This window comes from Leptodactylus fuscus, chromosome 5 (assembly GCF_031893055.1).
Source record: "Leptodactylus fuscus isolate aLepFus1 chromosome 5, aLepFus1.hap2, whole genome shotgun sequence".
NCBI lineage: Eukaryota > Metazoa > Chordata > Amphibia > Anura > Leptodactylidae > Leptodactylus > Leptodactylus fuscus.
Window position 1 is genome coordinate 73,502,135 of NC_134269.1, and position 288,358 is coordinate 73,790,492.

General features: G+C 40.9%; 4 protein-coding genes across 7 annotated transcripts; 3 read left to right on the forward strand and 1 right to left on the reverse strand.

Moving 5' to 3' along the window:
- Positions 1 to 19,155: 19,155 nt before the first annotated feature.
- On the reverse strand, positions 19,156 to 127,987 carry GALK2 (galactokinase 2). Its single transcript, XM_075273402.1, has 10 exons — positions 127,635 to 127,987; positions 107,792 to 107,880; positions 106,878 to 107,001; positions 100,249 to 100,339; positions 87,929 to 88,075; positions 49,935 to 50,033; positions 47,956 to 48,108; positions 39,823 to 40,033; positions 26,063 to 26,264; positions 19,156 to 19,586 (listed from the first exon to the last, which is right to left on the reverse strand). The coding sequence occupies exons 1-10, from the start codon at positions 127,688 to 127,690 to the stop codon at positions 19,376 to 19,378; spliced, it is 1,383 nt and encodes a 460-aa protein (XP_075129503.1). The 5' UTR covers positions 127,691 to 127,987; the 3' UTR covers positions 19,156 to 19,375.
- Positions 127,988 to 139,256: 11,269 nt separating this feature from the next.
- COPS2 (COP9 signalosome subunit 2) lies at positions 139,257 to 180,184 on the forward strand. 2 transcript variants are annotated; one of them, XM_075273351.1, is made up of 13 exons: positions 139,257 to 139,378; positions 145,717 to 145,830; positions 146,707 to 146,784; positions 150,293 to 150,418; positions 152,260 to 152,349; positions 152,489 to 152,566; positions 155,153 to 155,327; positions 163,112 to 163,290; positions 163,370 to 163,422; positions 165,115 to 165,212; positions 166,002 to 166,084; positions 176,644 to 176,702; positions 178,626 to 180,184. In XM_075273351.1, exons 1-13 carry the CDS (start codon positions 139,325 to 139,327, stop codon positions 178,768 to 178,770), a joined length of 1,332 nt encoding a protein of 443 aa, XP_075129452.1. In that variant the 5' UTR covers positions 139,257 to 139,324; the 3' UTR covers positions 178,771 to 180,184. The 2 variants fall into 2 exon arrangements, with proteins under 2 accessions (XP_075129452.1, XP_075129453.1); XM_075273352.1 differs by having other exon boundaries at positions 152,275 to 152,349.
- Positions 180,185 to 194,497: 14,313 nt separating this feature from the next.
- On the forward strand, positions 194,498 to 232,038 carry SECISBP2L (SECIS binding protein 2 like). Of its 3 annotated transcripts, none has more exons than XR_012716094.1 (19): positions 194,498 to 194,724; positions 206,901 to 207,079; positions 209,789 to 210,113; positions 211,740 to 211,875; positions 211,958 to 212,187; positions 213,084 to 213,108; positions 213,581 to 213,696; positions 214,509 to 214,643; positions 215,733 to 215,813; positions 216,878 to 217,045; positions 218,175 to 218,316; positions 219,440 to 219,609; positions 220,123 to 220,255; positions 220,354 to 220,516; positions 222,805 to 223,025; positions 223,496 to 223,650; positions 224,325 to 224,544; positions 225,373 to 226,269; positions 229,803 to 232,038. XR_012716094.1 is itself a non-coding variant. In XM_075273375.1 (18 exons), the coding sequence occupies exons 1-18, from the start codon at positions 194,707 to 194,709 to the stop codon at positions 225,882 to 225,884; spliced, it is 3,129 nt and encodes a 1,042-aa protein (XP_075129476.1). In that variant the 5' UTR covers positions 194,498 to 194,706; the 3' UTR covers positions 225,885 to 227,798. The 3 variants fall into 3 exon arrangements, 1 of the variants encoding a protein (XP_075129476.1); XR_012716095.1 differs by having other exon boundaries at positions 220,357 to 220,516; XM_075273375.1 differs by lacking the exon at positions 229,803 to 232,038 and having other exon boundaries at positions 225,373 to 227,798.
- Positions 232,039 to 237,722: 5,684 nt separating this feature from the next.
- Positions 237,723 to 278,738, forward strand: SHC4 (SHC adaptor protein 4). Its single transcript, XM_075276199.1, has 12 exons — positions 237,723 to 238,356; positions 252,070 to 252,140; positions 261,322 to 261,385; positions 264,071 to 264,190; positions 265,096 to 265,149; positions 265,624 to 265,675; positions 269,204 to 269,321; positions 272,082 to 272,250; positions 273,248 to 273,308; positions 274,248 to 274,388; positions 274,972 to 275,204; positions 278,294 to 278,738. The coding sequence occupies exons 1-12, from the start codon at positions 237,808 to 237,810 to the stop codon at positions 278,438 to 278,440; spliced, it is 1,779 nt and encodes a 592-aa protein (XP_075132300.1). The 5' UTR covers positions 237,723 to 237,807; the 3' UTR covers positions 278,441 to 278,738.
- Positions 278,739 to 288,358: the final 9,620 nt, after the last annotated feature.

A 288,358-nucleotide genomic window follows, 5' to 3' on the forward strand; every position in this document is an offset into this window, starting at 1 on the left:
CTTTCTTATACTGAGAAGATTGAAGTCGCTATAAAAGAATTTGATATATCACTAATAAAAACACATTCAGGAATGTTATTTTATATGCAGCATGAACTGTTATAGCTAGTTCTTCAATCTTGGCAACACATGAAAGCTGAGAATCTCATCAGAACCAATTTTCTAGGTAGTATAAAACTGGAGATTGGAGATTCAGCCATTTAAAATGACCATCCCCCTTTGATAAATGTTTCAGTCTACAGTCATCCTACAGTGGATGTCCACTGAAGCAGATCTGCTCTCTGTACAACTCTCTTCCTTGTCGTAGATTCCACCCTACCTTTGTCCAAAACCACATATTTCCAATCCCTGTGGGATTCTGGGACCCGAAATGGACTAGTGGCCAGGGTCCTGGGACCCTTGAATCCACTCTTCCATAATTCTATGTTCCCACTGGGTTGCTCGGCTCTGGGTCGATCGAGATGATGTGTGGCTAGATCACGTCGCTACGACTGTACCCTTCCCTTCCTTCACTCAAATGCAGGACTCTGACACTGACCTTCATCTATTCAGGTTGGAGTATAAGCAACTCCTCATCTTCCTCCACCTCTCACTTCTTTCCTCTAGCCCCATTGTGATGGAAAGTGGAATTTAGACAGTACTATGGTTCACAGTTTATCATCAAAATGGATGATTCTCCTGACCTGTCAGAACAATACCTGACAGATTTATATCTGGAGGCAAGTACTCCTCAACTTCTAACCTCTGAGTCTCAGGCCCTGGAGGGTTCTCTGTGCAATAAAAAATCCCAGGTCCCAATAGCCTTACCCATTATTTCTTCAAGAGCTTTTGTGAGCAGCTAGTAGCCCCCTACATAGTCTTTTGTCCTCTTAGCCAGTTTTCCTTTACTAGCTCATATAACTGTTGTACCAAACCCTGGTAATGATTTGACACATTGTGCAAACCTATTTCTCTTATTAATATAGATATTAAGTTCAACAATTTTGCTACAGAATATTTGTATGGGTTTCACAATTTTGAAAAATTCTATGCTTGTAACTGTTCAAATGTGTACTGTACCTTAAATTAAAAACCCAGTAAAATTCTTCAAACCGAAAGAAAGTCTCTCTGAGCAGTCTAGACTAACTCATACAAATTTAGGCAGTAACACCATATCAAGGATACAAGTGTATCTCAATAAATTAGAATATCCGCCGCTCAATATTCGACTATTTGATCGAATATCGAACCCCATTATAGTCTATGGGAGAAAATGCTTCGCTACAGGGGATCCTACCGTTCGACTCAGGAGGGTCACCAAGTCCACTATCACACCCCAGGAAATTATGCCAACACCCTGGAAAGCAACTGGGACAGCAGAGGAAGCATCAAGTACCTTTATTATGTCGGGATCCCCTGTCAGCTTGCGATATGCCGGAGCTGACTTTTTCGCATAGGAATGCATTGACCAGCGTTGATTGGCCAGTCTACGGGATTCGGCTAATCAATGCTAGTTCTGCCTGAGGAGGCGGAGTCTAAAATCGGTCCAAAGCAGTTTCCATTCTGGTCCGATTTTAGACTCTGCCTCCTCAGGCAGAACCAGCATTGATTGTCCGAATTCCGTAGACTGGCCAATCAACGGTGGTCAATGCATTTCTATAGCGAGATATAGCAGAGCTGGCCATGCGTGTCTGGAGTAGCCTGGCTAACCGCACGGGCTCTGCTATATCTCACTATAGAAATGCATTGACCAGCGTTGATTGGCCAGTGTATGGGCATTCGGCCAATCAACGCTGGCCAATGCATTCCTATGGGAAAAAGTCAGCTTGCGCATATCGCAAGCTGACAGGGATCCCAACAAGATAGAGCCCCAAAGAGCTAGGTGAGTGACATTCCCCTCTAAATAAAGGTTATCCTTAGCTAACCCTGCCTGTAGATCTGTCCCTGTCTCACATTCATATAGTTCACAGTCCCAAATTAGTCAAATTAGTCCCACCATTCGTCTAAATTGGAGGTTATCTGTTTCCGGCCGCCAATTCCTTTTTCCGATTTTTTTTCACTGCCTACATTGTCGTATTTCCTGTCCCACCTCTCCTGCGCTGTTATTGGTGCAAAAAACGCGCCAGGGAAGGTGGGAGGGGAATCAAATTTTTAGTGAGTTTGCCACCTGGTATTCGATTGGAATCGAACACCTCGAATGGCCTGATATTCGATCGAATATCAATTCGATCGAACGCCGTTCGCTCATCTCTATTTCTTTCTGTTAATGTTGATGATTATGGCTTACAGCCAAGGGAAACACAAAAGTCATCTCAGAAAATTAGAATATAAGACCAACTCTAAATACATTAGTTAATACAGAAATGATGGCCAAATAAAAAGTATGTATAGTAAATTCCCGCAATATTTGGTTGGGGCTCCTAATACATGATTGACTGCATCAATGCGGCAATGTGGCATGGAGGCGATCAGCCTTTGGTACTGCAGAGGTGTTATGGAAGCCCAGGTTGCTTTGATGGCAGGTTTCAGCTCGTCTGCATTGATGGGTCTGGTGTCTCACATCTTTCTCTTGATAATACCCCACACATTTTCCATGGGGTTATGGTCAGGCGAGTATGCTGGCCAATCAAACACAGTAATACTGTGGTTCTTAAACAAGGTAATGGTACATTTGGCAGTGTGGACAGGTGCCAAGTCCTGTTTGAAAATTAAATTTCCATCTCCAAAAAGCTTTTCAGCAGAGGGAAGAATGAAGTGCTCTAGAACTTCCTAGTAAACGGCTGTGCTGACTTTGGTCTTGATAAAACACAGTGGACCTACACTAGCAGATGACATAGCTCCTCAAACCATCAGTGATTGTGGAAACTTCACACTAGACCTCAAGCAGCTTGGATTGTGTACAGCCTCTCCACTCTTCCTCCAGACTCTGGGACCACGATTTATAAATGAAATGCAAAATTTACTTTCATCTGAAAACATTTTTGACCACTGAGCAACAGCCCATAACTTTTGGATAATATTTTAATTTATTGAGATGCACTAGTATGTCTTCCAAATAATCATATGGGCTTCCTAAACGATTTTTTTTTTTAGCGAGCTTAGATTGCATTCAACTCGCTCTGTCGGGAGTATTTCTGAATTTAGATAGGCCCTATTGCTGCTCACCAGGTCAAGGGCTCTAGTTTACTGGATTTCTCCACAGGACCTTTATTACTGACATGCCTATCTGACCTACTGCAGAGTTCTCACTCTAAATTACCGGTGAAAATTGAGGCCCACCAAAACTCCCTATCATTAATAGTTTGCCTTATAATCCCCATCCTAACTTTATGCCTTATAACATCTTTCCCACTTTTGTGCCCCCTACTCAGTAAGAAAATATCCCTTTTGGTTCCTAGATAATAATAATGTGGCTTTAACAGTGATAATGCCCCTTTCTGTCCCTACAGGATTAATTTGACCCCTTTTGTGCCTACTAGGACCGTGATGGTGAACCTATGGGACACGTGCCAGAGAGGGCACTCAGAGTCCTCTCTGCTGGCACATGCACCGTCGTTCGGATTACTCACTAACAGGGAATCCAGTATAGATTCCCCATTAGTTTGTGATCCCTTCTTTCAGCTGTATGTGCAAATGCACATACAGATGAAAGCTGTCAGTGTAGGCCACGGCCCGTGCATCCATGGCCTACACTGACTGCAGACTGCGTCTTCTGCCCCACCGTAGGAGCAATGACGTAAGAATGAGAAGGAAATACATATATTTTCAAAATAGTTCTGACAGGTCTTCTCTGTTATCTTTATCTAAGGACAGCTTAGGTTAGAAGGAGAGGCATTGAGTTTAGGAATATTAATTTTGAGGTGTCATAATGGGAACTTGCTCTGGAAAGTATTAGGGGAAGATGTAAAGAATTGTTATACATGTTGCAGTGAGTATGCAAGTCTAATATTTAGGAGTGTTCTACGAGGTGGCCTTGTGAGCCACAGTATACAGATGCTAAATTAATGTTTAAATATATTAAATGTTTATATTATAACCATAGAACCTCACATATAAATACACCACATCTTAGTCATACGTATATAGTTTGGCCATCTGATATAAACACTGTGAGGAATAATTTGAACTTTAGAATTCCTGGCATTTCACTTTCCACCAGTGCATATCTCAGTAAACAAGGAAACTGGTGACACTATTGGTAGAAATGATCAGAATAGGAAGTATCAGTGTGGAACTACAAAGCAAAGAAAATGGTATCTGAGACATCCTCAAAATCCTTATGTGAAATATGTGTATTTTGCAGTGGATTTGTCCATGGCATAAAATTACATCATGTGTAATTTAAGAGATTCCTTTAGAAAATCCATTTGGTTGCACCTATAGCACCTGCTATATTTAAAAAAAAAAAAAAAAAAGTGCTAGTGCTAGTCATGCAGGGAAAATGTTAAATTTGTTTCCTTGTTTTTAAGGCATCTGTTGAATTCAACAAGTTAATAGGTTCTGTTCTGCTAACAAGTCACATTTAAGCACAGCATCTAAAGTGCCATCAGTGTCGGCACCGATGGCTGCTGTTAGCGGCAGGTACTGGCTGTTTTATACAGCTAGCATCCACCTTGTTTGGAGAGCGCTTAGCTCCTGAGCCCTCTCTATACACCCCTTCACACCTAATCATGTACATGATTTTGTGTGAAGGGGTTAAAGGGTATTCCCATCTCAAAGATCCTATTTATGCTGCTAGCAGATGTATATTCAAGAGTTTTCCTAACTACATTGCTGCTTTGTTTGCCTACGATGTTAGATTATTCTATCCATGGTGCATGGCCTGTATCTGATAAGAAAGGACAAATGATGGGAGTCACAGCTCTCTGGGGGGGGGAGGGGGGCTGAGTGCTGTCACTGTTATGCACAGCTTTGCAGTCAGGGTAATTGCAGTTGCTGATGAAAGCTATGTCTGTTATCTCCATATGTAAGCAAAAAAGATAACACCTAGTATGTTCTCTGTAGAAGCATGGTAAGTTTTCTATACAAACCTGTGTAATGTAATATATATTTAGTTATCATTCACATATTATTTATTCGGCATTCATATTAGCTTTCCTGTAATCATAATAAATAATCTCTCATGGTAAAGCCAAAGTCTATACTGTGATACTTCCTAGTGCCCCGTTCATCAAACAAAGCCCTCCCCCCAGCTTGCTAAAGAACACAGGAAGCAAGGAGAAGAAACAGCTTGCAAAGCTGCTGAGAAAGGTAGGTAGGTAGGAAAACTATATTTTTTTCACACTTTCATGGACTACTTCTGTATTTTGGCCTACTTTGAGTTAACTAATAACATGGTGGAATTTGTCACTTTTTAAAAATTATATCTTGATATGTAAAACCATAGAATTCAAAGAGGTTGCACTTTTTTTTTTCAAAGTATCCTGTGGATATGATAAATACCTTTTTAAAGACGGGAATCTAGGCAAAATGTATATACTTTATTATATCTAATATTTGGCCTGTGAAAATGCTGCATAAGATTTGGTTTCAGTAAGTGTAAAAGAGAGAATCTAGTCTAGGTATAACACAGTAATTGTTGTTTGGATTGGAACAATTCATAGGGTAAATTCACACAGGGGAATTTGAAGCTGATATTGAGGTAGTATCTGCTTCAAAATCATCTCCAAACCAAATTCTGTCCTTAATTGGCTTCCCATTGTAGTCAAAGCTTATTTTTTTCAGTGTCCTGCTCTTTTTTTGATGCTGAGACCAAACACTGAGTAAAAGCCAAGATGAAAAGCTTCTTCAGGAAGATGTGAACCAACAGCACAAAGATGAGTCTGGCTGTAAGACATATATATGGAATATGATTAAATACAGTATATTACTGTATATATAGGGGATTAATAGTATGTATAACAATCTGAAGAGGCCATGATTTATCAATGGCTATGATTAAGGTTCTTTGAACCGAAACGCGTCAGCCAGACTGTGGCTCGACTATAGACGCTTGGGTTGTTGGATTTTATATGGAATAATTCAATAAAAGTTTTACTGACATCATCCGGCTGGATTCCGAATCTCTTTCTGCATGATTTATCAAGTCTGAATATGGTTTCTATAGCATGTCTAGTGTTAGATAAGGAATAAATACACACATGGACAAAATTGTTGGTACCTCTTACTTAGTGAAACAAAAACCCACAATGGTGACAGAAATAACTTGAATCTGACAAAAGTAATAATAAATAAAAATTCTATGAAAATGAACAAATGAAAGCCTCCTCCATGAGAGAAATGAGAGCCTCCTCCATGTTTCACAGTAGGGACAGTGTTCTTTTCAAGATATGCTTTATTTTTCTGTCTGTGAACACAGAGCTGATGTCCCTTGCTAAAAGGTTCGACTTTTGTGTCTCATCTGTCCATAGGACATTCTATCAGAAGCTTTGTGGCTTGTCAACAAAATTTTATTCATTATTACTTTTGTCAGATTCGTTATTTCTGTGACCATTGTGGGCTTTTTTTTTCATTAAACCAGGGGTACCAACAATTTTGTCCATGTGTGTAAGTAGAATTAATAATTACCCCCCACAATTTCTCTTTAGACAGAATCTAGCTGCTAGGTTTTTTCTTGCTTTCTCACTCGTTTCTTTCCCTGTAAATATTCACAGACAGAATTAGTGTAGAACTAATGGGGGGAATTTACCAAGAAAAGCCTAAGGCTGAGTTCAGATGGGGGTTTTTAGTTAGGATTTTGATGCGGAATCCGTGTCAAAATCCTGACCAAAAAAAACACTTCCCATTGAAATCAATTTCAGTCATTTCTTTTTTCCACGAGCAGTTTGATCCCGAATGCCAAAAAAAGAAGCGACATGCTCTTTCTTCAGGCGGATTCCGTGGCCGGACTTCCGCCTGAAGACACTCCCTCCCAAGTACGCCCATTCATATTGGACTAATCTGGAGCAACCAGTCGTGGCTACCGTTTTTCTGTTTCAGAATCTGAGGCGGCCTCTGCATCAAATTCCGGACCAAAATACCCCGTCTGAACTCAGCCAAATATTGTGGGTGATGGCCGCAAATGTGCCAGAGTTGTTAAGAAACACTGGCCTATTTAATCATGTTGTTACACTACAGGACGTCCCATGCGCAAGAATTAAAATCTAGATCAGTTAGGGACTACCTTACTCTGTCTATTTCTCTCATAAGTGGTGAGCAGGTTGAAAAATGGAGTGCTAAATATTTAGTGTATGAGGAGAGTACGAGCCTTCAAGGTCATCTCTGTCAGGCGCGATGTATTAGAACTTCAAGTGTGTTAGGAGGCTGTGATGAGCTCAGTAGGCCGCAAAACATAGGAGGCAGTCACTAGGCAATTCTTCCTGAGGATTGGTCACTGCATCTCATGCTACAGTAAAGCTGAATTCACACAGTTTTTTGGACTGGATTTTGATGCAGAATCTGTCTCCAAAAAACACCTCCCATTGACTTCAATGGGAGCCGTCCACTTCTTTTTTCTGCTAGCGGTTTTTCCCCACTCTCGGAAAAAAGAAGTGAGCCGCCCTATCTTGCCGCGGATTCCGCTGCTGAAACCACCGTAGTATTCACGATGTGACACTCCCTCTCGACTAGGCCCATTCATTTGGGACTACTCCGGTCGGGGCTAGCCGCGGGAGGTGTTTTTTGGACTGGATTCTGAGGCGGCCTCTGCATCAAAATCTGGTCCAAAAAACTCTATGTGAATGCAGCTTTATAGGGTTCAGTGGAGGCTAAATTTAACAACGGTAAGTAGTTACAAGGTGTTTGTCAGCAGAGCATACATAGTGCATGTAAAAGCAGCAGCCTAGCTGGCTGTGCTCCCTGTTTACTTCACATTTTACATTGTGTCCCAACTTTTTTTTTAGAAATGTACATGATGAGCACTTTTATGTTTTAGTTGTACCTGTCAGTTTTGTTTGCTTAATCTTGCATTGAGCTATCTTACTTCATACAACATTAAAAAAATTCTTCAATGGGGAATAGTGTCAGTGCTTACTATTAAACAATGGATATATTAGAATATATTTTCATTTAAATAATATATATAACATTTCTTACTTCTTGCTGTCCCGTTGACCCATTTTTAGGCAGTTTTGTAATGAATAAAAGTAAAGGGTTTGCATGTCTCTGAAGAAGGCTATAGGCTGGCATCTTAGCGAAATCTTTGACTGATCACATTCACACTCAGCAATGTAAGTGATCATATGATATAACATGTTGGAGAACCTGCTAAAGCAGTAAATGAATAACTATCACACAGGACTGAGGTACTCTGTGCGAGAAAAAGTTACCATCTTCTATGGCTGAACATCATCATTACTATCTAAACTAAAGAGATGCGTGCAAGTGTTAAGACAAGGAGAGATAAGTATAGAAAATACTGAACAGAACTTAGGAAAGGTGATTAAATAAGAACGTGATTCTTTAGAACGAAATGGCTGATGTAGGTTTATACTGCTTGTCAACACTGTCTATGTCTTGTCTGGGTTCACAATACTTCTACAATAAAAATACAATAAAAAGTCATTTTGTAAGGAGACCAGCAGGTCAGCCTTGAGGATATGCAAAGGAACTAAGTGTTTTATGTGTAGCAGACATGTAACGCTGATGACAGGAATGCTTGTGGGCAAAAGATATGTAGGAATTATAAAATAAATACACTTCTACAAAGGAGGAGGGAAAATGCCTAAACATGCAATAGAATTAAAGCATTTGAAGTATGTAAGTGCGCACATATGTGATTAAATGGCAAAGAGTGACTGCTGGGTCCGCACATGTTTATTGAGTTCTGCTTAGGTGGCTCTAGCAAAGCATGACAACATCCTTTCAGCGACTGTGCTGAAGTAAGTATGGAAATGATACCGTCTGGTGTATAATGTGTCTATCAAGTCTAATGAGAATTAGCATGAGAAATACAAAAAAGACGAAAATGAAGGAAGTATGCTTCAATGTATAAATACAAAAAGTATAATAAATCATAGGAAAACTGACTTCTAATATGCAAATCAGCACCTTTACAGGAGAGGAGAGAAGGAAATGGAAAATTACACTGGCTATTATACTACATGCGGGGAAGAAATAAAATAGAGATATTCTATTCAGATATTGAATAGAGCATGTGTGATTTATTTTTCAATCACCTGCAAAGTTTCGGCTGATATGACTTATAAAAAATGTTATTAAAATATGTGTTTATACAATCGGCAACCATGTGGCATGCAAGCATATAATAGAAGCACTTACAATAGTTACCATAACTCTATCCCCCGATGGTTGCCTTGATGAACGATTTACATTGTGACTCGTGCATAGTAAAAGCCATCTTGCGTCATTCCATTAAGCAATGCATCGATTCCAACGTTAGCTGTTAAGATTTCCATAGACAAAAGTAATTAGATGTAATATGTGATACGCACGGGATGAAAGATCCACTTTTCTGCTTAGATGGGGTAGGGCATATACAGTCAATGAGCACTTGTTAAATAGACCATGCTCCGAGGTGTCTAAAAAGTCTCATTATATTCTCCAGCAAAAATGCTTTGATCCTTATTACACATAAATATGTAGCAGATAGAAAAGTTTAAGACTTCAATGACTTATTCCTAAGAAGCAGCAGCTAATCAGTTCTTTACATCTCTTTCTAGGAAAATGACATTATACCTGTGGTTTCAGTAATGGCATTATAACTACGTAAGAATTAGGAACAGGCTCTGCCAACGGAACTAATACAATAACTGTGCTAAGTGGAATATTCTCCGCAACATTTATTGCCATAAATGTATGGGGCCCACATATAGAACTCTGTTAAGAAACTTGGTTTTGAGCATGGAGTGAGTTTAAAATATAAAGCCTATACTCAAATGTTAAATATTCTGCAGCAGGACCAGAGGACGTGGACTCTGTTCATGTACATCAGTCACATGACCGCTGTATCCAGTCTCTGTCTTCCAGGATGACACTTACCTGAGCGGGATTTGACCACAGAGGCCAATGTTTGATGAATGATGTACATGATTTATTGCTGCACAGTGGGGACCACTGAAATGGCAGTGCTTGAGCAACAGGGGAAAAATATTGGTTATTCTTTGCACTATGTCATTCATTGCTTGTATGAAAATTCTTAAAGTCCTGAAAACCCCATTAGGCTGAGGTCCCGCGTAGTGGAAGCGCCGTGCTTTTTTTTTTTTTGTAGATTCTACTGCAATTTGTTGAGCCAAAGCGAAGAATGGCTACAGAGGGAATGGGAAATATATAGGAATACTTATACTATGTTTTTGTAAATCACAGCATGTCACGCTGGCATTTTTCGTATAGGTATAATTGAGGAAAAACTCAAAATAGTGCATTTGAGGCTTGAGAAAGCGCACATAGTTGCGTGAAACGGCTGTTGCCTTCCTGCCATTTTGATGCTGTCTCTCCCTCCCTTTGAGAATTGTTTTTAAGATGTGAAACTTAAATAAAGAAGTCTTTTTATGAAGATGAGCCTTTATGTGGGTGAGTGCCCTTCCAATTTTCTTACCTTTTCAACATTTTCAAATTGCTTTGTTTCGGGTTGTGTAGCACCTCCACGGCTCCTTATCTTCAAGGTTATATCTTCAAGGTTACCTCCAGCCCACTAAGAAGTACAATTTACAGATCCAGCAGTGCCATCCTATAGGTCTTTTTTTTGGTTCACTTTCTGTGAAAAGTGCTGCAGGAAAAACTGTCATGTATTCTCGCCGAAGCTTGTTGTGTGGGGCCTTAGCCTCAGTGATCTTAAGGTTCCATGTTGCGGAAATGCATTTTGGGGTTTTTTTTTGCGTTTTTTAGCACATGGCAAGCATGACTACAAAAGCAATGGGAGATATATAGGAAGTATTTATACTTGTACCTTTTGCTTGATAAGCTAACCTAAGAGTAGGCTATCAATATCAGATCAAGTGAATGAGAACTAAGCTGCAGAAAGTTGGTTTGGCCACTACATGGAGAGCAGAACTGTTTGCTTTGTGCACCATTTTTTGTGCATTAGCTGCCCTGAAAAGCTGATCAGTGGAGGTCCCAAGCTATTAGACCCCTACTGTTTTGATACTGATGATCAGTCCTTAGGAAAGGACAATAATAATTTTAGCTTGGAAACCCCCTTTAAATATTTTAGAGAAAAAAATAAAAACTGTTCAATAACAATATTATCCTATTCTTATTTAGTCTGAACATGTTTCATGATGATATGCAGTTAAAAACCTATTGCCTGGGTTACTCTTCTAGTGTATAGAATGAATAGAAGCTGTGCAAAAAGATAGATCAATCTGAACAACACATTTCTTTTCTTGGAAACATATTTACAACATATAACACAAAAGGAGACTGAAATACAAATCTTCAACAGTGAAATGCAGATATGGTATAATTTTACAGGTTCACTTACCTCTAATGCCATAAATCCAAAGACTAGCAAGGGTGCTGTGTAAGCAAAAGTTTGCAACATCATGAATGTTTATTAATAGCCTGGTTTCTTTATCTCATTGAGATATATGTTGTTTATACAAAGAAGTTGCCTATAGTGAGACATCACGTACTATACCTGCCTGAAACTGAATAATTACCAAATTCCATAATATGCTGTAACTTTGCAAATGGTTTAATTTTGTTAACTAATCAATTCCTCGTAAAATCAGTTTTTTCCTTTTAATTCAATGTAATTAACATCCAAAATTAAATCTTAGAATTTGATTTTTTTTTCTGATATAATAAAGCAGTGCATCATGGGAGTCTGATGACAGCTATGCAGTTTAAGTCTAGCTTTTACTCCACATTTTTGACAGAGGAGCTACATGGCTTTTCTTTCTAAGAAGTGGGGCTGATGTGATTTTATGGAGATTGGTGCTACAACAGTGCAACTGGCTCACTTTTTGTGGTGCATGGTTTTTTTTTTAACACCTATTATGACAACACTGCTTCTGTAGATACAGTACAGACCAAAAGTTTGGACATACCTTCTCATTCAAAGAGTTTTCTGTATTTTCATGACTATGAATATTGTAGATTCACACTGAAGGCATCAAAACTATGAATTAACACACGTGGAATTATATACTCAACAAAAAAGTAAGAAACAACTGAAATATGTCTTATATTCTAGGTTCTTCAAAGTAGCCACCTTTTGCTTTGATTACTAATTTGCACACTCTTGACATTCTCTTGATGAGCTTCAAAAGGTAGTCACCGGAAATGGTCTTACAACAGTCTTGAAGGAGTTCCCAGAGATGCTTAGCACTTTATGGCCCTTTTGCCTTCACTCTGTGGTCCAGCTCACCCCAAACCATCTCGATTGGGTTCAGGTCTGGTGACTGTGGAGACCAGGTCATCTGGCGTAGCACCCCATCACTCTCCTTCTTGGCCAAATAACCTTTACACAGCCTGGAGGTGTGTTTGGGATCATTGTCCTGTTGAAAAATAAATGATAGTCCAACTAAAGACAAACCAGATGGAATAGCATGCCGCTGCAAGATGCTGTGGTAGCCATGCTGGTTCAGTATGCCTTCAATTTTGAATAAATTCCCAACAGTGTCACCAGCAAAGCACCCCCACACCATCAGATCCCCTCCTCCATGCTTCACGGTGGGAACCAGGCATGTAGAGTCCATCCGTTCACCTTTTCTGCGTCGCACAAAGACACGGTGGTTGGAACCAAAGATCTCATATTTGGACTCATCAGACAAAAGCACAGATTTCCACTGGTCTAATGTCCATTCCTTGTGTTCTTTAACCCAAACAAGTCTCTTCTGCTTGTTGCCTGTCCTTAGCAGTGGTTTTCTAGCAGCTATTTTACCATGAAGGCCTGATGCACAGTCTCCTCTTACCAGTTGTTGTAGAGATGTGTCTGCTGCTAGAAATCTGTGTGGCATTGACCTGGTCTCTAATCTGAGCTGCTGTTAGCCTGTGATTTCTGAGGCTGGTGACTTGGATGAATTTATCCTCCGCAGCAGAGGCGACTCTTGGTCTTCCTTTCCTGGGGCAGTCCCCATGTGAGCCAGTTTCTTTATAGCGCTTGATGGTTTTTGCAACTACACTTGGAGACACGTTCAAAGTTTCCCCAATTTTTTTGGACTGACTGACCTTCATTTTTTACAGTAATGATGGCCACTCGTTTTTCTTTATTTAGCTGCTTTTTTCTTGCCATAATACAAATTCTAACAGTCTTATCAGTAGGACTATCAGCTGTGTATCCGCCTGACTTCTGCACAACACAACTGATGGTCCCAACCCCATTTATAAAGCAAGAAATCCCACTTATTAAACCTGACAGGACAGACATGTGAAGTGAAAACCATTTCCGGTGACTACCTCTTGAAGCTCATCAAAAGAACGCAAAGAGTGTGCAAAGCAGGAATCAACGCAAAAGGTGGCTACTTTGAAGAACCTAGAATGAAAGTCCTCAAACTGTCCCTGAAACCACTTCTGGAGGGCCGAAATATAGTTTAAAAAAACGTAAGATTATATGCTCCACAGAAGCACTCCCCCTCAGTATTATATGCTCCACAGTACGCCCCCCTCACACACACAGTATTATCTGCTCCTCAGTACACCTCCACTGTATTATATGCTCCTCAGTACGCCCCCCACTGTATTATACGCTACTCAGTACGCCCCCCCACTGTATTATATGCTACTCAGTATCCCCCACCCCAATGTATTATATACTCCTCAGTACCCCCACACTGTATTATACGCTCCTAAGTACACCCCCCACCCCACTGTATTATATGCCCCTTAGTACACCCCACTGTATTATATACTCCTCAGTACCCCCCACTGTATTATATACTCCTCAGTACCCCTTCACTTTATTATATATTATATCAGGGGTCCTCAAACTTTTCCAACAGGGGGCCGGTTCACTGAAATATAGTTTAAAAAAACCTATAAGATTATATGCTTCACAGTACGCCCCCCCACAAACACACAGTACTATCTGCTCCTCAGTACACCCCAACATCCCACTGTATTATACGCTCCTCAGTACACCCCCACTGTATTATACGCTACTCAGTATGCCCCCCACTGTAGTATACGCTCCTCAGTACGTCCCCCCACTGTATTATACTGTACTCAGTATGCCCCCCACTGTATTATACACTCCTCAGCACGCCCCCCCCCCACTGTTTTATACGCTACTCAGTATGCCCCCACTGTATTATACGCTCCTCAGTACACCCCCCACTGTATTATATGCTCCTCAGTACGCCCCCCACTGTATTATACGCTTCTCAGTACGCCCCCCCACTGTAATCAAATCAAATGAAATCAAATAGGCTTTATTGGCACGTCCGATTGGATATTTGGCATTGCCAAAGTTAGTAAAGTGTGGGGGGGAGTTGGAGTCGACGGGGAGAGTATGGGGAGGTGGGGGGTGATTTGGGGTATAACAGTCCGTGGAGTCTCATCATCCTCTTAGTACGCGCCCCACTGTATTATATGCTCCTCGGTCCGCCCCCACTACACTGTATTATACTCTCCTCAATACGCCCCCCACTGTATTATACATTCCTCAGTACACCCCCCCACCCCACTGTATTATATGCTCCTCAGTACGCCCACCAGCCCAATGTATTATATGCTCCTCAGTACAGCCCCCACCCCACTGTACTATATGCTCCTCACTGTATTATATACTCCTCAGTACCCCCTTCACTGCATTATATATTCCTCAGTACCCCCTCACTGTATTATATACTCTTCAGTACCCCCTTCACTGCATTATATACTCCTCAGTACAACAAACACTTCATACTATCATACTTACCCATGAAGAGCCACCGCCGCGCGTCCTCCTCCTTCAGACTGCAGGAGCGATGACGTCATCACGCCTGCGTCGGCCTACACTGACAGCTTTCAGTTCTATGTGCATTTGCACATAGAACTGAAAGCAGTGATCCGCTTACTAACAGGGAATCGGATGCAGTGGGCCAGATAAATGTCCTTGGCGGGTCTTATGTGGCCCGCAGGCCATAGTTTGAGGACCCCTGACCTAGAATATAAGACATATTATGAGTTGTTTCACTTTTTGTTATGTATATAATTCCACATGTGTTAAAGGGGTTGTCCCACGTCGCATACTCGCTAGTCTTCGCTGCAGTAAATTCTTCTGTCTTCCGGCTTTGTTGCGTCATTGGTGGGCGGGGTTACATATGCAAAGCCAGCGGCGAGAAGTCGTTGCTTCTATGCCGCTGGCCCTGCGTGTGCACTGCCGATGCACTAGGCATCGGACGTACAGCCTTCACAATGTAATACAGACCCGGCATCCGCTGTAATAGAGAGGCGGATGCCGGGGAGTGTAGACGCCGCCACAGGTGAAGCCAGCAGCGGCAGGACCGATGCTGCTATTCCGCTCTTCCGCGCCCCCCCCCCCCCCTTCCGCAATAGCAGCATTGCTCCTGCCGCTGCTGGCTTCACCTGTGCCGGCGTCTACACTCCCCGGCATCCGCCTCTCTATTACAGCGGATGCCAGGTCTGTATTGGTGGCCCCTTCCCCCCCCCCTCAAGGCTCGTTCCCGTGCACTTAGCTCCTCCTCCCTTCCCCCTCAAAGCAGAAGATACATCACTTGACTTATGACCAGATAAGTCAAGGGATGTTTAAAAAAAAATGAATAAAGTAAGATAGTGGACAAACAAATCAGTTTTGCTGAAGCAGTGTATTTAGGAAAAGTCTTACATTCACATTATCAAGCAGTATAGATAGGATCCTTGTCATGGGACAACCCCTTTAATTCATAGTTTTGATACCTTTATTGTGAATCTACAATTTTCATAGTCATGAAAATACAGAAAACTCTTTGAATGAGAAGGTGTGTCCAAACTTTTGGTCTGTACTATACTTAAAGGGATTCTATTAAAAAAAGAAAAAACTTGATAGTCTTCAGTAGTTGATACCTTTTTAATGGCTAACTAATAATGATGACAGATTACAATGTTTCGGAACTCTAGGCTCCTTTCTCAAGTAAATTTAGGTAAAGGGATTCTATAATTAAAACTAAATTTTTTCTCGCCAACACGTTGGAATAGCCTTAAGAAAGGCTATTCTTCTCCTGCCTTTTGATATCTTCTCCACGCCGCCGTTCCGTAGATATCCCGGTTTTCATCAGTATGCAAATGAGTTTTCTCGTAGCACTGGGGGCGGTTCACAGCGCTCAAACAGCACTGGGGGCATCCCCAGGGCTGCGAGAGAACTCTCCTGCGACGGCTTCTTCTTCCTCTGGAACACGCTCTCCGTGACGTGTTCTTCAGATGGCATCTTCTAGCTTTAAATGGGACGCATGCGCAGTCGGCTGTGCCATGCCTACGGCCATTTTCTTGTGACCGCTTACACAGTATGCTCATAATGATAGAATTCCTTTAACTTTCAATGCAATGTTTCAGGTATGTTATCCTTCACCAGGCAAAAAATGTCCAAGAACTTGAAGTAGTTATGATATGGATGAATGGACGTCATGTAGAGATTTGTTGACAAAGATTGACACCACTTGGGGGTCACACGGTGGCTCAGTGGTTAGCACTGCAGTCTTGCAGCGCTTGAGTACTGGTGTTGTTCAAATCCCGCCAAGGGCAAAAAGCCATCTGCAAGGAGTTTGTATGTTCTCCCCGTGTTTGCATGGATTTCCATCTCATATTCCAAAAAGACATACTGATAGGGAAAAAAAAATGTACATTGTGAGCTCTATGTGGGGCTCACAATCTACATAAAAAAACTAAGATTGACACAACTTCAACCTATAACCACAATCTACTTCAACACTGCAGATATGTCTTTTGAGAACAAACCCCACCTGTAAGGGCCGTCAACAAATCTGTACACCCAACCATTCATTTATGTCAGAACTACTTTAAGTTTGTGGACAATGTTTCCTGATGAAAGGTAACATACCTAAAATGTTTCACCTAAAGTTATGTATCTATGAAAGTAGTGTCGTCACAATAAATCTGATTCAAGTGCCATTTAATTCAATTGTCTCTAGGGTTGAGCCGATCTTGACTTTTCAGGATCGATTTTGAAATCCGATTTCCAATCATTTTTCATTCGAACCCGATCTCGATCCCAATTCCGATCCCAATGCAAGTCAATGGGATTTTTTTACTAATCGGAGATCGGATTTTAAAAGCAATCCTATTCACTATACAGTATGGAATCTAAGAATTGAACGCCTTAATTGTTAGAATGCACGCTGTGCAGTGAATTTTTTTAAATCACTAAGTAGCCAGAGGATTTTTTTAATCCTCTGGCTACTTAGTCCCCACTGGTGTCCACTTACCTCCAGAGATGGCTGGTCCAGTGCCCAGTGTTGTCGTTCTTCTTCGCCTAGCCGCCCCCTGCCTCCCAGGTTAGGAGAGTGTGGGCGGGTTAGGAGAGTGTGGGCGGTTACTAGGAGGGGAGACGTTACGTCTCCCTGCCCTGTACCCGCCCACACTCTCCTAAGCCACAAGCCCCGCCTTCCTAGCTCTTTAAACACTCATCTGGGAGGCAGCGGCAGCGAGGAGAAGAAGAACGAGAACACCGGGCACTGCAGACCAGCCATCTCTGTAGGTAAGTAGCTAATAGAGACGTTCTCTCCAAATAATAGAGATGTTAGCTAGTCTCCCATTAGAATGAATGGAGGAAGCTGGCGAGCAGGGGGTTATGGCTGTGTGCCGGCTGTTTCCATTCATTCCTATGGAACCGCAGTGGAGCCTTCACACTGAGTATAAGCGTATACTCAATATGAAGGCTAACATTGTTAGCTTTTCCCACAATGCTTGGCCAGTAGCAAAGCATTGTGGGAAATAATCACCGATCTCGATCCCACCAAAAAAGATCGTGTTCGGAATTCCAATCGCTCAACCCTAATTGTCTCTCAAACATACTATAAGGGAGGTGGTCAGCAATATTCTGATCTATTACTGCCATGAGTGTGCTGCCTGTGCTGCGTACAACCTAACAAACGTTAACCGGGTAGCTAAATGGATTCATCTATCTGGCAAACCATAAGCAGGCAAAGCGGTCTCAACTTACTAAATACATTATGGGACAGCCCACCTTCAACGCATTCTAGCTTGGTCCTGTATATGGGCCTACAGTAAATTAAATTGAATAACTATGGCTCCGCAGGCTTCACACACTTAAAGCAACTGTTATGTATTATTTGAGGGCATATTGACACTATACAACACAGAGCTTACTGGATAATGTTTGGTTTTCTCTTTCTTATGTATTCCTGTCTCAGCCCCTTATTATAGGTTGCCATTTGATTGCTTGGATCTAGGTGCTCCTTATTTGTTTGTTTGTTTGTTTTTGTAGTTATATAGCTGTATTATACAGATAATGACCTCACATATGAAAATGTTTTCTATTTCCTGTTATCTGAAAAAAAATACTTTAATAAAAGTTACAACTGTAAAAAAGAGATTGCCATTGGCGTGTTCAGGGTTAGCCATACATAATGACCGCACAGGTCACACATAGTTATGGCCAGTTATGGATGTGTTGCCATTTCTGTCTAATGTGAATGAATGAATGAATGAATGAATGAATGAATGAATGAATGAAGAGAAATCAAGCAAGGAAATATTTCTGGCAACAATCAGGCCACAGACACAGTAAACTAAAGGTCTCAACATGATCAGTTAATGTGATGTTGTAGTGTGACACTGAAACCCTATGTTGCTGTACAGACTCACCTAAGACTCCCTGTTCTTCATGATAAAGGGCAACAAAGTGAATTCTGCTTATCTGGACTGCTTCAATCTGCTGGTTTGTTTGGTCAGTAACAATGTCTATTAGTGCAGAGTCCATCTTTGTTTCAGTGGACACACAAGATTCATCCCTATACATATAGACTTACTCCTAAAAGATGGAAATGTTGAGCTCATATGCACTAGTATATTTTGATGGATGTACACGTCCTATATTTGCTTTCAAGCGTCCAGTTGTATGTATCAATTTACTTCATAAACTTTTTGTTCTTCCTTTTTCTAAATTGAAAAAGATGCCATTTCCAGTAAACTTCTCAACAAAAAGGATTTGACCACTCAAGATGTTCTTGATGCTGACAACGAATGTGAACCAACCACTGAGCAGACATTAGTAATGCTTTAAAGTCTTTATGTTGAAGCCAACTTCCATTATGTCATTTATTGTTGTATTTTCAAAACAATAAAAGATTATTTTGAAGTAATTTCTTTATTTCCAGTTTTATTACAGTGAGGTTGGCAAAACGTGCTATTAATCATGTGTGTATAGTAATCTTCGGCTTGCCGGTCACCATCGGATATTAGGCCTTTATATTTATCAGTTTTAAACTTAACAAGGTTATATCTACCATGTGTATGTATTCTGTTACATAGCCAAATTTATGAAATTTACAAAGACTGTTCATTTTTTCTCCACAATTACCATAGCCCCATTTCCAGGCTTGGTGGCAAACAGGCTTTGTTCCTGCAGTGCTGATCGACGGCTATCAGTTTTGTAATACATATCTTGTACGCTGGTTAGGAACACATTCAGCTTCTCAACAGGAACCATAGAAACAGTGCAACCGCCCCATCCAGCTCCAGTGAGACGAGATCCAATAGCACCAGATTTCCTAAAAACAAATAACCTTAATTTAGTTTGGTTTTTTGACATTTTTGTTTGTTCTATATCTGCACTTGTATAAGGAATTTTTCTGTTAGAAGGGAAGATGTTCCTCACCAATTAAGCTACAGACGTCTATTCCTTGACATCACCAATGAACACTGACTCCTCTGACAACTTCTGAACAGAAAAGTATTTTGAACAAATTACAAATCATTGTATGTTATTTGTAGGTTTTCCACTACAGCTCCCAGCAACACTAGATGGCAAATACACCTGGAGCAGTTGCCAAACCACAAAGGGAGATTTCATGGTTGCCTAATCCTGAATTAGAACATCCGCTATATTGCATGACACACAGTCTTAAATGTCAACGTGAATCACTCTGGCATTTTCAGACCTCTAAAAGTACAAGAATTACGTTTGAGGAGTCCCAGAAGGCACAGAAGACTGTCACTGTTCTCTCGTAAAAATTAAGATACACCACCAAAAGATTCTAAAAGCAATCTGGATCAAAAGAGAAAATTTACAAATCTGGGCTGCATTCATTTATACAAGACGTAGTTTACTGAAAAGAATAGAAACTTTAAATATCACATCTTGAAAATCAATTTATAAGGCATCTTAAGACGTAACTGTAGTATAAGAAGGTTGTTATGTTTTGGCTTAGATGTTACACATCTGCACACATAAGATACAGTTTGTAGTATTGATTTCTATCTACAATAGCCTATGTTATTGCCCATTAAAAATAACCCGATTTCTAAATGTACTACCAGTGATCAGCTGATCTTAGAGGGTCTGACTGTTTAAACCCCTGCAATCGCGGCTTAGACACATTTCACCTGCAGTGTCTGTAATACTACATACAATTACTAATTCATATGAGTGGACAACTATCTAATATGTAGCGGTGTCAAGTTCTCCACTTCATGACAAGCTGCTTTTTATTCCTATGCAAATAAGTTATCAGTGAATTGGGGACGTGTTCTGGTGTTCTGATTATGACAGTGTTGCTGAGAGGGGTACTGAGCAGAAGGAAGATCTTGCTGTGATGCTCAGTTGCCCCAGAACACCCCCCAATGAACCCTTAGCTCATTTGTATAGGAATAAAGAGCAGCCATTCTACCAAAAAATTACAGCACTGTACTCACGTATCTGAGCACCATAAGGCACTGGGACTGGTTTAATAAGGATCTTGGTGCTGACAGGTTCCCTTTAAGTATTTATAAGTCTTGTAAATTTACTTGAGGAACCTGAATTATTAGTGGACGTTCTTCAGTCATGACGAGGAACATGCCTCATCTATAAAAGTATGCTTTGATTAAAACTGACCAGGATCCCTAAACATACCGCCTTAATACACTTTGCCAATCTAGTTGAATTGCTAAAAATCTATAAATTACAATAGTTTTATTATGATTCTGTTTGATAATACAATTCACTAGGTTCAAAGAATGAACCTGATGTTAGTAGCAGAGCTAGATCCTCAGGGATTGCTGCTGTGAGTGTTCCAACTTCCCTCTAATGTCTTTTCTACTTGGTGTTTGTCCCCTTTTAGGCTTGACCACTTGTTTGTTTCCTGGGTCTTTAAAGGGCGACTTCTCTTTGAACCTGGTTGCTAGCTATTCAGTTTTTGTCCTGTTAGGGTAAGTTCACATGGTGCTTTTTGGTCTGGAACCTGAGGCAGAGGCCGCCTCAGGTTCCGAACCAAAATACGGGTAGCTGCGACTGGATGCCGATGCAGTGCACCAGCATCCAGTCACCGCACTCCACTCCACATTAGGCCCAAATTAATGGGCCTAGTCGGGAGTTTCTTTAGGTGGATGTCACGAGGCGAATCCACCTGAAAGAATGAGCACGTCACTTCTTTTTTCCGGGAGCCGAAACAAATGGCTCACGGAAAAAAGACCTGACCGGCTCCCATTGATTTCAATGGGAGCTGTCTTTTAGGTCAGGATTTTGAGGCGGATACAGCCTCAAAATCCTGACCAAAAAACCTCCATGTGAACCTACCCTCAGTTTGGCTTTTGTCTCTGCACCTTGCTTTTGTGTTTCTGATCCCTAGCTCCTGTCTACCGATTTGACTCCCATGTACTTTTTTCATTTTGACCATTGTCTTTCTCCCGAACCTGCTTCTGCCTCATGCTCTGTACCTCGCTGCCAACTGGATAGATGACTACTCCACTGCTACTCCTGTTTGTACTTTTCTGTTATCTCTACTGCTGACCAGATAGACGACCATCCTACTTCATTATTGCTCTGAGCCCTAATGCTCTCACAGTTACTCTGCTGAACTGAACTGATCTTATCCTAATCGGCTAAGGAAGCTCTGGACATCTGAACAGACATACTCTCTGATTCTCTGCCAGGTTCTACGCTCCTATGGTGAGTAATCAGAGACTCTGAGTTTGCAGATACCTGTGGTGCACCAACTTACAGTCCCCTGCTAAGTTGTTGCTAACCCCTGCCGAAGGAACCTGCAAATTCCAACTCCACCACTGGGAGCTCTGGTGAAGACTTCCAAAGACTGATTTTTGCATCAAAGTTGTGCAGTGTCTCTGGCAACATTTTTTGCCTTAGTATTTGGTAGTCTTGGATTTGTGACCTCTTCCTGTTGAGTGCAAATTGCATTTGTACATAACACTTGAAACGTGTATTTAATGCCCCAAATGCATTTCCCGGTCGTCTGTATTTAATCTGTGTGGGTCAAACACCCAGACCCCACACAGATCAGCTGAATCAGTTGCCTTTGGGTGCCGGAGGCTACAGAAGGGACAAAGAGTGGAAGCAGTTGGCTCTTAGTTAAGTTACAGAAGCAAAGCTCTGTCCACTGTATAGCAATGGCACTCCTATTACTTGAATAGAAGCAGACTCCCACTCCCAGTCCACTGCTGGAGCCTAGAGACAACCAGATCAACTGATCCGTGTGGGGACCAGGTGTTGTACCCCCAGAGATCAGAAACTGATTATTAATCTTATGAATAGATCATCAGAATGAAAAATGCATTTGGGGACCTTAAAAAGCCTTTAAGAATCCTTCAGTTTTAACTATCTTATGCCATCGGTGGTATTTACATAAAACATTCCTAAGGAGTTTTGTTTTGTAAAGTAGCAGTGTGGCATGAGACAGGACCAGCCGCAACAGACGGGGCTAGTACATTCTGGGTCACCACTGTTTACAAATCTATTCCTTGCTGGTCTAACTTCCAGTAACCCTGGCTACTCTGGTTAGATTCTGCGTGCTACCATCTTGTTATTTAGAAATTAGATGCAGTTTGGACAGTTCTCATATTCCTCCCCTCATTATTTTGCCTGAATCAAAATTGTTTTGGTTTTTTAATGTGATTCAATTTAGCAAAGAGAAATATGTTTACGCTGCTTCCCTATCACAAAAAAAGACTCTAATTTATACAATGACAAATAATTTTTTTCAGAATCCACCATAGCATCAGCTCTGGTACCTTGAGCATGAATCACATCCACCCCGGCATACGTTTCCGTTTTTCATTTGTTTTGGTTCCCTTGGTGATCCTAATTCTGTTTGTTCAAGTTAAACACTTTGTAATGATTTTTGAGAACGGCATATAATTTCAGGGAGGTTTTCTAGTTGACATCACATATAGATCTTTTGTTGGAATGAAAGGGTGGTGTCTGGTATTGAATTTCATCTGACTTTGTCCCCTTGTGGTTTGGACTTCCAGTTTTTAGAATACTCTGCCTTCAGTTGGCCAGAGGGAAATTTGGTGCAGTGCTATAGTTTCGATCCCATGAGAAAAACTGCTGTCATTTTTACAAAACGTCTCACTGTTAGTTCACTCCTTTGGTATTATGTTCCAAGTCCTGTGTTACTATATAATATATGGATGCGGATTTTTTTTTTCTCACTAAATGGTTAACTGATATTTTAAGTAGAAGAGTCCAATCACAAAGAATCTTCCAGTAATGCATTGTAAAGTAGTGACAATGTCTGCTTCATTTCAGATGAAATCATATGTCAGCAGAATTTCCCAGTAACCTCGGGCTGGGAGACCTTTCAAAATGTTTTTTTTAATTTTTTTTTAGCTATGGTTAAAGGATTTCATAAACATTTTAACTCCAAGTACCTTCTCGTAATGTGGAGTGATTTTAGAGGAAGCAATAGCAAGATAAGGATCCTGATGAACCAAGTCTAATGCAGTCTAAGGAACAGCTTTGTAATTTACAAGCCCATTTGGACACATAGGGGGAGATTTATTAATACTGTCTAACAGCTGACTAGTGTAACCATCTAGACTAGACATATTTATCACAGTGGCTCTGGCTATATGAAAAATCTGCTGCATCTTTACACATTTTTGTTTAAGTAAATCATCTGTTTGTAGGTTATTTAATTTTGCACACAATGTTGCATCTCAGGCTGGGGCCCGACGGGTTGGAAACGCTGTGATTTGCCCATGGCAGGAACACCGCTGCAAAAATTGTGGCGTTTTACAGTACTTGCACAGTGTGAATGGGTTTCATGCGAATCCCATACCCACTTTGCAGTAAAAACCGCAGCACAGACATGCTGCGTTTTCCAAAACTGGCATGGTTTTGGAAATCACAACATGTCAATTATATCTACAGAAACACTGGCGGCTTCCCCGTAGATATAATGGTAACAGAAAGTCTGTGGAGGAAAACTCTGTGAACTTTCTGTTCATAGCGCTGCGGGAAGAACTGTGATGCGTTCTGCCACACTTTTTCCCGCAGCGCTTTAGCGTTGCATATCGTCCCTTGAGGCCTTAGCCTTAAAGTTACGCTCCTCGTCAGCCAAGATGCATAAGATGTGCAAAACAGTAAGTGTCGTGCAAGGCATGTTTGTCAGATTTTTGGTGCAAATTGCATATTTTCATTGTTAATATGTCTCAATAGCACTTAGCAAAGGAGGTTCAGTGCGGATAAAAGTAAAGTTATTCATTTGAGTAATAAAAATCCCCAAGCTCTGTATGTCCTGGGGTAAAACTGGGGGCCACTTATACAGGATTTGGGTGTACTTGAAGATCATAGATTCTGTCATGTATTATGGACTCAACGGAAAGAGACATATTATTGCCACTTTATACATAATTATTTCAGGCTCATGTGAGATATGCAGTTCAGTTTTGGCAACCAATTTACAGAAAGGATGGCTGGAGTTATAAAAGTACATAATGCAACTAAACTGATAAAAGGCCTTGAGGATCTTATAGTCTTTTCACATGGGACATTTATAAGGAACTACTTACAGTTCCTTCAAATCCTTGTTCCAAACAAGCAATTGTTTGTCAGTTAATCACACCTTTTATGCACTGTGGGGAATCGCTCAGGTAGATGCTCGGTAGCAGGGCAGGAAACAGGGGGACAGACTCTGGGTTGCGCACAAGTTCAGGCTTTATTCACTTGCAGTGCATTAATTGCCTTTGCAAAGGCACAAAATAACCCAAAACAAAAACCTTCTCGGCTGAGAACTTACTTAAACATAAGGAACTTCCCCTGACTATACAGGAGCCTGGCTACCAGACTCCCACCTTGGCAACAACAACGGGTGGTACAGTACCTGCTCTGTAGATTTGGTCTGGACAGCTCAGATCTGTCTGTGTGGTGCCACACTCTTAGGCCTCACACACAGACTACTATCAGGCCTTGATTACCCAGCTGACCTCCCTGGTGTGGGTCTTTACCATACACCCTTTAGGTGCCTGGCTGGAATAAACCTGTCTTCCCAGAATGCACCCTTCACTCTCTCACAGCAACCAAAGGATGCTATCTTATTGCCAGCACATTGCCCTGTGTGAAAAAAGCTATGTGCAGCCAACAAATGTCAATTGTCTGGCAATAAACAATTCATTTATCGCCTTACAGCTGCAATATTTGCTGTTTTTAAATAGCCCAAATAACCAGGTAACTATTGAATGTCCACTCCTGATCATTGCCTGTTCGATTATCTGTGACAATAAGACCTTAGTGATGAGGAAAGATTAATAGAATTAAAGTTCTTCAGCCTTAAGAAGAGATATCTAAGGGAAGAACGTGCTTGTACCACAGTATATGTGTAATTCCTACAGCTACCTGACAAGCATATGTTTTTTCTCTTTTTCAGTGATTTTTTTTTCAAATTACTCCTGTAGTACTCTTATTCAAACATTAAAATTTACAACTCATAAAAATCATTATAAATGATATATACATTAAATAGAAATATATCAGAGTTATGGCATGTGTTTTACAGAAAGAACATGTGCTTGAAAGATTTAAATTGTGGTTAACCTCAAAGAATAGAACTGTCTGACATTTAACCATTTGCTCCCATAGTATTGTACAGCACTAAACTGACCTGCCAAAAAAAAAAAAAAAAAAAGAAATTAGTCACTTTCTAACTGTGGCGCCAAAGGGGTTGATATTGTGGTAACCAATGTCATTACTTCATCATCTAATCAAACAGGAAGCCAAAAGCGTTACTTCAGTGTAGTTGTCAAAACTTACAGACAGATGTCCACCAGCTGATCTAGCTCCGAGCAGCTGCATTCGTACATGTCTCTGCAGCTCACATGGCTCTGGTTCATGAGGTCTCCCAGCAGCTGGACAGCATTGGCAGGTGCATCATCACAAACTTTCTTAAATGCCAGGACTCTTGCGGCCTCGCTGTACACGTGCTTAGCCCTTTGGTATAGTTTAAAGGTGGACACTAAAGACATACAGAAAAGTAAGGATGATTATTAAGTAACATTGCTTTCTAATTAAGTCTAATATATTTTTCTTCATTCTATTTTGTTTTCACGTTTTCAACAGTAGAACAATTTGGCTCGGTCAAAACATAAAACATTGAGACATAGTTATATAGAAACAGACCATGTGAGCTACAGTCCAACCTGCGGAAAGAAACATGTACATTTTTCAGCTAACACGAAATTAGCAATAAACCAATATATAGGCGACAGCAATGAGAGCAAAAAACAAATGAGCAGGTCCACTGAGATGTAAATAACATTTTACATATGTATTCTATTGCAGTAATAATAATAATAATAAGGAGAAGAAGAAGAAGAAAATTTTATTTATATAGCACCAACATATTCTGCAGCGCTGTACAATTTGTAGGGTTCAAATACAGACAGAAAGATGCATTACAAAGAAAGTCATTTCACACAATGGGACTGAGGGTCCTGCTCACAAGAGCTTACAATCTATGAGGTAGAGGGGGTGACACAAGATGTAGCAGGGGCGATATTGCTTATGCAGAGGTCAGACAATGTTGTAATAGAGGTTACTGTCATTACACAAACATTAAACTGTATGAGCCGTCACCAGTCGTATCCTTTAAAATGGTGCCTGAACATATAAAGTTATCCTAAAACAGCATTATATCATGTGGGGTAATGCGGGGGCGTGAACAGAGGAGGGATCATTTTAGGGATTCTAATTACAGTACGCAAGGATTTACATTAGGAATTGGTCTGTCTGAAAAGATGTGTCTTTAGTTTGCGCTTGAAGCTGTAGAAATTGGGAGTTAATCTGATTGTCCAGGATAGAGCATTCCAGAGAAGTGGTGCAACTTGGGAGAAGTCTTGTATACGAGCATGGGAAGTTCTCATAATAGAAGATGTAAGTGTTAGGTCATTGAGTGAACGGAGAACACGGGTTAGACGATAGACAGAGATGAAGGATGAAATGTAGGGAGGTGCGGCATTATGGAGAGCCTTGTGGATGAGAGTGATAACTTTATATTTTATTCTATAATGAATAGGCAGCCAATGTAATGACTGGCACAGACCAGAGGCATCGCTGTAGTGTCTAGCCTGATAGATGAGCCTGGCCGCTGCATTCAGAATAGATTGTAGAGGGGAGAGTTTAGTAAGGGGAAGACCAATTAGTAAGGAGTTACAGTAGTCAAGGCGAGAGTGAATCAAAGCAACAATAAGTGTTTTAATGTATCTCTGGTAAGGAAAGGGCATATTCTGGAGATGTTTTTGAGGTGGAGGTGACATGAGCGTGCGAGTGATTGGATATTGGGGGGGTGAAGGAAAGGTCCGAGTCAAACATAAACCCGAGGCAGCGGGCATGCTGCCTAGGAGGTATAATAAGGCCTGAGACTGCAATGGATATATCAGGGACAGATCTATTAGATGGTGGAAACAGAGGAATATGCAAATCTGTTTTCCAGAATGTAATTAGGAAACCAATGCCTCCTAATTACATCCTGGAAAACAGATTTGCATATTCCCCATAATCCCCCAGTGGAGCTAAAATGGCTTGTAAGTCTCCATACGCATTCAAAGGCACTCTCCTTAAGGAGTTTTCTTAGTCCATGACCATGGTGGAAACAAGTAGTAGTCTTCTATTCTATTATCGCAGCCAGTGGCATAACTACTGTGGTAGCAGTGGTAACAGCTGCCACAGGGCCCGGGACATTAGGGGCCCGGTGACAGGCGCTACCGCTGCTATCATTATTCTTGGGGTCTTTTCGGACTCCCGAGTATAATGATTGGCGGCCCAGGAGAGGTAAGCAGGGCCGGCGTTAGGGGGGGGGGGAAACTTGGCTATTGCCCAGGGCTGCAGCATGTGCAGGGGCCCCCTGTTGGTGGAATACTTTCCCTATTAATATAGGGAAAGTATATGTCCAAAGCTGCAGCAAAAGCTGACACACAGGAGCTGATGGAGGAGCTGCAGGTCTGGCTCCACTCAGCACTCTCCACTTTCTCCCCCCCCCCCCCCTTTCTCTGGCTGTCCCCTGCCCACCAATGAGAGGGCTGAGGAGAGCCCAGGAGGCGGAAAGTGAAACTAAAAAAAGAAAACACAGGTACACAGGACATACTGGGGTTACTATGCTTATTAATATCAGGCATTTGGGGTGATTAATTTTGTTTTAGTAAATCCATGTGCCTCATATTAATAGCAATTAACCCCATCATGTCCCTCACATTAACCCCTGTGTGCCTCACCATAAGAGTTACTAATATGTGAGACATATGGGGGTAATAATAATGAAGATACTTTATTACACGCAGACGAATTCACGAGCAGAGGCTAGTTCAATATATTTGTGTTGGGGTTCCAGATTTGCATCACTAGTGCTCCACCGACCCACTGAAATTAAGACACCCCCTACCAAATTACCCCTTTTAAAAGCCATGAACTTAGACACTTGCAAATCATACCATCTTTTATTAGTTATACAAACATGACATCATAAAAACATGTAAAATAGACAGGAGAGGTCACAAACTGAGCTTAATATAATTGTAAGTGCCTCCGATCCAATGGTATCAAATCAACAATATAAAACATATATATATATATATATATATATATATATATATATATATATATACTGACCACTTAATATAGTATGTATGATGATTATGTTTTATGAAAGAAATAGCAGTGCATGTCCTCAAAAATGTAATTATGTGGATGGGAGATACTGGCTGTAGTCATCAATTCAGTTGTGGACTAAGAGCAGCAATTTTCTTTATTTTATTTTTATGAAAACCATGTAAAGCGGGGTTCACCAACCTTTTTAATATGGTGTGGCGATTTATTTTTTATTTTTAAATCAAAGATGATGTGGTCAGTGTGCTATGCTAGAATTGTAAGGATATTGACCTTTACATGAAAACCATAAAACACAATCCATATCAGCGACCAATGAAATAGTTGACTAAACATATTTCAGTGTGATTCTTTTCTGGTTATTGGATTGACTTTTGGATGAATACTTTGAGGGATAAGTATTCTTTGGGGGGTGACACAATCCATATCAGCAGCCAATGAATTAGTTGACTAAACTTAAGTTTCATTATGATTCTTCTCTGGTTATTGGTTTGGCTTTTGGATGAAATCTCAGGTAGTCTGCATTCATTGGGGACCTTTACACAGCCCGATCTTTATGTAACCCCCCCCCTTCCCCCGAAACATACAAACCTATCCACCCTTGAATGAACGAATGCCCACTTTAGTGTGTTCTGCTGCCATATTATACTCTTGCACTTGATTCAATATACAGTATAAAAACAATTACTGCCCTCTGACTAGGCTAACTCATGCCCAGATGAGAGAGCACTGTGCCAGGTAGATATGCCTGAAGTCCTGAAACCAGTACATGTGCCAGATATAAAGTATGAGGTGATAAAACTATTTTCAGGCTCTCTGTACAGTGGGGAAAATTCAGATTAAACCAGGGGTGTCAAACTCATTTTTGCCAAGGGCTAAATCAGCCTTATGGCTGTCTTCAAAGGGCAGTAATTCTGCAATTGAGTAAATGTAGATATACCATGTGAAATATTAATACACATAGGAACTAGTGTCCTAAGTCACCCCTACCCTACCCCCTTCCCCCCACACACAGTCAAGAAATAATTCTCCTAACCCAACATCAAATTATGTTACATACAATCCAGGGCACACAACTCATTTCACCTTCCTGGCGGCGCATAGACACCACCATCTTCGGAGGATCGACGGTGCCTGGAACAAGTTCCAGGCCCATCAATCCATTGCCATGACAGATGGGAGCCTATTGAAGGTTTCCAGACTTGTCTTGACATTACTTCTTCTACAGGCTGCTTTCTGAATCCTGTAATAGAAGCGCCAATATTTTGCAATACATTGCATTAATAATAAGACCCCCTAGAGGGGTCTAATAAATACAGTATTATTAAAACATAAAATAAAGAAAGAATTTAAAACTCAAATCATCCCCTTTTACTAGAATACATCTAAAAGTTAAAAATTGCTGTGAAACACATACACATTAGAAATTCTTGTGTTGAAATCGCCCGGTCTACAAACTTATAAAAATATTTTTCCTGTTCAGTGAAAACATCAAAAGTGCCAAAGTGCCAGTTTTTCGCTGTTTCACCTCTGATAATTTTAATAAAAAGTGATCAAAGTAAGAGAAATTCCCCAAATTGGTATAAGTAAAAAGTTCACTTGTCCTGTATAAAAAGATGCCCTACGCATTTCCGTGCATAGAAATCTAAAATGTTACGGGTTTCAGAATATCGCAACTTTCAGAAATTTATTTATTTATTTTTGCAAAGTTTTGGATTTTTGTTAAGGAGTTAAAATGTAAATAAAACTATATAAATTTGGAATCCCTGGAATTATACATAAACACAGAACACAGGTGACTTGTCACTTTGGCTACACAGAGAACCCCGTAAAAATGAGCAAATGCACTTTTTCTCCAATTCCACCTTATTCTGATTTTTTCCCAGTTTCCCAGTACATTGTACAGAATAATAAATGGGACCATATTGAACAACAATTTGTCCTGCAAATAATAATTTGACTTATATGACTCTGTGAATGGAAAAATAAAAAGGCTATGGGGCTTGGATGGTGGGGAGACAAAAACAAAAATTAAAAAATGGCATAGACCCCTCTTTTTCAAAACTCCGCTGGAGGGGACGCGGTCATGTAGGGTCTTTTATATATTTGTGGTGGGAGTGCCCTCCGGTCTTGGCCTTTTGGGTAGCAGTATTTAACTTTATGACCTCCATAGTTGGTATTGTTATACCCCCCTCTCCTGGGCTGGCTCTTTGCTTCTTGGATACTGGTCTTTTCCCCTCAGGCACACAGGTTGTGTTGGGTCAGATAGTGCTGGCAGCTCGATCCATGATCGCTTGTCAGTGGAAATCCGCGCTTTGTCTGACCATTACCGAACTAATTCACCATGTTGACCTAGCCTTCACTTTGGAGAGGATGCTGGTTAATGGGAACCATACATTCCCCAGCTTTCGCTCCAAATGGTCTCTTTGGTCCTCCTATATAGAAACTAGGAAAGCATCATCCCCTTCTCAGCCCCAGTCTGGTCCCACAACGACTCCCTAATTGGTATATGGTACCGGATGGCTCCGTTTGATTTCTATAATAGGACCTGGTGACTGATGTGCATTCACCCTGCGACTCTTTTGCATCCTATCTTGTGTGCCCTTGGTGGCGCTAGATTTTGTCCAGGTGTACTGTTCTAATTGTGTTTTGCTTTTGTTTGTTGTTTTTTGTTTTCTCTTTTTGTCTTTTGGTTACTTTTACTTCCTCCCTCCCCTCATCTCTCCCCTGTCTCCCCCCTCCCCCTCCTGAATCTTTCCCTTTCCCTATTCGCTCCTGATCCTACCTGACCTCTCTACTATGATCTAGATCAGACCTGGGCAAAGCCCGGCCCCCAGGCCGTATCCGGCCCTCTGACTGATTCAGTCCGGCCCACACAGCTTGACTAGGGAGGCATGTCTAGGGGGCGTGTCTTAGTGCCGGCAGGAAGATGGAGACATGGTGTATGTCATAAGGTATTGAGAGATGTAAGGTGAGATGCAGGCTGGAGAGTGTGTGTGTGTGTGTGTGTGTGTGTGTGTGTGTGTGTGTGTGTGTGTGTAAGGGGAATGTTATACTGGGTCAGAGATGGCAGATGGAGGGGGGGACGTGAGACTGGGGGAGAGTGGAGGGAGGACATGAAACTGGGGGAGAGATGGATGGGACATGAATCTGGGGGCAGAGATGGAGAGAACATGAATCTCGGGGCAGAGATGGAGGGGACATGAATCTGGGGGCAGAGATGGCAGATGGAGGGGGGGAACATGAGACTGGGGGAGAGATGGAGGGAGGACATGAAACTGGGGGAGAGATGGAGGGGACATGAATCTGGGGGCAGAGATGGAGAGGACATGAATCTGGGGGCAGAGATGGCAGATGGAGGGGGGACATGAAACTGGGGGAGAGATGGAGATGACATGAATCTGGGGGCAGAGATGGCAGATGGAGATGGAGGGGGGACATGAAATGGGGCAAATAAAGGGGGATATGAAACTGAGGGAGAAATGGAGGGGGGGACATGACGCTGGGGGTAGCTGAAGAGGGCACTTAAACTGGGGAGACATTAAACTGGGGACAACTGGAGGGGGCATTAAATCGTGGAGGTAGCTGTAGGGGGACCTGTCTGCCTCTAGTTGCCCCGTTTAATGTCACCCTCCAGCTACCCCTACGGTTTATTGTCTGCTTCCAGCTTCCCGATTTTAATGTCCCCCTCTAGTTGCCCCCAGTTTCATGTCCCGCTCCAGCTGTCAATTTATTGCCCCCCTCCAACTACCCCCACTGTTTAATGTCCCCCTCCAGCTGTCCCAGCTTCATGTCCCCTCTAGTTTCCACCAGTTTACACTGGGGCACCAGGAGAGCGACTTAATACTGTGGGGCAGTTGGAAGGGAACATTATAATGTGGGGACATATAATGTACGGGTGACTGTAGGAGGATTATACTTTGTGGGGGCACATGGAAAGATGATTGGGAATGGGCAGAGTCAGCATAGAAGTGGGTGGAGCTAAATTTGCTGTGGCGCGGCCCTCTAGCATAGTTTCAATTTCTTATGCGGCCCCATGGGAAAATTAATTGCCCACCCCTGATCTAGATAAATAGTGCCTGGGAAGCTCATGTGGGCCCTGCTCTTGGTTTTCTTATATAATTCCTCTTTATTTTGCATGGGAAAACCTCACATCTTGAATATTGTATGGAGCTGTTCTTCTGTTTATTGTTTCTAATGTATAGTTTCTTGTTGATTTTTTCTTCTGCTTCGTATATAATGTAAAACCTTCTTTTTTCTTCTCAATAAAAATCAAATTTAAAATTAAAATTAAAAAATGGCTCTGGTAGGAAGGGGTTAAGTAGGCCTGATGAAGTTGCACCGCTTGCCCTATGTTTAAAATAGTCCTGGGCTGCGGACCAAAAAACACAAGGCCTCAGCCTGGAGTTGGCCTTCGGCATTGTGTTTGACACCTGTGGACTAGACATATAACCAACCATGCAAAATTGTGAGCATGTTTTGATCCTATAAACTTTAGTATATAAATATTGTGCAATTACATGTCTCAAAAATGGCAAAATGTAGAAAATCGATTTTAACTGTGGCCAAAATCCAACACACACGGAAACCAAAAAAACATTCTCCAATATTCTCAGCTTTACAAATATTATTCTGGAATGTGTTCTATCTAGAAAAAGTTCAGAAAACAGAAATTCCTATCAATATTATTTCCATGTAAAGGCACCTTTCCTCTGGCTATTGGTCTTCTCTGTTGCAACCTATCATCTAGATTCACTTCCCATTTTACCTGCCTGGAATTTTAACCCCTTTCCCCCCCACAGGCATTTTTTCTGTTTTCGATTTTGACTCACCTCCTTCCAAACCATGCAAATTTTTTAATTTTCCATTGGCAGAGGCATAGGAGGGCTTAAAGGGGTTGTCCCATCACAAGGATCCTATCTATACTGCTTGTTAATGTGGATGTAAGACTTTTCCTAAATACACTGCTTGAGCAAAACTGCTTTGTTTGCTTTGTTTGTCCACTATCTTACTTTATTCAATTCATTGTTGACACAGCCCTTGACTTATCTGCTCAAATGTCAAGTGATGTATCTGCCTGCTCTCAGGAGGAAGAGAGGAGGGGCTAAGTGCACGGGAGCGAGCCTGTGTATCTAGCTATTTCTGTGTCTACACCACGTGACCTAGCTCCCTGCACTCAGATAGGGGAGAGGAGCTGCTTTCATTTCTTCTGTTCTCCCAGTTATCAGGCTAGCTAATTCAATTGTGTTCATTATGGCAGAGACAGGCAGTAACACAGAATGGAGTTGCTGCTGCCTGTACTTCATAGTCCAATATGGGTGGGCAGAGCTACACGCTAATTTGGGGGCAGAGCTAAACGGCAGGTTGCATGTGAAACCCCGCCATCAAATGATGCAAGAAACCAGGAAGAAAGAAGATTTTACAGCAGTGAAGACTGGTGAGTATGCAACATGGGAATACCCCTTTAATGTTTGTGGGACACATTCTACTTCGTAGTGGTACAATTTAATATTCTGTATGATGCATTGGAAACCTGGAAATAAATTCAGAATGGGGTGGAATTGGAGAAAAACTGTGTTCGAGTGTCTTTCTTACAGGCTTTGTTTCTATGGAGTTTGCTGTGCAGCCAGTTTGACATGTCACCTGTCTTCTATGGGTCAGAGCAATTTGGGGGATACCAAATTTAAATATAAATATATATTCTACATTTTAACTTCTTAAAAACAAAATACAAAACTTGCGGGGTCCGCACGAGTCATGCGGAGAGAAAAGTAGATTGTGAAGTACATTTCCGTCCGCATGACTCGTGCAGACATCTAACGGAAAGCACACAGTCCCCATCATAGTCTATGGGGTCCGTGTGCTTTCACTGCACACCTTTTGCCAATATGTTCGGTAGTCCGTTCAGGGAAAGGGGGGCCATGCAGACTCCACGAACAGATTACCGAACGCAGATGTGAACCAGGCCTTAGAGGTTTCTTAGGAAACTGCAGACAATGTTGTACATCTTCTGACAGCCTCTGCCAGGAGAAGAGATCAATAAAAGTTTTAATCTAGTTATAAATAATTATGGTACTATTTTCTGCACTAGTTTTATATATTTGATACAGTGTCATAGAATGCAAATGTCACTATAAAATGTGCTGCTTCTTGCTTAGATCCAAAAACAGAAACCAGAAAATAATAAAAGAAATAACCTAAGTAATAAGTAAATAAGAAAGTAATGGTTAATATCCAGAAAATTTGGTGATAAAGGGATCGCTTTAAGCAAGACAGGTGATGTTTGCAGGCTGTTACAGAAAGAAAGCTGGTGCCATATCTGGACTGTCCAGCCACACATATACAGAGAAAAATGTCTTTGGGGGTAAAGAGGAAATAGCTGCAGCGATCAATTATGCTGAAATGTCTTTAACAAATATTACACACTGAAACTAGAAGAAAAAAAAAAAGCCAGTTACATATGTTTCTGGTTATCCTAACTCTTGAGTTTCTTATCACATGCAGCATCGGTGAAGTAAACATCATCTTGCAACTTTTTGGGTTCTGTTATTTAGAATACTATTTTATTTACATGATCTATGGAATAAATAATCACCTGTACCTCAAAAAGGTGAGCTTTAGAAATGCATTAATGAAAAATAAAATTATATATAAGTATTGACTTTGCTGCTTAGCTGTATTAGGCCAGGCCCCCATGTAGCGTAAACACCATGGCAAAAATAGCGGTGTTTACAGTACCTATAAAGTGGGTGGGATTCTGGCTAATCCCATCCACACATTGCAGAAAAACATCTAAAGCAGACATGCTTCGATGTCAAAAACCGTTGCGTATTTGGAAATCACAGCATGTCAATTATACCTATAGAAACGATGGCATTTTCCCTACAGTTATAATTGAAGCAGAAAGTCTGCAGTGGAAAACTCTGGACTTTCTGTGAAAAACGCTGCATGGAAAAATGGCAATGTGTTTCCACTGTGGTCTGGCCCGCAGCATTTCTTGGCTGCGACTTGATAAAATAAAATAAAAACGCGTCAGGAACACATCGAGGCTCTTCCTGTAGTGCTTTGAACAGAAAGTTCACAGAGTTTACCTCTTTGGTCTTTCTGTTACCATTATATCTACGGGAAAGCCGCCGGCATTTCCATATATATAATTGATATATATAATTGACATGTTGAGATTTCTAAAACCGCAACGGTTTTGGAAATCTCAGCGTCAGTGGCGGATCTAGGGTTTGCGGGGCCCTGGGCAATTGACTTTGGCGGGGCCCTACTTACTGGGGGGTCTCGCACTTCTAACCCGTACCTCCCAACTTTTGAAGACTAGAAAGAGGGAATAAAACGTCCGTAGGACGCTGATGAGTTGAAATCGGGACATGCCGACCGGGACCGTTTTGTTAGGTCCGGACCGCGCCACGGGGCCCCGCTTGGCGCGGCTAGCCCGGCCCTGGATCCACCCCTGCTCAGCGTGTCCATGTTGCGGTTTGAAACGCAAAGTGGGCATGGGATTTGCAAGAATCCCATCCATTTTGCAGATACTGCAAAATGCTGCAACTGCAAATCGCGGCATTTCCAGCTCATGGGGCCTCGGCCTCAAAAGGGTTTTCCAGGACTTCAATTAGTAATCTATCCTTAGTATAGGCCATCAATTAAAGATCAATGGGTATCTGACAACCAGGCCCCCATGGATCAGACTGGTAAAGTAACAGCAGCCTCTGGGATGAGCTGCAATACCAAGCACAATCACTGCCCAAATGTCTAGTGTTATGCTTGGTAAGCACTAAAGAGGCTACTTTGTATGTACAGCTGAGGGAGTAGAAATAAAACATAACTTTTATTTTTTAATATATTAAAATTGTGCCCATTATAGCATAAAATATTACAATAGGGAGATTCACTAACCAGTAAAGAGATTAGGTAGATATGGCTTCTATCTCTTAGATAAAGTGAAACTCTCCCCTTTGTCTTTCCAAATGGCAAGAAAAAATAGATAAGTATTCCATTTGTTCAGCAGGACTTGGAGGAGCAAGAGATAATATGCAGCATTAGCTCCCAACAGTGCTCAGAGGTCTGACCAGGTAATGATATAGCCAGTATACAATGGTTAAGCAGAAGTCCTATCTGTCCTCTGGTTCAATTTAGATGTATTGTAAGTCCCTGAACTATTATATGGAGAGAAAACTATTTCCTAATACCCTCTATATGTATTTATACGTATAGAGGGTATTAGGAAATAGTTTTCTATCCATATATGTATTTATATGTATAGAGGGTATTAAGAAATAGTTTTCTATCCATATATGTATTTATACGTATAGAGGGTATTAGGAAAGCAGTAAAATAAAAAAAAATTAAATTGTATACTCCCCTTTCCACAGTGCACTGGTGCCTCCCAGTGTGGTCTGTTCCTCTTGGTCCATTGTTATTCCCAGCACACGTGACCACTGAGGCCAATCAGCGGTTTCACTTTGAGAAGACACTGAGCTGCAGGACCAGACTGTGCTAGGAGGACACCAGAGCCCCGGGGACAGATGAATATGATTTTTTTCCCCTTTTTTTTTTTAAATCTCTCTCGGCCTATTTAAAATCTAAAAAAAATTTGCCTGGACAACCTCTTTAACTCCCAAACTACTCTGCAACCTTAAAGGGTTAACCACAGTACTATACAGTCTATTTCATTGAGGATTACAGGATCTGTAAATACCTTTACAGAAAAATAGTTCAACCTGTTTATGTTCTGTTTTATCCTTATTGTACTACAAACATAATTCTAATGGTAAAATACAGTAGGATACAGTAGGATAGGATACAGTGAAGAAAAAGCAATAAGTAGCCTGTGTCTTTAGTTTGTTACATATCGTCTACATCCTTCTGCAATGTGGTGCTGCAGAACACGATAAAACTCCAAGCATACCCCATCAGTTATTTTGTTGTTGCTATCCAGACACAAGGTGACTAACCATAATAAATTAGATCATATTATAATACCATATACTGTATATGTGTGCAAAGCACATATGTAATATATGTTATATCCACCAGAGACTAATGCAATCCTGTGACTTTCTTTTTAAAGCTCAGTTCTACTTAACCAGCCTTCCAATTATGACGTGATAGGAAAAAAAAAGTAGATTTGAAAATGTGCATCCATTTAAGATGTATGCAGACTCGCGTGAGAGATTTCCATAGCTCACACACTCTTGTAAATCACCATTGAACAGTAGTAACCCAAAGAACGAAGCACAAACACGTGTGTTTTCAATTTCATTGTGAAAGCTCTGCCAATGACTGTGACTGATTCCTAGACCACCCTTTGGTAAAACAATTCTGTGCTGGCCAGATTACCTTAAAAAACTTTATGGTTCTCTCAGCTCGGCACGTTATATATTGGCAAAGAGAATTGTTCTTTAACAGCAACCAGAAGATCAGAAAATCTTTTGTAATCTTTACAAAACAGCATGCTCAAGATATCCAAATTAAGTGGCTGGCCTTGATTAAAAGGAGAAAAAAAAATCTCTGTGCTAAAGTATAAAGTCGGTGATTCCCAATCTTGATGAAATGTGTTTCGAGCGGAGACTAGTGCTGAGGGTGGGCAATGTCCTAGGGTACACATGGAAATGAGAACAGAGTGTAGCATGTTCCAATTATTTCTTTGCATTTATCTCGCTCTAGTGTACAGAACAGGGTGTGCTGCATTAGTAAATGTGCATGTCGCCTTAGTTAGAGATGTTAATGGCTAACATATTTTCTGTGTGCTCACAAGAGAACACACACGGGTCAATTAGAGGATTATAGGACTGTGCATATTCGTATAGGTAAGTTAGATCTTTGTAGAAACTACAACAAAATGGCAGTATATACTGTATATTCTTCTGAAAAATGACCTTATAGGAAACAAAGTTCTTACTTGTATGTATAAGCAATTTGTTGTGTTCACCATATGTAAATGATCTATGATTAATATTTCCACTTATATAGCCCACATATTCTGCCATTTCCAAGCTCCAGAAGAACCACACCATCCACTATTTAGATGCCTCTGGTATCCACCAAGAGTTTAAAAATGACTGCAAATGAAATGATATCTAATCCGGTTTCATCAATAAACTGTTTCAGCTCCTTCAGAAGATCTTGGTTTTCCTTTAAAAGATATATTGTCAAACATAAACTGCGTCTGCATATTCTGGAGAAAATTTACAAGCAATTATAGTATAACTCTACAATTCTAGTACTCAAGAGAGCCAATGGATGTTGGCATGCAACTTCAACAAGTCATTTTTATTGATGTTGATGGATTTCTGTCTTCTTTGGCTGACTAAGAGCTCTTCTGGCTCCTAAAATGGACTTACTGGCTCCTGAATTCCATACTATGGTTTTAAAAAACAATTTTGGAGACACTATGTGATTTTAACCAATTTTACAACCGAGTGAAAACCTTTGAATGGCTTGGCATCACTCTCAAACCATCTGGTATATTCCATATCAAAAAGATACTGTTATCCAATTAGAATCATGGAAAACAGAAGGAAATAACTTAAAACTGGCAATGAACTTTTAGATTTAATGGAGAAGCCCTGGGAAAAAGTAAGCACTAAGATAAAAAGACATAGGAGAAAGGAACTAAGGAAGAGTAAAAATGCCTTCGGAAAGAGAAAGTAGACTTATGATTATTACATATAAAAAATGGAGAGTCATGAGTACACAAGTTCAATCCCTCTTTGAGAAAGCGTGCCCTGCTTACACAGACATAATTCTACTAATGTATTAATATATTTGTCCATAAAAGTACAGGAATAAAGATCATTTGCATTTGCAAACTGAATCTTGCTTTATCACATCTTATGTAATACAGCTGTAATAAATCTAAAGCAATTAATGACAATATATTTAGAATATTGGAATATTTTTCTTACCATCTTGTGTGTTTTGACTTAAGATTGTGGCACAAAGATCTTCTAAGCTTATTCCCAAAGTCTCACATATTTCTTCTCGCGTATAAGGCTCAGGATGAAGGACCTCATCAACAACAGTCACCATTTCTTCTATGGTAACATCAAGTCTGCCCTGGAGATCTCCAAGTTTCATTAGGTTTTTCCAGTCCAGCCCTTTAGATTTTGCTAGAATCTATAACACAAAAACATCAAAACATTTTTTAAATGAGAGATGCTCCAGATGTCGTTATAAACAGGAAAAAAAATCATTGGTATAATGAATAATCTTATAATTACTTCTATAAATCATGTCAACAATTACAATTGCCTTGCTACAGTCAAAACTGTATAAAATGTTAATGTCAAACTTTGCCTAAATGATGACTGCATGAATACAGGATACATGTTTCATATAGAACATAGAATGCATGTTTTAATATAAGAAATTACAACTTTTGTTTAACTTTTCCTTCGTAGTCTGAAAAACAAATATTCTGCTTTGGCTAAATGGAAAATGACTGTTATTTATACAGTATATATAACCACTAATACAGCTCACATTGGACTAAACTGTGCAGCCACAGTAGCTACAAAATCCAGTTTATGGCCGGGGTCCCATGTTGTGAATATCTGGAGTATTGGCCATGACAAAAACGCCATGTCAAAAAATGGAGCATATTACAATACCTGCAAAGTGGATGGGATTCCAGGTAATCCCATCCAATCCCAGGTAATCCCATCCACAGATTGCAGACAAAAGTCCGCAGAGAAAATGTAAGCAAAATAAAATGCTACTTTTTTGTAAATCTCACTATGTCGATTATAACTGGAACTGCTGATGGTTTCCGTATAGGTATAATAGAGATAGAAAGTCCAAAGAGGAAAACTCTGTGGAATTTTTGTGCAAAATGCGGAAATGTGTTTCCACTGCAGATTTTTAATCAGTGTTTTTCAGCTGCAGTTGCTACGTGGGGGCCTTAGCTTAAGGCCTCGTTCACATCTGCATCAGTAATCCGTTCGGGGGAGTCCGCATGGGGACTCCCCCGAATAGACTACCAAACGCACTGGCAAGTGGTGTACAGTGAAAGCACATGGACCCCATAGACTATAATGGGGTCCGTGTGCTTTCCGCAAGGAACATGCGGACAGAAAAGGTCACGATCTACTTTCCTGTCCACATGACTCGTGCGGAAAACACACGGACCCCATTATTGTCATTATAGTCTTTCACTGCACACTGCTTGGCAATGGTTTCAGTAGTCCCCATGTGGACTCCCCCAAACGCATTACCGATGCAGATATGAATGAGGTCTTACATGGAATTGCTTGACATTATTCACTTTTTAAAATCAGACCTACAGAAAATGTCAATTTACAGCAACAAGAAGCGGAAAATATGTTAAAAACATAGAAACAGTCCATTTAGTCTTTTCTTATAGTATGTCCTTATTATTTTTAAATGATATTAGATATATGGTTATCTCAGGCTTGTTTATATTCATTCACTGTTGATATTCCAACCACATCTGGTAGAAGTTTTTATTCGCATCAAAACCCTGATCAAAAAGACGACTGCCATTGCAATCAATGGGAGCCACTCAGGTCTTTTTCCAGGAGCCATTTCTTCTGGCTCCTAGAAAAAAGAAGTGAGGTGCTCATTCTTCAGGCTGAGCCACCTTGTGATTCGGCCTGAAGACACTCCCTCCTCCAAACTAGGCCCATTTATTGGGCCTAATCCGGAGCAAAATGCGTGGCTGGATGCTAGGGCAGTGCACCGGCTTTCAGTCACGGCTACCCGATTTTTGGATCGGAACCTGAGGCGGCCTCCACCTCAGGTTCCGATCCAAAAATCCCCATGTGAACTTACCCTAACAATACAGTGATATAGGTAACCAAAACTAACAACACTAATTATGACGTGACGCACACGAAAAAATGGGTTCAGATATAGAAAAAAAAAACTCCCCTGAAATGACACAAGTAAGGACTCGCACAGCTCTATGTTTCGCTTGTTACCACTCCCTCTTTACCTCACCGCTCCCTTCCGGTGTCCGTGCCAGACAGCACGCTGTATTTCTGACATGACACACACCAAAAAATAGGTTCAGATATAGAAAAAACAAACTCCCCTGAAATAACACAAGTCAGGATACAGCTCTATATTTCGCTTGTTACCACTCCCTCTTTACCTCACCACTCCCTTCTGACATCCGTGCCGGACAGCACGCCGTGTTTCTGACGTGACACACACCAAAAAATAGGTTCAGATATAGAAAAAACAAACTCCCCTGAAATAACACAAGTCAAGACATAGGGTTCATTCTGCTAGTGGAAAAAAAGCTAGCAGAACCCATTGAAATCAATGGGAGGCTTTATTTTCAGCGTGGAAAATTCCACACCAAATTCCTCACCTTTTTGCTCCATGTGAATTGACCCTCACACAGCTCTATGTTTCACTCGTTACCACTCGCCCTTTACCTCGCTGCTCCCCTCCAGCGCCCGTGCCGGTGAGTGCGCCGCATTTCTGACATGCCGCACACGTACAATGGGTTCAGATATAGAAAAAAAATCAAACTCTGACCGAATTTGTATCTGAAGAACAGTTTAATGAAACTATCAGGACGTGTTTTGAACAAGCAGCAACTTTGTGGACTCGCAAAAGGATAGAAGAATCTTCACAGTCATTGAACAAATTAAAATAGCCTTAGACTACTTAGACTACAACACACACATACACAGGACTATTATGAAAAAAAATGACTATGTTATGGACGTAGGTACTAAAAAAATATCACCTTAAGTACTAATTTAGTTTTGTTAATTAGTTTTGAATAAATAATTTGTGTTTCAATGACCATTGTTGTATTACCTACTCTACATTTAATAATACACGGCTTACTAACTCAATACTTTTCATATCTAAAACAATATTATTTCATCATTTCACTAAAACAGTTAAGGGATTTGATCAAATCACTGACTTTCTTTAGGGAAATGACCCAACAGAGATGTTGTTTTAACATTTTCCGGGATTTGATCATATCCCTAGTTTCATCATTTGCCTGCGACATATAGATCAGAATGGTTGACTCAGCTGGTCTGAGCCATTGGAACTTCTAATAGCAATGATGGGCTTGTCTAGAAAATTACAGGGAAATAAAGAAGCTTGGTGCAGATTAGGAAATCCAAAGGAAAATTTGTAAACTATGCAGAATTGTTTCATATTTGTACAAACCCCTTCATGATGAAGCCCTATGATGCAAAAATGTAGAGTTCGGTCATGGAGGAAATTCTGCAGCAAAAACCTTGCATTTTACCTGCAAAGTGGATAGGATTCTGGCTAATCCCATCTACACATTGCCAAAAAAAAATCCACAGCGGCAAAATTGCATTTTCAAAACTGCAAAAATACAATGAAAAATGCTACTTTTTTTGCTGCATTTTACTGCGTGATGGCTTAAGCCCGGTTCACATCTGCGTTCAGTATTCCGTTTGGGGAGTCCACTTGAGCCCCTAGACTGATACCTATATACATCCTGCAAGCAGTACTTTTCTCTCCACATGTTTCAAGCAGGAACCGAACGGAAACCACATGAACCCCATTATAGTCTATGTTTTAGTTTTCCCAAGTAACCACTTTTCTATGCACATAGGTTTCCGTTCGGGGTGTCCCCAAGCGGACTCTACGAACGGAATACTGAACGCAGATGTGAACCCGGCCTCAGCCTTATTGTTTCTACCTAATAAAGGTGTTTATGTAATGTCAATATGTGTTGTAGATTACAAATGAAGTATACAATATTATCAGCTATTAAAGAAATAGTTCATTAAGCTGTTAAGCTGTGTTGTCAGCAATATTTCTCACAGCTAGCACACTGACATTACCTTCTATAGTCCCATACACATGCCTATGTATTATCACTGGTCTGTGTATAGGGTGTGGGTCAAGGGTACAACTCAAGACAGGCCCTATACTTGTCCAGTTTTCAGCCTGGGCTCACTGAAAGAAATGAATGGGCCTGTGGAGGGAAAGATAGGTATCATTTTACCACAGACCCAGCACATGAAGCCTTATTGACTTTATTATGGTGAATAAAGAAGTCCACCACTTACATGTATTATGTAATAGTTCTAAGTCATTCTGTAGCATAAGATATGACAAAGTGTGTCTAGTTGCTGTACAATTGTCTTTTTCCTGTTAGCACAATAAGACCTCAATGGAGAAAAAGAGAAATTTGCTTGTTGAGCTACTTTTTGAAATGTATAGATTCCTATACATGGTTTTCAAAGAAACCTAAGGGCATAAAATCTAAAACAGCTGAACGTCTATTGGAACCTCTTCCTTTTGGAGGAGTCATACACTCTTGGCTATTCTTTCCAGGTTATGTCCTTAGGTTTCTTAGAAAACCAGATATGAATATATAGGGAGCTAAACTTCAAAAGGTAACGCTACCAGCAAATTCCTCTATTTTCACCAATGAGGTCTTATTTGCATTTTCCTTACCAAGAATTCTTAGCAGGGTATTGATGGTCTAAGTCGCTGTACCAGTCCCTTCCTAATGAGAGACATTACTCCTCCTGACACTATTTCTTTACTGTTTTGACCTGATACATCATACACTCTGGTCAGGTCTTATTCCTAACCTCCGTAATAAAGTTCCACCTGGGAACCAAGTACTGTGCTAAAACACAATATCCATGGACAAATAGTATGTGATTCCTCTGAGACACATCTAAACACTTTGTTCTTAATTATCAAGGAGCCTATGAAGTTATGCCTAATAAAAGAGCCTCAAGAACCAGCATGGCCAGAGCTGTGTGTCCAACCCTTTTACCCATGTTAGCAAACACTACGTGGTATCATTATTACAGTGTTTAGTGCAAACATCTTGAAGACAGAACATCAGACAATATTAAAACTCCCCTCAAAGACACATGTGCTTGACAAGTGACTTTTTTTTTTATTCTTAAGGATCACATGTTTACATTGTACAAATGCCATGGTTTTTATTATCTCTATCAAATGTTACTGATTAATGTTTTAATAACGACTTGAGAAGACTCTTTTTACTTAATATCCCAGAGTTTTCTTCATCTTTGATGAAATAGTAATTAAGCTATAATTTTATTGCGATAAAAGCTAGGCAAAGCCAGTCATTAGTCATTGTAAAGAAGTTAGGCATGAAATTCTAGGGAAATCTTGAGACATCAGACATATTGTGTTTACAGGACTAAATTATGCAACTCCTATTTTTCCAGCAGAAATAAAATGGTTTGGCGAAACAAAGGTCATTATTCAGAGTTTGGGGGACACTGGGGAGCATTATTAAGTTCTTAAGGGCCATTGGCTGAATTATTAGGTGTCTGAGGACCATTGGAAAGTAGTATTAGGTTTCTGGGGGTCACTGGAAGACACTAAGGGAGCATTATACTGTGTTGGGCCACTGTGGAACCATGTATAGTTTGTTGGGCCACTGGGGAGCATGACATCACTTGGGGACCTGTAAGGGGGCATTCACATAGAGTTTTCTGGCAGGGGATCTGACACGCAGGAAAAAAGCCTCCCATTGACTTCAATGGGTTCCTTTTTTCCGTGCAGTAAAAACGAACCCTTTGAAGTCAATGAGAGGCTTTTCTGCGTCAGATCCCGCGCATGGGAACTCTGTGTGAATGCCCCCTAAAGGAGCATGGTGATGGTAAAAGATGAATTTTTATATGTGACATAGGGTTGAAGGAGAATTCACATGGTAAAGATAGAAATGAATCATAAAATGCATGCAGTTTTGATATGATTTTTGGTGATGTTCTCGAAATGTACAATTGAGACAAATCTGTTTCACGTTTCATTCTTAAATGCAAAAAGTATGCTAAGAACCCACATCAAAACTGCTGTTTTCTTGTCTTTTGGTCCCCTGAAGATTTTTTTTTTTTGCCTGGGGTACCGAAGGTTTGAAAAAGTTGGGAAACACTGCACTAGGATATGATGACTATTTAAACTAAATTTCAGATGTATACCTTTCATATTTTCAATTTAGAAATAAAAAATTAAAAGACTGAAGTTGTAGTAATTGTATAGGCACCCATCTACTGTTAACAGTGCGATGTGTACTTTGTGTGAAACCGTGGAAAGCTCCTGATGTGCACACTACATGTGTCCAAAGGGATACATTAGGAATCTGTCTGGCCATGTACACTATCAGCCTACATCCTTGTCCTGGTACCATGTGATTGCCCCACAATGTGTTGTGTGGGGCAACAATGTGGTTCAGTAGTTAGCACTACAGCCTTGCAGCGCTTGAGTTCTGGGTTCGAATCCTGCAAAGGACAACATGTGCAAGGAGTTTGTATGTTCTTTGTGTAGGTTTCCTCGGGGGAGTCCGGTTTCCTCCCACACTTCAAAGACATACTGATAGGGAATGTACGTTGTGATCTCCATATGGGACAGTGACAAGCAATGATGGCACTATATAAGTAGACTGGTAACACGTGAGCCCAATTACCACCAGCTCATCAATATCTAGAAGATGGCAGCTCCAGCATCCGTATGTCATTATGAAACAGCTCAGAAGAACTACTGTCTAAACAATAGAGCATAATAAACACACTGCCAAATAATGCCTCTGCATAATAGACAAAGGGCCAGACCATAATATAAAAATGACCACATAAACAGATGAAGGAAGCAGCTCCCTTTAAGCCCCTTTATTTTGTTCTGTTTAGGAATGCCTGACTTTTAGTTTTAAAAAAAAGAACACACACCACGTCGCTGGGTATATTCTTGTAATGAGCTGTCAACAAATTATGATGTTCTCAATGACAGATCAGGGTGGTAAACTAGGTCTGTGTGGGTACTGTAAAATGGAGGCTCAACCATGCAAGCATAGTGATTAGTTTGTTGCTCAGCTGCTTCCTTGAGGCAACAAGCAATGTGTTTCTTCTCTGGCAGAAAAAGACACAAATAAAAGAATAAGAAGTAAAAGCTTCAACACCACGTAAATCTCTCTCTTAACCCACGGATAAATATTATACGTTTAGAAAAGTCATCATTTACCGTCAATTATCTTCAAAATATAATGTAATATATTTACACAGCCCAATTACCTGATTGTGGCATTTCTTGGAAATGTTACATGGGTTATTGTGTATGTTGCATACATTTTGGTTTCCTGTCCCCATAAAAACAGCAAACCTCCTTTAAACAATACAAATTATATTTACTGTGTCCAAAAACATTACTGAGATCAAAGTGAGCTAAGCAATTCCAACTGTGAAAAAAAACTGTGAGATGACGTAGAAGTGTCTATAAATACGTACATACGTTTATACTGTGCTATAAGGATAAAAAAGATCCACTTCTGTAGTCTAACGTTTGCAGTATTATTGAGAAACTACATCAATGCTTCTCAGACTGGGTGGGGGGCTACTTTTATGTCGTGTCCTACAATTCTTGTTGTGACAAAGCTATGATGGCTGTTTTGGCAGAAGTAATTATAAGATGTACAGGACCTTCTATGGTTTCAGAGTGTGGCATAACCAACATTGTGTGAAGGCATCACCATGTTCTGGTTGAAGAGGCCCCGAAAGAAAATCATTGAGGAGGCCTGCTTTAGGGTAAGTTCAAACAGAGTTTTTTGACAGCGGATTTTGACGCGGATTCTGCCTCAAAATCCGCAGAATCCGCTTCAAAATCCGCTGCCAAAACCGGCTCCCACTGACTTCAATGGGAGCCGCTTGCTTTTTTTTTCTGCTACCTAGTAGCGGAAAATCTGCATAAAAAAAGCTGCGGTTCCGCAACGTGGGGTGTAAGCCTTAAACTTTTAGATGTCTTGGTCAAATATGACAGACATCTAAATAGTGGTGATGTGATACTGGATCAGACTGTCGCCTCATACGAGAAAGTGTATAAAAATGGTCGTGATCATATAACGGAGTGGTGAAGTACAATAATTGACTGCAGTGGAATATAACGTTTAGCTAACGTTTAGTCCATATTTTACAGCTCTTCGTTGTTAAAAAAAAAAATGCTATTAATAATGTAAAGGTTTTAGGTTTCGTAGGTATGCATGGCTCAGCTTTTCAATAATTCTCAAAATTTAAGAATAGGAAATACTTTACCTTAGTAGCAAGACGACACTCCACCACTCTTATGTTAAAATGAGCTGTTGCCGCCTTGTTCATTTCAACACAACTACTGGCAATCACAAAAACAGCACCTTGTGGAAGTCTTACATCAGTGGCTTTAAGGGGACCAAATTCTATCAACTTTGCCTGTTGAAGGAGTACAAATATAATGTTATAATACAGCTAGAGTGTGGTCATAGCTTAAATAGGCTTGGCTCCCACAAAACACACAGAAATGAATAATACATTAAAGGGATTCTATCATTAAAATGCTATTTTTTGCCCCTAACGTAGGAATAGCCTTAAGAAAGGCTATTCTTCTTCTACCTTTAGATGTCTTCTCCGCGCCGCCATTCGGTAGAAATCTCGGTTTTCTTATGTATGCAAATGAGTTCTCTTGCACCACTGGGGGCGGTCCCCAGCGCTTAAACAGCATTGGGTGCATCACCAAAGCTGCGAAAGAACTCTACAACGCCTCCTCTATCTTCGCCTGGAACGTCCTCTCCCTGCATCTTCTTCCGGTGCTGGCTTCAAACTTCTAGGCATGCGCAGTCAGCTCTGCCATCGGGCCTCGGGCAGAGTCAACTGTGCATGCCTGCGGCCATTTTCTTGTGACCGCTTACCCCAGCTTACTATGAAAGCACCCACAAGAAAATGGCTGCTTACACCAGTTTACTGTGTATGCAGCTACAGGAAAATTACCGCGGGCATGCGCAGTTGGCTCTGCCCAAGGCCCGACGGCAGAGCCTAGAAGTTTGAAGCCAGCGCCGGAAAAAGACTTTGGGGACGCCCCCAGTGCTATTTGAGCCATGGGGACCGTCCACGGTGCTGCGAGAGAACTAATTTGCATACAGAAGAAAACCGTGATTTCTACCGAACAGTGGCACAGAGAAGACATCTAAAGGTAGGAGACGAATAGCCTTACTTAAGGCTATTCCTATGTGTTAGGTTCAGAATATAGCATTTTAATGATAGAATACCTTTAAACTAGATTAATTAAATTAATAATACATTTTAACTTTGTAATATCTTATCACAGAGAAATTGCTCTCTCTGTTCTTTAAGGCAATTTTCCTGCTCTCTCTATACAGTACAAATACTTAAGGTAAACATATGTTGTCGACTATACAGACCATGTGAGAAATGATCATAAATAAGATTTATTTTGTTCCCTCAACATTGTTGGAAATAGATATCCTGACAGAGAAAGAAAATGGCAGAAAACTTTTGTTTTCAATTTTTACCTATGTCATCCCTGTGCCAAAAGAATAAAACATCTGTATTTTCTCATTTATTATCAGTATAATGTTCTGTTACTTGTCTTTAAATAGAACCTTTTCTCTACATCCGCCAAATCCAGCTGTTTACACCATTTAATAGGTTCTGCTCCACTGATCCTGGTATAGTTTATTTCTTTACTGTAGACCCCACCATACCAGAGCAATAAGTACAGTGAGTTTTGGTGCTTTGTGTATTATTTAAACTCTTTACTTTCACGTGTGAAGCAGGAGAAGACAAGAAGTGTAATTCTGAGATCAGACACTGTCCACCTGAAGCTGTGAATAATGTCTTCTTGGCCTGCTCCTGCCTAATACTGCCCACCTAATGCCAGGTTTACACTAGCATTGTCTCTCCATAGTTTTGATCTGTCGGAGGACCAGATTAATGGAGAGGCGAATCACCAAAATATCACATAAGAAAAACATAATGTATTTACTTATTTTAAGGCTATCAACACAAATAGGTTTTATTAAAAATTTTTTGCTTCGTTTGGCTTTGGCAGCTGCTATGCCTTACGCTACACAGCCAGCTGCAGAACTACTAGAGGCATATGCATTGTACTGATTGTCTGTCAGCTTGTTCTTCAACCCCTCTCTGACCTGATTTATGACCAAATCAAAGTTGAACCTTGATACATTACATAATATAATGAGAAAACGTCAGTAGAAGATGGTTGATTTACTGCCACTTACAGTTCCTTCTTCTGCCAAGAATGAAATTGACTGGTCCATTCCACCGCCTTCTGTACCAATATAACGCTCACATTTTGCACATGTTTCTGCAAGCTCCGCCTTAACAAATAAAGATAATTCAATGGTCATTCAAGTCAGTCATAAATTGATGGCAACACAATATACTCTACATATACATAATATATAATATACATGCTCTTTACCCACAGCATGGTCCTTTCTAAAACCTCCCATATAATTTCTTGTGTCCAGTTTCAATCATGTCCTATACATTTATCTGTGTATTCAGACAGACATGCCACTGCTGAGTATAGGGCAGTGGTTCTCAACCTTTCTAATGCCGTGACCCCGCAATACAGTTCCTCATGTTGCGGTGACCCAATTCAGTTTGGAATGTGCATCCATAACGGCGTGCATTCCAGCTGAATAGCGTTGCTGCAGATAGTAGTTTGGCTTCTGAGTGGCTAAAGCCATTGGAAATATGTATTTTCTGATGCGTGCAGCGCGCCGTGGAAAATTTAGCTCCGCCCACTTTTATGTTGACTCCGCTCATTCTCATTAATTTTTCATGTGCTCCCACACAGTATAATCCTCCTACAGTCACCCATACATTATATATCCCCTCGCCATCTCTCCCCCAGTATCATATAACCCCTTCATCTGCCCCCAGTTTCATGTCCCCCCTCCATCTCTGCCCCCAGTTTCATGTCCCCCCATCTCTTCCCCCAGTTTCATGTCCCCCTATCTCTTCCCTCAGTGTCATGCCGTACCCCCCTTCATCTGCCCACAGTTTCATGTCCCCCCATCTCTTCCCCAGTTTCATGTCCCTCCATCTATGCCCCCAGTGTCATGACGTCCCTCCTTCATCTGCCCAGAGTTTTATGTCCCTCCATCTCTGCCCCTAGTGTCATGCCGTCCCCCCTTCATCTGCCCACAGTTTCATGTCCCTCCATCTCTGTCCCCAGTGTCATGCAGTTCCCCCCTTCATCTTCCTCAGTGTCATGCCGTCCCCCCCTTCATCTGCCCCTTCATTATGTTCCACCTTAATGTTTAAAACAAAAAAAGACTCTTATACTCACTTTCCAACGCTCCCCCGACGCTCTCTACGCAGTCTCGCTTACTCATATAGTTGTAGTCGCGATGTGACGTCATCACATCGCGGCTACACATGCAGAAGCTGCAGCGCAGTGTTAAAGCAGGAGCTGGCTGTGACAGCCCCTGCTTTAATCGCTTGTGTGTTCAACTCATCGCCGTCCTCTGGGCGCCAATAAGTTGAAACCGGGACATACCTCCCACCGACCGGGACGGTTGGGAGGTATGCTTTAGGTGACCCTTGTGTTTTGGTCGTTCGACCCCCGCCAGGGTCACGACCCACAGGTTGAGAACCGCTGGTATAGGGTATAATAGAATTACCGCATCTTATAATTCTGGCTGAACATTCATGCATGACTATACATGAATAATGTGGAACGGAATCAAATAAAAGACTGCGCACCCAAGTTCTGTAAAAAGGTTAATACCAGTACAGAAAATTTAACTTCTTACAGCAAGAAAGGTTTGTACATTCAGTTCTTTATAATTACATTACAAAGGAAAAGAGAAAATATATCATAATAGTGCTTTTAATACAATAGGAGAGACTGAGTGCAAAGGACATTCAGTCCGGAACCTCCACCCACACTTTGTGGTTTTTGTCCCAAATGCAAGCCAAGTGATGTGCAAGAAGTAGCTACTTTTAAGTACAAAGCCTGACACAAAACCTAATAATGACTTTGCCTTTGCAAAATAAAATCTTGGATTCTAAATTCATTATGCAAACTTAGTAATATTTTGTTAGACATGACATGTGGTCCCTACAGCCCCTACAGTGGTTAACAGCTGGTTAATGTGGTTACTACACAGCTTAGTGTATACAGGGAAGAGGCAGGCATTCAGCCATATTGCTGTACTGAAAGATTATACTTATAAACTCTTCATTATAATAAGATAATTATGTGCAATCAATTATAAATAACTACTGTTGGATCCAGAGATAAAAGGGAGAAACATAATGAAAACAAAAAATGTGTAAACAGTACGTAAGGAGGTAAACCAAAAGCTATTTAAAAGGTAAAAACACAATATTTCCAATAAAGCTGAAAATCTCTCTTTTAAAAACAAGAAAAACTGACAACTATAATTAATTATAAATAACTTGTGTTTGATTTTAATGGTAATGAGTAGGGTTGAGCGATCGTGTTCGGAAAAGATCGGATTCCGATCGGCGATCGAGAAAATTTCACGATTGCCTTCGGAATTCCGAACACGATCTTTTTATGTGGGATCGAGATCGGTGATCTTTTCCCACAATGCTTTGCTTAGCCTTCACACTTAGTATACGCTGTATACTCAGTGTGAAGGCTCCTCTGCAGTTCCATAGGAATGAATGGAAGCAGCCGGGACACAGCCTTAACCCCCTGTGCGCCGGCTGCCTCCATTCATTCGAATGGAAGGCTAAACTAAACATCTCTAGCAGCTACTTACCTCTAGAGATGGCTGCTCTGGTGCCCTCCTTCTTCTTGCCTCGCTGCCCCGCCTCCCAGGTTAGTGTTTAAAGCGGTAGGTAGGCGGGGCTTGTGGCTTAGGAGAGTGTGGGCGGGTACAGGGCGGGTAGACGGGACGTCTCCCCTCCCAGTACCCGCCCACACTCTCCGAACCCGCCCACACTCTCCTAACCTGGCAAGGAGGGGGCAGCAAAGGATGAAGAGAAGTGTGGAGCAGCAGTGAGGACAAGAAGAAGGAGAAGCAGCGGACCAGCCATCTCTGGAGGTAAGTGGACACCAGGGGGGACTAAGTAGCCAGAGGATTTAAAAAAAATCCTCTGGCCACTTTAGTGATTCACTACACAGCGTGGATTATAACAATTGTTAGATTCCAGGCTGTATAGTGAATAGGATTGCTTTTAAAATCCGATCTCCAATTAATAAAAAAATCCCATTGAATTGTATTGGGATCGGAATTTGGATCGAGATCGGGTTCGAATGAAAAATGATCGGAAATCGGATTTTAAAATCGATCCTGAAAAGTCAAGATCGGCTCAACCCCAGTAATGAGACATTAGAAGAAAATAATGTGCAAAAATTCCATGATGGATGTACACCAAAAATGATTAAAAAAGTAATTAACAAACATAAAAAAAAAAAACACTATTTAAAAAAAAAAACCTGAAAATCTGTCTTGTCAAAACAACAAAACCTAATAATTATAATGAATTAAAAATAATTGGTGTTGGATTCCAGTGATAACAAAATATTAAAGGAACAACTATAATATGTTAAAAAAAAATCCATAATAGAGGTGAGCCAAAAATTATTAATAAATTAATAAACATAAAAAACACAATATTTCTAACAAAACTGAAAATCTCCATTGTAAAATAACTATTTTGATAATTCAGGTTAGTTATTTACTTTGTTTACATTTATATGTACACATCACGCTCTACAAGCTATACAGTGAAAAGCCTGGGACCTTTGATAGGCTTCTGGCTGTCCTGACAATTGATCGCCACTCCCCTGTGGCATTCTAGGGGTAGTAGTTGCTCCAATATGGCAGTGCTCATGCACGTCAACTCCTTAGATGCTTGAAACTTGACTGTGGTGTCCAAATGGTTAACAGCCACAGTCAGATGCCAGTTAATATACAATCAAATAAAAGAATACAATTGAAAAGCTATCACTAGCAGAATAATATAATAATAATGCAATAATCAACTACTGGATTCCATGGGAACTGTATATCGATGGAGGTGGGAAACCAAACCACTAACTCAGATTCCTCTATTTTTCCAAAACCCGACTCCAACTCAGACTATGCCTCATGAAAGGCAGACTGTTTCTACTATATTCTTGACTATAGAAAAGCAAGAAGCGTTAGAAGTAGAGATTAGAGATGAGCGAGTAGTGTTCGATCGAGTAGGTGTTTGATCGAATACTACGGTATTCAAAATACTCGTACTCAATCGAACACTACTAGCTGTTCGAAGTTTAAGGTTCGATGCAGAACCAGCGTTGATTGGCAGAATGCTATACATTCTGCCGATCAACGCTGGTTCTTCTCCTACCTTTAGAAGTCTTCTCCGTGCAGCGTCCCCGCGGCGTCTTCCAGCTGGAATTCACTCTCCCTAGGCATCCGGCCTAGGCAGAGTCGACTGCGCATGCACGGGCATGCCCTCGCATGCGCAGTCGGCTCTGCTCAGGCGTCGGGCCGGGCAGAGCTGACCGCGCATGCACAGTCAGCTCTGCCTAGGCCCCGATGCCTAGGCAGAGTGAATTCCAGCCAGAAGAAGACGCGAGGACGCTGCGCCGGGAGAAGACTTCAAGGAGAATCCAGCCCGACCGTCACTCGTGGACTTGCTAACCATAATTTTATTGAATTTTGCGGACCCCTGAAACAAGCATTTCCCCCCCCCATAGACTATAATGGGGTTTGAAATCCGTTCGAACAGTCGAACAGTGTGCGGCTGTTCGAATCGGATTTCGAACCTCGGACATTTTAGTGTTCGCTCATCTCTAGTAGAGATACTTCCCAATCTATTTTGGCTAAAGTATTAAGGTATGAAATAGAATTGTGCTAGTCAGCAGATCAGGCTACTATCCAGAATTGAAACTATTTCTGAAAATTAAAGACAAGGACTACTTGGGTGCTAATGAAGTAAAATCATGGTTGAAAGTACCTCTGCCTCTTCTTACCAGTGAGGATTACTAGAAGGTGTCCTGTCATGAAGCCATATTACAGTCTGGTAAACATGTTTAAGTCAAGATAGAAAACAATAGTCTCTGCATACACAAACCGATGAATGGTACAGAAATATCAGTTCTGTAGGTTGTTGTAATGAATTGTACTATATCCAGAGGGGTTGCTATATTGTCTTGTATCGTATCAATACATAAAGATCAGTTTTTTCTAATATATCTGAAAATAAGGCCAACTATTGATATAGTTATAGGATCAAGCATTTGACTCTACAGTCCACCAAACACGTACATGGACATCGCCATTGTAAATTACACTACAAACTAAAACAATCTCAAGTTCTTACTCTCTTTTTGACCATAACATTGCAAATGTGGCAGTCTAGCAACAGAGCATGGATTACAACATCCATAATACCTTTCATATATATGGAAATATACAAATAGATGGTGTAATTGGGAATATAAATAACCTCTTAACAGTAAGCCCACTTTCATGTGCTAAGAAGTATGTATTCTCCTGGGTCATGTGTAATCAGTCATCTACAACGTGGAAAAATGTCTCACATGTGCAGCTATGGGACAACCTTTGATCCTAAAAGATATTTACAAAAAACAAATCTCTTTTTAGTGCTTAAAAAAATGTGGAGATTTTACTAATGAGCCATGAATACATTTTCCAGGTACACAAAAGTACAGATTCCAAACACAGACATTTTTCTTACAAGCGACCATGAGATTTTGATTATATTAATGTAAATGAACAAAATTATAATCCTTTACTAATATTTTTATTACCTGTAATTTATTTTTTAGATTTTCCCCAACTAATTGTGTAGGTTATATACTATGTAGTATGTAAATGAATATATTTTGGCTACGGGGAAATTTCTTTTATCGGGTATCTAATCATCTAGAACCCTGGATAAGATGGTAAGTCCTACCATAATGTGGTATTTGCAGGAAAATAACCAGAGTTAACCAGTTAGAATAGAATAACCAAGTTAGCACCAAAGGGTCATATAGCATACACTGTCAAAAAGTCACCACATATTGGATAAAACGCCCACCTGAAAACTAATACTTTGGTGATATGTCCACCACATACAAAGCCTACAAATAAATGGACTTCATGCCACAAAGGTATAAATGTTGTTTGTTTGTTTGTTTGTTTTTTGGGGGGGTAATATACCTACACTTTATTGTTAAAAAAAATTATATAACAAGCAGTCACATTGAGCCTATTACTCCTAAACTGTCAGCAGAAAAGAACAGAATGGAGGCATGGTGAGTATCTCTTTTTTTTCTTGGGTTTTACTGTGGGGTCTCAAGGGGAAATGCTATTGTGTGTGGGGCATGAGGGTGACATTTATGCTATGTGGGGCCACTAGGGGGCATAGGTGAGTGCCTAATTATATGTAAATTTGCTGGGATACAGATTTTCCCCCTTCTTAAAGTTTGAAGGTACGAGAAAGTTGCTTATATTTCTCTGTAAATGTTTAAGACGACAGTCTTTTATGGCTTCTTTGACTTAGCAATCACAAAATCCATCAACGCTGATCTGTTTATCTCACCATTGATACTTTTATATATCCTAGGATATCCCTGAGCTCATCTGCTACATACTTAGGCACTTCAGACTGTGCTAGCACAAACAGTGATCTCCTAAGTTTACTGGACTGTTTTTATAGTAAATAGTAGTTCCATAAATACATTGACATGAAGGCACACAATTATTGCTGTGCTTCCCAGGTTAAAGCTGGCAAAACGCCCACTGCGTTGGAATTTCCTGGTGGGTGTCTACTTTATTTTGTTACACTCCAATATTCAATGTTTAATGATGGTAAGCGGATCACATAGACCCTTAACGTTTAGCTGTAATCTGCAAAGAAACCTAAAAATATTCAAATTCCTTGTAGTGTGAGAGGTAAAAGTCTTACACAGGGAACACTGATATCAATGGGTTGTCTTTGTACTTCTTCAGGATCCTATACAGGAGAGGCACATACAGTAATACAGAGGAATGGAAGAATCTCTCTACTGACGCAGAATAGAGTAAACGCTAGTGTTTCCGCAGGTATAAATGACATGCTGTGATTTTTAAAACTCAGATTTACACCATGGATTTTTTTTTTTGCATTGCGCTGATCGGATTAGCCAGAATCCCATCCACTTTGCAGGTAAGTAATAGAGCTCCACACGCACAAAATGTGTTCAAACTGGTAATTTATTGTAGGGTATAAGTAAGAACTTTCGGTCTTTTTTCGACCTTCCTCAGACTCTGTTAGTAATGCAATTTCTCAGAAGAGCAAGTCTGTGGGAAATATATCCGGTGTACCTCCCGCCCCTCCGGGCCCGCATATGATTAAAGAAAGGCTGGTAATAGCAGAGATGTGCAGCAGGGAAGAACCGACGGCTGTATGAAAATGCGCATACACCGGATATATTTCCCACAGACTTGCTCTTCTGAGAAATTGCATTACTAACAGAGTCTGAGGAAGGTCGAAAAAAGACCGAAAGTACTTACTCATACCCTAGAATAAATTACCAATTTGAACACATTTTGTGCGTGTTGAGCTCTATTACTTACCTGTAAGTGGGACCCTATCTCCACTAAACGGGACAGCAACTGTATGCCTACATCCCATCCACTTTGCAGGTTCTGTAAAACAGTGTTTTCGCAATGTGTAGCTTCAGCTTCACAGTCATTGTGTGTCAGCATCCCTCACTTTGACTATTCTTTTCAATACATGTGAATTTTGTATACTTTGTATCACAATATCATTCAATGTATGACATATTAAACCGTATAGGAAACAGATGTATATGCAAATATTTGGTGTTTATAATATGTCCGGAGAATTTTCAGCCAAATATCAAACGTGTATGCAAACACAGCTATAGTGGTGTTTCACCCACAGAAATGTAACATCAAGTCAATTCTCACGCTAGGTTTACACCTGCGTTCGAGTTTACGTTTGGGAGGTCCACTTGGTGACCTCCCAAATGCAAACTTAATCCGCTTAAAAAAGTGGTTACCCTTGGACCCCATAGCTTATACAGGGGTCTGCCAGGTTTCCACCCGAAAAAAAAGGCTTCTTGCAGGACTTTTCTCTCCGCATTTTTAACCCCTTCCCGACATGCGCCGTAATAGTACGGCGCATGTCGGGTCTGTAACTATGGCGACCGCCTGGGAGCCGGGCGGCCGCTATAGCCGCCGGGTGTCTACTGCTTTAAGCAGTAGACAACCGGCTCTAATGCCTCCGATCGGTCCCCGGACCGATCGGAGGCATTAATCCCTCCGGCGCCGCTGTCAAACGCCGCCATTTTGGCCGGGATCGCCGGCTCCTGGAGCATGCTCCAGGGCTGACGTCCCGTTGCCATGACAGCCGGGAGCCTTGTACAGGCTCCCAGGTTTGTCTGCAAAGCCTCTCTTTTGCAGGCTGGTCTATGCAGCCTGCAAAAGAAAGGATGCTTTTTTGCAATGCATTGCAATGCATTAGCATTGTAATGCATTGCATTAGTGATCAGACCCCCTGGGGTTCAACACCCCTAGGGGGTCTAATAAATGCAAAAAAAAAAAAAAAAAAAAGTTAAAAAAAAATATAAAAAAATATAAAAAGAATTAAAAGTTCAAATCACCCCCCTTTCCCTAGAACACATATAAAAGTAGTTAAAAACTGTGAAACATATACATGTTAGGTATCCCCACGTCCGAAATCGCCCGCTCTACAAACCTATAAAAATATTTTTCCTGTTCGGTAAACGCCGTAGCGGGAAAAATAGTCGAAAGTGCCAAACCGCCGTTTTTTCACTGTTTTGATTCTGATAAAAATTTGAATAAAAAGTGATCAAATCAATAACATTTCCAGAAAATGGTAGAACTAAAAAGTACACCCGGCCACGCAAAAAAATACGCCCTATGCATCCCCGTACACTTACGTATAAAAAAGTTACGGCCGTCGGAATATGGCGACTTTTAGAAAAAAAATTTTTTAACACAGTTTTGGAATTTTTTTTAGGGGTCAAAATGTAAATAAAACCATATAAATTTGGTATCCCTGGAACCGTACCGAAACACAGAATATAGGGGACATGTCATTTTGGCTGCACAGTGAACGCCGTAAAACCAAAGCCCGTAAGAAAGTCGCAGAAATGCATTTTTTCTTCAAATCCACCCCATTCTGAATTTTTTTCCTGCTTCCCAGTACATTATATAGAATAATTAATGGTAGCATCATGAAGAAAAATTTGTCCCGCAAAAATTAAGACCTCATATGGCTCTGGGAGCGGAGAAATAAAAAAGTTATGGGGTTTAGAAGGAGGGGAGTCAAAAACGAAAAACGAAAATCAAAAAATGCCATCGGCGGGAAGGGGTTAAATCCCCCAGTGGAGACCCAGTGCAGGTGTGAACCTAGCCTTAGTTCTATTTCTGGATGCTATGTTACTTTGAATGAAATGTCAGTGGGGCCTGCAATGACTGGTTAGGTGACATGTCATCCATATGAATGCTATGTCCATGAGGACTAGTCTATAGATCTGATGGGGATCTGAGAAGACTGGAAGTACATAACTGGATTGTTTTGCCACTTTTGTGTCCTCCAACAGCAGATGTGGGAAGAAAAAAAGGATTCTTTGTTAATGTGAGAGATAAGCTGCTCCTAGGGGTATCTGGTAGCAGACTATGATCTTCTCTCCTTAAAATAAACATGCGTTCTTCTTCAAGGAGAGGGAATAGGGAGGTTGTAAGAACTAAGTATGGGCTGAACAAATGTTCACCTAACCGTTATTTAATGTGTACGGCTAAAGCTGTTCACATATCTGACAGTAGGGTGGGGATTATCCAATATATGTTCCCAAGGATGAAAGATGAACTTATAAAGTGTATTTATATTGTTTATTTGGTCTAAATAGGTACAAAATCATATAAATCTTTTATATTTTTAAGTTCACATTCTTTGCATAAAGGGGTTATCTATCTGGTAAACTATTTTTGAAAAGTGTGAACAAAAGAAGTGGACCTCATATTATTCTCCTATCGCTCACATTTCAATGATTTGTGAGTCCCTCCTGACACAGAAAACGACTGGATAAACAGTAACCTGCCACAGCCAGTGCACAAACCACAAGTCAATTCCTGTTCATTGAGGGACAGTGAAGTAGAGTCCAGAAGCCCCTGATAAGAGTAGCAACAGGAGTGGTAGGAAGTCATTTAGGTAGGTATCATTTTCTTTGTTTTTCAAAGTATTTTGGCATTAAAAAAAAGAAAAAATACTGATCTGACAACCTAGTTAAATTGGGGACTATAATGTTTTAGTATACAACTACACATAAATATATATAAGTGTGTGTGTTTATCTATACAATGCATTAGGTATGATGCCATAAGACTTGCACACCTAGAGTTGGGGATTTTCTCCCATATTTCTCTGCAGATCTTCTCAAGCTCTACTGGGGTTCAAGTCACAGAGTTGTCCCAAAGACACTCCTGTGTGGTCTCGACTGTGTGCCTAGTGTCAGTGTCTTGTTGAAATATAAATAATAATTTGTGTGACCGTGCATTGGGGATGAATCTTGGAAGTGATTAAGGCTCCCACTGAACCTTGATCTCAACATTAGAGTCTGGGTTTAGATGAAGAGACAAAGGGAACTACATACACAGCAGATCTATGATTAGTTGTCGAAGATGGCTGGAACAACATTCTTGATGAGCTTCTTTAGAAATGGTGTACAAATTTACCTTAAAAAAGTGATGCTGTTTTGAAGGCAGAGGGTGGTCATACCAAATATTAATTTGATTTAGATTTCTCTTCCGTGGCTTCTATTTTTTTAAGGATTCTAACTTTGCAGAATTTTTTTTCCACATCTGCCTAAAACTTTTGCACATTACTGTATATACAGTATTTAATCAGCTAGCAGCAAGCCTATAGAACAGCATGTTATTTCCTTAGCATACAATTCTGATTCTTATCAGAACACTGGAACTTTCATTGCTCTATCTATATACCACAAATCTAATGACATATCTCTTCCCTGCTTTAAAAAAAATGAGTAAATGATGTTAAGACATCCAATGATGTGTCCTGGCTCATTTAAAGCTTGCAGAAGAAGCTCATGAATGATCACAACTCCTGCAGACTAAAAACAATTAGCGATGAGTAAACACATAAATATTTATGGAATAAACTAAACAATTCAGCAGAAATCAAAGGCAGAATGTCAATTTAGTAAAGAGGACAGTAGGCTGGAAGACTGCACATAATATCGCTCTGAAATATAATCCAGTGTACAGACTAATTAAGAGCAACAGAAAGGCCAAATAGGAAGAATTTGGGTATGAAGGCAGGAATAAGGTTACACTAGTTTCCCTATATCCAGTGCTTACACAGGTAGTTACCAATTTAATTGAATATTGAAAATACTGCAAAAGGTCCAAAATAAGTCAAGAATTGCTTCTGAGGAATCTGCACTTTCAGGTGTACAGTAGTAGGCCTGATACAGTTTATCAAGAATTATTCCTATAATACTTTAAAGCATGTATTTTCATAGCAAGTTACCCCTAGGATTGGGCCCCACTGATCACAAGAACAATTTTGCACCCCAATTTGGAACTGAGCCAGAAGTTGAACAGCATACACTGCACCATTCATTTCAGTAGAGACCAATGGCGTTTACCGCATGCTAGAATCAAAAGGAATGCCCTATGATGTCTGACCTGCAACTCCATGCCAAAATGGAAGCAAAATACCCCAGTTCTCATAATCACTGTGGATCCTAAGAGGTAGCGACCAATTGGTCAGCAAGTGGGGGTGACATGCTGTAACCAGGAAACCCCTTTCTCCCCTAAAAGGCAAATAAAATTGCAAAAATCCTCCTGAGATTGTCACTTTTTATATTGCCAATTTATGGCTGAAATACATATTACTGACACATAACTCTTGTCCATAGGTGACCCTTAAACGATCTAACAATTTAGCCTTAAACCAGTAACATGGTATCCCTTTCTGCATTTCTGAGTTCTTAACTTTTTACATTTTATTTCAATGTAGCATTATGATTTTGTGGATGCATAAGACTTTTTGATCAGTTTTTATTACTTTTGGAAAAGTGAGATGATCAGAAAACAGTTGTTTACAACTGAATTTTAAGGTTTATCATGTTTATGATACAGAACAAATAATGTACTAATTCTATTCTAGGGGTTATTATAGACGTAGTAATACCACTTGTGTGTTGTTTTTCCCATTAACTTTTTTTCTGTAAAACAACTTAGGTGCTGTGTGTGCAAAGCAGGAATCAAAACAAAAGGTGGCTACTTTGAAGAACCTAGAATATAAGGGAGCGTTCACACTACCGTCGGTGTCCGACATGTAGTGTCCGCTCCTAGTGTCCGCTCAAAATCTGTCACGGACACTAGGAGCGGACACTAGATGTGTCCGTGACACCTGTCATTCACTTTAATGGGCATCGGGTGCGTTCTTTTGCACTCCGTGCCCGTCCTTCCCTGTCCGCAAGAGAAGATGTCCGACTTCTCAAGCGGACAGAGGAACCCTGCATGCACGCCAAACATCTGAACATCCAAAGGGTCCTGGGAAAAACGTATGTGCGCTATTGTGACGAAAAGTAGCCTATTGCGCAATCGAGTGTAGGGACTATGTTTGTGGAAAATTTCAGCCAAATCGGGGTCCAAAGTGTGTGAGATTGCAGAGATAGTGGTGTGAGTTTGGGTTTTGTGGGGGTCCTGGGAAAAATGTATGTGCGCTATTGTGACAAAAAGTAGCCTATTATTTAATCGGGTGTATTAACTATGTTTGTGGAAAATTTCAGCCAAATCGGTGGAGCGGTTTTTCCGTGATTGAGGAACAAACATCCGAACATGCAAACATCCAAACACACAAACCCACAAACTTTCACATTTATAATATTAATAGGATATATATATATATATATATATATATATATATATATATAATTATTATTATTATATAATACATTATTATTATTATTATTTTTATATATATATAATATATATATATATATATATATATATATATATATATATATATATATATATATATTATTTTTTTCCCCCATTTTAGATATATGAGCCATTGTGGGCAATATGTAGTGGCGGCAATGCAACAAAAAATAAGGCCAGAACGTATCTTGCACAGTGTTGAAATTCAAATATGAACAATTTTTGCAAATGCACAGCAAAAATTCTCCTTAATGCTAATTGGTAAGAAGTAACATCTAGCCATCAAGCAAATAGTGGCTTTACCTCTGGACTATTTGTCAGTGTTTTTTGTCAGTGTCCTACTCAATATCCTCTTTATTCTGCTTTTTCAAAGAGTTCCTTCCTGTAAACGTACAACATCATAGATAATGTAGCCTTATAAGACAGAGAGTGACCTAACTCATGTTATTGACAATTTTCTGACCTCAGTTGTAATTCTGCCTTGATTTGGAGACGAAAACAACAGATCACAACAAAATACTGCCATGTAAGCTGTTAGGCCTTGTGCTACGGACTGTAATTACAAACCATTGATCAGTGGGGTCCTGTGAGCGGTCTCCCACTGATCTCTTATTCATGATTCTTTAAGCTCATTCATCCAATTGCTGTTTTCACCCACTTCCCAAAAACATCCATGCAGCCACATTTTTAACTGGCGGAAATAGAGACAAGTCACTGCTTTACATTTTGGTAGCTACTAATCGCCAATGGGGACAAGGAACTGGGCATGCTGAAATCCAACATACTCTAGGTCTATTTTTTGGGGGGAAATAGTCTAGTCACCCACATACAGACTAAGTGGCAGCTAGTACAGGTGAAAGCAGTGGATGCCGCCCACAGATCACTAAAACATACAAGCACCTTTAAAACAGTAGATTTTGATAGAAACAAGTCCCTAATACATAACAACTGGTTCATTTGTAACCAGAAAAAAATAGGTGAATTTTATTATATAAAGCAGTGTGTAATACAAATGAATGCCAGACAAGCCTGGGAGCCTTCAATAGCTCCAGATCTTGTTCTGGGTGCCGGTGATCTTACCTAAAGTGGCAGCACACATGCGCTTCGACCGGGGCACTGGGGCCTTAATACTGATCACTGGCATCAGTGCCCGGTCTCTGCCGTATAATGCAGCAGGGACCAGGTGGCGATGGTGGCTACTCAGCAACTCAGCAGTCACCATATATAAATACATGACATCTGTCGTACTGTTATGGCAGATGTCGGGAAGGGGTTAAACACCTTTGGACACACCTTGCCAAGTTTTCAATGTGATTATCAACAGGAAAATTGTAGAAACCATTTAGTAATTTAATTTTAATGTATATTACACAACAAAACTTCATCTGTTTTCAGTTTCCATGGAAAATTGTGACTTAGCTAGTTGCACATATGTTTAATAAGTTGGTGGCACATTCCATCAAAACAAAGAAGCAGAAAGGGGAAGAACTTGTCATAAGTTATTTGAATGTCACCACACTTACTTAAATTGAAACTCTGGTACCACACAATCTTCAATCTTAAAGATTTCAGGTACAGTCCTATGAAAAAGTTTGGGTACCCCTATTAATCTTAATCATTTTTAGTTCTAAATATCTTGGTGTTTGCAGCAGCCATTTCAGTTTGATATATCTAATAACTGATGGACACAGTAATATTTCAGGATTGAAATGAGGTTTATTGTACTAACAAAAAATGTGCAATATGCATTAAACCAAAATTTGACCGGTGCAAAAGTATGGGCACCTCAACAGAAAAGTGACATTAATATTTAGTACATCCTCCTTTTGCAAAGAGGACAGCCTCTAGTCGCTTCCTGTAGCTTTTAATCAGTTCCTGGATCCTGGATAAAGGTATTTTGGATAAACAATTCAAGTTCAGTTAAGTTAGATGGTCGCCGAGCATGGACAGCCCGCTTCAAATCATCCCACAGATGTTCAATGATATTCAGGTCTGGGGACTGGGATGGCCATTCCAGAACATTGTAATTGTTCCTCTGCATGAATGCCTGAGGATTTGGAGCGGTGTTTTGGATCATTGTCTTGCTGAAATATCCATCCCCGGCGTAACTTCAACTTCGTCACTGATTCTTGAACATTATTCTCAAGAATCAGCTGATACTGAGTGGAATCCATGCGACCCTCAACTTTAACAAGATTCCCGATGCCGGCATTGGCCACACAGCCCCAAAGCATGATGGAACCTCCACCAAATTTTACAGTGGGTAGCAAGTGTTTTTCTTGGAATGCTGTTTCTTTTTGGACGCCATGCATAACGCCTTTTTTTATAACCAAACAACTCAATCTTTGTTTCCAAAATGAAGTTGGCTTGTCCAAATGTGCTTTTGCATACCTCAGGCAACTCTATTTGTGGCGTACGTGCAGAAACGGCTTCTTTCTCATCACTCTCCCATACAGCTTCCCCCTTTGCAAAGTGCGCTGTATTGTTGACTGATGCACAGTGACACCATCTGCAGCAAGATGATGCTGCAGCTCTTTGGAGGTGGTCTGTGGATTGTCCTTGACTGTTCTCACCATTCTTCTTCTCTGCCTTTTTGATATTTTTCTTGGCCTGCCACTTCTGGGCTTAACAAGAACTGTCCCTGTGGTCTTCCATTTCCTTACTATGTTCCTCACAGTGGAAACTGACAGGTTAAATCTCTGAGACAACGTTTTGTATCCTTCCCCTGAACAACTATGTTGAACAATCTTTGTTTTCAGATCATTTGAGAGCGGGCTGTCCATGTTCGGCGACCATCAAACTGAACTGAACTTGAATTGTTTTGTAGAAAGAAATGGTCCAAAATACCTTTATCCAGGATCCAGGAACTGATTAAACGCTACAGGAAGCGACTAGAGGCTGTTATCTTTGCAAAAGGAGGATGTACTAAATATTAATGTCACTTTTCTGTTGAGGTGCCCATACTTTTGCACCGGTCAAATTTTGGTTTAATGCATATTGCGCATTTTCTGTTAGTACAATAAACCTCATTTCAATCCTGAAATATTATTGTGTCCATCAGTTATTAGATAGATCAAACTGAAATGGCTGTTGCAAACACCAAAATATTTAGAACTAAAAATGATTAAGATTAATAGGGGTGCCCAAACTTTTTCATAGGACTGTATATATAACATTCATTTATAAGTATAAACATATGCAGATATGTTCTAGAAAAGTTTGCATTTAAACTGAAAAAAAAGAACCTGCTAAACTTTAGTGGTGGAATTTACACTGTGGTGACAAATCCAAATGACAATATGCCACATAGAAAAAAATCTGATCTGATCATTTCATTACTTATGGAACTTTTACTGTACTCGTAGACATGGGACTATACAAGGCTGCTTCACATTACAATTTAAAAATTCCTTTAATATGTGCTGGTTTTCTTTCCAGTCCAGTTTACCCTTAAAACAGGATTCAAACTGACACATAATGATACAGGCTTTTTTTCTGTATTGTTAAAGAACAAAATGGTTTTTTTTTGGACAACTGAAGTCAAATAGAATGTAATAAGAAAGCAATGCCCCCCTTGTAAAAGACAGACAATAACCCTGGAGAGACTGCCTCCTATCCCTACCTCTCCCCGAATCCCGAAAGCAGGTGTGAACCTAGCGTACTGACTAGCTTTCTTATTTTCAAAAAAAATAATTTAAATGTAAGAATTTATCACCATTTTATTTTTTTTAAACAAACATATAGTAAAATATATCTTGTTTTTGTAATCTGTCTTTATTTTCTGATTTTAGATTTTTTTACTCTATTTTCTGTACATCTTGACTGAGCTTCTATGTTTTGCACCACTCTCATGGTGACAGGCAACAATAGTGGAGTGGAATCATTGAGGTCCATGGGAGAGTTTTCTAGGCATGCTTTGTGCAGAGAGGGGGAGTAAATAAGCTGTGACATTTATTGTCAGTAGTGGATGCACTGATGGGTCTTATCTATAGAGGTGTGATATTCCAGTCTGCCTTATCTATGACAGAAATGACAAGTATCCATCTATTGTTAGGCTTTGTGGCCAGGGTGAACATTGCAAGGTTTAGTACTTTTATTTTTAATAATAGAGAATAACATCGAAAATAAAGTTTTAAACTAATTTTTAAAAATTTTCAAGTCAAGAGTCTATAAAATCCTTTATTGCTCATCAGACCAGGGCACCAGCCCCAGCAGCTACGAGTTTCGACTCATGTATTACTCAAACTTCAGATGAGCAATAAATGAAGGATTTTATGGACCCTTAGCTTGTTGGCTATTTAGCTTTCCACACTGAAGATTGTCCTCTGGGTCTTTCCACGCATGAGTCCGTGACAGGAATCAAAGCCACTGACGGTGGGCTGACTTTTTTGTAATTGACTAACATAAAAACCTGGTTTACAAATAGAACATTTTCTGGTAATAAATTCCCTTTAACTATATAAATACACTTATTCTTGAATTTTACATGTGAGAACTGGCTCAGGGTGAATAAACACACAGTGTGTCCAAAGAACTATTGACGTATTTTTGTGCCCTAGACAAATGTACATGCAAGACCAAGAGATGAATCATCATATAAAAAGAAATTGCATTAAAAACGTCAGTGAATCTCAGAAAGATATGTCAGTCTTCAGAACAGAAAAACATTCATACTACTCAAAAGTGCGTATATTTGAAAAAAAAAATTATATCCCTTTTATAAAGGCAGAATTTTCAATTTTGAAGAAAAGCTTTCAATACATTTTTGGGACTGTTGTCAGTAAAACAATTAACTGTAAGTGTAATTCTGGTTTTAACATCGCCCATTACAGCACTTCTGTGAGAATCGAAGACCCAAGGGAAGGACTATGGCCTAAGCTAAAGATATACGCTGCCTGATCCACCTGGCTATGGAGGAAGTGAAGGCTTTTAGACCCTTCCTCAATCTGAAATTATAATAGGAGATTCTCTTCTATCCTCCAATACTCAGAGGCCTGCAGGTACTTAATAAGACATCTAACTTCTAGACAATGCAGACACTCTTCTCCCAAATTCTTAGGGTTTGCACAAAAGGAACCCTGACAGACAGTAACCCTGGAGAGACTGCCTCCTATACCTACCTCCCCCACAGAGTGAACATTGCAAGGTTTAGTACTTTTATTTTTAATAATAGAGAATAACGTGGAAAATAAAGTCCTCTTGTGAAAGTCAGAACGTGGGTAAAGACGGAATGGTGACCTTATCATCAGTTATCAGTTTGGCACTCTTCTAGGCTTCTTGTGCTTCAGACATATTGACAGCAGCAGCTATGCCCACCTTCAGCTTGTTCCAGAAAGCAAGTTGCTGGCGCCATACAATGCTGGTCAGTGGCTATTTTTAAAGTGCCTGCCAACTGTAGCTCCATCCCCTCCAGGGAGCATCTGCACCAAACATTACGTCAGATGCTTCACCCACGAATAGACAGCCACTGAGTGCTCACTTCCAGGTTTTGTTCCAGCTGGAAGTGACGTTAGCCGCTACAGGAAGTGACATCAGAAACTGGAAGTGATGTCAGACACTGCTGGAAGAAGCTTCCTTGAGGTACTGCAGCTTCATCAGAGGTATAAAAAGTACGTGGAACTGCTGGCCTTTCACCAGCCCCAAAGAGAAAGCCCCAGGCACTGTGGAGCATCAGCTGCCCGACTTGGTCCTGGCAGTGCAAGAGGACCAGAGAACAGGACAGACTGGGTATCATGTAACATCATAAGAAGAGTTATGCCACACCAGGATCAGGCGTATCGGGTACCTGCTCACTGTCCTCAGCACTGGATGTGAGTAGTATCTTCAGGATCAACAGTCCAGGTTGACAAGAAGCCTGAACTGAGGTGTTATGGGAGTGTGAACTTTTTATATCTTCAGATTTCCTGTCAGTTCTACTTGCCACGGAGCTGTCATTGGCAATCATAAAAATCTTTAATAGGAAACAGAAGCTAACATGAAAAAAATGTATTACACTGCTCAGATTCCATTGATATCAGCCATGAGTTGGACACCTTTTTTCATACAAATGACAGAGCAAAATCAAACAATTTGTCGAAGATGTCAGAAAATGAATCAAAATCTTAGAGCCATATTTGCAGCATACAGGTCAATGAAAGTGGAAATGCTAGAATGGAGTTTTTACTGATATATATATACAGGTATATTTACTGTATGTAACAAAAAATTAGCCCATAAGAACAGTATTGACTGGACACTTTCTTCATTTCAATTATTCATCTGAAAAAGTCACATGGTAAGCTCAGATTTTGTCCAAAAACCCCAAATTTGTGTGACTAAATTATTTTTCCCTGTCACCCACCCTAATGAATTTTAAAAGTATTTTTGTGGTTGCATAAAAGGAACAACCAAACAACTGATTGGTCATTGACAGCTACAAATTTCAGTTTTACACTAGGTTCACACTTTGACCACGATGATGCAACAGGAGTTATACACAGAGTCTGGCGGACCCCAATGATGATAATGGGGTCCGACAGGTGCCCACTGTTTACAAATTAAAAGTGGTCATTTTCAGCGATCTCTCTGATGAACGGAGACTCCGAAGAAGATGTGAACCCAACCTTAGGGGTTTTATATCCAACAGCAGAAAATTTCTAGCATGTGAAAAAAATAGAAAAGAAAAATAGGGCACTCACCAGTCAACGGATCTAAAAACAGCAAAATTTTATTTCATCCTTAAAAAACAAGGTCAGCCATTTCGACCATCAGGACAGAGGTAGATGGAATGATACAAAAAAGAAAAAAGCGACGATCATTTCGTGCGTCTAGCACTTCGTCAGGCTTCCTACAAACTAACACCAACACCCTTATTTAACTACACATGAGCAGGTTGACACACCTATTCGTGACCTATTACCTCAAATGTACAAAAAACATTAAAAAGTTTTAAATACTCCTTTAAAATCCATTTGCATCATTACAACATTGGCCTTCATTTAAACTTTCAATGATACTGATTTTATACTTTAATTTCTAGACTCTGTTCGCACTTCAGACCAAGTTCCCTAAGCCAAGTGAACCTCATATGGAGATAGAGGAGACATCGAAAAGACCATGTCCATTGTTTTTTTTTTTTCTTGTTAAATTTCTGCAAGCCTAATTTTGTCTGACTTTGACAAATATTTTTTCTCATGAATTTTTTTAGGTTTAGCGTCTTTTGTTTTAAAGCTTGTTGTTTGTGGTTTTTGAATGGGATGATGTACAGTCTTTGTAAATTATAATGATACTGGAAGTCATCCAAATGTTCCATATTAATATAAATGAGAACAATAGAGCACAGAGAACTAAAAAAAAGGAAATGTCGACAGGGCCTTAGCAAAAAGTTCTTAAACTTTTTATTAACTTTTATATTATATATGTGTAGACATTCATTCTATGGTATAGCCTTTTTTCTTTGCAAATTTCTTTCCCTAATCAAAAGTTCAATATGTATTTCATATATTAATCCATATAACATAATATGTTCAACATGGCCCTCATGACCACTGAAGAAGGAAGATGGCAGAATCACCAATCAATCTGCCAATCAAACTCACCTTCAATATGCTTCTCCATTCAACAATTATATCATAAAGTGCTGAAATAGTAGTGATTATTGAGAAACGATTAGGATAATCCAAAGACTAGAATATTATTATCTCCATGAATATCAGCAAAGACCAATGCAGTGGTGTTTTATAATAAGAGTCCTTCATGCATTAGCCCATAGAGAGACCAAGCCCCCCACTATAAGGCCATATCCAGACAACTGAATTTAAGCAATCCACATCTATGTGGTCCATAGATCCAGTACCAACATGCTAATTTTTCATATGTGCTGAATAGTGAGACATGCCATCTCAATCACAACTGTGCAAGACAGAGCTCAATAGATCAAGGGTCTCAGTGTCATTATATCACCAATGCTTTTCATCCATAGCTGGACTTCATCAGGGTACAGGCACAGTGGCATCAAAGTGACAATTAGCCTTCATCTGCTATCTACTATTAGGTTCTCTCTAAACTCCTATTAGACTAATTCCCAGCTACTTGGTTGCTTCAATAGGATTTTGGCAAATCTGCAACTGATCCTGATAAACAGTTCTCAGCTTTGCAACATCCAAATACCACAACCATTATATTATTATTATTATTATTATTATTATTATTATTATCATGAAACTTAGCCTGCTTTAATTGTGTCTCCCATTCTCAAAGCACAGGGAGCATTATGGAGTAGGGAAGTAAAGACTGTCATCCCCAACAACTACAAGGTTCAGCTGTCTTACAGGCAGCCAGTTCATCTATGAGTATATTTTTGACATATGCGAGGAAACCCACTTAACATACAAACTTCGTAAAGATGTTGCCCTTGGTTGGATTTGAACTCAGGACCACTAAACCACTGTGCTTCAAAAGAACTGATAGCAGCGAGGGAATTCTAAACAGAAGGTTATGCTTCTCCTCTTAACATTGGTTAGTGCAGCAGGCTCCTCTCTCCTTCTGTATATATAGCAACACTGCATTTTATTGTGCGTGCCTTGTAATGTACTGTATCATGTCATTTTTGGTCAAATACTAAGAAAATGTTTTTTTTAATACTATTTTAAAGATTTAAAGGATTAAGTTTTAACAAATACATATTATTGTCATGTGTAGAGAAAAGGTATACAATTTCCAGTATACCTTCTGTATCAATTGACGCAGATGCTCAGCTTATTAGAAGAGTGATACTATAACTGTAACCAGATACGTACATATGTGATCATCACATCTAAAAGTGCACAATGAAGATTCCTATTCAGTTACAGCAAGTAAAGATATTGAAGGCCATGTGGAATGGATAATGAATTCCCCTTTAACCTTGGTAAGATTCTAAACAGTAGTCTTAAGTAGAGATGAACGAGTACTGTTCGGATCAGCCGATCCGAACAGCACGCTCCATAGAAATGAATGGTACTTCCGCTTTGACGGCGGCCAGCCGCTTAACCCCCCGCGTGCCGGCTACGTCCATTCATTTCTATGCGAGCGTGCTGTTCGGATCGGCTGATCCGAACAGTACTCGCTCATCTCTAGTCCTAAGACTACCAGTTGACTGGTTGTCCACTATTACTGGACAGGAAGATATGACTGATTCTAGGAAACATTGTATTGAACCAAGCGCTATTTCATCATAAACCAAACTCATTTATGCAAGTGAATGTCTTTCTGCCTGGCACTCACAGAAGCACATGGAGCCTACACAATGAACATGTTGAAAGAGGGGAAATTCTGGCGTTGCAAAATGTAGTTATTTTATGAAAATTAATTTAATGTGTGGTATACTTCAATTACCACAAGTGCCACCTACAGAACAAGGTTCAAAGCTTGATGGCCCCTGGGACATTGAAAAAAGTCCAGATTTCACAACTCACCTCAGGGGTCTTTAGAACAGGTTGTTTGCATTCAGTCAAGGAACAACGATGTTCTCCCGTGCTCCAAAGTTTTAACAAGACTGAAAGGTACACAGTGTTAGGAATAAACTATTATAAATATTTCAGTGAAATCGTGTCAGTCTTGGATCTTACTGTACATGTCGATAAAAATGGTGCCGATATAATCTGCACAAAATATGTAGAAAAACCTCTAAACTGGTGAACATTTACTACAAAGCAGTGTTTATTTATGTCTTACTCATGTGTTGAAGTATTTTTCTGGTTACAGGGGTCATCCAGTCACCTACTTTATAAATAATAAAAGAATACTAGTCTCATTGATCATCAACCACTGCAATTCCAATGCTCCCAGGCTACGCTCTTCCTGTTCCAGCAATGGTATGCCAGCATTGATATGTAGCCAGTGGCCACTAGCCAAACCAGTGACAACAACAGTGATGATGTCACAGCCACAGACATTCATTGCTTGAGAAAGAGGAACAGAGTTAGGGGGCGGGTTCACACCTGCGCCTGGTCTCCGCTTTGCAGGTTTCCGTCTTCTGCCCGAGAACCTGGACAGGAGATGGAAACCAGAAGTCAGTTCTCAATCCCATTCAGTTGAATGGGTTTGAAATGTGTCCGCCTCTGAGCATCTTCTGCCTCTCTGCGATGAAACTTTTTTTTTTAACCGGACATGCAGGACTTTGTGTCTGGTTAAAAAAAAAAAAAAAAAAAAACGGTTTAGTTGCGGAGACCAGAAGGAGCTTAAGGACGGACACTGACTGCTGGGTTTCCGTCTCCTGTCCAGTTTCTCGGGCAGAAGACAGAAACCCACAAAGCAGAGACCGGGCGCAGGTGTGAACCTGCCCTAAGACATGGGGCCTGGAAAACGCTGAAATGACAGTGTCAGGTGCATCAGTAAGTTAAGTATCACTTCTTTTATTATTTCATAGCTCTGTATACAGGGTGTCCGGAAAGTAAGTGAACAAAAGGAAAGGGTGGACTTTAACCGGTATATAAAGCATTTTTTTTTATTAATAAACATGTGACCACAAATGCACCATTGTGGCGCTGCAGGTAGACCGAGATTTCTGTTTCCTATCCCTTGCTGCGCCATGTGAAAGGAGAAACGAAGAAGAGAAAGCGCTTTAATGGGAAATCAGTTTAATCACTGTTACTTTTTTACAAGAATTGCTTGAAGTGCTGGCCACCTGCCTCGATGCAAGCAGTGCAATACCGAGAGATGGATTGACGCACCCATTCACAGACTCCTGGCACGGCCCTCACCGCGACCAACGCAGCCTGTATGTGATTCACGAGCTCTTCGGGGGTTGGCACAGGTGTAGCGTCCACAACAGACTTGACATGTCCTCACAAGAAAAAAAATCAAGTGGGGTCAAATCCAGCGAGCGAGGGGGCCACAGCACCAAGGTTCTACCTTCAGCACCACCACGGTGCATTTCCAGTCACATCTTCATTAATAAAAAAACGCTTCATATACCGGCTAAAGTCCACCTTTTAATTTTGTGTATTTACTTTCTGGACACCCTGTATACATATTTTATGTACTTTTAAGTATATTCACAAGGTGAGAAGAGTTGGAGTTGGTTGGATTTCTGAAGTTTTCACCACAATCATAAGGAACAGAAAAATAGAAAAAAAAAGAAGCAAGTAACCTCCAATTTAGACAAATTCATAATAAATTTTGGAAAAAAAAGAGGTCTAATACTCTTCCTACTAATATTATAACTGTGAAAGTTTGGATGTTTGTTATTCAATCACGCAAAAACGGCTGAACGGATTTGAATAAAATTTGGTACATAGATAGTTTGTATCCTCGATTAACACATAGGCTTTTTATCTCGGTAAATGACATGGCTTCACGACTGTTACAAATTTATGTTCACATACTATATTACACTGCGCTTGTAGCAGTTTATCTCAGCCAGGTGTGTTATCTCTCTTAATCCTCAGTGGATTGGGTACACATATTTGCCCATGTCAGTTTGTCAGCATGTTGCTTGGAGCAGATCTGATAATATGCAAACACCTTTAATCCAAACTGGCAATTTGCCAATTTTAAACATGCCTGGAAAAAGAAAATCCAATTGGACGCAAACAATGAGAGCTATGAAGGTAGCCAGAAGTCAACAGAGTTCTCCTTAAGCAGAGCTGAGGGGATCATCGATGCCAACAACACGCTCATTATTGCGAGAAACAAGTTCAGCAGCAGGCCAGCTTGAGAGCTGCTGAAACGCCAGAGCATGCGGATCATCAGCACCAACAACACACTCATTATATGGCTTCCCAGGGAGCTGCTGAGATACCTGATCAATCATGGGCACAGCGCAAGGAACGAGTTCAGCGACAGGCCAGCTTGACAGCTGTCGAAATGCAAATGCAGGCGGATCATCAGCACCAACAACATGCTCATTATATGGCATCCCAGCTCCCATACCAAGCTTTCCCTATGTATAATAAATAAAACCATTGCTAAACTAAAATAATATACACAAGTTCTTATTGGTCAGGAGTGAATAAAAATCATCAAGTCCAAAAAGGGTTTCCTCTAAACTGATCTAAAAACGACAGCCACTGTTAAGGAAAAGTGATACGGAAAACAAGAAAACAGCAACTAATGCTAGGTTCACACCTCCGTTAATATTTCAATTTTTCTGGTCTGTCAGAGAACCTGAAGAATGGTAGGACCAATCTGTTCTATGACAGACACAAGCAGAGTCTGAGGGACCCCAATGACCCCATTTCTAAATGAAATTCCGAGACTAAAGTCCAAAAGTTAGTCTGATGTGACTTTTTCACCTGTCAACTTCTGACGGATGTTTGTCAAAGCATAGATGTAAACGTATAGTACAGACCAAAAGTTTGGACACACCTTCTCATTCAAAGAGTTTTCTGTATTTTCATGACTATAAAAATTGTAGATTCACACTGAAGGCATCAAAACTATGAATTAACACGTGGAATTATATACATAACAAAAAAGTGTGAAACAACTGAAATCTGTCTTATTTTCTAGGTTCTTCAAAGTAGCCACCTTTTGCTTTGATTCCTGCTTTGCGCACGCTTGGCATTCTCTTGATGAGCTTCAAGAGGTAGTCACCGGAAATGGTCTTCCAACAGTCTTGAAGGAGTTCCCAGAGATGCTGAGCACTTGTTGGCCCTTTTGCCTTCACTCTGCCATCCAGCTCACCCCAAACCATCTCGACTGGGTTCAGGTCTGGTGACTGTGGAGGCCAGGTCATCTGGCGTAGCACCCCATCCCTCTGGCTGGCCCATTTTCATGGATGCTTCAGTAGACTCAAATTGGATTTACTGAGTATACAGCCCTATCGCGTGAATGAACTCTTAGTGTTAAAGTGTCTAAATCATCTATACTCGTATAATTAATCTATACTCATAATATCAATAAGAGATCAGTGGAGTCCCAACAACTAGGTCCCCCAGAAACAGCTGTTTAAAGGGGCCGTGACCACTTCACTATATGCAGTATCTTACAGAAGTAAATGGGAAGAGGCTGTAATTACAAAGCACAGCCACTATGACACTGAAGGCACGCAATATAAATAATGAAAGGGTGCAGCACAAGTACAAGTATATGGGATTCCCACTGATCTCTTATTCAAGACGTCTATAAAGACGAGTTGGACAATCCCTTTAAATTAGCACATCATTTAGAGGGCAAGTAATGCCAATCACTAAGTACCGATCTGTATACTTTAATAAAGTAGAATAACCACAATCAATGAAGAAATAACCTTCATAAATACATTTAGGGGAAGTGTATAAAAATAATCTGATAAATGAGCTTGTGCAAAGCTATGTCAGAACCAACGTGGACCACCCAAAACTGAACCTGAATTCCTTTGCATAATGTTCAACATGCAGAAATGCTACACAGCTAGAAATTATACATATGACGGAGATATGATGCACAAACTGTTGGATGTATAATTTGCTGAAACAGAGCTGTCAGCACTGAATGCCTTTTATCCGTGTATTCAAAGTTACCATTTCCTACTTGTACTGTTGTAATTCTTGGCTGTTTGTAATACTGTTTGATGCCATTTCAAATTTTAAAGAAACTTAAAAAAACCTCTGGTAAGGAATTCTTATTGTTATTCTCGTCACCTCCACAATTCCCTCTCTACTTTATGAAAGCCCATAATGTTAAGTGTTATCCTTTTTCCTATTTATATAATCGAAAAAGAATTTAGCCTTATTTGCTACTTTTATCTCCTACATAATTTTTTATGTTATTTCTTTGTTGTTTTTCTTCACTTCTATTCTAATTTTGTAACGTGAATGTCATAGTTTAATATGCTTTAAGGCTAAGGCCCAACATAGCAAGCCACAGTCAAATAGTGCTGCGGGTCTCTGGAACAGACCTACAGGAGCGTACTGCGCATGCGCACATATGCGGCTGGCCACCAAAAAAATGACCGCCCGCATGTGAAGTCGACTCTGCTTGCGCCCCATGGGCAGAGCCGACCTGCGCATGCATTTCACTTTGAACCAGCCGGAAGAAGATGGTGAAGACAACGTTCCTGACGAAGATGGAGGTGGCGCAGGAGTGAGTTCTCTCGCAGCATTGGGGCCGCCCCCAATGTTGTCTGAGCGTGGAGGACCGCCCCCAATGCTGCGAGAGAACTTATTTGCATGCCGACAAGAACCGGGATTGTAGGCGAATGGGGGCGCGGAGAAGACAACGAAAGGTAGGAGACGAATAGCCTTTCTTAAGGCTATTCCTACATGGTACCCAGAAAAAAATGACTTTTAATGATATGATCCCTTTAATGTAAGGTTCCATCTGAATGAGGTCACCTTGTCATGGCAGGTGGGTTTCTTACTGTTTGATCAAATGTGTATAACAAATAACCTCTAATTTGTATGTATAGATTATATTAGTTTATAGTACGGTAACAATAGTAGTAATGCTTTTCTATTTCTTATACCTTTGCGCTGTGTGCAGGGTGCTCCTACTTTTTCTATATTTATATTTTGCCATGGCAATTAAGCATCTGTTCACATTGGGGTGTGCAGTCTGAATTTTTTTTTGTGTGCTTCAATTATAGCTATAAAGAAAGGCCAGCATTTCTGTAGGCAAGTTGTAGTCATAGGTTTACCCACAACCTGTATCTGTGATATTCTGTCCTGAGCTCCTAAGGGCATTGTATAAGTAGCCTACACGGTATTTACGCTTTAACTCCCCGCACAATGATCTAGTCTTCTTTGTGGGGAGACTACCAGGTTGCTACCTCTGGGCGTGGTGTATAGGTGGCAGCTGACCAAAGGCCAGAAAGATGCCAGTGTAATGCACCAGAGGGTCAGGCAGAGGAGTCATCAAATCTGGGTCTAAGGTCTATAGCAGACAGCAAGTATACAAAGTTGAAAACAAGCTAAAAGGGTCTGGATTAGCAGCTCAGGTTCAAAAGTCAAGGATAAAGTAGAAGGTTGTACACAGAAGATCAGAGGAACAGAATCAATATCATCAGCAAAGTCAAGCGACAGGCCAAGGACAGTAAACGGAGAATCCAGCAGGAAAACATAAATAAGATACCGTCTCAGGATGTAACTAAGATCTTATATTTCTTAAGTGCCATACTGAGGACTGAGCAGATATATATATAAACCTGGGATTGACTGGTAAGGCTCACAGGTGTACATGTTAGTCTTTCTGTTACGTTCGTGTCTATGCCCAGACCCAGAATCTGAACTGCAGACTGCACCGCTAAGGGAAAAGGGAAGGAGACTTTCCCTGACACTACGGCGGCTAGCTAAGCCCTGCCTGCGGGTGTTGGTCAGCTGTACCCAAGCTAGCCTTGGCCCGACAACTCCTGGCTCTCTAACACGAAGGCCTAGCCGCCAGTTAGGGCGTGAGCTACAAGAGAGTTAGGGACTGGGGATACTAAGGTGGTCACCCCTACAGAAACCAAGGTGCAGCTGCAGACAAAACAAACAGGAAGGGATGTGCTGGACAACAGACACGCAACACAACACCATGCGCAACAAGAGAATGAGGAGAGGGACAGTCGAGAGGTGAGGAAAGGGTTAACACAGAACTGGGGCAAAACAAACTGGAACCCAAACCTCACAAATAACCAGATAGTGCCAGGCAAACAGAACTGAAGGACAGGGTAGAGTAGAAGTATGGAGGGACAAACCAGACTCACACATAAGGCAACACTCACACCACTTCCTAGTCAGTTGTAATACTACCAAAACAATCCTCCTCCCAGAGCCACGAATTCCAGTTGGTAACAACAAAAAATGGCAACTAGTGAAGCCAGCCCTCCTCCTAATAAAGGCCCCAGGATAGTCCCATAGGATAATGGTAACGACCAAGACCTGAGGTTCAATCCAAAAAACCTCAAGTAAATTCTTAAGGCCGATACTCAATGCCCAAACAGATGGCCCAATGGCAAGGAAACCACCAGAAGACCCCAGACCACTGGATCAAAACCCCACCAGAAAAACACACAATTTTTATACAAGTCTTCAGGTCGTGACACCTTCAAGTTGCAGGGAGGTTAGGGCGCACCCACTGGCCCTATGGACAGGTCTACTTGCATCGGCTGCAGGAGGATGTGCTTGGCAGCATGGAGAGGTAGGAACATCTAAGTGTGTAGCAGAGGTAATCTGGGGGCTGGAAATATAGTATGACGATAATTCTAGAGCACTGGCATCACTTTTAGGTTGACTGGTGTATATTAAGTCCAAAAGCACAACCATGTTGTCGGATCCTGCACCAAGATAATTATTTTTAGTCACTGACCCACAATCTGTTTCTTTAATCAGATCTATAGGAACCAGTTTCTCAGTTTATATATGGTAAAAAAACATTATTCTATTTATCTGCTAAGAAATTCAAGAGGTTACAATGATTTTCAGTACTAAAGCCACTAAAACAACCATAGCAAATATAGCATGGTCAGACTCACTTGTCTGGCCAAACCTCATTTCAGCTATAGTAGTTGCAGACACTACATCTGTAGACAGATTGCAGAAGTGTATAACTTAGCTCAAGGTTTTGCTTAATCATCTGGTTTACCTTTAATGTAATAACAACACAGTTTGCACTCTACTAATTTTACATTTGGTTTTAGGGTCCCAGCTAAAAGACTATCAATCAATTTTTGGCAGGCTCACACAAATAACTCAGACTCACAGCCCACATTAGTTTAAACAAGTATCAGGTCTCAGGCATGCATTTACATAAATCTTTCTGAACCACAGATATTAACCCACTGGATACAGTGATGGCATCAATGGGGTTAATAAAGTCAACATGTACAAGGAGAACAAAAGGCATGACATGGTTTTGGCTGCAGATTTTCCCCTGGCCTCCAACTTAACCACTTTCTCAGTTACATCTAATTCAGAAGCTAAGGGATTCTCACCAATGTGGTTGGTATGTTAGAGAACTTATTGCCAGTGTTCAGCAGGACTGTGCTGCACGGAGGTCACACAGCACACATGTGCACAGCATGTGAATGAGGCCCATGCAGACAGCAGATATATAAACATCTCCCACCTTGATTCCAGTTTGATTTAATATAGAATGATGTACTGTACATGATGTATATGCAATGAAACGTTTATTTCTATAGACTAGAAGTAAGGCATATACATGGTAAAAATGTTATACTGCACAGAGTCTGATTAATACGGCAACACTCCTACAGCCACATGTGGTAGTATGATCCCAGACTTCACATCTGCAGACGAGAAGAGGAAACTCTACATCCTACTGGGAGAAGAGGAGTCCACTGTGGCGATTGCTGCCCAATACGTGTCCAGCTGCCACCAAACAAGAGGAAGATGAGACGCATGGACTATCAAACCACCCACAATCTATTAAAACCCCCACCCACCACCCAAAAGACCACTAAGCCCCCCATCACCCATCTACCCAATACCCACCGATACCCACACGCCCCAAACAAGAACGACGAGACCCTAAGGACACTCAAACCCCCAACCCACGGATCCCGTACCCACCACCCGCAACCTCCTTTTTGCTTTGGCAATAACAAATGTCTTATTCTTTGGTAATGCTAATAAAGCACATTTGTATTTGTATTTGACTGTTCTATCAGTATTGGAGTCATGTTATATGCCACATATAAAAATGCATGTCTAAATGCAATGGTACAGTAGGTTGCTCTAGGATGAGAAATATTTATTTTTTTCTCAGCTTTACACTTTGACATTGAAAGTATGAGGCCAATTATCACTTTATGTCTTTAAAGGGGCTCTATCATTGGGAAAAGTCATTTTTAGCTAAGCACATACATGCATAGCCTTTAGAAAGGCTATTCCACACATATCTTTTGTATATAGATCGCCTCAGTCATTTTTGAATGAGCCCGTTTTTATTCATATGCTAATTAGGCTGCAGCATGCACTGGAAGTGCTGTGTGTGAGAGAGCAGGTAGATGAGTCATCAGCAGCAGCCTGTGCTGTACACGCAGCAGACAGTGCTCCCTGCAGTCTAATTAGCATATGAATAAAAAGGGGCTCATTCAAAAACTACTGAGGCGATTTCCATACAAAAAGTAGGTGTGGAATAGCCTTTCTAAAGGCTATGCAAGTATGTGCTTAGTTGAAAATGACTTTTCCCAATGACAGATCCCCTTTAAGGTTTTTTAAGTAAGGGCTCGTTCACATCTGCGTTCTTCTTTCCTTATTGCAGGTTTCCGTTTCCTGCATAAAACAGATGCAGGAGACGGAAGCCTGCAGGAGACTTTCTCACCCATTCATTTGAATGGGTGAGAAAGCTGTCTGGCCGTGCGCGGCAGTGAGCGTTTTGCGCTCTCCGCCGCGAAACCGGGTTTTATAATCAGGACACAGAGTCGGACATGCACTACTCTGTGTCCGGATAAAAAAAATCCGGTTTCGCGGCGGAGAGCCTAAAACGCTCACCGCCGCGCACGGCCGGACCCGATCTATGGTTTCCGTCTTCTGCCATGCAGAAGACGGAAACCATAGTACGGACACATTGAACGCAGGTGTGAACCCAGCGTCAAGGTGATTTTGTAATGTAACGAGTAATCACCTTAATAAAAAGTAGATGGTCCTACTTACCAATATACATGCTGCTCCGCTATTCTGAGAAGATGAACATGTAGAGCTCTGGATCATGTGCCTGTCCCCACTGCACTACAAGGACAAGCAGGGGGAGCAGAGTGGGGGGTTTCAAGTGACAGAGTCAAAGCATCATCAGGGAAACCAAAGTAAAAAAAACTTCAAGTCTTCAGGTAACACTAGCTAGGATACCCAGATAGCCTCTTTAAAGAGACCCTCCAATAAGGAAGTCAACACCCAGATACAAAGCTTAGCTGTTATTTATTCTCCTCAATCTTGCTCATCTACATTAGGGTATTGTGGAGATCTGTGATCAGTTTACTTACAATTCCTTAAGGAAATCTGAGGTGGTAATTTTTGAGCTCTTGAATAAAGGGTCGCATTAAAGCATATTTTCACATATAGAAGTTGCCTGGTAAATGTTTTCCACTATGATAGTATAATGATAAATTACAAATAACTATACCCTTAACTGTACCACTGAATGCAATGATTTACTGGTAGGCTCCTACTTCTAACCAGCAGCAAAAATAAGCAAACAAAGCCATTGTATAAAGCATGTGAACATACAAAGAGCAGCAGTCAAGAGTCTAGACTAGCTTATGCTCCTTTCACACTGCATTGCTTAGTCTATGTTCTGATCTGCTACAGCAGGGGTAGGGAACGTACGGCTCTCCAGCTGTTGCAAAACTACAACTCCCAGCATGCATACTTGCTCTGCTGTTCTTGGCACTTCCATGGAAGTGAATGGAGCATGCTGGGAGTTGTAGTTTCACAGCAGCTGGAGAGCCGAAGGTTCCCTACCCCTGTGCTACAGGATCAGAATAATGGAATGAAAAACTAATGGAATGAAAAACTAATAAAATGAAGTCACCACTGACTGTATGTTAAAAAATATAAATAAATAACAGAAGTTCTCTTGCTAAACTAAATCTTGATAAATTTAGGGGGCGTTCACACTACTGTCGGTGTCCGACAGGCAGTGTCCGCTCAAAATCTGGCATGGACATTAGGAGCGGACACTAGCTGTGTCCGTGACACTTGTCATTTATTTAAATGGGCATCGGGTGCGTTCTTTTGCACTCCGTGCCCTTCCTTCCCTGTCCGCTTGTAAAGATGTGCGACTTCTCAAGCGGACAGAAGAACCCTACATGTCGGGTTTTTCTGTCCGCTTGAGAAGTCGCACATCTTCACTTGTGGACAGGGAAGGAAGGGCACAGAGTGCAAAAGAACGCACCCGATGCCCATTTAAATAAATGACAAGTGTCACGGACACAGTTAGTGTCCGCTCCTAATGTCCATGCCAGATTTTGAGCGGACACTGCCTGTCGGACACCGACAGTAGTGTGAACGCCCCCTAAATTTTGAGCGGACACTAGGAGCGGACACTACCTGTCGGACACCGACGGTAGTGTGAACGCTCCCTTACTGTGAGTTTAACATATTAAAAGAAAACCAGCAGATAGATAGTTCACCTGAGTCAAACTGTGTTTTCCCCTTGTACATTGGGGTTTCTGTTTTGGAGATATCACAGAATCTTTCAACATGGGGGCAACACGATGGCTCAGTGGTTAGTACTAGAGATGAGCGAACACTGTTCGGATGAGCCGATCTGAACAGCACACCCATAGAAATGAATGGAAGCACCTGTGACGCTGACTTTGCCGGCGGCCAGCCGGCGTCACAGGTGCTTCCATTCATCTCTATGGGTGCGTGCTGTTCGGATCGGCTGATCCGAACAGTGTTCGCTCATCTCTAGTTAGCGCTGCAGCCTTGCAGCACTGGAGTCCTGGGTTTCGAATCCCACCAGGAACAACATCTGCAAGGAGTTTGTACAGTATATTCTCCCGTGTGTGTGTGTGGATTTCCTCCCATTCTACAAAGACATACTGATAAGGGGGAAAAAAAAGTACAATGTGATCCCTATATGGGGCTCACAATCTACATTAAAAAAAAAAAAGAAAAAAAAAAAGAATCTTTCAACATGCAAATAAACTCTCAGGAGAAATGACAGCACAGCTGCTCACCTCTGCGGAGCAACAACAATGCCCTGGTTTCTCCAAAATACACATTTTCTTAATGACAACATTTGGTGATCTATCAGGAAGAGAGGTACAGATTCTCAAGGGGACAACCTAAGGGGAACCTAAACTATCTATCTCTGGGGCTGTTTTGATATGCTGGCTTCTAGTGACAAAGTGCAACATATGAATAAAAACAATCCATAAGGGACAATTTAGGGAGAACATTAGTCTGGGAAAGCCATATAGAAATAATCAGCTAGGCACTGGATGAACTGATGGGAAGCAAAGAAACAGAGAGAAAACAGAATAATAGAAATGAAGGAGAGAAACAAATCACCAAAAAAAAGGGCCACTGTAAGCAGTCTGAATAGCATTGGCATAGAGGAGAAGGGAATATTCCAAGAGACGGATCCCTGTCCTCTTGGAAGGGGGGTTCCTGCAGTTGTGCCTCAGTAATCATACATTTATCACCCTTTTTGTGAATATGTGATAACAGTTGTTTGAAAAAAAGAAAAGAAAGCTTTCAAGGAAGTTCAAGGTATGGTAAGATATACCATCTTACCATACCTTGAACTTCCTTGAAAGCTTTCTTTTCTTTTCTTTCTTTTCTTTTCTCAGACTAGCTTAGACTACCAATAAGCAATGCAGCTAACATGCAGATACTGATCATACCTGCCCTCTAGAGCTATAATGCAGCCAATACAGAGGAAAACAGCAGGTAAGTATTACCCATGTGTAGCTAATTTTATATAATCCTTCAAACTGAATTTATTCAAGGCATTTATGAAAGTCTTCTGTCTGGGATAAGATGAACGTCTAGTGATAAAGTCCAAAGGGAGAGATGTAAATACCTCAATTACATTTTTCACAACAGATTTTCTTATAGTGCACCAAACCACAAGTAAGTGTCGGGCACTGCAGACATTACAGCTATCAAACAAGAACTGCTGAAATCCCTTTTAGCAATCGAGGGGCTACGAAGAAGACGAGAATAGAAAAGACAACTACAATTACAGTCTTTTATATCATATATGTTTACAGGAAATGTGCATTTTAACTTGTTCTTTGATGGTTAGACTGCCTGCAATCAAACAATGATCCTGAAAGGGCAAACTCACGTATGGCAAAAGGAAACCAAATAATTAAAGGATTATCTGGAGACATAACAACATTTCAGAATAAAACTCCTTTGTGGTAACTGTTGGGCACAATTACACCATGTCAATGACAGAGATGAAGCGGATTCACAATGGGAAAGATGAGCATATTCATTTACTAGATGCTGTTACCAAAAGCCTTTTGTAAGATCATTTCATATGACAGACAAAAAAAACTAGGTTAAAGTAACATTATACTGGAGCCCTCCTGGGGCTAGACATATCACTGCAGTGAACGCTGCACTTCTCTGTACTTTTCTGTTTCTACAAGGGTTTTCTAACAAGTAAAACTCGTTTATTTTCCATACAAAGCATATAGATTACTTAAAGCAAACTCAGCAAATCCCATTGCTTTATATTTCCTTTATATAACATGCAATGAGTTTAGAGTGTAAACATACTCCAGTGTACTCTAACCCACCTCTATCACCCAATAGGGAGAGGAAGAAAAAAAGAGGAATACAATACTCCTTGGGTGACTGTAAATTATCACTCCAAAGCGCTTTCTGCAGATTTAAAAGGATTCTACCATTAAAATCTAATTTTTTCTTGCTAACACATAGGAATAGCCTTAAGAAAGGCTATTCTTCTCCTACCTTTAGATGTCTTCTCCACAATGCTGTTCCGTAGAAATCTCAGTTTTCATCGGTATGCAAATGAGTTCTCTTGCAGCACTGGGGGCGGTCCCCAGCGCTCAAACAGCAATGGGGGCATCCCCAATGCTGCGAGAGAACTGTCCAGCACCACCTCCATCTTCTTCTTGTATTGGAGGTCCATGGGTGAAAGGGGATCTCCTTCTAGGGAATCATGCTAACTAGTATCCAGGCAATGGATTCACCAAAGTGATAGGAGGTTACCTAGTACCCAAGATATTTCCTAAACCACTAGTTTAGTATAGCAGCCTGTTTATCACACACGCAGTCTAGCCCTTTTTCTACCATTTTTATCATATGGATGGCTAGCTTTTAATGAATATTAATAAAAGTTACATCTTAGTGCACTTATTTTCTTTTTCTTTTTTTGTTCTCAGTGAAATTAAACACTTTATTTATTTTATTTAGATGGCAATAACATATTGCACTGCACTGTTCAGAGACTGTCGTCACTCACATCACCATTGCCATATAAATAAGGAATGAAACACAGACCTTGGATACAGTTATACAAACAAACCCACTAGATGAATGATAACTGAAAACTTTTTATCTTTCCACATATCTTATAAGAATTCAATCGGAGCTATAAAAGGTTCCAGTAAGCATACCAATAGCAAGTAAAGGAACAAACCAGATATTTATAAACAAAGGCTAGCCATATCTGCCATGGCTGGACGCTGAAGTAACGTTCTGGGTGATGCTGTGGGGGAGGGGGACCAGAAAATAATCCCTGAGATTTACAGGGAAGAAACAGACCTCTGTATTCCAGACAGGTGGGACATTTACGTGTACGGTAGGAAAACATCCATTCCTGCCAGAATCAGATGCTCACCACTTTTTATAAAGAAGACATATGAATAACACAATAGGAAGTGCTACCTGGATCTGCTTGGATCTTTAGCTTGAATTAAGTTTTAATTGACATTGAATCACTCAATAATTGCAATAAAATTTATTTTAAATAGTTGTCTGAATATTAAATAACAGGTTAACAGCTGCCAAAACTTTCAGCAACTCACAGAAAAACAATGGTGTTAGAGGGAAGAAAAAGCAGAACAAACTTTTTATGACATGTAAATTAAAAGCAAAAGCGCTCAGAATGCAAAAGTGCAATTTCTGCACAACAGATGCACAGATGTATAACAGGACAAATGTGTATCCATAATACTATGCTCCAAAGATAATCATAGGGAATCAAATTCAGAGTTATTTGCTAGCAGAATTACTCTCTTTAAGGCCTCATTCACATCTGCGTTGGTTCAGGAGGACCACCCCCGAACGGACTACCGAATGCATTGGCAAGCGGTGTACAGTGAAAGAACACGGACCCCATAGACATCCAGAGTCCCCATGCGGAACCCCCGAACGGATTACCAACGCAGATTTGAACGAGGCTTAAGAGATGGAGCATTGAAAATGTACAGCAGGGAAGTCTTTGAGAAATCATAGGCTAGGACCGCACATAGCAGCGAAGCGATGACGGTTTTGGAAATCACAGCGTGTTCGCTGCATGTATTTTTCCACAATGTGTGGATGGGATTCCCCAACACTAAACCTATAAGCCACGTGGGGTCCATCCACACACTGTGGAAAAATACAGGCAACGGACAAGCTGTGATTTCCAAAACCATTGAGGTTTTGGAAATCACAGAAAGCCAATTATACCTACAGAAATGCCGGCAGTTTCCCTATAGGTATAATGGAAGCAAGGAACTTCTGCGGACTTTCTGTGAAAAGCGCAATACACTGCCGCCTCGGTTTTTCCTGCATCGCTTCTTTGCTGGGGCCCCCTCTCTGGGGCCTTAGTCTAATTCAGTTTTCCTACTGTCTGTCAGCATACAAGCAGTTAACAGATCCCATCCACACATTGCCAAAAAATACCTGTAACTTTTTTGGAAATCATAGCATGTCAATTATACTCATGGAAGCGCTGGTGGTTTCACTATAGGTATAATTGAAGCAGGAAGCAATGTGTTTCCACCTCGGTCTTTACTGCAGTGATTTTTCACTGCAGCCTGCTACATGGGGCCTTAGCCTAAGGAAAAAAGCATATATTGCTCACATCACTGAGCCCCAACCACTGCCATTTTAAAGCCATACCCACTGTTGCTTCCTGATCCCAACTCTCAGCCAATTGGTGGACGAAAAATGTCCCTACTGTGGCCAGTGATCAATAAGGTAAAAATATATTTTTAACTTATTCAGCCTCTTTTCTAAATAAAATTTACCCTACGTAACAACCCTTTAAGAAATTAATGTGCAAGCACGTTTTTAGAATACTAGCATGGTTTAAAGAAAAAAGGGAAAAATGTATTAAAGAATTATTCTATGAAATATAATACAGAAGTACAGAAGCTTCCTGTATGTTAGCAAGAGAAACAGAACACTGAAGCAAAAACTGTAATTGCAGCAAAGAATAGAATATAGAAAAAAACTGCATCTGCCAAGATCCACCAATAACGATGTATGTGTAAAATATAACTTTTATTCACATGAAAAAAAATTCAAAAAAAGTTACTAAGTAACTTGTGGTTGGTCTAAGATCACAAAAGCTATGCGTTTCAGGCATCCTACCCCTTCCTCATGGCCTCACTCCTTGAAACGCGTAGCTTTTGTGATCTGAGACTAACCACAAGTTACTTTGTAACTTTTTGCCGGATTTTTTACCACTTGTTTCAATATCTATACGTCTACAGAAAGTCCAGGTAGCTTCCGTGCGCTCCTGTACACATTTGTATTGAGCATGGATGCGGTGAGCTGAATATTCCTTCCTTTTTTGTATACAACCCCCCACACACACACACAACTATAGCAAAGATAAAATGTGTTTTTCTAATAGTGTCATTATTTGTGTTGAGTAGTCATTTAAATCAGTTTCTATACAACATGACGTGGATTGAGATTTACCTTGGAAAGCGATTTTCCATTAGCATTGAGAGTAGCTAAGCCTGCACAGCACACCAAAGCACTTGAACTTGACAAGCCAGAACTTGGGGGAATAGTTCCATCCACCAAGCAATTCATTCCTTTGGGTTGGTCCAGATTAAAGTGTTCCTAGAAAATATATGTAGTTGATACAATTCACAAACAGTAATGAAACAATGCAAAGGAACATAGCAGACAACTGCACAGATATACATAAGCTATATGTTCTGTATCCACGAAAAACCCTACTGTAATCTGCCGTAACAATCACATACAAAATAAGCTCTAATCTCTTTTGCAACAAAAATATAAAAAAGCAAAATGACAGGAACAGGTCCAGAATTCTCTTCTGCTTTGTTCACACATGATATCCATCTGTTGTGAATCCGCCTTAAGGCTAAAGCCCCACGGGACGTCCCGCATCCAAAAAGTGCTGTGGGAAAAACCGCGGCGGCAATGCATCGCAGTTCTTCCCACAGCGTTTTAAACAGAAGGTTCACTGAGTTTTCCTCCGCGGACTTTCTGTTACAATTATATCTATGGGGAAATCGCTGGCGTCTCCGTAGATATAATTTCCAAAACTGCACCAGCGTGTCCACACCACAGTTTTTACACAAAGTGGGCATGGAATTTGCTAGAATCCCACTGTATACTTACTGTAAAACACCGCAATTTTTCCTTCGGCATTTCTGCCATTGGCAAATCGCTGCGTTTTCGGCCCCAGCCTAAGATCAGAAACACAGATTGGGAACAGTTTGCAAACAGTCCGTTTAAATACCCATTCACTTCAATGGGTTTTTAAAACAATCTGCAGGTGTCCATTTGAAGTCTCTCCGCTGTGTATCCACTCTTTTGGACGGAAAACAAAGTCGGACATGAAGAACTTTGTGGCCTGTCATATTCAGCTTTGGAGACCCATTTTCATGTAAATTGCAATTGTATTCATATGAAAATAAGGGGAAAGTGCTTTGCCCAGAAATCTAAAACGGAGATCAAAACTCAAACAAGCTAAGACACCCCCTCCTCCAAACTTTTCACCCAATTTGCAAATGCATAAAACTGTGATTTACATGAAAATGGGTCTCCAAAGCTGATGAAGGCGGGGGCTCCAAGCGCCGGAAAAAAAATAATAAAAATCTCGCTGCATTTTATAGTAATTTCAAAGTGGATGGGATTTGATAGAATCCCATGCCCACTTTGCAGTAAAAATCTCAGCATGTCAATTATATCTATGGAAACGCCGACGGCTTCCCTGTAGATATAATGGTAACAGAACATCTGTGGAGGGAAACTCTGAACTTTCTGTTCAAAGTGCTGCGGGAAGAACCGCAATGCGTTCTCGCCGCGGTCTTTCCCGCAGCGCTTTAGCGCTGCGTATTGTCCCATGGGGCCTTAGCCTAATAGAGACATATTTGGAAACTGTAGAATCTCCTCTACAAGTTACTGTGATAAGTTTGTAACCCCTTGTACTGCCTTTAAGGGCTCCTTTTAAAGCTTTCCATTTTTTGATATAATTGTCTTTTGTATAGGGCTCATTGTACTTTAATGACTGTATTCAGTCCTTGAAGCATTTATCTGTCACATGACATGCGGTTTTCCATTTCCCTACTTTGTTTTTTACATTTAACCAGGGTGCTCATGTCTGTTAATGCAGTACTTTTGCACTATGCACCAACTTGAGCTTGACAGATAGATGCTATAACAATCTATATTCTACAGCTTTTACAGGAATGCCATTTGGAGTCCCGTGCTATTTTCAGTAAGATGTCTAATGTTACAGCTTATGCTAATGCCATGCCTTGGCTTTCGAGTACAGCTCCACTGTCCCTGATATCTCAAACATTGTAGGATAGACCCCACCTGCTTCATGTGTGTTATCTTAAAACCTCAGTATCCAGTATACAACAGCTGATCCCCTTAAGCTGTGTTTGTGTTAAAGAGGCAATCATGCTTGCTCTGCAGCTTTTTACTTTGGTTTTGAGTGGTTATTTTTATAAGATTCAATTGCAGAGCTTGAGACCCACAAAACAGTTTCAAAGCAAATAGAAATAAAACAAAAATGTTCTTCTACTATTAACTTCACATTTGCTGCTTTTGCAAGCACATTCAGAGTCACTTACTTCAACACATAGAAATGTACAGTACTTTTCACCGTACACCAATGTCACTTGGCCTTTTTACATTTTAATTCATATACCTAGGTGGCATACTACATACCCCTGTACATTATATTATAAAATCTTTTGAAAGCGATAAAAGTCAAAGAATTGCAATAAGATGCAGACACATGTAAATGTTATTAAATGTCATATTTATTTTGGCAACCATTTTTTTTCTATCTAGATCACATGTATCAAACACAAGGCCCATGGGCTGAATCCGGTCTCCTTTATCATTTTGCACGGCCTGCAAGATCTCTAGGTTTCCTCAAATGAAGAACCCACAGGGAAAAAAGAGTTTGGCAAGGGAGGAGAGGCCTTTTATGTACCAGGGGTTGTCCAGGACAAATTGACAATTCCTGGCTAAGCCCCCCATGCCCCCTCCAGCTTTCTAACATATCTTTTTTTACCCATATTCTATAGTTTTTCAGTAATATATGTGGGTCATGTGGCCTACATATATTAAATTTTTTACAATTTCTGATGCAATAGGTCATTGGTATAATTCATATCCTGACCCATTATGTCAGTGCAAAGGCCTTGCCCCCACTGCCCCCAGCCCCATTATGCTTATCAATTCTTGTGGACGCAGGCCAAAGAGTCATGTAGGGAACGCTGCCTACTCTTGTCCTGTGTACCAGCCTCCCACACACGTGCAATGAGAAGCTGGCACACAATACTTACCTATCTTCTCTTGCTTCAGGTCCGTAGCTGAGCCGTGACGTCACTTCCAGAAGTGACATCGGCCCCGGTTCCAGGCAACGTGGGAGGCCTGCAGCACTCCAGGACACATTGAGAAGAGCAGACAGAAAGACAGGTAAGTATGATATGGTGGGTTGGAGGGGCAGGGTTCTGCTGAGTTAGTTGGGAAGGGCTATGAGTGGGTGGGCTAGGTAGGGAGACGGGGGGGTTATAAGGGAGTGAGAAGGAGGGGTTGTAAGCAAGTGAGAGAGACGGAGAAAAGCATTATGATAGTTGTAAGCTAGAAGCACAGGAAGCTCACCATGTAAACAAATGCAGAGGATGCCAGGAGCTCCCAGAGAAACACAGAAATCACTCAAAACACAGCTAAAAGTATATGGGTGTACTTATTAACCCATTAATAGCACAAATTTATTTATTTTTTTATTAATTTTGCCTAGAAAACCCTTCTAAGGCTAAGTCCCCACATTGAGAAAAGTCAGCATTTTTTGCTGCATTTATTTAAGCCAAAGTCAGGAGTGGCTTAAAAACTACAACAAAAAATGCTTTTTTTCTGCAACATGGGGCCTCAGGATAAACATTTTTGGAGTAAATTTAGGTTTTCACTTCACAGATTTATTTTTAGCAAGCAGTCTTGTATTCAAAATGATAATACCCATTGAGAACATCCTAGAGGGTGTAGATCTTAAAATGGGGTCATAGTTTGGGGGTGATCTATTTTATCTTAGAACCTCTGCAATTGTCCATTAATGCAGTGTAAATGGCCAAATGTCTCAAATGTGCATGCTACTCTTTTTACTTTTGAGCCCTGACTTAGGCTGCTCTTACACGGCAGTGTTTGGTCAGTGATTGTGAACCAAAATTACGAGTGGAGACTACACAGGGATAATAGAAATATTTGTACCTGTTCTGTGTTTATAACCCACTTCTAGTTTTGGCACACAATCACTGAATCACTGACTGTATGAAAGTCTTATTTCCAGGTAAAAGATCAGAGCCACATAAACATAATAACTGGAGAGCTGACATTTCACAGTGCCATAAATTGGGCACTGAAATAGCAGATGTCTGAGATAATTTAAATTTTCATTATTCACTGCACATTCTTTTTTGGAAATCATGTTGTGCTAGAAAATGCTCATATCACTTGATAAATTCTATGAAGGGTATAGTTTCCAAAATAGGGTCACTTTTTGGGGGTTTCCATTGTACTGGTACTTTAGGGGCTCTGCAAATGCCACATAGCACCTGAAAACTAGTCCAGCACAATCTGTCCTCTGTAAGCCAAATAGCGCTCTTTGCATTCTGAGCCCCACCATCTTCCCATACAGCAGTTTATGACAACACATTGGGTATTGCCATATTCTGGAGAAATTGTTTAACAAACTGTGGGGTCCTTTTTTGCCTTTAATCTGTTGTGAAAATTAAAACTTTGGGGATAAATATTCATTTTAATTTATTTTTCAGTTAATACAATCTGTGAAAGAGCTATGGAGTTAAAGTTATCACTATACCCCTTGATAAATTATATGAAGAGTGTAGTTTCCAAATGGGGTTATTTTGGGAGAGGGGGATTCCATTGTACTGGTACTTTAAGGGCTCTGCAAATGAGACATGGCACCTGAAAACTAATCTAGCAAAATCTGCTTTTCAAACACCCGTAGGCAATCCTTTCCTTTGGCACACTGCTGTGTGTCCAAATAGCAGTTTACATCCACATATGGAGTATTTCTATGAAATTGAATAGCAAGTTGCACAACAAATTGTGAGATGCATTTTCTCTTTTAACCCCTTGTGAATGTGTAAATTTTAGAGCTAAACGTACTATTATTATTATTTCACCTCCATATTGTTTTAATATCTCGCAAATGATTAAAGGGTTGACAAAGTTCCCAAATGCTGTTTGGTATTATATGAAGGGTGTAATGTTGAAAGTGGGGTGATTTAAGGGGGTTTTCTAATATATATAGGCTTCAAAACTGAAGTGGTCCCTAACAAATGGGTTTGGAATTTTTTGGAAATTGCTTTTAGAGTTGTAAGCTTTCTATCATCCAAAATAACTTGAAGGACAATTAAAAGATGATGCTATCATAAAGGAAAGATATTGTAGATATAAATTTTTAGTGTATTTCGGTGCTATGACTATCTGTCTGAAAAGCAGAGCATTTCACATTTTGAAAATTGTGATTTTGTTTCCAAATTTCATCTAATTTCCTATTTTATATAAATAAATGAAAAAATATTGAGCAATGTTTACCACCCACTTGAAGCACAGTGAGTCACAAAAATATGTCAAAATCAGTTGGGTAAGCTAAAGCATCTTTAATTTTTTGCCACATAAAGTGACACGTCAGTTTAGAAAAATGGGGCCTTGTCCTTAAGGTTTTTGGCCCTGTCCTAAATGGGTTAAAGAGAAACAACAATATGTCTTTTGTGTTATGATGCAGTTTTGGTGAAGTAGTGCAATACACATTGACACAATTACAAAAAGCCCTTTGGAGGCAACCATAACCCAGGTGGGATCCTTGAAATGAGCTTGAGGCCAAGGCCCCACATTGCGGAAGCACAGCTTTTTTTTTTTTTTGTTACAGTTTTTGTTGCGTTTTTTTGAGCCAAAGCCAAGACTGGCTACAAAAAGAATGGTAATTGACTTTGGCTTAAAAAAGCGCAGTACGCTCTGTACTCCATAGAACTACAGGAGCGTACTTCACATGCTCGCATAAGCGGGCACAAAAAAAATGGTCACCCGCATGTGAAGTCGACTCTGCTCAAGCCCCGCTGGCAGAGCCGATTTGCGCATGTGTTTAATTTTGACCTAGTTGAAAGAAGGTGAAGACGCCATTGTTGACGAAGATCGAGGCGGCTGTTTGAGCGCTGGGGTCCGCCCCCAGTGCTGCAAGAGAACTCATTTGCATACTGCCAAAAATGGGATTTTAGGCGAATGGTGGCGTGGAGAAGACAACGAAAGGTAGGAGATGAATAGCTTTTCTTAAGGCTATTCCGACGTGTTACTCAGAAAAAAAAAACGGTTGTATGATAGGATTCCTTTAATTCACTGTGGCTAAAAATAGTACAGCAAAAACAGAAACACAAAAAGCATGACACCAGCCCCATGTAAGCCTCCTAAGGTTAAGTTCACATGGGCTTTTTTGGACCGGATTTTGACGCGAGGCTGCTTCAGAATCTGGTCCAAAAAAAAAAAAAAACGGCTAGCCGTGACTGATGCAGTGCACCAGCATCCAGTTGTGGCATTCCACTCCGGATTAGGGAATGGGCCTAGTTGGGAGGAAGAGTCGCACCGCGGACGCTGCGGATTCTGCATCAGAATCCGCAGCAAGATAGGGCAGCTCGCTTCTTTTTTTCTACGAGCGGCAAAAACCACTAGTGGAAAAGAGAAGTGAACGGCTCCCATTGAAGTCAATTGGAGGAGTTTTTTGGAGCCATATTTTGAGGTGGATTCCACGTCAAAATCCAGACCAGAAAACCCCGTTTGAACTCAGCCTTACTACTGCAGTCACATGCAAGGCTTTTACCTTTCCTCAGTTGGAGAAAGCCATACACTGTTTAGGACAACCACAAACTGCACAGATATATGGTGTCTGCGCTGCAGCTCTATCATATACAGATATAGCAAATTGCATGCTTCATACAATGGATGAAAATTACTATTTTAGGCTGGAGAAAACATTCAGAAAAATGCAGTGTTTTACAGTAACTGTAAAGTGTAGAAAAAAAACCTGCAATGGAAATGCTACAATTTCAAAAACTGTTGCATTTTTGGAAATTGCAGCATATCAATTATACCTATAGAAACAGCGGCCTATTCCGTATAGGTATAATAGAGACAGAAATTCTGCAGAGGAAAACTCTGCAGACTTTCTGTGAAAAATGCTGCAGGACAAAAAACGCGATGTGTTTCCAGCACAATCTTCTCTGAAGTATTTTTCTATTGTGGTTCGCTACGTGGGGTCTTAGTCTTAGGCACATCTAGGGTTAGACAAATTCTTTGGCTAACCAGAAACCGGATTGGGGGGGGGGCACTGTGCTAGATAGCATATTGTAAGACTAGAGTCTAACAATTAGTAATGGGGGCCTACTATCCAGCAAATCTTAACTTGTCAACTTGCTCAAATGCATAGGCTTCTTGCTTACATGCTTATCATGGCTCAAGAGCTTCAGGTTATGCCTTAGCAAGCACTGCACTCCCACTGGCCAATGGGAGGCACAAGACTACCTCTAATACTATCACTTTCTGAGGCTCACAGTTTCTGGCTTTATCTAAAGCCATAATATCCTGTGTGTCCTATACAACCAGGAAGGTACACATGCCAGCCTCTATTACTACTGAAGATAGAATTGTATGTGTTGTAGACTTCGAGACAATGCAGCATAGCTGTGTGAATAGCTTTACTGCATCATCATACAGTCCCCACAAACATGGTGCTATATTCCATAATAATAATAATGCCAGTAGTTTAGGACACATGATAAGTGTAGCTACAGACAGAGCCAGAATACTGAGGCAGTCTTTGAATGAGGAACAGGAAAGTGTTAATATTAGAGTCAAGGTTTTGCATTCTAAATAGGGAGGGTTCACGCAGAAGAGAACAGTGCTTGTAACTATGAAAGCAAAGACTTGCCCTGCTTTCTGCAATCCATCATACCATCTCTGCTGCTAGGGACAGATTTCTTATGACAACAGGCAATGGACTGCAAGATAAGGAGATACTAGCGGCCATCATGCTATAATAATTATTCTATGCAAAAACATATTTTTAGGTAAATAATGTGATATACACTTTTGATGGTGATCACATTGCCAATCATATATGCACATGTTTGTCAAAACCACAGTGTCTATTTATATGTCAGTTTGAAGTTTGCTCCATCATGGTGCTTGGTTTATTAAATCTGCACAGACTGAGTGCCAGTGCAAGGTTTACGTTACAATGTTCTGTGGGTGCCACTTGGAAGGAGGACAGAAGTAAATGTTTAATATATAATTCAATAGTGGTCTTATTCTTCATAAATAAATAGATGGGCAAAAAATATGGCAAACTTCTAAATATTTATTGTGCAATACAAGTCACAGATGTGCAAATAAAAGCAATGATCCTCTTCAGTTACAAAACCATCAATACATTTGCAGCAAAAAACAGGACATATGGAGGAGATTTACGAAAGTGTCTTAAAGATAAACGTCTTTGTTGCTCGTATCAAAGAAACGCACCTTTAACTTTCGAAGGGCACTATAAGAAATGAATGTGATGTGAATAGGTCATCAGAAACAATGAAGCTCTGGAAAGCCCTTTTATTGATGGTCATCCTGGCATAAAATAGGAGGAGGATATATAGCAGTGTTAAAGAAGAACTCCAGTAAAATACTTTCTTGTCCCGGCACAATCGAAAACGAGCGTGTGTGTGTGTGTGTGTAGAGTGATGTTACTGGACAACTTACTGACAGCTTTATTGTAGAGCACTGACCTCCTCTCTGCTCCTGTGATCCACACTATGCTTCGTTTATGAACAGAAAGTCAAACATCCAATGCAGGTCTAAGATCAGACTGAACCTCTTATTGGCTTGTTTTCTGTATCAGAAGGCTACAGAGGCCCCCTCTGTAGAGTGTTTCTTTAAGGAAGCTGCGTACCTTGGGCCTAAAGGATCAAATGACTACACATACCCATACCCATTGATATGATCACTACAGCAGGCACACATTGCTGGGCAACCAATGCATCAGCACCAGCCTCACCTATATCAGGTAAATCCTATGTAGGCTTATTTGGGTCAAGTAGATATGTCTGAGGCTAATCATTGTGTGGAGTGTTCCCAAATAGGACTAAAAATAAGTCTTAGGGTCCATTCATACGGAGTAAACGCACGCTCGTTTTGGCAAAATACACATGTAAGGAATACACCTGTAAAAATAAGACTCCCATTGACTTCAATGACATTTTTTACACGTGTAAAAAACATGCCAGAGAACACGAGGTATTTCTTGACATGGTTTTTTTTTTTTACACGTGTAAAATATGTCATTGAAGTCAATGGGAGTCTTATTTTTACACGTGTATTCTTTACACATGTATCATGCCAAAATGAGCGCACGTTTACTCCTTCTGAATGGACCCTTAGAAAAAAACTTAAAAAGAAGAAATGAATACTCACACCTCAAAAAACCCTACTTTTTTTTAAATTGGAAATTATTTTAATTATTAATCGTTTACCATAAAAACTACAAATATTGCCTTCACTGGCCGTTGTCATAAAACAACCAGTAAAATAAAGCCAGCATGTTATTTATACCCTAAGGTTTATAAAATAAAAAAAAGAAAAGTTGTTGAACCTTGCTGTGCCACTAAAATATAAATAAAAAAGTTAATAAAACTCAAGTGGTCAAACATCTTCCCTTGGTCACGGATCCATACAGTAGTCCCTAAAGTTACAATATTCTCACCATACAAAGGTCTTTCCTGGGACCTATAACTCGGAACGATATTTAATATATAATGTCACTTAGGGGGCATTCACACTACTGTCAGTGTCCGACAGGTAGTGTCCACTCCTAGTGTCCGTTCAAAATCTCGCAGGTACATTAGGAGCGGACACTAGCGGTGTCCGTAACACTTGTCATTCATTTAAATGGCGATCGGGTGCGTTCTTTTGGACTCCGTGCCTGTCCTTCACTGTCCGCTTGTAAAGATGTCCGACTTTTCAAGCGGACAGAAAAACCCGACCTGTAGGTTTTTTCTGTCCGCTTGAAAAGCAGACACTACCTGTCGGACACTGACGGTAGTGTGAACGCCCCCTTAGACATTTATTGGGTGTTACATAGGACTGCACGTATCATATACTACAATATCTGTACTCAGAGAGTTATCATTGTGTTGGGAGTAGTGGGAGTCAGTAGTATGTAGTGGGAGTCAGAATATAGTGATCTCTAGCTAGGGCTGGCGTCAGAACTTCAGCTTCCAAGTGCTGACTACTTCACTTTGTCTCCCCCAACATCCCCTCCTCCCCCAGAGTCTGACATAACAATTAAGTGTCCACATGGGCGGACAGCTCCCTCTCCCCCAAAATCCTTGTATTAGGTCATTAAGCCTACACCGGATGACAAGCCGATAGATTATACTAGGCTCCAGTCTTACACCTACAGGCACATGTTCTGTCTTCTAGGTGGGTGTATAATATATACATACAGTTCTGTATATACAGCCTCCACAGGCACACTATATACATACAGCACATGTGGGGGCCATATCATTTCCTGCAATGAGCACTTCCTTCAATACAGATGGAAGTGTTCATTGCATTGCTGGATCCCGTTCAGACAGTAGATTTGGTGATCCGGTGATTACGCTCGGAAGAATGAGAGGGGTTCCACTGCTGTTAGTGGATGGCATAGTATATTTTCTAGTGTGATTTATTTTTTAAACTATGGACTTTTAGGATACGGCTCCATAAAGCTAATTGCAGTTTGCCAAAGTTGTGGATTACACCTGAAGCTGGTGTCCGTTTTACATTACAAAATATAGCAATAAGAGAAATGGCTGGTTCATAATTTTGAAAATCTTCAAAAAGGATAATGTATAAAAAAAAAAAAAAAAACATAACTAGGGGCGGGGAGACCTGCATCCTGTCTCCACTTTGTGGGTTTCCGTCTTCTGCCGACAGGAAACGGAAACCCAGCAGTCAGTGTCCGCCCATAAGTGTCTTCTGGTCTCCACAGCTAAACAGTTTTTTTTTTTTTAACCGGTCATAAAGTCCTACATGTCTGAATTTGTGTCCAGTTAAAAAAACGGTTTCATTGTGGAGAGGCAGAAGAAACTCATGGGCGGACACTTTGCAAACCCATTCAAATGAATGGGTTTGAAAACTGACTGCCAGTTTCCGTTTCCTGTCCAGTTTCTCGGGCAGCAGACGGAAACCTGAAAGCGGAGACCAAGCACAGGTGTGAACCCGCCCTAACTGACGATTTTTTTTTATAGAAAGTGGAAACGACTAGCCATAAATATCTATTACCGTAGGTGTCCCCACATCATGTCCATCCTTTTTAGCATATATATTTTTTTCACATTGAAGACCACTTCAACAGTAATCAAGATGAGAACAAATAAAGATGAAAACAAGGGGTTTTGACATTTCTTTGGAAAGAAAAAGGAAGATACTGTAGACTGATCACATCAGTCTGCAACATTGTAATTGATCCTTATATACAGTACACAGTCTTGTAGAAATCCTCCAGAGAAATGTTACTGATCTGCTCCATCTGCTCCATGAAGGTTGACTTTGGAGGGGTTGCTTGACCAAGGAGCAGGTTTAAGGCTGGCGCCCCACATTGCGTAAACTGAAGCATTTTACAGTTCCTGCAAAGTGGATAGGATTCCAGCGAGTCCCACCCACACATTACAGAAAAATACCCAAATCAGAAATGCTGCAATTTCCAAAACAGTCACGTTTTTCTAAATTGCAGCATGTCAATAACACCTACAGAAACATCAGCAGTTTCCCCATAGGTACAATTGAAGCAGAACATCCACACAAGAAACCACTGTGGACTTTCTGTGAAAACTGCTGCAGGAAAAACCAGGATGCATTTTTACTGCTGTTTTCCCTCAGCGCTTTTTCACTGCAGCCTGCTACGTAGGGCTTTAGCCTAATAATGTTTTTGTTCTAGCGTAGACCGGCCAAGAAGGGATGAGGCTACCGACTCAGCCAGTATTCAGAAAGGAGCAGAAGGAGAGCCCCAGGGACACACACAGAAGATTTATCTATATATTTGTTAGTTTTATTTGTAATATGAAACTAAATTGGACAAGAGAAGCAAATACATGGAAGGGAGTGCTGTGATGTTTTTTCTGTGTTTATTGTTCCTTTAATACAAGTGCTAGTTAATCATCACCAGAAAACAAGGATGGACATAGAGAATCCATGTCTCTATGATAGATGGAGGCTGCAGCAATTTATCTTTCCTTACGTTTGGAGATGTCATCTTAAATCAGAGGAATGTTACAAGGCCTTTGACAAAACTGAAAATCCAGATTCGCTTGAACCCAAGTTTTAAATTACCTCTGTGTTTTCCAGTTATTTAATCAGTGTATTCTCTTATTAGGTATGATGTCATGTGTATCGCTGAATCATAGGATGCTGGCTGACAATTGCTTTTAATGAGTTTACCCAAGCACATGTCACAGATGGGCTTGCAGAAAGTCTGCTCATTATTAAAGCAGCATGCATCTACAGAATGAAGTTTCCCATAATGTCATTAACTCCTTCTATAGCCAAGGATCCATTCATATAGGGTTAGTTATTCATATGATCACTATTGAATATCTTCAACATTAACCTTTGTTCCCAATTCTAACCTTCCCAAAAAACATCAGTAGAACTCATAACATAAATGGTTAGGAAACTGCTTTATTCATAATGTTATTATTTACCTGGATTCCTTTCAGTCCGCACAGAAAGTAACTGTGCCACAAAGGTTTTGTCTTATCAATCTGAATGTCATTAAGACCCACTGAAAAGTCTCTATGACAAAAAGAAAAGTTACAATCATGAAAGTGAAAATTCCATAGCTCTTTGCTGCCACATCCTGGCACTATAGGGTATAACAGTCAGAAAAAAAACAGGTATGTTCCAACAAGACACATAATGCAGGTTAAAATAGAACATCTACAGACATTAGGCGCTTTTCTGTGAAGAAAAAAAAAAATTAAGGTTAATACTTTTGTATGTTTCTTAAACATATTCCTTAAATAATAAAGTTGCAGGGATAAATACAATTGTATGCAGATAAGATAAGATTCTGTATACATCTTCTCTGTCACTCCTTGCTCTACGGGAAAGGCACTGTATTCCATCCTTTCCTGAAGACTGTGATGCTTGTGTCTCCAGCAAAGAAATACTGCCATTGAATGCCAAACACTTGGCACTGTGCTGTACAAATAATACCCTCACCAGTGGCAACCAAATTGGAGAATACATAATGCCAAACACCAAATAGCAGCATGGCATTCCTCCAACGCAGCACCAAATACCAGTAAAAAGTATCTTCCTAATGGAAGATATGGTCTTCCCTTTCCACTTCTAGTCAACTGGTAGCAGCAGTTCCCCAAATTGACAGTAAATCATTCCCCAATTCCACTCCTATCATATTGTCCGGAGGATCTCCACAACATAGAGAGATTAGTCTATGATGTCTCTGCCTCCAGATTAGAACATTCAATCTGCAAACTCTGGTCGATCTGGTCCGGGATGAAAGACCTCTGGATTCTTGGCCATTATGTCACCCTTCAGTCTTACCAGCCATGGACACTGCACTGTCATGTAAAGCTGTCATTATTAGTGCAGTTTCTGCTTTAGAATCCCTGCTTTGAACCAAAACTGACATTGGCAGGGTCCTGCTCTTCACCAACCAGCGCTCTGTGCCTCACTATTGAGGCCCACCACACAGTTTTAGAAATACTGCTCTATGATATTGATGTGTCAGTTTAGTACCAACACTTTCCTGACAATGTCTATGTATATGTAAGAGAATACAAGTACTATATTTCCTTTTATTAGTTTTTCCCCGTCCTGGTAAACTGTTCATTTTACTGTGAAGACAGTTTAGCTCACTGATGCTAGGTTCACACTAGCGCCCGGAGTCCGTTCTGTGCTTTCCGTCTTCTGCATGCAGAAGATGGAAAGCTGTCAGACCGGGTCCGGCCGTGAGCGCCGGTGAGCGTTTTCTGCTCTCTGCCGTGAAACCGTTTTGGTTTTTTTTAAACCGGACACAGAGTACTGCATAAAATGCTCACCGGCGCTCACGGCTGGACATCTTTCGAACTCATTGAAATGAATGGGTATGAAAGAGTCCTGCAGGTTTCCGTCTCCTGCTCAGTTTTGTGCAGGAAATGGAAACCTGCATGAATGGAGACCGGGCGCAGATGTGAACAAGGCCTTATAGAAGGAGGAGCCCAGTGAGTGAGAAGCAAGTACAGAGAAACAAGCTGCTTAGCAGGACCAAGCACTATAGATGTGAATAAAGTTCTAATGTAGAGATATTTTACCAATCTGCTCCAGTATGCCTACTTCTCACTCACTCCTTTAAATGCTTCCCCTTTCCTTCCATAGAGCTTTATGAACTGCAGCTTGTCCACAGAGTAGATAGACCTCTCAGTGAAATGAGCAGACATAAGCACTTTCATCAGATAAGATATGTGACACTAGGTTCACACTAGCCGTTGGGTTTCCATTCTTCGAGTCGGCTTGGGGACCCGAAAATGAAAACCCTATCTGCTTAAAACTCAGTTACTCATGGGAACCTGTGTACCCATGGGAAATTACACATGAATTTGCAGACAATGAATGTCCAATATGGCAGCTCCCAGGAAAGATGTTATAGTAATAACTACACATGCACACAATAGTTGTTTTCCCACATAATGTCTGTCATTACGGATCTGAAATAAACAATACTGGGGTCCGCCAGGTTTCCACCTGAAATTGGCAGAGAAAAAAAGTCCTACTTCACTTTTTTTTCAAGTGGAATGGAGGTCGGAGTCCCTGAATGGTCATACAACATAAGTGTGATCGTAGGCTTACAAAGTTTGTTATATTCACCTGAACTATTTACGTTCAAGAAATATTGGAAATAACTTTTACTCTTTAATGAGAATAAGCAGAAAACAGCTAGCACAACAAAGACATTAAAAATTACTGAAAGAGGAGAAAAGTCACAACCTGAAACAGTTACCTGCAAACACATATAACATGTATGCTATATTATATTCTGTATTTCATAGAGGTCCCTAAATTATAAAAGGTAAATACATAGTAGGAATGATTAGCCAAATATACAAACCAGTATGTGGCATAATGTTAATGGGATGGTGACCTCCATTTTAGACCCTAATGTATGTTTTGCTCCAATTCTTCCTCTCCTTTGACCTCTTAATCAATTCTATAGTATAACATGCTTGTTATACATGTTTGCATATTTCTCTGTTAGTTGAGTCCCATTGATTTCAGCTGCCATAAAGCACACATGCTTTTGTAGACAATGAATGTCCACTACAAATTACAAATTATAAGGTCCTATGCACACAACAATACCGTAGTTATTTTCTCGCATACTGTCTGCCATTACGGATCCATAATTGAGGATAATATACAGACCTAGCATCCAGGCCACAGAAATCACCCCCAAAATATGGAGCAGATCCTATCCCTGCCCATACAAAGGAACAGGATCATACAAGTCTTTTTGCGGATCCATAATTATGAATGACATACTGATGCAATATGGAATACAGATACGTTTTTATAGGGAGTAAAAAGGACTTACAGTTGTGTGCATGGAGCCTAAAATAATATAAAGACATCATTTAAGAAAAGAACAAATAATTTCTCTTTTACACACATATAATTAAAATTAAATACACAAGACATTCGCTTTAACTGCATTCCTTGCCCTCTAGAATATTTTTCCATCAATCCAAAAAGACTGAATTTGACATTGTGCGTCCTAATTCGTAAGGCAAAATATTTCAATGTCTAAGACAATCAGCGCAGTACGACAATGCTGTTAATGCTGGATGTTAAAACGTCTGGAAATCTGGACCACGTTAGCTAAGCGTTCCACTTATCTCATACTATTGAATCAATAAACCTTCTCTATTAAGAGATATTCAGAGAAAACCAAGAGACTAAATTGAAACATTACTGGAATTTATGCACTCTGTGGATTAAGATAATATTGGCAATACAAAGCTCATCCTCCATATGCTAGGGGTTAACCTTGGGGCACCTGAATGCACACTAACTGTGGTCTGTAAAATGCTAACAATAATGTAATAAGACAACTATTATCGACATAAAGGAAAAACCACAACATATGGATACATTGCAATCATTTAATCATTCGTAATTCAACCTTCAATTGGAACGTATGATTGCAAAGCTTTAGCAATCTAAACTGAGTCTAAAGAGGATGTGCCATAAATAGGAATTCAGAAACGCACAGAGGTTGTGAACACTCGGCAGGTAACAGAACTGTAGGTGTTGCAGAGATTCGACCAAGATAAAAAGTGTTGCAGAGATTGTGGCTTCATTTACATGGCATATGTAGCATTCAGAAAACAGGAAATGTGAGAAAATACATGTGCTGTAATATGTGACATATTTAACATGTGCATGAAAGCCAGATAAAACCCTGCCTGAATCTTGACATCCTTCAGAAAAAGGTGGACAAATGTTTCTGGAAAGCAAGCTGCTCTACTGTATGTCATGTGGAAGGGAAGTAATCCACCGATTATTAACAGTTAAACCCATCACCACCAGAAAAAGCAAAAGAGCTTACCGTGCCGTAACAAATTGCCAATATTCGGTAAGCAGGGTGCAACGTATTACTGACCAATGTTTCTCAGAGCATGTAACTAAGCTGACATACTCTAGCACTCCCTTTACGGTCTGTACATCTATAGAGGACTCCCATAGAACAGTGACAGACCACTGATTTCCCACATATAACAATGTTATATCACAGATGTTCCCAACAGGGAATGCCTAAAGATGTCCACTATAACAGAGATAGCACAAAGATATCATCGCCTCCTATCCAGCCCACGCTAATCGTCTTATGCAAGCCCAGCTACTGAATCAACGGGTAAGGCCGGGTTCACACGGAGTTACGTGCCGCGAGATTTGGCACATAGACGCCGCGTGACCCTTTGCGTGCCGTACACGCTCCCATTCATTTCAATGGGAGCGGGGAGCGTATGCGCCGTGCTAGTTTGCGGCCGTGCATTTATTCACGGCCGCAAACTAGCGCGGCGCATACGCTCCCCGCTCCCATTGAAATGAATGGGAGCGTGTACGGCACGCAAAGGGTCACGCGGCGTCTACGTGCCAAATCTCGCGGCACGTAACTCCGTGTGAACCCGGCCTAACACCAATCATAGGTGGACTACTAGATCACAATCGACTATTCTGCCACCCCTGCTTTAGAATATCTTAATCTAGTGCATACAGTACTATAATTTGTGTTGAGTTTGACACCAGCTGGTCACAGACCTGTAAACTGGGGATTCTGGGTATTTAGCGCTGGACAATTACCAATAATTGAAAAATAAGCAAAATCAAAATTCAACTCAATTAATGGACATGAACTTACTCACAATAATTATTTCAACTATTTTGTATCCATGCTATCTTATCTCACATTGCCAATCATTATACATAGTTGAGGTAAAATGTTCAATCAATTATGTTTTTTTAATTGAGTCATAATTGTCCAACCCTTGTTCATTGGCTTTTTTTTTAAGTTACAGTATGTGTTAGACACTGTTGTTTTAAGGTGGCGCCAAGGATGACACTGCTATTTTTTAGAGCGTATAGCAGTACTATTATTTTAGGCAGCATTGTGATATAATAATATGACAGCAGTATTTCAGCAGTATTGTTTTCAGGGGCACTGGGCAGTACTGTAGATACTTGATTACAATTCACAAAGGTAAAATTGTAAAGAAGTTTAATATATTTGGTGGGTGTCATGCAAAGAGGAAAGTAGTTCATGAAGTACTTTTCTTTCCGCATGTTCCGTGCGGACACCACGCGGAAAACAAACGGACCCCATTATAGTCTATAATGCATTTGGTATTCCATTCACAGTGTCCGCATGCAGACTCCCCGAATAGAATACCGAAGGCAGATGTGAACCAGGCCTAAACTGTAACTTACTTCATTTTGATATGATGTAGGTTGCAGGAGAAACAAAATAGGAATGCTTACTTAACTCAAATTCTTTCTTACTGAATCTTAAAATCATGGTCATGGCAAGAGTTAGAAAAGTTGGTTCAAATATATAAATTCAGGGGCATAACTAATGGGGTAGCAGCTGCCACAGGGCCTGGGACACCAGGGGGCCCGGTGGCAGCTGCTACCGCTGCAGATGTTTTTTTTTAAATAGGCCGTTACCTGCTGATGTAACTCCGGCACATAACGCGCCCTATTTACTGCAGCACCGGGGGCTGTCTGAAGATGGAGAGGAGCTGCCTCCTCGAACAGTCCATCTTTTAACAGTAGTAAAGCCAGCAATTGCTGCCTTTACAACTGTACCCAAGCAGCAGCTGCTGCCTGCTGTCCGGGCCCCTGCCTTCCGGCACTTGCATAGTGACAGTGGGCAGAAGAAACTTCTATCTCCTGCCCGCTGTCACAAGCCCTGTGCCAGCATCTATACTAGTAGATTGAAGAACCTGAGACATTATGTCATCAAAGGTCCTTTAATCTACTAACATAGACTCAGTTGTCTTTTGTGGGCGGTCAGTGTACAATGGGGGGAATGGGTTGTAGGCTGTGAGGAAGAGGGGTACATAGGTGTGCAGGCTGTGCGTGAGAAAGTCTGTACCCCCATTCCTTTCTTTCTTACACACAGCCTACACACCCAGGTAACCCCCTTACTCACAGTCTGCACCCCCCATTCCGCCCTATGTGAGCAAGAGGAGGGAATGGGTGGTGTAGGTGGTGTGTGAGCAACATTGGTACTTGGGTGTGCAGGCTGTGTGTGAGCAAGAGGGGTACATGGGCGTGCAGACTGAGTGTGAGAAAAGAGGGTGACCTGGGGGTGCAGGCTATGTGTGAGAAAGAAGGGGGAATGGGCTTGCAGGCTTTGTGTGAGCAAGAGGGTGACCTGGGGGCGCAGGCTGTGTGTGAGAAAGAAGGGGAAATGGGGGTGCAGGCTGTTGGTTAGCAAGAGTGTGGTGGAATGGGGGGTTCTCCCCTCCAGATCACCCTCTTGCTTGCACACAGCTTGCACCCCCATTTCCCCTCTTGCTTATACACACCCTGCACCCCACGTCACCCTCTTATTCACATACAGCCTGCACGCCCATGTACGCTTCCTGGAGGTGGCCCCATGTCAAAAGGTCGCCTCGGGGCTCCGCCATTCCTAGTTATGCCACTGTATAAATTCTAACTACAGCTCATAAATAACTTTATGGAATGATGTTGTACATGTTCAGAAGTAAATAATATGGGTCATATTTGAAAAGTATTTACAGTAACAATTGCAGGAAAAAATACTTACAAATAATTTGTATTTGTATTGGACAAGTGTACAACATGAGAGTCAACAGGTTGAACAGCTGTTAGTATATCTTGCTCTATAGCCATTGGAAGAACTGCATATCCACAGTAGTCAATGTGCTCCCCTATAACACAAAGTAAAATTCTCAATCTACAAACATGACATCATTTCACACAGGCATCTCTCCTTTTATAATTTGCGTTTTTTTTAAAAAGGTAATTTTTATTGGTTAAAAGGAATAGAGAAAACAAGTCCTAAAAAGTGGATAGGTTAAGTGCATTAAACATAATAACAAATATGGGATACAGACAAAAGAAAGAACAAAAAGGTGTAGGAAGGAGTAGAAGTCATGGATTCAGTACTTGGTACTCAAGGACATTCACACTCTTCTACATGTAATCATTGTATGTCTACAGCTGTGGCCAAAAATTGAGATGAAAACAAATCTTTGTTTTTCATAAGTTTTTAAACTTTTGTGACAAATACATCAAGGTTATGCAAAGACTTAATATTTACAGTGTTGATTCTTATTTTTCAAGACTTCTGCAATTCACCAAGAAACGCTGAATGTCAGCTTCTGGGCCAAAACCTGATATAGCAACCCATGGCAAACCAAGTCTAATCAGTGCTAGGCAATTATCACAATTTCTGTGTTTTTGCCTGTCCGTCTGCTTTTTAAGGATTGACCACACAGGATCTCAATAGGACTGAGGCATGGGGAGTTTAGTTATCACTTGTGCCTTGTGATATGGTGTATGCACATGAATATGTAAAACTGTGTAATATACCTTACTAGGGGATAATAACCTTTTCTTCACCTTGCAGCAGCCTGTATGTAGTATTACCTTCTGCATGAAAATCCTTACAAAAGATTGATGTATGTATTAATAATTTACAGTATATATCTGAATTACCTATTAAGTTGACTCGTCCTGGAGCCCGTGCATAAAAGGATGGTTCACAACCAAATTTAGCTATAAACATTTCCTTTATCTTCAGCAACCTGCAGATGATAAAAAAATTAAGATATCAGTTTTAATATTTCATATTTCCATATGTTCACATGCATCTTATTCATGTACACTTTTTTAGGACACATTGTAAGATATAAACATATTATTCAGTGTCTAACTGGAGGGCTTAGGGGCCCCGTCCTTAGTCCTTACCTTAGACTATCTTTGTCCTGGGGGCCCTGTGAGACGCCTGTTATCTCTTGTCTTGAACTAGGGCCTTATAGCTACAGTCCTATGAAAAAGTTTGGGCACCCCTATTAATCTTAATCATTTTTAGTTCTAAATATTTTGGTGTTTATAACAGCCATTTCAGTTTGATATATCTAATAACTGATGGACACAGTAATATTTCAGGATTGAAATGAGGTTTATTGTACTAACAGAAAATGTGCAATATGCATTAAACCAAAATTTGACCGGTGCAAAAGTATGGGCACCTCAACAGAAAAGTGACATTAATATTTAGTAGATCCTCCTTTTGCAAAGATAACAGCCTCTATTTAGAACAAAAAATGATTAAGATTAATAGGGGTGCCCAAACTTTTTCATAGGACTGTATATATGGATATGTGCTTGGACACAGAAGCCTCAGACAGTAGAAAAACACTGCAAGATTTGTGATTGAGGCCCACAAAGTGACATTGAGAAGTTAGGGCCAGGGGATGTGCTTGGTATTGGTTAGTATGCCCTTGTGCCTACATGTCATCTTAGCCACCCAATGCATCTATATAATATTAATGAACCAGCACACACAGTAGACTGGTTGAAATGCTGTATACTATCTGTACTGCATCATACACCACTAGTGCAGGTAGTAGGAGGACTAAGGCTGGGTTCAGACAGGATCTTTTGGAACGGATTTTGATGCGGAATCCGCGTCACAATCCAGCACAAAAAAAACGCCTCCCATTCACTTCAATGGGAGCCGGTCATTTCCTTTTTCCGCAAGTGGGAACAAACCATGACATGTTCGGGGGGCAACATTGGTGGCTCAGTGCAGCCTTGCAGCACTGGAGTCCTGGGTTCAAATCCTGCCAGGAACAACATCTGCAAGGCATTTGTATGTTCTCCCTGTGTTTGCGTGAATTTCCTCCCAATCTACAAAGACATACCGATAGGAGAAAAAAAAATCTGTATCCCTATATGGGGCTCACAATCTACATTAAAAAAAAAACACTGCGACATGCCTTTCTTTAGGCTGATTCAGCTGCAGACGTCCGCTTCGCGATACTCCCTCCGAACTAGGCCCATTCATTTAGGCCTAATCCAGAGCAGAACGCTGCGACTGCACCAGCATCCAGTCGCAGCTAGCCGTTTTTTGGACCTCCGCCTCCACCTCAAAATCCAGTCCAAAAAACTCCCATGTGAACTTACCCTTACTCTGACTCAGAGGCCCACCCGGGGATTCACCTGCTCCCCTGTGGGCAGTTTGACCAGGATATAATTAAAGAAGACCTTTTATGGGTTTGGGCACAGGCAGTTCTATATACTGCTGGAAAGCAGACAGTGCGCTGAATTCAGCGCACTGTCGGCTTTCCCGATCTGTGCCCCAGGTGAAGCGCTATCGGTACCGGTACCGTAGCTCTTCACAGTCAGCAGGGCATTACTGACAGTCAGTCAGGAACGTCCTTCTTCACAGCAGCGTCTATAGCGCTGTACTGTGAGACCGGGGAGGAACACCCCCTCCCCTCCTGATAGTGCTCGTCCATAGACAAGTATTATCAGGAGGGGAAGGGGTGTTCCTCCCCGCTCACACACTACAGTGCTATAGGCGCTGCTGTGAAGAAGGACGTTCCCGTTACCGATAGCACTTCACCCGGGACACAGATCGGGAAAGCCGACCGTGCGCCGAATTTGGCGCACGGTTGGCTTTCCAGCAGTGTATAACACGGCCTGTGCCCAAACCCATGAAAGGTCCTCTTTAAATTTGTTCTAAATTGAATAAATGAAAATTATTTTCATTAACTAAAATACACTATATGGAAAAAGCATTATTAACTCTTTCATGAAATCCACCTTAAAGGGGTTGTTCCATCTCAAGGATCCCATCTATACTGGTATCTTATGTAAATTGAAGACTTTTCTAAAATATATTGCTTTAGAAATTCTGCTTTGTTTGCCTGCAATGTGACCTTATTCCTCCCATTCTTTACACAGTTTTGCTATAACCATGGACTTGGGAGATAGGACAAGTGATGTCACTTACTCAGTGTTGGCAGGACATTCCATTCAGCTAATTGCAGTCTGCTGATAAAGCAGAGTCTGTTATCTCTCTATGTAAACACATAGAGAACACTGAGTCCTTTCTGAACAAGAATCTGCATATTATCTGCTCTGCTTAAGTGTTGTGTGTCCTGTTCAGAAGGGGGAGGGGGAGGGAAGATAAATAGAGGAAGTGAGAAGCAGATACTGCAGGCAGCTTGGCTGAAAAACTGAGATGGGAGAACCCCTTTAACAATAAAGCTGTTGGGTATTGAAATGTAGCAGCCATCAAAGCTGCCGGTTCTCCGCTGTATTATACTTTGAGACGCCACCCCCTAGAAAGAGATCCAGGGGCGTCAATCCATTCACATGACAGCCAGAAGATGAACCAACATTTATTTTTTTTTTGCTAGGAGCCAAAAATGAAAATTGAAAAATGCCTTCAGCGTGATAGGGTTAATTATTAGGCTGCTGTCACACAGTGTCCCAAAAGAGTCTATAGTTGCACTCAGAGCTGGGTCTGCTGGTGCATTTACTTCTTACTAACGCTATGTTCACACTAGTGGTGGCCTGTCCATTGTTCTGGATCATCAGGGGACCAGAACTACAGATAAACAGAGCTCAGCAGAACCAATTGACTATAGAAGGGTCCAATGGGTGCAAATCATTTTCAAACTGAAACCTCTGTGCAGGACTTTTTCGTCTGCTGATTTTAGGTGAACATTACAATGGAGTCCATTAATTACAATTATATCTCATTATAGGCTGTGCCATAGCCGCTTTTTTAATACAATGTGATACCGCCCTATACCAGAAGTTTTCAATTAGATTACCATTAGCTTACAAGTAAAATTTTAAACTCATTGCTACAATTCAAAAACAACACAGTTATTGATTTAAAAAAAAAAAAAAAAAAAGCACAGTGTGAACCTAGACTTACAAACATCTGTGAAAGAATAGGTTGTTCATAGAAATTATGCAATTGGTTAGGCCCTGTTCACACTAGCTTCACGGCTTCTGTCGTTCATGGAACCATGATAGCTATGATGAATGAATTGTGAGGGATCCTACTGATTATACTAGGGTTTATTGGGTTTTTATTAGGCTTCCATTGATTTTCACAACATAAATAGAACTGCAAGCAACTTGTTCTTGCTGTAAACAACACTAGAACTCTGCAAAAAAAAAAAAAAAAGAAGAAGGGCAGTGTCATACAAGGGGTGAGATTCAGAACTCCAATCAAAGGCAGCCAGAGTTCAGAATTGCATCTCTTGTCTGCTCCTGACTGACTCCGCCCACCTGACAGTACAGAACCTAAACAGCATATCAGGCACCAAAACTAACTGCACTGATTACTCAGGTATAGTGGGGAGAGAAAAATAAATTCCAACTGTGACAGAATCAGTGCAGCAGCAGCTATTACTTAATGTAAAAAGTAGGACTTGTTGCAGGTGGTAAAAGGTCCTCTTTAAATTCTTACTTTACACAGTGAAGGTTTGACTTGATTCATAAGTCCAATGTCTGAATCTTCATTCCCTTAATAACAAAAATCAGGCCATTCAAACTGTGTGCTGTTCAGGCAGACAGTTCAATTCATATATACAGTATGTATGCAGGTCCTATTGATGTGAATTGGAGCAATATAAATAAACATGCAGGAAGCTCCCTCTAGTGGAAGCCGACCTCTACTTGCCTGTTCTGTTTTTCAGTAAACTGTTTTTCACCAGAATTAGGTATGGCTTGTTTTGTTGAGTAGTTTTTTTTCTTACAACAAACCACAATTTAACGAATTTCTCTCCCGGCCATTTCATTAGGTTTTATCTAATAAAATAGTCATTTTATTATTAATACTTTTCTTAGGAACTAAACTAAACTAAACTTAGGAACTAAAACTAAACTTTTTGTTTGTATGTTCCGTGCGGAAAGCACACGGACCCCATTATAGTCTATGGGGTCCGTGTGCTTTCACTGCACGCCCCTTGCCAATGCATTCGGTAGTCCGTTCAGGGGGGTCCCCATGCAGACTTCCCCGAATGGATTACCGAAGCAGATGTGAACGAGGCCTTAGTCACTCATAAAGCCTACAAAAGAGCATGTCCCATGTATAGCTGACGTGCCATCAGCAGCACAGATTTTTCACTTATTACTAAGTATGCTTTGCGTCACTGCGTTTAATAAAGCACTTTCCCTGCTTGTCTTCATACTTCATAATTTGTAAGAGAACCAAGAAATGGATTGTTAGTTTCATTCTGAACAAAATATTTTAGCTTCAGAACTCCTGTATGATGTTGGGTGTAATATTCCTTTAAGAAGCTGTTATCCAGCTGTAGATCTGTGCCAAACCTAATTTAATCATTTGTGAATGTATTTATTTCCACAACAATCTGTACCCGCCTGGTACTTCAGAATCAGGTTTTAAATTTCATTTCAGTGCATGTTACAAGGCAAAGTCTGGCTGGCAAATTAAGACTTTGGAGTTACGGAGAATAGCTTAGTGGGAATTGCAGCCAATGTGAAATATCAGTTTCTTCTATTTAACTGCTGCACCAGACTGCCAACTGCTGCGAGCAAACTGCAAAACAGTAATTAAAATGCTGTGGTTGGGTACAGAAGATATCATTATATTGTTATTGAGCAGAATGTTGCCCCGGAATGATTTTAGCAGCATCTACCATTTACGTCATTCAGAAAGACTGCGTAGTGAAGGTGCCAAAAGAGATTTACCAGCTTGTGCAATGTGGAAATCAAGTTACGACAGAATGAAAATAAAAGGAGACAAATTGAATCACAGATAAAAAGTGAAGGAAGGAGGGAAAGCATTGGCATCAAATTGCTAATTGTTAGGTAACGAACCATGAGTAATGATTTGTCACTAGTAAACAGTCTCTGGCTGGGTTTACACCGAGCATTATTCCTCAAAAACACAATGAACTCCATCTTTCCCTATTGTCATTGGACATGTATGGCCTGTTTAAACTACTGTAAAGGCCAATACTAAATGTAAAGTGCATGGCTGCCTTTGTAGATCAATTATTCACCAGGCATTCATTCATTTATATGTTGTTTAACCATCAACCCAATTCTAACATGTTTAAATGAAGTCTGTCACCAGAACCCAGCATTGCAAATAGACAGGTTATGGCAGTGATGGTGAACCTTTGAGACCGAGTGCCCAAACTGCAAAGTGCCAGCACAGCAATTCAACCTTAAAGGGATTCTCTCATTGGAAAAGTGCATATGAGCTAAACACATGTCTGAATAGAAGGAGGAGTATCCAGGGGAGGAGGGCCGACGGAGAACAAGCAGTGGAGGAGTGGTATAAAAGGTACGATGTGGGTAGAGCTCTGAGGCCTTGGGAAACGCCCAGGGTCCTCCACGAGGTTAATTAGCATTAATAAATAAAGCGGTTTAAAAAGAAACGGTAGGGACAGCAGTAGAAATAAAGCTAGTAGTAGTAGAATAGCCATTTTAAGGGTTATTCAGACATGTGATTAGCTCAAAAGCACTTTTTCCAATGATAGATTCCCTTCTCTGCGGATCCACAATTGCAGATACTTGCGGACCCACAAATTACAGTAAAGTGAATGGGGCTTTCACTTATACAAACAACTTTGTACTGAAGGGTAAAGGTCTCTGCATTGGTACTTTTGAACAATTAATGATCACTATTTATATTGCACAGGATCTGTTTTATGGTGACCATGCAATGTTATTACAGCCTGTACTAATATCAAATCTGCTATAAAACAGATATTGTGTGATATAAATAGTGAAGGACCCCCCACCCCCACACAGTATTATATGCTCCACAGTAGGCCCCCAACTTAGTATTATATGCTCCACAGTGGGCCCCACACAATATTATATGCTCCACTTTGGGCTACGACACAGTATTATGTACTCCTCAGTAGCCCCCCTCCCCCACAAAGTTTTATACTTGCCTGAAGTCCCATGAAGAGGTCACACTCTGCAGTCAGTGTACGCAGACAGCTTTCAGCGTAATCTGTATTTACACATACTGCTATCATTACTCTAATATAATTTTTTTTTTTTAATGTAGATTGTGAGCCCCATATAGGGATCACAATGTACTTTTTTTTTCTTCTTCATTTAATTATGTCTTTGTACAATGGGAAGAAATCCACGCAAACACGGGGAGAACATACAAACAACAATATGTTGTTCCTGGTGGGATTCGAACCCAGGACTCCAGCACTGCAAGGCTGCAGTGCTAACCACTGAGCCACCATGTTGCCCCTTCTAATATAATTTTATGTCTATGCCTATGCTGTGTGCTCTGTATGGGATTAAACTCTCTCTAGGCTCCCTGTTATGCATGTGTATACTATTTTCTTACCAAATGGTATGATTTATGTGTTTGTTTAGTTTATTTTATTGTATGTGTATATATATAATTTTTTTTCTCCAATAAATTATTAATTTTATTTACTGTATTGCGTACTATCTTCTGCCTAGTGGAAAAGTTATTTATGGTTACATTGAATTCCACTTTTTTTCATGCTTACATTAGCCCTACATTTGGTTTTGTTACATTTTCACTATTATACATTGGACACCTGGAATTAATGCCCACAATCAGAGTTCATGTACCCCTGAAGTGACCTGAAGTCCCCAGGAGCAGATCCCCACCAGCCCCATACCTTCAACGTTGCAGAATGAGAATACAGTTGGCCAATCAACGCTGGTTCTTCTCCTACCTTTAGAAGTCTTCTCCATGCAGCTTCGATGCAGTGTCTTCCGGCTCTTCATTCACTCTGCCAGGCATCGGGCCTGGGCAGAGCCGACTGTGCATGCCCACTTGTAGTGCAGGCATGCGCAGTCGGCTCTGCCCAGGCCCAATGCCTGGCAGAGTGAATGAAGAGCCGGAAGATGCCGCGGGGACGCTGCACGGAGAAGACTTCTTGGAGGATCCAGCCCGACCCTCACGCGTGGACTTGGTAAGTGTAATTTGATCGAACGTTGCCTACCCCTGAAACGAGCATTTTCCCCCCATAGACTATAATAGGGTTCGATATTCGATTCGAGTAGTCGAATATTGAGGGGCTACTGGAAACGAATATCGAATCTCGAACATTTTACTGTTCGCTCATCTCTAGTACTACCTACTGAGGAGCACTTTTAGTAACCCATTTTATACATAGCCATTCCTTCTCCACTAGATGGCGGTATGCCATCACAGTGAATGTATCCCCACAAGGATATTTAAAAGCAAAGCATAAAAGATCTGGTGGGGATACTTTAGTTAGGGTCATAAATACTGTAGAAATTAAGAGTATTTAATCATACAATTAATAAAGAGGGAAACACCAGATAGAATTACTAAATGTGCCCCTAGAGTCTATTACTTAGTGGTTTATAGAACTAAAATGTAAAAATGCCCCAGCCTTGTGTCTTAGTTGAGCCTACAGCCATTTATGTACCACTTTCGTTATTCCTGCCCCAACTCTTTAGGGAGCCTTCACACGGAGTTACGCCCCGCTCATTCTGAACGTAAAACTCATTCACAAAAAAATGCGCGTATCACATTGAAAGCAATAGGGAAAAAAGCCTCCTATTGATTTCAATGGGTAGTGCTCGTATGCCGGTTCCCATTCAAGTCAATGGGAGCTGGTTTTTACGCGCTCATTCTGAACGAGTTTTATGTTAGGAATGAGGGGAGCGTAACTCCGCATGAAGGCTCCCTTAATATGTGTTGGTGCCATTAATTCCTAAATTAATTTGTATGCTAAAATGGAGAAATGTCTAACTTTCAATTTATGATATGTGTTCTATTAAATATGGTTATATAAAATTTGTGAATCCATATATTTTTGTTTTCAGTGTCCCAACTTTTTTGGAATTTGAGTTGTATTTTTGCAACAATATTGCATTGTAAAACCTATAATATACATTTTTTGTTTCTTACAATTTTGCAGATGAAAATATTTTTCAAAACTGATACATAAGAAAATGTATTGTTTATTGTCAAATTTGCTTCTGTTGAATAAAACTTACATTCAGTTGACTGTCGACAAGTGATTTTTGTGAACCAGTGCCAACAACAATTCAGCGACTGTACTTCACAAACAACCATAAAGATTTGCAGTTATGAAGCACACTACAGCATCAAAGTGCTAGTTGTGGGTGTAACTGACATCATTATAGGTACTTTCTTCAAGTGTTGTTATATCACAGTGTGCACAATTATCTTTTTTAAGTGCTATGATGTCAGTGATTCACTATCTCTGTACTGCTGCATCCCTATGTTTAATATGCTCTGTGACATCACTAATGTTTGTCACTGGTCTTTTCAGACTTGGTGACAAGTCCTCTTTAGGCTATGGCTAGGTTCACACCTGTATCCTGTCTCCGCTTGGAGATTCCATTTCCTATTCCGCTTTAAACTGGGAGACCACATTTTAGCCTATGGGTTCCACAGGTTTACACGGGTAACTGCTTTTTTAAGCAAATTAGGTTTCTGTTTGTGGGGTCCTTAAGGGAACCCCACGAATGGAATCCTGAATGCAGGTGTGAAACTAGCATAAGGCTCCAGGTTGTGAAAGCTGCTTTTTCAGTTGCAGATTTTTTTTATTTTTTTTTGTGCCAAAACCATGACTAGAGAAGGAATGGGAAATATAAAAAATGTCTCCCTTCTACTCAATCCTCTCTTGGTTTTCGATAAAAAACAGAACAAGGTCTTAGCATTAAAAAGCCATTGGTCACCAGGAATATCACATCATGTTCAGCTGAATATAAATGTCCTTTTTTTCAAATTTGGTCCTCCGTTGTTTGATAATTTGAGTAAACCTTTTTATGCATATTAGAATCTTGGAGCATGGAGGGCATCTTTGCGTCATACTACACCTACGCCATACTACACATACCATAAGGTATATGCATACCTCCCAACCGTTCCGATTTCCGTGGGACATTCACGATTCCAGTGACATGTCCCACGGTCCCGGTTGGAGGGAGGTCCTTGCTTCGCCGCTGCTGCCGCCGCCTACTGGCTTGTAGACGTGATGTGATGACGACACATCGCGTCTACAACTGTGCGCCAGTGAGAGAGAGAGAGAGGCGCGCAGAGTGCAGCGAGGGAACGAGGAGAAGGTAGGTTTAATGTGGAGGTGGAACATGAAACTGGGGGCAGATGAAGGAGAGGACGGCATGACACTGGGAGCAGAGATGGAGGGGCATGAATCTGGGGGCAGAGATGGGGGTCATGAATGTGGGGGCAGAGATGTGGGGACATGAATCTGGGGGCAGAGATGGAGAGGACATGAATCTGGGGGCAGAGATGGAGAGGACATGAATCTGGGGGCAGAGATGGAGAGGACATGAATCTGGGGGCAGAGATGGGGGGACATGAATCTGGGGACAGAGATGTGGGGACATGAATCTGGGGGCAGAGATGGAGAGGACATGAATCTGGGGGCAGAGATGGGGGGACATGAATCTGGGGGCAGAGATGGAAAGGACATGAATCTGGGGGCAGAGATGGGGGGACATGAATCTGGGGGCAGAGATGTGGGGACATGAATCTGGGGGCAGAGATGTGGGGACATGAATCTGGGGGCAGAGAGGGAGAGGACATGAATCTGGGGGCAGAGATGGAGAGGACATGAATCTGGGGGCAGAGATGGGGGGACATGAATCTGGGGACAGAGATGGGGGAACATGAATCTGGGGGCAGAGATGGAGAGGACATGAATCTGGGGGCAGAGATGGGGGGACATGAATCTGGGGGCAGAGATGGAAAGGACATGAATCTGGGGGCAGAGATGGGGGGACATGAATCTGGGGGCAGAGATGTGGGGACATGAATCTGGGGGCAGAGATGGAGGGGACATGAATCTGGGGGCAGAGATGGAGAGGACATGAATCTGGGGAAAGAGATGGAGGGGACATGAAACTGGGGCAGAGATGGAGGGGGGACATGAAACTGGGGGCAGATGAAGGGTGTATGAAACTGGGGGAGAGATAGAGGGGGAACATATAATTTATGGGTGACTGTAGGAGGATTATACTGTGTGCGGGCTCATGAAAAATTAATGAGAATGGGCGGAGTCAACACAAAAGTGGGCGGGGCTAAATTTGCCATGGCGCGCTACGCGCGTCGCACATTTTGTCCCTCTTTCGGTTCTTCAAAAGTTTGGAGGTATGCTACAAGGTACTGAGATTTCTGTGTGTGCACCATGCAGCCGCCGTAGTACTACGGTGGTTTGCGCGAAGTCCTTCCCGGCAGCTCCCGTACTATTACGGCGGATGTCGGGAAGGGGTTAAATTTGGTCTACTTTACAAGGAAACATGTTATGGTGCATTCACATCGTGTTTATTCACTCTGCCTGGCAGAAACTCATTAGGCGGATGGAGGCTAAGATTCCCTTACCTCCTCCTCCAAGTTTGAGACCCTCCGGTGCGCATGGGTGGTGTTTCCAGAGTCATCTAAATTCTCTAATTTTTTTTCATGACTCTCCCTGCTTCCCCCCCCCCCCCCCCTTTTGGTGTCTGTGTGTTCCCTGGTGTCCTTCTGTCTCCCCATTCCCTCTCTTCTCGACATGTAGGTTTTTGCTGTCCGCTTGAAAAGTCGGACATCTTTGAGAACGGACAGTTAAGGACAGACACGGAGTGTAAAAGAACGCACCCGATGTGCATTTAAATCAATGCAAAATGTCACGGACACAGCTAGTGTCTGCTGCTAATGTCTGCACAAGATTTTAAACGGACATTAGCAGTGGACACTAGCTGTTGGACACCGACGGTAGTGTGAATGCCCCCTAAAATACTCCTCTTATCATTTTTGAGCATTTTTAGCCAATGAGCACCGGAATAATATGCGTGAAGAGGATGTTTCTGAAGAAGATGGAGGTGGCGCTGGAGAGTTCTCTCGCAGCATTGGGATACCCCCAGTGCTGTTTGAGTGCTGGGGCCCGCCCCCAGTGCGGCGAGAAAACTTATTTGAATACTGCCAAAAAATGGGATTTCTTCCGAATGGCGGCACGGAGAAAAGGTAGGAGAAGAATAGCCTTTCTTAAGGCTATTCCGACGTGTTAGTGAGAAAAAATTGAGTTTTAATGATAGGATCCCTTTAAGAAAGGACAACATTACTATAACTGTCTACCATGTATAAAAATGCCTTGTATCATGGACAGAAAAGGAAAGGGATCATCCAGCTTGTCATTGGCAGAGTTCAAAAGGATCTCTGATGGTATGGGGTTGCATTATTGTCTATGGCATGGGAAGCTTACACATCTTTGAAAAGCACCATGAATGCTGAGAAGTATAAAGAACAGCATACACTCCCATCCATGGCCGCACCTCTAATGAGGCAAGGTGAGGCGGCTTCCTCAGACAGCACTTTGGAGGGGGCGGTAGCCGTGGCAATTTTTTAAATTTAAATTAACTTTTTTTTTTCTAAACTAGCACGAGAGAGCCGCTCTGAAAACAAACTGAGTGGCCCCTTCCTCAGCTGGCTTAAACCTGTGCGTCTCAGCGCAGGCAGCGACATCATGCCACCTGTGCTGAGACACAGATGTCTTATTGCCAGATGAAAGGAGGAGGAGGCAGCGGCGGTAAGTAACATACACTCACCGGCCACTTTATTAGGTACACCTGTCCAACTGCTCGTTAACACAATTTCTAATCAGCCAATCACATGGCGGCAACTCAGTGCATTTAGGCATGTAGACATGGTCAAGACAATCTCCTGCAGTTCAAACCGAGCATCAGTATGGGGAAGAAAGGTGATTTGAGTGCCTTTGAACGTGGCATGGTTGTTGGTGCCAGAAGGGCTGGTCTGAGTATTTCAGAAACTGCTGATCTACTGGGATTTTCACGCACAACCATCTCTAGGGTTTACAGAGAATGATCCGAAAAAGAAAAAACATCCAGTGAGCGGCAGTTCTGTGGGCGGAAATGCGTTGTTGATGCCAGAGGTCAGAGGAGAATGGCCAGACTGGTTCGAGCTGATAGAAAGGCAACAGTGACTCAAATAGCCACCCGTTACAACCAAGGTAGCCAGAAGAGCATCTCTGAACGCACAGTACGTCGAACCTTGAGGCAGATGGGCTACAGCAGCAGAAGACCACACCGGGTGCCACTCCTTTCAGCTAAGAACAGGAAACTGAGGCTACAATTTGCACAAGCTCATCGAAATTGGACAATTGAAGACTGGAAAAACGTTGCCTGGTCTGATGAGTCTCGATTTCTGCTGCGACATTCGGATGGTAGGGTCAGAATTTGGCGTCAACAACATGAAAGCATGGATCCATCCTGCCTTGTATCAACGGTTCAGGCTGGTGGTGGTGGTGTCATGGTGTGGGGAATATTTTCTTGGCACTCTTTGGGCCCCTTGGTACCAATTGAGCATCGTTGCAATGCCAAAGCCTACCTGAGTATTGTTGCTGACCATGTCCATCCCTTTATGACCACAATGTACCCAACATCTGATGGCTACTTTCAGCAGAATAATGCGCCATGTCATAAAGCTGGAATCATCTCAGACTGGTTTCTTGAACATGACAATGAGTTCACTGTACTCCAATGGCCTCCACAGTCACCAGATCTCAATCCAATAGAGCATCTTTGGGATGTGGTGGAACGGGAGATTCGCATCATGGATGTGCAGCCGACAAATCTGCGGCAACTGTGTGATGCCATCATGTCAATATGGACCAAAATCTCTGAGGAATGCTTCCAGCACCTTGTTGAATCTATGCCACGAAGAATTGAGGCAGTTCTGAAGGCAAAAGGGGGTCCAACCCGTTACTAGCATGGTGTACCTAACAAAGTGGCCGGTGAGTGTACTTTTTAATAGGCCGCTACCTGCTGAGTATCCCCAGCAGCTAGCGGCCTATTTGCCTACCTCCCCGTGTTTGTTCATGCCCTTCCCCCGCTTCCCCTTCTGCTATAGGACGTGGGGGAAGCTGTGAGCAGGCCTGGGCCCAAGCCGCAAACCCACTACCGCTATTATTATACTCGGGGTCTTTTCAGACCCTCAAATATAATAATTGGAGACCCAGGGGAGGTGAGGGAACATAATAAACAGTTTTACTCAACTCTCTGGGAACCAGTGTCAATCCTAGCAGGCACAGGCTTCGAGCCTGCATGGTAATGCTAGCAGAGAATTCAGACCTGTATGGTAAAAGCCTGCTAGGAGTAACATCGGATCCTGGAGAGGTGAGTAAAACTGTTTATTATGCTCCCTCACCTCCCCTCGGTCTCTGTTTATTATATTTGGGGGTCTGAAAAGAAACCCCCCCCCCCTCTTCGAGTATAATAATAGTTCATGGGTGAGCCAGTATGGGGCATAAGAGTTGGGTGGACAATTGTGCGGCATAATAGAAGTTGCAGGGTCCCTGCAACCACTATTATGCCCCACAGCGGCCCCCTGCAACCTCTATGAATGATCCAAAATACCTTCATCCAGGATCCAGGAACTGATTAAAAGCTACAGGAAGCGACTAGAGGCTGTTATCTTTGCAAAAGGAGGATCTACTAAATATTAATGTCACTTTTCTGTTGAGGTGCCCATACTTTTGCACCGGTCTAATTTTGGTTTAATGCATATTGCACATTTTCTGTTGGTACAATAAACCTCATTTCATTCCTGAAATATTACTGTGTCCATCAGTTATTAGATATATCAAACTGAAATGGCTGCTGCAAACACCAAAATATTTAGAACTAAAAATGATTACGATTAATAGGGGTGCCCAAACTTTTTCATAGGACTGTATATATATATATATATATATATATATATATATATATATATATATATATATATATATACTAGCTGGTACCCGAGACTTCGTCTGCGGTGATTGTAGAAGTGGGTATATACAGGCGTGGGTAAGGTTTTCGTAGTGTGTATAAGGTATGGGATATGAAATGTAACTTTGTATCTTGTTTTTGCTGTAATTCAGAGAATACGTGAGACTTTTGTGTTGAAGTTACTTTGTATTTGAGCTGCTATATATACGGTGTTGTGAGAAACTTTACATAGTGACTGTGGGACAGAGGTATTTGAAGTTAACCCTTTCCCGCCGATGGCATTTTTTGATTTTCGCTTTTGACTCCCCTCCTTCTAAACCCCATAACTTTTTTTATTTCTCCGATCCCAGAGCCATATGAGGTCTTAATTTTTGCGGGTCAAATTTTTCTTCATGATGCCACCATTAATTATTCTATATAATGTACTGGGAAGCAGGGAAAAAATTCAAAATGGGGTGGATTTCAAGAAAAAATGCATTTCTGCGACTTTCTTACGGGCTTTGGTTTTACGGCGTTCACTGTGCAACCAAAATGACATGTCCCCTGTATTCTGTGTTTCGTTACGATTCCGGGGATACCAAATTTACATGGTTTTAGTTACATTTTGACCCCTTAAAAACAAATCCAAAACTGTTAAAAAAAAATTTTTTTTGAAAAGTCGCCATATTCCGACAGCCGTAACTTTTTTATACGTGCATGTACGGGGATGTATATGGCGTCTTTTTTTGCGGGACCGGGTGTACTTTGTAGTTCTACCATTTTCAGGAAATGTTATTGCTTTGATCACTTTTTATTGAAATTTTTATCAGAATCAAAACAGTAAAAAAACGGCGGTTTGGCACTTTTGATCATTTTTCCCGCTACGGCGTTTACCAAACAGGAAAAATATTTGTATAGCTTTGTAGAGCGGACGATTTTGGACGTGGGGATACCTAACATGTATGTGTTTCGCAGTTTTTAACTACTTTTATATGTGTTCTAGGGAAAGGGGGGTCATTTGAATTTTTAATCCTTTTTTTTTTGTTTTTAATATTTTTTTACTTTTTTTAAACCTTTTTTTTTTTTTGCATTTATTAGACCGCCTAGGGGTATTGACATGGGTGGGCGGTGTCACGGATTGTCAGAGTGGTGGGGGTTGGCAAACATGGCTGCTCCGGAGCGTTAAAGAGAGCCTCCTGGAGTATCGGTAAGGTGAGGGGCAAAGTGGTAACGTATATGTATATGAGATTGTGTGGGGTTAGGGGCGAGGCTGCAGAGGGCAATATGAATTTTGTGGCTTGCTATGGTCCAAAGTGTGTGAGATTGCAGAGATGGTGGTGTGAGTTTGGGGTTTGTGGGGGTCCTGGGAAAAACGTATGTGCGCTATTGTGTCGAAAAGTAGCCTATTGTTTAATCGAGTGTAATAACTATGTTTGTGGAAAATTTCAGCCAAATCGGTCAAGCGGGTTTTGCGTGATTGACTAACAAACATCCGAACACACAAACCCACAAATATCCAAACTCACAAACTTTCACATTTATAATATTAATAGGATATACTGTATGTATATATATATATATATATATATATATATATATATATATATATATATATATATATATATATCTCGTGTGCGTGGAGAATTGAGGAGTCAAAGATGTATGTGTTGCAAACTGAACGGAGTCAAGTCACAGCTGGAAGAAGTGGACAAGGTGGTCCAAAGGGAAGAGACAGGAAATATGGGAAGACGTCTCCGGAATGTATTACTACACAAAATATTACTGCATTGTATTCACTATAATGTTACCACTAGGACCCAAGCCCGTGGCGTTGCCTGAGGCGGACGATCAAAAGATGAACACAAACACCCGGTATTCAGCCTGGGGGGGATGGGCATCTTTTAATCGTCCACCTCAGGCAGCTGAGAGGCTAGGTTTACCACTTCTCCCACCCAGATAACATCTCCTTCAGGAAAATACTTGCATAAACCACATACTGCATCCATCACAACGGCATGGCTTGGTAGAAGAAGAATCTGGTGCTAAATCCTGCAAAGACAGGATTTAGCACCACTATACTTTAGAAAGTTTTCCAGATGCATACATTAAAAGTAGCCCAATTCAATGAAGAAAAAAACGGATCATAATGAATCTGTCATTGTTCATGCAAAAACAGAAATGCCATATGATGCCAGTGTGGAAAAAGTATATACGGGATATAAAGACTAAAGGGTACCCCTCCTGTGACAATGGAGTCCAGTCGAGATAAGGAACCGCACCCACCCCAGATTCACAGCACAGATTTCTTTATTAAAAAACAGCAACAAACCATCACACAATGCCAAACTGCGTTTCAGGGCGTTCTACCTATTTCTCAAGTGGGTTGTGGTATAGGAGTGGAGTCCTTTTGCAGATGGGAGCATAAACGCAACCGCTCCTATTGCGTGCTACATATAACATAGAAAGGGGAAGAATGCCCCAAAATACATTTTGGCGGTGTGTGATGGTTTGTTGCTGTTTTTTAATAAAGAAAAGTGTGCTATGAACCTGCCTTATCTTGACTGGACTCCATTGTCACAGGAGGGTTACTTTTTTGGTCTTTATATCCTGTATGTTTTCATCCCTTACAAGAGGATGTTGAGGTTCCTTCTGCTTTAAAGCATCCCCCACGGCTAAGGATTAATAGACTTAACGCTGTCTTTATATATTTCTTTACTTGGAAAAATTATATGTACATTTATGTTATAAGTCTGTTGCTGTCATCCGTCAGAAACAGACATTAACAGTAGTGGAGTAACGGACACAAGTGCATGCAGGTCTTTTTCTTGTCAGAAAAGTAAAAAATATGATGGAAAAAAGCTTTCTTAATTTTTTTTTTTTTTTTTTTACGTGGGGGTGAATGCAAACAGTGGGCTCCATCTGCATCTGTTGTTTAATGTTGTTTGTTGTTCTCATCTTGTGACGGATGACAGCAACAGACATTAAATAACAATAGTGTGAACCCACCCTAAGAATTTCATAAACTTTTTAGACATTATACTACTGACCGCTGAATAAGAAACTAAAGAGGTGAAATTTCCCGTGTGATTCTAGTCTTTCAGATGCCTAAATCTATTCCTGATTTTTGGCTACTAAATGTATCACTCAAGTTCAGCCGGTAAACATATCTTCTGAGTTAGGAATGCAAATAGGTCAAAGGCTGACTGTTTATGCCTATGTGGTGATCAGTAAGCTAAAAACACGACAGTTGAGCAATATCTGAATTTTAACATAAGGTCCATTCATAGCACAATCATGTGATATTTTACTTCCTGTCTGCATGCCAGATATTCCCCTTTCCAACAAGCTGTACTTACTAGATTTAAAGGAGTACTGTACCTATATTAAAGGTGTTGTGTATGTTATATTTCTATCATGCAATAAAAAAATAAAATAAATAAACGTGTCGCAACGGTCCAAGGCAGCATATAGATGGGAGAAAGCAGGGTCCCTTAGTACAGAGAGTAAAGTAGGAGTAGTAGTTATAAGTAAGAGAAGACAGTACTGACTACATGGTCATCAGCACCAGAGAGTCTTGGAAATGCACCTGGAAATGGTGATAAAAATGGGCAGAGTGGTCCCAAGAAATAAGAGCAAAATCTGCAACAAAAAAAAAGATGCGTTTCAGGCTAAGGCCCCATGTGGCGTCCCGTAGCAAAAAAGCGCTCGGGAAAAACCACGGCGGCAACACATTACAATTTCCTCTTCGGACAACTAGTGTTTCCTTAGTTATAATTGACTTGCTGCGATTTCCAAAACTGCATCATTTTTGGAAATCGCGGCATATCCACAACGTGTTTTAAACGACAAAGTGAGCATGGGATTTGCTAGAATCCCATCCACTTTGTCCTGACTGTAAAAGGCCGGATTTTTCCACGCGTTTCTGCCGTAGGCAAATCACAGCATTTACGCCATGTCCCTGGCCTTAAAACACCTCATCTGAGGATAAGGCCACTTGTATCAGGTGTGCTGCAGGATGTCAGCAGTGTACTTTCCACTGGCATATACCATCTAAAAAACCATGGCTGAACACGTAGCAATGATTTTTTTTTTTTCAAATGTAGATTGTGAGCCCCTTATAGGGATCACAATGTACATTCTTTTTTTCCTATCAGTATGCCTTTGTAGAATGGGAGGAAATCCACGCAAACACAGGGAGAACATACAAACTCCTTGCAGATATTGTTCCTGGTGGGATTCGAACGCAAGACTCCAGCTCTGCAAGGCTGCAGTGCTAACCACTGAGCCACCGTGTGGCCTCTGAACATGTAGTAATGATTGAAACAATCAGTGCATGTTACTTTGTACTAAAGTTTATTTCTGCAGTTTGTAAATGGGATGCTACTGTAGTTCATAGCCACCAGCGATTTTAATGCAGTTAACTCACTAAAGTCATCACACATATTCCCAGTCTTATATGTAACATGCTTTTTTTCTGCTGGTGTTTTTTATTTGGTGTCATTTTGTACAAATCTATCATGTTTTGAAATCTTACAACTATTGTGTTGCATTCATGTCAATGTGACCAGATTCACTTTCATTGTTATTCCGTGACTGATCCTTGGCAATATGACAGGTGTCACAGGCACAGATGTTTTGTAGCTCTTGCTTTTATGTCTGTAATGCAAATAACTTTGTATTGGGAACACTCAATGGCAATAAAAGTCAATGGGGGAACTCACTGTCAGCCAATAGTAGACGGCAATGTTTAGATTAGGGATACATAGCAACTTTGGCTATATTGACGCCCTACGACTACTTCACTAATGTAACCAAGGTTGCTTTGACTGCAACATCTACAGAAAAAAAAAAGTGGTCGAGAATCGGTCATCTAACAGGACTCACTGTGTAGCATTAGTCTAATGTGGCACTATTTGTGATATATATATTTATTGTGGAGGAGTAGGCTCAGCGGTAGCAGCAGCGGACCCAGACAATCAGAGACGGACACACAAAAATCCAGTATAAACAGGTTTACCCTGTGCATTTATTTTGGAAAAAACTGCAGAAAATAAACAGGCCTTAACTTCAGGCAAAAACAACAAAACAAAACCTGCTCGCCTGAGCTGCTAACTAAATAGAAGTACACTATCAATATGTGTGGCTTGCTGCAGCCACACGGAAAAACAAAGCAAAAACAGAGGCTGTGTTCACGCAAGTCTCTCACCAGTGGACAGGTTGTAGAGACAGGACCCAGCACCTCCTTTCTCCCCCAGGACTGAGGTCTTGGCAGGGTTTTATAGGCCTGTAATGAGCCCCAGCTCCCACCTGCGCTTTCCTGTTGTAGGGCAAGAAGTGGTTTGCTACAGCCCTATAGTGACCTCACTCACCACACATAAGTGAGGAACCTGGGGGAGATATAGCGTCCTTCTAGGATTTTACCAGTCACTAGCTCACTAATATATATATATATACACATGCCCAGAGGCTTGTCATTAAAAGATGGCAACTATAAAATATACTAGTATAACAATGTTAAATCTATATTCCCTATAAATGTACAGACCTCATCACAAGAGGATCTGGGAAGTTTATTACATAGTAAATATTGTGGATTTAGGCTGTATAAATGGGATAAACATCCTATAATATTAAGCAACTCACCCTGCACAAGGGTAGGCATTTGTGCTAGCAAAATATCTACAAAAGACAGGAACTTCTTGTGAGAGATGAACTTGTGCAGTCTCCTGCAAAGGTAGATGCTGCAACAACGCCCCCCACCGAAACAGTGCCTGTCTCACTGACTAACCTGTCATTCTCAGTCACCGGGATGTGGACGGTGGGCGGTGAGGCAGGAGATGCCATGTCTGAGGATGAGCCTGCTAGTATGAGATGTGAAGTGGGTACAAGTGCTCGGTCTGCTGATCAGCCGGCTAGCTTCTTCCGGATCCAGACACCTCACGGAAATCCTGTTCCTGGATACACAAACAGGAGGCTGCTCAGCTACAGCTACATGTTCTGATAATTACATGTACATTCCCGCCCAAATGTCACACGGAATGACATAAATCAAGCCGCACTACTCTGACAGAAATAGTGCAGAGTCAGGGCGTTTGTAGTTACTTGAATAGTGCAAGCTGGCTGGCTGCATAAGCTAGCTGTATATTGAGTGGCCGTGTGTGTATGGGAATCCTTTCCCCCTTCCCCTCTGCTAGCTTACCAGTCACTGGATGGCTCGGCGAGGGGGCGGGAGATAACAAAGCAACTTGAAGTACAGGAGACTTGCTCAGAGGGAAGGCCCAGGCCTGTCACTGGCAGAATCTACAAGACCAGCATCAAAAAAAAAAAAAGGAAAGGGTAAGCAAGCTGGCTGGCCCCCCTGCTCAAATTGAGCAGAACACCAGTACAGGGGGCTCCTTTTCCACTTACAGATTCCCAAGAGCCGGCTGGCTAGCTTCCCCCTCCTCTAATGTTTTCTGCTTCTAAATGGGTAAAACACTTAGCCGATAGTTTATGTTGTTCAGCCTAAGCTTGTACCCAGGAGAGGAAGGATTTTTGCACACGTGGTAGGGAGAGGCCCTTCCCAAACACTTTTGTAATTGGCTTTGCAGAACTTGCGAAGTCACCGATAGTAGCAAGTTTACAAAAGTTGCAGCACAGTCTGATAGTTCCCTGCTGTGTCACATGTTTTTTGCTATTGTGTAGCTCACCCCTCCCAGTTAACTCTTTGTTCAGATCGGGGTTAGATGTGGATCAGGAGGTTGCTGTACTGGACAGGCAGGGAGATTCATTGCCTTTAGTTTCTAGGCAAATATGCATGTACCTGCAACGTACCTCACGCTCTAACTGTAATAATTATGGGCGAAAAACCCTAATGCCCCTCCACATGCTGTATCTAAAACCAGCAAAGTGAAGGCTGAAGGTGCGAAAGACCGTAACACAGACCCCATAACCTTGTAACGTCTAGTCACTGAAATATGTGAACGCTTAAGTATTGCGGGACATGGTTAAACCCTCATAATGGGACCACTTTATTTATTCTGTACATTGTACTGGGATACATTAATTTGGAAACTTGGTCTGCGCATTGCACAATCTCCAGATGTGATCCATGGGTGAGATAGATAGGCAAAGTGATGTATACTGGATATGACATAGGCAGTGACTAAGGGTAGTGACTATATGGTGATGAGGGATCACCTGGTTGCTTACAATAAGGTCTCTGTTATAAGGCATTGGTCCCATTAAAGGGGCTCTACCATTGGGAAAAGTCATTTTTAGATAAGCACATCCTTGCATAGCCTTTAGAAAGGCTATTTCACACCTACCTTTAGTAAATTGCCTCAGTAGATTTTGAATAAGTCAGTTTTTATTCATATGCTAATGAGCTTCGGTCCGTGCAGCGGAAGTGTCTGTGATCACAGTCTGCTGTATGTATATGCACAGCAGAGACGATTCATGTACATACACAGAGCAGACAGTGCACACAGACACTTCCAGGGCATAGTCTAAGTCATTAGTATATAAATAAAAACGGACTTCTTCAAAATCTGCTGACGCTAGGTTCACACCTGCATTTGGGTCTCCGTTCTGTGGTTTCCGTCTTCTGAATGCAAGAAGACGGAAACCACAGATTGGGTCCGGCCGTGAGCGGCGGTTAGCGTTTTATGCTCTCCGCCGCTAAACCGTTTTTTTTAAACCGGACACAGAGTACTGCATGTCCAACTCTGTGTCTGGGTTAAAAAAAACGGTTTCGCGGCGGAGAGCATAAAACGCTCACCGCCACTCACGGCCGGACATCTTTCAAACCCATTCAAATGAATGGGTGAGAAAGAGTCCTGCAGGTTTCCGTCTCCTGCTCTGTTTTGTGCAGGAAACGGAAACCTGCAGAACGGAGATCGGGTGCAGATGTGAATGAGCGCTTAGGCAATTTACATACTAAAGGTACATGTGAAATAGCCTTTCTAAAGGCTATGCAAGGATGTGCTTATCTAAAAATTACATTTCCCAATGATAGAGCCCCTTTAAGAGAGCAGAATAGGGAGTGTATAGGAGACATGATGGTACACTATATACATGGAGAACAGTGGCTGCCCGGTAGCTCAGGTGTAGGCGAAGATAGGCAGCAGAACTCTAATTTACATAGGGAGGCATAACACCTAAGACCTTTTGGTCAGCATGTGCAAAATAAAATAAAGGAATAAATAAATACAGAATAATAATAATACGGCAGCCTCGGACACAACTGGCAAGGGCTCATAAAGTTTTATGTTGTGTAATGACAGTAACCTCTATTACAAAATTGTCTGACCACTATATAAGCAATGCTCCCTCTGATGTTGCCCCTGCTACCTCTTGTGTCACCCCCTCTACCTCATAGATTGTAAGATGTTGCAAGCAGGGCCCTCAGTCCCATTGTGTGAAATGACTTTCTTTGTAAGTATCTTTTGTTCTGTATTTGAACCCTACAAATTGTACAGTGCTGCGGAATATGTTGCATAGTTACATAGTTGATATTGGTGCTATACAAAAAAATTATTTTATTATTATTATTATCAGCCATCATGGCTGCCAGCCCACAAAAACCTCATGAGAAGGAGGTAAGGCCAACATGATACAGTAGCAAGTACATGGCCTGCATCACATATACGGTAGCAAGTACATGGTCTACATCACATACACAGTAACATGTTTACAGAGAAGCTACAGCTCAACTCATTTTGCCATACTATGTTTATTATATTATGCTCAGCTGTCCCCAGATGTAATGCCTCGAACCCCTCTTAGCACATTTGTAATTGCGGCAGTTTGCTAGTATTATTATAATATTCCTGGATATTCCTTTCTTTGTTACAGACATGCTCCCAGCATCATCCCATTTCCTATTAGAAGTCATTGTGAAGTGTAAACATGGCCTGGGATAAGTATTGCTCTGAAAGGCCCTGGTATGTTTTTAATACAGCAAGTGCGGGGACCTTCGGTAGATTCGTCCTGAAGACACACCCTCCTCCGGACTAGGCCCATTCATTAGGCCTAATCAGGAGCGGAGTGCGCAGCTGGATGCCGATGCAGTGCACCGGCTTTCAGGATCGGCTACCTGGTTTTTGAATTGGAACCTGAGGCGACCTCTGCCTCAGGTTCCGATCCAAAAAACCCAGTGTGAACTTACCCTTAGGCTGCTTTCACACAGAGTTTTTTGGTCAGGAATTTGGTCAAGCAACTGACTCAAATTCCTCCTCCTAAAAACGCCTCATCATAGGACTGTATGGTGAGGCGTTTTTTTGGAGGAGGAATTTGAGTCAGTTTCATGACCAAAAAACTCCACCCCAGGTTCTGATCCAAAAAACTCAGTGTGAACTTAACCTAAAGGCTGAGTTCACACTGAGTTTTTTGGTCAGGAATCTGCCTCAAAATCAGCCTCCAAAGAAAGCCTCCCAGTAGAGTTCCAGTGGGAGGCTTTTTTTGGAGGCTGATTTTGAGGTGGATTCCTGACCAAAAAACTCAGTGTGAACTCAGCCTTACGCTAGGTTCACACCTGTGTTCATCTGTCCATTCTGAGCTTTCTGTCTTCTGCATGCCAGAAGTCGGAAAGCTCAGACCGGGTCTGGCCGTTAGCGTTTTATGCTCTCTGCCGCGAAACCGGATTTTTTAATCCGGACACAGAGTACTGCATGTCCGACTCTGTGTCCGGATTATAAAACCTGGTATCGCGGCGGAGAGCATAAAACGCTCACCGCCGCTTACGGCCGGACAGCTTTCTCACCCATTGAAATGAATGGGTGAGAAAGCCTCCTGCAGGTTTCCGTCTCCTGCCTCTGTTTTAGGCAGGAAACGGAAACCTGAACTATGGAGTGCACAACGCAGATGTGAACGAGCCCTAAGGGTTCATTCACACTAAGTATACGCTGAGCTGATTCTAAAACACGTTCAGAATCAGCACGTACAAAGCAGATCCCATTCATTTCAATGGGAGCCGGCATACGAGCACTCCCCATTGAAATGAATGGGCTGCTTTTTTCCCTATTGGTTTCAATGTGATATGCATTGGGTAATCCATGCAGGCGGTAACGACATGGTCTCTGTCCAGGGGCCAGAGCTGATCGCCAGGATACGATTGGACTTCAACAGGTTTCCAACCTTTGTTGCAGCCTAAGTCGCTGTATGCAAAAAAAGGCATAAAATGTAACTTTTATTAATATATTATTAAAATATTAACCCCGGGTATAAAAATGACATAATGAACTCACTATAAACCCTATACCCTATTGAGTTAGAATTACTGGATATTAATCCTAAGAGGTGAAAATTATTGTCCTATTCATTTTCCCGCTAGTTCACCCAGAAAATTTTTTTTTTCAATAATTCGAATTGTATCCAACTCCTTATATCAAAGGTAATAGGGTATATATTTTACCAAACTGGGAAAGATGGTGTGTTCCCAAATTTAGCAAACAATAGACTAGTGTCTTTACTAATATCTAAAAGAAAGACAATTTAGATGCAATGCTGCCCATATATGGTAGAAATGGATTTTAGTATGGCTAAATTAATAGCCCATACTCCTTTGTAAACCCATTCCTCCAAATAAGTATTTAGTCAATATAATAGCTGATAATAGCTGCTAGCAGAGGTCCTATAAAGAGATAACTCACTAGGTCCCTATTCACATGTAACAGTCTTGTCTCAACGCGTTTCTCTCCTATACTGAGGAGTTCATCAGGAGACTAAATAACTACTAGAGTCCACAGACCCACTGTTTCGTCTACAGACATACAGGTATACCGCGCCTCCCAATATGCTCTCACAAGACACGGTACCCTCGTATATTTTTTAAGAGCATAATAGTTCACTTCCTCAATGTTAAAGATGGGCAGTTAAAACCGCCGTTCCCCGTGCCTTGATGGTAGGCACAGGTACAGAGATGAAAGCTGAAGGCAAATCAACATTGTACATCCCTTTATACCCGGAACGTAAGGGTCTACTCACCCAGCCTTTCGCGCGCATCGCTCCAGAGTGGGGGCGTGTCTCCCGGAAAGTTTTTGACCACCATACCAAACCATTAGGGGTTAGAGATAGGAGTTTTGTGAAACATGACTTAAATTGACGGTTTGGATTCAAATATGATTGGGTTTGAGAGGGACTTCTAGAAGGTAGATCATTGTGTATATGGATAGTCAGGGAATGGTATTTCTGGGCTAGGTACCTTAGGGATGGCATTTTTTATATATATTGATGGTTAGTTTGGACAGTCAACAGGTCCTAATGAATAAAAAATATATTTTTCTCTACATATTTATGCATCTATAGGTTATGGCTCTAATTAAAAGGATATCTATAATTATAGAACCATGCTGCATGCTGTTGTATCACATTTTGTGTGAAAAACGCACCTTTATTATTAATATCTTAGTATGGATTCACATGGTGTGGTTTTTGGAGAAAAAAACGCATTTCTGCGAAATATGTATATACTTTAATCGGGTTAGCTGTGAATTGCTGCAAACTATCGATTTTGAGTGCAGAGGATGCGATAAGGGAAATACCATATCGATACTTACCTGACTTTGGATGTCCTGAAAGAATAACACTCTCCGACCATGAACGGTGAGCTAGTAGCGTCACCGTCACCATAACAACCGAGCCTCGCGCTTACAGTCCAATCGGAGGGTGGGAGCGGCTCTCGCGGGAATTCCGGGAGACACGCCCCCACTCTGGAGCGATGCGTGCGAAAGGCTGGGTGAGTAGACCCTTACGTCCCGGGTATAAAGGGATGTACAATGTTGATTTGCCTTCAGCTTTCATCTCTGTACCTGTGCCTACCATCAAGGCACGGGGAACGGCGGTTTTAACTGCCCATCTTTAACATTGAGGAAGTGAACTATTATGCTCTTAAAAAATATACGAGGGTACCGTGTCTTGTGAGAGCATATTGGGAGGCGCGGTATACCTGTATGTCTGTAGACGAAACAGTGGGTCTGTGGACTCTAGTAGTTATTTAGTCTCCTGATGAACTCCTCAGTATAGGAGAGAAACGCGTTGAGACAAGACTGTTACATGTGAATAGGGACCTAGTGAGTTATCTCTTTATAGGACCTCTGCTAGCAGCTATTATCAGCTATTATATTGACTAAATACTTATTTGGAGGAATGGGTTTACAAAGGAGTATGGGCTATTAATTTAGCCATACTAAAATCCATTTCTACCATATATGGGCAGCATTGCATCTAAATTGTCTTTCTTTTAGATATTAGTAAAGACACTAGTCTATTGTTTGCTAAATTTGGGAACACACCATCTTTCCCAGTTTGGTAAAATATATACCCTATTACCTTTGATATAAGGAGTTGAATACAATTCGAATTATTGAAAAAAAAAATTTTTCTGGGTGAACTAGCGGGAAAATGAATAGGACAATAATTTTCACCTCTTAGGATTAATATCCAGTAATTCTAACTCAATAGGGTATAGGGTTTATAGTGAGTTCATTATGTCATTTTTATACCCGGGGTTAATATTTTAATAATATATTAATAAAAGTTACATTTTATGCCTTTTTTTGGAGAACAAAGTTCGTGAATTGATCGATTCAAGTGGAAGTTGTGTTATATAAGTCGCTGTATGGTCTGAGATGATTTCAAGGTGGCACGGCGCACATGATCCGCCCGCGTTTGAAAGATCAGGAAAAGCATTCAACAGATTGGTGTTGGTAGTGGTCAGGCACCACCAGCTAGAGGACGACAATCGGATGCTGCTGCGAAAGGATGGTGTACACCTAAATGACATTAAACTGGACATTTTTTTTTTATAGCAGGGATTCAAGATGGAATAGAAAGGGTACTGTTCCTGCTTGGGGGGGGTTGGACCTCGTTGTAGGCTTACACCGAGATCCGGTGTCATATAACAGGACCATGGCCCCCTTTCTCAGCGATGAAGAAGACCAACGATGTGCCCAACTAGAGACAAAATCCAACGCATGCCTACCAGGAGGTGGGGCACTCGGGACACACACTACAACGTTCGCTGAGGAGGAGGGTAATGGGATTACTGCATATGGGTTATATATATACATATATATATGTATGTGATATACAGTATATGTAATAAAGCTGTGGCCAACCCCACCCATTCAAAGGTAACTGTTGTCCGTAATTATGTTGAAGGTCACACACAAATGGGTTTGGTGGAGGGGAAGGGGTTTTTGGTCCAGGGGAGAATGTTCAATACGGCCGGTCTGCAAGCCGTAAATAGGCATTCGTGTGGGCAGTGCGCTGCAAGTACACAGAGCCCATTATAGTCTATGGGGTCTGTGTGCTTTGACAGCACATCGGTTGACAGTCCATGCGGACTCCTTCCGGACGGAATACAAGCGCTAGTGTGAACCAACCCTAAGATGCTAGTGAAGAGGAGAGTAACAAAAAGCGACTTTATTTTGGAAATTGCACACTTCAAAAAAATTTATGAAGGGGCATAGTGATTACTTTGACCCCAGAGTAACTCTCAAAGAAATGTGCAACAGATAATACAAAATGAAAATTGATATTTTCTCAGATATATTCTATTTACGTACCCAATATGTCATGCCCAGGTTGTGGAACTGTGAGCAGTCAGCTCTACCACTGTTTCCTGATTTTGGTGCGGTCCTGCTCTTTTGCTTGAAAATATGACAGGGCTCAGGAGTGAAGAGCACCATGTATTTATAACTGCTGAGGTAAAAATTAGAAAACTGACACTAATTTCAGAAACTGCACCCCTGACGTAAGTTATATAAGGGATATAATGAACATTTTGAGCCCAAGAGTGCTTCCCAGGTATTAAATGTGTAAAAGTGAAAGTTAACATTTTCAAAGAAATACACAATTTCGGTGCCAAATATCGTGTCCACATAGTCAATAAATATCTGAGTAATAGGGGTCAAAATGTAGCCCTCGCATGGATCAACTGTCCGGGGTCACTTCTCATACCTGCACTATATACTGCAAAGTGTCAGATGGCTCCAGGAACCAGTACTACAACTCAGCTCTCACCAATGGTAAGTTTCCACTGAAATGCAATTTTATTTTTTTTTACCAAATACCTGCAGATTGTTATTTATAACTGCACAGTTATCTTAGCGGGGCGTTCACACTAAAGCCGCTGTCCGCCCTGGGGTTTCTGTACTAAACCCCGGGGAAACTGGACAGGGGACGGTTTGCTGATGGTCAGATTTAAAACCCATTCACTTGAATGAGTTATTAAAGGTAACCACCGGTGTCCGTATGAAGCCTCTCCGCCTGGAAAATGTTTTGGTTTTTTTCGCACGGACACATAGTTGTACATGCCTCAAGAAGAGAATACACAGTGTCTTCAGCATATGAAGCCTGCCATTTTACCTGACTATACAATGCAGCAGACTATACTATTTTTTGACCTATTAAAGAAAACCAGATCATTTCTGTCTGCTTTTTTTTTGGACAGGCACAAAAATATGTCATGCTACTGTCGGGGGAACACCCCAACTGTTCTCCAGGTATGCCGTGAGGTGCCAAATTAAATGTAGGTGTGGTGAAGTATCGAGCTTGGGAGATGCACAGAGACACAGACACCCGGTTCTGTTCCAAAGTAAATCTCAGTTTATTGCTAGCAAGCATACGATTATAAAGGAAAATAATGGCTTTATGCCAGCTTAAGCGTCACAGAATACATCACATAACAATATACACTCACCGGCCACTTTATTAGGTACACCATGCTAGTAACGGGTTGGACCCCCTTTTGCCTTCAGAACTGCCTCAATTCTTCGTGGCATAGATTCAACAAGGTGCTGGAAGCATTCCTCAGAGATTTTGGTCCATATTGACATGATGGCATCACACAGTTGCCGCAGATTTGTCGGCTGCACATCCATGATGCGAATCTCCCGTTCCACCACATCCCAAAGATGCTCTATTGGATTGAGATCTGGTGACTGTGGAGAACATTGGAGTACAGTGAACTCATTGTCATGTTCAAGAAACCAGTCTGAGATGATTCCAGCTTTATGACATGGCGAATTATCCTGCTGAAAGTAGCCATCAGATGTTGGGTACATTGTGGTCATAAAGGGATGGACATGGTCAGCAACAATACTCAGGTAGGCTTTGGCATTGCAACGATGCTCAATTGGTACCAAGGGGCCCAAAGAGTGCCAAGAAAATATTCCCCACACCATGACACCACCACCACCAGCCTGAACCGTTGATACAAGGCAGGATGGATCCATGCTTTCATGTTGTTGATGCCAAATTCTGACCCTACCATCCGAATGTCGCAGCAGAAATCGAGACTCATCAGACCAGGCAACGTTTTTCCAATCTTCAATTGTCCAATTTCGATGAGCTTGTGCAAATTGTAGCCTCAGTTTCCTGTTCTTAGCTGAAAGGAGTGGCACCCGGTGTGGTCTTCTGCTTCTGTAGCCCATCTGCCTCAAGGTTCGACGTACTGTGCGTTCAGAGATGCTCTTCTGGCTACCTTGGTTGTAACGGGTGGCTATTTGAGTCACTGTTGCCTTTCTATCAGCTCGAACCAGTCTGGCCATTCTCCTCTGACCTCTGGCATCAACAACGCATTTCCGCCCACAGAACTGCCGCTCACTGGATGTTTTTTCTTTTTCGGACCATTCTCTGTAAACCCTAGAGATGGTTGTGCGTGAAAATCCCAGTAGATCAGCAGTTTCTGAAATACTCAGACCAGCCCTTCTGGCACCAACAACCATGCCACGTTCAAAGGCACTCAAATCACCTTTCTTCCCCATACTGATGCTCGGTTTGAACTGCAGGAGATTGTCGTGACCATGTCTACATGCCTAAATGCACTGAGTTGCCGCCATGTGATTGGCTGATTAGAAATTAAGTGTTAACGAGCAGTTGGACAGGTGTACCTAATAAAGTGGCCGGTGAGTGTATATTATAACTGGTCAGATAAAAAATGGGTGTTTACATATGACGAGTATGTGTACCCATGAGTATCCCATGAATATCTGTGTCCGCCATCTTGAGCACCTGACCACATTAAATCATTGTACTCATTATAGGCAGCAGACTTTGAGTATGTTTCACGTAACATTTTTAATGAGGCCTAGCTCTTATCACCATGTCTTCCCATATGTGGGGAGTATGGAGAACATTCTCGAGGACTTATAACAGGATGTCCTAATCACGATAATGCAATAATCAGCATTTTACAGAAATACTATCTTTATTTGCCAAGAAAGTTTATGTGGAGGTTAAACATGGAGTATAGAGAGCAAAATGGCTGAATGAACCAATGTCTGTCTTATACAGATATTATGTCCCTCACACTACGTTTGTGTGTCCGCCCAAAAAAAACAAAAAATTTTTTTTAAAACATTGATCTCTATGTAAACTGATGGCCATCCTACTGCATCTGTATATATACATAAAAGGGGCTCTATCACCAGATTTACAGGTTATGAGCTAACAATATGCCTGAATAGCCTTTTTAAAGGCTATTCAGGTGCTGCTATTCATTTACATCGATATGTAAATGAGCTTGATCGTTCACCCCTTAGCGTCATAGCTTCTGGACGCCCACCGCTGCCTCCAAGCCCCCCCCCTGCTTATTCACGGTGGTTTCTATTGAAAGCACGCACGTGCACAGTAGCGCTCCCTCTGGCACGCTACTTCGCATGCTCCAGCTCGCAATGTTCTCTATGTGAAAATGGCGCTAGAGCGTGCGCAGTACCACGCCAGAGGGAGCGCTACTGCGCACACACATGCCTTCAATAGAAACCACCATGAATAAGCAGGAGGAGGGGGGGCTTGGAGGGAGCGGTGGGCGTCCAGAAGCTATGACGCTAAGGGGTGCACAACACACCCACCGTGCTTGATCAAGCTCATTTACATATCGATTACCAAGGTAATTAACAAAAACAGGGGGGGGGGGTGTCTTTAACAAACTAATAGCAGCACCTGAATAGCCTTTTTAAAGGCTATTCAGGAATATCTTTAGCTCATAACCGGTAAATCTGCTGACAGAGCCCCTTCAAATGGATGTAAAACACATGAAGTGAATGGAGCTAAGCCGGCATCATTTCCATTTCTCCCTGAACACAATGTACAAAGGTCGGCCGATATGGACATACATCTCCCATACACTCCCACCTTGACTTATAGATTTTTTTCCAGGATGCCTCTGTATTGAACAATGTAGTCATCTGCACTTCTCTATACAATGAATAAAAATGGTAAAGTGGACGGAGCCCGCGGGCCACACTTTGTGTAACACTATAGCGGCACATCCCGGTCATACACCCGTTTTCCTAGAAATACTACCACGCCGTTGCTATGCTGGTTGCTAAGCCTGCCTCCCCCTGTCAGCCCAACTTCCTAGCTGACCACGTGTAACATCTAAGAGCTTCCCTTGTAAACAGTGACGGGAGAATATTTCGTTCCGGGTAAGGAAATAATTCCGGCAAGCGCAAAGAATCCTGGGAGGCCATTGGCTCGAGTTCCCCGGCCAAGATGTCTGACATGGAGGATGACTTCATGTGCGATGATGAGGAAGATTATGATCTGGTAAGTTCTCGGTAGCGGGAAGATGATCGGCCTCTTCGGTGCGGCCCGGACTGGCGGCTTCTTCCTTCCATTACGCAGCTGCTCGACTAAACGGCAACTCTGTTGGCGGGACAGTGAACAGGGCTAGCTCCCTCCTCCTCCAGGCTGGCGCTCTCAGCTGGCAGCAGTGACACAAGGGGCCCCGGGATGCTGCACTCTGGGTACACCAGTCACCTGGAGGCCTGCCTGCCTGTCTAAAGATGGCGCTGCGAGAATTCCGTTTGCTCGGCGTCTCTGTGATTTGCTGTGAAGTCCCGTAGGCCTTGCTGTAACCCTCTGAGGCCCGCTCTGCTCCGTGCTGCATCAGTCCCAGGCATGCAGAGATGCTCTAAACCCAAAATGTATCTTCACTAGAGCTGCTCCAGTTACATGCAAGCCATTGTTCTCTGAGGCAGGGGATAGATGCACTTGCAGGGGGCTACAGAAAATGTCAGCCCTGCCCTATCTCACAGGAGCCCTTCTCTGACACCAAACACACTTCCATTAGGGCTGTGAATGGTGTTTGTAGCTCTTCATATGGGACTTAGTTGTCGTTCTGCTAGTAGTCATGGTGTGGCTTGTATGGAAGAGACTCTCAGTGTCCAGTTCTTATCCACAGTGTATTAAAAGCGATTATATAGAAACTTGTCCACCAATATCTGATCTGGAAGGTTTATTCGCCAAAGGGCCTTAGAAAAATGACCGCTGAAATTGGATGTTAAAAGCTCAGTAGAAAGGTGATAAATGGTAGATTAGTTTGGGTCTAACCACTGGGACTTCCAGTTATTGGCAAAACAAGGAGCTGTGGTCCCCCCCATTCCTCCTAGCTGCAAGACTGCTGGTCAATGGAGTTGTACTCGCCCAGACTCCCTGAATTAAGCCCAGTTCACATCTGTGTTTGGGTCATTCTGTTCCCCTATCCACATGAAATATGCAGAGAGAGAGAAGTCCTACAAGCAGCACTTTTCTCTCTGCATTTTTTGTGCGGAAACCACATAGACCCCATTATAGTCTTTAGGGTCCATGGGTTTCCTTAGGTAACTGCTTTTTTTTATGCAGATAGATTTCCGTTTGGGGGGTCCCCAAGCAGAAATCTAAACCGGGTCTTAGCTCTTCAGTTGTGAGTAATACACTGAGCTGTATGTAGTCTTGTGGATTAAAGCTAATAATCGGTTCAGCAGCAGGTAACGCTGCCATGAGAGTGATGATGCATCCAGTCCTTGAGCTGCTGGTCCTTTCTATAAGTGAAACGCCAATTCATTTTATTTGGATAAAAATTACTGGTCTGATGGTGACTTATAACGTACCTGGATGTGGCGGTAGCTGCATCACTGGAATGCTGGTGCTTTGGCTTCTGTATAAGTGACAGATGAATTTCTTCGGGATATCAGTACAGGCTGTGTGGTTTTGTTGTTGTAGTCTGTGACAATATGCAGCTTAAATTTATCAGTCTTAGGCCCCGTTCCCACGGAGTAACGCACCACTTATTCTGACACGTAAACACGTGTCAGAGTGAGCGCTGTAAAACAAAATCCCATTGACTTCAATGGGTGCCGGCTTATGCGCGCCCCACGTTGAAATCAATGGGTTAAAATGCCTCCCATTGATTTCAATGTGTAGCGCGTGTAAGACGGCACCCATTGAAGTCAATGGGATTCTGTTTTACAACGCTCATTCTGACATGTGTTTACGTGACAGAATGAGCGGCGCGTTACTCCGTGGGAACGGAGCCTTACACAGAAGTAAAAGCAGTGGGAACAGGGTGTGGATATTGAGGCATCCCAAGTGCACTGTACACGACCACCTGAACAGTAAAACCACACGGCAAATAATTATATCAAGGTATAATTAATTTGTGTGTCACTTACAGAGAAGTGAAAGCAAAAACGACCTGGGAATTGCATTTGAGTATGTTGTGTGCTGTCACTCTAAGTCTTAAGGTGAGACCAGACTTGTGTGGCTGTCCATATGTAGTGGCCAGTGGCGCATGATTTTGTTGGTAAATTTTGCAGCCGTTGGCCACTGCAAATGGTTGTGATTTGGTAGTGTATGGTCTGCTAGTCCTGGCATTGTGCACTCTTTAAACTCCAGGTTTCAGGCCAGCTGCCTGCCAGCATTGGTGTTATACTTCTGTAATTAATCACGGTTCTTCCCACAGCACTTTAAACAGAAATTTTGCGGAGTTTTCCTTCGCAAACTTTCTGTTACCATTATATCTACGGGAAAGACACTGGTGTTTCCGTAGATATAATTGACATGCTGCGATTTCCAAAAACGTGTTGGTTTTGGAAATCGCAGCGTGTCCGTGCAGCGGTTTTTACCACAAAGTGGGCATGGGATTCGCATGAATCCCATCCACTTTGCAGTTACTGTAAAACGCCACGATTTTTAAGGTCATGGGGCCCCTGCCCTTAAAGAGGATTAACAGGTCTGCCTCTATGCAAAAAGACCTGTCTTTTACGTTGAGCCATGCCAGAAGAACCTGGGTAGGAGCTGCCCATTAGATACTTCATCCTTTATCCAGGTCTTTTTAAAACTATGGGGAAGATTTCTCCTGAGAAGAATCCATTTTTCTTGAATTCAGGGCTATAATAGTTCATGCTAGATTTAGTAAATATTGCATGATTGATAAATTGGTAAAACTTAAAGAAGATCGCCAAGTCACCCTGTGACTCCTTTACTAATGTTAGTGAATAGATTGGGATTCTGACCACTAGTGTGCCATGACCGCAACTTCAAAGTTGAACTTTGACTTTTTGCGGCACACTAGTAGTCACCGTGCAACTCCATTCACTTCCATTAGTAAAGTCTCAGGGTGGCCCGGTGATCTTTGGTTGTACCATAATTATACACTTCTAACCTGAGATGTTACCCCATCTTTTATTCCGCCCAATTACTGCAGTAAGAATGCAATAATATTTAATTTAACAAAGATTAATTTGATAAATCTGGCTACATCAGCTCGACAGGCTAGCCAGACTCATTTTCCCACCCACTTGCCAACACTGGGAGTGTTTTCGAGTAAAACATAATATGTTAAAATAAAGAAGTCTGTCAGTATTTCAATATAAATCTTCTGACAGATAACTTTTAAAGAAAATCAAGGGCAAAAAAGTCTGCACATGTCAGTATGATGCTGTAAAGTAAAGCTTTTGTCAATGAATCTCTCATGACAGATAACTTGAAAAGGACATCAGAAATATACAATATACTACGTCATATATAGAAGTTGTCATATATCTGAGATGTCTTCCTCAAATTCCCCTTTTTAGTTGGAATAAGGGGAGAAGCTGCTACTAGTCAGCAGAAAACCTCCCAGCATCAAGAAAAGAATTGCCCTATTCAGGCATTTCCCCATGAGCAAATGTTGGGATACCAACATTTCTTCATCTTGAAGATGAGACTACCACTGTCTGCAGCAGCGTATCCCCTCTCCCTATTGGAATAAACAAGTACTTGGCTACTCCGAGCAGTCATGTTTATGGGGGACGTCAAGGAGCATATTTTGGCAGATGGCTATTAACTTTGTCTTGCCAGCTTAAGATGATCATTCGGCAGTCACATTTGATGCCAGCTGTAGATATTTGACTAGGACATCTATTACACTTTTACTGTTGCTTTAGATTGACAGGGTATCGCATTAAGCTGGCACACTGTGCCCAGTATTTTCATGTGTCATCGGACATCTAAAAGCCATGGGTACTTTGCGGAATAGTGCTCTGCAGTCATAGTAAAGCGTCGCTATAAATAAAACTTGCCTTTAGAAACATAGCTTAATTATATACCTGAAAGGCCCAAGATCTGTGGTTTATGTAATCTAGCAATAATACCCTTATCCCTTTACTAATCTTTATAGTAGGTGCTATACATTCCAGTTGGCAGTGTTCTTTGGCCATTCACCAAACCCAGACTCATCCATCACACTGCTTGATAGTGATTTATATCAGAGTATGGTGATCTTAGGCTTGTGTCCAGCTTTTAAACCATGTAAACCTGTCTTGAAGGTCCCTTGAAGCTTCAAGACAAGAACTGTGCCCAGTTTTTGTCTTATCTTGAAGCTCCCTGTGCACAGTTCTTGTGCTGATGTCACTTCTAGAGGCGGTCTGGATCTGTAGTGAGTGATATAACAACATGGACGATTTTTTTTTTTGCATCACACACCTCAGTTCTCTTTGGCTCCATTCTGAGAGATTGATTTCTGAATGGTTTCCGAATTGACTTGTGGCAAAGGTGTCTTCTGATTAGACCTTTTCAGTTTGTCTATGGAGATTACACTGCTGTGTGCTTGACTTTTATGTACCTTCTTGTAATGTTTGTGACTGATACACCTGATCTCAGGAGAGATGCTCACATACTTTCGACCATACAGGAGCCCAGATTTATCACAGTGTCTGATACTAGTAAATACCTTTACACTGTTTAGTCTTAATTTAAAGAGGACCTTTCATCAGATTGGGCACAGGCAGTTCTATATACTCCTGGAAAGCTGACAGTGTGCTGAATTCAGCGCACTGTCGGCTTTCCTGATCTGTGCCCTGGGTAAAGAGCTATCGGTCCCGGTACCGTAGCTCTTTACAGACAGAAGGGTGTTCCTGACAGTCAGTCAGGAACGTCCTTCTTCACAGCATTGCCTATCACGCTGTGCTGTGTGAGCGGGGAGGAATGCCCCCTCCCTCTGCTCACAGTGCTCGTCCATAGACGAGTATTATCAGCAGAGGAGGGGGGTGTTCCTCCCCGCTCACACTGTACAGCGCGATAGGCACTGCTGTGAAGAAGGACGTACTTTACTGACTGTCAGAAACGCCCTTCTGACTGTAAAGTGCTACGGTACCAGGACCGATAGCTTTTCACCCGGGGCACAGATCAGGAAAGCAGACAGTGCGCTGAATTCAGCGCACTGTCAGCTTTCCAGCAGTATATGGAGCTGCCTGTGCCCAAATCGGTGAAAGGTCCTCTTTAAACCCCCTTTTAGTTGACTTTGAGTCAGAATTTTACCCCACAATTTTGGTGCATTTTTGGCACATTTTGACAATGCGAGTCATACCCAGATGTATAGCAAGTTAGATACAATTTATCTAGATGTATCACATTAACCTCAATAGTAAAGCTGGGCCAATAACTATGGTGCATAGCTATCCCATGCATGTTTATGAATCTCTTACATCACTTTAGGCATGAGATTTCTGACACTTCTTTTCTCTAAAAGTAGCAGAAAACTTAATCTAAGATTAGAGAACATGGCCTGTCATGCACAACTCGATAATCCTTCACCACAGATAAAAATGTATGCCAAACCTACAGATGTTCCTACAAGGAAAATAAAGTAGCTTAGTACACATGCTATCCTTTAATTATCATTAGCCTATGTTCACACTAAATTATAATGGATGCCAAAATGTTGTTGTACAAAGGAAGTAAATATTTGACAAACCATATTGACTTTTGCTGTGTCTCTTGTAGTTTCTGACGTTTTGACATGTACAATAAAGCTGTTTGACAGGGGGAGCCTTGTTTTGCAGATAGATCTGGGTCCCTGTGGTTAGGCCATCAGTGTTGATGTGAATATCTCTTTAAGTAATGTCCCAACGTCTTCTCACTTCATATGGTATTGCAAAGCTGCCGTGTGTAAGACATATTAATCCTCTTCAGTCTGATCAGGTATTCGTCCATGGCTGTATTCCCTCCACTAATCTTCTTTCTCAGTCTTATGCAAATTATCTTTAAAAAAAAAAAACCAACATGGTTGTATTTTCACTGTCGACATTATGTGTAGCCTTGTTCAACTTTCTTTTGCATGTTCACTAAACTATATATGTACTATTATGTCTCTTCCATTTGATAGATTTTTATATATGGCGGAGATTTTATGTAGTTCTTCTTTACACAGCAGAGCATTGTACAGGAGGTTGTAGGACGGCACATGAAGTCCCCTGTGTCACTGTTCTTTATCAGATTCTATATGATAAAGATCTTGTTTCCTAGAAACAATTGTTATATGTTAAAGCCCATTTGAAATAAAGCATGCAATTTGTCTGATTCTTCTGGAATTGAACAAAAACAGCTTTGATAAAAAAAAAAAAAAATGTAATGAATATGGAGATAGATACACAGTGTGGTTCTAGGCACTTCTGTCTGAAGAACAGTATTTTTCATTATTGGGAAGAAAAACCAAGGAGATGACATAAAGAAGAGAAAAGTGTCTTTGTGCATAGCACATTGCAGCAATGTTTATAAACCCACAGTTTGATATATTTGCTTTGTTTTGTGCTATTGCAGATGATCGATACTATTGAGTTTTCTTTTTGTTGTTGTCCGCACAGGAATACTCAGAAGACAGCAACTCTGAGCCCAATGTTGACTTGGAAAATCAGTACTATAACTCCAAAGCTTTGAAGGAAGATGATCCAAAAGCAGCACTCAGCAGCTTCCAGAAGGTGAGCCGAAAGTTTACTTTTATTCTGTACAGTGCTTATGGGGTATTATTCAAAAGGTGTAGGTTTTTTTTTTTTTTCTTTAGTAAATGGAAGCGTTCTATCGTGAGCTTATAGTGCTTACACTACAGAGGGTTTATTGCATTATGTCCTTCTAGGCAATGCGGCACAAGCTAGCCATCACTCATAACTTATCTGCACTGAAACGTCACAACAAACTGCAGCTCTGAAAAGGTTGGACTAGGTTATAGTGGGTTATCAATCTCTGAATATACATGAGATTGTTTCCATTCTCTATAAGCAAGTGGTAATCTTTAGATAAAGGGAATTTGATGGTTCAATAGCTTTTTATTGTATAGTGATTGATCTATATTAGCCTAAAACTAGAAAATAACTTTAATTCTGCAGAATCAATATTTTGTTGGTCAGACAAGGAGAGTATCAGTGTGTTTGACAATTTTACGCAATGGGACAGATCAACTCTTCATCTATTCCATTATCCCTATTTAAGGCACATGCATGAGCCGCTGAACCAAGCTTTGTATTTAATCATTCAGTTTTATATTGCTGTAAAATATTTGATGTACTGTTACCCTATGATATCCCTGGTATTGCCATATTGGGGAGTGTAGTGCCTATTCATTCTAAACATATTTTCAGTCATTATGTTGGCATGTTCTTAAACCGTATAAAAACTGGTAAATGTAAGTAAAGTTTTGTTTTCCTGGGCACATCTGATGTGTGATCATAGTACATATAGTTTGCATACGTTTTTTGTATCCTGTAAGAGCAAACTAAATTGCTAAAATTACTATTAAACTAAATTAGTTTCTTAACCGTATATATATTTTTAAATTTATTTCTTGTATGTGTTTTTAGGTTTTGGAACTGGAAGGTGAAAAGGGAGAATGGGGATTCAAAGCATTGAAACAGATGATCAAAATAAACTTCAAACTGGTAAACATTTAACACCATTGTAGCTTATTTCACACTTTCTTTCGTTTATGAAATAGTTTTAGGGGGCACTAACTTTCATTGTTCCAGTCCTCTGATGCTATTGCTTAATAAAGCATACAAGACATAATACTTGCAGTGTAATCATGTAAGAACTGCTTGAAGCAGATGTGTAAGATTTGCCGTAGGTATATATGTAATCCCTTTAATCCTTACTCAATGATCTTGGCGTGTCCTTCAGTTTCTGGCTATATGAAAATGAGTGTGTGAGATGGAAGGAAAACTCCCTTTCAAAGGCTCCTATACAACTTGATAAGTGTAATTTTTACCTAGCAGGTTTTCATACATGTTGTGCCTCTAGATCAGGGGTAGGGAACCTTCGGCTCTCCAGCTGCTGTGAAACTACAACTCCCAGCATGCTCCATTCACTTTCATGGGAGTTCCAAGAACAGCAGAGCAAGTTTGCATGCTGGGAGTTGTAGTTTTGCAACAGCTGGAGAGCCGTACGTTCCCTACCCCTGCTCTAGATAGTGTGTCATATATGTAATATTGGCTTCCTTAGTTAGGTTTGAAGGGATTTTCCCCTCTAAGGGCCCATTCAAATGGTGCAAAATGAAGAAGAGCAGAGGCGGACTTGCTCCTCAGATTCCTCTTCAATTTCCAGCTCTCTGAGTCCCTGCAGTTGAAAGCCATGGCATTCACTCACTGATCAGTCCCAGATGGATTGGGCTCAGCTGGTGATCATCTGAGTGTCTTGCGCCAAGAGGTCTGTGGCTCATCAGCCAAGGAATCCGTGGCAAGATCAAACCAAACACTTAATTCAGCATCCTTCTTCAATCTCTTCCTCCTGTTAACAACAATGGGAGGCAAAGCTATCTCAAAATCAACACCACATTCCACAATGTGAACATACCCTAGGGTAGTGGTAGAGGTGGTTTGGAACAGGAACTGAAATTACCAGCCCAACACAAGTAGGTAAATATGATCCTGAAGATGAATACCTTTTTATAAGGATAAGTTCACATGGAGGAGTTTGGCAGAATGTGCCTAAAAAAATCTTCAAATTCCCGGCAGAATCTGCTTGCTTTATTAAAAAAAAAAAAAAATAACAAACAAAACTTCCTGTTTGATGTTGGGTTGCAGAACCCATGGTGTGTAACTAGCAAGCAAGCCAACGGCGTTGCCTATCAGTATTTCATGCTGCATGTGGTTCATGCAGCATAATTCATCTGACAGTATACCTTTTTATATTTATTGACATAGTTAAAGGGAGTTCGTCAGCCCAAAATGTATATAACCTAATCACAGTACCTTGTAAGGCTGTCAGCACAGTTTACAATGATTTCTTATTCAAGACCACAGCTCCATTCATATAAAAATAGTCCTTTTATCCCTGAGCAGATGAGCAGAAAAGGGCTTTAGGGGTGCTGCTTTCCATCACTGGGTTTCACTATCTGCTGCTGCTAACTCCTGCACAGCTCCCCCACTGACTGTACTGTGCATGTCTGATGATGACCTGGAAGTCAGGGAAAAAGGCTGCAGATGGTGGCAGTGTGTCGTCCGACATGCACAGTAAAGTAAGTACTTTGTGCTGACACCAAGGAGAGATATGTCAGGCAGCTAGAAGGGGTAGAGAAGAGCAGTAGATGGTGAAGCCATTGACGGAAAGTAGTGCCCCTAAAGCTCTTTTCTACTCATTTGCATACCAATATAAAAAACAAACAAACTATTTTTCAAGAATGGAGCAGCGGTCTAGAATAAGAAATACATCATAGTAACCTGTACTGACAGCCCTACAAGGTACTGAGATTAGTTTATATCACGATTTTGTATTAAGTTTTACGTTTTTAAATGCAATCTGATTGATTCCAGGGTTACCACATCTTTTTAGTTTTTTTTTTTTTTTTTTCTTTTAACCCCTTTAAAAAAAAAAAAGCGGAACTTTGCAAAAAAAAATAAATAAATTTGCAAAAGTTGTTGTAGTTGCTGCATTCTGACACCCATAACTTATTTTTATATATTTTCATGTATGGGACTGCATAGGATGTGGGGGGTTTTTTTTATGAGAAGCGAAAGAATGGCAATTTTGATTAAATTTCCTGCTGTATCCGAAAAATGTTGTTAAATGTTTGTAGACCAGGCATTTTTGGATATAGAGATGCATTATTGGTATGTTTTATTTTTGTTTATCTTTATTTGAGATTTAGGGAATGATTTTTAAAAACTTAAGAAACTTTAGATCGCTTGTCTCCTAAAGTCCAATACTACTGTATTGTAGTCAATAGGCATATAGTGATGTGCTCATAGAGGAGCCTCAATAGGGAGTTAGTAAATACAGGCCTGGGAGCCTTCATAAGGCTGCAGGCTGCCATGACAACACTCGTCATCTTGCGACATGAGAACTATACCAGCAGTAGAAGTCGCTGGGGCAGTGACAGTAGGGATTTTCTTGTTTTTTTGCTTAACTTTGGTACCCATAATGAGAGGGATCAGTGGTGGGCTCCAATCGCTTTATCTGTGTTTTTTTTCACTGTCAGGTACATGTAGCCTTAATAAGCTGGAGGGTGGGGAGAGCCCTTGTGTAATGAATATGGCTGACTTACAGGTCATAGTGCTTCTTGGCAAATTTACGGAGTACAGACACCCTGCTGAAAGCAGTATAAATGTGGAGATAGATTCCCTGCTATAGCAATACAATATTTTTAGGAGCTTCTGTTGCAGATTTCTTGATATTTGGTGGAAAAAAATAGTGATGCTTGTAGCCCTTTTTTTTTTTTTTTTTCTTCAACAAAACGGACACTAACTGAGACCTGATTGGCCACACTGACGTGTACCAGGACGGCATTGTTGGTGTCTGTCTTATGACGTATCCAACACTGTGTCATAGTTTCCATAATAAACAAAAACCATGACACAGATGTGAACAGGGCCTAAGTGGTGGCACACATGTGAGAATTGAGATGCTGTAAACGTTCATCCAATGCTCACAACAAGTTATCAACAGATTTTTCAGTGATTTGGTGTGCTGTCAGTTCAGGGCTCGTTCACATCTGCGCCCAGTGTCCGTTCTGAAGGTTTCCATTTCCTGCACAAAACAGAGGCAGGAGACGGAAACCTGCAGGACTCTTTCAAACCCATTCGTTTGAATGGGTTTGAAAGATGTGCGGCAGTGAGCGTTTTATGCTCTCCGCAGCGAAACCGTTTTTTTTAAACCAGACAGAGTTGGACATGCAGTACTCTGTGTCCGATTTTAAAAAACCTGTTTCGCGGCGGAGAGCATAAAATGCTCACGGCCGAATCCGATCTGACAGGTTTCCGTCTTCTGCATGCAGAAGACGGAAACCACAGAACGGACTGCCGAACGCTAGTGTGAACGTAGCATAACAGAATTTAATGCAAGGTCATAATGCATTGATAAAGTGTATTACAGACATAAATGTCTTCAGATTGAGTATAAAAACCATGTATTTTGAGAACTTGCCTCCAATATCCTTTTGTATTTTTTTAATAGGGTAACTATCCTGAAATGATGAATAGGTACAAGCAGCTCTTAACCTACATCCGCAGCGCTGTGACCAGAAACTACTCTGAAAAATCTATCAATTCCATCCTTGACTACATCTCCACTTCAAAACAGGTCTGACTTGTTTAGATGGTTTAAAAGATATATTAGAAAAAAAAAAGTGTTATGGGGTTGATTTATTATCACGTTTAAAAGTAAAACTTTCTTTGGACCACTTTATAAGATGTCTTCAGGAGACCTTGAAGTACCCCATAAATGTGTGATTGTTAGTAGTCCTTAGGGATATGTGTAATAGGAAACCTGCTTATAATATATGTGCTCTAAAAAGCTACTGCCACATACTTATAACACGTTATATGTGCAGATCTAAGAGTATGTTCACACAGCAGAAAATGGTTTCTGTTTTGTGAACTTCTGCGCGGCATACTGCTCCTGAATGGGCCTAAACAGGAACTTGTCTCGAGCCACAGAAAGATAGGGCATCTCGCTTCTTTTTTCCTCTACTAGCTAGTGGGAAAGAAAAGCAAGCGGCTCCCATTGAAGTCAATAGGAGCCGTTTTTGCAGGCGGATTCTGCGTCAACATCCGCCTGCAAAAAAACTCAGTGTGAACTAGCCCTAATAAGTAACATACTTTTTTTTTTTTTTTTTTTTCCTTTTGGTAATGTAAATGTTGTTTAGAGAGAAGACTGTTGTACTATTGAGAAGACTTGCACCCTTAGCAGACTGGGGTCACCAAATTGTAAACTGACTCTAGTGTCTGTAGTTAGGCTGGCTGTCATCACTGGGCAGTAAGGGACGCTCTCACAGTACAATGCAATGGACGCTACTGTGAGGGAAGGACGTTCCTGACTGACTGTAAGAAACGCCCTTCTGACACTGAATAGCTACGGTAACGGCCCCGATAGCTCCTCAGCGAGGGCACAGAACAGGACAGCCGATCGTGCACTGAATTTAGTACACTGTCAGCTTTCTAGCGGTGTATTACACCTCATGTGCCCAAGAACGTGAAAGGTCCTCTTTAAGCAATGATTAAAGCCATTCATATACGTCTGACCACCTTTAGGGACCATGTTTCTAACCATTTTATTCTACTGCAGCTTGATAATAGCCAAAGGTTTATGCATAAAAATGATTTATTGACAGCCCTCAGTAATGTGTCTTAAAGGGAACATGTCAGGGCAAATTGGAACACTGAGTGACCCACAGGTCTTTATTGACCAGGGGTTTAATGTCCCAAATTGCCATGTTATAATGCAATCCACTGCTGCTTTAAAAATAAAGATTCTTGTGATTATGTAGAGATGAGTCTCATCTGACTCCTCTTTGCTGCTCCGAGCACCTGCACTGTTCTTCAGTGAAGCCAGAGATGTACACCCCACTTTCACTTCTCTTGTGCCCGAAGTCTGGGGCATATGCACCAAAGCTGAGATGTACCCCTCTGTCTTCACCAAAGATCTGCGCCAGTGCTGGGAGTATAGCTGATAGGTGAGTATACTTTTTTTTTATTATTATTATTATTATTATTAACGTAGCTCGCATTCACACTGAGTAAACATGTGTGTATTTTTGCAAAATACACGTGTAAAAATAAGACTCCCATTGACTTCAATGACATTTTACAGGCGTATTTTTACAGGCGTATTTTTACACATGTAAAAAATATCATTGAAGTCAATGGGATAGCAAAATTTACAAGTGTAATTTTACTCTACAAAATAAACTAGCGTTTACTCAGTGTGAACACAGGGCGATTTGGGACCATAAGACCTGGTTCGTAAAGACCTATGGATAGTTTAGTGCCCCAAATCACACTAACAGAATCCCTTTAAGTAACCCTTTAATAACTGTAAGAGGTTCACCATTAGGTGGATTATCACCTCCCCATAATCGTGATGGTGGCACCATTGCATTGACATTTTGTGGGTTTTTTCTTTTTTTTGTGCTATTTCCCAAGATGGACCTTTTGCAGGAGTTTTATGAAACAACACTTGAAGCTCTGAAAGATGCAAAGAATGATCGGTTATGGTTCAAAACAAACACAAAGGTAAGATGAAAACTTGTCTCATATCAGTTAAAGATGGCAGCATGCTAGGCACTATTTTATGTTTGTTGGTAGTAAAAATACCAGATTGCATATAAAATTTGACTGAGAGCTGAACTCATCTGACGCTTTCTACTTGCAGCTTGGTAAGCTGTATTTGGAGCGTGAAGAGTATGGAAAACTACAGAAAATTCTCCGTCAGCTACACCAGTCATGTCAGGTAATTATTTTATACTCTCTAACTTTGTTGTATTTTATGCAACACATCTGTATCTCATTACACGGGATAATGGAGATTAGCTGGTTAAAGGGATCCTATCTTTCAAACACATTTTTTTCTGAGTAACACGTCGGAATAGCTTTAAGAAAGACTATTCTTCTCCTACCTTACGTTGTCTTCTCTGCGCTGCTGTTCCGTAGAAATCCTGTTTTTTGTCCGTATGCAAATCAGCAATGGCATCTTCTTCCGGTGCAGGTTTGATACTTCTAGGCCTCGGGCAGAGCAGACTGCACATGCCCACAGGCCACGAAAAAATGGCCGCTTACAATACTGTATAAGCTATTCTTGTGGCCTGTGGGCATGCGCAGTCTGCTCAGCCCTAGGCCTAGAAGTCTGAAACTCATGTCCCGGAAGAAGAGGATGTTGAGGCCGTTGCTGACGAAGATGGAGGCGGCGCTAGAGAGAGTTCTCTTGCAGCATTGGAGAAGACAATGTAAGGTAAGAGAAGAATAGCCTTTCTTAAGGCTATTCTGACATGTTAGTCAGAAAAAAATGTGTTTGAAAGATAGGATCCCTTTAATTTCATTGTTAGATCAGGTGAAATAGAACAATCTCAATTTCTGTAATCTTTTAAAAATGCACCTGCGTCCAGATATTATGGTTGCATGCTTGTTGTGGTGCCCCTTGCTGGTTGTTTTTTTTTTTTTTTTGTTTTTGTTTTTTTTTGTTATTTTCCTACTTGAATGTCCACCATGTGTCCAGTTCTGGTGAGAAGCAGCAGAAACCATATTAGCTTGTCAGCACAGGAATCACTCTGCTGGCCATGTGCAAGAGGAGAGGTGGGTGCAACTGAACTGCTGGGCGTGTTTGACCACCAGCACTGAACACATAAGTGGACTTTCTAAAGTGCAATTCCAAGAACAGCAGGGGTGCTTTACCAAGTATTTAGCACCATTATACAGATATAGGGAATTAAAAAAAAAAATTATGTTCTGTGTGCTGTAAACAAGAAAAGTACCCACAAGATGATGAATCTGACTGCTGTTCGATTATAAGTGTGGGAGTTCCAGCATTCTGACTTTTAATGGAACAATGGTTGCGTCTGTGGCACCTAGGCACTAGGCTATATTCGTCAGTCTGTAGACTGCTTAGTGGTTGCTCCATTGTAAAAGGGAACATGGGATCACAGTTATTATGCTCAGTGATGATCCCATGCTAGTCAAGGTGTTTTTTTTATTTGTTTTGTTTTTTGTTTTGTTTTTTTGTTTAATTTCCTTCAACTAAAGTTATTAAACAACTTGCTAAAAGATATATCATACCTATTAGGCAGGGTTCACACTACCGTTGGTTTCCGTTATGAAGGTGTCCGTTAAAAAAAACAACAAAAAAAACGGACACTTATCATAACAGACATTGACGAACACTAACTGATGTTAATGTGTCCATTTTTTTTAACTGATCCATTTAATGGAGCAATGAAAAAACGGACACACTAGCATCAGTCAGGGCGGATTCACACCTGCGCCCGGTCTCTACTGTATCCAATCCGACGGGCTTCCATCTTCTGCCCCAAGAAACTGGACAGGGGATGGAAACCCAGCGGTCAGTATTTAAACCCATTCACTTGAAGTGACCACCCGTGTGCGTCTTCTGCTTCTCCGCAGCAAAACCGTTTTTTTTTAATCAGACACAAAGTCGGATATGCAGGACTTTGTGTCCGGTTAAAAAAAAACTGTTTGCCTAGGAAAGGCAGAAGACACACACGGGCGCTCACTTTGAAAACCCATTCAAGTGAATGGGTTTAAATACTGACCGCTGGGTTTCCTTCCCCTCTCCAGATTTTCGGGGCAGAAGACTGAAACCCGCCGGATTGGCTAAAGCGGAGACCGGGTGCAGGTGTGAACCTGCCCTTAGTGTCAATTACAATCAGTTACTCTTGGTATTTTTATTTTAATTTTAAAATAATGTCCGTATTTTTTGTTTTGTTTCTGCTTTTTGAGTGTGTGCAGAAAATAACGGACAATAACTGATGGCTATCAGTTACTGTCCGTTATAAGTCCGTTGCCTATAGACTTCAATGTTAAAAATAAATAAATAAATAAAAATAATGGACACTTGCCATCCGTCAAGAATCCTTTTTTTTTTTTTTTTCAAACGGACACAAAAGTTCTGCATGTAGGATTTTTTTTTTTTGTCCACTGGGAAAAAAACGGATTTTGACAGATTGTGTGTAAACGGACACAAGATAAAATCCCATTGAAATGAATGGAAGTTTTAACGGATTACAGATGGTTCAGTTAGTGTCCGGTGCTAAAAAAAAAAAACAAACAAAAAAAACACACCCACAGAGAAAACACTTGGATACCATTGAACAACAGAATTCAGACAGTATCATACCAAATGCTGCCCGAAACACGCAACAACATAGAATTGTAACAATGTATAAGAAGGCAGTTTTTTAAATATGTTTTATGGGTAATATTTTTGGTCAAAATAAACATACACCCCTCAGGAGTTCTCTGTCATTTTAGAAAATGAGTCGCGAAAACCATTTTGTAATGTCTCCTTTTCTTCTTGTTGATCTAGACTGATGACGGAGAGGATGACCTGAAGAAGGGAACACAACTACTGGAAATCTATGCTTTGGAAATTCAAATGTATACAGCACAGAAAAACAACAAGAAACTTAAAGCACTATATGAACAGTCCTTGCACATCAAATCTGCCATCCCTCATCCTCTTATTATGGGAGTGATCAGAGGTGAGATGAAGACACAGATTCTTTTAACTTTAATTCAGTTCTCTTTAAAGCAGACTGTCCATTTCAGATCAGCATGTTATGATTCCGTTTCCTCTGGTTATGAGTCTGCTGAGGTAGTGATGAGCATGGTGCTATCCCTGCACCTTCACCAGTGATTGATCCGCTCTGTCTACAGGCAGATAACTTGTAGCCAGCAATCATTGGTGAAGCGGTGGGAAGAAACATGGGGTGTGCTGTCTTTATTATCATCATACTCAAAAGTTCACCTCCACTTTACTCTTCTGGCAGCAAGTGAAAATAACAAATACATTTAAAAACAGAAAAAAGAAAGAAAAGGAGAACATATGTGTCTAAAGAAGTAGAAACAGGTGTAATCACATATCTGTATTCAGCATTGGGAACTGAATCTGTCATCCCAAAAGGGTAATTTCTCCCTTGCTCTTGAGCTTGGATAATCCATACATTGCTCAGATTAATAATAATAATATCTATTTATTCAGCGCCAACATATTTCTCAGTATTTTACAAATTATACACTTACAGTTCATGTACAGTCAATAAACAATAGGGTTATTCCCCTCCTCACTTCTGCTTACAACCTACACCTGTATGGAATAAGCTCAGATCTTAGAGTTAATAATGCACAAACATTAAATATGAATATTCTGGGAAGCCCCTGGACAGTCTCTTGGATTGGACCAGCATATTTACAATGTATGTAGAGCTCTCAGATGATTGATACAATAAAAGGCATGGCTGGACCACCACAAGGCTTTCTGCCATGCTTCAACTATAAATTGTTTTTTGTTAATTATTTCCCCAGTGATTATATGCAACAGTTTATTCTCGCCTATTGTCTGGAGTTGACTTTGAGACAGATTTTCCCCCTTAACCCCTTAGCGACCCTTGAGGTAACTGTACGTCATGGGTCGCATGGGGATGTATGGAGCGAGCTCACACGCTGAGCTCGCTCCATACACGGCAGATGCCGGCTGTATCATACAGCCAGGACCTGCCACTAACAGCAGCGGTCGGTGCCCGAGCCGATCACTGCTGTTAACCCTTTACACACTGCGGTCAAACGTGACCGCAGTGTGTAAACGGCGCCGGCGGCATGGGCGCCGCCATGTTTCGCCGATCGCCGCCCTCCTGAACGTCACAAGAGGGCGGTGATCGGTTGCTATGACAGCCGGAAGCCTATTGAAGGCTTCCAGGCTTGTCTCTGCACTAGATCTATTAGACGATGCCAGAGGCATCGTCTAATAGAAGTGCTGCGATTTTCCTATTCACTGCAATACTGTAGTATTGCAGTGAATAGTATGAGCGATCAGACTCCCTAGGTTTCAAGGTACCTAAGGGGTCTGATCATAAATGTAACAGAAGAAAAAAAAAAAGTTTTTAAAAGTATTAAAAAAATAAAAAAAATATAAAAGTTCATATCACCCCCCTTTCCCTAGATCAGCTATAAAAGTAATTAAAGAACATTAAACATATTAGGTATCCCTGCGCTCCAAAATGCCTGAACTATTAGAATATTAAAACATTTATCCCGTACTGCGAACGGCGTAGCGGCAAAAAAAATAAAAACAGCCAAAAAGCGTTTTTTTCAACACTTTGCCTCCTATAAAAAATTGAATAAAAAGTGATCAAACCATCGGATCTTTCCCCAAATGGTATCAATAGAAACGTCATCTTGTCCCGCATAAAAAGACACCACAACCAGCTCCATACATGGAAATATGAAAAAGTTACAGGTGTTAGAACATGATGACACAATTTTTTTTTTCTATTTTGCAAAGTTTATCATTTTTTTAAAAGTATCAAAAAATTTCAAATACTATATAAATTTGGTATCACCGCGTTTGTACTGACACGTACAACACAGGTAACATGTCATTTGTACCAAACAGTGAATGCTGTAAAAATTAAACCCATAAGAAAATGGCGCAAATGCATTTTTTCTCCAATTGCGCCTCATTCTGAATTTTTTTCCAGCTTCCCAGTACATTGCACAGCATATTGAATGGTGCCATTACAAAGTACAATTTGTCCCGCAAACAATAAGCCATCATGTGACTCTGTGAACTGAAAAATGAAAAAGTTATGGCTCTTGAAATGTGAGGAGGGAAAAACGAAAATGCGAAACCAAAAAATGGCCTGGTCCTTAAGGGGTTAAATATCGTCTAAATTCTGCCTTTTGTTTTCAATGGGAGGCGGTGACAGACTCATGTTCTACTTAATGTTTCTGTAGTTTCTGGGGCTAAATCACTATGGGAACCGCAAGGTGATGTTCATGCTTTATTGGCCCAACTCAGTTTCAGGTTTCTGATGTGGATTTCACAAGTCTGGTTTTTGAATAGAGATTTGAGGCCAAAGACCACCACAAATTCCTCCATGAGAATTTATCCTAATTCTTATGTATTAAAAGGTTTTTCAAGGCTAAAGATATTGCTAACCTATGCTAAGGATATGTCATAAATGTCTGATCAGTAGGGGTCCAACACTTGGGACCCCAATTGATCAGCTGTTCTCAGCAGTTGATACATAGAATGGAACAGGAAGCAGACAGCTCTGTGTAGTGGCCAAACCAGGTTACTACAGATGAGATCTACTTCAATGGGAACTAAGTTTAAGTAACCTGGCAGCTGTCTGCTACCTGCTCCATTTCCTAGATCAGCATATGAGAACAACTAATAATACAGGTGACTGCTGTTATACCCCCTCCCATCTGATATTGCTGACCTATTCCTAAGACAGGTCCTCAATATATTTAGCCCCTTTAAATTCTGACAATCTACAATTTCTTTAAGAGACCGCATACCCACTTTGGCAAATTCACAGCTGAAATGCCAAGTTTAAAGTATTCCAATTGAATATCTGATACACAGACCTCTATTGTTCTAGCTGCTTATGTTTTGTTTCCACATGGTCAGAAATTCTCTGGGTACATCTAAAAGAAGATCCCCCTTTCCCTGAAACCAATTAAACTAAAACAAGTGGCTGTAACTATACACATTTCCAGTTCTGTCAGTGTTAAGAGACAGGTCTACCCTTTAAAATGACCTGGTAATTTTTAATCTGACTAAGGTCACATTGAGGAAGCTCCAGTACACCCTATCAAATGCCTTCTAGGCATCCAAGACAAGGAATGCATCGGGGCTCCCCAAGCGAACAGCTTTATGAATTAAGTAGACAGATCAACTTGCATCTACAGTGCAGATGTGAACACAGCCTTATATGTTTCCCTTCTGCTCAATCCACTCATGGCTTTTGTTCAAAAAAACCACAGCATAATTTGCAAAAAACAAAAACAGTTTTTCTTCAGCTTGGAGCCTCTGCCTTAAATTGATTAATGTTAATTAAATCATATTCAGGTAGGCTCATGAAGACTGATGTTAAGAGCTAATACAGTGTGCTCCTTATGTATAATGAGGCACACCCTCTACCGGGCGATGCACCTAGGGACGGAAATGTCAGTTCGCAGCTGGCGAACACTTTCCTGTTATTTATGCCAGATTTCTGGCATAACTGATATTAAATTTCCCTTCAGAACACCCCCTCTTCCAGAAAGTGGCAAAAGTATTGCAGTTATTAAAAAGTTTCAAATAATTGTGACTTTTTATTCCCTGTACACCATAAAATTGGTATAAAAGGCTTAATAAATCTGGGCCATTCATTATTTGGCCTTTGTAATATTTGCGGGTAATCTGTATTCCAAATGTTACTTTATCCTTGTTTTTAATAGTAACATCATACGTTTAGCCCAAAATGTTTCCTTATGACAATTTTCTGTAATCTAAAAGAAATCTTTAATTTCAACCTGCATAACCTACATTGTGTTTGCGTAGCCCTGCATATATGTGTAAGTTCTATCCTTCTTTATGATATCTTGAATTTCGTACAAGAGTGCTACAGGTGGATTTAGAAACACACAATTCAAATAAATATTTTTTAAAGTACCGTATATACTCGAGTATAAGCTGACACTTTCAGCACATTTTTCATGCTGAAAACGCTCTCCTCGGCTTATACATGAGTCAGGGTCCATGGAGCACAGAAAACTGGAAGGGGGAGGTCCTTTAGTGCTACTGCTCTGTGATTGGCTTGTCATGAGGTCACGTGACTGTGGTGTCATCAAAGGTCCTGTAGCCACTGGTATGTAACATCTGAAGATAAGGTTGAGTCTAAATCCTAGTAGCTTCGCTCACACCAGAGTCCGATCACATGGTCATGACGTCATCAGAGGTCCTTTAGCACACTAGGATTTAGCATCTACCCTGCAGATGAGTGGTCAGGATTCATTGTGTCTTATGGAAGATGTCTGTTGTATGGAGGAGAGGAAGCTACAGTAAAGTGACACACACAGGGACCTTCCTTTAGTTACTCTGCCTATTAATATCAGGCATTTGGGGTTATTAATTTAGTTTAAGTAACTCCATGTGCCTCACATTAATAGCAGTTAACCCCATCATGTCCCTCATATTAACTCCTGTGTGCCCCATATAAGGGTTACTAATATGTGAGACACATGAGGGTACTAATGAAGGACCTTAATTATGTAGATACCTAATTATTACCTCCATATGTCCCACATATCAGTAACTCTTATGTGAGGCACACAGGGGGTTAATGTGAAGGACATGATGGGGTTAACTGCTATTACTATGATCCCCATGGAGTTACTAAGCTGCAATGCACATGACCAGACTTTTTATCTGCAATGGTGGATTTCCCCCCCCCCCCCCTTCCTCCTCGGCTTATACTTGAGTCAATACGTTTTCCCAGTTTTTTTGTGGCAAAATTAGGGGTCTCTGCTTATATTCGGGTCGGCATATATTCGGATCGGCTTATACTCGAGTATATACGGTATGTTTTAAAGGGGTGCATTAAAGGCGTTGTCCACGAGTATATTATTGAGATATATACATATACATATATATATATATATACATATATATATATATATATATATATATATATATATATATATATATAATGTATGTGAGAGCTGTGTGTCTGAGTAGCCGCTTTCTATGTACACCCACTTCAACTGATTTCGAGGTTTCTTTTATGTTGTGTGCATTTCATGGCTCAGAACTTCCTGGTAATATGCTTAGAATGCATTTGTAAAGTGTTATCTGTGTGAAGAAGGAAAGTGACTTTGCAAGATAAAAATATAATCTAGAAATGGTGACTTTAACTGCCTACTTGTTTTTATTGCACAATGTGAAATCTGTATACTTATCTCTAGAGAGCACATAGAATAATAGGATAGTGTTAAAGAAAAGGTCAGCTATAAGTACCAAGGTGCACAGACCTTAAAGGAACATTAAACCTAGAAGTACATGATAAAGCAAAGTAAGAAATATAGTTGTAGATATTGTAAAAGTCCTGCAGGAGCAATAGTTAATCTCCTTCTGACCTGCTCCATCTTAAAGCGTACCTCCAATTTTCAAACAACTTTTCATAAATCAATAATGTAGATGAATATGGAAACATTTTCAGTACATCTTATTAAATGTTAATGTTTCCATTTTATTAGGCTGCTCTCTTCTTCCTTATCTTCATTCAGGCTGCTTACTTTTATAGAGTCCTTTTCTATATTCACTTCACTCACACAAATCTATGGAGATAGGAGTAGTGTCTTATCTTGAAAAATAAGTGTTAAAAGAGCTCCCTGGCTCTAGGTTCACACTTGTGTTCAGGATTTCCGTTCTTCATGTCCGCTTGTGGACCCGGAAAACAGAAACCCAATCCATGTGTAAAGCGGTTACCCGAAGACCCCATAAGACACTAATGGAGTCCATTGAGTTTCTGCCCATCTCCACTCGAAATGCAGAGAGAAAAGTCCTGCTTGCATAACTTTTTTCTTGATTTTTTTTCTTCAAGCGGATTCAGAGACAGAATCCTCAAATGCAATCCAAGCACTGGTGTGATCCCAGCCTTACTCACAGTATAGCATCTGCAGTTATTTGTCTTTCAGCAGTTTCCTCCTTCCCAGAGTCTTCAATGTAAATAGTAACTCGGCTTGACAAATGATGAAGGAACTATGGAAGGGGGTGATTTTCTCTGTTTAAAGTTCCTTTAAACAGGGTTTCGGGGATTAAAATATTAGATTAGCCGTAATCTGATGCCCGGGAGACCTAAAAATCAGTTGATGACACAGCTATGCTTTGGTGAGTAGTTATCTCTTCAAGCACCTCATTGGTTGGGGTGCTGCAGTCTGATATTGATGACTTTGCATCACTGGAGCCCTGAGTTCAAATCCAGCCAAGGACAACATCTGCGTGGAGTTTGTATATTCGCTGGTTGCCTCCCACAATTCACTGACATGCTGAGCTTTATTTGGGAGTGATTGGAATATCTGTAAAGTACTATGGAATTTGCTGGTGCTATATAAGTGAGTAAAATAATATATATCATACGTGCTGTCATTTGGTGTAGTTTGTAGTCTTTAAAATTGAGTGCCAATGTAAACCAGAGTTCAGAAATAGGAATGGGTACCTTTTGTGTAGGCATTTGTCTCTTTCCTTTATTTTTATGTAAAACCAAAAAAACAAGGGATCAAAAAATAATGTTAATACGAGAGTAAAGAATGGGTACATAGGGGAAAACTGTCAATCAGAACCCTTGCAATGATTGCCTAGGACTCTGAGCAGGTCCTCACACAGTCTTTTTGTGGCTGTTTTTGCTTAAGGGGATTCTATCATTTCGAAACCCTTTTTACAATAAATACATGTAGGGGTCGCCTTAAGAATGGCCATTCTTCTCTTACATTTATTATTCTGATCTGTGCCGCCGTTCCTGAGGGACTGCTTCTTTATTTCGTATTCAAATGAGTTTTCTCGCAGTACTGGGGGCATCCCCAGTTCTGCTTGAAAATGCTCCAGCGATGGCCTCTGTCTTCTTCACCGCCTTCTTCTCTTGCTCTCCTTCTTCTCTGGGTCCAAAAAAGTGGTGACTGCGCTTGTTCGTCGGCTATTTTCCTGTGGCCTCTCCCGTTCGGCCCACAGGAAAATTGTAATTTTCTCTTTAGTACCCACCTTTCCCAAGCATTAAGTGCTGCTAGTTTTGGTGACTGATGTGCTATTTTAACTCTGTACTATCAGAAGGGTGTTGTCAGGCAGGAAACGAGAAAGGAGATTTGATTTGCAGTTCCAATCAGAGGTAGGCCGTGACAGCTCAGAATCATGCACCCTCACTTTCCGGACACTTCTCTCCTGACAGTACAGGACCCAGATAGTTTTGGTGCTTGATATTTTAACGGCACTTATTGCTCTGGGAATGGTGGGGACTAGAGAGAAAATTCCAACTGTTCAGATATCGGTGGGCCAGCATTACATGATACAAAGAGCTGGACTTGGCAGAGGTGCTGAAAGGTCCTTTTTAAGTTCCTTTGAACCATTTCTGGCTCTGGCTCAAAAATAATGTAGCATAAACCTTGTGTATAACACCATCCTATCTCTGATACTTTGATGACTTTGCATTTTAGCCATATTTGCATATATGCTGTCAGTGTGGCTTGGAAATCCCTGAAACAAAGTGAAATAGTTATGGATCTCTCCGAATGAAGACAAAGAGGCAAAGCACTTAGAGTAACAGACTTATTATATGGGTTAATGGTGTGGACCTCAGCAGTGTCTCAGTAAAGTGTTATATATGTATTTTTTGTGGTTTTATACTTTGTGTGAAGTAAAAACTATTACCTTAGGAGTTGCTGTTTGTATTCTTCATTATTTATATTGGGCAAATTGTGAGTGTGTTATTTTTTTTCTATCTTTCAGAATGTGGAGGAAAGATGCACTTAAGAGAAGGAGAGTTTGAGAAGGCCCACACAGATTTCTTTGAAGCATTTAAAAATTATGATGAATCTGGGAGCCCAAGGAGAACAACGTGCTTGAAATACCTAGTCCTGGCAAACATGCTCATGAAGTCTGGTATAAACCCATTTGACTCTCAGGAGGTATAACTCTTTCTGTATGCTGCGTGAACATCTGATGGTTGTGTTCCTTGGTTACAATCATTTCTCTTCTTTCCCTTAGGCTAAACCTTACAAAAATGATCCTGAAATTCTAGCAATGACAAATTTAGTAAGGTAAGCTATTGCTTGTATGCGGCTATCTATAATACCATCCATACATCTTAAATTGTATGTTACTGAGCCATACATTGTCAAGGGCTAAGTAGATGCATTTAGCCATATGACAGCAGGTCGAGTAACATAGCAATTGATGTCCCAATACTTGAAGGGGACTTTTCACCACCAACATCAACACTTTGCATCCTTCAGTAGGTGCTGCATCCCTGATTCTGGCCGAGTTGGAATTTTTCTCTAACCCTAAGGTTCCCAGCTATCATTACTCTGTACATGTGTTGTCCTGATTTTCTGGCCTGTACCTTATGATGGGAGAGGAACTCCTAGCATTATAGATATATATGCTGCTATGAGTCCCTGCCTTCCAGCAACATTCTGTACTGTACTCTGTACAGAATAGTATGACGTTGGGAGACGGGGACTCCTAGTAGCACAGATAACTATTATTCTAAGAGTCCCTTTATTGTCATGAGGTGCAGGTCGGTGAATCTGGCCAACACACAGACTATATTTCACGGCTGAAACTTGGTTGTGCGAGTGCAGCCTTAGCTAATGTACCCGTTATATTAATTAGACTCTCTACTGTTAGATGAGCAGTCCTGAGTAAAGAACAGAGCTTACCACTCCTTCACCAGGGTACCTTAACTGCAATGAGTGCCTGCATCAGTATCGATGGAAATGCTCATTGCACTTGTAATGTAAGGATGGCGCCTGCAGGCGTTCATTCTTGGATGGGTGGCAGTGGCTCTTACTGCAGGATGAGCACCACTGATCTAAATAGACTAAATTGTTGAGTGAGAGTTAATGAGAATATAATTGTTTTAACCGCTCAGTGATAGATCTTTATTGCTTGGAATGGATTTAAAGTCATTAGACTCCCAACATCCCTAAACAATGAATATCTGTGTGAAGAGGACGGGCATAATACTGCTAATTCCTCTTTTCAGGTTATGCTGCAGCTCAATCCTATTCAGTGAATGAGATTGCCCTACAATACCATGCACAGCTGCTATACCATGTACTTATGCATATCTTCAGTCTGTCAATCTGTCAGCAACTGGTCAGTGCCGGCTGTCAGACGTTTACTGATCTAATAGTGATTAAATTGTCCTAAGTATGGGCCATCAGTAATTGTAGTCCTGGAAAACCCCTTAAAGATTAACATTTCTTTGGTAGCCTCCACATCCTTCCCTGCAAGAATGTCCCTGGCACTTATTGGACAATGTCACCGTCTAGCAGTAACACCCCCTTGCCTGTTTATTTATACAGCACAATACAGAGTTGTTTTAAAAAAATAAATAAAATCAGAATAAGTTCATGAAGAAAAGTGTTTTCTAAAATTGACAGGTCATCTCTGCAACAGAAGTGTAACGTTTCTTCAGTCTGTGTAACATTTTAATGAAATAATTTGTTGATGTAGCTTCTACAGTTTTATTTTTTGACACGTGTTGACGTGTCAAAATATAAACTTGTGGCCAACCCAATTTGTTCTGCTCCATTTGGCCATTTCCGTGTGGAATACTGTGCCTATTGGCTGCCAATGGAAAATTGGCATCTTACTATTCAGAATTAAAAGCTGATGTGCCAACATTTCCATGAGTAGTATAACATTGGGCTAGGAAATATAATGTTTGTTATAGATTTTGATATGATGAGTCTTTTTTTTTTTTAAATTTTTTTTTCTTTTAACAGTGCCTATCAAAATAATGACATCACTGAGTTTGAGAAAATTCTGAAAACAAATCACAGCAACATCATGGATGACCCCTTTATAAGGGAGCACATTGAAGGTGAAAGTTTTTCTTGTTTACAGATAAAGTTTGCCTAATACCGGTAAGCGTGGAGGCTTACATGACTAATACTTTGTTTAGAGAGAAAACTCCTATGACTCGTGTGGGTCACGTAATTGTTACCTTGGATTGGCAATTACTTTGCCAATGTCAATCTTCACGTTCTGCAGTGAGCGCTGTACTGTTTCTCTTCTACGGACCCACATGCCACCACTGCTCTATTCCATTTGAGAAACTCAGGACCCCCATGCTTGTGATCAGTAGAGATCCTAGTAATGGTACACTCAACAATTGTTTAACTTGTTTAAGATGGCATCAATATAGTATTACAATTAAATTGGGCAGACAGTGATGCAAGTTAAAGTGACCTGTCAGTACAGTCTGCGCATTTGCTTAGCAGCTAGGCAGACTGGATAACTACTACTGGGTTTGATGGATTCTATAATTAATAACTACAATGGATAAAATAGTCAGTCAGGGTACCGCTAAACCATAAGTTACACTCCCAGCCGGGTAGACATCATTGACTATAATTGGATCCTGGGGTTGTCCGTCATTTTTTACACTGAAACTGGGGGAGGAAAAAGTCCTGCACGGAGCACTTTCATTGGACTCTGCAACAGAGTCTCCAACAAAAACTCCAACATTCATGTGAACATCTCTTTTCTGTTAGTGTTGGAGTTGCTACATTAATTTTATCGTCTTACATTTGTAATGTCTCCATGGCTTACATATTTGTTTACGTTCCTTAATTTTTAAAAATCTATTAATATATTTTGTTTCTTCTAGAGCTTTTACGAAACATCAGAACACAAGTGCTTATAAAATTAATTAAGCCTTATACAAGAATACATATTCCTTTTATTTCCAAGGTAAGAATTGTACTATTGTTTGGTTTCTCAGAAACCACAGTGAGTTTCTGTATTAATACAAGGAGTCCATATTTCTTAAGAATACTTGGCTGCAATGAAACTTGTGTTTTATGTGTCATATTTTGTCTTGATTATTCTAAAAGCAATGTTTTATTTGCATGTTATCATATTTTACCTCATACTGCAAATTAATTTACATGTATGGGGGCGTTCATACTAGCGTCAGTGTCTGACAGCTAGCGTCCAATGCTAATGTCCGCGCAAAATCTTGAAGGATTTAGCTGTCTGCTTGAAAAATCGGACATCTTTGCAAACGGACACTTAAGGACAGACACGGACAGTAAAGGACACACATGATATCCCATTTAAAATAATGCAAAATGGAATGGACACAGCTAGTGTCCGATGTTAATGCCCGCGCAACATTTTGTGCAGACATTAGCATCGGACACTAGCTGTCAGACACTGACGCTAGTGTGAACCCTGCTTATATTGTAGAGTACGTTAATTAAGGCCTTAGGATGTACATGTTTATGGCTGAGGCCATGGGATAAGAAGCCATACCTGTCGGAGACCAGCAACAATTGACTAGCAGGCTCAAACAACCCTCTGTTCCCAGCTACTTAACCTCTTTAATAGGGTAATCTAATAATCTAAGCAGTTGGACTCTCCCTGTCACCCGATCAATGTTATTACAGAGTGTTTATAGGTTTCCATCGTAACTAGAAGAGTAAAGTCTTGTGCAGGCCGAGGGGGGCTGAAATCATATATATACATTTATATTGACTTTGAGCATTTGCGTGCCTTCCATCCCCTATTCATTTCTGTGTGTGGTTTCGATCTGTTACGATTTCATGGAGCAAGAATAGATCGTGCTCTATAGTTATCAGAAGCCCTCTCTGACAGCACACTGACTAGTATGCATGGATCCCCAAGAAGTCCTCATTTATGCCATCTTTGTACTCCCATTAAGCTCTGCATCTGGCATCTTCTCATAAGATATCTGCCAGTATTACACTGACAACGATACTTCTGTATTGTAGTGTATTATATCAGTGATCACTTACTTGCATAACAAAATCCCGTAGTGGGACTGAATGATATGGGAAAAAAAAATTAAATTCGACACTAAAGAATTTATAAAACAAATTTCTTATATTAAAAATATAAAGAATTAAAAAGTGCATCCAAGTGGCATGGAGATAAATTATATTTTATCACCGCATGCAATAAATGCATATGAAAGAAATGCTAATTTCTGGTACCCTTTGAATTATTCTCATATATTGTGCAGTTTTCAGCAAAATAATATGGACACATCTTATTGAGTCCTTTATTCTGTTCCCTAAAAGTCAATACACAAACAGCCTGAGTGGAGAGAAGCCCCTTTATACAACACTTGAAAGATGTTGATTTTAATATTCTCCTGTCCCCGTGTTTTTGTGCCTCCTCATGTAGAAAGCTATATTTTATTTTTTTTTCAACTGAGGTCACGCTATGTAGCCCTTGCTTTTTAATAGGATAAGTTTTATTTGTAAAATAACACCAATTTGGAGTACAAATAAGAACAAGAACTCAGATTTTTTTAAAAAAAATTCTATCATTTACAAGGAATAAAATACCAAGTATGTTTGTTTTTTGGTTTTACCACTTTTGTGCAATTAAAACAGTGTTTAAAAGGCTCCTTTCTTTGTGTCACCATATACTGAAAGCCAAGACTACTTAAAGGGGTTTTCCAGGCAGAAATGTTTTGGTTTTTTTTAATAATGGTCTATTAGTGCTAGCGATGGGTTAATAAATACACCCATATATCTTTAGCAGCTATTGGAGTGATTTCTGTGTGTCTCTAGTCACTGCTGCATCTTTTGCCTTTGTTTACTTGGTGTTAGCTTCCTGTTGTGCTGTTTCCTGTGTAAGCTGCTGCACTAACTCCCTCTCACTCAGCCCCCCCTCCTCTCTCGCTCCATTACAAAACTCTCCATCTCACTAAGCCCAGCCCCCTCCCACTCTCATTGACTAGCGATCCTGCCCATTACTAGCCCCTCCACCTCCCCTATCTTTCTTTAACCTAGCAATCCTGCTGATTATTAGCCCTTCCCACCCTCCCCATCTCCCTGGCTAACTTATTCCGCCCACTGCTAGAAGACAGGAAGAAGGGGAGGACCCATTCCCCTGCACCCAGGAAGGCTTGGTAAGTATTGCAGAGAATTGGAGAGGGGGAACAGTGATGGTGACGTTCCGTTGCAGAAGCAGTGCAATGGAACGTCACCGGATTATCAGAAAATGTCCCTCCATATCCTTCACATGACCTCTCCAGGGATATGGGTAATTAAACTTTTTTTTTTTTTTTTTTTTTTATAAATTGAAGTAAATTAGATGTTAGGTAGGCGAGGGAGTTTAGTTTAAAGAGGACCTTTCATCAGATCGGGCACAGGCAGTTTTATATACTGCTGGAAAGCTGACTGTGCGCTGAATTCAGCGCACTGTCGGCTTTCCCGATCTGTGCCCGGTGTAAAGCGCTATTGGTCCCGGTACCGTAGTGCTTTACAGTCAGAAGGGCGTTTCTGACACTTAGCCAGGGATGCCCTTCTGCCCAGCAGCGCCTATCGCGCTGTGCTCTAAGACTGGGGAGGAACACCCCCACCCTCCTGATAATACTCATCTATGGACGAGCACTGTGAGCAGAGGGAGAGGGCGTTCCTCCCCGCTCACACAGTACAGCGTGATAGGGCGACCCTGGCTAAGTGTCAGAAACGCCCTTCTGACTGTAAAGCACTACGGTACCGGGACCGATAGCGCTTTACACCGGGCACAGATCGGGAAAGCCGATAGTGCGCTGAATTCAGCGCACTGTCAGCTTTCCAGCAGTATATAGAACTGCATGTGCCCGATCTCATGAAAGGTCCTCTTTAAGGGATAATCAGTTTATCCTGGACAACCCCTTTAATTTTCCCATTGATGACATTGGAAACAAACTTTTATTTTTATAAGATATCATCTATCACCAGAATGAGCAAAAAACAGACAAAATAAACCTTTCTGCCATTGTTAATTTTAATCTTTCACTGTGATATCATGTGAATATCATAGTCACTGTGAATATTTACCATTCATGTCCTTTTTCGTATCTGTGAGCAGATTAACTATAGTACTGCCAGAATCCACAATAGCGTAAGTTTAGATATGACTCCATTGTTGAACTGTCAGGGTTCCCTCTGAGCACTAGCTGGTGATATGCCTATAATAATGAGGACAAGCTTGATGTCAGATCACAATTTTTTTGGTTTTAACCAGATTTCCTGTAAAGCACATGTAATTTAATATAGACTGTGCTGCCTCAGGTATTTAAAGATGGAATGAGATTCTTGTGTAACCCATAGACATTAAAATGAACGTTTCATGAAAGTATAACTTGGAAATCAAGTTTGGGGACATACTTTGCAATCTTTTTTTGACAGCTTAAACATCTCATTATAAATCTGGTGGGCCCTTCCCATGGCCCCTTATTAAGACATGGGCAGTACAAAAACAGATTGGGCAAACAGCTTTTAATGCTTTGTTTTTCAGAAAACTGGCACACATAATCCTCCCTGTTGTTTAAGAGTTAAAATATTTGCCATATCTAAAAATACTTCTTTTCTATTAGATAGGGTTCAGCTCCTTTATGCAGTAACATGACATGTTAGGTAAAATTAAAGGAGTTATCCAGGACTATGATATTGAGTTCCACTTCCTCTTCTTGGGCAGTGACATTACATTCGACGTCACATGACTATGCTGTAGCTTAGTCTCATTCAAATGAATAGGGCTGAAATACAATACCAACAACACTATTCATTGTACAATGCTTTGCTTGGTAAGCAGTGAGGAGACTAGGGCAATCAATATCACAGTCCCCGACAACCGCTATAAAGTGGTCATGTGTATGAATCCTTAAAATTGGGTAAATAAAATCGTAGATGAACAACAATACAATAGAGTCTACCATGCCATAAACACATTTGTGGCATATACTTGATATTAACTCAGACACCTAGAAACTAAGATTTTTATTTACTGGACATTCACACCAAAGGTTCATATGGTCAGTGATGGTAACAGATAGCAGTCAAGTCCTTGACAACCCCTTCATTATATGGTAAAGTTGAAGCGCACAGTCAGGTGTCTGGCTGCCTTGGCAATCCCCTGGCATCCCACGGTTACGTTATGAACCCCTTCCTTCTGTCTAATTGCCCTTCTGGCATTACAGAGCTTAAAGGGGCTCTATCATTGGAAAAAGTCATTTTTAACTAATCACATCCTTGCATAGCTGTTAGAAAGGCTACTCCACACCTAACTTTTGTATGTAAATTGCCTCAGTAGATTTTGAATAAGTTTGTTTTTATTCATATGCTAATGAGTCTTCTCCATGCACCTGGAAGTATCTAATTAGCATATCAATAAAAACTGACTTATTCAAACACTACTGAGGCAATTTACATACAAAAAGTAGGTGTGGAATAGCCTTTCTAAAGGCTTTGCAAGGATCTGATTAGTTAAAAATGACTTTTGCCAATGATAGAGCCCCTTTAAATGGCAAATACGGCACCAAAATTAACTGCACGTATTGCTCAGGAAAAGTGGCGGCTTGAGAGAAAAATTCAGTTGAGCTAGGGACATTAACAGTTGCGAAAAAATTGAATGGGTGAAGTTGGTGAAAGAGTGTTCTTTCAGGGGTTCAGCATGTGGCAAACAATTGGTAGCGAGCCTAGTTTTATATTGCTAGCAAATGGTCAGGAAAGTTAGTTATTGTTGCTGAAATACACCTTTAGTAGTTAGCACACACGGAATGACGACGTACAGTAAAATCTTTGAAAAGGTTAACTATGTAGTTGAGTTACATTTACACTGTAATATGAGGAATTTAGATTTCATAAAGTTACACAATGAACTATTAGAAAAGATAAACTTTTCCCTGGGTGTTGCAGTACATGCAAACAACAGATATGGCTTACTGTTTGTGCAGTCCTTTGGCTCTATTACGTTCAGGCTGTCATGTGCTTGACATTTAATATCTTATCTGGATTTTTTTCTTGACCGGAAACTCTTTGTTGGTAGGTGTGACAAAGTTTCATATACACAATATACAACATAAAATATATAGAAAACTGTCACATACTGGAGTTGCTATAAAGCAAATCTACAGGCAATATATAGCACTAAATGTGTACAGTGTATGTATTGCAAAGCTGTCTTAGGCTAGATATATATATATCTGTTTAGCAGGAGACTGCATATATGGGGATAATGAGTTAAAGAAATTCTATCATTAGAATTCTGTTATAAGTTAAACCCACGTCGGAATAGCCTTAAAGGGGTTGGCCACTTTCAGACCAATATTAAAAAACAAATGTACAATAAAGATATACAATTTTCCAATATACTTTCTGTATCAATTCCTCACGCTTTTCTAGATCTCTGCTTACTGTCATTCATTCTGTTACTTCTAGAGGATAAAACTCTGACCATGGTCATGTGATTTACGGTCCATGGTCATGTGATTTACGGTCCATGGTCATGTGATTTACGGTCCATGGTCATGTGATGTGTACACAGGTGCACAGCTGATTACCAGGCAGATGTCTGATTATTGTGCTGTGACTATAACGAGCGGCACCTGTGTGCTCATCACATGACCATGGACCATAAATCACATGACCATGGACCATAAATCACATGACCATGGACCATAAATCACATGACCATGGACCATAAATCACATGACCATGGTCAGAGCTTTATCCTCTAGAAGTAACAGAATGAATGACAGTAAGCAGAGATCTAGAAAAGCGTGAGGAATTGATACAGAAAGTATATTGGAAAATTATTGTACTTTTTATTATACAAACCAGAACATTTGTTTCTCAATATTGGTCTGAAAGTGGCTAACCCCTTTAAGAAAGGCTATTCTTCCCCTACCTTTAGATGTCTTCTCCGTGCTGCCGTTCCTTAAATATCCTGGTTTTTGTCCATATGCTAATTCGTTTTCACTCAGTTCCCAGTGCTGCGAGAAAACTATCCAGCGCCATCTTCTTCGTCTTCTCCGCCTATTCTTCCTTGTCCCGTAACGTCTTCTTCAAAAAGCGCTGACTGCGCATGTCCGTCGCCATTTTACTGTGACTGAATGGGAGAGGCCACAGGAGAATAGGGGAAGAATAGCGTTTCTTAAGGCTATTCCGACGTGGGTTTAGCTTAAAACGGGATTCTAATGATAGAATCCCTTTAAGAGCAGGTTCCATGTGTCAATTACAAGCAATAGTCCAGGGCGAATTTGATTTATATGGGAAGTAAATCATGACTGTTTCTGCTTCTGTTATTATGTGCAATCAATGTTTTTTGGCCACAGATCCTTTTTTGGTAGCTGCTGTTCTATATTTGAATGAAGCTACAGTATGTACACACCCTAGTAACTACTGTCACAGAAAGAAATTTTCATTTTGTGACATATTTTGATAGTGGGAGCAAAGATGCACCCTCTGTGATTTGTCTAGTAACTACCCTGTAGAGTAGTATTCTTTCAAGAGTTGTTTGTGCGCACCGTGTGGTGTCACATTAATAGTTCGCAAGGCTGTTGTTTGTACGTGCCATCATTCAGAAAGAATACTGCTTTCAGTATTTAGTTACTGAATTGATGCGGAGATGATGAGCGTAACATGTGCAATAGATACCTAAAGTGGAGTTGTGAGCATATTAAACTGCACACATTAAAGGGGGGCTCTATCAGCAAAATCATGCTGATAGAGCCCCACACATGCGTGAATAGCCTTTAAAAAGTCTATTCAGGCACCCTAAATATTATATTAAATTACCCCCCCCCCCCCCCCCCCCCCCCGTTTTAAAATAAAACCCTAAAAAAGAATGTGATCTACTTACGCATCGTGCACGCTGGGCGGGCATTTAGGGTGCGCCGCCTTCTTCATCCACGCCTCTTCTTCCTCCGATGTCCTCGGGTCCCGTCCTCCTCCAGCGCTCGTGAACTGACATTGATATAAAAAAAATGGCCTGGGCGCATGCGCAGTAGCATGCGGCTTCTACTGCGCATGCGCCCAGGCCATTTTTTTATATCAATGTCAGTTCGCAAGCGCCGGATGAGGACGGGACCCGAGGACATCAGAGGAAGAAGAGGCGTGGATGAAGATGGAGACACACCCTTAATGCCCGCCCAACGTGCACGATGCGTAAGTAGATCACATTCTTTTTTAGGGTTTTATTTTAAAACGGGGAGGGGGGGGGTAGTTTAATATAACATTTACGGTGCCTGAATAGCCTTTTTAAAGGCTATATCAGCATGATTTTGCTGATAGAGCCCCTTTAAATAACCTTACATCTCTTATGCTTTAGTTATAGTATGATCATGCTTTGTGTTCATAAAGAAGTCAATATAAAAAACAAGAAAACTTGATAATCTTCAGTAGTTGATACCTTTTTAATCGCTAACTCATAATGATGACAAATGGCTGACGTTTCGGCACCTCTAGGGTCCTTTATCAAAGTAAATTTAAAAACATTTCTGAAGGATGCATATATATATATATATATATATATATATATATATATATATATATATATACAGAGCAGGCACAAAGGGTGTTAGATTTCAGGAGGAAGGGGGGGGGGGTTTGTTAGTAATTGGTAGAGACAATGTAAACACTTACAGGTCCTTATCAGTTCACACGTTACTGTAAAAAGACATGAAACTCTGTGACGCATTAAGTCCACACTCAAGTGTTAGAAGCAGTGTCATGAATTTATACTCATGTATGCGTCTTTCTCTCTTTGATCTGAAATTCCCTCTCAAAACCAAAATTTTCATGTGATCGGTGATATTGTGGTCCCCACTACAAAAATGCTTTGACTCGGGAAGGTCAATTCTTTGTTCTTTAATTGTATGGCGATGTGAGTTCATACGCGTTCTAAGTTGCTGTCCGGTCTCTCCAACATACAGATTATCAGTGGAACATTTGGTACACATAATTAAATACACTACATTGGATGTGCTGCAGGTGAAGGTATCTGGAATTTTATATTCCTTGTTCGAGTTTGGTATCTCTATCCTGTCAGTGGTCAGTATGTGGGGGCAGGTTTTGCACCTCTTATTTCCACATGGAAATGTTCCTGTGTTAGTTGGAGGTGACAGTGAGCTACTGACCACCATATTCCTGAGGTTTGGTGGCTGTCTGTAGCATAGGAGAGGGGGGGTCCGGAAATATGGATGTTAGACGGTGGACTTTTTGTAGTAGTGGATGTAATTTGCGTGTGATTCCTCTCAGCGTCTCCAGGTGGGGGTTATATGTGACAACCAGGGGCACTCGATTGTTATCCTTTTTGGTATTGTATCTTAATAAATCCGATCTTGGTATCCTGTGGCTCTGGTGATTTACCACCAGGATACCAAGATCTTGGCAAATCACCAGAGCCACCAGGATACCAAGATCGGATTTATTAAGATACAATACCAAAAAGGATAACAATCGAGTGCCCCTGGTTGTCACATATAACCCCCACCTGGAGACGCTGAGAGGAATCACACGCAAATTACATCCACTACTGCAAAAAGTCCACCGTCTAAAATCCATATTTCCGGACCCCCCCTCTCCTATGCTACAGACAGCCACCAAACTTCAGGAATATGGTGGTCAGTAGCTCACTGTCACCTCCAACTAACACAGGAACATTTCCATGTGGAAATAAGAGGTGCAAAACCTGCCCTCACATACTGACCACTGACAGGATAGAGATACCAAACTCGAACAAGGAATATAAAATTCCAGGTACCCTCACCTGCAGCACATCCAATGTAGTGTATTTAATTATGTGTACCAAATGTTCAACTGATAATCTGTATGTTGGAGAGACCGGACAGCAACTTAGAACGCGTATGAACTCACATTGCCATACAATTAAAGAACAAAGAATTGACCTTCCCGTGTCAAAGCATTTTTGTAATGGGGACCACAATATCACCGATCACATGAAAATTTTGGTTTTGAGAGGGAATTTCAGATCAAAGAGAGAAGCAGTGTCATGAATTTATACTCATGTATGCGTCTTTCTAACACTCGAGTGTGGACTTAATGCGTCACAGAGTTTCATGTCTTTTTACAGTAACGTGTGAACTGATAAGGACCTGTAAGTGTTTACATTGTCTCTACCAATTACTAACAACCCCCCCCCCCTTCTTCCTGAAATCTAACACCCTTTGTGCCTGCTCTGTATATATATATATATATATATATATATATATATATATATATATATATATATATATGCATCCTTCAGAAATGTTTTTAAATTTACTTTGATAAAGGACCCTAGAGGTGCCGAAACGTCAGCCATTTGTCATCATTATGAGTTAGCCATTAAAAAGGTATCAACTACTGAAGATTATCAAGTTTTCTTGTTTTTTATATTTCCAACCCACTGGCTAACACGGTATAACAATGAACATTTTCCTTAAAGAAGTCAAGACAGCTGTGATGTATCCATTTGCAAATGATCTACCAAAAATTTAGATGGAATTTGCCCACTTTTTAATATCTTTGACTACGAGAATAGCAATGAAGTCTAGTATTCTTGCCATTACAAATGTATGATAGGGTTCACACTACCGTTGGTGTCGCTTTAAAAAAAAAAAAAAAAAGAAATGGACACCTATCATAACAGACACAAACAGACAGTAACTAATTTCCTTAATAGTTGGTCCTTATAAAGACTTGAGCTACATGCACACAACCATATGCATATAGCCGAACTGTGATTGGACAACACATGGAATACATCCATGTGCCACCCATTCCTCATGATGTCAGTGAACCCAGGAATGGGACCTGTCCTGAATCTTGCCGGGGTCTCACGGGCCCTTGAAAATGTTCTACTGCATGTATGGGGCAATAGACATGAATGTGTCAGTGTGCAACCGTGGAAAAACATGACTAGTACACCAAAAATACACATGGTCGTGTACATGAGGCCTTGAAATTGAACACCACCACATAACAGAATCCATCATTTTTTATTATTTATTTAAAGCGAATCTGTCATCAGTAAATTTAGCTATAAACCTAATCCCCAGTACCTCTTAAAGAGAAGCAATCACAGAAAAACCACAGACAGGACATAACCCGAAAATCAGTAGGATTATGTGCTGCCTGTACTTAACATGGACATTACACATCAGCAAAGTATACTGTGGTTGTGCTTAAATAGTCACACACCTCTTCTGGCTTAGTTTTTGTTAAATAAATCAGGACACCATATAATTTGTCATGTACTGAAGTCAGGTTCTATTTACCTTTTTAAGACCGCCTCAAGACCAGATGTGTGTGTTATGTCCTGATACATAGACTTCAGAGAGGGTGGGCATTTTCTCATGACTGTGTGTAAATAGATGGAGTTTAGCTATCCTACTTCTGACACTGTACTGTATTAGTATCTATATTACACTGTATTATATCTGTTACACTCAGTGAAAGAAGTTTATGGACCTTTCTCATAATGTTTTTCTTTCTGCTTTCTTCCAGGAGCTTAACATAGATGTAGCGGACGTTGAGAGTTTGCTGGTGCAGTGCATACTGGATAAGTATGTAATCATTTATACTTCTTTTGCATTGCATTTTTTGCTAACCACTCATTTTGTAGATTATAAATAATTGTGTTTTGTTAAATAACACTGATGACCACACCAGAGCCTAGAAGGGAAGTGTTCCGCTTAAAGATGACCTGTTACCACTCTTGACGTTCCTGTTTTAATAATGGAATTCACTATAAAATCACAACACTGGAGCATCATTTCTCATAACTGCTTTTTCCCATTAGTCCTATAAATTTATAATTAAAGTGACAACTGGGCGTTACCATTCACTTTTATAAAGGGCAGTATCTATACATACAGTGCTCATTGGAGAATGTCTAGGGACACACCCCAAATTGGTTAATATCCAGTTTATAATTTATTCATCAGTTTCTAGTAGGAACAAGTTTTTTGTTCACTCAAAATCTGAAAAGCCAGATAGATTCAAGCGTAACTAATCTTTCAGACCGTTTTTTATTTTCTGGCAGCATTTATGTCATTGATAAATTCCGTAATGTGTGTGTGTATACCGTATTTTCCGGACTATAAGGCGCACAAACCTACGATTTCCTCAGAAATCGTAAGTGCGGCTTATAGTCCGGTGCGCCTTATATATGGATGGAAGCGGCGGCAAAGTCTGCGTGCCGCTTCCATATATACATAAAAGGCACCGTAAGGGTGCATTCACAGTACGGAACGCCGGCGTGTATCACAGCCGTACACGCCGGCGTTACAGCAGGGCTGCCGGACACTTCCTATTCATTTCTATGGGAGCCGGCATGCGAGCGCTCCCCATAGAAATGAATGGACAGACACTTCCCATTCATTTCTATGGGAGCCGGCATGCGAGCGCTCCCTATAGAAATGAATGGAAAAAAGCAGTCCATTCATTTCTATGGGGAGCGCTCGCATGCCGGCTCCCATAGAAATGAATGGGAAGTGTCCGGCAGCCTTGCTGTCACGCCGGCCTGAAACAGAACGTGAAACTTACCAAGCGGTGCAGGGCGGGCATTCAGGCCTCCTCTTCCTCCGATGTTCCGTCCTTCTCCTCCGGCGCTCGCTGATAATGGCCTGGGCGCATGCGCAATATCATAATGCTTCTACGGCTACTGTGCATGCGCCCAGGCCATTATCAGTTAGCGAGCGGCGGAGGAGGAGGACGGAACATCGGAGGAAGAGGAGGCCTGAATGCCCGCCCACCCTGCACCGCTCGGTAAGTTTCACATTCTGTTTCAGGCTTTTATTTTAAAACGGGGGGGGGGTTTAATCTAACTTTTACGGTTGGGCTCTATCAGCATGATTTTGCTGATAGAGCCCCTCCTCGCCTGCCGAGCGCTTCCAATAGAAGCGGCTGGCACGCGGGGGGTTAAGCGCCGCTGGCAAAGTCTGCCTGCCGCCGCTTTCAATAACATATAATGCGCACCGGACTGCGGCTTATAGTCCGGTGCGCCTTATATATGAACCGAGACGGACTATAAGGCGCTCATGGGCAATGCGGCTTATAGTCCAGTGCGCCTTATAGTCCGTAAAATACGGTACATTATATAAAATATAAATTTGCACAAGGCACTCAGAATGTACATTTTTATTAGAGACACCGAACTTGCAGCACGTTGAACCTTTTTTGGTCCTCAGAACCACAGCAGTTCATCGTGGGTGCACAGGTATCAGAAGTCCAATGGTATTCCTAGAATACATTCAAACAAACAATATTACTCCACCCACCTGAACTGTTGGCATGCTACCATAACTAAATTGTGGCCCTCCATGGGCATGGTCCAGGGGACAGGGTATTCTCATTTCAGGGGAGTGGTCAATGTCAAAGGACAGGTGTCTCTGATAAAGTGGCTATTCGGTGTGTGTGATGTACAGATATTATATGTATGTCAACAATAATTAATACAATTTTTTCTTTTTTTTTTCCTATTGTAGCACTATTCATGGGCGGATTGATCAAGTTAACCAACTTCTGGAATTAGACCATCAAAAGAGAGGTGGCGCACGATACACTGCTCTAGATAAATGGACCAATCAGTTGAATTCTCTCAACCAGGCTGTAGTCAGCAAGCTTGCTTAACAGAACAAGCTTTTACGTAATAGCAAACCAAGTACTTAAAGGCAACAGTGCAGTCATGTAACCCTTAAAAAGGACTTTGGATTGGTAAAGATGAACTACTGTTGGTTGGTGTGTGTGTGCCCTGAAAAAAACAAAAGGAAGTGCTTTCTGATCAGCTGGTATGTGTTTTGCTGCTGCATTTTTCCCAAGAGAATAAACTAAAACAGCTTTAACCTCCAGAAGATAACCAAAATATCACAGGATCTATGCTGTATTGTCACCTTGCCCTGTAAAGTATAACATTCTAGTAAAGTTTGCCACAGGCAAATCATGTCCCGAGCGAAGATTTTGTCACAATTTTAACTCTACACTGACATATTACAGTTGGTTCAGTATAAACATGTTTTACCTTTAAAGAATGAAAAGAAAAAAAAATATGTAAAATAACCTGCAATAACTTGAAATGCGTATTCTTTTGAAACTTCCTTGAACAAACTGACCTGCTGGCTGCATTTAGCAAGGAGTATTATGACATATTATATATATATATATATATATATATATATATATATATATATATATATATATTATTTGTAGGCACTTAGAAGGTGGCACTTAGGTTTCAAGCAGCAAAATAAACTCCTCAGCTCAGAAAAGAAGTTGTGTATTTTTTGCTTGGGAACGCAAGACACATTTGGCAATACTTGCAGGATAAATTGTTTGCAGTGATTTTTGAGGCCGTGTTGATGGTACTCCTCCATTTAACACAAAATACAGCTTCATTTCTCTTGCATATACTTGACAAAGCAAACCGTAGAAAAGTCGAAGCTGAATAAATGAGAAATATTTATTTCTTACCTGTGTCCAATGTGTACTGTTGTCTTAACCACAGGAAACTAGTTTGTTTTCTTTGCAAAGTATTTTTAAAATAATTCTGAAACAATTTCAGCTGCTCCTGTAGACCATACTTTTCTATGAGTTACAAAGCTCTGATTTGTGCTGAATAAGGGTGGTGGTCTCAGAGCGGACAGAAAAAATTCTAAATCGAGTATTATTACAATGTGCTACAATTGCTTACTTTTTCATCATCCAGATGGACGATTTTATATAAAGCTTACCTTTAGTGAAAAACACCAGTGTTCGACCCTGTATAGCAACGTTTTGAGAATTTTTTCAGTTTGAACCAAAGTTGTTTGTGCTGCAGACCACATTAATAGGAAGCTCCCATTGTCTGCCATGTTCCAGATAGAGTAGAACAGTAGCCCAGTCACTCTGTCCACAAGCCTAAACTTACATTAATTTGCCCCTCCGTTCATTCTCACATTTTAGAATGAGAAATTGCTTGCTTAAAGCGTAACTAAACCTGTGGACAATTTTTGATTTTCTGGCTGTATTTGTGTCATAAATAAATTTTGTAATTTACTTTATTAACAAATTTTGGCTCCTTTGTGTGAAACTCTCTTCCTTGTTTCTGTATTGAGAGCCGTTTCTGCCACTCACTGAATGTTACTGTGTATGGATGTACGGGAGGGTCACTTAAAATAGTTATATCACAGACATTATAAAACATATATATCACGGTTTGCTCAAATGGTCAGGGTTAGGATATTTCTACTGCCAGAAAATCAAAAGTTGTCTGAAAGTTTAGTTACGATTTAAGTAAATGCCCTTGCTGCTGTGATCACAGTACTTTAGTAGTTTCTCGCAGACACACACACATACACATGCATACGTACACACACATATATACGTACACACACACAGTGCTTTCAGTGGCCTATTTGGATAAAACATTCTTGTTTATTTCAGTAATTTCTCTAATTCTCATCTATTTCTCTCAGCAACATACCGTATATACTCGAGTATAAGCCGACCCCCCTAATTTTACCACAAAAAAACTGGGAAAACTTATTGACTCGAGTATAAGCTGAGGGGGGGAAATGCAGCAGCTACTGGAAAATTTCAAAAATTAAAATGGTCGGAGTTTTTGGGTGCAGTAGTTGCTGGGGAAGGGGAGGGGGTGTTTTGGTTGTCTGTCTGGCCCTTCCCTGGTCCCTTGAGGACTGTTTTTTCTTCTCCCACTTGGAATTCAGTCTGGCTGAATATAGGGTATCTGGAGTGCTCCTATTAACCCCTTCCCGACGGAACAGGAGCACTGCAGATCCCCTATATTCAGTAGACCGGGCACTTTCAGACACAGGGATACTTCATGTGTATGTGTTTCACAGTCATTTTCTACTTTTATATGTATTCTATTCTTTTTTTTTTTTTTTTTTTTTTTTTTTTAAAGCTTTTTTTCACGCTATTTTATGGGAGATTCGATACATTACTGGTCATAGGGGGAATTTCACTCCCCCATCCTCCTGATCATTGGAGGACTTGGACGTCGTTTCCCCAGCAATCGGAGGCTTATTGCCTGTCCTGTGAATAAGGAATAAGTGTCCATAGCGCAAACCCCTTTAAGTTTCCATATATCAGTACTTTGAGTTGGTGATTGTAAACCAAAGCAGGGGATGGAGGCTACACTCCTATAAAGGAAAGATTTGGACCCATTCCAGGTTTCAGCTTATTTATGCAAAATATTTACCATGTAAAATGATCTAAGGTGCATTTCCAAAAGTGTTTTTTAAAACATGTAACCAGAGGTAAGTTTTAATGTAAGATTTGTTAGTACTTGAAATGTCCTGAATGGTACATATTGGAGAAAATTCACTAATTTACCACAAATGTTATTGAAAGTGCCATTTTTACAGCACCCATGCCCCTTTGGGTGGGTGGGAGCAGAATATTAACATTTACATTACTCTTGTGGCATACATTACAGAAGTTTATGACGGCTATGAACCAGTATTGATGAATTCTCCCTAAAGTGTTTATCCTATAGAGATCACTGCAACCTTTCTCTTTACAGTATGCTATATTGAAGAAAAAATCCTTAAAGGGAGCCTGGCACTTGGACACATAAACCAGTTTTAGATATGCAGATGAGGCTTAAGTGCAATGGGGGTACCAGATTCTCCAAGGCTCTGTATTGCAGTTTGAAAAGAGGGCACAGCCCATTGTACTTCAGTATCATTTGCATATGTATATATGCACCATTTTCTTGAAAAAGGCATTTTATATCTAAAGGCATTGTAGTACTTAATACAGTGCACTGTATATAGTCTGATATCAAGTTTCTTGGTGACAGACTCTCTTTAATTTTTATCTTAGGCCTGGTTCACATCTGCATTCGGTGTTCCGTTCGGAGAGTCCTTTTGGGGACCCTCTGAATGGAATACCGAACGTATTAAAAAGCGGTGAGCAATGAAACCACATGGATCCCATAGACTATAATGAGGTCTTTGTGTTTTTCTACGCGATGTTCACACGAATCATGCAGCGAGAAAAGTTAATTCTTGAAGTACTTTTTGTTTTGCAAAAAATATATATATATATATATATATATATATATATATATATATATATTTATATTTATTAGTTTGGTAATAAAACGAAGAAACAAAGCCTGTAAGAGATTTGCACAAATGCAATTTTTCTCTAGTACCACCCTATTCTGAATTTATTTCCAGCTTCCCAGTACATCATACAGAATATTAAATGGGGCCATTACGATGTATAATTTGTCCCGCAAACATTAAATGCTCATGTGGAAAAATAAAAATGTTATGGCTCTTGGAAGGCAGGGGGAAAAACGAAAAATTGAACAGTGGCTGTGGAGGCAAGGGTTTAACAGAGCAGAGGAGAAACTGTACAGAAAATAGAATTAAGAAAAAAAATCTACAATAAAAAAAATAGATTAGTGGAAAAAAAAACAATATTTCCGTTTCTGGCTTCAATAAATAATGAAAAGAAAGTGATAAATTCCCTTTTAACCTGTCCCTATGAAAGTGCAATGCGATATGCAGGCAGCAAGTTATAGAACAGAAGTAGCTGAGCAGATAAATGCATAGTTTTTTTGTAAAAGATTTAAAGGGGCTCTATCAGCAAAATCATGCTGCTAGAGCCCCACATATGCGTGAATAGCCTTTAAAAAGGCTATTCAGGCATCGGTAATGTTATATTAAACTACCCCCCCACCCCCACCCCCCGTTTTAAAAAAATAACCTAAAAAAGAATGTGCTCTACTTACGGATCGTGCACGCTGGGCGGGCATTCAGGGTGTGTCTTCATCTTCTTCCCTGCCTCTTCTTCCTCTGATGTCCTCCGGTCCCGCCTTCTTCCAGCGCTCGCTCGCGGACACTGATATGAAAAAACGGCCTGGGCGCATGCGCAGTAGCATGCGGCTTCTACTACGGCTACTGCGCATGCGCTCCGGCTATCACTGTCCGTTCGCGAGCGCTGGAGGAATACGGGACCGGAGGAAGAAGAGGCGGGGATGAAGATGAAGACACACCCTGAATGCCCGCCCAGGGTGCTCGTTCGTTAAGTAGAGCACATTCTTTTTTAGGTTATTATTTTAAAACGGCGGGGTAGTGTAATATAACTTTTACGGTGCCTGAATAGCCTTTTTAAAGGCTATTCACGCATATGTGGGGCTCTAGCAGCATGATTTTGCTGATAGAGTCCCTTTAAGATAAGATAATCCTTTAACAGTCCCACAGTGGGGAAATTTCAGTATTTTACAGCAGCATAGTAATACAGATACCAGATAATAAAAAAGTAATATATTACGGAAATAGACACACATATGCTAAGAAGATATACTAGTAGTTATATCCATAGTAGCTAAGGAAGAAAAAGAAGGAAGACTTCAGGATCATTTAGTTTTCTGTGCGGAGTGATCTTCGCTTGGTCTGATGTAGATTATGTAGCCTGATCGCGGTTGGGAGGAAGGATCTCCGATAACGCTCCTTCTCACTCTTGGAGTGAAGCAGACTGTCACAGTACTGCCAAGTGCTGTCAAGGTCTCACACATGGGGTGGGATTTGTTCTCCCGCATGGAGCTCACCATGGACAGTACTTTTCTGTTACCCACCACCTGTACTGGGTCCAGGGGGCTCCCCAGGACAGAGCTGGCCCTTCTGATCAGCCTGTCAAGTCTGTTTCTGTCCCTTAGTATAACTTATTTATTCATTTAGGTCTCTACCTTTTCTAGTTGCCAGTGAGAGATGGGGCTTTTCAATCAATGATTGGAAGGGCTCCATATATGACCATACATACAAAGAAAACTACATCACTATCGAAACCGTAAGTCAGTCGGGGGCAGTCCTAAGCATAAAAAAAAAAAGCAGAAGTATAATGCAAGTTACTGAATCTCTTCCAACTAAACTATCGGTCTGCTCAGCTTCTCCTGCTCTATAACATACTGCTTGCAGAGTAGGCTCCTTTTTCATCACGGCGACAGGTTACTTTTACGTATAGTTTATCTTTTTAGCATATGTTCAATTGAACAAGGTCATAGGTCGTGTTCCATAGAGAACATGAATTCTTTGAATATTTGTAGGACACTGCTAAATGTACAATATTTACTTACCGTATATACTCAAATTTTTCTAAACCGTATAATAAAAATGTGAACATGTCTTTTATCATAGGTGAGACATGTTTTTCCTGAATCTATATTACGTTCATTTATCTTCATACGACAAATCATTTGTGTACTTGGTCACATGCATCTTTATAACCATTAATGACGTTTATGACCATAGCATAAAACTAAAGGGCACTAGGAAGGTTGCAGTTATTATTGACACTATTGTTTTAACATATCTTCACCTTTTGCACTGTACTGTGCTTTTACTTAAAGGGAACCTTTCACCAGGAAAATACACTCCAATGAGTAGGAAACGTGTTGTAAAGCAGGAATAGCTGAGATTTATATATAGTTTCGAGGGGAATAATATTTATTCAATATAATTTATATTTTATTCATTGAAACTTCTGCTCACTCTTCGCTATGAAATCCAGACGGTTCCCTTAGTAATTGACAGCTTATAGAGAGGAGACGATCAATAACTGATAGGACCATTGCATTGACTTTGTAGCAAAGAAAGAACAGATATTTCATTGGTATTGTCAATAACAGGACAAGTTATACTAAAAAAAAAAAAAAAAAAATTCAATCTGAATTTGCTGCATTTTGTGGTTCCAAAAAAAAAAAAAAAAAAAAAAAATGATCTTATTGCATGGAATTAAAACTTTGCATTTAGTTTAGCATTTTAAAATGAAAAGTTAAACTTATTTTTTTCTATATACATGTACAAAAGTCACCTACTTTATCATTCATAGACATATTCCCACCTGTTATGGTGGCCAATGAAATGATGGAGACAAAATAAAACATCATAACCTAGGAGTACAAGGAAAAAAAAAATAAACTGAGTCCACAACAATTTAGATACATTTTATACCATATCTTAGTGTAACCACGCTGAACTCCTTGCCCACAAGCTTATGAAAGGGGCCCATATTGTCTCTATGCATTACATTTATTTTTTTCAAATAAAACCAGATGATTAATATTTTTCCAGGTTGTAAACATGGGCATGTTTCTATCCACACAGAACAACATATCACTGTTCTTTGCTCCTGCTCTATAACATGCTGTCTGCAGATTAAACTGTATTTTCCATGTGACAGGTTCACTTGAAGTCAACTTCAATGATAGTCCGGCACAAACACTGCACAAGGTACAGAGCCATGTGCTTCCAACTCGCTACATAGTGCAAAAAACATGGAATTTGTTAGGATGACAGATGTCGGACTCTCATCGATCTCATATTGATGATCTATAGTAAAGAGAGGTCATTAAAATTAAGAACTCCTGTATCTCTGACTTTGCGTCCAACCAAAAAAAAAAACGGTTTCCCTGCGGCGAAGTTGTAGGTTGACATCGGTGGTGACCTTTAAAAACCCATACAAATGAATGTGCTTTAAAGCTGACTGCCGGGTTTCAGTCCCGTGTCCAGTTTCTCAGAGCTGAGGACGGAAACCCAATGGAGTGGCACAGTGTGGACACCGAGCGCAAGTGTGAACGGCCCCTTATTTAGCATTCTCTACTTGGTGACCATTACTCTCTAAGGGTTCCATAAAAGAAAAGTGACACCCCAGTAAAAACTCCAAACCTGTGGCAGAGATGTAAACGTGTTTCAAGTCTGACCGTTATTGTATGAAACCTTATGTAGCAACCTCAGATTTGATAGGGTGTTTAAAAGAAAGGTTGTAGCAAAGAATATCAGTGAGGAATAGAGGGGTTTTTTTTCTTAAAATGGCATTTAATGTGTTTTTAATGTGTAATAAGTTTTTATTTCAAAATTCAGTTTTGTTTTGTTTTGTTTTTTTAGATAGTGTGCATAGCATGTCTATCTACATAGAAGCTACATAAACCCAATGCTGAAGTAAAATAAAGAAATGGCTTATTGTGTTAGAAACAAAGCACTTCTTCATCAGCATTTCTGGGATATAAAGATGGGGAGGGAAGTGGGAAAATTGTAAATATGGATGCAGTGATATATCCAAGAGCTGTGGAATTAATAGCTGAATCGCCAAAACATCAAGAATGAAATGGTGGGTGTCCTTTAGCCATGACACAGCCACTAAAGCAGATACTATTACTGGGTTGTATAACAGAAAATCATGCTACCCTGCAATAAGCAACATGCCACTGATAATGCTTTGTGCTCCATGTTATACTGAAGCAGCTCACAGATGTTATTGGCTATGAGGTTTTTCTTGTGTCCGCTATATGTTAACCCCTTCCTGTCACCACCAGTTTTCTTGTTTCTTCGTCCTCAACATGCCTAGATCCATAGCTTATGAAGGAAGCCAGAAGTCACAGAGTTCTTCTCAAGCGCAGCTAAGGGGGATCATCGACGTCAACAACATGCTCATTATATGGCATAATAATAATAAATTTTATTTATATAGCGCCAACATATTCCGCAGAACTGTACAATTAGTAGGGTTCAAATACAGACAGAAAGATACATTACATAGAAAGTCATTTCACACAATGGCGAGCTGCTGAGATGCCGGAACAATAACGGGCACAGCGTGAGGAACGAGTTCAGCGGCAGACCAGTTTGACAGCTGCAGAAACGCTGGAACAGGCGGATCATCAACACCAACAACACGCTCATTATATGGTGTCCCAGCGAGCTGCTGAGATACTGGAACAATCACAAGCACAGTGCGAGGAACGAGTTCAGAAGCAGGCCAGCTGTCGAAACGCCGCAGCAGGCGGATCATCAACATGCTCATTATATGGCGTCCCAGCGAGCTGCTGAGATGCCGGAACAATCACAGGCATGGTGTGAGGAATATTGGCCAGCAGCAGGACATCTTGCGAGTTGCCAAAATGCCGGAGCAGGCAAACCATCGACAACAGCATTTTGCTGAATATAAGTGGATCATCAACGCCAACAACACGCAGACGAAGTCGCGGGCAGAAGCTTTTTTTTTTTTTTACATAACAATACATTACACTAGTATTGCAATGAATTGTGAATTAGGTATTATCTTTTTACACACTCTTATAGCAATAAGGTGGCAAACCTGAGTGACTTCAGGCTGCACATTTGGTCATGTACATGAGGCCTAAGAGGGTTTACTTTTACATAACAGTGGTCAATGTATTTATGAAGTTTGCAAATATGGAGAGAACATAAAAACTTCTTGCAGATGTTGTCCATGGCTGGATTCGATCTAGGACTTCCGGCACTGCAAGGCAACAGTGCTAGCTAGCCATTGAGCCAGCATTTTATACATCATTTACTGTATGTTTTGAAACTTGAGTAGAAATACTTAATTCTATACTTATTCTATTGGATGGAAACTTCATCATGAAGCAAAGAATTGGAAAGAGCAATCTTCAGTTATGTCCTATTCCATTGCAGCTAGAAGGATGATAGTAAATGTTAGCTTTCCATTGTTATTTTACCATTTAAATAAACAATGTCCGTGTACCATTTCTCTGCAGAAAGTGACATTTTTGTCTGCCACTAAAAGTCCTACAAAATGTCAGAGCAGGCGTAGAACTTTAAACAAGTTTTAATGCATTCCTTCATACTCCATCTGTACTCTTATACAATGGAACAGTTGTTCTGAGAGCTAAGACAAAGGGCTATAGATCTAGAGCTCTACATACAGATCCCACACTCATTGTGACGTTTAAGAAAATATCTCAAGAAAAAGCGTTTGCTTTAGATAGATCACATACTAAAAGTTCTACTGAAAAGTCAGATTTTCTCACAGCTGACATTAAACCATATAGTCAGCTGTGCAGTGGCGTAACTAGGAATGCCCCCCCCCCCTCAACTGACACCGAAGACCTCGACCGACCCCCTCCTACGCATTCCTGCGCGTTCTATTATGCCCCATAGTGGCCCCTTCACACAGTATTATCCCCCATAGTGGCTCCTGCACACAGTATTATCCCCCATAGTGGCCCCTGCACACAGTATTATCCCCCATAGTGACCCCTGCACACAGTATTATCCCCCATAGTGGCCCCTGCACACAGTATTATCCCCAATAGTGGCCCCTGCACACAGTATTATCCCCAACAGTGGCCCCTGCACACATTATTATGTTAGACCTGGGGGAATAAAAACATAAAAAACTACTGTTACTTACCTGTCTCCGGCTCCTACGCTGTCTTCTCCGCTGCCGTCCTTCTTCAATGACGTTGGACGTCACATGACCTGGGACGCAGGCCGGGTTCATGTGACGTCAGAGATATCAGTCAACTAGGAAGGAGGCCTGGCAGGATCGTGGAGAGGTAAGTAACAATGTTTTTTATGTTTCTTACCTCTCCCGATCTGCCAATCATTATACTCGGGGTCTGAAAAGACCCCCGGGTATAATGATAGCAGCGGTAGCGGCTGTCACTGGGCTCCTAATGTCCCGGGCCCTGTGGCAGCTGCCTCTGCTGCTATGACGCTAGTTATGCCACTGCAGCTGTGTTATATTTCAGGAAGGAAAAAAAATGCAGTAAAATGTTAAATCACTGTACAAGGTTATAAAAGTGGTCTGAGGAACTGGTGTCAATGGACTGTCCCAAATTAAACAAACACCCCTCAGAATTCTTCCCCCTTCTCTCCATTGAAATTGGTATGACATAAACAATAGTTTGGTTAAAAATGTTACTGAGCGCTTTAATAATCTTGTATTTTCATCATCCATTCGGGCCCTCTCTTAGACCACATGACCCTCGATTCTCTGAACCCTACAGTGTTTGCTTTGTGGACTGGAGTCAGTTTGTCTGTTCATTCCTATGTAATGCTCAATGTCAACCTCATTGGAATACGTGACAGAGACTCCAACACAGATGTGAACATAGTCTGAGGCAACATTATGCATCCGAAATGTACCAAATTGTGCTGAATTCTGGAGGCAAAAAACTATCTAGGTCTAGACCTACTCACAACTCAGTAGATACAATTGTATCTAGTCTAGGCAATCTTTTGAGAGTTAAATTCCTGGGCAGATACATTGTAGCAAGCTATTAGAAAAGAGAAGATTTGTGCTGTTGTTGCATCTAAGGCTCCTTGTAGACAAAACTGTAGACAAATATTCAGTGTTTTATCTGTGTATTTCACGGATACCACACTGACCCATTCTTTTCTATGGGCCCATGTGCGGGCTGTCAGTCCGGGTCACATCAGATAGAACAGGTCCTATTCCTGTCCTTTTGTGTGTCTCGTGGCTTCTATTCATTTAATGAAAGGAGCCATGGCACACGGAGACATCCCTGTGTGCAGCCCCTGCTTTTATTTCAAGACCGATCGTCTGCAACCGGCTTTAGGGCTAGAGGATTGCATGAATTAGGTTGCATTGTTGTAAACTTAAAGATGTGCGTAATGTACAGGTTTTCAACAAAGTATTTATATTTAGACAGCAATCTGAGATTTTTCAAATTCGAGGAATAAAAACACAAAGTACATTAGAAACTTAGATAAATGAGATAATACATATACAGTACATTGTACATGTTAATATGACTGCTTCTATGTTACTTATTCATAGTGAATCAATAAAATAACTCACATGAGTGTTAATCATTAAAAGTGAACTCATTAAGGGTGTAATGGTTGTACAAAAGAATCCACATTTTTCTCATATTTGAAATAATTAAAACAATAGCATATATATATATATATATATATATATATACATACACACACACACACACACACACACACACACACACACACTTACACTTGTGTAGGCATGTCTTCATTGCTTTCCAGTGGAACGAGGAGGCAGTGTAACAATGCTCTAAAAGAGCCATTGCTTGTCTGTTTTCTTTTAGATCATGGACTGTATTACAGTAATGCCTCCTGCACACTACCATGCGTTTAGGTTGAGTGGATGACAATTTTATAAAGGGAGGCACTTGAGTCACTCTCATCCGACAACCGACTGATACAAGTGCCTTCCATGCTACATTAATTTCTTCTTTTTTTTTTTTTTCTTTTTTTTTTTGGGGGGGGGGGTCCATTCCAATCCGATTTTACAGAGCAGGATAGTACCTACTCTATAATTATTGGAAGGGAGCACTGGAGTCTCTTTTGGCCAGAACACTCAGTTGTGTACATAAGTCCTAAATATGCTTATGGAGACTGTTTCCACCAATGAGATAAAACCAAATATACATTCTCCATAAAGGTAAGGTAATTAAATAATATTTTGGAACTCACTACAGAGAACTATGGAATAGTCTGAACTGTAGATTGTTATTCACCCTGCTCTGGATATTGGTTTTAGGTAAGGGTGGAGTAATATTATTAAAGTACATCTGGGATTAGTAAGACCTGTCTATGTTCTTCCAGAAACACCTGCTAATGGGTTCTTTATGATAGTGAGTATATGTGTGTTTTTTTATTTTTGTTTCCAAATGACCCTTCAGTATTATGTTAACAATTCTCCGTCTTGGAAAACTCATACTATGGAATGCCCTATGTCACCAGGTAGTAATGACAGATACTATGTTGGCATTGAAAAGCCTAGATGCTTATCTAATGACAAATGGTAGTTATAATTAAGTGATGAATAATGTAGAAATGATCTGGGAAAGGTTTCACTTAATGAACAACTATGTAACAATGACATCTATGGAACCTTCTATGGCAAGGGTTAAAATACATTCAGACGACCAAGATGGAAATGACTGTGAAAAACATCCATTTTTCATGTTCGTCTTACACCCGAGAGGCATTCGTTTTCACGGATCCCCCATACATTACGGTCAAAAATAGCAAATGACCTATATTTTTATAACGCCCATCCCCCATTCACTGACATTGAATTTAATGTCGGCCATTAAGTAAGAAATATGTAACAACCTTGGCTGGAGCTGAGCTCCCCCTGCGCCATGTCTCTGAGCGGCCATGATGCTCTTTCGTCAGCAGGGGACTGCGTGTGTCTGTCGGCCATTTTCCTGTGGCCTCTCCCTTTCGGCCACAGGAAAATGACCGATGGACAAGCGCAGTTTGCGCTTTTGTATGAAGGCAGGAAGGTGACACGGGAGAAGAAGTGGTCCGGAGAAGAAGATGAAGGCGTCGCTGGAGAGTTTTCAGACAGTACAGGGGACGCCCCCAGTGCTGTGTGAGTGCAGGGGAACTTCCCCAGTGCTGTCTGAAAATTCATTTACATAAGGAAGAAAGAAGACATTTCTCAGGAACGGTGGCGTGGATCAGGATAATAAAGGTAAGAGAAGAAAAGACTTTCTTAAGACTATTCCTATGTGTACTTAATTAAAAACGGAATTCTAATGATAGGATCCCTTTAAAAAGCGGTGAGCAAAGAAGCCACACGGACCCCATAGACTATAATGGGGTCTGTGTGTTTTCCGCATGAATCATGTGGAGAGAAAAGTGCTGCTTTTCATTGCATGCATTCAAGAAGTACAGTATGGGACATAATCTATTGCCCCATGCCTGGAAAGCAATGTAGGGGAGCCATTAGTAAAAGAGCAGGTAGCAGAGATGGAGTAAAAAAGAAAGAGTTAATTAAAAAAAAGCAGGTGGGGAAGCAGAATATAAAGCAAAGAACAGTTAGGATCCGTTCACACGGAGGAAAATGGCGCTTTATTTGGTGCTGAATTTTCATCGCTGAAGAAAAAGCCTCCCATTGACTTCAATGGGTGCCGCTAACTTTTTTTTCAGCGCCAAATAAAGAGCCATTTTCCTCCGTGTAAATGGACCCTTAGGGTAGAGATGTTGAGGATCAAGCTGGGAACATGAAGCATCTGTGGCCTATTTCAGTTGAGGGAAGGTTACAAAGTGCCATGGAAGAGCATGCACATAGCAGAGCCCATACTGTGGCTGTAGAAGATGCAGGCTGGTGAGCAGTGCAGTTACGTGGGAAACCTTATCTGCTCCTAGGGAGGGGGTGGATTACCGGACAGTCTGGCTGAAGTTTACTACAAATGATCAGGGATGCTAGGTTCACACTAGTGTTTGGGTCTCTGTCCATTGGGTCCGTATGGGGCACCGAAAATGAGACCCCATAAACTATAATGGGGTCTGCACAGTTCCTGCTGGGTTTTATACTGAAATTGGTGGAGCAAAAAGTCTTCCTCGCAGGACTTTTCTCTTTGCAGCTTTTAAATGGAATCTGTGGCAGAGTTTTGTATGACAACTCCAACACAGTTGTGAACCTAGCTTGAGCGCGGCGTGTGTGCAGGGGCCCTGTGGAATTCAGTGCCCTGGAAGCAAGCCTCTTCTGTTCTACTGCGCTGTATGGATCTCACTGTGCTGATGGGCCTGGTTGGGTGAGGGGGGTTTAGTTTCCAAAATGGGGAATCACTTTTTGGGGTTTCCCATTGAACTGATACTTTAGGGGCTCTGCAAATGTGGCATGGCATCAGAAAACTATTCCAGCAAAATCTGCCCTCCAAAAGCCAAATAGACCCGTGAAACTCTGTTGTGTGAATCAGGACTACACTTCACTTATACAGTATAAGACTAGAGTTACACGGCCACTTAGGGCTAGTTCACATGGGGCAAAATGGTCAGGATTTTGACGCGGAATCTGCATCAAAATCCTGCTCAAAGAGCTGCCTCCCATTGAAATCAATGGGAGCCGGTTATTTCCTTTTTCTGCAAGCGGTTTGTTCCCGCTCGCGAAAAAGAGAAGCGAGCTGCCATTTCTTCAGTATAACAAAAGCATAGCACATAGAGGTCAAAAAACATCCAATATACATAAACGACCTCAAAAAATCAGCCCAATCAAGGATATGTCTTAATCATATAGCACACAATACAAACAGAGAGGACTGGAAAGTCCAAGTAATTAAGACAGTCACCGTTATAATATTTCTAAAAATATAGTTTTATTGATAAAAAAAACATGTAAAACAATGCACATTATATATAACACACTAAGACTAACAATACTGTAGAAACAAGGCCACCCACAGGGCAGAGACCTGTGTCACAAATCACCATACATTTCCCGGAAGAAGGCTGAAAAGCCGAAACGTACGTTGGGTGGGCTACACCTGCATGGCAGGATCCTGTGTTTTCACTTAGAATCACCAATATTATGGGTAAGAAACGCTTTTTGTTAGACCTAGAGACATAGTGTGGACAGACTTGAAGTGATGAATGTTCCTTGTATTTAACACTTGAATGACTGTGCAGCATTTTTCCTTCACCTGATTTCTGACATGTTCTTGTGTGTTTGGGGGCGTTCACACTACCGTCGGTGTCCGACATGTAGTGTCCGCTCAAAATCTGTAACGGACACTAGGAGCGGACACTAGATGTGTCCGTGACACCTGTCATTCACTTGAATGGGCATCGGGTGCGTTCTTTTGCACTCCGTGCCCGTCCTTCCCTGTCCGCAAGAGAAGCTGTCCGACTTCTCAAGCGGACAGAAAAACCCTGCAATACCTTTAGGGCGTTGATGCTGCTTTTCTCTGTCTGGTCCATTTGTACAGTGATTTGTGACACAGGTCTCTGCCCTGTGGGTGGCTTTGTTTCCACAGTATTGTTAGTCTTAGTGTGTTATATATAATGTGCATTGTTTTACATGTTTTTGTATCAATAAAACTTTATTTTTAGAAATATTATAACGGTGAATGTCTTAATTACTTGGACTTTCCAGTCCTCTCTGTTTGTATTGTGTGCCATTTCTTCAGGTGGATTCCGCGGCTGATTCAGCAGCAGACGTCCATCTCACGACACCATCCTCCGGACTAGACCCATTCATTTGGGCCTTATGCGCAGTGGAAAGCCGCGACCGGATGCCAGTGCACTGCACCGGAATCCCATCGCGGTAACCGCGACGGAATGTGTACACGCGGAACTCCTTGTGAACTAGCCCTTAAGCCTGTTGTACCAATAAAGATCACTGTGTCTCCATTTTCATTCCGTACTGAATGGAGTTGAATTGGTGGCTGTAGACAAATAAATACAATGGTGGCATCAGCCTCAAGTCATAAAGCAGCTGTATTCACTAACATGAGTGAAGGCGTCACAGGAGACACGGCAATCTTTGGGCACAACTCTGGTCGCACGACCAATGTCGCTGTCTAGCCCTAGCCTTATGCTGGAGAAGCCCTTTAAGTCCCGGAGAGCCTCCACATAACTCTCTGGTGGTAGACATGAGCTGGAGCTCGCACTGTCTGTATGGGTGTATACATCTCCGAGCTATCGGCCATAGTGTCAGCCTCTAATAACCAGACAGCGGACAGCTCTACGTGACACGCCTAATGAAAGCCACTTCGCGTTCAGCCAAGGACCTCGCCGGCTTCCGTCACAGCTGACTCCCTGTCACAGAACTCTCCGCTCCGCCCAGGGCCGCGGGTTCGGCGGGTGTTACGTAGTGGGGTGGGGTGTGAACTGAGGCCGAGCAGAGGGAGCAACAACCCCGATTCAGTAAGGAGGGACAGAGGCAAGAATAAGATGGAAGAAGCTGCTACCGGGAATTCCCCGTCATAGGCCGAGTAGACGCAGAGCCTGAAGGGACCCGCTGACAGGCCGCTCCTTATAGCTAGGCCCAGCAACCATGGAGATTAACGAGCAGGTACAGCCGCTGCTTCCCTACCCTTAGCCCGCTTGTGTCAGGTACAGATGTGTGGAGAGTTCAGGTGTAGTGTCAGGGTGTAGTGTCTTCTGCTGACAGACTCTCCATAGATGTCAGGGATCTAGTTCTGTGAAGGGGCAGGGTGAGCACTGCGGGTCTGGCTCATGTACTTTGTGTCATCTGTGTGCTGATCAGCTGGAATAAGAGCTGTATCTAGTACCTTGTCAGTCGCCAGCTGTAGTCCTAAGCTGAGTGTTTCTGGCTAGTAGGAAGGATCTCCTATAAGGAGAGTCTCTAGTGACCTGGAGAAGAATCTCTTCTGTGACTAACAGTCTGTGACCTGGGCGAAGGCATGTCCTCCTAGGATGTCTGCTACTAGGGTTTATTTACCTACAGACTCCATATTGACATGGTCTTGTGCATCACTAGACAGATCTTGAAGTGTCATTTGTGACATCTGTCACCCCATCCTAAGCTGGCCCCAGTATAGAGCCATCAGACCCCTGCTTTCCATGCTGTGTGTGCTTTTTCTGTACAGTTTAGCAGGTTCTATTTGCTTATGGGCTCTTTATGTGCAGTAGTGGATGTAATGTCTATTTATTGGGTATTTTAATCAGTCTTTATGTAAAGTGGGATGACATCTCCACATGTGCTATACATTACATACCATGAATACTGACTGTGCGGGGTTTTTTTTTAGCATCTTTTAATTACTAAAATAATCACTGAGTAGCATCTTATTTATAGCTCAGCATTCATGTGGGTTTAGCTTTGCTTTATTTTGACTCCTCACAACCATATGAATGTCCTGTCTTAGTGGCCTCCTTTATACACACTGAAATATGGAGTGATCCCTAAACAAAGAAACAGTATATTGACAGGACTTGAATATATCCTTTTGGTCATATACTGATCTCAGTGAACTTGATCTTAAACTTTCCATATACTTTAGATAATTCGATCTGATAAAACATCCTTTTCATTCCCCCATCTGTGGTAGACTTTAGGGGATATTTACATTCCAAGAGCCAACTAGACTTTTTTTTTGTGAGATCAGGCAATAATGCATTTTCCTAGATTTCTTTAAAAGCTATTAAATGTGGAAGTAAATCTTATTGTATACTGCATCTGAACCTTTCTTGAGATTTATATGCCAGAAAGATTTCCTTATATCTCGGATGAAATGCTGAAACTGTATACAGTGGGGCATATAGCAACATCTAAGTTGAAAATATTGTGGCAACGCTTTCTGATGCAGCTTGAAAAAACAAGCAAACAAACAAACGTATAGAGGCAAGATGGAGGACAAACATTCACCCTTGTAGAGTCTGTTTGATACACTTAATAAATACAATGATACAATATATGTGCTAAATATAAAGCCCAGATGCAATGTGTACTTTTTTACACATTGACTATTGGAAACCATGTGCTGTACTCCAAATGTATTGTAAGTTTGACAATTTTTGGTGTATGTGTCCAATATTGTATAATAGGTTTCTTTGGTACAATCCTAAACTTTCCAGTTTGCTAGCATTTGTATTGCATAAAATAAAACCACCATACATTTTATGTGACGTTTCCTAGAAGAGAAAACTGTCATCTAATAATGGCTCTATATGAAATAATTTTGCTAGGTATAAATCATTCTCTGACAGATACCTGTCATAATTCGCAGCATTGGATGTAATTGCTTACTACAAATTTCCTGTAACCTATGGGTGAGTATCTCGAGTTCCCATAACGTTTCAGTCTATAGGTGGTTGTTCTTGTTTCAGCAGCGGCTCTATCTGCTGATTTCCTGTTTGACTACATGGCTGGCATTCCTGTAACTTAAGTCACTGAAGGAAGTGTATGATTCTGAAGTCCTTAAAATAGATTTTTATAGCATAGAAATGTGATTGACGTGACACGTGACTTTTCTCAGCAGTGTTTGGTTACGTTACCATCGCCGGTGCGTTTTTGGTATTGCTAATGCTCTTCAGTAAGACTATACGAAGGCACTGCTTCTAAACTGATCTGTTGGTCTGAAAAGAGCTGTGATTTTGTATAGTGGCTCATACAAAGCTCTACATTTACTGACACCCAGCTGAATGTAAATGACAATGGACAAAAGCATTTTTTTTTATCTAAATATTTAGAGTACCCTGTACATGGGGGAAGCTTACCAGCCTGTTCCTGCTAGTGACATCTTCTGTGTGCAGCTGTCTGTCACTAGGAGCTGCACAGAAGACAAAGGCTAGGGTTCATTTATAGCTACAGTGCTAGGAGAAGTCCATAGACCATTGAGAAACCCAGTCACAAGTATTTTGTCTGTTATATAAGACACCTAAATGGAAGCAAACAAAATATGCAGAAGTATACAGACCTATAATAAATGAAATAAAAAGAAGAAAGAAGACAAAAAGTTCTGGAATTTGTTGGAAATATATAAAAGATTACTATCCTTATGAATGCGAAATCTGTAGTGTCTACCATTCTATGTGTTTACAAGGCCATTGAAAGCACAGTAAGACCCATGCATGTGACTGTAACACATCTGGATTTTCCAGACCAAATTACAGCCAGAAATCCTGTTTTTAATGACCAGAACTCACAGCATCGTAGATCCGTGTGGTGTTGTACAATGAGTTTGGGTGATTTCACCCACAGTAAGGATGGAATTTGTCTGGAAAATCCAGATGTATTACGGCATAGTGCGGGAGGCCCTAAAGGTATCTCGTATCTCCAAAATGGCTTCTAAACCACTTCTACGCTGTTGTAGAACTGACAATCACATAGTGAACATACCTTCTTGTGTCAAAATGCAATCTTGCTGACAAGAGAATCTATTATTAATCCATATGGAATTGAGCTGTTTGGTGTAACTGGGGTATGGCTGCACCAGCCAGAATACCCCCTGTTGGTTCTGGGCTGTTTCTGACCCTGGGTTCACCGCATTCTCTTTTCATCTGTGTTCACTACTAGTTACTTGTGCTTTAGTGGCTGGCAGACTATACTAAAGCCAGTTCACACAGCACGGGTATCTTGCAGTGAACACTGGAGAGGAGGCTAAGCTTTCTTTTAGCAGAGAACAGGCTTTAAAGGGATCCTTTTATTGAATACCCTTTTTTTCAGACTAAGGGTGCGTTCACACGATGTAAAATTGAGCGTATACACGTGTCAGCAGATTGCGTGCCTAAAAAGATCCCATTGATTTCAATCTGCTGATACGTGTATACGTGCCAGATCATGCTCAATTTTACATCGTGTGAACGCACCCTAATATGTAGGAATAGCTTTAAGAAAGGCTATTCTTCTCCATGCCGCCGTTCGTTAGATAACCTGGTTTTCTTTGGTATGCAAATGAGTTCTCTCGCACAGCTCAAACAGCACTGGCGCCTCCCCAATGCTGCGAGAGAAATCTCCAGCACCACCTCTATCTTCTTCTGGATTGCCCTCACCGTAATATCTTCTTCCGTCCTGGGTTTCAATCTTCTAGGCATGCGCAGTTGGCCCTGCTATTGGGCCTCGGGCAGAGCCGACTGCGCATTCCCACAAGAAAATGTCCGCTTACACTAGCTTACTGTGTAAGCGGCCATTTTCTTGTGGCCACGGGCACGCGCAGTTGGCTCTGCCCGAGGCCCGATGTCAGAGCCAACTGCGCATGCCTAGAAGATTGAAACCCAGGACGGAAGAAGATATTACGGTGAGGGCAATCCAGAAGAAGATAGAGGTGGTGCTGGAGATTCCTCTCACAGCATTGGGGACGCCCCAATGCTGTGAGAGAACTAATTTGCATACCGAAGAAAACCCGGACTTCTACTGAACGGCGGCGCAGAGAAGAATAGCCTTTCTGAAAGCTATTCCTACGTGTTAGTCAGAAAATAAGGGTATCCAATGATAGGATCCCTTTAAGGTTCTAGTTGACCTCTGTTGGGGAGTTATATCCTGTAATCACTCAGTATTGCCAGTATATACAGATGTATCTGTTGCCAAAGTGGGGTATATACTAGCTATTGTAGGTGAAGACCTCCTTAACAACGCTTAGTGTTAATAGGGGAAATTTAGATTATTTTTTTCTGCTAAAAGAAGATACAATAGGTGATGGCCTGGACCCTGGACCCCTACAGATCAGACTCTCCAGGACAGCAATGTGTCTGGTAATGTCTAGAAGCAGGAGCCGCTCTGCGCACTCACCATACAAGGTTTAGGGACAGTTTTAGGTACTACAGTGCTGACCCATTGAAATCTATTAGCACAGGACTTTGATATTAGAAAGTGAATAACCCCTAACAGAGTTTACTGCAAAACAAATGTGCTCATACCTCTCCCTACACCATAGCTAAAGGTCAATATACCACTTTTTGTCTTGTAGGCTATGCTACACAGCACTTGTACACCTGCACTGTATAAAGATATCACTTAGTTACTGAAGGGTCTGTGTACAGATGTTAGAAGGTAGCCAAAAAAAAATAAAATTCACTAATGGTGGAAAGAGACTGACTGACTTGGCCCAATTCCTCTCTCGATAAATAGGGCCCCGCATTTTACACCCTCTATGTATGCTCAGACCTAATACTTCTCACAACCTATATAATCTAGGCAACCCTCTAAGGACTTCAAGAGGTTTTCCCACGATTAAATAATATCCACTGTTAGATTACCCCAAACCTAGGGTGTAGCAAGTAATCACAGGATCCCATAACAAAACATGAAATGGGGCTCTACTTGGACATGACCATTTTAAAGAGTCGATGCACCATCACTCTATACATATGACAACTTGGGAAACTTTCACTACATTATCACGACTCTTGCCTCCTTCCTTAGTATGGCAGGAGTTGTGTATTTTACCATGACACCTGCTCAGGAGCTGAGCTTACGCCATAGCAGTGAGGTTACACACGGTAGAGTCAGATCTGACAATTTGCATCTGGGTTTTTGTTTCACTCGGTTTGGGGCTCCAGTGAGATTGTGGGAGCTATTTGGTTGCTTTGGCTGCCTAGTTCTTTCTGAAAGCTTACAGGTCTGCCGTAGTAATATTCCTATTGAACTCTGTGTATGGCCGAGCTCCATAGCAATTCAGCAGTTTTACTATACTCTGCCATATGGTAGTAATAATGTCTATAGTATAAACAGTCTAATGATTGCAGGTTCAAGACCCCTTAATAGGCTAAGAAAAAGTTAGAAAATATCTTGGTTATTAAAAATATAAAAGTTCAAATCACGACCTTTCTTTAGAATACTTGTAGAAATAAACATCCCTATACCAAAAATGCCTGGAATATAAACTGACTTATCCCATACGCTAAATGCTATTCAATAAGAGGTGATCTCCAATATGAGATCAATAAAATGCACCTCTTGTTCTACAAAAGACATCGACTGGACTCCTTAGTTCTATAAACAATTACAGCAAGTGCCTGGAGAACTATTAGATCTTTATCAAGTTGTGGTTCATTTCATAGTCACATGTGAATTTTTGGATATGGGTGGTGGTAAATAAAATTCTGGGATGTATTAAGACAAGCATTGACTCTAGATCAAGAGAGGTCATTATTCCGCTGTACTCTTCCCTGGTCAGACCACACCTGGAATACTGTGTACAGTTCTGGGCGCCTCAATTCATGAAAGACATCGATATATTGGAGCAAGTCCAGAGAAGAGCAACCAAAATGGTGGAAGGTCTGCAAACCATGTCCTATGAGGAGCGGCTAAAAGAACTGGGATTGTTTAGTTTGCAGAAGAGAAGGCTGAGGGGAGATTTAATAGCAGTCTACAAATATCTGAAAGGTAGTCACAGTGCAGAGGGATCTACCCTATTCTCATTAGCACAAGGAAGTACAAGAAGCAATGGGATGAAACTAAAGGGAAAGAGATACAGATTAGACATTAGGAAAAACTTTCTGACAGTGAGGGTAGTGAGAGAGTGGAATAGGCTGCCACGGGAGGTGGTGGGCGCTCCATCAATGGAAATCTTCAAGCAGAATCTGGATAAACATATAGCTGGGATGATTTAGGAAAACCTGCACTCGCAGGGGGTTGGACCCGATGGCCCTTGAGGTCCCTTCCAACTCTACCATAAGAAAAAAAAAATAAAAATTTAAGTGTCCATTTGAAACAACCAGACAAAGGGAACCCCTGTAATGAGCGGCTATTGCTGGAGTAAGCAGCAGGCCATTATCCATTTCAGACACTAAAAGGTAAATGAAACCATACATGATGCCTATGGAAGTCAACATTGTGTCTTACTCAGAACTGGTCCTCAATTCTGCTTTTAGAGGAAGGGGTCCTTTTCTGTTACATACATATTCCCTAATAAAGGAATGTGAACAGTGATTATTTCTAAATCAGACTGTACCCATATCTAATAGAAACCATGTGGAGATAAGTTCAGGAATGATTTAAAGGGATTCTATAATTAAAAATGTTTTTTTTTCTGGTTGCCACATAGAAATAGCCTCAAGAAAGGCTATTCTTGTCCTACCTTTAGAAGTCTTCTTCGTGCCACCATTCGTTATATAATCTTGTTTTCGTCGGTATGCAAATGAGTTCTCTCGCAGCAATGGGGGCAGGCCCCAGCGCTCAAACAGCACTGGGGGTGCCCCCAATGCTGCAAGAGGACTCTCCAACACTGTATCCATGTTCTTCAGTTACGGATATTCTTTGCGTGTTCTTCCGGCAGAAGCTTCAAACTTCTAGGCCTAGGGAAAAGCCAACTGCGCAGTATTGTAAGCGCCCATCTTCTTGTGGCCGGCAGGCATGCGCAGTCGGCCCCCCGAGGCCTAGAAGTTTGAGGCCACCGCCGGAAGAAGACGCGAAGAAGACCCGTTCCTGAAGAAGATGGAGGCGGGAGCTTTTTTTTTTTTCCGGAAAAAACAAATGGACATGCTCATTGTGCCTTGAGAATCCACCTGAAGACAGTCACGACTAGGCCCATTCATTTGGGCATAATCTGGATCGCAGTGCCACGACTGGATACCAGTGCACTGCATTGGCATCTAGTTGCGGCTGCCCCGTATTTTGGACCGGGGCCGACTCAGGTTCCGCACCAAAAAACCCCGTGTGAACCCGGCCTTAGTGTGAATGATTATTAGCAAAGCCTTTGCCAGTGGTTTGCTGAAACGGTATGTGTATAGTCAATTGGCCTAATTCGGCTGATCATTATGTCGTCTTTATGGGGAGGCTTAAGAGTCAGGCCTCATTCATGCACCTAGTTATATGCTGTCTGTGAAAAGCAGATCTCCATTTTGTGGTTTTTGTTTTATTTTTTCTTCCATGAACCCATAAATTTTCAGTGGTGTGGTACATGATTCAAAAATAAATAAATGAAATATAAAGGACATGTGCTTCTGAATACACACTTAAACTAATTGGCAAAAAATGCAGATGTCACATGTACATGATATGCTGAGGTGTGAATAAGTCCTTAGGACCAGATGGGCATTTCCCACACAGATAACGTTTGCCATGCTACAATATACATTAGGCAGAAGCTACAGGACAAAGTTTCTGTAAAATTCTCTTGTAACACAAACTTCTAGCTATGGGGGGAAAAAAAACCTAACAAGTGGCTTTATGGCTTTTGCAAAATTTACAAGCTGTGATTGAATTTTGTGACTCTCTCAATAGGGATCAAACTAATTGGCATGGATTAGCATTTTCAACTAAGTCGATAATGGTGCACATTTCCTTTAAATGTTTGATTTATTGAGATCCTTTTTGCTTCTTCTTTATTTCCACTTTTTTTTTTTGTTTCTGTTTCCTGGTTCAGAAGGGTCAGCTTTGATTCATCATTAGATTTGTTCTGATCCACAAAACCTCCCTGTTTCCTTTTCCTGCATCATATATATATATATATATTCTTGTTTGTAAACCATGGTTCTTCCGCTCTATGAATCATACGTTTTGACCTGATGACTCAGTTCTAGTGTTAGTGACAGATGTATTGTTGCCGGTGGAAAGTCACATTTATTATTTGAGTTCAGTGTTTCCGGAACTGAGAGAATGAATATAACACATTGTTATTGTAATAATAGAATACATTAATGTGAATGCTTTTGAATGGAGAGTGTATTTTAGCAAAGGAAAAATAATTGATAGATATATGTAACTAACTATACAGATATACATATATAAGAAATTAGTTCATATTAAATTGGTTTCCTGTGACTAGAAACAGTCACTCTTATTTTTGGTGTTGCATCTTTGTTTGGGGATTCTGTTCCCCTGTCCGAGTGGAAACCACACGAACCCCATTATAGTCTATGGGTCCACCGGATTTCCTAAAATAACCACATTTTTATTTGGATTAGGTTTCTGTTCGGTGGTCTCCAATCGGACCCCCCAAACAGAAACCCCAATGCAGATGTGAACCTGGTCTTAGAGAGCTGAGATGCATGAATGCTCTGTACACTGTATAATGGCCTGATAGCAATCTGCTTCTGACTCCATACATTGTACTGTACAGGGAACTGAACAGCTGATCAGTGCAAGGAATGGCTATTGCTCCCCCCCCCCCCCACTGATCAAATCTTTATGGCCTAGATAGAGCCCATTGACGGGAATGAAATTGTTTCACTACATAATGTGTGTGTGTGTGTGATGATATATATAATATAAAATTTGAATTATATACTTCAGTATGTATTTGAAATATATACTGAATCTCCCCATGGTGGGACTATTAAAGGATTATCTTCTCTTATCTTATATGAATATAATGCTCTGGATTATGGTCTTGATGTGTTAACAGGGATTTTTGGTGTAAAAACAAGCTCTATAAATCTGTGTTCACCATTGTGGACTATCCTTATCCTATGTGAGATTCCTTGTCTGGGCACCTGCCCCATTACACATATACTCTGTTTAATGACAGAATGCTTGTGGCACATACAGTCCTACAGCGAGCCTATAGTAAACAGATGACTGTCTACGCACGTGATATTGAGCTCTTATTGGATACACCCAGGACAAGCTTAGAATAGCTATTTTTATCCTGTAATGGATTACAGTGATGTCATGGGGTTAATCTTGTTAATAGAAATAATAGTAGGTGTGCTTGTGTATAATGATGGATTATGCTTGGACCTTGAAATATCTGAACTTTAAATCACTTTATTTTACAGTCTGAACTGCCCCAACCAATGGGTTATAATGTGCAGATAAAGACTCTGTATATGTTATATCACAATGTGATTTATAAAATATGTAAATGATAAAAGTGCCTGTTGCATACACTTATGAATGTATATATTAAACCACTTAAAATAACTTTTTGGGACAGTTACTTGGCTTGGTTATAGATATGAAGGGTTTTGATGGCCTTCGGCTGTTCTTAAAATAGGTTATCAATATCCGATTGTTGGGGCTCAGACGCCCATGGCCCCTGCCCATCATCTGAAGGATTCAGTACAGTTTTAGTGTACGGTATTTTACCTTAGTGCAGCTCTGTCCCTTTCCAGTGAATGGGAGGGGGATATATTTAGCCACTACGAATATACAGCACTGTGTCTGGTAATGTAGAAGCGGCAGCACTTGCCTGGACTGTCAGTCACCGCCCTCCGGACTCTTGAGCGCAGATAAGGCTGCTATCAATGTGAAGTCCCAAGTTGTACTGACTCTTTTCCCACAAACCACCTCCTGCTTTATAACCATCTGCCTGCAGAGTAGGCGACATATTCCTGCTGAAACCTTTAAATTGTCAAATATGCAAATTTTAGGGCAAATATTTTTGTGGGAACAGTTCTGTACAAATTTACAAGAATGTTGAACTCTCACGCAGACAATATCATAAATGTGTTATCTGAATGGCACTTTTTATGCCTACACATCCTCCATTCATTTGACTTAGAAGTTTATATCTAGAATAACAGGCTTATACAGTCCTATGAAAAAGTTTGGGCACCCCTATTAATCTTAATCATTTTTAGTTCTAAATATTTTGGTATTTGCAACAGCCATTTCAGTTTGATATATCTAATAACTGATGGACACAGTAATATTTCAGGATTGAAATGAGGTTTATTGTACTAACAGAAAATGTGCAATATGCATTAAACCAAAATTTGACCGGTGCAAAAGTATGGGCACCTCAACAGAAAAGTGACATTAATATTTAGTAGATCCTCCTTTTGCAAAGATAACAGCCTCTAGTCGCTTCCTGTAGCTTTTAATCAGTTCCTGGATCCTGGATGAAGGTATTTTGGACAAACAATTCAAGTTCAGTTAAGTTAGATGGTCGCCGAGCATGGACAGCCCGCTTCAAATCATCCCACAGATGTTCAATGATATTCAGGTCTGGGGACTGGGATGGCCATTCCAGAACATTGTAATTGTTCCTCTGCATGAATGCCTGAGGATTTGGAGCGGTGTTTTGGATCATTGTCTTGCTGAAATATCCATCCCCGGCGTAACTTCAACTTCGTCACTGATTCTTGAACATTATTCTCAAGAATCTGCTGATACTGAGTGGAATCCATGCGACTCTCAACTTTAACAAGATTCCCGATGCCGGCATTGGCCACACAGCCCCAAAGCATGATGGAACCTTCACCAAATTTTACAGTGGGTAGCATGTGTTTTTCTTGGAATGCTGTTTCTTTTTGGACGCCATGCATAACGCCTTTTTTTATAACCAAACAACTCAATTTTTGTTTCCAAAATGAAGCTGCCTTGTCCAAATGTGCTTTTTCATACCTCAGGCAACTCTATTTGTGGCGTACGTGCAGAAACGGCTTCTTTCTCATCACTCTCCCATACAGCTTCTATTTGTGCAAAGTGCGCTGTATAGTTGACCGATGCACAGTGACACCATCTGCAGCAAGATGATGCTGCAGCTCTTTGGAGGTGGTCTGTGGATTGTCCTTGACTGTTCTCACCATTCTTCTTCTCTGACTTTCTGATATTTTTCTTGGCCTGCCACTTCTGGGCTTAACAAGAACTGTCCCTGTGGTCTTCCATTTCCTTACTATGTTCCTCACAGTGGAAACTGACAGGTTAAATCTCTGAGACAACTTTTTGTATCCTTCCCCTGAACAACTATGTTGAACAATCTTTGTTTTCAGATCATTTGAGAGTTGTTTTGAGTAGCCCATGATGCCACTCTTCAGAGGAGATTCAAATAGGAGATCAACTTGCAATTGGCCACCTTAAATACCTTTTCTTATGATTGGATACATCTGGCTATGAAGTTCAAAGCTCACTGAGGTTACAAAACCAATTTTGTGCTTCAGTAAGTCAGTAAAAAGTAGTTAGGGGAATTCAAATCAATAAAATGATAAGGGTGCCTATACTTTTGCACCGGTCAAATTTTGGTTTAATGCATATTGCACATTTTCTGTTAGTACAATAAGCCTCATTTCAATCCTGAAATATTACTGTGTCCATCAGTTATTAGATATATCAAACTGAAATGGCTGTTGCAAACACCAAAATATTTAGAACAAAAAATGATTAAGATTAATAGGGGTGCCCAAACTTTTTCATAGGACTGTATGTGTTATTGTTCCCTATGTCTAGCTGAAACTGAGGAGCCTTCACTTTACATTTTACTGTTAAAGGGCTGATCTGAACTAGGACACTTCTAGCTTATCCATAGCTGCTTGTGTAACTCCCTTTGGAAGTGAACTGAAAGTGACTGCTAACCAATTGGGTTTGGTATATGCTGTGGCTATGCCAGAAATGTCATATAACCCTGTAATGTGTAACTAAACGTCTGATTTCCTGGGAGTATTTGTGACATTAATATATTTATTAATCTACTTTAGTAACACAGTTTGGCTCCTTTCTGTGAATTCACTGCTCATAACTAGTGTATGGGAAAGATGGGAGGTGGGGGTGCTGGGAAAGTGTATGTACGGCGTTGTATAATGTACATATGAAAGGTGAGCTTCTCTGCTTTCATATGACACCAGAATCACTGCTGTGTTTGTAAAATGCTTGAGATATATTCCCAGAATAATAGATTAGCCGCCCCTCCGTCCTCCAGTCACTAGCAGTGTACAGATTTCAGCTGCCGATTAAAAATGGAAAAAGAACGCATTTCAGCACAGGAGCTGAAATTTGTTAGTACAATGTATTCTAATTCCGGATGAATTCCAGAAGAATCGTTATTTATGTTTTCACACTTGAGACTAGATTTAAAAGATATGGTTTGTTTGTTTTTTCATTTTGTATGTTTGTTTTTTTAACAGAATGGAAAGCTGTCTGCCGAAGTTGAGCCGTTTGTTCCCCAGAAGAAGGGGACAGAAGCCATTACAATCCCGATGGCTCTTCCTAGCGACAGTGGAAATGTCGGAGGACTGGAACCCACTCCCATTCCAAGCTATCTTATAACCTGCTACCCCTTTGTACAGGAAAACCAGTCTAATAGGTAATTTCCCTGTGTTCCTGAGATACGACACTTATGCAAATTCTTGCCTGTAGTTCTGATTTTTTTCAGCACTTACTAGCTATAAATAGAGGCTACAGGTCTGGCGTATGTCACCTGAAGTACTGTATCTCTTAAGTGAACTTTGCTTTCTGTTCTATGTAAATATTGTACTGCTATACAGTTTAGATTTGGTAATGTTTGCCTAGTCATGGTAACATTGAAGGAGTGTACTTTCAGCGTACACAATACTGTACTTTATTGTTGCAGAATGCCTTTAGTGTCATTTCACGATATATATAGCATTTGCGTGTTTTTTTAATGAAATTCTTAGTTCACATTAAAAGGGTTTCCTGTGATTTAGAGTCAGCTTCTCTCTCTTATCCAAAGGTTGTCTCTGGTGCTGCAGCTTAGCCCCTAAAGGGAGCTGAGATACATGAATGTCACCAAGCCATTATACAGTTTGCGGGTCCATCTGCTTCAGACTCCATACATTAATCCCAGATACAGCCCATTAACAGGAGTTGTTTCACTTTATAATGTGTACATTCACTATTACAATATTCGAGGTTCCATCTCCAGTTTTGTTCAGACTGAACACGTCTGAACCAAAACTGCTTTTATTATGCTCTGGGGTCTCTTCGGACACTAGAGCAGAGATACTCAACCTGTCAAGACCCCTGCCTCCGGGCTCTTTCATTATTACTGCTACTAGGAGAAACCTTCAGCTATTGCCTGCTCTCCCCAAGTCCTGATCCCTTGCACTATCCCTTCACACATAAGGGCTCTTGCGCAGGCAGCAGGGAGGATTGTGTAAGGTATCAGGGCTTGAGGACCGGGGCAGGAGGTGAATGTTCCTCCCAGCTGCTGTTAATGTTACGTATGTGTGGGGACACTAATGGCCATGAAGCTAAGGTGAGGAACGCCCCATCCCGACTGCACTCGTCCATAGACTCCTCATCGCTCAGCGTCATGGCTGGGTGGTAAGGAACACCCCCCCTGATAGTACAGAGCTATAGACAGTACTGTCGAGGGGCGTTCCTCACAGCCCAGCTAGAAACGCCCTTCTGACACTGAAGAGATATCGGTAACTGCACTGATATCTCTTGCCCCGGGGATCATAACAAGAAAGCTGACAGTGCGCTGAATTCAACGCACTGTCTGCTTTCTAATGGTATATAAAACCGCATGTACCCGAGGACATGAAAAGTCCTCTTTATGTAGCGTTCAGGATTAATGGTGTCTGCAATGCAGAGAAATGCCAGCCGATACTTATCTTTCATGCAATACAATCACGGAGATGTCTGTCTGGCTCCACATGTTGTCCTGCTGTAGAGCACAACAGGAAACATACAGTCAATGTCATGAAGAACTTTCTTCAGAGTAAAGAAAATCAAGGAGTACTGGAAGTGATGATGTGGCCCCGCTGAGCCCTGATCTCTGCATAGTCTAGCTGGGATTAAATGAAGAAACAGAAGGATTTGAGCAAGCCTACACCCCCAGAAGATCTGTGCTTTATTCTCCAAGATGTTTGGAGCCACCTCCATGCCAAGTTCCTTCATAAAGTATACCTAGAAAAATGGATGCTGTTTTAAAGGCAAAGGGTCATCACACTTAGCATTGAAGTGATTTTATTCTTTTTTTATGTTCATGTACTTTTTAACACCTCTATTTTTTTTAATCACTGTTTTCATACCCACCTAAACCTTTTTCCCAGTAATAATATACGATTATATACATACAGATTTGCGTCATTTTAGCATCTAGCAAAGTACACTCTTACCAAATCTAACCTCTAATAGTGACAATCAATTTCTATTCCTTCTTTGGTTGGGCTTATTGTGGATGTGTGAAAAACTAGGACAGTACACAGATGGGACCCTATAGTCATGTGCGTAGAACCTTAGATAAGATGAAATGGTGAAGAGCAGTAGTTATAAAATGCTACATAACAGTAATAAAATAATAATGCTCTTCTACACTTAATGTGTGTCATTAGACTCTTGTTCACTTTAACTTTCCAGTAATCGTGAGGGATATTGAATGAACGCTCATATGTAACATTATTTGTTCCCCCCTTCAGATTTCATTGTTACCAGCACAAGCCAGTGTACTGCGGACAAATGATTTTTTATTTTTTTAAAAATGTAGATTGTGAGCCCCATATAGAGATCACAATGTACATTTTTTCCCCTATCAGTATGTCTTTATAGAATGGGAGGAAATCCATGCAAACACGGGGAGAAAATACAAACTCCTTGCAGATGTTGTTCCTGGCGGGATCCGAACCCAGGACTCCAGCGCTGCAAGGCTGCAGTGCTAACCACTGAGCCACCGTGTTGCCCCTGCGGACAAATGATTTTTGTGTCCACAAAGCACAAGCCTTTTCTCATTTGTTGTTTTATCGCTGCATATTTTAATTGAGTTCTGATGGTGAACAAATCTCCGTGCAATCATTTCCATGTGTGAAAAGTCTTTAAGCCTCAGTTAGCTGTGCAAGTCATATATTACTGGCAGTGTCTTGCCCACACCCCTGTCTGTTTTCTACCCTTTGCATAAATCCTTTCTTGTGCCTAACCTTTTAATCAACACTTGCGAACATTTCACATTTCTGTTTTGTTTGTTTTTTTCCAACCATCTCAGCAGTGCCAATAATCAATATTATTATTATTATTATTATTATTATTATTATTATTTTCTTCTTATATTTAGACAATTTCCCCTGTATATAAATGATATTAGATGGCAACAGTCAAGCTCAAATCCTCCTGGACCTTACCTGGCTTATCCCATTGTACCCGCACAACCTCCTGTATCCACTGAGTACATGTACTACCAGCTAATGCCAGCTCCGTGTGCTCAAGTCATGGGATTCTACCATCCATTTCCTACTTCCTACTCGACACCTCTTCAAGCAACCAATGCTATCAATGCAATTTCTATTGATTGCAATGACCGCACTAACCAACAATCACAAGTTAATGTGCTACCCAGCCAGAGGAACAGAAATGTCACCAGACCACCTATCGTCCACAAGGTAGGTACACAAATATTTCCAAACCAATCTAGAAACTACATTTTATTGTACGTTATAAGTGACCTGCCCTACAGAGAAAGGTCTGCATCTGAAGTATAGAAATCCCTTAGATGATAAAGCCCTTCATTGCCATGCTTTCTCGTCTCTGATAGGATACCTGGACACAAACGTCCAATACAAGTTTATAAAGGCTGGGTAGCTTTATACTACGCAACCGGCCATGTTGTCCCATTCCTGCAGATCAGTCCAGTAGATCTAGCTGTCCATTGTTGTTTGGTACAGCTTAGGGGTTTCCACACACTTTAGACCAAACCTGATCATTTGGGTTAAAATCCTAAATTTAACAAGTCCTTGTGTGAAAGTTAACAAGCAATTGTCTTAGCCAACAGATGACAGATTATCATTGCTTGAAAACTAGTTGGCTGTGCTTGAAACTTTCTGCTGATTTAGATAAAATAAAAATCTTTCATTTACAAATAATCTTTCTTTGAAAGGAAGTTCTCAAAAAGATCCTTCATTTATCGCCCAGTGTCATTGAGCTCATATGACCAGATTAGCTGTAACAGCCAGTACAGACTAAAATATCCATGAGCCAAAAATAAATAAATAAATAAATAAAGTTTTACCAATTGGAGGTATTACTACATGGGAAAGAATTATTGTTGGTTTACTGTCTTTCATTTTGCTTTAACTCCAGTCACGTTTTAACAACCGTAACTATTGCTTAGCCATCAGATGCGCAGTCAGGGGCCGCAGCTGAACCTGCAACATATTGGTCAAAATAATGACCAATGGTTACTGAAGCCAAGTAGAGGAGGAAGCGATGTCTTTGGCTTCCAAAGAGAAGCTTCAGTGTATGATAAGATGGGAGCAGGAACTGAAACAAGAATATCAATCCAGTGAGCGAGTGGCAGAATGCGTTGCATCAGACTGAAGTATGCTTTGCATTAATTACTTAGCGATATGTAGGAAAGTATTGTTATCAGTAAGCTCTGATCAGTTATACGGGAAGAGTTGTGACTGGAGAGGAGACTTGCATCAGGTAATGAGTGTGTGTGTGTGTGTGGTGGTTTTTTCTTTTGTATCTGTGCCATGTTTTGTTATTGATTGATTGATTTGTACTTGATTCTATTTATTAATAAAGCTATAACACTGTCTTATTAGTCCAATGGTTGTCTAGTAAACGGATAGCAGCGGGGAGTGTCGCTGATTCTGTGCCATTTCCTCATTGCTGATGTGAAAGTTTCCTGGAGCTCAGTACTGTTTTGATGCTTCTGTTGAAGTTACTAACCAATACATATTGCCTATGGAGAATGTGACACGTGGCCAACACCCTTCAGCACTCACTGCTTAAAAATCTATTGGAGCTGTTTCTGCCACAACCTTATGACCCACATTGTATTCTGCTAGGAGTCAGCCTTGTAATATATAAGGCTCTGTTCAAACCATTCTTTTTGTCACTCTGGTTATTGATTTGTTAAGAAAAGGGGAAAAAATTAATGTGTTTAAGACTGCATAAGCCTCAATCTTAATCAATCTGTCAGTTGTTTCTGTAACGGTAGAACAGCAGCATGTCGTGTTATACTGCCTTGCTATGAAATCTAACATTCCTCCAACTGTTTTCAGCCACAACAACTAATACCACAGATAAAATGCAAGAGACCACCTATGAAAAGTGTGGCAGTACAGAAGGAAACCTGTGCGGCAGGACCGGACGCTCGCTCCAAAATTGTCTTGTTGGTGGATGCTTGTCAGCAAACTGGTATCTATTTCTTCTATTTTTGCAATATTACGGCTGATGCGTCACTTCACAATTCTAAATTGTCCCGTCCCTACTTTTTCAGATTTTCCAAATGAAATCGCCAATAAATCACTCTCTGAAAGCATGGGTTCAGCTCCCTGGAAAACGAAAGCAAGGCGGAGACGGTCCTCTCACACTGCAGCGGAGTCTTCCAGTGAACAGGGCGCAAGTGAAGCTGATATTGATAGTGACAGCGGGTACTGCAGTCCAAAGCACTGCCAAGCAGCTGCAATGTGTTCAAGGCACACTGACTGCACAGCCTCTGCTGTCAACGTAAGTTTCATCAATATTTTACAATATGTCTATCTGAAAACACAATGGCTAATGCATTTTATTTATTGTTTTTATATATTGTTTGTCACAGTTAAAGGGGTTGGCTACTTCCAGACCAATATTGAGAGACACATGTTATGGTTTGTATAATAAAAAGTTGTACAATTTTCCAATATACTTTCTGTATCAATTCCTCACGGTTTCCTAGATCTTTGTTTGCTGTCATTCATTCTGTTACTTCTAGTGGATAAAGCTCTGACCATGGTCATGTGATTTATGGTCCATGGTCATGTGATGTACACACAAGTGTGGCTCGTTACAGTCACAGCACAGTAATCAGACATCTGCCTGGTAATCAGCTGTGCACCTGTGCGCTCATCACATGACCATGGACCGTAAATCACATGACCATGGTCAGAGCTTTATCCACTAGAAGTAACAGAATGAATGACAGCAAGCAGAGATCTAGAAAAGCGTGAGGAATTGATACAGAAAGTATATTGGAAAATTGTATATCTTTTTACTATACAAACGATAACATTTGTTTCTCAATATTAGTCTGAAAGTGGTCAACCCCTTTAATGTAAGTTAGGGTATGCTCACATCTGAGCTTGCAAATTCCGTTTACCATTACACTTTAAAAATGCAAACTGGACTTTTCTTTCCACACTTTTTGGGCGGAAACCCGGCGGACCCCCTTTCAGGCTATTGGGTCCGCAGGTAAGCGCTCTTTATAAAGCAGATAAGGTTTCTGTTTCTCGGGTCCCCAAGCCGATCCGAGGAACAGAAAGCTCAACGCAGGTGTATATCTAGCATTAGTGAAAATGGGAAAAAGTATAAATGACGCTGACTGAATAATACACATCTTAGTTTTAATTGTTAATCTCTCTCTGCAGGTGGCGGAGCCAGCTGTGTGTGCAGGTAATACTTTAATTTTCTTGTATTTGGAAGTTTTTGTGCATTTTCTGTGTTAATTACTTTAACCCCTTCCAACGTGAGCAGTACAAATACAGAAACAAAGTTATGATTATCAGAATGTCACAATATAATTTTTTTTTGCCAAGTATTATATTGTTTGAAAAATAGTAAAACATGACAAACTATGTTCATTTGTTCCTGCTGAGGTTGTACTGACCCGCAGAATATAGGTAATGTGTCATTTCTACCACATAGTGAGGGCTGTAAAAACAAAACCCATAGAAAATGGTGCAATTTTTTTTCCCCAATTCCATCTCCTTTAATATTTTTTTCTAGTTACCCAAGGCAGGGAGTTAATGGCAACAAACAAAAATTATCGTGTCAGTAAGGTGTTTATACATGAGTTTTATAGCATTTGTGATCAGTATGAGCAGACCTTTGAGCAGATGTTTGATTATTGTCTCTCTTGTGAAAGCTGGAGGAAGCTGGGCCAATGTAGCTTCTCAGGCTACGCAAAAAAGACCTTGGAATGAAAAAAATCAATCTTTCTCAAGAGGTGGAAGACAGACTGAATTGCGAAATAATTCTCAGGTAAAATAATCTTTCAGATGTGCTTTCACCTAAGATCACCAGGTAGATTATACCCCATATACAAATGCATACATACCTTTATGGCATAGCTTTAATGTTTATTTTTCATACAGGTCATACTTTCTCTCTTAATCATTACATAAATCAATAAATACTTACCTAGTTTCAAAAGTATTTATTGAATTAAGGCAAAAATGTAGCATACTAGCAAAACCATGCTCAAGTCAATCGATAAACGGCATACAATAAAAACTAACACCCTTTCCTAAGTACAGTGATAGAATGGGGAAATAACAGCGGTAGAATCTAGAAATCCAAATACTAAACTAAAAGAAAACTGTTGCAGAAGTTAAAAAACTTTTTTTTTTTAAATTCTTGAAATATAATGGACAATGCGCATCTCCTAAAGGGGTATTCCAATAACAAGTTGTCCCTCCTATCTATGGAGTAATTGCTAGATCTTTGGGGGTCTTGACCTTCTCCAAGCACAAGAATGGAGATGTCCCCATGCCCCTGTTTGAGTGGAGTAGTGATGGTGCATGTATGCTGTCACTCCATTCTCTATAGTTGCAGTGCTGTACTTCGTTTCTCTTTGGTATTTCTATAGAAGTTTGAGCTACTCTTGTATTAACTTCATTTGAAATGGCTGCAATGTATCTGATTTCTCCTGCCTGGCAGATGCAGAGTCACTCAGACAACAATTTCCCTAGCAAAATTTTTAATTTTAGATTTTATAGAAGGAATACTAATCCAAAATCTGTATTCATCTCCATAAAAGAAGGTTATAAAGGACTGTGTTTGTGTTACAATAGCTTGGATACCGGATGAGAGGACAGAGCACTTCATCAGAAAGAAGACAGAATATCCAGAGAAAGCAGGATGGTAAAACTGGGACCACAGCACAATTAAGCAGATCAGATCAAAGCCATGAGCAGCTGTTCTTTGAGGTAGAATATTCTAATAGTCTATTTCCTTGATGTTTTATGGTCTAGTAGAGTATACATTTTAGTTGCTGAATATATTGAGTGACACTGCCAAATCTTCACTCTATACATTAGAAAACTTCCAGGCTACAGTTTTGAACACCTCTGTGATAAGAGAAAACCCTCTTTCTAGGACCGGGGTGGGCAATTAATTTTTCCATGGGGCCATGTGAGAAATTTAAACGGTTCTAGAGGGCTATGCACGCTGTGGCAAATTTAACTCCACCAACTTATACGTTGACTCTGCCCATTCTCATCCATTTTTCCTTGTGCCCCCACAAAGTATAATCCACCTACAGTCACCCTAACATTATATGCCCCCACATTATAATGTTCCCCTCCAAATGTCCCTCTGTATTAAGTCCCTCTCCTCGTGCCCCAATTTAAACTAGCAGAAACTAGAGGGGAACATTAAACAGTGGGGGTAGTTGTAGGGGGCATTAAATTGGGGGCAACTAGAGGGAGATATGTCCCTCTCAAGCTACCCCCCCATGGTTTAATATCCTCCTCCAGTTTAATGTCCCCCCTCCTCCATCTGCCTTCAGTTTATCTGTCCCCTACATCCTCCCCGTTCCCTTCTCTTATTCACACATGCTGTCTCTTCTCTCCTCCCTATCTTCCATCAGTCTCCATTCCCAGCAGCTTGCTCTCTCTTTGTAACACAACCACGCTGTCCCATGTGGCTCCACCCACTAATGAGTCTTATCGTATCCTAGTGAGCTAAAGAACCTTTAATGCCATCACCAAAGGTCCTTTAGCCGACTTGTCATTCAGCATCTACTTTTATCCTATACCCTATGCGGGCCGGTCAGAGACAGTTAGAGGGCCGAATGTGGCCTGCAGGCCGTACAATGCCCTGGTATGCTCTAGGCTATAGTAACATCCAGGGTTAGGAAAGGCTGTCCTTCAATTCTCTGACAATTAGACTGCTCGCCATCTTGTCTTTCTCTAGTTTTCTGTAGATTCTGTTTTAGGAGGTATAGGTTAAACAGAGGATTCCATCTGCACTTGTACTTTGATCTCTGTTAATGTACATTTGTTTAATCTTTTAAGGATGAAGATGAATTTCCAGAATTAAACAGCAGCTCTGGGACTTCAAGAAATGAAACGCAACCAAAGATGGCAGCTAAAGTGGTAGGTAGAGTAACATTAAAGTGAATGTCCTTTGGTGGATATTATGTGTTGTCATATCAATTGGGCCTCCTATTCAGTAATAGTTTTGATATGCAAATTGTTTTGTCAGAAAACAAGTCTTAATATAATATAGTCTATATATATATATATAGTAATATATATATAGTAATATAATATAGTATATATATGCTGGTAATAAACGTAATGAGGCATGTTTACAAATTGTCTACTTCAAAAAAGTGGCCTATAAAAAGTAGCTGCGACTGTTTAAAAATGCTCTTGCAACAAGAACTGCTTCAAGTGCCATTTTTACGTCACCCTTGCCAATTTCCAAAAAGGACGTGACAAGGATGTGCTGTGACATGCATCATCATTTTCGCCAATCTTCTGGCTTAAAGGGGTTGTCCACTTTCAGACCAGTATTGAGAGACAAATGTTATGGTTTGTATAATGAAGAGTTGTACAATTTTCCAATATACTTTCTGTATCAATTCCTCGTGGCTTTCCAGATCTCTGCTTGCTGTCATTCATTCTGTTACTTCTAGTGGATAAAGCTCTGACCATGGTCATGTGATTTACAACCCATGGTCATGTGATGTATATACAGGTGCTGCTCGTTACAGTCACAGCACAGTAATCAGACATCTGCCTGGTAACCAGCTGTGCACCTGTGTACTCATCACATGACCATGGACCGTAAATCACATGACCATGGTCAGAGCTTTATCCACTAGAAGTAACAGAATGAATGACAGCAAGCAGAGATCTAGAACACCGTGAGGAATTGATACAGAAAGTATATTGGAAAATTGTATATGTTTTTATTGTACATTTGTTTGTCAATATTGGTCTGAAAATGGCCAACCCCTTTAAGTGATGCCTGAAATCTAAACCAAGTATAAGCTGTGTACCTAAATGAAATCTATGCCAATCTGTGGGAGGATACACCTGCACTGTCAGTGACAGAGGGATCATCAAGACCAGGGAATTGTGTTGAACCCCCATCCTTATTATTTACAAATTGTTCCAGTTGTTGAGACTTTGTTGTGTCTCTTTGTTTCTAGTTGGATGATTTACCAGAAAATTCCCCAATTAACATTGTTCAGACTCCAATTCCTATTACAACATCGGTACCAAAACGTGCAAAAAGTCAGAAGAAGAAGGCTCTTGCTGCTGCTTTGGCCACTGCCCAGGAGTACTCTGAAATAAGCATGGAACAGAAAAAGCTCCAGGTTTGTTAGTCACTCATTCAAAAAAAAAAAAAAAATCCTCTCTTTCATATTAAGGTTTTAGCCACTTCAGTTGATATACCGTATATACTCGAGTATAAGCCGACCCGAATATAAGCCGACCCCACTAATTTTACCACAAAAACTGGGAAAACTTATTGACTCGAGTATAAGCCGAGGGGGGGAAATGCAGCAGCTACTGGAAAATTTCAAAAATTAAAATGGTCGGAGTTTTTGGGTGCAGTAGTTGCTGGGGAAGGGGAGGGGGTGTTTTGGTTGTCTGTCTGGCCCTTCCCTGAGCTTGAGGACTGGGGTTTTTTCTTCCCTCCGCTTGGAATTCAGTCTGGCTGAATATAGGGAATCTGCAGTGCTCCAATTAACCCCTTCCCGACGGAACAGGAGCACTGCAGATCCCCTATATTCAGTAGACCGGGCACTGTCAGACACAGGGATACCTAATGTCTATGTGTTTCACAGTCATTTTCTACTTTTGTATGTATTCTAGGGAAAGGAGTGATTTACAACTTTTATGTTTATTTCTTCTTCTTTTTTTTCTTTTGCACTATTTTATGGGAGATTCTATACATTAATACTGTGGCTGGTCATAGACCCCCCCCCCCCTCCTAAAAAAAAATAAATTTTTTTTTTTTTTTGCTGACTCGAGTATAAGCCGAGGGGGGCTTTTTCAGCACAAAAACTGGGCTGAAAAATTCGGCTTATACTCGAGTATATACGGTAGATCTACTAGATCTGTAACATAGATAAGTCTGTTGCACATTACTGTGAATTCAATTTTATATGGGGATCTGGCAAGGGAAAAAATATATGCAGCTTCTATTAAATTCCATTTTACATAGGTATTCTCCCCTAGAAGCAATTCTGTGAACAGAAGATGTGTCCTACAGAGACACTGTACAGCACATGGTGTGTGCTGGCTCTATAATACTTACCCACACAGCCTTTTGTTTTTTTCATGAAACCTCAGACTTTAATTATGATTCAGTATTTCTACTAGTAATATTGTTCCACTTCTCTTTTGATCCTTTGCTGTATTATTGCAGATTAGTATCATATGACATTACTTCACCTTTCATAACATTCCCTTTTTTTCCCTCTATTATTATATACACAGGAAGCATTATCTAAAGCATCTGGGAAGAAAAGCAAGACTCCAGTACAGCTAGATTTGGGAGACATGCTGGCAGAATTAGAGAGGCAACAGCAAGCGATGAAAGCTCGGCAGATTACCAACACCAGGCCTTTATCATACACAGGTATATTATCTACTATGCTGCTAAATAAGTTTCTAAATTTCCATTTGTTCTTCTTTTGCTGTCATTTGCCTCTGAGCAGTACTGCTAGTCATTGAAGTGATACAGCTGATGTGTGTATTTCTCTGCAAATAGAGTCCCTTCTCCTTTTGTACTGCTTTTTGGTTTTTGCAAACTTTTGCCTAGCATTTGAATGGAGATAAAAAATAAAGATGTTACTGAAACCATCCTTAAACATCCAGCAGGTCAGCTAGTAGCTCAGCAATGACTAAATTAAAACGTCATTGTAAAGTCAGCAGCTGCACATTTTCTTCTTACCATTGCTGCCTTCCTGATCAGTGTATATACAGAGATCAATGAGCGCTGTGTATACAATTCAGGAGGCAGCCTTGCAGCTTACTGCTGTTGTCAACTTTTCCGATAGAAACTGCATTCACTGATCTAGTTTCTTCCATCCTCACATGCAAATGATTTTTCTTGGGGAAGGAGGTTAGTTTCTGTTGGCTATTTTTTGGGTAATGTGGTATTATATGCTAGTTATTTAAGTTTACATGAGAATCTTGGGTATGACAGAGAGGACCTCTGGCTCAGGGTAAGATGGACTGCCCTTATATTATGTCCAGATGGAATATATGGACAGGGGGTACACTTTTGAGACAGCCCTTTAAAGCTGTGACGTGGTACTTCTTTTTTGCATGCTATGGATCCTCCAGTGGCTTACATATCTGCTGTACTGTTTGACAGTTTGTTATTGACTGACATAGACTTTCTATGTCAATTGCGTCACAATAATGCAGGGTCTCTCTCTGAAGTGGGTGCCGAGCTGTGTAATATCCCAGATATTAAATTCATGGCCTATATATACCTTATATACCTTAAAATAGTGCAATTACACACTGCAATTAGTCCTCCCCCCAAAAAAAAAAAAATAAAAAAAATAAAAATATATATATATAATGATTGCATAATTACATGGATGGGAAAAATAAAAGCTTTGTAGTGCTCGACATGGGACAACAGAATAATACAAAATTGTTTACTAAGGCCTAAAACAAGCTGATATATATTTAACGGTTTGTAAGAATGCTTTCTATTTTTCCAATACCAACAAATTTTTTTAATCCAGTTGGCAGCACTGTCCCATTTCACGCCAAAGAGCATACAAACAGGAATCTCTTTACAAAGAGCCAGGCACTAGTGGCTTCACCTAACCCACTGGATTCTACTGCACCCCGGATGAAAAGGGGAAAAGAGAAAGAAATTCCAAAATTAAAACGTCCAACTCCACTAAAAAAGGTTGGTAATGCTCTTACCCTCACCTACTGTCTTTTCTTCCTTCTTCTTTCTTGGATTTAAGATTACAGTAGGTTCCTGGATTGCGGGATATAAAATGTAGTATGCTGGTTCTGTGCATCATGACTAAGACCAGGCTGGGAATAGCACTAACTAGTACTAACACCTTGGTGTGTATCCCATAGGGAAAGAGACAAAGTAACCTTTCCATACACACTGGAACACCCTGAATTCAATAGCAGATTTATAGAAATAGTAGTAAAGTATGCATTAGGATATTTTACAACTTAAAGTAACTGGAACACTTCTTTAGTAGAATATTCAGAGATCTATCAAGTCTGTGGTAGTAAATTTGATGAAACATGAAGAACATGACTGGCTATTCTAAGTTGGACTATGTTCCACATGTCATACCTGTCTGGTCCTGCAAAAAAAAAATAAAAAATAGAATTCACCTACCGGCAGCATATTGGAGAAGTTTGTCTATATTAATTGTGACTTCATGATGTCTTTTAGATTATCTTGAAAGAAAGAGAAGAAAAGAAAGGGCGTTTGACAGTGGATCAGAATGTACTGAGCTCAGATGAGCAGAAAGATATACCTTTAAGTTTTACTGATGATCAGTCTGAAGAGCTGGCATCTCAAGATGGTAACTCAAAATAATAGCAAGACATTTCAACCTCCTTCTTACTAGCTGGTATGTCTGGTTTGTTAGCATGTGTCATCATTTTACATTTTTCTCTTTAGAAGCTGGCCTGAGTGCACCAAGTGATACATCACTGTCTCCAGCAAGTCAGAACTCTCCCTATTGTATGACACCTGTATCTCAGGGATCACCAGCAAGTTCTGGAATCGGTAGCCCCATGGCCTCCTCTGCCATCACCAAAATTCACAGCAAAAGATTCAGAGAGTAAGTTGAAATCAGTCAGTTATTTTAAATATATTTTTATTTTTTCTTTATTTCAATAATCTTGATGGACATTAAAAAGCTAATGGCAATAAAAACTGCACTGTTTTCAGTGTAATCTGCAAGTTATTGTAAATCTAGTCTCTGGAGATTGTCCGAAAAACTCATTAAAAAGTATTCCTCATAAGGACAATAGCTTCCAACTCCTGGCCTTGGGTTGTGCCTGATATTTCAGCTCAACTCCAAGTGAGTTGCCCTAAACCATATTTGTACAAGTGTGGTATTATTTTGGAACAAAGCAACCATGTTTATGCAATTTATTTTAGATAGATAGATTTTTTTTTTTGTTTTACAAATATTAGAATGTTGTGTAGCAATAAATTGGTGTAAAAGATATTTTTATGTACTGCTGTTAAATAATATTAATGTCATGATTTATTGCCAGCTTAAAGGGGTTGGCCACTATCAGACCAATACTGAGAGACAAATGTTATTGTTTGTATAGTAAAAAGTTTTACAATTTTCCAATATAATTTCTGTATCTATTCCTCACAGTTTTCTAGATCTCTGCTTGTTGTCATTCATTCTGTTACTTCTAGTGGATATAAATCGGTCCATGGTCATGTGATGTATACACAGGTGCACAGCTGATTACCAGGCAGATGTCTGATTGCTGTGACTGTAACGAGCAGCACCTGTGTCCTCATCACATGACCATGGACTGTAAATCACATGACCATGGTCAGACTTTTATCCACTAGAAGTAACAGAATGAATGACAGCAAGCAGAAATCTAGAAAACTGTGAGGAATTGATACAGAAAGTATATTGGAAAATTGTGCAACCTTTTTATTATACAAACCATAACATTTGTCTCTCAATATTGGTCTGAAAGTGGACAACCCCTTTAAGCCCCCGTCCCCCCACAGTTTTGCACACATCCAGGGACAATGTTACTTTAAACAACTCTAACTCCTGAGATCACTAGAGACAAGATCTTGGCCTTATTTTAAAGCCAGGAATCATGTCTGTAGCCCATAGATATAGAGTTATCACTGGTTAACGCAAAGGTGCATTTGCTGGCACTTTCACTTTAAAAAGCGTGCAAGAGAACACGTGCTGCTGACAGTGCAGGGAGAGGAGAAAATGATTTCATTTTTCTCCTGTCCCTGCCACTTCAGGAAACCCCAGGAGAGGGGGATACCATGGACTTTTGTTCATGATACCACCCCCCCACCATTATCTATAAGAAGTATACCTGCCATTTATCACCTAATATGCTGCATTCTAACTACATTAGTACATTATTTATTCTACATGATAAATACCATAGACCTAAAATTCAGACTCCAGAATTGATGATTTCCGATTAATCTCCCTTCTCAAAACCAAAAGGTAATAAAAACTAATCAAAAAGTCTCATGCACCCACAAAATGCAAGGTCTCTAAAGCTATATTGAAATAAAACGTAAATAAGTTATGAACACAGGAATGCAATTGGTTTAAGGCTAAGAAATGTAATTGGTTTAAGGCTAAAATGTTAGATTGCTAAGGGGTTAAAACGTACATGGGGCACTGTAGTTACGTGCAAGAAATATTTGAGTCTTACATTCAAAGTTTGCAATATAAAAGGACAATTCCAAGAGGGTTTTTGCAATTTTAATGTGTTGTGTTTAACTAAACTTTCAAACAAATCTTCTGGCAGCATTTGTGACCGTCATAAATATTATAATATACTTTATTAATGGGTGGTGGCTTCTTTCCCTGAAATCCTGTTTCTTCTGTATCCATTGCCTCTTTTTCCTACTTGTTTCTCACTGTGGTACAGGTGTATGGGCTGTAGCAAAGCAGGGGAACTGAGTCTTGTCATATCTGGGCCATTGTAAAATGTAGGGCAGTGCTTTAGTGTCATATGTAAGATATAACGTCTGGTAAGAACACAGTCCTGATCTGATTGAGATATAGGTATGTGTGAGCCACTGCTGACAACCAAAAGTGCTACATTATATAATAGCCAAGATCTAACTGTATACAGCTACTTCCCCAGATCCAGTTTTTCCTGCTTTATTAGATCACGTTTAACCATGAGAAGCCAGTGAAATAAACAAGGCAAAGAAAAGATGGGACAGAAATGGGTTTCAGCATAAGTTTTCACTGAAGGATCCAAAATCTATTAGTGATGCACCTGTCAAACAACTTTTAAATTCATCATTTTTGATAGGCTTTACATTTTCAGTGTCATTTGCATCCATAGTGTCTTATTTACCAATCTGTTCATTCTCTTCATCCAGATACTGTAACCAAGTATTAAGTAAAGAAATTGATGAATGTGTGACTGTGTTGTTGCAAGAACTGGTTAGCTTCCAAGAGCGGGTATACCAGAAAGACCCTATCAAAGCAAAGTCGAAGAGGAGACTTGTGATGGGATTGCGAGAAGTCACCAAGCACATGAAGCTAAATAAAATAAAGTGCGTCATTATTTCTCCCAACTGTGAGAAAATCCAGTCAAAAGGTGTGTATACGGGAACTCTAAGGCTTTGTAATATAATGCTTTCTGCCACTATTGGACATATCAAGTGCAGAATATGGACTAAAACTTTATTATAAGGGGGTTTCCTAGAGGCAAATAGTGAAGCCTATTTTTGGATATGCCATCAGAATGGGGTCCCACTTTGAGTCACAACACTCTAGCTAGGCCCCTTCATAACTTCACAGGCACAGCCATGTAACAGTACACGTGTGCTTGTGCCTGGTGCTACAGCTAAGTACTGCTCAAGTGGTGGTTTTTCTACACCCACCGATATTGATGGACAATCCTCAGGATAAATTTCCCTATTTGCTTTGAGTCCAGCAATACACCCAGAAACTTCCCTGTTTGTCCTTGTCCTGATTTTGTAAATATTTCTTGCTTTATTGTACATTTATGACGAGTAATATAATACATCTGACTGTAGAATGAGGCTCTATTGTTCTTTTACCCAGGTGGATTGGATGAAGCACTCTATAATGTAATAGCTATGGCAAGAGAGCAAGAAATTCCATTTGTTTTTGCCCTTGGACGTAAAGCTCTGGGTCGGTGTGTCAACAAATTGGTACCAGTCAGTGTTGTTGGTATCTTTAGCTACTCTGGTGCTGAGGTAAGTAACAACATATAAAATACCCCACTTTGTCCCTGCAAAATTGCTGACTGCACTGGACAAGTCAACCTGTTTAAGACACTTTCGTAATAACAGTATCAAAACTTTATTATACACATTATAAATATTATTACATGAACATAAAGTATGTAAATAGTGGCCTTACACAAAGTTGGCTCATGAAGGCAGTCTTCCATGTGCCTTCCATGAAATTATACCAGGACATACCCCATTGAGTGTTGACTGTAGCAGTCTCCTGTTCGGATGCTACCACCATCACTCAGTAGAGAGTAGGGATTGTGGAAGAGCTCACTACAAAGAGGTAAGAGCACCGTAGCATTTCTGATAGAATCCCTAAAATCTGCTGGGATCACAGTTGCAGTATCAATATAATTAATGTGAGGCTCAGTGGTTAGCACTGCAGTCTTGCAGCGCTGGAGCCCTGGGTTTGAATCCTGACAAGGACAACATCTGCAAGGAGTTTGTATGTTTTCCCTGTGTTTGCGTGAGTTTCCTCCCATACTCCAAAGACAGACCGATAGGAAAAAAAAATAAAATAATGTGCATATGACAAAAATGTAAAAATGTGTGTTCTTTTGGAGCGAATGCTCATTTTATATTATGCTTTCATTATGATAAAATCCTTGATTTATTTTTTTTCCCCTTCTCCCCAGAGTTTATTTAATAACCTTGTCTCTTTGACGGAAGAAGCTAGAAAAGCATACAAAGACATGGTTTCATCCATGGAGCAGGAGCAGGCAGAGGAAGCCTTGAAAAATGTTAAAAAGGTCCCACATCACATGGGTCATTCTCGTAACCCCTCTGCAGCAAGTGCAATTTCATTCTGCAGTGTTATCTCTGAACCCATTTCAGAAGTGAATGAGAAGGATTATGGTAAGCTGTTAGATGTGGAAAGGTATCCTTTCATGGATCGTTTTGTTTTGGGTTTTTTTTGTCCGGTCCCCCCCCTCCAAATTTGTTATGTTGTTATTCTACCAATGTATAGAATTGTCAGTATTGCCTTATAGAGTCCTTTTCACTCTAAGCTAATACAATGTACATGGAGTGATGTAGGAGCTGAAGTGTCCTCCTGTATAATGGGCTGCACCGCACAGGCTCTCCTATAGGGGAAGAGAGCAGTGAGTTCCTGGCACAGCTGTGTAGAAGGACATATAGAGAGAAGGCTATTGCACTGCCCACAGCAGGTAGCTATAGTACAGTCTCTAGCTGCCCATGTGATGCTGTGCTGATTCATCATGGGGATGGTAACAAAGCATAGAGAAATATAAAAGCCATATAGTGTCTGATCTGGAGCAAAGAAGAAGCTGGCTTGCAGGGATATGAGCACAGTATACATAAAAGATGCCTGGAGAGTAACAGAAAATCAGGTCAGGGGTTCAGGGATTTTTTTTAATTTTTTTTTATGTACTACAGTACTTCTTCAATTTTTATTTGGGAATGAGAGGAGAGTTGCAAATAATACAAGGGTTAGGAAATACATAGTAGATGAGGTTGGATGAAGACATCAGTCTATTAAGTCCATCCTATAACCCTACAGTCCCCTACAGTGTTAATCCAGAGGAGGGCAAAATCCCCCATAAGACTTATGTCAACTGCCCCATTTCAGGCAATTCCCGACTCCAATCTGGCAGTCAGTATAAAACCCTGGATCAACGAAATGGTTGAAAAATAGATCAACTTATGCTTTTTATTTTTTTTTAGAAACCAATTGGAGAAGTATGGTAGAAACTTCTGATGGACTTGAAGCATCAGAAAACGAAGATTCCTCTGTACGGACAATGGCATCTCAACACACATATAATGCTCAGCCTGATAAAAATGTCCATAAACCACTTTTGGGTCCTGGTACCACTACCTCAGTCTCTAAACCTGGCAAGATAACTCCAGTTGACAAAGAGGAGGCAAAACCGGATGACAATCTGGAATGGGCTTCTCAGCAGAGTACAGAAACTGGATCATGGGATGGTAGTGGCAGAGATGTCCTCAATTCCTCCATGACAAGCACAACTAGTACTCTGGTACCCGAAATGCTGGACGAAGATGACGATGAGGAGGAAGACGATGATGAGTATCATCAGGAACCTATTTCAGTCAGCAGAATAGAGTCTTGGGTTTCAGAAACCCAGCGGACTATGGAAACTCTGCAGCTTGTGAACAGTCCAGAGGAAGATAACATTGAACAAAATGAAGAAGATACTGTGGAGAACATCTAGAATAAGGTGTTGATTTCGAGGATCAGACAGAAGAATATTGGTCAGAAATGGAGCACATGTACAAACTGGTGCAAATGGAGAGCACGGTCTTCTCTTTTATATAAATTAAATGAACTCAGGAACTGATCCACTTACACAACTTTTACTTTTGAGAGAGGAGAGTTGCAGCCATTCCCATACCTAGTTCATCTCTGTTTTGCACTGTATACATGTCCATCCGCATACCTGATTGTCTGCAAATGATGATTTATTCTTAAATGTTCAGCTGATTGCTGCTGTTACGTCACTTCAGCACTAGAGGGCGTTTTCCGGATTGTCCAGCTTTTTCCTTTTCCCAACATTGGGTATGTGTACACAAATGGTGACACCATAATCTTTCCAAATGGTAAGATACCTGTAGATAATTGTTGGTATCTGACATGCTGGATATCACATTGATTACATCACGTTTAATGGAATCCATTTTGCAAATGAAACTTTTGTATTGATCTTTGTCTTAAAATAGCCATGTTTACATATGAGTGTAGCTCTGTGTTCTGCAGAAAATCTTTCCATTGTTAACACCTATTTTATATTTATAGTCCAATCCTTTAGAATGGATTCTCTGAAGTAGACATCTATATTTTGTCCCCATGAGCCTACTGCGTTAGCCTGGGACTAGATCATCCTTTGAGTTTACAGTGTTGAAGTCTTTGTATTCAAGTGGGGGTATGCATATATGTTTGTCATAAATCATAATGAACTTAATATTGTCCTTGATAAAAAAAAAAAAAAAAAAACATTTCAAAAAGCTTCTTTTAATGTATACACTGAATAATAATTTATTATATATCATATTTACTAATATGGCATTTCACACATATAAAAAATCCTTTTTTTTTGTATTTTGTTTTAAAGGGTTGTCATATTTAAATTTTTCTGCCGTATAGTTTGTAAAATATTAATTTAAAATAACAAAAAAAAAAAATCATCCTGACGTCAGCCTTTCACGTGTTTTCAGGATTTTTATAAAACCACTTCATACGCATTGCTCACCTAACTACAGGAGATAACTAGGGAAGGGACAATGGCGTCCATCGCTCTGACCAAAGTACAGATGAGCTTCATAACGCTGTAGCTTTTATGTAATGGCAACCAAAAGATACACAGAGAAAATTCTAACAAATTTTGATTTTCTGTTTAGATATTGCATGAAATGTGTTTTAATGTCAATGACTTAACTATTTGTAATGGAATTATGTTAAAGGGGGTCTCTACATTTTACTAAATTGGGCTTAAACAGTAAGCTCTGGAAGTGTTCTTAGTTCTCAAGGGGAAGATTGTTAGAAGTTGTTGTGCATAAGTTCATTTGCAGAAGTGACACAGAGCCTTAAGCCAAACTTACTTGTAAGATGATGGTTATCCACATTGTATATTGCGCAAAAGTGTTGTGTGTTTTTTCTTTTTATGTTTGTATGTTCAGATTTTCCAGCATTTTTTAACCATAAGTAGCTTCCAAATGGATGGAAAGCTCATATACTTCTCCAACTCTTATCCACTCTTGGCTTTAGCTCTCAAACCTGCAACAAAACATAGCTTTTCTAGAACATTTGGTCTCGACCTTAAAGAAGGTGTCTCCCAGGGGCTAGGAATAAGTGTCAAATGAATAGCCAAAATGTGTAGAGACAGCTGTATGAAGAGGGAGTGCTCTTCAGTAGTATGGCAGAACTGTGATATCGTACAGCCTGACGCTAGGTTCACACCTGCATTGGGGTTCCCATTCACCCAAGCGGACCCGAAAAATGGAAGCCCAATTCACTTAAAGTGGTTACCCGCAGACCCTATGGACTGTAATGGGGTCCGCTGGATTTCTGTCCCAAAAATGCTGACATGACTTTTCTCACTATGGTATATACATAGAAGTTGAATGGGTTTGAAAAGGGTCCACCCGTGAGAGTCTTCTGGTCTCTGCGGTGAAACCGTTTGTTTTTGTTTTTTTTTAACTGGACACAAAGTCGGACATACAGAACTTTGTATCCGGTAAAAAACAAAAAAAAAAAAAACGGTTACACCGCGGAGACCAGAAGACTCTCACGGGTGGACACTTTTCAAACCCATTCCTGCCCGAGAAACCCATTCGGGCAGGAAACAGAAACCTGCAAAACGGAGATCGGGTGCTGGTGTGAACCCGCCCTAAGCTGTATGTAGTCATGTGGGAAGAATCAATCCATAGTGCTCCATGCTGGCCATGTCTAAATTCCAAAATAACTCTACTACGTCTGCACATAAGCAAACAATCTTTTGCCCGATCAGAGATTAGTATTTGGAGACTGAATATTCCATATTAGGGAGTTGGACACTTCCAGAGTTGTATTTTCTGAACCTTATTTACTAAAATGTGTCTCAATCACCATCTGTGGCTCGGGGTTATATTGTTTAGCTTCTTCCTATGGGTTCTCCTTACTTTTCCTCAAACCATTCTTAGTGGATAAGGTATCTGTCACTACCTGATACATGTATATAGGGGATCAGCACATGATTCTACAGACACGTGGAGTCTTTTGATAGTTATTGTAATTTCATACATTCATAACTTTTTTATTTAAATATTTTAGAATTACTAGAAGTTGTTTGAGCATTCTGCAGTTGCCGATAGGTAATTGGCAACATTGTACAGTTTTAATGAAGTATATGTAATTACTAGTGTAGAAAAAGTCTTGAAAGTACAAAGGGTAAGGAGTGAGGTCGTCCTAATCCTTAGTGGTACATGACAGACCTTAGCCTTGATGTTTCAAGCATTGCCTTGCCTATGGAAATGACAGGGTTTTGAACATTCAGTTTTCATGACATTTTTCTCAATGTTCAACGAATTCTTGATCCTTATGGACGGCAATATTTAGCTAGAAAATGTTTTCACAGTTGGCTTTTTACCAAATGTCCTCTTTATCTTGAAAAAGGAACGAATCTGTGACTACTTACAATGTAAGTTAGAGGGACGGGCGTGGAGAGGGTTAATTCATTTACATCCCAAATAGTTATTAGAGACCACCTGCTATGAAAAAGGTGATAAAAGGGGCAACTGCAAGACAGAGTTAAAGGGGCGGTCCAGGTTTAGAAAATGGATTGCTTTATTAAAGCAAAGGTGTCGGATCTGATATAACCCATTAACAGACATGGTGCTGTTTCTGGAGAAAGCGGACATGGTTTTCTATTCCTGGCAACCCGTTTAAGCTACATCATAAACCACTCTGTATAGCCACCAAACATTATATGGAGAACTGATGTCGAGTTAACCTGACCTAGGCGGTGCAATGGCAGCCCCCTTGTGCAGCAGCTCTTGGTCATTGGTCATCTTTAAGGGTCCATTCACACAGAGGAAAATGGTGTGGAATTTCAGCACTGAAAAAAAGCCTCCCTTTGACTTCAATGGGTTCCTTTTTCTGCTAGCACAGTTGTAATTGTTTCTGCTAGAAGAAAAGGGAACCCATTGAAGTCAATGGGAGGCTTTTTTTTTTTCAGCACTGAAATGCCACACCAAATTCCTCTGTGTGAATGGACCCTAGTGCCTCTGTTGTGCATTTCTAGTAAGTGAAGTCTCTCTAGTGTTCTGTACTGAATTAGAGAAGCTTAGAGGACATTTTCAGTTTTTAGAGTCAAGTGAATTTTTTTTTATTTTTTGGTGACACCTGCCCAAGTCAGCGACTGTCTTGCAATGTCAGACATGCAGCCAGATGCTTGGGCAGGTCGCAGTGGAGATTCAGGTTAAGGGTCTGATTTGCATATAACCTTTCACTTAATAGATGAAAAATATTTGACCTTAAAATCTCTCCTGGTTGTTTCTGTACAGATTGCATTTATTCAGTTATCTGTCTATACATTCTATGTATATAATTAAATTAATGATGTCTGTTTTGTCTTATCTACTGTTTCTTCCGTTAGCCATTGGATGGCATATGATGATGATGATGTACTTGTAAAAAGTATAAACTAGGACTGTGAAAGAGGACAGGTCTGTATATAAAGTGTTTAAACAAAATGTAATCTTACATAAGTCCCTAACAGTTTGTTACCAATATACTTTAGTTCAGTGGTTCTTAACCGGGGTTCGATCGAACCCCAGGCCCTATGCACAGTTCATTTTGTGTACCAGTAAAAAAAACATATACCTATGTCCTGAATTTGGAAATAAATCATATTTGATTTATCACTAAAGAAGGGTTCGGTGAATGTGCATATGAAACTGGTGGGTTCGGTACCTCAAACAAGGTTAAGAACCACTGACTTAGAGGATCTTTCGCCTTCTCGCCCACCTCCAGTGCTTAGCATCTGTTAATAGGAGCAGCTCCACTGATTCTGGCACAGTTGTAATTCTTTCTGTAGCCCCTGCCATTCCTGAGCAAACAGTACAGTTAGTTTTGGTAACTGATGTGCTATATAGGCTCTGTACTGTCAGGTGGGGAGTGCCAGACAGGACAGGAATGAGACCTGATTCAGAACTTTGCTAGAATCAGTGGAGCAATGTAAGGGTATGTTCACATGGCAAAAACCTTTTCTATCGTATGACTTTTCCACGCGGCTAACCATAACGGGATGCCGGTGCAGTGTAACAGCATCCCGTTCCTGATTAGACCCGAATGAATGGGCCTAAGCAGGAGAGTGTCTCGAGCCACAGATGCCGCGGCTGACTCAGCTGGCGGGAAATAGGGCATGTCGCTTCTTTTTCGTGGTAGCTGAAAAAAAAATCACCTTTTCACAGGCGGATTCCGCATCAAAATCCGCCTGCAAAAAACTCCTTGTGAACATACCCTAAATGGCTGGACTTGGCGGAGATGGTAAAACATTCTCTTTTAACGGCCGATTTTACACTAGCAGAATATGGGAATGTTTTTGCACATGGTGGCAAATCCCAGCCCCACTGTATTTCACATGAACTGAATGAACAGCATAATATGGATTTATGGTTCTGTTTCTTCAGGTTATTAGTCCTGTAAGTTGGGCCAGGGCTTGTGGCCACAGTTCGGGGGCAAAAATGCACTCATATTACACTCATGTGAGAATGGCTTTATGATAAGTCCAGTGAAGTAAAGCTTACGTTATTCCCGTCATTAAAGTGTTACTAGTATTTTACCAATATGTAATCTTGTAATGTATTCTATGTACAGATGTAGCTGCCATTTTATTGTACCCAGTTTCAATATAACCTCCACCATCCATGTTCCTGACAGATGTTGGCGCAGGTTTCTCAGTATGTCACCAGGCATAAAGCTTGGACTAGACAATGACTGTAACTGAACCGCATACGTTCCGATAACCTATGCGTTAATAGCAGTGCATTGAGGTGAATTTGCAAAATTGTAAAAGGGGGCAGATTTATCCTCGTAACCTCTCACATACTCAAAGGATTCTAAGTATGTGGATAAGTCTATTATTTATAGACATGAGGTGTAAATATGAAGGTGCTTATATACAGATCGGAATCTTGTCTTAGTTCTGCTGAAAATGGTGCACATGTCCAACTGGTGAGAGTCCACAGAGCGGATGTGTCTGCTTAATAACATCCATTAGTATTCAGGACCATAGTAAAATGATGCAGACCTCTCCCAGTTTAATGACTATTTTTACACCTAAGCAGACCCCTCCTCTCTAACACTATTGATGAATCTGCCCCGGTGTATTTATTGAACCATATACACCTACTTAACTATTACTATACAGGGTACAATAAGCGGGCAACATCTTTGACTGTGCCAAGTATGTCCCTTTCATTTTCCAATCTGTTCATTTATTACTTGCATGCTTTGCTAAAATCTGAGAGCAATATGCTTAGGATTGTGCTAGTTTTGTTTTTTGATTCCTATAGTCCCTGTTTTTTTGGGGTTTTTTAGGTTTTTTTTCTTTTCTTTTTTTTTTTTTTAAACTTTTGTTTATAGGCTAGCAATTGTTATGTGTTTCTTTTTTCTCCCCTCCCCCCTTTGTCTATATGGCGTGCATCCTTGTATTTAACATCTTTCTCCTAATGAAAAGGAAAACAAATTGTGTGTGATCCTTACATGGGAGCATGTTTTCCTAATAAAATATGAAGGTTTTTTTTTTTCTGTATGAAGGATAATTATATTTTTATTGTTCATTTTGGAGTAATAACAGCTTTTTGCACTATGTAAATACTAGTGAAATTTCCTCCTTACCTAATAAATGAATGATTTTAGTTATGATGCCTCATAATTATTATTGTGAAGACTTGCACTGCATGTGAAGTGTGTATGCATGTATACTTAAACTACTCCTTCATTAAATGTAACAGGGCTCTCAAACTAGGTGGGTAAATGGCCGCATATAGAAGAAAATGAAGTTGACAGGCAGTTTTCCTTTCAAATTCGATAAAATACAAACATTGATGCTGAGCAATTTGGTTATTTGATGTACTAGAACAATACTACATTACTATAATACCACTGGAAAATTGCTAGTCCCCATAGCAATATAGTGAGTCTGCCTTTATATACAGTCTGCTTCACCCCCATACACAAATAATATATATATATATATATATATATATATATATATATATATATATATAGTATGTGAGAAATAAATTAAAAAAAAAAGACTAAATAAAAATATATATATATATATATAGTGTGCGTTTGGTATCGTTCTAATCACGCCGACCCATAGAATACAGGTGACATGTCATTTTGGCTGCACATTGAACGCCGTAGAAAACAAACTCCAATTCCCTCCCCCCTCCTTCTGAATTTTGTTCCAGCTTCCTATTACATTGCACAAAATATTAAATGGCATCATTACAAAGCAGAATTTTTCCCACAAAATGAAGACAAATCCTAGATGGCTTTCAAAATTTTGTTGTGTTCTCTGTACTCTGGTGCAGAAATTACTATTGTCAGAAAATCTTAGATTGTTTAATCGTTTAAAATCTTTAGCATACGAATATGACTTAAAGAAACATTTCATTTTTAAGCCTCTTAGAAGGAGCCTGTAGTTCAACAAATGTCTGTCACTTACTATTGTCTCAATGTGCTCAAAAAATAAAGGGAATGCTCAAATAACACATCCTAGATCTGAATGAATGAAATATTCTCATTGAATACTTTCTTCTGTACAAAGTTGAATGTGATGACAACAAAATCGCACAACAATCATCACTGGAAATCAAATGTATTAACCAATGGAAGCCTGGATTTGGAGTCACCCCCAAAATTAAAGTGGAAAAACACACTACAGACTGATCCAACTTTGATGTAATGTCCTTAAAACATGTCAAAATGAGGCTCAGTAGTGTGTGTGGCCTCCACATGCCTGTATGACCTCCCTACAAAACCTGGGCATGCTCCTGATGAGGTTGCAAATGGTCTTCTGAGGGATCGCCTCCTAGACCTGGACCAAAGCATCTGCCAAATCCTGGACAGTCTGTGGTGCATTGTGACACGCTGGTGGCACTACCAGGAGACGTGGAGGGGGCCATAGGAGGGCACCAGTAGCAGGACCGCTGCCTCCGCCTTTGTGCAAGGAGGAACAGGAGGAGCACTGCCAGAGCCCTGCAAAATGACCTCCAGCAGGCCCCAAATGTGCAAGTGTCTGCACAAACGGTTACAAACCAACTCCATGAGGATGGTATTGAGTGCTCGACGTCCACAGATGGGGGTTGTGCTCACAGCCCAACACCGTGCAGGACGCTTGGCATTTGCCACAGAACACCAGGATTGGCAACTTCACCGCTGGCGCCCTGTGCTCTTCAGATGAAAGCAGGTTCACACTGAGCATATATGTGACAGTGTCTGGAGACGCCGTGGAGAGCGATCTGCTGCCTGCAACATCCTTTCAGCATGACCGGTTTGGCAGTGGGTCAGTAATGGTGTGGGGTAGCATTTCTTTGAAGGGCTGCACAGCCCTCCATGTGCTCAGCAGAGGTAGCCTGACTGCTATTAGGTACCGAGATGAGATCCTCAGACCCCTTGTGAGACCATATGCTGGTGCGGTTGGAGCTTGGTTCCTCCTAATACAGGACAATGCCAGACCCCATGTGGCTGGAGTGTGTCAGCATTTCCTGCAAGATGAAGGCATTGATGCTATGGACTGGCCCGTCCGTTCCCCAGACCTGAATCTGATTGAGCACATCTGGGACATCATGTCTCGCTCCATCCACCAACATCACGTTGCACCACAGACTGTCCAGGAGTTGGCAGATGCTTCAGTCCAGGTCTGGGAGGAAATCCCTCAGGAGACCATCCACAACCTCATCAGAAGCATGCCCAGGCGTTGTAGGGAGGTCATACAGGCATGTGGAGGCCACACACACTACTGAGCCTCATTTTGACATGTTTTAAGGACAAAAAAACTGAACTGTAGATATTTTTGCAAATTTTATTAAAAAAGAAAAACTGAAATATCACATGGTCATAAGTATTCAGACCCTTTGCTCAGTATTGAGTAGAAGCACTGTTTTGAGCTAGCACAGTCATGAGTCTTCTTGGGAATGATGCAACAAGTTTTTCACATCTGGATTTGGGGATCCTCTGCCATTCTTCCTTGCAGATCCTCTCCAGTTCAGTCAGGTTGGATGGTGAACGTTGGTCGATAGCCATTTTCAGGTCTCTCCAGAGATGCTCAATTGGGCTTAGGTCAGGGTTCTGGCTGGGCCAGTCAAGAATGGTCACAGAGTTTTTCCGAAGCCACGCCTTTGTTATTTTAGCTGTGTGCTTAGGATCATTTTCTTGTTGGAAGGTGAACCTTTGGCGCAGTCTAAGGTCCAGAGCACTCTGGAAGAAGTTTTCTTCCAGGATCTCAGTCTCACACTCGCCCTTTCCAGAACTTAATTCTTTGCAGTTTGGTTAAATCCAAGAACTCCCTAGCTCACCTGATCCTGCTTCCATGGTTGGCTGACCTGGTCCAACCTGACTTTGGACCACTCTTTCCTTTTAACCAGCTTGCTGTAACCGTAGTCTTCAGGGCCAAAAACCCTAACTTTAAAGGGGTGTGGTCTTCTCAGGAAGGAATTATTCACACATCAGTGTTAATCATGAACAGCACGTAATCATGTCATCATATAACAGGTCATGTATCCTCTGGAGGAGATCTATTTTTCATATTTGTGAAAAACAGGTCAATTTTTTAAAGGGATTTTACCATTAAAACACTTTTTTTTGTCGATAAGACGTCGGAATAGCCTTTAGAAAGGCTATTCGTCTCTTACCTTTAGATGTGGTCTACGCTGCGCCGTTCCTTAGCAATACCGGTTTTTACCTGTATGCAAATTAGTTCTCTCGCAGCAATGGGGGCGTCCCCCAGCGCTTGAAATGCGATGGGGATGTCCCCACTGCTGCTCAAAAACAGGCTCCAGCGACGCCTCTATCTTATGCTGGATCCTCCCCTTCTTTCTTTGGCGTCTTCTCCGACGTCTGCGCAGTTGGCTCTACTAGTGTCTCACTGGCAGAGCCAACTGCGCAGACGTCGGAGAAGACGCCAAAGAAAGACGAAGAAAGAAGGGGAGGATCCAGCATAAGATAGAGGCGTCGCTGGAGCCTGTTTTCGAGCAGCAGTGGGGACGCTCCCATCGCATTTCAAGCGCTAAAATAAAATGTACTACTATTCTAAGTGGCACAAGATAGATTGGGTCCCCTTACAGATTTTGCAGTGGGGAACAGAACCTTTAAATTATGCAATATGAACTTGGCCTACTGTAGATGGCAACTAGCTTTATGCTATACTTCTAGTAATCTCTCTGGACATCTTTATGATGCAGCATATTTGCACCTTTCTATATATTTAATTTTGTTAAGGTGTGCCTACTAATTTAGTATTCTGCCCCATACCAACCCCCATATAACCACATAGTAGTTAATATACCCGGTCTATGCAGGCAGTCTGTAGAGCATCATCACAACATAGACCATACGAGAGAGTACACAAATCTTATAAATGTATCTTACACTTTTTTTTTGTGTGTGATTCCTCAATTCTGCTGATATCGGCTACACTATTATATATCTATCCTCCCCCCTATAGATGAAATCTGATAGGACAGAGGGAGTTGAGAGACTATATACTAGTTAGTGTATAATTTTCCCATTAATTACAATGATTGTATACCTCCTAAATTCTGAAGGACAAAAATGGATAAAATGTACAGGATACAACAACAAATTTATGAATTGTAAGTCACACCTCTAATCCCTCCCATGTCCTTTTGGGCCTGCCCATTTTCAACCATGTTTCTTTGTGCTTCTACACAGCATAATGCCCATTTATTAGCCCAGACATAATATAATGCCCCTTCTTTGTGGCACCCACAAAATCTTAGTAATTCCACAATCCATGTGGCCTCCAAACAGTATAAACATTGCTCCTTACTTGTTTTCTCCTTGTCTGCTTCTAGCAGTGTAGGAGCAGTATGTGCAATTTAGTGGTTTCACTATTGTGCTCCGCTCCATGTGTGTCTCCCCCAGATCACCCAAATCATCATCTTGTATGAGGTGAAAATTGGGGACAGTCTTTTGTCAAAACCTCTCTCAACAACCCACATGTATTGGAGAGGACAGGTTACTAATAAGCTGTTGGATACCATATTAAGGTTTGTGAAAAGACCCCAGAATATAATAGTAGTTCTTGGGGGGCATGCTACTGTGTGCAGGGGCCACTGTGGGACATACTACCGTGTGGGGGCCAGGAAAGGGGGCGCTATGCTGTAAGGCCCAGTCTTTGCTAGTTACACCCCTGGTAACTCTGCATATGTAATGTAATCAGGCCCCGTAGCAAAAGGACCAAATTCATTATAATCACATCAAAAAGGGATGAGAGGACATCAAAGGTTTAGGATTATTTAGATGTTCACTCACTGACCCTTTTATTATCCCTTGGAAGCATGTGCTATGGCAGGATTCCTGGTAGCTATGTCCATGCTGTGATCTATACATAGAACAGAACAGAAGCTGTCATATACTGGAGAGCTAAGATTGGTATTGGGTACAGTTCACTATTCCATTAATTAGGAATAACACAGCCGCTAAATGAAGCTCGAAAGGGTTAAGTAACTACCTAGCTATCGTCTATTACCTTATTGTCTACATAGGTTATATTTCTGTATTATCTGTCCATGTAGATGTACAGGTAGTAAATGGTTAAAAGCATCTATTACTCTGTGTGTATATATAAAGATAATAAATAGAAAATCTACCATTAAGCGACTATATATATATATATATATATATATATATTTTGTCTATCTGTCCATTCATCTATCTATCTATCTATCCATCTATCCATCCATCCATCCACATCCTCCACATTGTCAGTACAAGCACACCCGAGCTGTAACTAGTAGCTTAGTGTTTTTGTCGTGCGTGAGTCATCCTGCCTTTCTGCTATTGGATGTGAGCTGAGCACCCTTGGGATTGTGAGTCAATTCCAGCCATTCCTGGCTTCATTCACAGATTGCTAGCGTGCAAACCTAGGGAGCATTTCATTCAGTGGAGTTCATTCATGAAAATCTGCAACGCCCCCAACATCCTTCGCTCCAGGATGATGCCAGTGTGACATGGCTTGTGCATGGGATGAAGGAGGGCTCATCGCACAGGATATATGGACTTTACTGCTGGCTCACTTTCTGTGAAAGAAGCCTGCTCTTATATTGCAGCTAGCAGACTTCTACACTGGATTCTGATCTCTTTACACTTTGACAGCTGAATCTCATGGATATACTACAAACCCTGGACTATTCCTAAACATTATTGTATCTACTTAGACCTATGGATCACTAGCTGCATGCACCATCCCTTTGCATTGTATTTTATAATATAATAGTTTGTTTTTAGTGTATATACATTTTACAATGTTGCAGAATATTGCTGCAGAAACCAAAATCTTTAGGTGGATTGTAGACTGACTGCAGCGTCTTCTATAAAATGTCAGTGAGTATTATCATTAGGCTATGAAAGACCACAGTCAGCATAGTGGACACATTCTGCAGCAATTCCTTTGTAGATACCCAGTAATGCTTCAAAGGGCCAAGTACAGCCGATTCAGAAATGACTCTCTAACAACTACAGAAGAATGTTCTCCGAACCCATCTTTAAATGCCAAAGCTCATGCAAATGCTACTTCCTTCTTACCAGTAGAAGACCTCACCTTGGTATCACAGGATAGTACAACTACACTATGCACTTTTATACCCAAAATGCCTCATTTTAAGCTGTCAAACTCCGCTAGGCTGATGAGATTGAGGCAATTCTCCCTTGGGAGTAAAGAAGTACCCAGATTAAAACTGACAGACAGTCACACTGCTCCAAATAGCCCAACATCTGCTGAAAACACTTTCAACAGCTACATGAGCTCTTCTCAAGTAATGCAGGATGTAGACTTGACTGCAAAACCTCTCGAGGACTGTGCACTGGCAGAAAATGAGAAGTCTTCACCTGATGAGAAGAACGGCTACATACAGCATGTGAATATGGGACCAGTCCTCTCCTACTGCGTGAAAGTGAGTAACCTATATGCTGTAGAAATCTTGGTTAGCATACAATATTCAATATGGGCCTATGTACCCTAGTTATAGGTGACACCATTTTTCACATGGCTTATATCACCCTAGTTTCATGAACAGTAAGTCTATGAAATATGCAAAAATATGGAAGTTGAGATTTAGAACTAGACAGAAGTTTTTGGGTATGACAGATATATACAATCTCAGCTGGTATTGTCAGATATAACAGTGAGTGGTGGCTTAATGATATATAGGGACAGGAAAAGTCTACTTAGAGGTCATGTTCTGCTTTAAAGACGTCACATGAAGAGGCCTACCTATGTACTGTTATGTACCACGACATCTATATACCAGTTCATTATGTAATAACATTCTGACTTCAGGATGCGACGCTGCTCTTCTCTGTTGCCTCATAGCACCGATCAGATAGGACATGAAATACAGGCAGCTGTCTCAGCAAACTGATAACTTCATAGGATGTGAAAGTCTCTACCCATCAACACCTTCACACTAAAACCTGAGAATGACGGTAGCAGCTGCTAATATCACACTTGGTGTTAAAAATACGGCTTATAAATTGTCCTAGAATTCTATGTGAGTAATTAAGGTGTGAGTTATTGGATGACTTGTCGCTGTTTGTAGTCCTGCCCATCCAGACATAGACTTCCCATAAGGTTCTGTGTTAAGCATGTCTGATAATTCTGATAACGCAAGAATATTCTTTAAAAAAATTGCAGAATTAGAAAGCATACATGTGCCAAACAGTCTTAGAGTACTTATAGTATTGTGACTACTGAAAATCAGTCCCAAGATAGTAAGACTATGTTAATGTATTTACATACTGCCATAAAGCAGTGTATAATGGACAATATACATGCATTAGTCTCTGCACACACTGTCTCTGTACAGGTAGAGTTCCTTTGACACTGCAATTCCCAAGGTTCATGCACAGAGTCAGGACAGTCTAAATATCTCCCAAATTATTACGGTGGCCTGTGCTTGAGTGTTCCTTTTCTAACTTTACCTCACCTATTGGTATTACTGTACTTTGTGGCTAAATTTGGTGCACGGTGTTTTATACGTAGCCATATTTCTTCCTATTAGGTCACACCCCTTTCCTCCAAAGCTATGCTTTAAAATACATAATAATCTACCCCCTTAGTGCTATGGCAAATCACTACTGAATGTCTTTATTATTTCCAATATTATATTTCCAGGTAATACATCAGATATGTCTTATAAATACATTGGCCATTTGATAGTATATTCTTAGGGCATTACAGTTTTAGGGACAGACCACATATTTTTATTGATTCATGATTTACATGTAAAATGTGCTTACAGAATTCCACTTAAAGGGATTCTACCACTAAAAGGCTGTTTTTTCTGCTTTAGACGTCGGAATTGCCTTTAGAAAGGCTATTCGTCTCTTACCTTTAGACGTGGTCTCCGCCGCGCCGTTCCTTAGAAATACCGGTTTTCACCGGTATGCTAATGAGTTCTCCGCAGCAATGAGGGCGGGCCCCAGCGCTCAATCGGCGATGGGGGCGTCCCCACTGCTGCCCGAGAGCTCACTCCAGTGCCGCCTCCATCTTCAGCTGCAACCCTGCCTCTTCTGTCTTCTTCTGTTGGTCCAACTTCCGAGTCCTGCGCAGTACACTCCTGTATTGAAGTACAAGCCGGCGGCCATTTTTGGGAGGCCGCTCTTGCTCTTGTAGTTCAATACAGGAGCGTACTGCGCAGGTGGAAGAAGTTGGACCGAGACGGAAGACAGACGAGACGGGGTTGCAGCTGAAGATGGAGGCGGCGCTTGAGTGAGCTCTCAGGCAGCAGTGGGGATGTTCCGACATTAGAAAAAATGTTGCTTTAGTGGTAGAATCTCCTTAAAGTATTGTTGTAGAGCGTTGTAAACAGAAATCTTGATAGATGTAAACACACAGAGTAGCACAGTAGGCATTATAGTTACAGATACACATACTAAGGGACACAATAGGCTTAATGGTTGCAGAACAGTTGTAAAGACACAGTACTTCACCATTACTAGACTTCACTCAAGAAGAAAACTGCAAATTGCTTTTCACTAGGGCTGGAGAACATGCCATGCACCACATGCCCACTAATAGTTTAATTTCACCCAGAAAGATTGTTAACTGTCACCTATCTTACAGTATCACTATGAGTCCTTAAGGAGGCTACCCACTACCCTTACTCTCCCCCTCCATGGAGGTCCTTGTGCCCTACCATAGAATTAATCCTACCACCAGTGACGTAACTAGGAATGGTGAGACCCATGGCAAACTTATGACATGGCTCCCCCCTGACCACCTTTCCTTCCCTGCGAACACCCCCCCTAAGACCTCAATTGACCAACCCCCCTGCATTCCTGCATACACTATTATGCCCCATAGCGGCTCCTGTACCCAATATTATGCCCCATAGTGGCCCTTATACACAGTATTATTCACCATTGTGGACCACCCATGAACAATTATTAATCTCTGGGGTCTTTCCAGACCTATTATAATCATAGACCCAGAGGAGGATACAAACATAAAAAACAATGTTATTTACCTCTCCTGGGCTACGGTGCACTCCCTGCTGATGTCAGCCATCTTCAATGATGGAAGAGGCATCACTTGAACCGGGACTTGCGTTGCGATGCATAAGGATGCAAGACCGGCCCACGTGACCTTTGGGACGTAACACAAGTAGGCCTGAAGCCTTCTGGAGCCTGGACAGGTAAGTATCAGTGTTTTTTTAAGTTAGCCATGAGCAGGAGCCAGGATCATTAAGTAAATAGGGCTCGTTACCAGTTGGAGTAACTCCAGCAGGTAACGGTCTATTTAAAAAAAACACAAAATACGCAGCGGCTGACACCAGGCCCCCAAAATCTGCAGTGGTAGCGGCTGCTGCTGGGTCCCCTAATGTACCGGGCCCTGTGGCAGCACTACTGCTGCTACCCTTGTAGCTATGCCCCTGCCTACCAACCTCAGCAGCAAGCATGTAAGTGTGTATATTTTCCAATCTCAAACGAGCATGTGGTCACTTAGTCACAGTCCTTGTCTTGGATCAATAACAACAGACCACTCCAACTTGGCACAGGTTAACTTCACCTCATAACTTGGAGAGCACCAGTTATACTTTCACTCTACACAGGGTGAAAGTTTTCCCTCTTTGCTCACTTCCAGAACAGGGGTCACTCATTCTTATCCCAGCATTCTCCAATAGTCCACATAAATCTTACTATTGTTTTCCACAGGGCTGAATGTATTACACAGCCCACAGAGTCTTGCCATCTAAATTAATCCCAGGATTGACTTATCACATGGTCCCCAAAGATGACCTCTTGCTGGGTTTGTGGGAGCCCAGGACCAGGGGAAGCTCACTTACACCACAAGTACTATGCCTACACTCCTGTATCCCTACACGGACCTACCCAAAGCCAGGTCCACCAGATCCCTGTTACTTGTGTTCTTAAAAAGCCACTGCCAAATAATGCAGAAATTCAGAAGACCCAGAAATGTGGGAAAACCGCCTTTCTTTTAATAGAAGAACGTTTCCGCCTGTCGTGACAGCAAACCATAAGGCCACAGCATGCATAGGGTGTACTGCAGATGGCATGGAAATCATTAGAGTTATTGTGCCACCCTCTTCCAGAAAGTTCCAGACTGAAGAAACTCAATTAAAGTGTCAGTGATACATCATACCGTGCGACAAATCAGCAGAATATACAGTAATTAACATCTTATTACACAAAAATACACGGTAAGGGTACGTTCACATAGAGGAGTCTGCCACTGTATCAGCATTCCGTTGCTGCAATCCCACAGCTGAATACGGTGGCCAAAAGTAAAGAGGAATTTCTCTTCATTTTCTACCGTGTGAACCTAGCCTAAGACTCACAAAGTACAGACTATCACACAAAACTGTTCTACAGGCCAATTTTAGGTATGGACTTGACAAAGCAGCACACCCAAAGCCATTTTCTGGAATATGGTACCTTCCACCAACCTTCTATGGTACCTTCTCTTTGACAATGCTCTAGGCCGTGTCATGCCATACCACCCTGTCACTCAGCTCAGATTCCAGCCCCAGTGGCTCTTCTGTGGACAAGCAGAAGCATGCTCACTCTCCAAGGTCTCCGCAGGTCTCACAGGAACCTCTTGCAGTCCACCACACACTCCTCAACTGACACGATACACTACCTTTAAGTTGCCTCAGTCCAGACCCCCACCCGGGTGGTAGTACAGCATTTTAGCACCACAATGCTCACACCTACATCAGCATCATACTCATAGTGCAAGTACTATATATTGGGGCTCACGGTGTTAATTATCTACACCAAAATAAGCCATGATTTTGATTTTCGAGCAAGAGAGAACACATAAGTACTCATAGGAGACCCAAGGTTCCATGTAGTTTCTTAGTCTTTTTGCTATGGATAGCAGTGATACCCAAGCCAATAGACTTGGTTACCAACCTGTTTTATTTTTGGAGAGGGGGCTCTATTTGTCACTTTCTTGCACTGGCACTACTGGGTCTGATGGATTTCTATGAAGAACCTAATGCCCAAGAAAGAACGGATTGTCCAGAAATAAGAAACATCTGTGCATTTTATGTGAATTTGCAGCAAAGAAATGTCATATATATTTATCACTGGATTATTAACTATTTAAAAAGTAAAAGTCTGCTAAAGGGTTAAAATAGTTGTCCAGCTCCAAATTCCGATGACCTACTCAAAAGATAGGTTATTAGCATGTGGGGGCCTGGACACCTGGACCTGCTCAGATCAGCTTTGGCTCTGCAGTTCCTCAGGACCACCACTATTAAGTGGATAGGGCTGCTACACCGCTCCTACCGGTAATAGTACTTAAATAGGAGCAGTGCTGCATCGGCTCCCTGTCCATTAGAAGCTTCTGGAACAGCTGATCTGTGCATGGTCTGAGTGTTGGAATGCCACAGGTCAAATACCAATGACCATGGATAGGTCATCAGTATGAAAAATAAATTTGGGCTGGACAGCCCCTTTAACATCTTCAGGTTCCTCACAATCCCTTCAGTAAATACATCATATCACTTTAAGGGAAACATTGAAAAAATAAAACAAAAAACCCAATGACATGACTGCCAGTGCCTACAGCTGAACCTGCATAGCATTTCAAGCACTGAAACACCATACTCCTCACCTAACCTTTAATACTCTTTCCACTATGGTAGATTTCATTGTATAAGCTTTATAGAACATTTTCCAATAATTACCTGTTCACACCTACTGTTTTGTTCTATAGGTGGAGGTGCTTTTAAATGGGATGTTTATGTCACATAACAGTGTGCACGTTTCATAGGATGACTGTAGTGTACATTCGTGTCATTTATACTATTATGTTCTTTTCTGATAGACTCAGCCTATCTATAACATATTATTGGACTATTGGACATGGTTGAACCTCAGGTTGTGAGCAAAAAATGGATCATGTTGTAACAGTAATTCTGCTCTGAAACATTCCTATAAAATCAGTCTAATGATAAGGTTTAGCCAAGCTGATCACACATACAGCTGTCATATACAGGATTTATTGGACTGGATTAGCTGTACGCCATTAAATATATCACACCTTTGGTGTAGCATGAGTCTACCACAGGATACTATAATAAAATTTGCTTTATGAGGGTTATACTCTGGCACAGTTAGTAGAACCATTGCATGGGAGAAGTTACTATACAGTATACACAGCATAACTGGCCTAATAGCTTAAAGGATGACAATATCCTAAAATCCCCTGAATACTATTGGATAGGTAGACAACCTGTAGACTAATAACAGCTTCAGTTATCTATCCCTAATAATGTGCTCCAAAGGAACTTACAGAAATGTAAACTTCTTGAGACATTAAGTTCAATTTCTATAGAAGATGCAGATTCAGGGCGGAATTTAGTGCTGATTTTGAGGTGGAATCCTGAATATAAGACAATGGCAGCTGATCCATACTGGTCTATACTTCACTCTCCATTATCCTTTATACAAACAAGGACAAAATTGTTGGTATCCCTTGTTTTATGAAAGAAAAACCCACAACAGGTATTTTGGTATTTTTCCTCTTAACCATTCTTGGGTGTTTTTAGCTGTGTGTTTTGGGTCATTATCCTGTTGCAAGACCCATGACCTGCGACTGAGACCAAGCTTTCTGACACTGGGCAGCACATTTCTCTCTAGAATCCCTTGATAGTCTTGAGATTTCATTGTACCCTGCACAGATTCAAGACTCCCTGTGCCAGATGTAGCAAAGCAGCCCCAGAATATAACAGAGCCTCCTCCATGTTTCACAGTAGGGACAGTGTTCTTTTCAAGATATGCTTCGTTTTTCTGTCTGTGAACATAGAGCTGATGTGCCTTGGCAAAAAGTTCGATTTTTGTCTTATCTGTCCATAGGACGTTCTCCCAGAAGCTTTGTGGCTTTTCAACATGTAGTTTGGTTATTATTACTTTTGTCATATTCAAGTTATTTCTGTGACCATTGTGGGTTTTTCTTTCATTAAACAAGGGGCACCAACAATTTTGTCCACGTGTGTAGGAGAAATATGACTAATAATAGGATGTTTCCCAATGATAGCTATAGACTTGTATTGTAAAAACTAAATTGTCTGCAGATAACTTAAAGGGTTTGTCAAGGGAGTTTAGATTCAATTACCAGGTATGTACGTGAAGGGGGTGTAGATAAACTGTAACATTGTCAGTGAGTGGTCAATGGGTTAAACTATAGAGCTGTTATCTTCTATTGTAATCCTGTATAGGATGTAAATAAGGTGACTGCTGCAAGATCCTTACAGAATTAGCAATTAACAGTCTATTATTAGGCTTGCTGGTCAGCATGAAAATTTCAGGATATTATTATTATTATTTATTTATATAGCACCAGTAATTCCATGGTGCTTTACATTTGGGGGTGGGATATAGCATTCTTTTTAAAACATAGTCGCATTTTCAAAAATATTTTTTAAAAAATCTTATATGTTTAACATAAAAACCTGCTTTAAAAAAATCGGCTATTTTTAGGTGATACATTCCCTTTAAATTGTATTCATGATTCAAATAAAACATCAGGTTGTGCCGTAAACTAGCTCTATTCATGGAACAAGCATCATTGCTCTGACGCAGTGACCCAAATGCACCTACTAAATCGAACCTGCTATAGATTTTGCACTTTATTTTGCTACCAACTCTAGATTATATTATTCAGACCAACTGAATGTCTAAATGAATTAGACAACGGATTTAACACAGGACGAACTGCTGCATATTACAGTGTGGAGCGAGTATGAGTCACTGAGACACTGTATGGATACCAGATCTTCCTGGCACTTATCTTTACCATTAAATAAAAACAGACCGACCTTGTCGGAAGTTGAATTAACATGAGTGACTCATGCATGGTTCAATCTCATCAGTGATTCAGATATTTTCTTTCCTAGGCTCAGCCTGGTGCAGAAGTCTACTTGTCCATTTCATTATGAAATTAATAAGAAAATACATTGATGTTGTGTCTATAGTAACCTAATGCACATGGCACATACAAACTACTGGGACGGTCAGTGCTAAAATATTTGTACCCTGAGCAAGGAAGTACATGCAGATAATACTGTGCGATGTAGAATATAGTTGATCATTTATTATCATTATAATATAAAATTACTGCAGGGCTATAAGTAATACAGAACTCTTTAAGGTTCTGTTCACACTAGTATTATGGCTTTGTTTATAGAGAAGCCATGTCACCCATACCCTATCTGTTATCAAGTGGATACCGGTGAATATCCAAGGACTTTATTAACTATAATGGGCTTTGACTAAATTTTTTTGGGTTTCATTACTTTTGACATTTAGTATAGTGCGGAAAACTACTCTGCCATTAGTAATACTGTATGATGGCAAAAGCCCTAATAAACTCAAAACGTGGACAGTGGAATGCAAATAAAAACTATGTTGATAAAGTAACTCAGTATGTACTTAATTCTGATCATGTTATACTGACAATGTTATACTTATTGAACCTACACTTATATACTGTATTAGGCTCTGTTCACATTTATATCTATGTTAGTGAGTCCATCCTTACCATGGGACAGAATAGTGTAGTACGCAACACTGGTTTTCTCAACACAATATTGGACGTCAGGGTGGAATAAATCAAAGGGGTCTAATGGGTGCCATTGGAATTCCTATTCTGACAGATCTGGAATGGCATTGTGGTTTCCGTTTCCAATGGATACAGAGCCTTACTGAAATGCATGCATAGCCATTGTCATTTACATCCATGAGGGCATATGGGGACACGGAGAACATATTATTCAGTGTTGCTTTGCCCTCCATTTACTGAGCACAGGTCACTAGAGATGAGCGAACACTGTTCAATGAAATAGATATTCGATCGAATATCAGGCCGTTTGAGGTATTCGATTCCAATCGAATACCACGAGGCAAACGCACTAAAAATTTGTATCCCCTCCCACCTTCCCTGGCGCTTTTTTTGCACCAATAACTGTGCAGGGGAGGTGGGACAGGAACTATGACAATGGAGGCATCGGAAAAAGTAATTGGCTGGCTAAATCAGGTGACCTCCAATTTATACAAATGGTGGATTTAACATTCGGTTAATTTGAGACTGTGAACTATGTGACTGTGAGACAGGGATAGATGTACTGGCAGGGTTAGCTAGGGATTACCTTTATTTAGGTGGGAATGTCACTCACACAGCTCTTTGGGGCTCTATCTCGTTGGGATCCCTGTCAGCCTGCGATATGCGTGAGCTGACTTTTTCCCATAGGAATGCGTTGATTGGCCGAATGCCATACAGAGTACAGCATTCGGCCAATCAATGCTAGTTCTGCCGGAGGCTCGTCTGTGAGAAGGCGGAGTTTAATATCGGACCAAAATGGAGACTGCTGTGGACTGATCTTAGACTCCACCTCCTCCGGAAGAACCAGCGTTGATTGGCCAAATGCTGTACTCTGTATGGCATTCGGCCAATCAACGCTGGTCAATGCATTCCTATGCCGAGATGTAGCAGAGCTGGCCGTGTGCTCAGCTCGGCTACACTGGAGATGAATCCACTCCTGGCTTTGATTAAAAAAAACTACAGCAAAATTTACAACAAAAAAAAAGCTGTGTTTGAGACCTTTGCCTTATGCCCTGTTCAGATCTGCTTTTGTATTCCGCCCGGGGACAGTCCGCATGGAGACCCCCCCGAATGGAATAGACATGCAATTGCAAGTGCTGTGCTGTAAAAGCACATGGACCTCATAGACTATAATGGGGTCTATGTGCTGGCCATGCACTGCCCGCATGAATCATGCGGACAGGAAAGTAGATGGTGAACTACTTTCCTGTCTGCAAGCACACGGACCCCATTATAGTCTATGGGGTCTGTGTGCTTCTACTGCACCAGTGCTTGCACTTGTGTTCGGTACTCCGTTCGGGGGGGGGGGGTGTTGTCCGCATGCGGACTCCCCCAGAAGGAATCCAGACGCTGATGTGAACGAGGGCTTAAGTGGGCTCACCTGGCAAACTAATTATCACAGGTATTTGAGATTGATTTCAGTGGGTGAAAGAGCCCGGAGACACAACACCAGCCATGAGTTTCATTGACAGGAAAAAAATTGTAATCTTTATGAAACTTAAATCTGATTTGCATAATAATTTGGAACGCGGTGTATCAGGCACTGTAGATGATAGACCACAAAATACCATGCTACATCACTATTGTTTCTCCCTATAAATCTAATAGAAGTATAATGCAGTATGATGGCTCACTGCAATATGAACTCTTGTATATGTACAACTCATAAATTACATTGTATGTTTGTATGTCTTTTTAGATTACAATTTTTTTATGCAATTAACTTTGGAATATAAATGTCTGAAAGGGAAATAATTTGGGAAAAAGTCAAATTCTTTTAGTGTATATTTTTATCTGTCCATTTCTTACATAGAAATCCCAAGAGATATGGAAGGGTTTTCTATGTAGCAAAGTCTTGAATTAGCATTTTATTAAACATTTTGTATATTGGTCTCAAGTTCTTCAATTAGTTGAGAATTAAAAGGTATCTGTATTCAGTTCCAAGCACAGCGCTTCATCTGTAAATAAAAGATAACATCGGCCTGTATTCTCCTCTGAGTAATTCTGATATTGATTTTCTCATCTTAGTTTAGAGTAGCTTCCCACGCACAGGCCACAGAGGCAAGTGAACACTTACTCATCATCATATGATCTCAGCGCATGACTCACCTACTCCACTGAATATTTCATTTTATCAATGACAGGGGAGAGGTGCTGGCTAAGAGCATCCCTGCATGGAACGTAGTAAGAATACATAATCAGGATCTGCGCTAGACCTGCACATTCTCTGCTTGAGCAGTTCTGGATCTCAGGATAACTACAAATCCCAGCAAAAGCTGCACACTAAAGTAATAAGCTCCTAATAGTGTATATGCGCCATGTACACAAAGACTGTGCATTACACCTGATCTCAGAAAAAGCCATGTATTATTATGATAAACATACAAAAGACCTCACTGCCATATTTATGAGCGTAGTGTTGCTGGAAAACATAGATGAGTATAAGGCCTAGGCTCACAGCCAACAGTCCACAGACTAAAGTGTAACCATTTATAAAAGTAACCACGCTAGCGGTCTTGCTACCCACCAGTTTTAAGTAGTCCCACTATGATATTTACCCAGATGGTACAACTTAATATATATTTGTGGTTGAAAGTAGGGTGAGATGTTACAATGCCGAATGTTTTTGAGTTAGATCATTGTCATATCACCATATGTCCCGCAAAGGTCCTAGGATAGGTGATACAAGTCTGATCGCTGTGGGCCCCACCGCTGGGACCACCACAAACACTTAATGGAGGATCCCCAACCTGTAGTGAGGTTGGGGATTGGGGATTCTCATTTAAGAGAATTTGATTGGAATAATGTCACACTTTTGTCCTGCCTGCTGCTCTATTTAGCGTTGATGGAAAAAAAAAAAATATTACAGAGCTTGGCTGTCTCCATTAGCCCTGTAGACCTGAATGGAGTTCCAGGATACACATTGACTACCTGTCAACAGGGGGCTCCACATCTCCATTCCGATGGTTGGTGGGTTCCCAGGAACTACGTATAAGTATGACCTCACCATCAACAAATGTAAAATCCAGTATTTTTGCATCATTCAGTTGTTTGTCAGTGTAGCGTAAATAACACAAGGTGCTATAGGCAGCTCAGTTATATAAATCCTGTTTCCTACTGATAGCTTAGCTGCTTGGAGTGTATAATGATCGTATTCTTACTATATTGGAAATTAACCCTGACTTCCTGGTGAGCCTGGGACTTTGTTAGACATTTAGCAAATCTGAAGAGACAGCTTTGCAGTGTGGAGAAAGAGTGCAGCAGCCCTAACCCCTGACGAAACAGGAGGTGTGTATCGGTTTGAGACTCTTTGTACTCGTATATGCTGTAGGTTAGGTGCAGTTAAAGATCACAACTCGACTCAATAACTTAACCCATTCCATCATCTGCCATAATATTATGGAGGATATCGGGTATGGAAACCTGATGCCCACTCAGGAGCTGATCAGACATTTAACCCCTTAGATGCCAAGGTCAAATGCAACCACAGCATATGAGGGGTCACTTTCACTTTTAATCCAGGCTATGAACTTCTAACGCATTTCAAGATCAAGATCAAAGGACTGCCACAGGAATATTACCATTGAGCTCTGCCCGCCACAGGGTTCAGTAGTAATTCAATGATTTTACCATAGTACAGTAGCAATGACGTCTATAGTATAAGCTGCCTAAGGATTACAGATCACAGTGCTGTAGGGTGGCAAAAAAAGAGTAAGAAAACATTTTTTAAGATTTTAAAATAATGTTAAAAAATATAAAAATAAAAATGAAAAATTCTCCTCTTAGACCACATATAAAAATCAACATCCAAAAATAAACAAACACATTTGACACCCCCTGCATCACAAAACTCCTAGACTACGAAAATATAAAATGTTTTATCCCATTCATGTAGGGAAAAAAAAAACCCCAATCACTTTGTCTCCCAAATAATATAATAAAAATCCACAATAATCCGAAAATGGTGTAATTAAAAAGTTCATCTTGTCCTTCAAAAAATAGCCCTTACACAGCTTCATACACAGGAATGTAAAAAAAAAAGTTACGGGTGTCAAAATATGGCAACACAATTATACACTTTCTAATATTGATGGCCTATCTATTCTTGGGTAAGTCCATTAATATTAGATCTGCGAGGGTCGGACTCTCACAGGGACTCCCATAGATCAGCTGCTCTATGACAGTGCAGCTATGTACTAAAGGGTATAACAATGAGTCTACGCAACCTGACATGTATAGAGGATGTTGGCTCACTAGTCAGTTTACGTTATGTACCAATATCCAACATGATCGCCACAGTTCTATCTTCGTTAAAGAATCTATTTGTTGTAATTCACTTTCTGCTTTATGCTAACAAAATGTGAGATTGTGGAGACCCAAAATGTTGACCCTATCACGTTGAAAGTTATCAAACAAGATGATTATTACTACTTGTTAGGGAATTGCTAGGACAGTAATTCCCCAGTAGCTGTTGAACCCTGTGACGGGACACAAGAGACAGTGAGCCCTAAGCTGAAGCCCCCAACTGTCCCTTCCTATTGCCAGGCCCTATCCTACGTAATAGGCGGCAACCACGAAGATAGTCCCTTCCTGTATATGGGAAACTCAAAACGGAGACAAGACGGACAACAACAAAGAGAGGTCAGCTAGCCAAGGGTCAGTAACAGTCGAGCGATGCAGTGCCAAATCGGAGTCCAAAGAATAGTCAGTAGGGAAAGCCAAAGGTCAAGGATAAGAATGCAAGCAGAAATAGTGACAGTAAGGAGCAGGTACGCACAAGGCAATAGCAAGCATAGGTGTGAATGAGAGTCAAGACTAAATAGGGAGGAAGAACCTGCCCCTGGAGTTAACAGGAAGGCAGGCTGTCAATCACACGAATTAACACTTAATGAACAGAGGCAAACAAGGGCAGAAGACGGGTGTGGTGCAAATACAATCTTAGAACTAGAGCCGTGTTCACACAGTGCGACCAAAAACTTTAAGCCAAGAACCAAACTGCATACGCCTCCTGCGCCGCAGCACACGAGCAGAGGATGGCGCAGTGACCCGAACAGGCAGAGATGTTACACTACTATTATTATTATCTTCTCTATATAAATCAAATTTATTTTCAGTAAATTTGTGGATTATGAACACCAAATTAACAAGTTATTACATATTTTTCATTATACCAAGGAATGATCAAGGGGCTTCATAGAAGGGAGCTGGCCTATATACTCATCAGTGTATGTATGGAGGTATTTTTGTATCCATAGATATTCACTTACAGTACATCCCTCTGCCAACTACTTCATTGCCTGCTCATTTGTTATACACCCTAATCTAGAGTCTGGTGAAAGATCTCTTTTTGAAGTAACAGTGCGTGGGAGAAGAGACATTTGCTTAACTAAAAGGCTACAGTTAAACACTGGCTTAATTCTTTGCTGCATACAAATGTATAGCTCAGTTCATATATGAAAAGGCACTGACCCTGTTTGTACCATAAGAATGACATGAATGGCCGCATACTCATTGAACCTGTCTTTGTGTTTTGCAGTACATGGGCTGTATCGAAGTGTTGCAGTCTATGAGGTCTCTTGATTTTGGCACAAGAACACAGGTTACAAGGTAAAATGGACTCCTAATAGTTACATGTAATTTTCAGTTCATTTTCCATCACATACTTATTGTATTTCGCAATATAATCTATGGATTGAACCAGTAGACTATATATTTGCATGTAACTTTATACCTTTGATACTTTTACTATTTTTTTTGTATTTTGCATACTTATCTAAAAACTTTGAAGTATTCACTAAAAAAAGAAATATTATTAAAAAATTATTATTTACATCTATCTCTCTACATGTATATATTTTACTATCTGTAACAAAAAAAGTGATTCAGTTTTACAAAGTTCCAAAGATTATGCATTGTCACCAAGGAGTGGTATCCAATGGTCACTTTCTAAATTTGGGAAGGGACAGCCTTACCCTACCAAGCCTGCCCTATACACACGCTGACCCAAGCAGGAAAAGGATAAAAGGGGTCACCCCTCACCCATTGTGTTCTACTGACAAAAGAGCTTAGAGCTGGTGGATCTTCATTCCCTTTCTGTGAATATACTACATTTAAACATATGGAGGAAATGCATAGGGAGTAGGTTGGGGATATTTAGGATACAAGGGTAAATATCTAAAACATTGTCTGTACCTTCTATGTTGACTTGTGTAATTGCAGCAAAACAGGAAACTGACAACTTCTCTGTGAAGCCCGGTTCACATCTGCGTTTGGTATTCCATTCAGGGAGTCCACTTGGGGACCCCCAAACGGAGACCTATATGCATTAAAAAGTGGTTATCTAAGGTAACCACATGGATCCCATGGACTATAATGGGGTCCGTGTGGTTTCTGCATGAAATATGTGGAGAGAAAAGTGCTACTTGCAGTATTTTTCTCTCCACATATTTTGTGCAGAAACCACATGGACCCCATTAATTTTTTGGGGTCCATGTGCTTTCTTAGCTAACCGCTTTTTAATGTGTATAGGTTTTCTTTTGGGGGGTCCCTAAGCGGACTCCCCAAACGGAATACAGAACACAGTTGTGAGCCGAGCCTAAGTTCATCAAGTTATTACTATTTTATGTTTAGGATGAAAAAGATATTAATAGAAAGTGATTCTATCTTTTCTGTTCATTGTTTTTATGTAACACAGATTAGGCAGAAAGATCTGGAAAATTTAGCTTACGCATTTCAACTCATTTCAACCTCCATCATGTGATCAGTGTTCAGTCACAAGGATTTCATGTGAACTTAAGACTCCTTTATTAGTTCTTCTCTGGTTGTCTGCATATACCTGGCATAAACTTGATGAGTCTCTTGTGTAACTTGCAGTACTGGTTTTGGTTCAAGCATGTCGAGAGTAGATGCAAAACATGTGGCTAATTTATTTGTACTATTTAGTCTAAAAGTTTCCCTTTGTGACACCTGGTGAGTGTGATACTTTGTGTCTGTAGAAGAGGAACTTTTAGAGAAAAAAACAAGGGTTACACCCACTTACGTAAACAGCGTAAGAGAACAAAATGCAGTATTTTCAGGCAGGCCTCTAATAGATACCATGCAGTGGCATAATTACCGCCATAGCAGCAGAGGCAGCTGCCACAGGGCCCGGTACATTAGGGGCCCGGTGACAGCCGCTACCGCTGCTATCATTATACTCGGGGGTCTTTTCGGACCCCCGAGTATAATGATTGGCGGACCGAGAGAGGTAATAAACATAAAAAACACTGTTACTTACCTCTCCACGATCCTGGCCAGGCCTGCGTCCCAGGTCATGTGACGTCCGACGTCATTGAAGAAGGACGGCAGCGGAGGCCGACAGCATAGGAGCCGGGGACAGGTAAGAAACAGTAGTTTTTTATGTTTTTATTCCCCCGGGTCTCCGATTATTATACTCTGGGGTCTGAAAAGACTCCAGAGTATAATAATTGTTTATGGGTGTCCACAGTGGGACATAATACTGTGTGCAGGGGACACTATGGGGGATAATACTGTGTGCAGGGGCCACTATGGGGGATAATACTGTATGCAGGGGCCACTATGGGGGATAATACTGTGTGCAGGGGCCACTATGGGGGATAATACTGTTTGCAGGGGCCACTATGGGGGATAATATTGTGTGCAGGGGACACTAAGGGACATAATACTGTGTGCAGGGGCCACTATTGAGGATAATACTGTGTGCAGGGGCCACTATGGGGGATAATACTATGTGCAGGGGCCACTATGGGGGATAATACTGTGTGAAGGGGCCACTATGGGGGATAATATTGGGGCATCGGTGTCGGTCGAGTGGGGGCCCCATGTCAAAAGTTTGCCATGGGGCCCCGCCATTCCTAGTTACGTCACTGATACCATGGACTCAGTGAACCTAGCCTCTCTGCTGCCTGAGGCAGACGATCAAAAGACGCCCCCACTTTCCCCCGTATTCACACTAGCATCAGTTAGTGTCCATCTTTTTATATTGTTCATTTTTAATTTATGTGTTTTTTTGTTTCTGCTTTTTGAGCAAGCGCAGAAAACAACGGACACAAAATAACGGACAGTAACTGATGGCTATCAGTTACTGTCCATTATAAGTCAGTTGACCATAGACTTCAATGTTAAAAAAAAATAACGGACACTTGCCGTCCGTCAAGAATCCGTTTTTTCAAACAGACACAAAAGTCCTGCATGTAGGATTTTTTTGTCTGTTGGAAAAAAACCGGACTTCTGACAGATTGGGTGTAAGCGGACACTAACGGACACAAGATAAAATCCCATTGAAATGAATGGAAATTTTAACAGATTACTGATAGCTCAGCTAAATCTTGTGATGGACAATAGCTACGGACACCAATGGTAGTGTGAACCCAACCTAAGCCTAGTTAGAAGTGGAGTGTGCTTGTGCAAATATTTTGTGGGTTTTAATGTCTATGCACAGGGTGAACCACACCCAATATTGATTTACATTTCTCTTTTGCTCATTCACTTAATCCTCTAACAGCCACATTAAAATTGCAAAATCCTCCAGAAAATGTAACTTTTTTTTATTGCGGATTTTGAATTTATGGCTCCATTAAATATTACTGACACATATCTCTGGTGTCTTATGTACATTTTAACCCTTTATGGACCCATTAACATTTTTCCCTCTCTGCATTCCCGCTTTCATAACCTTTTACATTTTATTTCAATGTAGCTGTACTAGACCTTGTGTATTGTGGGTACATAAGACTTTTTAATCAGTTTTTATTACTTTTAGTTTTAAAGAGGTGAGATGATCAGAAAATATCAATTCTATTAGGTAGTATAAATAACCCAATAATTTTATTTTAGGGGTTCATTGAGGGTCCGTCTGCATTCAACCCAATGTCGGGAAGCTTTTTCTACCATTACGAAAGTAAACAAACATGACGGGACAAAGTTTTTGCTATGTTATTTACTTTAGAGTCGGGAGGGGGGGGGACTATGTCTGTGTCCGTTACTCTACTACCATTAATGTCTGTTGCTGTCATTCAATGACAGATAACAGCAGTAGACATTTAAGAGGACTTTTCACGTTCTCAGGCACATGTGGTGTAATACATCTCTAGAAAACCAACAGTGCACTATATTCAGCGCACTGTTGGCTTTCCTGTTATGTGCCCCTGCTGAATTGCTATTGGTGCTATTACCGTAGCTCTTCAGTATCAGAAGGGTGTTTCTGACAGTCTATCAGGAACACCCCTCCTAACAGTAGTGTCCATAGCGCTGTACTGTCAGAGGGGGCATTCCTTACTGCGCAGCCATGACGCTGAAATTGTAAGGAATGCCCCTCTGACAGTACGGTAACAGCACCAATAGCAATTCAGCAGGGGCACATAACAGGAAAGCCAACAGTGCGTTGAATTCCATTCGCTGTCGGCTTTCTATAATACCGCATGTGCCCGAGGACGTGATAGGTCCTCTTTAACACTAGTGTGAACATAGCCTTACCTACCTAAAACTTTGCATAGTACTGTATACAGATTCAGAAGGAAAATTCCCATATATGGGACCTGTGTCTTTTTCAGACTTGTGAATATGTAACTATTACTTTTTAGTACAGTCCTATTTAGCGTCTATCCTATTAATATTATAAATGTGAAAGTTTGTGGGTTTGTGAGTTTGGATGTTCGGATGTTTGTTCCTCAATCACGGAAAAACCGCTCCACCGATTTGGCTGAAGTTTTCCACAAACATAGTTAATACACCCGATTGCGCAATAGGCTACTTTTTGTCACAATAGCGCACATACGTTTGTGCCAGGACCCCCACAAAACCCAAACTCACACCACTATCTCTGCAATCTCACACACTTTGGACCATAGCAAGCCACAAAATTCATATTGCCCTCTACAGCCTCGCCTCTAACCCCACACAATCTCATATACATATACTTTACCACTTTGCCCCTCACCTTAACGATACTCCAGAAGGCTCTGTTTAACACTCCGGAGCAGCCATGTTTGACGACCCCCACCGCTCTGACAATCTGCGACACCGCCCACCCATGTCAATACCCCTAGGCGGTCTAATAAATGCAAAAAAAAAAGTTTACAAAAAGTAAAAAAAAATTAAAAAAAATAATAAAAAGAATTAAAAATTCAAATCACCCCCCTTTCCCTAGAACACATATAAAAGTAGTCAAATACTGTGAAACACATACACGTTAGGTATCCCCACGTCCGAAATCGCCCGCTCTACAAAGCTATACAAATATTTTTACAAAGCTATACAAATATTTTTACAAATGGTCAAAAGTGCCAAACCGCCAGTTTTGATTCTGATAAAAAATTGAATAAAAAAGTGATCAAAGCAATAACATTTCCCGAAAATGGTAGAACTACAAAGTACACCCGGTCCTGCAAAAAAAGACGCCCAATACATCCCCGTACACGCACGTATAAAAAAGTTACGGCTGTCAGAATATGGCGACTTTTCAAAAAATAATTTTTTAACACAGTTTGGGATTTTTTTAAGGGGTCAAAATGTAAATAAAACCATATAAATTTGGTATCCCCGGAGTCGTAACGAAACACAGAATACAGGGGACATGTCATTTTGGCTGCACAGTAAACGCCGTAAAACCAAAGCCCGTAAGAAAGTCACAGAAATGCATTTTTTCTTCAAATCCACCCCATTCAGATTTTTTTCCCTGCTTCCCAGTACATTATATAGAATAAAAAAAGGTGGCATCATGAAGAAAAATTTGTCCCAGGAAAAATTAAGACCTCACATGGCTCTGGGAGCGGAGAAATAAAAAAGTTATGGGGTTTAGAAGGAGGGGAGTCAAAAATGAAAATCAAAAAATGCCATCGGCGGGAAAGGGTTAACTTCAAATACTTCTGTCCCAAAGTCACTATGCAAAGTTTCTGACAACACCGTATAGCGGCTCTAATACAAATTACCTTCAACACAAAAGTCTCACGTATTCTCTGAATTACAGCAACAACAATCACCGCAGACGAAGTCGCGGGTAACAGCTAGTAAGCTACATAAAATATCTTTAATTGAACAATGTAATATGTACAAGTCTTAATGATTTTAGGTATATTAACCAGAATCATTCTCATTAATTTGCCGAATATCTATATATGGATACAGTGCACAGCAATAGAAGGTATTTGAGGATTCCAGTTATGTTTTAGACTACTGTAAAATATTGTATTGTTAAAAATGATGGTTTAGAAATAGAAAAGTCATATCCCTGTCATCCCCCTCAAGTTACAAAATATTCCAGTGACCCAAAAATTGCTTAATTTCTTGTGATTGTCCGCAAATTTTACACTGCTTTTACACTTGCACGAAACAAGCTAGAATAAGTAAAGCACTGAAGCAATTTGATCAGAGACGCGATTTACCCCATACTCATGTCCAGAACTAGACAATAACGTCTTTTTAGTACGACTGCATTTTACGTTGGACAGATTTTTGCTGAATAACCATCTTTGTTCACATAAGATGTTTCCGTTTTGTACAAACAATAAAGCTTTCTGTTCAGTGACGAGATGGGCTTTTTTTCAGCTTAAAAGCTATTTTTTTCCAATAGAATTTTCTACCTCTTATATCATCTCTCTGTTCTCGAGAAGTTACAATGAACAAAGAAGGCTTGTGTAATTGTGATTACTGAGTGGGCAAAAAAAGAGATAAAAAATGGATATGTATGTTAAACCATAATACAGGAAAATACAAAATAAGATTTTCCAGTAAGATCCATTTATTTCAGATAAATTATCCAGTTAGTCATCCCTGGATTGAAACACAATATTCCCCCACATCAACTGGAAATTGAGAAAGCCCATTCATTATTAGTTTCTCTCTGAGCCTTAAGGCTTGGGAACAAAATATTAGAAAACAAGATCTAAGTGTTAGTTAACTTGCCATGACTGGGACAGTAAGCGGGACATGCCCTTCAGTAATAACAGAACATATCTTTTGTATATTATAACATCAACATTAAAAGTGTAGAAAATATACTTTATACAGTTCAAAGATGAGCAAACACCATGGTGCAATTTTGTTGCCACAAGATAAACAAATGATTATACTAAGAGCATGCCATGGACTTAAAGAGGACCTTTCATGTCCTCGGGCACATGCAGTTTTATATACCGCCAGAAAGCCGATAGCGCGCTGAATTCAGCGGACTTTCAGCTTTCCCGCTATGTGACCGGGGAAAAGGGATATCGGTGCCAATACCGATACCTCTTCACTGTCAGAAAGGCGTTTCTGACAGTCTAGCTGGGAACGCCCCTTCTGACAGTCTGTACGTAGTGCTATACTGTGAGGAGGCGTTCCTTACTGCCCAGCCATAACACTGAGCCCAGTTAGACTGTCAGGAACGCTCTTCTGACAGTGAAGAGCTCTCGGTAAATGCACCGATATCTCTTCCTCCGAGGCACATAATGGGAAAGCCAATAGAGCCCTGAGTTCAGAGCACTGTCGGCTTTCTAGCCGTATATAAAACTGTATGTGCAGGAGGACATGAAAGGTTATAGACATTAGGTCATTATCAGTTGTATCTGCTGATAGTTGGGCATCTTTTGTTGGTCATCTTTTTTCAGAGCTAACTAACAATTATGTTTGTTGCTTTTACATGACAATTAGTTTAAAAGTTCACAGCGTGAACAGCCAATTGTATGTAAAAGCTAAAATTTACAAGCTTTTATCATTAGAATGTTTATTAAAAATTGTATCTGATGATGCTTGTCTATATACTGACCAGTCTTAAATGTGGCGGAAGATTCAAAACTGTCTGTAACTAGAGGTGAGCGAGTAGTGAAATATTCAACATTCGATATTTGTTTCGAGTAGAGCCTCAATATTCGACTACTCGATCGAATATCGAATCCTATTATAGTCTATGGGAATAAAATGCTTGTTTCAGGAGAAACCACTATTCGACTAAGGAGAGTCACCAAGTCCACGAGTAGCAGGAGGAGAGTGTTGAGGAGGAGCGAAGGAGAGTGCGGTACTTGGGCAGTCAGCACCGGGAACTATCTAGGGCGAGCAAAAGCAAAGGGGAAGGAGTCCGGGCCCACATACAGAGAAAGAACCGTACAGCGCAGGACACGGCGCAGGGAGAATGATAGACACGGTGCGGGAAGAATGATAGACATGGCGCGGGGAGAATAATAGACATGGCACAGGGAGAATGATAGATATGGCACAGGGAGAATGATAGATACGGTGCGGGGAGAATGATAGACACAGCGCGGGGAGAATAATTGACCCGCAGGATAGTATAGCAGCATCCCTCCTGCAGAACCAGCGTCGATTGGCTGAATACTAAACAGTGTATAGCATTCGGCCAATCAATGCTGGTTCTGCAGGAAACTCGTCTTTGACGAGGCGGAGTCTAAGATCAGACCAGAATGAAGACTGTTCTAATGGTAAATTTGCAGTCTCCACATTATGGTCCGATCTTAGACTCCGCCTCGTCGAATACAAGCCTCCTGCAGAACCAGCGTTGATTGGCCGAATGCTGTACACTGTATAAAATTCAGCCAATCAATGCTGGTTCTGCAGGAGGGATGCTGGGGATTGCTACTCAAAGGTAAAATGCTATAGGATCTATAGGCAGGTTAATAGAGTTAGCGCCACCTTCCCATCTCACAAACCCATTTCTGGAAGTGAGAGACAGATTGTTTCCCAGCAGTGCGCCCAGCTGTACCTCTCACAATACAAGAAAATCACTCAGCGCCTGTCAGCGGCGAATGCAAGCAGTACCCCACGCCTGCTCACACGCCATTAACCCTGTACGGTACATATGTACATCTCTACAGCTGGGTGCACTGCTGGGAAACAATCTGTCTCTCACTTCCAGAAATGGGTTTGTGAGATGGGAAGGTGGCGCTAAGGGCCGGTTCACATTAGTGCTTGGCTCCCGTCCGCAACTGCAAGCGCTGGACAGTTAAGCACATGGACTCCATAGCATATAATGGGCTCCGTGTGCTTGCCGCGCACTGCCTGTATTCTTTTTCTGCAGTGTTTTTTTATATGCACTTCACTATGTGGGGCCTTAGCCTTAGACCAGGGTATATTGTGCTCGCAAGTAATTTAGAAGACTCACGCTCCAGCTATAAAAGGCAGATTAATATGCTACACAATGTAAGGGTAACATATTACAAGTATAAGTTTCTACTTTGACACATAAATTTTGGTTCATATAACTGTTGAAAGAATATAGCAGACACATACTTAAAAGTCTGCTGTAATAATGAAGGGAGCGCTACCGTGCACCTCCACACCTCTGCGCCCCTCAGTATTGTGAATGGCAGGCTGCTGAGCATATGTTCACACACTGCAGTCTGTCAATCACTATCCTCAGGAGCAGGGATGGGGGAATTGCAGAGGAGCAAGGAGAGATAGGAGGGGAACGTTTGAGCTCCTCAGGAATATTCTTTCAGCACCCCTATTTTATAGTACCCTACTATTTTACAGTACTTTTATTACTATTTTTTATTTTGCACAATTTTGGCTACTTGTAGTACAGACTGGTAGCTGTAATATGCTACACTTACCTAGAGCAGCATAATCATCTGCCAAATCTACTTTAATCGCATTGCGAACCCACAGAAATGTGAACGATCAGGATTTTTGTGAACTAGCCCCAAAAATGATGAACCCTAGCAGAACTTTAATCCTCGCTGTTCGTTTTTAACTTCATGAGCAAACTGATAGTAAAATATATTATTTTATAAGACACTTCAGAAATCTAACTTATAATGTCTATTAATGTCTACAGGGAAGCAATAAGTCGACTGTGTGAAGCCGTCCCTTGTGCAAAAGGAGCTGCCAAGAAACGAAGGGTAACTATCAGTTTGTACATAGGTATTATTTGACAGGTGCAACCTTTTACTAAATGTTGTATGTTTTTGCAATAAAATATCTGATAAACTGACTTTTAAAGAGGACCTTTCACCATATCTGGGCACATGCAGTGTTATATACTGCCAGAAAGCTGACAGTGGGCTGAATTCAGCGCACTGTCGGCTTTCCCGATCCGTGCCCGGTGTAAAGCGCTATCGGTCCCGGTACCGTAGCGCTTTACAGTCAGAAGGGCGTTTCTGACCATTAGCCAGAGACGTCCTTCTGCCTCGCGGCGCCAATCGCGCTGTGCTGTGGAGCCGGGAGGAACTCCTCCCTCCCGCTCCTCATAATACTCGTCTACGGACAAGCTGTGTGAGCAGAGGGAGGGGGCGTTCCTCCCCGCTCCACAGCACAGCGCGATTGGCGCCGCGAGGCAGAAGGACGTCTCTGGCTAATGGTCAGAAACGCCCTTCTGACCATAGAAGAGCTACGGTACCGGGCCGTAAGCTCTTCACACCGGGCACAGATCGGGAAAGCCGACAGTGCGCTGAATTCAGCGCACTGTCAGCTTTCTGGCACTATATAGAACTGCCTGTGCCCGGATATGGTGAAAGGTCCTCTTTAAAGTGGTTTTCACAGTCTCAGTGTTTCTTCATCTTTGCCTGCAGTCAGTTATTCTCACTTCCTGTATTTCTCCCCCCCCCCCTCCTCACACAGTACTTATGCCGATCAGATAATATGCAGATGCTTGTAGAGAATGGACTCAGTGTTATCTCTGTTTTTTTTACCCAGAGAGATAACAGACTGGGCTTTATCAGCAAATTGCAATTAGCTGAATGATGGTCTTGCTGGCAAGAGCAGTGAGTGATGTCACTTGTCCTATAGGTCCATGGTCATAACAACTTAAACAATGGGAGGAATAAGTTCACCTAGCAGGCAAACAAAGCAGAATTTCTATAGCAATATATATAAGAAAAGTCTTCAATTTACATAAGCTACCAGTATAGATAAGATTCTTGCGATGGGACAACCCCTTTAAACAGCAAATGGTTACATGTTGATGACAAAAGTAAAAGAGAACAGCTATTTTTTTCATTCCACTTATACATGGAAGGTTCGTAGTACTTACATACATACAAAGCTGAGATTTCAATAGGACACATTATCAATAATGGCACAGGAATAAGATCAGGCACTGTGTAAAGTGACTTACAATTCATGATAAAAATCCAAAAACTATTAAAAAAAACTGAACTTTCACAGATGTGCAGCAAATTCTGTTTTTAGACAATGCTACACAATAAATAGGGATAACATGCTGGGAGTTCTTGGCAAGGATTAGCCAGTATAGCCACACTCTTTCCTATACAGGAATATGTTGCTATTGGTTGGCACTGAATTTGGACTGATGAGGGGTCACATTTGCGAAACACCTGTCTGCCGATGAGTCTCCCTTTTTCATTTGGCTTAGCATTAATCCCAGATCATGCTATTTGCTTTCAGGGAGACCAGACAATGATCTATAGGGAGCAACCCTCCAGAAGGTGTTGCTACAGCAAGATCTCCTTTTTCCACCAAGGAGGACTTATGTGTATATTCTTTTCCCTAAAGCTTTGGTGGAACATCTAGTAAAACCTTGCCTTTCTATAATAATAATAAGCATGCTAGAAATTAAAAACCTCGTCCCATTGCTTCCATTTTCCCAAAAAAGAGTTCTGCAGAGGTCAGTTTACAAGTCTCTAAATTTCCCAGCAAGAAATGAAACATAAAATCTCATACATGTGATCTCCAGGCAGTTATCTAAGGTCTCTTTGTTCACAATGGTTTTAGCAATGTTATCCTCTGCATGACCAGAGCAAGGGAGGAATCTTTATAGGGAAGTGCGCAGTCTTTTAATTAGCAAATTGGCATATAATTCACCATCCAAGAAATTTGTCTGGTTTTGTAACGAAGGCAATTGCCAAATGATAAAGTATGCAGCAGATAAGCCTCAAAGATCCATGGAAGTTTCCATGTCATATAAATACACTTACTGTGTAAAGCATGCATAATATAACACTGTATACAAATACTGCAATAATCACATTAGTGACTGAAGAATTTTAAGTAAAGTACGTGTGATACGTGTTCTGGGTGACAATGTCAGTGCCTATGACGCACTATGTATTACATAAAAATACTTTTAAGTATGAAAGCATGAAAAATCAGGATATTTAAAGTGAACGTGTGTTTTGATTCATAAATGCGACAATGAAGATATTAACTGACAATAGCAAAAGTTCACTTGGTTGCAAATGAATTTTAGGTACATGACTTTGCCCATTCGCATTTACGTGGCAGTACTTACTGTACTTAACAATCTTATGGCAAACAGTAGGGAATTGATTCTCTTGTTTAGAGGTTCCCTACATCTACCAAAATATTTTCTAAACTACTTAGTTGCTATTGCAGTGTATTCACTGTGCGTACTTGCTAGAATCCCATCCGCTTTGCTGTGACTGTAAAACACTGTAGTTTTTTCCTGCAGCCTTTCCATCGTGGGCAACCCCACAGCATTTATACCATGTGGGGCCCTGGCTTAGTCAGGGATTCACACTTTTTTATTCTGTTTCCTAAAATTACATTGTTTTTGATGGCACTTATACAAATTACCTAAAGATTTCTCTGTGCCTTTTTATTTTCAGCCTCCTGCAAAATTCCTTTCCTCCATATTGGGGAAGAGCAACCTCCAGTTCTCTGGAATTAATGTAAAGTTGACCATCTCTACCAACAGTCTTATGCTGACAAATATTGACACCCAGCAGGTAGGTGTGAATTATAGTATTAGGATATGATGCTATGGCCAAGATATCTCTGGTTTTGTCAATGTGCAAATAAGCTTTAGCGTGTATCACATTGAAAGCAATAGGTAAAAAAGCCTCCCATTGATTTCAATGGGGAGCGCGCGTAAGCCAGGACCCACAGAAATCAATGGGAGCTGTTTTAACGCCGCTCACTCTGAACCAGTTTTACGTTCAGAATGAGCGGAGCGTTTACTCCGTGTGAAGGCTCCCTTATGTAGCAATGAGAGTATTTATGCTTAATTTTTTGAGACAACGGCAATGTGATTGTTACTCCAAGAGGTCATTTGCATATTTACAAAATGGCAATTTTTCAGAAACAGAGGCACTAACCTGTCTATATGTGGGGCTGAGTTGATATGCTGGATTCCAGTGACAGAAACCCTTTAAACCCTGTTAGGAACAAGTCTGATACCTCAGCATCATGTTCTGTGGATTAAAAAAAAGTATTAAAACAAACAGCCCAAAGCAACAAGTCATATTATACTTATATATCTGTCCTGACATCTGTTTATAGATTATTAGAAATAGAGAATACTTAAAGGGAACCTTTTACCAAAGATGGGTGATCTCAGACTATCAGCTCTATCCCAGGACCTCCCACCTGACAGTAAAGGACCTACCTCATGGGTGCGAAAACTAACAGAAAGTTGTGCAGGAATGGGGGGGGGGGTTGCAGATAAGATTCTAACTCAGCTAGAATCAGGAAACAGTAGCTACTAAAGGATGCAATGAGTTGTAGTAGGTGGGGAAAGATCCTCTTTAAACAAGGGCTGTAAATTTATGCTTGTGCATGATTTGGGCTATAGTAAAACAGAAAGTTTATGGCGATAGTTTCTTATATTCTCTATATAAATTTAATTTTCTAGGTAGTTGCAAACCATCACATGCAGTCAATATCCTTCGCTTCTGGTGGAGATCCAGTAAGTATTCTATTTCTACCACTTTCTACCTACAGTTTATTAATTTTTTTTTTTACCTATATTATTTTTATGCTACCAAAGAACTGGAAATAGCTTAAGCAAGAGTAGGTCAAACGTCTGCCATTTATTTCTATGACATAACCTACATGTTATCTAACAACGCTTTTCTGTGCATCAAAAGGTCTCTAATGTATAAGTATAAACAATAATTTCAGGCAGGAAAGAGGTTGACTGTAAATAATGTACTTTCATAAAAAGTTCTAACAAAAGTATCTGCCCCAATGATAACCATTTAACTCCTGATATAACTACCGTACATACTGTACCCCCTGACATAGCTATATACGTGAAAGTGAAGGACTTTGGCATTTATTTTTTTATTTTCTATGTGCTTTAGGTTTAGCAACCCAGGTACAGTTTTACTTGTGGGATCCATGAATGATTGATATTGAAAATGTACCTACTCTTTTTCAGGACACTACTGAATATGTTGCATATGTAGCAAAGGATCCAGTAAACCAAAGAGGTATGATATAAGTTTCTCTTATTCCCTTAACACTCTTAGGCCTCATTCACATCTGCGCCGGTAATCTGTTCAGGGAAGTCCACATGGGGAGCCCCCGAACGGACTACCCAATGCATTGGCAAGCAGTGTGCAGTGAAAGCGCATGGACCCCATAGACTATAATGGGGTCTGTGTGCTTTCCGCACGAGTCATGCGGACAGGAAAGTAGATCGTGAAGTACTTTTCTGTCCACATATTCCATGCGGACACCGCGCGGAAAACACACGGACCCCATTATAGTATATGGGGCCCATGTACTTTCAGTGCACACTGCTTGCCAAAGCATTCGGTAGTCCGTTAAGGGGTCCCCACGCAGACTTCCCCGAACAGATTACCGACGCAGATGTGAACCAGGCCTCAGACTAGGTTCACATTAGCACTGAGCTCTTCACCTGAACGATGGAGAGCTTGTCTGCTAAAACACAATTTACCCACAGACACCTGTGGACTCTACAGACTATAATAGGGTCCACCAGGTGTTTATATGGTTTCTGGTAGTATACTGAACGTGGAGACCCCAACATAATCCCAACCCCGCTTTTTTGGGGTGGCCAGGAAACAAAGTCCTGCATGTTTCCGTTCAAAAAAAGCGGTTTCATGGCAGAGAGGCTGCATACAGACACCTGCGGATTGCTTTAAAAATCCATTGAAGTGAATGGGTTTTTAAACAGACCGTTTGCAAGCCATTCTCAATCTGTTTTTCTGCAATTTCAGCGGACTTATGACGGACAGACAGCAGGAGCAAGTGTCAACGCCCCCTTAGATTTATTGAGTTACTTTTATGATGTTGCAAAAATTTCATTCACTGTACATGTACAACAGATGTGTGGTATTTACATATGGCATCAGTGGGTGACTACAGTTTTACTCAGCAGATTTCCACTGGCATAACTGGAAAACTGACCACAGTCATTTAACTTCTCAGATTCTGTGGTCAATCATTACCACTCCACCTGAGAGGTCATTTTTTGAGCCGAAGATGCGTCTAGGAGCACCACATATGCCACCCAACACCCCTCCCTCACCATCACAACTAGATTGCAGCACCCATTTGGTTGATCTGGATGCCAGGTGCCTTTTGAAGGTTCCCAGGCCTGATGTTGTTGCAGAGATGTTGCTACTGTCTGGTGTGTTGCAGTCTATGTTGTAAGGTATCTAATGGCAACATCTTTAAATCCTCCTGTTGGTCTAAAAATAAATCAAAAAAGAAAATATTAAAAAGCAAAAGAAATAAAAAAACTGAATCACAAAAAAATACCTAGCAAAAACATAATTGTTATAGTTGCATTAAAAAATTTATATACTATTGTAACAGAATAAAAAGCAAATGTAAAAAGTAAACAAAAAGTCTAAATATTATTGACAAAAGCTAAAGCCTCCCTACATAAACAGAGTTCTTATTAAGCTCCATAGACATGAATATAAAAAAGTTATGGGTGTCTGAATAATTTAAATAAAATATTACCTTTACTTTACAGTGCATGCCATTACATGAAAATAATGCAACTATTCCACTCCATTAGTCATTAGCTTTAAAATAAATGATATGGAATATTAAATGGTACCATTATAAAGTACAACTTGTCCAACAAAAAACAGCCCTATACAGCTATATGAATGGAAAAGGCTAAAGCATAATCTAGAAATGCACATTTGCATACAAATGGTTGAAAACCTTCTGGATTTCCAAAACCTGAACGCAGCGTGTCCGCACTGCGGTTTTTACCGCACAGTGGGAATGGGATTGACATGAATCCCATCCACTTTGCAGTTACTGTAAAATGCTGCGATTTTTCCTTAGGCCGGGGCCCCATGGGCCGGAAACGCCGCATTTTGTCTGCAGTGGAATCGCCGCGAGAAAAATAGCGGAGTTATGCAGTATCTTCAAAGTGGATGGAATTCATGTGAATCCCATGCACACTTTCTGGTTAAAACTGCAGAGCGGACACGTCAATTATATCTATGGAAACTCTGGCGGCTTTCCCGTAGATATAATGGTAACAGAAAGTCCACAGAGGAAAATTCTGTGAAATTTCTTTTCAAAGCGCTGCGGGAAGAACCGCAATGCGCCCCCACCGCGTTTTTTAACGCAGCACTTTAGCGCTGCGGATCTTCCCATGAGACCTTAGCCTTAAGCAGCTTTTTTTGTTGCAGATTTTGCTGCAGTTTTATGAGCCAATGCCAAGAATGCTTTTACCAGGAATGGGAAATATATAGCAAGTACTTATACTTAAAGAGGACCTTTCATGTCCTCCTGCACATGCGGTTTTATATACCGCTAGGAAGCCAACAGTGCACTAAATTCAGCGCACTGTCTGCTTTCCTGTTATGTGACCCTGGGCTGGAGATAGAGCATGTGGGTCATCCTAAAAAACGGAGATCAGCATGTGAATCATTGCTAGAAGGGGCCTACAGGAGTGCATTTGTTGTGCTGTCCTGCACTGTTGTGGCTGGAATTTTCCTTAGGAGTACAAGGTTGTTTTAACTATGAGTAAACTTATCGTATGTAGAATATTCTTGGTTAACGGTATGATACTTTTTTTTCCCTTTAAAGCCAATCTCACACAGCAGTAATTGATCAGTATTTTGAATCCATGTTTATAAGGATAATGGAAACATTTAAATTTTTTTGTTTTTTGGGGTCCACTTCTAGTTTTGATTGACAAATACTCATGCAAAATACTGATGAAAACACGGCTGTGTGAAAATAGTCTAAGCTGCTTCAAATGGCTGTAGTACAGTTCTATTTTATGGAAATTATGACGAAAAACACGTAACTCTTAGGGAGCCTGCACAAAGAGTAAACGCTCTGCTCATTCTGAACATAAAACTCGTTCAGAGTGAGTGGCGTTAAAACAGATCCCATTGCTTTCTATGGGTGCTGGCATATGCGCGCTCTCCATTGAAATCAATGGGAGGCTTTTTTACTTATTGCTTTCAATGTGATATGCGCCTATCCCTTAGGCAAGAATATCTGTACTTGAATTTAAATGGAGCCAGTATGGCAGTGCATAGAGGCTGTATGGGCCTGTATAGAGGAGCTGCGCATATGGTTCTGCAGTTTGAAAGAGCCCTAAAAGATGCTGGCTGGCAAACTGGAGAAACACTGACATCTAGTGGTGAGTGGTGTAACACTGCAAACTAGAACATTTGCCTAAGACAAATCACTATTTAGACACGCGCGCGCGCGCACACACACACACACACAGGATACACAGGATATATTTAGCAAAATGTAAAACAAGCCACTTACTGCTCCATTTATGAAAAGTCTCCCTAAGAGGATTTTCTATAGGGTTATAACCGTGGCAGTGTTGTGGCTCTACGGCTGGCTTATGGGATCTCTGTGACTAATACTGTTGATTTTGTTTACAAACAGAATTTCTTTTATTATGTACATTTCAGACATGTTTAGGTGTATAGTATGAATCTATAGAAATTTGCAAGACAAATACGAAGCTGACATTTGTCTTTTATTTTGTTTTCTAGCTTGTCACATTTTGGAATGTCCAAACAGCAAAGCTCAAGAGGTGATCAATACTATTGGACAGGCATTTGAACTGCGTTTCAAACAGTTTTTGAAGAGCCCTTCCTTTATAGAAGAAAGGTAATCTTCCCGTTACTTTGAAAATTTCAAAGATATGTCTGGGCAGCTTGTCGATCTATAAAAACTCAGTCTAAATCAACACATGGCTTTTAGACCATTCCATTTAGCTACCCAGGGGTTCTTTAACCATTGGGCCTACGGTGCACTTGCATCAGGCCCTATGGTAGCGGGGGCCCCCTTGGGACAGTGGGACGCTCCTGCATTTAGAATGGTGTCCCACTGTTCCAGGCCGCCCCTATACTGTACAGCTCCAACTCGCATCCTACAGTCGCAGGTGAGTGGAGTGCAATGGGCATGCAGGAAGCTGTCTGCTCCCTGCATCACCATTCCCAGGCTCTGCTGTTTCTGCGCCAAGTGTACGGCTTGGGAGCAGTAGGCACAATGTAGTGATGGATACACAAAACAAAAGAACCAGGTAAGTATGACGCTCACAATAAACAAAAAAAATAAATGTGAAAAACCATTATTACAAAAATAGAAAATAATTTTATTGAAATAAACTACAACAATAAAATCCATATCATGGACATACAGTATAAGGACAAGAACGACTGTATGTACAACCAGCCCACTGCATTAAAGACACCCTAAGATAGGTCACCCCAAAAGTAAAAATACATAAACATGGGAAAATATACATACCCAGATAAGTAACCCCTATGTTTGGGAATGGGTATGTAAAATAGATAAACTGGTACACGTAAAGACCAATAAATATGGACAGATTAGTATGTAAATTGCACAGATGACAATAATGGATAGCTGAAAAGAATGGCCAAAACAGCCCAAGTGTACCCAAGTTATATGTGAGCTATGCACCAGCTATAACAAACACATAGCTAGAGGGGATAAACCCCCAAAATGAGGACAAGAAATATATAGAAAAAATGACACATAGATTACAATGACCAACTATACACCGTAAGATAGCAAGGTACTAGAGTGCTAGATTCCAGTAAGGTACGTCGGCTATTGTGAGTTACTATAAATGAATATAAATAGAAAAAACTGCATGTAGCATCTTACCCATTGTATGAGTGATGGAATGAGAGGTGGTGACGGGGTCAGTGTGTGAGGGCTATGTAGTGATGTCACTTACATCATGCCTGTTGCTCTCTGAAGCTGCCAGCATCAGAGACTGTAGACAACAGGGGAACAAGGAAAGGAGAAAATTATTATTTTTTTTTTTTTTACTGGGGGTCAACCTAGAAAGGAGATAATATACTGTGTGGCAACCTAGAAAGGGGACATGATACGGGACGGGTCGCGACCTAGAAAGGGGATAATATACTGTGTGGCAACCTAGAAAGGGGACATGATAAAGGGCGCGTTGCAACCTGGAAAGTGGACATGATACGGGATGGGTCACAACCTAGAAAGGGGATAATATACTGATAATTTCCACCCACTTCTCTAAGGGCTCGTGCATACGGAGTTAATACACGTGTATAGAATACACGTGTAAAAATAACACTCCCATTGACTTCAATGAAATCTTTTACACGTGTAAAAAAAAAGCGTCAAAAAACGTGATGCGTTTTTTTACGCATTTTTTACACGTGTAAAAGATTTCATTGAAGTCAATGGGAGTGTTATTTTTACACGTGTATTCTATACACGTGTATTATGCTATAATACTCTTGTGTTAACTCCGTGTGCATGAGCCCTAAAGAGGAGTAAGTGGTGCAAAAATGCAAAAGTTCACCAGAATTATGTAGCACTGTTTTTTTTTCCCCATAAATCCTCCTTTCTCCTCAATAAGTCTTCAGAGTATGAAAAATAAAACACATTACACTGTTCATTTCTGTGGGTTGAATTTTTTCAGATATTTCCTGAAAGCAGATTAACAAAGCATAACATATATAAGCATTTGTACAAATTGAAAACATCCACAAGTTAAGAGAAAGGAAATGCTTTTTCTCCCTTCGCGGTTCTGGGAAATAAAATACAGACATTTCCGCTGCGTGCTTCTCTGAGAGGTTTCAGAGCGCTTGCCAATTAAAATAAGCCATGTTTGTATTTTATCACATAAAAATACTTTATCTTCCAAGGAGAATAGTGGAGAAACTGAGAAATCCTTGGAGGCCACAGAATGCTGTAATGGAAGATGATAAGGGGTTTTACATGAAAAATACCAGATGTGGCAATTAAAAAAATGACATTGACACTGTAACCCCGGAAGGAAATACGCGATAAAATAATATATGAGTACAACCTAATGGGAAAAGAGCTTACCACCAACGGTGAAGTCCACTGATCAAATGCATTCCCTGTGTGAATGGCCCCCACATGGTATATGACCCCTATTCCATCCCCTACACGGCATATGACCCCCTTTTATGCCCCCATACAGCACATAACCGATTTTGTATGGTCCCCAAACAGTATATAGCCCCTCTTTATGGCCCCCATGCAGTCTATGACCCATTTTTATGGCCCCCACTCAGTATATGTGCAGCTGATGTTGAAGAATGCCAGGACACTGTACGTAACACCCTGGCATTCTTCAGCGTCGTTATGTAAGTGTAGTGCCACATAGAGGCGGCAGCAGAGGGCGGCCTGGACAGGTGGGTATAAATTATCGGCCACTACCTACTACAATAATACACCTCAGGTCACCTCATGGAACATGCGACCCTGGGTAAAATGATATTCAGTTATGGACATAAAGTATATTTCTGCATATTTATGGATGATCCTTTTTTGTTATTTATTACTATAATTATTTTGATGTAATTGTATGCATTTGTTTGTGTTTAGTGGAGTTTCAAGCACTGATAATGTAGCCAACAAAACAGAAAGAAAAGAAGTCAATGAATACTATAATGAGGTACCAGGAAAAGAGCCCCCTGCTGGTGGGATATCTGACAAAAGAATGCAAGTGGAAATCTCAGGATGTAGACCTGATGGTGACAAAAAAGACACAAAGGTAAGTCCCACACCTTTGTGAACACCAAAGGTCTGCCAAAAACGCTTTCTTTGGTTCCATTCACAACTGAGATCGTTAGTGATTGTTCACATGTAGCAGCATTTCTGTGACTGTCTAATACGTATAACACTAAGTTCACACTAGCGTTGGCTCTCTGTTCTGGTCCATCAGGGGAAAGTCGGGCTACTAAAATATTGGTAACACGCAGGGCCTGGGGGACCCCATTGACTTTAAAGGGGTCATTCTGGTGTCCATCATTTAAAAAATTGTAACTGGATGAAAAAAAGTCCTCCATGCCGGACTTTTCTCCCTGACGATTTTCTGCAGACATTGTAGCAGCAATGGAGACCCCAGCGCAGATGTGAACATAACCTTACGCATCTATAGTTTGTAATTCATATTCCTTTAATACTTTAAAATATGCAGGCAAGCCGGTTGAAAACTGAAAACTGCTCTTTGTTGATTTGTATTAAGACGCCGACAATACAGAACTGTTTGCATAATAAGCAATGAATGCAGGATTGGATAATAAATAAAATGGTATGATGAAATAGAAATGTCTTACGCTAGGTTCACACTAGCGTTCGGATCTCCGTTCTCAGCTTTCCGTCTTCTGCTGGCAGAAGACGGAAAGCTGTCAGAGCGGGTCCGGCCGTGAGCAGCCATGAGCGTTTTATGCTCTCCGCCGCGAAACTGTTTTTTTAAAACCAGACACAGAGTACTGCCTTTCTGACTCTGTGTCCGATTTTAAAAAACTGGTTTAGCGGCGGAGAGCATAAAACGCTCACCGCAGGCTCACGGCCGGTCATCTTTCAAACCCATTCAAATGAATGGGTATGAATGAGTCCTGCAGGTTTCCGTCTCCTGCGTCTGTTTTGTGCAGGAAACGGAAAACTGCAGAACGGAGACCGGGTGCAGATGTGAACGAGCCCTTACAAAAGTAGTATGCTACATATAATTTATGTATATTTTCTGACTACGCTATTTTCTATACCAGATGGGCTGTCCCAAAAGTGCCAACATATATGAGAATTGCTTAGAGAACCAGAAGACAGTAGGTATGATGTGTTTTTGTTTTTTTATGTAGATTGTGAGCTCATATAGGGCTCACAATGTACTTTTTTTTTCCTATCAGTATGTGTTTGTATGGGAGGAAATCCACGCAAACATGGGGAGAACATACAAACTGAAAATGTTGTTCCTGGTGGGATTCAAACCCAGGACTCCAGCGCTGCAAGGCTGCGGTGCTAACCACCATATCAATAATACCTGCGCAAATGCTGTTGTTTTCTGTCTAGGTATAATAGGGGAGAAAAGCCCACAGAGAAAATTCTGTGAAAATGCAAAGAAAAGTGCCGTGGAAAAATTGCAATTCGCTTCTGCCATATTTTTATGATCTGTCTCACTACGTGGGGCCTTAATCTCAATAGACAGAACCTAGACAAAATAGCAAGAAAAAAACCCACTAATGTGAACAGTGACTTACATATATCAGAATTATAAACTGCATTAGAAATTAAAGAATTGCAAGTTCTGTTTGGTCTGACACTATAATATACAACTAAGTTTTCATATCTTACGTAGTCTTGCTTTTCAGTTGAGTCAGGTAAAATTATACACATTACATTTATATTATTCCAATAAAAACAAAGCAGAAAAAGATTTTGTAGTAAAGTTAGAGCTTCCTAATATCATCCAAGGAAGAAGGGTCTGGACTTTGGTGCCCTTTCACAGCCCCTGTAATAGAAATGAGCAAAATGACCCTTGGGCCAGTTCTCACTTCACCTTTTCTTCCTATGTGCAGTGATTGTACAGAAGATATGAAAAATACAGTCCAAGTTCTGACCTGCAATTGGGAAGGAGCATGCACCCCTCTCCTAATTTTAGACTTGCAGGTGTTTCATATATAGTCTTTATATAACTGGATTTCTTACTCAGACATGTGATTATTTTATTTATCAATGTACCAATATAAAACAATACTCATATATTTTCAGGTCTTAATACTCCAAATGAAGGCATGAAAGATATGCTGTCTGGCCAAGACCTTTTGGATGATCCATGTTACATGAACACAGTGCCAAAAACTGAAAATCAACATAAAATTCATATTTCTGAGAAAGCCTGCGTAAAATCAAGTATGGAATAAATAAATATAGTTCTTCTTTTTTTCATTTCTCATTTTATATTGTTACATGACTTGCAGTTGATATCAATATGTATTGATGGTATTACTCAATCATATAATACGGACTGTTCTAGAATGGTTGCATACGCACTACATCAGACCATATGCTGCCTATTGTCTGGTATGAACTAAGCTACAATTAAATGTCCCAGGGTGCGCTTACAAACCGTGCAGCAATTGGCAGCATGTAAACACTGCAGGAATGCTGTTGGTTGTCCCTATTATAAGAAAGATTTTAAAATCCTTTTCAACCTTTTGTACCCATTATGCGAACATATGGTTACACATCATGTTGCATCATCCTGAGATAATATTGTATTATGTGGAACAACCAATCCCTGCGAAGCCATAGCCTGCCTTCAGTTCTTGATGGGCAAATACATTTGTTTTTACGCAAAATTTTGAAAATTTTTAAGCTAAATTAAAATGGTTCTAATATTAAAAAAATTGTTATATATTATATATTTACGCCAATTAAATTTTCCTTAATATTTTGAAATATATAATTTGTTTCATTTTTTTTAATGTTATAGTACATCAAGATCTTGGAGTCATATGCCAGGCAAGTAAAACCCGCATCAGCACCTCCATGCAGAAGGAAGTATGGTATCACGGCAAGATGAATCGAAAGCTTGCAGAGAGTTTGCTTATTCATGATGGAGACTTTTTAGTTCGAGAAAGCACAACATCAGTTGGTCAATATGTACTGAGTGGGGTTCATGGTGGACACCCAAAACATCTACTCTTAGTGGACCCAGAGGGAAAAGTATGTATTCCTGGCTTTCACTCTCTTCCTTTGTCCTGTAAAACCAAATCACTTAAAAATGGTCAACATTTTCTATTACACATCCACTAGTACAGGGGTAGGGAACGTACGGCTCTCCAGCTGTTGTAAAACTACAACTCCCAGCATGCTCTGCTGTTCTGGGAACTCCCATGGAAGTGAATGGAGCATGCTGGGAGTTGTAGTTTCACAGCAGCTGGAGAGCCAAAGGTTCCCTACCCCTGCACTAGTAGAATAACATAACATGATCATAGTAGATAATACATTGCCTTATGCCTTAAGCTCACACTTAAACTTGCATTTATCAGATTGTTTTCTGGGCTTTCTGGCAAGAAGAATTTTAGAGAAATATATTTCCAGTGCAAAGTGTTTCAGTTTTAAACCTATTATTTTCTATCCATAAAGAGAATAGATTACAATTGTTAAAGAGGCCATTAGAGATTGATTTGATGCATTATCTGTAACCAGGTACTTTGCAATCCATTATTTCTAACTAGTTCTTTGCAACGCTTTCACCAATGCAAATATATCATACTAGCTGGTACCCGCGACTTCGTCTGTGGTGATTGTAGCAGTGGGTATATACAGGCGTGGGTAAGGTTTTCGTAGTGTGTATAAGGGATGGGATATGAAATGTAACTTTGTATCTTGTTTTTGCTGTAATTCAGACAATACGTGAGACTTTTGTGTTGAAGTTACTTTGTATTTGAGCTGCTATATATACGGTGTTGTGAGAAACTTTACATAGTGACTTTGGGACAGAAGTATTTGAAGTTAACCCTTTCCCGCCGATGGCATTTTTTGATTTTCGTTTTTGACTCCCCTCCTTCTAAACCCCATAACTTTTTTATTTCTCCGCTCTCAGAGCCATATGAGGTCTTAATTTTTCCTCAGACAAATTTTTCTTCATGATGCCACCATTAATTATTCTATATAATGTACTGGGAAGCAGGGAAAAAATTCAGAATGGGGTGGATTTGAAGAAAAAATGCATTTCTGCGACTTTCTTACAGGCTTTGGTTTTACGGCGTTCACTGTGCAACCAAAATGACATGTCCCCTGTATTCTGTGTTTCGTTACAATTCTGGGGATACCAAATTTATATGGTTTTATTTACATTTTGACCCCTTAAAAAAAATCCAAAACTGTGTTAAAAAATTATTTTTTGAAAAGTCGCCATATTCCGACAGCCGTAACTTTTTTATACGTGCGTGTACGGGGATGTATAAGGCGTCTTTTTTTGCGGGACCGGGTGTACTTTGTAGTTCTACCATTTTCGGGAAATGTTATTGCTGTGATCACTTTTTATTAAAATTTTTATCAGAATCAAAACAGTGAAAAAATGGCGGTTTGGCACTTTTGACCATTTTTCCCGCTACGGCGTTTACCGAACAGGAAAAATTTTTGTGTAGCTTTGTAGAGCGGGCGATTTCGGACACAGGGATACCTAACATGTATGTGTTTCACAGTTTTTAACTACTTTTATATGTGTTCTAGGGAAAGGGGGGTGATTTGAATTTTTAATCCTTTTTATTTATTTTTTATATTTTTTTTACTTTTTTTTAAACATTTTTTTTTGCATTTATTAGACCGCCTAGGGGTATTGACATGGGTGGGCGGTGTCGCGGATTGTCAGAGCGGTGGGGGTCGGCAAACATGGCTGCTCCGGAGCGTTAAAGAGAGCCTCCTGGAGTATCGTTAAGGTGAGGGGCAAAGTGGTAAAGTCTATGTATATGAGATTGTGTGGGGTTAGGGGCGAGGCTGTAGAGGGCAATATGAATTTTGTGGCTTGCTATGGTCCAAAGTGTGTGAGATTGCAGAGATGGTGGTGTGAGTTTGGGTTTTGTGGGGGTCCTGGCACAAACGTATGTGCGCTATTGTGACGAAAAGTAGCCTATTGTTTAATCGGGTGTATTAACTATGTTTGTGGAAAATTTCAGCCAAATCGGTGGAGCGGTTTTTCCGTGATTGAGGAACAAACATCCGAACATGCAAACATCCAAACACACAAACCCACAAACTCACAAACTTTCACATTTATAATATTAATAGGATGAGCTTAACCGAAAAGATAAGGAATTTGGAAGAGTTATATGCTGATTGGTGTTGTATCATCTCATATGACCAATCCATTCAGGAAAAGCATGCGCAATAAACAAGAGCTATATTCATGGCAAATCTAAATTTCTATTGGTTATCATCTTCTAACAATCTAATTCATCACATTTGTAAGCAGAGTAATTGTAATAATAGATATATGCGGCACAAACAAAAATTGCAGATAATGCAATTTTGTTAAATAACAGTCTAAGTGGCTTTAAAAGAAATATCACTGTGAAAACTGTAACATCCTTCTTCCGGAAGAAGGCACAATACGCCGAAACGCGCGTTGGGGACAGGTGTGGGCACTGTCCAGCGAGGTTCTCTTCCTTCCTCACTACTAAATGGGTATGCTATTCCAGTCTGATATGTTTAATCTCTAACCACTTGGCTGTACAGCCTCTTCTTTCCCCTGGCATGTTGCTTGTCTCTACATTCCTTTGACTCCCTGTGGCTATCCCTTTTTGACCCTGTTGGTATCTATATATATGTTACTTGACAAGTTATTTAAGAGATTACCTCTATTTAGTCATTTTGCTACCTATGCACATTACTGACAGCAGCATCTTTCCTATGCTCTGTGATGTGGGGAAATTTAGGCATAGACTATCATAACCTGCCCTTTTATGGTATGCTGTGATGCTATCTATATACACTCTACCTACTCTGGTATACACTTACCTTGCTGTATAGTCCTCATTTACCTGCCTGTTGGTATGGTCATGATTTGTCACCTTTTTATAAATTTAACTTGTATTGTTACTTATGTGTATTTAATAAATTCAATTTTATATTCTGAGCATTTTCAATTCTGTTTTTTGGTTTATTTTAATTCCATATGTGTTCCTTTTTATGTTTTCACGTCTTCAATATAAATCGAGAAGGTAAAAACCACATGGAATGAAAACTTTTCCCTAATGCTGTGTATATGCATTGTACTGTTTTAACTGAACATTTTCTTTGTCTAATAGGTGAGAACTAAAGATCATGTTTTTGACAATGTCAGCCACTTAATAAACTACCATGTGGAAAATGAATTACCTATTACTTCTTCTGGAAGTGAGCTCAGTCTGAGGCAACCCGTGAGAAGACAAGAAGTTGATACTCTTCAGGGTTGAAAGAACTGTATTTACATTGTCTACCTATAAATGGGATGGATATATGTCATATTTTTACCTATAAACACTACTTATGGACCTAAATCATTCATAAGGACACATGCTAAATGATAAAATAGGAATCCATGGACTGCTCCTTTAAATGCAGAAGTGATTTGCATTCAGGAAGACAACAACTGCTGTAGAAGCTGCCAGGTGTTCTGTAAAAAACAAACATACATACAAGCAAATAATACTTGAAAGCACAAACCCCCAAGAGTCAGCCAAAATGAGTGGTATGTGCCTTGGAACGAATATTCTTAGCAGGGTATACAGTCCTATGAAAAAGTTTGGGCACCCCTATTAATCTTAATCATTTTTAGTTCTAAATATTTTGGTGTTTGCAACAGCCATTTCAGTTTGATATATCTAATAACTGATGGACACAGTAATATTTCAGGATTGAAATGAGGTTTATTGTACTAACAGAAAATGCGCAATATGCATTAAACCAAAATTTGACCGGTGCAAAAGTATGGGCACCCTTATCATTTTATTGATTTGAATACTCCTAACTACTTTTTACTGACTTACTGAAGCACAAAATTGGTTTTGTAACCTCAGTGAGCTTTGAACTTCATAGCCAGGTGTATCCAATCATGAGAAAAGGTATTTAAGGTGGCCAATTGCAAGTTGTTCTACTATTTGAATCTCCTCTGAAGAGTGGCATCATGGGCTACTCAAAACAACTCTCAAATGATCTGAAAACAAAGATTGTTCAACATAGTTGTTCAGGGGAAGGATACAAAAAGCTGTCTCAGAGATTTAACCTGTCAGTTTCCACTGTGAGGAACATAGTAAGGAAATGGAAGACCACAGGGACAGTTCTTGTTAAGCCCAGAAGTGGCAGGCCAAGAAAAATATCAGAAAGGCAGAGAAGAAGAATGGTGAGAACAGTCAAGGACAATCCACAGACCACCTCCAAAGAGCTGCAGCATCATCTTGCTGCAGATGGTGTCACTGTGCATCGGTCAACTATACAGCGCACTGTGCACAAATAGAAGCTGTATGGGAGAGTGATGAGAAAGAAGCCGTTTCTGCACGTACGCCACAAATAGAGTTGCCTGAGGTATGAAAAAGCACATTTGGACAAGGCAGCTTCATTTTGGAAACAAAAATTGAGTTGTTTGGTTATAAAAAAAAGGCGTTATGCATGGCGTCCAAAAAGAAACAGCATTCCAAGAAAAACACATGCTACCCACTGTAAAATTTGGTGGAGGTTCCATCATGCTTTGGGGCTGTGTGGCCAATGCCGGCATCGGGAATCTTGTTAAAGTTGAGAGTCGCATGGATTCCACTCAGTATCAGCAGATTCTTGAAAATAATGTTCAAGAATCAGTGACGAAGTTGAAGTTACGCCGGGGATGGATATTTCAGCAAGACAATGATCCAAAACACCGCTCCAAATCCTCAGGCATTCATGCAGAGGAACAATTACAATGTTCTGGAATGGCCATCCCAGTCCCCAGACCTGAATATCATTGAACATCTGTGGGATGATTTGAAGCGGGCTGTCCATGCTCGGCGACCATCTAACTTAACTGAACTTGAATTGTTTGTCCAAAATACCTTTATCCAGGATCCAGGAACTGATTAAAAGCTACAGGAAGCGACTAGAGGCTGTTATCTTTGCAAAAGGAGGATGTACTAAATATTAATGTCACTTTTCTGTTGAGGTGCCCATACTTTTGCACCGGTCAAATTTTGGTTTAATGCATATTGCGCATTTTCTGTTAGTACAATAAACCTCATTTCAATCCTGAAATATTACTGTGTCCATCAGTTAATTAGATATATCAAACTGAAATGGCTGTTGCAAATACCAAAATATTTAGAACTAAAAATGATTAAGATTAATAGGGGTGCCCAAACTTTTTCATAGGACTGTATGTTTTTGTATATATTACAATCATCTCTACAAATCTCTGTATGCTGTGTAAAGCTTTATGATATATAGGAAGTTGTAAAATATGGATTATATTAAATAGAAATAATGGAAAAATAAGTAATGGCGACATGTAAATACATTTAATGAGTTCAACATGAAATTTAGTAACATTATATTTTTACTAACATTGCAGTCTTTCTTTTATAGTGTAAATAGATATATTTGGATCATTGTAAAACTTTCTTTTTTTCCTCTTCATCTCTGGTAACAATTGCTATACTTCATACAGTCCTTTGCTTTTATAAGGGAAATATATCTATGCCATATGTGGTAAGTGGTGTTGTAACAGTGAATGAATAACATTTGCAAGAATATTGCAGAATAAAATGATAATAAGACTCTAATATTGCATATTTTTATATTAGACAATCAGATTGTAGGTTTAAATTAAACCATAGAAGCATCTACATCCTATGTTATCCCCAATATCAAGAAATATACTTACAGGCCTCATTCACACTACAGATTTTGCTCAGTATTTCTGATAGGAGAAAAAAAAAGTACATTGTGATCCCTATATGGGAAAAAAAAATGTTCAGTATTTAGCATAAGTATTTCTAAGCCAAAAAAAGAGGAGAACAATGTTGGACCCAACTCCTGGTTTGTCTTACAAAAACTAAATACTGACTGTATTATGTAATTGGATTTATATGCAATTGCCCATGGTTTGATGCTGCAAAAAACGGACCCATTATTGATGTGTAAAACTGTAAATATATTTCCAGAACAGTCAATACAGATACAAAATACATATAAAAACATCCCGTAAGTTGTTGTCATCCATGCATGTACCTATGAAAAAACTACGAGACCAGCATGTATAGATGTAGAATGTGTCTTTGCATAGAGTAGGCAAGTATTAACTGATCTAAATAGTCATAATCTAGCCTAAATGCAAATATCCTACAATACTCTATGACATGCTGCCTGCAGATAAGGCAGTAGTTCTCATGTCACAGGTGTATCCAGCAGATCTTATTTTACATGACTTGGAAGACTAAGGGTATGTTCACACAGGGATCAGTGAATGAGGACTTCTTCTTTTATGTTTTTTTAAAATCATTTTGTGAAAAAAAACTTTACCCAACAGATAACCCCCTTAAATTCCATAAGGACACCATAATAAAATAGCTATGCTGTCACAGGCAATCTGCTTGCAGGGACCCAACCCAATTGTAGAAAAGAAGGAAGGCTTTATGGAGTGTTGTGTGAATTCTTATCTGTGCCTTACAGGTACACTTGGCCCTATTAGCTTCAGCCCCTTCATTCATGTGATAAGTGTAGGTCCCCATGATCAGCAAGTGATCATATTTGTTGATATATGGGGCCATTTAGTAAAACTGAAATACCGCTTTACATTGTTAACTAATACCTGATGGCAATCTATTTATTGTATAGAAAAGAGCGTTTGTTTCAAGTTTATTTTCTTCAATATAAAGGGTGTTTAAAAAAAATATTTTTGTCTGTTCCATCTAATACATTTCATAAATAACTGAGAAATTAAAAAATGTGAAAAATATATGTATCTATCTCTCATATGAAACATGATCATTTTCAATAAACAATATATTTCTAGAGATATAAGATTTGTGTCAGGACTGTTTTTTTACTTGAAGCGACCTTCAACCTTAAAAGTATATTTTATCCATCCACTACCTATGTGATGTATACTCCCACTTCCCAGAGATGGATCCTTGTTACAAACTAACATCTACTGTAAGTCACAGACACCCCAGTCTGCTCTACTGGCATGGGATTGTACTGTGTACACCCCAGTCTGCTCTACTGGCATGGGAATGTATTGTGTACACCCCAGTCTGTTCTACTGGCATGGGATTGTACTGTGTACACCCCAGTCTGCTCTACTGGCATGGGATTGTACTGTGTACACCCCAGTCTGCTCTACTGGCATGGGATTGTACTGTGTACGCCCCATTCTGCTCTACTGGCATGGGATTGTATTGTGTACACCCCAGTCTGCCCAACTAGCAGGGGAATGTACTGTGTACACCCCAATCTGCTCTACTGGCATGGGATTGTATTGTGTACACCCCAGTCTGCTCTACTGGCATGGGATTGTACTGTGTACACCCCAGTCTGCTCTACTGGCATGAGAATGTACTGTGTACACCCCAGTCTGCTCTACTGGCATGAGATTGTATTGTGTACACCCCAGTCTGCTCTACTGTCATAGGATTGTACTGTATACACCCCAGTCTGCTCTACTGGCATGGGACTGTATTTTGGACACCCCATTCTGCTCTACTGGCATGGGAATGTATTGTGTACACCCCAGTCTGCTCTACTGGCATGGGATTGTACTGTGTACGCCCCAGTCTGCTCTACTGGCATGGGATTGTACTGTGTACACCCCAGTCTGCTCTACTGGCATGGGATTGTATTGTGTACACCCCAGTCTGCCCAACTAGCAGGGGAATGTACTGTGTACACCCCAGTCTGCTCTACTGGCATGGGATTGTACTGTGTACACCCCAGTCTGCTCTACTGGCATGAAAATGTACTGTGTACACCCCAGTCTGCTCTACTGGCATGAGATTGTATTGTGTACACCCCAGTCTGCTCTACTGTCATAGGATTGTACTGTATACACCCCAGTCTGCTCTACTGTCATAGGATTGTACTGTATACACCCCAGTCTGCTCTACTGGCATGGGACTGTATTTTGGACACCCCAGTCTGCTCTACTGGCATGGGAATGTATTGTGTACACCCCAGTCTGCTCTACTGGCATGGGATTGTACTGTGTACGCCCCAGTCTGCTCTACTGGCATGGGATTGTACTGTGTACACCCCAGTCTGCTCTACTGGCATGGGATTGTACTGTGTACGCCCCATTCTGCTCTACTGGCATGGGATTGTATTGTGTACACCCCAGTCTGCCGAACTAGCAGGGGAATGTACTGTGTACACCCCAATCTGCTCTACTGGCATGGGATTGTATTGTGTACACCCCAGTCTGCCCAACTAGCAGGGGAATGTACTGTGTACACCCCAATCTGCTCTACTGGTATGGGATTGTATTGTGTACACCTCAGTCTGCTCTACTGGCATGGGATTGTACTGTGTACACCCCAGTCTGCTCTACTGGCATGGGATTGTATTGTGTACACCCCAGTCTGCCCAACTAGCAGGGGAATGTACTGTGTACACCCCAGTCTGCTCTACTGGTATGGGATTGTATTGTGTACACCTCAGTCTGCTCTACTGGCATGGGATTGTACTGTGTACACCCCAGTCTGCTCTACTGGCATGGGATTGTATTGTGTACACCCCAGTCTGCCCAACTAGCAGGGGAATGTACTGTGTACACCCCAGTCTGCTCTACTGGCATGGGATTGTACTGTGTACACCCCAGTCTGCTCTACTGGCATGAGAATGTACTGTGTACACCCCAGTCTCCTCTACTGTCATAGGATTGTACTGTATACACCCCAGTCTGCTCTACTGGCATGGGAATGTATTTTGGACACCCCAGTCTGCTCTACTGGCATGGGAATGTATTGTGTACACCCCAGTCTGCTCTACTGGCATGGGATTGTACTGTGTACGCCCCAGTCTGCTCTACTGGCATGGGATTGTACTGTGTACACCCCAATCTGCTCTACTGGCATGGGACTGTATTGTGTACACCCCAGTCTGCCCAACTAGCAGGGGAATGTACTGTGTACACCCCAATCTGCTCTACTGGTATGGGATTGTATTGTGTACACCTCAGTCTGCTCTACTGGCATGGGATTGTACTGTGTACTCCCCAGTTTGCTCTACTGGCATGAGAATGTACTGTGTACACCCCAGTCTGCTCTACTGGCATGAGATTGTATTGTGTACACCCCAGTCTGCTCTACTGTTATAGGATTGTACTGTGTACACCCCAGTCTGCTCTACTGGCATGGGACTGTATTTTGGACACCCCAGTCTGCTCTACTGGCATGGGAATGTATTGTGTACACCCCAGTCTGCTCTACTGGCATGGGATTGTACTGTGTATGCCCCAGTCTGCTCTACTGGCATGGGATTGTACTGTGTACACCCCAGTCTGCTCTACTGGCATGGGATTGTATTGTGTACACCCCAGTCTGCCCAACTAGCAGGGGAATGTACTGTGTACACCCCAGTCTGCTCTACTGGCATGGGATTGTACTGTGTACACCCCAGTCTGCTCTACTGGCATGGGATTGTACTGTGTACGCCCCAGTCTGCTCTACTGGCATGGGATTGTACTGTGTACACCCCAGTCTGCTCTACTGGCATGGGATTGTATTGTGTACACCCCAGTCTGCCCAACTAGCAGGGGAATGTACTGTGTACACCCCAGTCTGCTCTACTGGCATGGGATTGTACTGTGTACACCCCAGTCTGCTCTACTGGCATGAAAATGTACTGTGTACACCCCAGTCTGCTCTACTGGCATGAGATTGTATTGTGTACACCCCAGTCTGCTCTACTGTCATAGGATTGTACTGTATACACCCCAGTCTGCTCTACTGTCATAGGATTGTACTGTATACACCCCAGTCTGCTCTACTGGCATGGGACTGTATTTTGGACACCCCAGTCTGCTCTACTGGCATGGGAATGTATTGTGTACACCCCAGTCTGCTCTACTGGCATGGGATTGTACTGTGTACGCCCCAGTCTGCTCTACTGGCATGGGATTGTACTGTGTACACCCCAGTCTGCTCTACTGGCATGGGATTGTACTGTGTACGCCCCATTCTGCTCTACTGGCATGGGATTGTATTGTGTACACCCCAGTCTGCCGAACTAGCAGGGGAATGTACTGTGTACACCCCAATCTGCTCTACTGGCATGGGATTGTATTGTGTACACCCCAGTCTGCCCAACTAGCAGGGGAATGTACTGTGTACACCCCAATCTGCTCTACTGGTATGGGATTGTATTGTGTACACCTCAGTCTGCTCTACTGGCATGGGATTGTACTGTGTACACCCCAGTCTGCTCTACTGGCATGGGATTGTATTGTGTACACCCCAGTCTGCCCAACTAGCAGGGGAATGTACTGTGTACACCCCAGTCTGCTCTACTGGTATGGGATTGTATTGTGTACACCTCAGTCTGCTCTACTGGCATGGGATTGTACTGTGTACACCCCAGTCTGCTCTACTGGCATGGGATTGTATTGTGTACACCCCAGTCTGCCCAACTAGCAGGGGAATGTACTGTGTACACCCCAGTCTGCTCTACTGGCATGGGATTGTACTGTGTACACCCCAGTCTGCTCTACTGGCATGAGAATGTACTGTGTACACCCCAGTCTCCTCTACTGTCATAGGATTGTACTGTATACACCCCAGTCTGCTCTACTGGCATGGGAATGTATTTTGGACACCCCAGTCTGCTCTACTGGCATGGGAATGTATTGTGTACACCCCAGTCTGCTCTACTGGCATGGGATTGTACTGTGTACGCCCCAGTCTGCTCTACTGGCATGGGATTGTACTGTGTACACCCCAATCTGCTCTACTGGCATGGGACTGTATTGTGTACACCCCAGTCTGCCCAACTAGCAGGGGAATGTACTGTGTACACCCCAATCTGCTCTACTGGTATGGGATTGTATTGTGTACACCTCAGTCTGCTCTACTGGCATGGGATTGTACTGTGTACTCCCCAGTTTGCTCTACTGGCATGAGAATGTACTGTGTACACCCCAGTCTGCTCTACTGGCATGAGATTGTATTGTGTACACCCCAGTCTGCTCTACTGTTATAGGATTGTACTGTGTACACCCCAGTCTGCTCTACTGGCATGGGACTGTATTTTGGACACCCCAGTCTGCTCTACTGGCATGGGAATGTATTGTGTACACCCCAGTCTGCTCTACTGGCATGGGATTGTACTGTGTATGCCCCAGTCTGCTCTACTGGCATGGGATTGTACTGTGTACACCCCAGTCTGCTCTACTGGCATGGGATTGTATTGTGTACACCCCAGTCTGCCCAACTAGCAGGGGAATGTACTGTGTACACCCCAGTCTGCTCTACTGGCATGGGATTGTACTGTGTACACCCCAGTCTGCTCTACTGGCATGAGAATGTACTGTGTACACCCCAGTCTGCTCTACTGGCATGAGATTGTATTGTGTACACCCCAGTCTGCTCTACTGTCATAGGATTGTACTGTATACACCCCAGTCTGCTCTACTGGCATGGGACTGTATTTTGGACACCCCAGTCTGCTCTACTGGCATGGGAATGTATTGTGTACACCCCAGTCTGCTCTACTGGCATGGGATTGTACTGTGTACGCCCCAGTCTGCTCTACTGGCATGGGATTGTACTGTGTACACCCCAGTCTGCTCTACTGGCATGGGATTGTACTGTGTACGCCCATTCTGCTCTACTGGCATGGGATTGTATTGTGTACACCCCAGTCTGCCCAACTAGCAGGGGAATGTACTGTGTACACCCCAATCTGCTCTACTGGCATGGGATTGTATTGTGTACACCCCAGTCTGCCCAACTAGCAGGGGAATGTACTGTGTACACCCCAATCTGCTCTACTGGTATGGGATTGTATTGTGTACACCTCAGTCTGCTCTACTGGCATGGGATTGTACTGTGTACACCCCAGTCTGCTCTACTGGCATGAGATTGTATTGTGTACACCCCAGTCTGCCCAACTAGCAGGGGAATGTACTGTGTACACCCCAGTCTGCTCTACTGGCATGGGATTGTACTGTGTACACCCCAGTCTGCTCTACTGGCATGAGAATGTACTGTGTACACCCCAGTCTGCTCTACTGGCATGAGATTGTATTGTGTACACCCCAGTCTGCTCTACTGTCATAGGATTGTACTGTATACACCCCAGTCTGCTCTACTGGCATGGGACTGTATTTTGGACACCCCAGTCTGCTCTACTGGCATGGGAATGTATTGTGTACACCCCAGTCTGCTCTACTGGCATGGGATTGTACTGTGTACTCCCCAGTCTGCTCTACTGGCATGGGATTGTACTGTGTACGCCCCATTCTGCTCTACTGGCATGGGATTGTATTGTGTACACCCCAGTCTGCCCAACTAGCAGGGGAATGTACTGTGTACACCCCAGTCTGCTCTACTGGCATGGGATTGTACTGTGTACACCCCAGTCTGCTCTACTGTCATAGGATTGTACTGTATACACCCCAGTCTGCTCTACTGGCATGGGACTGTATTTTGGACACCCCAGTCTGCTCTACTGGCATGGGAATGTATTGTGTACACCCCAGTCTGCTCTACTGGCATGGGATTGTACTGTGTATGCCCCAGTCTGCTCTACTGGCATGGGATTGTATTGTGTACACCCCAATCTGCTCTACTGGCATGGGACTGTATTGTGTACACCCCAGTCTGCCTAACTAGCAGGGAAATGTACTGTGTACACCCCAATCTGCTCTACTGGTATGGGATTGTATTGTGTACACCTCAGTCTGCTCTACTGGCATGGGATTGTACTGTGTACTCCCCAGTTTGCTCTACTGGCATGAGAATGTACTGTGTACACCCCAGTCTGCTCTACTGGCATGAGATTGTATTGTGTACACCCCAGTCTGCTCTACTGTCATAGGATTGTACTGTGTACACCCCAGTCTGCTCTACTGGCATGGGACTGTATTTTGGACACCCCAGTCTGCTCTACTGGCATGGGAATGTATTGTGTACACCCCAGTCTGCTCTACTGGCATGGGATTGTACTGTGTACGCCCCAGTCTGCTCTACTGGCATGGGATTGTACTGTGTACACCCCAGTCTGCTCTACTGGCATGGGATTGTATTGTGTACACCCCAGTCTGCCCAACTAGCAGGGGAATGTACTGTGTACACCCCAGTCTGCTCTACTGGCATGGGATTGTACTGTGTACACCCCAGTCTGCTCTACTGGCATGAGAATGTACTGTGTACACC

Excerpts from the sequence above, each read along its gene's own strand:
- SECISBP2L (XM_075273375.1), top strand. Across the intron at positions 211,876-211,957 it reads GGATGCTTGTCAGCAAACTG|ATTTTCCAAATGAAATCGCC; the intron begins GTATCTATTTCT and ends CTACTTTTTCAG. Across the intron at positions 213,697-214,508 it reads AATTGCGAAATAATTCTCAG|CTTGGATACCGGATGAGAGG; the intron begins GTAAAATAATCT and ends GTGTTACAATAG.
- GALK2 (XM_075273402.1), bottom strand. The coding sequence starts at position 127,690 with ATGGCATCTCCTGCCTCACCGCCCACCGTCCACATCCCGGTGACTGAG. Across the intron at positions 100,340-106,877 it reads AATACAAATACAAATTATTT|AGACTTTTCAGTGGGTCTTA; the intron begins GTAAGTATTTTT and ends TTTTTGTCATAG. Across the intron at positions 48,109-49,934 it reads TCTTGGCAGAAGAAGGAACT|GCAAAGTTGATAGAATTTGG; the intron begins GTAAGTGGCAGT and ends CTCCTTCAACAG.
- COPS2 (XM_075273351.1), top strand. The coding sequence starts at position 139,325 with ATGTCTGACATGGAGGATGACTTCATGTGCGATGATGAGGAAGATTAT. Across the intron at positions 163,291-163,369 it reads ACCCATTTGACTCTCAGGAG|GCTAAACCTTACAAAAATGA; the intron begins GTATAACTCTTT and ends TCTTTCCCTTAG. Across the intron at positions 163,423-165,114 it reads GCAATGACAAATTTAGTAAG|TGCCTATCAAAATAATGACA; the intron begins GTAAGCTATTGC and ends TTCTTTTAACAG.
- SHC4 (XM_075276199.1), top strand. The coding sequence starts at position 237,808 with ATGAAAGACCACAGTCAGCATAGTGGACACATTCTGCAGCAATTCCTT. Across the intron at positions 238,357-252,069 it reads TCCTCTCCTACTGCGTGAAA|TACATGGGCTGTATCGAAGT; the intron begins GTGAGTAACCTA and ends TGTGTTTTGCAG. Across the intron at positions 252,141-261,321 it reads ACAAGAACACAGGTTACAAG|GGAAGCAATAAGTCGACTGT; the intron begins GTAAAATGGACT and ends TAATGTCTACAG.